This window comes from Ammospiza caudacuta, chromosome 2, assembly GCF_027887145.1.
Source record: "Ammospiza caudacuta isolate bAmmCau1 chromosome 2, bAmmCau1.pri, whole genome shotgun sequence".
Classification (NCBI taxonomy): domain Eukaryota; kingdom Metazoa; phylum Chordata; class Aves; order Passeriformes; family Passerellidae; genus Ammospiza; species Ammospiza caudacuta.
The window spans coordinates 64,491,802-64,780,159 of NC_080594.1; the positions used below are offsets into that span (position 1 = coordinate 64,491,802).

At 36.8% G+C, this 288,358-nt stretch overlaps 1 protein-coding gene and 1 long non-coding RNA gene across 2 annotated transcripts; one reads left to right on the top strand and one right to left on the bottom strand.

Moving 5' to 3' along the window:
- Positions 1-26,718: 26,718 nt before the first annotated feature.
- On the bottom strand, positions 26,719-228,482 carry DIAPH3 (diaphanous related formin 3). Its single transcript, XM_058822083.1, has 27 exons — positions 228,330-228,482; positions 206,755-206,928; positions 203,166-203,270; positions 197,812-197,942; positions 195,690-195,764; positions 195,457-195,526; positions 194,927-195,063; positions 194,376-194,481; positions 184,554-184,664; positions 183,999-184,117; positions 183,160-183,276; positions 181,853-181,971; positions 181,673-181,737; positions 180,911-181,015; positions 178,333-178,671; positions 177,232-177,346; positions 143,325-143,420; positions 142,292-142,386; positions 135,905-136,006; positions 124,675-124,914; positions 121,999-122,128; positions 112,507-112,632; positions 102,597-102,760; positions 98,502-98,637; positions 82,701-82,796; positions 82,214-82,273; positions 26,719-28,447 (listed from the first exon to the last, which is right to left on the bottom strand). Exons 1-27 carry the CDS (start codon positions 228,480-228,482, stop codon positions 28,191-28,193), a joined length of 3,543 nt encoding a protein of 1,180 aa, XP_058678066.1. The 3' UTR covers positions 26,719-28,190.
- Positions 228,483-238,046: 9,564 nt separating this feature from the next.
- Positions 238,047-241,597, top strand: LOC131554700 (uncharacterized). Its single transcript, XR_009274407.1, has 3 exons — positions 238,047-238,101; positions 238,334-238,441; positions 238,541-241,597. It is a non-coding gene; the product is annotated as an uncharacterized LOC131554700 (long non-coding RNA).
- Positions 241,598-288,358: the final 46,761 nt, after the last annotated feature.

Below are 288,358 nucleotides of genomic sequence, written 5' to 3' on the forward strand. Positions count from 1 at the left end.
GGATTAATCTGGACATACTAATTAAAGGAAGATGCTTTTTTTATTTGCTGTCAGTTCTGGCAAAGCTGGCTGCATTCCAGCACACAAGTAGATATCAATGTGCATTATCAAACACGGATGTTTAGATATTTTTCAGGTAACAATAGTTCATTTTCTGCTTGGGGACTGAGCTTCTGTTTTTCAAGCACTGTCCACCAGTTTAGCGTGACAGGTAGAGTGCTCGGGCTCCACCCAAATTTGTGAGCTCTACTTGATGAGTAATTAGAGTTATTAGGGCAGGTATTTTGGCTTAACTGGTGGTTCTCCAGGGATTGCATGGACCCAGTGTTGGCTCTGAGGTTAATTGTACTTGTGGGGTCCCTGGTCCTTTCCATCACAGGGCTGCCTTGGGGAGACCCAGATGAAGAAGCGCAAGGTTGGACCAAGAGTGGAATGATGAGGAGCCCACTGATGTGCCTTGCTCCTTGGACCTTTTTTATTCCTCTATTTTTATTTCACTCCATTAGCTGGAACTTTTGTGTGTGCTCCTGAGAAGAAGAAAAGAAAGGTACAGACCATAGCATCTTAGTGACCTTTCCATGAAATACTTTTTAAAGTATTTTTTTGAGAACACAAAGATGGCAAAATGCAGCCTTGCCTATAGAGGTGAGAAGTCTTGAACCAAGCATGTTGACTGAAAAAACCATCAATTCTTGCAAGCAACCAGAACAGGTTATTTACTATTTATATTTCTTTTCAAGATTTTCAGATTCCTCCAGCAGGCCACAGGAAAAAAATCCTTACAAAATCTCATTGATTTGCATTTCCAAATCCTGTTCCCAGAAATAATTTAGGAGTAAAATGACATCAACTGCCAAGGAGATTTATGATTCAAAATGTCTCCCCCCCTTCTGAAAATGAGGTTTAGATTCAAAATCTGCTAATTTTGGGAAATCTAGACTGGGCAAAATACAAGACATTTCTTTGAGAAAGAACAGATTATAAAGACTACAATATGAATGTTTTGATAAATATGGATGGTAAATATCAGAAGGTGTTTTAGTTTTTCTCACAGCTGTCTGTAGAAATGCTTTCATTTCTTGAAAAAGAACATAAACTAAGTAAGTGTTCATCAGTTAAGTAATAACCCATGCTTAGGACCCTTAAATGCTGTAAGGGAAAGTTATCTGATACTGAAAATATTTATCAGCAATTAGTTTGGCCATTTTCCTGTGTATGTATGTTTTTATTATGGCTTTCAAAATCATACACACCCAGGGCCTATGGAAATAACAATTATTCACATATTACAAAGAAGATTTTTTTTAAGGGAGGCAAAAAAGGATTATTTTGATTAATTTCTCTTAACTCAAAGGCTTTGTATAAATACAGGGGAGAGATATGTCTCTTCATCTTCTCTGTATGCTTGACAACAGTTTCCAAAATTTTTTCAGACTTTTTACTAAAAAATGGCATTAGCAACCACAATCTCTGTTCTCCATAACATATTCAGCAACAAAGACTCACAGAGCAAAATCCTTCTTTGTCCTGCATAACCTGTAGTGCGTGCACGGGCACGTCTGTTATCAGTGCAGTGCACTGTGCAACTGCAAACAGTAATACAATCAGGTTTTCATTTATATTAATGTGGCTAAGCTCTGTGTTTGATCATGTTAAAAGATATGCACTTGCTAAACGTAATTCCCATATATTAATATATTACCTACAAAATGCCATTGTTTACATAATGTGATTCACATGAAGATTCTGAATGAAAATTTATCAGTGAGATTGGGAAATATTCTCATTTAGTTTTAGGTTCGAAGAATTAAAGAAAAAAAGGATTCACATGAAATTGGTAAATGTCCATCAACAGCAGATTTACTATCAGCATATCAAGACAAAACTCATCACCAAATCCCACAGTTCCTGTTCAGGAATATATCTATTATTATCAAGTGAAATCTGAACTTTGTATTTTTCTTATGGAGAAATTACCTCCTTCATGCATGAGGAACTTTGGCAAAATAAAATCCAGATTTCAGCACTGTGGCCCAACATGATCCCTATATTGCAATTAGAATTGTACTGGAAATGGATTTTCCAGCAACTGATGTTCATAAGGTTGAAAGTAACAAGCAGGCTTTTCTACCGTAGAACAGGAGTTAAAGAGACATCCTCAAAAGGCAGAAAACCTGGCTCAGTGTCTTCCTTGGCTTGGGTGGACTCAAAATCCCATTTCCCAACAGGTCCATCTTGCACTTTTTTTAATTGAGCATGAGCAAGAAAAAAGACTTAGATGTAAGGATTCACATGCTGAGATGTCCTACTCTCTCATGTCATAATCTTGTGCTTTTCCTCACTGGAAAATTTTTTGTTTAGGTACCAGCACTGTCTTCAAACCCTTTCAAGAAATAGTAGGAATTTAACCAGACGCTAACCATGACCTCAGTAAGTGCACTCCCCACTGAGGTATGAGCAGAAAGGAATATATGCACATACTGTAATGCAGCTGTCCTGAGGACACAGGAAATTGCATTCTTCTGGATACCTCCTTATTACTGCTTCCCACATATAACAGGTGCTTAATTTGTAACAACTGGGGTCCTGTTAGTAAATTGGAGCTCAGTTCCCAATTACTTCAAAAATATATCTGAAAAGCATTTATATCCATGTTACTTGGCAGAGGATGAAACCATACTGATGTGATTGGTACTCAGCTCTCTGTGTACCTCCATTTACAGGTAGATATCATCCTGTCTGCCCAGACAGAGTTAAAGATTTTAAGAGGTAGAACCAGGAGAGCAGGCAAAGCTATGGGAGATGGAAAAAATAATCAGTATTATACCATAAGGGTGTTTTTCTGGACAAGTTAGTTTTTGAGAGTAATTTAACTAGACTGAGAAATTTTCATCTGTCTTACTAGACCTAAATTTCGAGCAGATAATGAAGCCCTAATGATGACAGGTTTTAATGGAAATGAAGATGAATGAAGTAGTTACCAACAGGTGGGTAAGAGTCTCTGACAAAGAAAGGAGTGCATAAACTGAAGGAAGTGTATTGAGTTGACTGGAATGTATCAAAGCTTCAGGAAAAATTTTCTTTGAGAGAGGAAGGAAATATCCAGAAAAGGTTATTTTATTTTTAGCTCTCTTCCCTGCATGTGTGTAACTTTGAAAAAGAGAGTGCTTTGTTCTGAAAAAAAAAAATTCTGAAAAAAACTGCAGTTGGCTCAGCAGTCACAAATCCCTGAAGGAAGAAGGGCTCACAGATGCCAGATGCACTTGTCATGCTACCAGAGCTGGAGAAATGGGAATGTCTGGCCAGTGATCCATTTCAGATTTCATCTTTTGAGAGAGTGGCCTGGTCACTGAGTACATGGAAGAAAGATGGAAACAGTCCAAAGGGAAAAATCTCCCAGAGACAATAATGCTCAGTGTTGTCCATGACAATTTTTAGCTGGTAACAAAGACAGCTGAAGGAACCTCTGTCCCCAGGCACTTGTTCTGCATCTCACCAGCCCATCAGTTTTACAAACATTGCTTTTACTGGGGCTGCTCTGTAACCTAAAGCATCAAAACCATCAGGCTAAAAAGAAACCAGCCAGTATGGACTGGGAACTTCTCTAAATCTCAGCTGGTCTTTCTCCTGGCCACTCGGGCACACTCAACATTGCAAAGAGGGAAAGAGGCAGCAGTGTTAAGGTCTGAGGGAGCAGCTACAGGTGGCAGAGGGCGTTGGCACCCTGTCAGCCCACCCAGACAGTGTGATTACACCCTGTGGTGCCCACATTGCCCACGGTGTGCACCAGGTGTGGCCATGCATTGCAAACTGCTGCATGTGTTTAACTTTCAGCACATATTGGTAGATGGTTTGCCATAGATTTGGGAAAGCTATGGCCAAATGACCTTAGGATTAATGGAGACACAGTTTAGCTTTGTCGAGAATGTGAAGAAATTTCTTTTTCTGAAAGCATATAATACTCCTGATTTTTTGCTTACATTCCATAAATCACCATTCATTTACAGAAAAGCTCAAAGTAAGAGATCCAATTATCTTGGAGGTAATTAAAATCTTATTCTTATCCATGAGCAGGGCAATAACCTGGGAGGTCCCCTTTTATATTTTATGGAGTACAGCATAAAACCACTGAAGCAATATCAGATGACTCTTTGACAACATATTATGTGGCGCCGCCACATTACTGGAAAACTACTGACATTTTTTAAAGGGAAAGTTGTGGTGCACTTTTCCATGAGATACTGATTAATATGCTATTGAGTCTATAAATAAGGTGCCAACGAGCAGCAGTTGTGACAGCATTTCTGCACCTTGCTAGGCTGGGGCTGAGATCAGTAAGTCAGTTCACATGGGCCAGTTATCTACGATGTAACAGTAATGAATGGTGAAGGGCAGGATATGAGTTGCTATTCAGAGGGAAGGTGTTCAGAAAAATAAGGACAAAATGAGAATTTCTTCATACAACTTTAGCCATGTTACAAACATACTCAGACAGAAAAATGAGAGAAGTGTCTAAGTGCAAAACAAGCAATAAATCTGAAGATAATAAAAAGCAGTGAGTGGCAGTCCAAGGCCACACACTGCATTTTATCACATGTGCCAAAAAAAAAAACCAAAACCACAGAGAAATAAGACCCTAAACAACCCTCTGTTCTTCTTTTTAGGCTTGAGATAGTTAGTCCTGTGGGTCTGTGTTTTTTTTTTTTTATTCAGCCCAGCTTTGCTACAGATTCAATGAATTTTGAGTACATAAATAATAATACATAAACAATTTTAAAAAACCCTTTTTTTTTCTCTGTGTTCTGGACAAGATTCTAATTCTGAAATATCTTCAAGTTCCTCTCAGAGGTTTATACTGTGGAAATAGTGAGGCTGCAGTAGAAACATTGGTGGAATGAGAGAAAAAAATTAATGAATGAGGTCCCTGGGATGCTTTGATTTGGGAATAACTCAAACACATGGTTTGATCAGGCAGCTGTCTGTGTGCAGTTTGTCATTTCTAAACTCTGTTTTTCCAGGAGATTAATTAAAGTCCATGCAGTGTTTTTGTCTCAGTTAGAAGTAATGAAATGGGGGAGATTCCTTAAAATTACAACATATAGTGGAAAGTCTAAAATGAATGGACACTATAAGAAAAACTAACCTCTCACAAATTATTCATATAGACTATTGAAATAATAATATTTTCAGTATCCCAGACAGAAGTTTGTTAATAGTGGTATGTGTTAAGTTTTCTTATGGCAGTTGTGTATCCTAACCAACTCTAGTTTATAGAAAGCCTTATTCACATTTCAACATTCTATATCAACAATTTTTGTGGCATTTCTTTTGCTAAAGTTTTGCCATTGGTCTTCTCCAAGGAAACCATCCTCAGGTTGGTCTGGTGCATTACCACATCCATGGCACTTCACTGGACTCATTCCAGCACATCTGTGTCAGTATTGCACTGGGGAGCCCAGAACTGGACCCAGCATTCCAGAGATGTCCCACTGGGACTGGACAGGCAGGAAGGATCACCTCCCTCTGTCTCCTGCCAGTGCCCTTCTTGCCACAAGGGCCCTCCTTGATTTCTTTCTAACTAAAAGAACAAAATCAAAAACAACCAAAACACACACACACCAAACAAACAAACAAACAAACAAGCCTTCCCTTTTTTTTTTTACAGGTCTTTAAGAAACATTACATTGTATGCAACTATCAGGAACAATATCTTGTAAACAGCAATGGAATGTAGACACTGCATACAAATTTAGGAGTCATCATACTTGAGGGTATTGACACTTGACACTCATTGATTTTGGGCTGTGTGTATATTTAAAGAATAGTCTGCACCACATAGCAGCTACTACCAAATGATGGTAGGATACCAAATGATGGTAGGATATAATCATAGGATATCATATGGTTCCTAATATGTTTTCTCCTTACAGATGAGCCCTGAAACTCTAAATTCCTCCTCTTTATTTTTGTTTGGCATTGCTGCTTGATGTTATAGCTGGACAATTTTATTAATAGGATTATGTGTAGACTTCCTTTAATTTTGCTGGTTTATTAATCTCAAGAGTGCCCTGTGACAGTCCGTTTAACAGGATGGTCACACTTTTCTGATTTCCCTACTCAATCAAACTGTTCTTTATTCAAATTTGGAGTTGTTGTCTTTCAGTGTGCCTGGATGTCCTTTCAGTCTTATAGGGAAAAGAATGAAGAAGATAGCAATTATTTTCCTCTCCACTATTCATTACTTACATTCCTTATTTCTTGCTTCCCTTGTGATTTAAATGCTTTTGCATTAAAATGACTATTTTCTTTTTGAGATTTTCTTTATGAGATTTTTTTTCCTGCATTAAGCATTCTTGTTGTCATAAGGGCTTTGTTTTTGCAAAGGATGTCAGCAGAGTAATTTTATGGCATTTTAGATTTATGCTTCATGCTTGTATATCAAAGTATATAATCAGTTGTGTTGATGATTGACTGATTACTGTTTTCTGTGTAAACATGCACAGAGGTATTCTTTGCATTTCACCCTGACCGTGAAATTGTAGGCTATTTTCCTTTGTTAAAGCATTACAAAATCTGTTTGCCTGCTTTTTGGTATTTCTTACCTTTCCTAAACAAAAATTCCATTCTGTTCTTCGTTATTTCCTTGTTGTTTACCAGAGGGATATCAATTAAAAAGATCAGGCATTATGAAAAGTCATTATTGCTTAAAGACTTTTAAATCCATGCTTTTGTGACTCCCTTGTTACCTCTTTTCATATAAACTCTTCCAAATTTGCTAAGCTGATATGAATTGAGATAAATTAGATCATTTGTAGCCTAGCCTTTCTGCCAAATTTGGATCTGCAGTCTGTGTGCTTCCCTGTACAGAACATGGTACTGTGTGCTGGTCCTCTTGGAGGATGAAATCTCAGATTTGCCGTCAGTCCAGACAGCTATTTGGCTTCCCCAGCACAGCTAGCAGTCATTGCTTCCCTCATTTTCTTTCCACAATTGTCAGCAATTACCTCCCATGTGCTTGTTCTCTCCAGTGCTCTCTGTGCCAGCAGTTTGATCAGAGCATCCCACACTCTTGGAGAAATTTTAAGAATACATACTTGAACACACCACCGCAGATGATGGTAGCAAGAATCCTCTGCTGCGTAGTGGTAGCCAGGTACTTCATTAAGCTCACATTTCCTGTTTACAAGGAAGGTGGGGGTTGATTCATCTTAAGTGACAAACTTGTTGAAACCTTGTTGAAATATTACCTTGACTCATTTTAAGTCAAATAGTAATTCTCAATTTGAAGATCTAATGAGACTCAAACAGGGGAAAATGTTTGTACTTGTGTGAACTGTGGTTGATGCAGTATTGAAATAAATGGTTGATTCTGCAGTATTTAGACCTTCTTTTGCACTTGATCCACATTTTCTTTTAAGAAATAGTTATATTATAGAGTTCAGTTCTGTCTGTGGGACTCTTTGAAAGATTGGCATTTCTGTAATATAAAGTGGAACTTTGCCAATTCTTATCTGAACTTTCCAAACTGCAATGGGTTTGAACAGAGTCTGCTTTCAAAAAAGCTCCCAAGTTTGGCTTTGTAACAGCAGACAAGAGCTTAAACAGGAGAAAAAAAACCTGTTGTACATCAAACTGTACCTGTGAAAACCACCAAATGGAGATTTTTGGAAAGCAAGGCTGGAGTTACACTAGGAGTGCTGCAAGCTGCTGGGCATTTTTTACTATGGAAAATCAGGTATCTTACTTCTAATTTAAGAATTCATGATAATGAAAACACTGCAGTTGTTTACAGAGACCCGGTCCCAGGCTGTGTTTGCCCAAGGCTTTACTGGCCTGCTTAAATTGGTAGGTTTGGTTTTACTTGCAAGACTCCTGCCTGCTTCCAAACGCCACAGGTGCTCCAGGGAATAGATATTAATGGATCTTGTGTGGTTTGAAATGTTGTTAAATGTAGATTGATGGAAAATCTTTCATGAGATGCCTTGCAGCATGCGAGTAGCTGTTTTAAGGTGGGTGGAACATGGCTGAGCCACAACTTGGAGGTGGGCAACACTTGAAGGAGTAAAGTGCTGCTGCATTAAGGATCGTCCAGCACACACACACAAATGAAAAATAAGTATTTAAGCTCAGGATTAGGAATCATGAAAGAACCAGCAAAGGTCATGGAGGGCAGATGTTCCACCACAAGCCAGCTGTAGTTCACCAGCCAGATAAGCAGGGTGAGGGAAGAAGGTGAAGGAGGGATTCCCATTGCATTGGAGCTAAACTGACTTACAAAAGTGTTAGCATGGCTGCAGTACTATGTGGCTGTATTCATAGAAATAATACACAAAATAAAACTTTATTTTAAAACATCTTTGCAAATAAAATTGTGGTTTTGTGTACTTATATATTTTTAAAGCTTTTGGATTGCTTAGGACATGACTCAAACTTGCCTTCATACACAGCAACTGTGAACTTAATCTCTACCCAAGTTAGGGCTCAAGCAATGAAAAATTACCATAAGTGTTTCAGGACTGTATAGCCCTGTACAGAACAGAGTAATAAAATATCGCCCTATGTGATGTAAATTCTCAGCATTAACTTTTCTGGGAATATAAGTATACAGTTGTCATTTATCATCCTGAGTTCAGGGGAAAGTGGATAAACACCTCAATCAAGCCACCTGAAAAACAAAAACATCTCTAAAATCTAGGCAGGGCTGATATTATGGCTAACTTCATCTGAGGAGCTGGTGCACAATTTATGCTTTTGGAAATAAATGAACATACACAATAAATAGCTAAACCTCATTCTAACCTTTATTCAGCCTAAAATTGGTTGAACACCAGTCTGTGATAAACTATGAGAATGATCTTAGTCCATTGGAGTATTTGGTGTGCAAAGACTTAAAAGCTCTCTTGTTTAATGTATGGCCAGGCATGCAAGAGAGCTCTCTGCATAGCTGGCAAAAAACCCACCACCCAACAGAAGCAACAGAATCCAAAAACAACAGCAACAACAACACAAAAACAAAACAAACAAATAAATAAAACCCCCAAACCCTAACAAAAAAAAAAAAAAAAAAAAAAAGGGCAAGAAAAAAAAATAGGAATAAAAGAAATAGGAAAGAAAAAATAATAGGAAGAAAAGAAAAAAATAATAGGAAGGCATTCTTTAGTCTTGTGCCCAGGACACCTAGCCAAAGTGACAAAAATCAGGTCAGGTGTTTACATATTACACTTATGTCATACCCTGAAATGAGGAGCAGACCCCAAAATCTCTCTTTCTGTGTAGTGCCCTGAGTTAACTCTGGACTGCCTCTTTATGCCCATGAGCAGATCTGGTGCCTTTTGCTACCCTGGCTGCACATAATGCCAGCTATGAGACATGCTGAGAACACCCCTCTAGTGACTAAAGCTCTGTGGGATGTTACATTTCCTTCTGTTGAGTCTGAGAACCTCCCCATCCTCTTGAAGTGAGACCTTTGTGCAGAACCTTTGTACTCCTGCCACAGTGCTCTCCTCCCTTTCCTGCAGATAAAGCTCCTGACCCTGAATCCTGGCTGAAGGAGGGAGGAGCGCTCAGTATGCACTGGACTGACAGCCAGTTTCTCACCAACATCTCCTCTTCCCTCTCCCATCCTGCTGTCTTTTCCTGTATTTGCTGTGGGCTGAGCAGTGGGTGGCCGGACTCTGTCTCTCTCTATTTGTGTCCCTGTCCCTGTCCCTTACTTTCTGTGTCTGACACACCACAGCAGCCAGCAGAGCTGCTGGGCCGGAGGGTGCTGTGAGGACTTCAGAGGTGGAAGGGTAACAATTGGACTCAAGGACCTTAGAGGCCCTTTCCAACCTGAATTATCCTATGATTCTATGACTAAGGAGAAGGAGAGATGTGTCTCAACTACCACTGGCAGCAGGGAAACCTCCAGCAAGACTTGGATAATACAGAAATGGCAACAGCCTAGATTGTGATAGTTTCTATATAATGCTGGCTGCAGCGTTCAGAGAGTTTCAGTGAGATCTTTTCTTCTGTAAAATGATATGCAGGATCAGCATGTAAGTTCTTGCTGCAAGCACACCAGCTTCACTTGGAGGTACATTGTGCTGTGCTGAGCAGCCCTCACCAGTGACATGGTGGTCGACGGGGAAAAGCTGTATGAAAATTGCTGGCATAAAGGAAATAGTGTAAAATAGACTCATCTAGGTTATCCAGAAATAAGAGCTTTCTTGCACAGTAGCTGCTGGAAGGGAATGTGATCTGAGCAGTTCTGCTTTGGTAGCAGCACTAGAATGAAGACAGGACTGGAAGACTTAGTGTCTGTTCACAGCATGTCAAACTGATGCAAACAGACAAAATGGGAAGACTGTCTGGCAAGAATTCATGCCTCTGAGGAGATCATCAACAGGAGATTTTGAAAATAAAATTAATGGTAAAAAAGACTAAAAATTGGACACTTTGGGGGCAGGGGAGGGGTAAAAAAGGGAAAAAAGAGGCAAAAATCCCCTGTCAAACACTTTTTGGAGTGAGGTTGGAAGAAGGATAAATCAGATGGCTCTAAGGAAAATGAAGTGCACATGTTGCATTGCTCAGAAAGGATGGAAGTGAGGCATTACCATGAGCCAGTGGAGTGAATGACCTCCACAGCAGATGTGAACTGATACGATCTGTGAAGATGCACTGTCACAGTGCAGAGCTGGACTGAAAACTCCACTCTTCGCATATATGTTAGAAAACCTGGTGGTGCATTCTTTCCTCTGTGTAACAAAAAGGGCAAAATAAAAGCATATTACAAGGCAGAGATTGGTTGCCAGAATGAGAATTGAACTGGCATCCTGTTTGCACTCACAGTGTGAGGACGGTCAGTGCCAGATCAATCACTTGTTCAAGCAGAGTTATGGATCTCACTGGGTGTAAAATGTAGAGTGCACATCCAGGAGGAGATCTAACCACAAGGCCAATTATTTTTGCCCTCAGAGTAAAAATGACCTAAAGACCAATTTAGACTCGTTGGGAAACAGGATATCACTTCCCCAGTGTTGAGTGGATGGCACTAGGAATAAAAACACATTACTGTTAATTGACTGTGAGTTCCTTCATTTAACAAGGACCCTCTCAGGCTACAAAATGTAATAAATTGGCCAGGCCAGACCGCAGAGGAAGCTGGGGGACTGTTGGAAGGATTGGGCTGGTACAAACACCCTGGAGGTGTTTTTGTCTGTCCTGTGCACTGTAACATGGTAAATTAGTGAGATAAATTTAAGTTAGGAAGTGTGTTCATCCTCCTGCTTTGAGGAAGAGCCTGCCCTCCCTCGAGTACCTTGCACTGGTGTTTGTCTAACCTTTTCCTTGAAAATCATTGATGATGGGTGTCATGCCTGGGGGAGAAGGGGGAGCAGTTAATTATACATTTCCTGATACTTTTCATCTCCAAGAATGACAACTTGCAGCACAATCATCTGTGCTGGCTCCCTGTAAAGTGTATTCACCAGCCACTGAACCTCTCGCGGGCTCAGATCTCTACACTTTGCCTTAGGATGATCATTTCCACAGAGGCAATGTTTCCCAGTTTATCATCTCCACCCTGGTTCATCCCATGACATTTGGCTCATCCTGTGAAACTAGGCTGTCTTTGTAATGAAACAAATTACAAGTGTAATTATCCAGTTGTCATATATCAAAGGGATAGATACACAGGCTGAAAGAAACAAGATTATAAGTGAAGTAAAATTCATCTTAACAATGGAATACATCCCTTGTTTCACTGCTGGCCTGAGATGAGACTGCCTGCTGTTTCTCCTCTTTTTAGCAGAAGACCTCTAGGCTTCAGGATTTGCAGCTTATCTCCACAGAAAAGACATTAAAAATCTCCTGGATTTACAGCACTCCATGCACAGTGTATTGCAAAAGTGTTGGTTGTACATTTGTCCAATTGTGTCAGTGCCCTGCAGCATACTCTCATTTTATTGTTATTTAAAAGGTGTACCACAGAACAGATGATCTCTCATGGATTGTTTCTAAGGTCAGGCTGCTCCTCAGCTACTCTGGTGTGGGGGCACAGTGAGACCACAGCATTTCTGTCATTCCTACTAATTTATTGATATTCAAATCCACTTTTGCAGAGTTGTGACCTGAGTGAATCTGACCCTGTCTTTTCTCTCAGTGAGTTTGGACAATGACTGGCCTTAGTCCCTTCATGTGTGTGCATAAGTGTAGGCATAAGAAAATCATAAAGTATATACATACACAATAAGTAGGTATCTGAGTGAATATATCAATAAATACATCCCAAAATGCAAAAGAAGGGCAAATTACAATGGTAATTTGTTGTCTCAAAATAGGATTTCTTAACAGTACACTACTGTATTAATCAAGCTTTCCACATTTTTATTGTTCTATTAAGTATTACTCTTTGTTTTTTACTGAATAGCATCATGCTTATTTCATACTATGTCCCCAATTTACAGAACAATTTAAGACTTTAATCCTATTATTCCAAATGCTTGCAAGGCCTCCTGGTCATGTACCATCTGTACATTTTCCAAATGTAACCACTCCTGCAACGCAACCAATTCAAAGTAAACTTGGCATAGAAGTGGACCCATGGTCAATCTCTCAGGATCTGGTTCTCCTGAAAAATGTTCTTCTCATTTTATCAGTGTATTACTTAGAGCAGCTCACCTGTGAGGCCTTTTTTGAGCAGATGTGAAGGCACCACATGGCAATTTCACTTAGATAAAATTACATGGGTTTTGGTTATTAAAAAGTAACATAGATTAACATTAGGAACTCTAGTAAAGTCAGACTATCTCAAAAGACATATACCTTCTGATCCATCACATCCTGTCAGAGAATGACATAAGTCTATCACATCCTGTCACATCCTGAAGTTTACCCTTCACAGATCTCTGCTGTTGGCTGTCCACCCCAGCCTTAACCTTTAGGCCAGTGTCTGTCAAACTGCTCATGGTCCAGGACACCTCTTTAAGTGGGATGGAGTTGGTCCATGATTGGCATCTGGTCCTTAAGGAGCCACACTTTTTGTTGTCCTCTTCCCAGCATCCAGCCCGCCAGGTCTCACCTCAGACCTACCTGCTCTGCTGTGTGAACAAGTCTAAGGAGATCATAAGGGTCAGGAATGCTATTCCAGAGCTTGCCAGTTGCTGTGGAGTCATTTGTTCCTGTGTGTCATCATGGATGAAACTTTAACTAATTATTCTTGGTTGCCCAGGCTCTTTTTGGTTAATCAGACAGGGGATATATTTACCTTCTTCTTGATCACTTCAACCTGCCTTGAATCCACAAGTTCTTGAAGACCACAAGGATTACAGAGTCTGTTTTTTCTCAATTCTTGCATACCTTAGCAGGCATTTCTTTGAGGAATACTGACAAGAATTCATCCAGACTATTTAAGTGTTATTTCTTTATTCTGTTCTTCTCCTAGCTTATGTTTCTGTCTCCTTCTAAAACCATTGTTCTAGGCAGTTGATCACACACAACAGTTTTTATGAAGACTGATGCAAGAGATTTTTGGACATGAAACTTTTTCTAGTTTCCTTTCATGTCCTTTGTTCCTTGTAAAATGGCTTTTCCTGATTTTATCCCTTTCTTCTTCCTTAATAGTGGTATAATCAAATAAAGTAGATCTAGAACTAGAGTTTTACTTATTTCTGTAGGCAAACATGGAAGTCCAGATCTAAAATCCCATGTCTGTGAGATGTTGAAATGGAATCTTCAGCACTGACATTTTCTCTGAACATCACAATAAGTGCGGTCTTTAATGCTTAAAGAAAATTGGTTCGGGTCACCTAGATTTTTTTTTATTTCCTACTAGTGAAATGTGAACTTACCATATTGTAGTAGAGAGGGGGAAAAAAACCTTTCATGAATAATCTTGAAAAGTTGCCTATTTAAATAGCGACTGAAATATTCTTTACATTATAATTGTCTTAGAGCTGCTGTGAGTTTATTACCTTTCCAAAACACACAGCTATAGCACAGCTGAGATGTAGCCAACCTGCAGGGAAGGGCAATAGCCAGGTAGGCTGTTGACAAGAGAGAGAAAATGTTGGCGAAGGACAATGGGGCAATCCTTCTTTTCATGAGAGAAGTGTCACTCATTCTTTAATGTCCTTGCAGAGCAGACAAGGCCTCATTTTTTACAGTCTCATATTACCATAATGGCTCTCTGTTACACACTGAGGAGTCACTAACAAGGCTACCCCCTGCCCTTTCCTTATAATTACTTCCAGGTTAATGCATCACGTCTCATTCAGGTTCATTTGCCCGGCCCATGTTTTTCCCCTTCTGGATTCCCATTCTGGCCTCTTTGTGCCTCAGACCTGGACAATGTGAATATCAGTCTCAAAGCAGATTTTTCTGCCTCAGACAACTCTGTAATTTACATTTAGATTTATTTAATTTCCCAGACTCTGCAAGTTACAGAGCTGGGAACATTTTGGCCTGCAAAACCTTTTTCAAATAGCTGAAGCTGCATTCTTATCCTCCTTTCAAACCATCAGACACCAGGTGCTGACCCAGTCCCATTAACCAATTATATACACGTCACACAATTAATCTTTCATTGCGATTCGATCAAGTTCATTCCCATCTCCATATTATTCTTTACAATCCCACTGTGTAAAACCTGCAAAATTTTGTCACTGTTCATTTTGCCCTGCTCTGTGCTGCTTCAGGCTGGAAAGTGAAGTGACTGTAAATGTAATTTACAGAACCATGGGCTGTATAGAAACTCTTTTCAGCGTGACCTGATGCGACAGGTTGTAATCGTTTCTTTGGAACCACTCTGGTTTGTCAAGTAGACAGGCTTCTTTCTTTAAATATCCAAAATAACAGATTTGTTTGAGCAGGATTAGGTGGTGTTCAGAGCTCTATTGCTGTCTTGTCCTTTGTCTCTTTTGTTTCACACAAACCCTTTTTCTTGCAGCCTTCTGCTCGTACTGAGCTTTGGAAAGAAAAGGAAAGGAATCCTAGCAGGCAAAACTAGGACTGGAAATTGAAATCTCCACCCTCACCTTCACCCATTTGAACTGAATTCAGTGAAAGCCTTTGCCATATTTGGGGTGCAGCACCACATGCTGCCTCTTGTGACTGAAACAGACCTCTCTTCCCATTTCCCTCCCACATGCCAGGGACAGGGCTCTGCATCAGCATCTCATCTGCTGAGAACAGGGCAGTCAAATATTCTGGTTTGGCTCCAGAGAAAGAATAGCAATGTGGGACACCCATCTGGGGGTGATTTACACCAGCAGATCAGGTCAGGTGTCAGACAATTATTCTGACTACCGTATCATGAGGGAGGAGGAGGATGAAAGCCCTGTTTTCTTAGATGGACAAAAAACATAAGGGGGAAAGAGAGATTGTTTACTTAATCCATCATCCTGCCATATGTCAAGTTCAACTCTAATTATGGAAATCCTGATAGATGATTGACTAAGCAATTAAAAGACATACAATGTGAGGACTGTGCATCCTCTGCAGTGAGGGGTGGGTGTGATGGTAGCAGGATGTATGGTGGAATCACTGCCCTTCTCCATATGGCTAGGAATTCTCTTTTATTGTCTGTCTGAAGTCCTGTCACTTCAGTTTGTCTGTGACTTTTGTCCTAACCATTAAAGGTTTGAAGAACAGAATAGTCCTCTTTGTGGACTATCATTTTTCCTGCATTATTTTGTCCTTACTCACACCTATGAAATGGCAGCCATGTGATTGGTTTTCCTTTTCAGCAAAGGCATGCAAAAGAGTTAAAGAGCTTTCAAGCTTTCCTGAAGCTGTCTCTTGATTATTTTCCTTCTCCATTGAGTATCAGACCAACAACTTTTCTCAGTCTTGGTGGATATGTAGTATTCTTACAAACCAATTTCTTGCTATCTTCTATGCTCTCTATTAATTATATAGAGTTATAGATATAGAATATCATGTTACATTGCTGCTTTTCTTTTTTTTTCCTTCTGTGTCTTTGAAATTATTTTTGTTTTTGTCGTTTGAAACCTGAGTTATGTTTGTCCCATTGTGCAACCTCTATGACTCTCAAATCCAACTTACTCATATTTGTATCTGCTAACATTTTTCTCTACAGATAGCTACCTCTTCCCATCTTTTATGTGTTTCATTTTGGAGGGATATTTTCTTAGGAAATGCAATCTTTAACACTTATTTCTTTTGGATGAGAATCACAAGTGATTTTACCATGCAAACCTCTGAATTCATTAAAGTCTCCCACTGGAAACCCTAAAGGTTGGTTTGGTATTCTCCTTCTTCTCATAAGCATTATCCATCTGAATGTGTTACACTGATTCAGTTACAGATTTGATCATGTATCTCTACCTTTCCATAATCTCCTGTTCAGGTACTTGCAGTAGAATACAGCAACTGAACTGCTCTGGCTAGTTTAGCATCCTCCTCTATGAACCCTATGGCATATCCTGATTTCCTCCCATTTTTAGGGCAGTCTGTTTATAGAATCATAGAATAGTTTGGGTTGGAAGAGACCTTAAAGTTCATCCAATTCCAACTCTCCTGCAATGAGCAGGGACACCTTTCACTACATCAGGTTATTCAGAGCCCCGATCCATCTCACCTTGAATGTTTCCTGAGATGGGTTGTCTACCACATCTCTGGGAAATAACTTTCAGTGTTCCACCACCCTTTTCATAAAAAATTCTTCCTTGTATCTAGTCTGAATCTACCCTCTTTCAGTTTAAAATGATTACCCTGTGTCTGGGTGCAACAGGCCCTGCTAATAGTTTCTCTCCATTTTAGAAGCTGCCCTTAAGTGCTGAAAGGCTCAATAAGGCCTCCCCACAGCCTCTGTTCTCCAGGCTGAACTGACCCAGCTCTCAGCCTGTCCTCTCAGGGAGGTGTTCCTGCCCTGTGCTTGCCTCCATGGCCTTCCTCTGGGCCCACTCCAACAGGTCACTGTACTGAGGACCCCAGGGTTGGAGGCCATCCTCCAGGATGGGTTTCCATCTTTTCACTATCCTCTATTAAATATAAACACACTCACTAAGTTACCTTAATCCTTACCCAGCTGCTCATTAAGCAACAGCCCATACATGAGAAACCAGCATTCCAGTGCCACCCTAGAAGTCCATTTCTGCTGTTACCCAAAACATGATTCTTGTTAGGAACAATTGGCACATTTTCCACCCATGCTCCAACTCCTTGTAGTCACTTTTGTTCAGCCATGGTCATTCCTGTCAGCACTATTAATACCATAGGGATGAGCAGCGCAGGAGCACTTGGTGTTAGCTTTCCCTGGATGCCATGCCTGGCTGACAGATACATTCCTCTGTTGCCCTCAGGAAAGAGGCAGCAGTCACCACCACTGCTCTTTTGCTTCTTGTGGAAATTATGATGAATTGCTGAGCCTTTCGAGTGTGTGGCTTTTCCTGAAGTGCCAGTGAGACTGGTGCTGTACCTGCAACGTCAGGATTGGTGCCAGCACACGGTGTCAGTAGGAGTCAGGCTCAAAATAAACAAAGGGAGGTGCCGAGGGGGCAGTAAGGGAGTTGAGTTCCTTGCCAAAGGATGCTGTACACAAGAGATGTTTACATGACTGGAAAAGCAGCAGAAAGAGAGATCAGATGAGTACTAGACATGTTTACAGAACTGAATCGTTTCCATAGCACATAGCTTCCAACTGCTAGACACAGGTAAGTCCCTGCATTCCCCTTCAGGGAGCAGAGATAGTTTGTTTTTGTTGCTATGTTCCTTTACCAGTATTCAATTACCCTTAGAAAATCTCATGGTTTCTTTTGTGAGCTGCTGGCATAAAGATTTCTTTGCCTTCAGTAACACAGCAATCTTTGCTTAGGAATAAAATCTCATTGCTTTTTGTCTTGACACCATATCTGCCGCAGTCTTGGAGGATTGTGCATTTTGCTTTTCCCATTACTTAAAAAAAAGAAAAAGTAAATATATCAACACTAGGTATTTTGCCATCTGATAGCAGCTGTGCCTTTCAGAAGCCCTCTGTGCAAAAGTAGCACTCTTCACCCTTTTGGAACATGACACAATCCCCCCTCTGCCTTCCCTGAAACAGTGCAAATCTGCTCTAAAGCCCGAGGCTTTCAGTGTGCTGCTGCACCTATGGTCTACAAAGCATGTTAGAGAGCTGTAGCAGGGCATTATCCAGTTCTGCATGTCGAAATAATTAGGTGAGATAAAGGTGAAACTGGGAGGTCAGCATTCTGAGATGTCCTTGTTTTTGCAAGCTTAATTTATTCTATTTCGTTCACAGGGCTCTCTGAGGTAGTCTCTAAAAACACAGATAGCAAGTCCTTTGCTACGTTAACACTAAAGATGTACCTTCTTTTTGCTTTTATTAAAAACCCTAGAGTCATATTATAAACCTGCAAGATGAAGTTCAAGGAGTTATTCCTGTCATCAAGAGCGTGAGGTGTACATTTTATAATAATATAACAATAATAGCCTATTGTACATTTTATAGATAATATTTTTAAGAGAGAATTTTCACAGCTGCAGGATATGAGATGGAAAACAGGTGACTGCATGCAAGTGCAATGCCAGGACATTTGTGGAAGTTGATTATTCCAAATATACATAGGCTATGACTAGCGGTTGTACCAGCCAAAGTCTGATGCAAAGCACAAAAACACACAGGAGGAAGAACAGAACAAGATACCTTCCTGTCAGGTGATTGCTACAAATTTATGCTGCTGGGAACTTTTGACCTGCAGTGCCTGCTGCTTTGATGGTGGGTTGGTTTTAAGTGGATAGTTGTTTTGCCATAGGCTTAGTGAGTGACTGTTGGTGGATGGGTCAAAAGTGGGAATTTAATTTCAAGGTCCAAACTGAGCAGAAAATCCATGGAACAACAGGCAACACCACCACAGGGTCCAAAACATGCCGTCTGTGGGATCATGTTGTATGTGTGGTAGCCTCCAGCGCATCATCAACTGAAAGGCAGACAGAAGGGCCCCTGGGGAAAAGAATTGTCCAGGTACTTGTGTTAGGTTCTGAAGGAAAAAAGTTGTGCTAATACCATTCAATGAGAGAATTTTCCACCAAGAGGACTCAATTCACCTCCTTCTTTTGTGAACATGAGAGACATCTGGTGTCTCAAGCCTGGCAAGAAAGAATAAAGCACATGGAGTTCATGACATGATGCTGAGCAGGAGCTTCATCTTCCCTTTTTTCTAGACTTAGGTGGCACACTGGTTTCTCTAATCATTTGCAAATGTTCAGTTACATCTGCCCACACCTGAGCTCGTCCCCTCAGGCTCTCTTTCTAGTTGAAGGAGGCAATAGGCATGGCTGCAGACTGCCTTCTCTCTTCCCAACATGTGCAGTTGAAAGAGTTCAAACTGGCCTGTCCTGTGTAGGAGGAAAGCTGTGATGAGTGATAAAGAAAAGCTGAGATGAATGATGATCTCTGTTGGGGATTTTAACATCAGCAACATCTAAAGTGAGATGATATGAAGCCTGCACAAGAGATTGCGTATTGTTCCAGGCAAAAAAGAGTTTTCCTTTCACTCTTACTATTAGCAAGAGCAATTTGTATAAAACGCATTTTGCTCTCCATTATCGCCGGACTGTGCACAGGGAGCTCAGGCTTCAGCGGCAATGCTCCCCTGCAGCCCTCAGCCTGATGCTGCTAACAATAAACATCTTCTTTTGTTCATTGGATCTCCCAGGGAAACATGGAAAGGTGTCATATCACAGACTTCTGGGCCCCATTTTTATATAATTAACTGGTTTGCTACCTAAAATGCTGTAATTAAGCTTTCATGTGTAAAGCAGGAACATATGCTACTGTCAAAGGAATGTGAATGAGACAAGTCAGGCATTTCACGTTAATTTAACTATACCACTATTAACTCTCTTCCACTTGTTAGTGGTGACCAAAGGCAGGGGCTACTGGTGGTGGCTGTTGCTTGCACACACACCCCGCAGGGCTCTCAGGGTGATGCACTGTGCTGAGCACTAACAACATGACCTACCTTAAAGGTAGGAGTTGTTTCTGTCCAGTGTGACTGTCTCAGTCATGCAGGGAAATTTTCTGTTACGGGCCAATACTGCATGCCTGAGTTAGTTGTGGACGGACAGGACAAGCGTGGTAACAGACTTTGTTTTTATAAGAATACTAGGTTGTGGATTTCAAGTTCACCAAGTCTCTGAGTGTAACAGTACTCTTCAAGGAGTCATAGCATGGGCTGAGGCATTGGCCCACTGTCCACCACGTTATATAATTGTAAATCTGTCCCTGAAATAAGTGTGACCTATACCAATATGCCCATGCAGTTTGTGGGGTGACAAAACAGACAACACAGAGGCTGTGTGTCCTGGGACATGGCCTTCAAAATTGCTTGCCCTTTGCTTTGCTCCCAGTTGGCTCAGCCATTGACTGGAATGCTGCCTTGTAGACCATGTGTTTTCTGCTGTGGGGTCTTTATGATTGTGGCCCATTTAAGGAAAATTAGAATTGTACACAATCCTGATTCCTGCATGACATAAGAAATCTGATTATAGGATCATTTTCGCTGGTTAAAATTTCAGGCAGTAATTCAACTCTCCTATCCAGCACGATATTTATTGGACTGGCAACAAGAAAATTATAATTATACTAAAAAACTGCACAGATTGGAGCTGGAAGCAATGAGACAATAAAGCCCCACAGTATCAGCTGTATAGCTGCCTCCAGGCTAGAACTGCACTTTGAGTCATCCTATTTAGGAGCTGTCTCCAGCACTCACTGAAGTCAACAGGAGCCTTTGATTTCTTCTCAGTAGGTGCTGGATCAGACTGTTACAGTCTCCTTTTAAAGCCTAAGAACAAGGGGGCAAAAGGCAAGCTTCGTGAGCCACATTGTACCAATGAAATAATATCACTTTAAGAAGAAACATGCTCCTTGGAGGAACATAAAATTTGCAGGAGGATGAGAGTTCAGGGCACTGCAATTACTACATAATAGTAAAATTTCATCAGTTAGCAAGGACAAAGCTGAATTTCTGGGGTAATTCTTGATGTGCAGCATGGGAGAGGTTTGTCAAAAACAAAATCCATGGTTGGAAAATAGGCAGCATTTAGAAATAAAAACCACAGCAATTAGCAGTGCAGTTTGCATGCAAGGGGCTTGAAGTTAAAAATGTATTATATACTCATCTAAAACTTTATGGTGCTTTGAGATGTATCTGCTGTATATATGGTGGAACACGCCAATCATTTGGCAAAAAATTGCCCAAAAGTTCAGTGAATGAATTAGTTAGTTGGAGCATTATCCATTTCTTTCTGAAGGCCAATCACAAAGGGGTCAAGTTGTTCTGCCAGGAAAATGTCCTAAGAGGAATATTTTATTTTACCTTTGTCAGCACATTGGAGAGGATTTTGCTCAAGTCACCTTTGTATATTTTATTCATTAGGGCGTGATCCTGAAAGGCTGCACTCACCCTTTGATCAGAGCAATTCCATGCAGCCTGAGGATGACGCGTACTTGCGAGGACATGCTGGGGACTTCACAGGATTAGGTTTTGGGCACCTGTGTTCATATACTGGACTTCTGAGCTGAAAATGGGGCAGGTTAATAATTTCAGACAAGGTGCTGAAACTGCTAATCAAAGCACCAGTGCAAAAGGTATAAGATGAACATTGAGTCTTCTTGGTTTTATCTAATTAAAAGCAATTTTAACTTTAATGTAGGTTTGTGTATTTAGTATTAAAGATATTGGAGATGGAAATTGAAGAAAAGATCCTGCACAGCCTCTTTCATGAAAGACTTAATTTGTTCTTGCCTGCTGATTTTGATGCTCTACCTAGGTGCCATTCAATTTTAACTGTTTATTAGGTAATTGAAAGATTTACTGTATCACAGCCCTTCTGCAAAAAATAAAAACATCTAATGTCTCCTTGGGGATTTGGCAATCAAAGAATAGCAAACTGTATTCTGGAGCCAAAGTTAATGAGAGCTCATTCTGTTCCTTCTGGACAAGAGTGCCCCATGTCCCCTACTGAGGGGACAGTGAGAAAGCTGGCTCTTCCAGCCATTGTCCAGAGGCTTGAGCAATTAATCTGTGGTGTGGTGTTGCAGGCTGGAATCCATTACATCCCAAGTGAAAAAATTCTCATACTGCCACGGTTACTGTTCCTTCTGATTCTCCACAAGGTCAGTGGATTCCAGGACGGAGATGAAGACAGGGGTCTGGTTATGTTGTCATGATGCTGCAGCACAAAAAGGCAAGGTGCCACCTTGCAGGAAAGGTGCCACCTTCCACATGGCAGGAAAGTTTTCCCGTCCGAGTGTTTTTAATGCAGTTCCCAGGCACCTTGGAGATAAATTTGTCCATAACCAACTCCCTCCCCTTCTAAAGGGGTGGAAATCGCTCACCCCATTTTTTATTTCAAACCACTTTTTGTGGCTCCTCTGCCTCAGTGGTTGTCTTTCAGGAGCAGTGCTCATGGGCTGTGCTCTGAGATTCATTACTGAAGAAGTCGTGAGTAAAATTGATGGGTCTTACATTCCACTATCAAGGTGACTTGTTTGACTGGACTGCTCTGCTTTTCTATCCATTAGCACAAAGTACCCTTCGTTAGGAAGGAATTCGATCAACAGACTGCATAATTGCCATTTCTGTCTTAGTTAATGGAAAGAGTCGTGTTGCACTCCATGTTTTCAACTATGTGCAACAACCCTCACATTAAAATGATACAAATTAAACAGAGCTTTTACAAAACCCTCTTTTTTAACTAACAGTTATAGACTGCAAAGTTTAAAATAGCTTGCTTTGGACAAAAAATTTCAATTAAGGGCTAAACTATATATAAGAAGGCAAAATAATTGATAATTTAAGCTCCTTCTGTGCAGCTTGCATGGAGTCATTAGACTTGGAGAGTGGGTGTAATAGCTATCTTTAGGAGGCATAAGGAATATGTGCACATTCTGGTGCTGTTTTGACACCTGAATAATTTAGAAGACTGTCTTTTTTAATTGTACTTAATGTGTGGCTCTAGAACCATGGGGTCTCTTTATGGTGATCCCATGATTTGAGGCCACATTTGCTGGCCATGGTTCCTGTGCCTTTCCACAGTCTGAAACACTGGGAGGGCAGAGTGGCATCTGCGCTGCCTTCACTGTGCCAGCCAGGGCAGCTGCCAAGAGCAGCAATGTCTGGCACAGCCATAGGGAAGGTATGGCCACCATGTGGAATCCTCTCTCCTCATGCTCTTCTTTTTGCTAGAGGAACAGGGCTGGTGCTTGGATTTAAGATGAAAATATTCTCAGGTTTCATGGTAGCTCGTATTTATCTCTGTCAGACTTTTCCTTCCTTTGATTCATTTGAGGGCTTCAAGAACTAACAGCCCAATAGCATTGCTTACTCTGAGGATATTCTGATATATGTCTTTGAAAAGACAAGACACCTGTGGCCATACAAACTCTGGATCACCCACCATCATTTCCTTCATGACCTTTATAGATGTCAAATGAGACTGGGTTTTTCCCCCCCTAGTTCTTTCATTCTGCACTGAATGCAATTTCAGGTCCCAGAAGTGAAATCAGGCAGCACATTAATCAAGTCTGCTCCCCAGTCTCTGCACTTCTGTCTTTCCATAGTTTATTTTTTCTGGCTAATGTAATACAGATTTAAAAATAGGGGTACATTATCCTCCCAAAATACATACAATTCTGGTATCAGCGGTGGAATAAGCTCATTTAGATTAAAGGAACCATTTTCTTTCTGTGGAATGAAATAAATGAAATACCTTATCTGCCTGTTTGGGTTACATTTCAAGTGTTATGCCTCCTACAGCATATAGGGCTGATGTTGTATGCAAGTCATCTGCTTAGTGTCCTTCTGGTATGCTGCTAGAAAATATTTCCCTTAACAATTCTTCAGTGTATGCCTTTGCATGGATCACAAAAAAGGAAAAGCTGCATTATGGAAGAAGAAGCACAAAGGAGTTTAAATGTACCCAGCTAACATATGAAACTTAATGGCTACCTCTGCAGCTGGGAGGGAGAGAAAAATTGTGCCTGAACACCTCTTGTTTATTTTGTACTGCTGTCAGAGTGACCAGAATGCTTTATCAAACATGTTTTTACAGTGAGGGGTAGAGCCCTGTTCTAAATACTATACTTCACCTAAAACACACAAGAGTGCAATAGAGAAAATGCGTTTGGAAAATAAGAAAATGTGCTTGCTTCTTGTGTTAAAAAAACGCAAACCAAGTTCATTAGTTGGTGCTGTAGTTAATTTAATAGCAGATAGTAATTTTAGAATTTCTTAGATATAGGAAACTTGGCATAAAATTAGATTGAAAAATTGATAAAGTGCAATTTGTCTAATTCCTTTTATTTAATAAACTAGACAAACAGTTCCTCAAACTTTCAAGAGAAGTTATTTTTCTGCTGCAGTTCAGTTGTGTAGAACCCATACATCACATTAAAAAAAAATTTAGAAAATGGTATAGTAATGCTTTATTTCATTCTGGAGAAAGCAATGTTGTCATGTAATTGCTTTTTTGCTGAGCTCTTTCACTTGACCCTGCTTGCTTATTATAATGTTTTAGGTGCCATAGCTTGGGGTTTATTGACCCCTGTTTGTTGCCCATTTGTTTTATAGTTACTGAGTATTGTAAGTCTTGGAAAGATTAGTGTAAAAATTATAATTTGGTCCTAGTCATTAGAAATGGTTGTGGAAAAAGTGTTAGCAGTAAATGTTGTCCTTCTCAGCTTTTATTATAAAAGCCTGAAGGGCTGCAACACCTCCAGCTGGTCAGCATTAACTCGTGCAGTTCTGGAGAATTGACTTTGGAAGGGTCAGGCTGAGGAATGGTTGTATGACGGAAAACAAAGAAAACTTTGTGCTGGAGAAAAAATATTTGTAGCAACTGCATCTGAGACTTTTTTTTCCTACATGTGGTCCTTTCAGTCTCCTAAGCAGTAGTGTTGACATAATAATTGGGAGCTAAAAATAAGTATTTTCAGGTTGCTGGTCGATGCCTCTTCAACGAAGCGCCCGATCCAGAGCACTATCACATCTCATGGCAGCCACCAGGTGCTGGCACTGTTGGACTTGTTTGCCATGAAAGCACTTCCTCCACTTTTGCTTCTGGGCTTACAGACACTGGGGTATTAGCCACAACCTGCGAGTCAGGTGTCAAGCTTGGCTGTGTGCAGCTTGAAGAGGCTGCTGCAAACACTCCTGCCTTGCTAAGGTCAAAACATTAGAATATTTCATACAAATTTAGACTACCACCACAAACAATAGAGTGTCTACAGGAAGTAAAAATTAATGTAGTAATCAAAATTTGTTTACTGAGTGAAATGAAAAGTCATCCAAAATGCATATGAAGTATCAAAAAGATGTGTTAGACCTTTACAGTTGTACTGGCAAGAAAAGTCATGGATTTTTGTGCCTTCTGTCTGCTGCTCAGGTAGGGAAGAAGCCCTGCAAGATAACTTCAAATGCTTTTTCCTGAGCAGTCGTGTTTGACTAAATCAGGAAGCTCTTTTTAGAAGGATTAAATTTTCAGGTGTGAATTATAGAGAGGGTGTGGCACAGTATGTGAAATCTTTGTCCATTTCTAACAGAAGTGGTTCACGGCTCAATCCTTCAGCTGTAGGAGTAGGCTCGATACCTGCTAAAAATGACTAGCACATACCAAGTATTCTGAGATTGAATTAACTTTAAATTTTAAACTGAATAAATGAATCAATTTTTAAATTTAATTAAAGCAATTTACTCTATATAATTTACAAGCCAAGTTTTGTACTTTAATAAAAACATAAAATTATAGAAATCAATGCAGCTATAATACTTTCAAAGTTTTTTTTTCTCTGAACTCATTAGGCAATACTAGCATTTTTCATATCAAAAACATCCTGTGTATGAGTTTGTGTCTAATGGAAATTAAAGAAAGATAAAACGTAGAAAGAAAGCCTACTGTGTACTTCAACTGGACAATGTACTTTAACTCTGAATAGATTAAGTTATGATGGTACAAAGAAGCACAAAAGGAGAAAAAAAATGGGATACTGTATTTACATGTATTCTAAGAAGTTGCACAGCTTTTTATTTGCCTTGTTACAGAAATAAAACCTCTGCAAATTAACTTAATGGCTGCTTGAAAGGATTAATTCAGAAACACAATACCTTAGAAGGACTAAAAGCCCTGAAATACCTTTCTAAAAGCTTCCCAAACTGTAAAAAAATGTAGCTTAAATTCTGTAATTTAAAGGTAAAGATTTATTTTAAAGGCTTCTAGCAGCATTTTGTTCATTGCAAAATTCAGTAGATACTTTTGTAACTTTTCTTTGCTTGATCAGCTATGCAGTAGCATCCTGAACTGTCAGTTTTCTGAGGTGGAGTTTCATCCATTAATTCAAATGAACAAGTTTACAGAGTTCATGAAAATAATTTTTACTTCCACCTACACTACCATCCTCCAAATGTAGGAGGAACATCCTAATATTTTAGGTATGGCCTCTACTTTTAGCCCTTTTATTTTAGCACATCCCCAGCAACTGAAGAGATCCAGTGTACTGCTAACTTTTATTCCCCTTGAACAGGCATTTTCTTTGTGTTTGAAATGACATTTTATGTAGTCAATCATATTGGATTTTTAGATAGCAATTTTTACTGCACCCTGTAAATAGGGGTAGTAAGTGTTAATACTGGAGGTGCAGAAGACCATAGTAGAACAACTATCAGTCGCTGTAGTTTGAGTTATATATTCAAGATATATTTCAAGTTACCAAAGGTGTCTTTTGTATGACAGCTGTGCCCATTGTTTGCAAGGGGAGCTGAAGAAATGTCTGTCTTACAGGCCTGCTCTGAATCCTTCCCTGATTTGTGTTTATACCTCTCTTTTTTCAGCAAAGGCGGGAAATGTAATTAGTGTATAATGACAGCTACAACAGTCCCAGAAAGAGGAGATTGATTCCTACCATGGCTGAAAACCCCCCTATGCCATGTGTGTAATCAGGCCCACTTTTTGAGTTCTAATTAACTTTATTAATGTTTAGTGCTGGAAGTACAAAGGCAACTTAAACAAGGATATAAAAAGCACTGGAGCATTGAAACACGGGTTTCATGTAACTGACTCTTATTGAAAGACATATTTTTCAGCATTTTGTAAAGAAAAATAAAGTAATTTAGGAGAAAGATATTAGATTCTTAATACACTCTTATATTAAGGAAGCTTTAAATAACAGAGCAAAGAGACTAACAATAGCTCCCTACTTGGTAACACTGGTAGCAGCTCTTTCTGATGTGCAATTAATAAATACGATAGCGAACACGCAACCCTGTACAGTGACAGTGGGATAAAAGAGATGCAATCACTTGCAAGACTCCTGTTATGCCAGCAGTAAGACTTTATGGGCTACTGGAAAATGAGTTTGTGAAAAACCAATTGAAAAAATCTTCCCCATTACATGTTCCTTTTATAGAAACATATTAATTTTGCATGTGAAAAGATAAAATATTACACTGGTAAATAACTGTGAAGACATTTTCCCCCACTAAGGACACAATTGCAAAATCTTGCAATCAAAGCAATTGTATATATTATTTTGATATAATAATCATAATAACCTTTAAAGCAGCGATATATTAATTACACATAAAGTATATTATTTGCATAGATTTTTTGTTTACTGCCCATGGATTACCATTTGGTAAATACATCTATAATTCATCAAGCTTTGGTGCTCTTTGATGAGCTCAAACTGGAATATAGCTGATACTGTATATTACTGTATTTGAAAAGGACACTATAATGATACATTTTTGGTGCTTTAGCCTCCTAAATATAAAAATTACAGTAGAAAATATAAGAATACCTTTTTTGTTATTTATTGACCCTATTGCCAGGCATGATGATTTAACAATACTTAAAAGATATTCCTGTTTTCAGAAGCACTCAAAACAGATGGTTAGCAGCCTGTCCACTAGAAAGATTGTGCTTTGGAACAATTTAGTATTTATCTTCTTCTGATACTTTTCATATGATTATTAAGTAAAAAACATATAATAAAAAACAGTCTTGCAGTTATACAAAACTATAGTATTGTTTCCTATAGTCTTGCTAACAAAGTTTAGAAGCAAATCCTTCATCCACAGAGAAGTCAGGAAGTCAGAAATATGTAACGTCAAAAATAGAAAATTATTATTTCTTTAAAGATGTAGTGTAGGCTATTGTTTTTAACTTTAATCTGCTATATGATTAGTCTATAGTGCTCGCAGTCTTGCCAAGAGAGCTTCTACTTCTGGAATGGCTTCTCCCCTAGGAGGGGACCCGATACGATCCATTTTCTTTTCTTTGCCACCTTCTCCATGACAGGATTCCTTTCTCCCAACAGCCCTGTTCAACACCTTAGAGCTTGTTTCCACATCATATGTAACTTCTTTGGTGACTGGGCTTCTTGTCGAGTTTAAAGTGATACTGTGGTGTGAACACGGCTTCTCTGGCTGTCCTTTCTGGTTCTCTGCAGAGACAAATCAAACAAACCTTGTTTCATATTAAAACACTCAGTTTCAATATTCTGTAATATAAAAAGACCTCTTGATCAGAAAAATTTTACATGCAGATGATGTACTACAAGAAGTAATGAATGCCAAGGAGGTAAGACAAAATATATTATCCAACTTCAAAAGCAGTGGACTGGGTCCCTTGGAAGTGATACAGACTTTACATGTCTTCATTAAATTAACATCCATATTTCTTACAAAATCACGAATATAGCATGACAGGATCCTCCTTTCTTACTGGAGTCAAAGAGATACCTAGCACCTCTTCCAAGGTTTTACCTCATTAATTACATTTCCTACATACTTTTTAATTGTTCAAATTTTAAAATGTATTTTAAAATCTATTTTAATTTAATTATCCATTGTTATAGCTTTTCTTTCCTTAGGGAACTTTTAGGCAGCTAAATAATTTCAAGAAATTGCATAATTCACTCTTTTTTGCTAAACATCCACTAGCATTGCCTGTCACACAAAGTTGCACTCAGTTAATATCCAGGCAGGAGTTTTGCAGGTTTGGCATGTATTAATAGACAGATTTCTTTTTCTGTCACTTCCCATCCCCCTTCCAGATCAAGTGACTGTTTTCCAAACCAGCATATGAGTGGCTTCTCTCATAGATCTCAAACTTTTTAAAAACAGACCTACTCAATATTCATGTAACCTTGAGCAAGGCTTGAAAATGCCTTCAACACACTTGACATGACATTTAAAGTTTTTTGGTTATTCGCTGAAAGATGTTCCATCATCCCAATAGTAATGACTTTGGAGCACAGGCAGTCACTCATGACAGTGTGTTTTATGTGAGTGCTGAAAATTCCTACCGAAAACAGCTTGTACATTAAAAGGCAGCTGCTGAAGATATTTACTGCACTGTCATTCCCTGACCAGGGGCTCTTGGTGATGGATGAGGATTTTACACACTTTCTTGGACAATCTCAGCGAATTTTGTAAGTACGATCACCTTTTGGGAGGTGGGAAGAAAATAAATTCCTCCTTTTCATCATCTTCTAAATCAGATAAGCAATTCTTAATTAAAATTTCTTAAGACAAATTTGACACTTAGCTGAAAAACGTAATTTTTTTTTCACTATGGAAAATAATTTGACCTTGAATATGCAGCAGCACAGTGTTCCTGAATCACAGGAGGCCAATGACTGGTTATGAACATAGCTTTATAATTACATGTAATAAACCTGTCATATATAATTAAAATATCCCCTGTATGTGCACTCTTAAATGTCCCATTCTACTTAAATGTTTATGCTTATTGATTCTGAACACATATTTGCAAGCAGATAAAAGCGTGCTACCGGTGTCAATATACAAACTACCAGCTGCATCACAGATCTTCCTGTTTACAGGGCAGCAGGAAAAATAGTTGGTGTTTAAAAATCAACACTTTGAAGTATAAGAAAGCGCGCTGTCGTATCATCATCAGAGGTGAAACATAATTGTTGGATGTTAAAAAAGTATAAAAGAAATTAAGCACTGAAAGTAAGCTTCTCAAATGCACCATCAACGAAATTTTAACTATTTTGCATTTCAGCAGTCTTCACCCAAAAATGTGAGGATGAATTAGGGGTGGTGAATTAGACTGTATAACAGACATGGGGAACTCTTATTAACTGAGGCCTCAATCCAGCAGTAAAATCCCCCAGTTTCTCATAGTGTACATAGGGCAGAGCAGAGGTGCCTTAGAGTGAGACTCACAACTGCAGCCTAAGCAGGGAACTGCTACAAGCTAGCTATTAATAGGTAGTAGCTCATGGGATCTGTCCATACCCCTTCACCACTTTGAAAATCAGTAAGTAATTGAGGCTTTCACTTCAGTGTGTCCCACAAATTGCTGCCTGCAATCTGGAATTGTTGTGTAGGGATAGGACAGAGTAAAGCTGAAGACAGATGTGCCTTTTTTTCCCCTTAATACAACAGCAGTTGTGAATTTCTAGGCACCGACTAATAAGTGCAACACTTAACTCGAATGACCAGCCTTTCCCTTCACTCTGAAGGGTCCTGAAAAAATGAAAAATGGCATTAGGAAAGTGCCTTAAACAGTATTTCGTTTATGTGAGTAGTTTTTGTTTTATCTCCTTGATGATGTCAGGATTCACCAGAAAAATCACAAAGTCACAGTAGTGATTAGCAGCACTCCATAATAATGAGAACACTTTGGTCTCAGACATGTTACAAATAATATTGAGCAGCTAGAGTAAATGAAAAAAAATAGTGCTTGGACACATATTTTATCTAAATCCACTATCATCATCTCAAAGTTGTTATTTAGCTGCTTTCTAAATCAGGTGCTATCTTTACAGCTTATGTTCTTCAGTCAAGGAGGAACTTCAGAGAGCATTGCTATGCCTAAGTGCAAGTCCAGTATTAGCAGATGTGGAGGTAGATAGTGCCCTGCTTAGCAAATTGGCTGTTGTGAATTTCATTCAGAAACACTGAACTTTGCTAGGCTTGGCTCAGAAAGCATACACATTTACTTACAGCCCTAGATTTCATTTCAGTAAGCATGCATGCAAAGAATTAATCGCTGTATTACTTGAGGTATATGTGCTGCTCGTGGCATTCTTATCAGAGCAAAAGATAGCTTCTCTTTAAATCAAAGTGTAAAATTAGTAAAATTACAACTATCAAGGTAAAAAGTCTCACTAATTCCTCAGTTTTTTATTTTAGGACAACAGAAATTAATTTGTGTTAAATTCAAACTCTTAAGCACTCTAGACTGCTTCACACACTGATTCAAAACTCGCATGCATTTGGTACCACATCCATCCCACTGCCTTGACTTGGGATTGTAACCTCACCTTCCTAAAATCCTGTGCTATAGTGGTGAAACCAAAGAAGTTAATTTTCAACCTATCAGTGTTGAGGTCAGTGGTTTAAAAAAACCAGTGCATCTTGCATGTGAATTCAGAACTACATGGCCGCAAACTGCTGCAGGTTAGCACACAGCTTTGACCACAACTGGAAAAACCAGACTTCCTTAGTCCTGTACAATAAAAACTATAAAGCATATAGTTATTTACTTGCAAAAAAAGCCAGAAGTCGAGACTACCTGACAAAGTAAGTACAAGAATAAACAGCCATTAATTTACTGCTATTAGACATTAAAACCTTGAACTACCAGAATAATGAAGTTCTGGAATTCACATATATACATGTGAAAGCAGGAAACCATAACCAGTCATAAGCATGAATTTGACCTGTTTCTGAAAACAGTATTTGATATGGCTGCCCAAACAGCCAGGACATGGCTTAGTCACATTGGCCACCTATGCTTCCAGAAAAAGGGAACACACAGAAGATCCACAAACCATACTGGTCTTAACAGACTTTCCTAAAATGTTTTGAACCATTACATCATAGACATACATAAACTTGTTTTCTGCTTTTGACAATAAACTATATTTGAAACAAATTATGTATTTACTCACATGTATTGGTTCAAATACACTTCTAAAGAACTGAATATAATTAAACACACAGAAGGTTAAACAAAAGCTACTCATGAAAAGGCACTTCTGCATGAATTCCTGTTAAGAAGAAAGCTTACATTTCTGGAGATGCACTATTTGTCCACCTACTGTAACAAGGCGCACCTTCCGGCAGTAGCAAGACAAAAAGAAATCAGACATTAAAAATCACTGGATAAAGACAGAACTTATTAATTTCCTGTATATACTGGAAGTAGTTGAGACAAGTTTCTACTGTTTGGTCACTTTGAACAATCAAAATTTGTCATTCAGCCATATCATAACAATCACTATGCAGATTTTTTAAAAAAAATCAATAATTTTAAATTAATTATTAAGTTTTCTAAATGCTCAGGTGATAACCTATAATAGTTTTGACTTTACTGCTAGTGAATGCTCCCAGGCACGGGTTAGGCAGAGATTATATTGCCTACTACAAAAGTCTCAGTGTCCAGATTCCATGATATTTAAATCTTTTCTTTCCCTTGTTCAATATTGAACTTTTGTGGGTCCTCCAGACCTATTCAAATGCAGTTTTTGCAGATATTAATTGTTCAAACATTGTTGTTAATCAAAACCATTCCCAAGCCATATTCACAAAACCTAGAGCCAAATAGTTACTATCATATAGATACAAGACTTATAACAGCAATGCTCAGGAAATTCAGATGACAGAGAATTGTGCTTAAAATAGCTGTCCACAGTTGAAATGATGTCCAAACACAGCACAACTTATACAGCTTATAACCGTATGCTTATAGCCTATTAAAGGATACATCATATTCACAAAAAGGAAATTGTGCCCTAGTATCTGAACAACAAAAAAAATCAGTAGTATGAGACTTGCCTGCTGTGAACTTAGGGAAAAAAATACGATCAGTTGGAGATTTTAAAATCCTACACAATAGTGTTATATATTACCTTTAACAGAGAACAAAAATGATTGCAAGAGACTCACTAAAGTTGAGATAGATTTTTTTAAAACAACGAATAAATATTTAACATTAAAAAGGATGCCGAAAAGCTTTATTTCATCACAGCATCTCAGTAAATGTCTTGATACTAAGGACATATTTTGGTTTTATGTAAATACTAGTAGACTGATTGAAAAATAAAGTTGCAAATACAATAAAGAGAACAGCACTGCGTGGCATTATATGCTCGTATTACAGTCATACATCTAAATGTAGGGCATGACAAAACTGTAACATAAAAAGAACAATTGCAGTTACAACCTCATTACATCTCTTACCAAGTTAACAGGAAAAAATGCTCAAAAACCCAGTGGAATATTTCTGATCTCGCTGACTTGTGCCTCGCATGCTACTTCATATTCCTGAAGCTATGTCTATGCCAACATTTTCCAAAGCCCATCCATACTGACATTACTGGAAATGCAAATTATTTTTACATTTTAAGTCATGACTTGTCTTTTAAGTCATGTCCTAGACAATACTCTGAAGGACTGTCCCCATACCAAAGGGCTTGATCTTGGAAAAGGTAACAGCCTGAGCCATAACTCTTACCACTGGCTCCCCAGTTCGGTGCCATAGTTTGTCTCTCATTCCTCATTCCTGATGCATGGAACTGAAATTCTCAAAGACCAACACCATGTTGATGCTGTACTCATGTATTTTCCCAGCAAAACATCAGGGGAAAAGATCCTTCTCAAAGCTTGCCTTTTCCCTCAGAACCAGAATTTAGACATAACATGAAAGACTGCTATTAGCTAGAAGGTCCATCTGTATTACACAAGATCATTCATGAAAAAATAGGATAGCTTCTTTCTGGATGGTTTAATGAAAAATATTTTAAGTACTTTTCATTGATTTTATGTTTTTGCAACAATATCTCTGACCGACAAGGGTAGGCTTGAAGAATGTCCCTGGTAAAAGGAGCACTGTGTGTTGCTATGACTTATTCGAATTTGAACCTGCAGCTTCAACCCTAATCCATAAAGGAGTGTGAACTGTACTCAAAAGAACTTTGCTTGATGAGCAATTTCTTACACCTCTGTATTTCATACCTAATGCTCACAACTCTACTGATCTTAAGCAGGCAATAACTCATGAGACATGAAAAAGTGTTACTGATATTTGGAACATTTCTTTTTTAAACTATGCACATATCATTTAATATTTGCTGCTGTTCTTGAGTGTTGCATTAAAAAAGGTGTGAAACACAAGGAATAAACACTATCAGTAAGCTCAATTTAGATGAGACGGTTTTCAGAAATGGTGGATACAGGGGGTTTATGTGCATTTCAAAGGCAAGAAATGAGTACATCAACACACAGTGTGACTAATACAGAGAATTTACGGAAACTAAATTTCAAAGACAGTCAATTACAAACTATGAGCAAAGACATTTTTGACAAGAGGAACTATGCTGGACCAGCTCCCTTTTACTTGGCCCCAAAGTAAAGCCTTTAAAAATTATTTTAATCCCTTTCCTCCTTCTATTTTCTCAAAGACAACTTTAAGTTCCTGCTGATCACTCCATTCAAAGTTTTAACTGTCTTTTCTGAAGACTCATTGCAATTGCAATGAGTTTGAACCAATTTCTCTGTTTAAACTAATATATTCTCGCCTGTGATAAGACAATGACTTTTTTTTACAAGAAATGCAACTTTCATTTACTAGGATTTTAACAAAAGTCTTGAGCACCTGTCAAGATGATAAGAGAACAAGAATGTGGATCAAGCTGCTGACAGAAATCGCCCAAGGTCAGTGACAGAAGAGTCCTCTGCAGGTGTCTTCTAAGACAACTGTTTCAGACTTAGGATTTTGGCATCCTTCCTATTTCACCCTGAATTACAGTTGATTTTCAGTGTCTTTTAATGCATTTTTCCCCAAAAGAAGGCACATTTGGCAGTTTCTAGGAAAACTGCAAAATGGAAATTTCCAAAACAGAAATCTGCATTGTGGTCATTAATGATTTTAGAGCACAAGCTTTGAAATATTATTGAAAAACTAAATTCTAAGTATCTTAATTCCAAAATGAATAAATCATAAGCCATAACTTTAGTGTTAATAACTAATAAATTCATCTTCTTATTTATGTCAGACAAAGGTGGTTAAAAGGTAAATATTGATCTACATGAATACCAAAGGCATGGGGTCTTCAGGCCCCAGAAGGCAGAAACAATCCGCAGCCTAGGTGTTTATAGGATTTATCTCAAGGTACAAATAGGACAAACATCAACTTTTTCTCTTAAGTCAAAAAGTAGCAGGGAAATGACAATAAAACTGGAAATTAACGTATTTTACTGTATTTTAAAGTCATTAAATGTGGTCTATTACTTGTTTTATTTTCTTCACAGGTATATTGCAGCTTCCATTCCAAACTGTCTTTAGAGTTAACAGTCAAAAATGATGAATGTATAAGTTAGTGACCTGTGACAAGATACACAGAGGTCCATAGTCTAAAGCTACTCTCTTCAGCTGATGATAATTAATGTAGATCACACATACTAAAATGCCTTTGAGCAGCAGACACATTTAGTCTCCAGACCTGTCTGCAAACCAGCTCCCTATAGATGAATACTGCTTTCAAGGTGCTCTTTGATAAAAAAAACTTCAGGAATATGCATAAAGACTACTGTCATCAAAGGAAAGCCACTAGCAGATGCAATAGGGAATGATAAGCAACATGCTGATGAAAATAACTGAAATGGAAAAGAAACACAATTTTGTCTTCTTTTACCAACCGTTGAGGAAAAACACAGTAGGAAGCCTCCTTCCTCTGGAAAATAAAACCCACAACAAATCCAAACAACAAAGCAAATCTTAAAGACTGACCTTATATTTATAAGATTCTACTCACTACAGTTCTAAATGTTGTTATTTCTTGTGTTGAGTATATACTATTTAGCATACACATGGAAAAAAACCCCAGACAAACAAGCAAAACCCACAAAACTCCACAAAAAACATGCCCCATTCCTGGAGAGGTTCAAGGCCAGGCTGTACTGGGTTCTGAGCAACCTGATCTAGTGGGTGGTCTCTGTCCCCATGGTGTGGGTGTTGGAATTAGATGACCTTTAAGGCCAATTCTGACCCAAACCACTCTATGATTTTATGTCTCGTCTTGGGATGCCTATATGACGCTTGTGTCCCCAGTGGTCTGTTCTGTTTATGCTGGATATTAAGTTTTGCACCTTTAAGTTTGGTTTGAAAGTGAAGGGGCAGAGAAGAAGCAGCAGTTTGTTTTCAGACACTGCACTCACTCCTCCACATTCCTGCTCCTGGACTGTGCTGTCTGCAGATGGACAGAGCTCTCCTTTGCTCCTAGTTAGGTTTTAGCTAGCTGAGGCAGAGAAGTTCCCCAGACCGTGGCCTTTTTCTTTTTCTTGGAACTGTTCAAGCCTGCTCTGGACTGAAAACCCAGAAAAACACTGGGAGCTCACACCTGTGTCCCACCGGGGCCCAGGACGCGGCATTTTCCAGCACAGGAGGGACTGATAAGAGACTGAGTGAGCCAAGCTACAGCCCATGACAAGGACTCTCTGAATTTGCCATCTCTTCACAACAGCAAGATGTTTCATTGTTTAATATTATTCATTTTTCCACATTTGTGAGTACTTTGTTAAATAAACAATTTTTCCCGCTTTTCTCGAAGGAGATTTATGTCTCCAAAACTGGGGAGGGGCGCGCTTGAATTTGCTTTCTAGAGGGACCCCTTTGGAAGTTTCCTCCCAAATTTGCCTTAAACCAGGACATGTATCTATTTCTAGTAATTGCCTTCAAAGTTTGACACTATTAATATTTCTTATCCACTACTCTTGATATCAAATGATTACAGGATATTCCATAGCTATTCCAGTTGCTTCTACAAATCCATACAATTTTTATTTCTTATTTTTTATTCCAAACTTCCATTCCCAGGTTTATACCAGCAATGAGAGTACTGGTAGATTGAACTGATTTAAGTTTGAATACAAATACTTTGTAATATCAGATCAAACCAATGAGAAAAACCATCTTTCTCTCATCATCTGCTGCTCTTTTCTCCTAAGGAATCAAACTACTTCTGAGCTAAAGGGAGATAAATCCACAGAGTCCTGGAAATACTTTTGGGAACGGCATAAAGAGGAGAGGCTAGAGCTGAAAGTAAATTAGGTGGGTATTAGTTTTAACAGTTGAATAGAAACACAGACTCCTCACATTGCTGTAAGAGGCACAGGACCAACGTCCTGGGGTAGCTCTTGCCCACACAGGTCACAGTCACAGTGGGCTGTCATTCACTATTATTCAAAAGATTGCAAGAATAGCATATGGCTCTCAGGCTGCTCTACCTTTAAACGTTTTTAAAAGAGGTCTCTGGAAGAAGAGCAACAGAGAGCACTACATGCTGTTAATGCTATGACAGGGAAGAGTGTAGTGATTTACTAACCCGGACAAGTATTTATGAGAACTCTGAATTCTAATCTGTGCTTCTTTATAGCATGGGTGCTTTTTAAGAGAACAGAAGCAGACCTGACTGTGAAGTTTAACTTGTGTAAACTAACATCCAAGATTGCCTTCATAAATACACTGGATGGAAATGGAATGAAGCCAAATCATCCTAGTTCATGTAACTTTCATATTATTATTATTATTATGGTCGTTACTTTCCTCTGACAAAGATCTGCAGAAAATAATTGACAGCATGCTAATGAGCAGACTGTAATCATGGAGCAGGAAATAGTACATATTCAAGAAGATTTCTGTGCAAAAGTAAATATTGGGAAATAAAGGCAGAGGAAAAGTTATTCATCTCTCCCTCACTCTACTAGATTGCATGAATATAGTCCTTTGATAATTCTCTCTTTCTTTAGATGATGCTCTAATTAATGCTATGTGCTTTCACCTAATTATTCCCTCTCTTTGGGATGGACTAATTTGGCCTTGTTCATGTGTGGCGAGAGATGGAACATAAAAAAATGTTTCTACTCTGCACATGATCCAGCCATATGTGTATTTGACACTAACAACTGTACTCTGCAAGTGTGACAAACTGCTCTGAAAAGGGACACTGATTTCAACAGTCTCTGAAAGAGGAATTATTATTTTAAAATGGCTTTTACTGACTCCTCCAAATACCACTGAATTATCACAAGACAAATTCAAGCTACATTATCATGGGTAATTAATCCAGTCAATGTGAATTCAACATGCTGTGTTTAATATCACTAATGGTATGCACTTTTTATGCAATGAACATATTTACTGCCCTATATTTGACCAATTAAACTCTTAGCAGCCACTTTGGTATGTTAAAAACAACAGAAGTTAACTGTAGTACTTCCTCCTTCTATTCCTAATCAATTGCACTCAAATACTATTTAGTAATCACCAGCTAACAAAGGTTAATCTTACCATGTAGGAGGGGTTTTTTTAAAATTTTCAAAAATCTAAAATGCAACACACCTTTGCACACACACACAAAAAAACTCTTTCTCATGGAAGGACTTAAAATATTACATAGAATATGAAAAACAACTACTGCAACCCTGAAGCCTTTATATTCACTGAGAAAACAAGGCAGAAGGCAATAAGACCTCCCAGGCCAAGGAAAGAGAGTTTTAACATAGACTTAAACACAGACTTGTTTTTCTTTTGTCTGTTTTGACTTATGATGCAGTCTTGCAAATGAGTTTAGCCCAAAAGGTGATATTAAAAACAAATGGTTAGAGATCATCATGGTATATTAATTATGCAAAAGAACCCAAACCGAATTTAATCAGGAGATTCCAAACAGGAAAAATTGTCTCTCTTTTTTTATTTTTTTTTTGACAGAGACGGTTAAGAAAACATTTATGGTAATGCCAGAGCATCTGCTGATTAAAGTCAAAGCTGCAGGACGCCAACATTAAATCACTGAACCATCTTGACAGCTTCTGGGTACTTGAATTTCATTCTAATAATAAATTGCTGTGAAATTTACACAAATCGGAAAATTAGCCAGAAAATGTTTACAAAGACCATAGGTAAGAACATATAAAGCAGATATCAAATTGATTTGCATCTGAAAAAAACAGAGCTAAAAAAAAAGTTTGGCACTCAGACATTTCAGAGCTGAATTTAATTGGGAAATCTCTAAAAGACTAAGTGCTTTAAGAACAGAATATAATTTTATCATTAATTTCCTAATGATTTTGACCCATCTCTTTTGTTCAGAATTGTTAGCATGCTTGTTTGTTTAACATAAACACAGATGAGCCATTTGAACGCAGCCTGCAACATTTAAAATAAATTTTTAATTCCTGACACCTGAGGATTCCACACAGAACAATATACCTCATTGTAAAGCTTTAATTGATGCATCTATGTGCTGCAGAGGGTGATTACTTGAATAATAAGTATGAGACTTGTGATCTGGTTGCTAAGCAAATGTGAGAAAGAGGAAAAAGTCCAAGAAACTATGTAACAATGAATCAAGGTGCGATGACAGGATAATTATTCTGTGAACTGTCATGTTGAAGGACTCTCAGAACATTGACCTGCACTTGATCACATATCAGAAGATTGCCTGAGGGGTAATTAAAATAATAATACACAAGCTCAGACGCTCACAAAGAAAAAACCATATGTTTAACTTATTTCTCTATAGTATGCATGGTCAAATACATTCTCATGTTAAATGTAAATGCTTGAACAGAGCAAGAATTCAGAGAACAACATATTACAGCAAGGACCACTGAAGTTTACCTGAATTAGCATGAATGCTTTTCTTTCTTCAATTACTCTGGGCATTCAACTAAATATTATTCATACTATGACACATAAAAGCATAAAATCTATGAAGGGGTTTTCTGAATGAAGTTGGGAAAAATGTAGTCATTTTAAGATATGCTTAAAGTTAGCCCCTTTAAGATATGCAAGGGAACGTGTTCAAAAAGAACTTTTCCTCTTTTCCCTGAGATTTTATTGCTGAGCATGACATCATATGGTAGAGCATCAGTCACCTGTGTCAGTTATCCCCTTCCAACCTCTTTCCCACCCTGAGCCTCCTGGCTCTGTGTTTTTGTGTGTGGACAGACAGAAAGTCACGATACCATGCAAGCACAGCTCAGCAACAGCTGAAACACTGGTCTGGTGGCATCACCAGTCACTAAAATAAAGCACAGCAGCTTATGGGCTGCCATGGAGAACATAAAGGCCAACCCTGGCACCCCCAATAAAACCAGAGATGGTGTAACAACTCTATGCCATTGCATATATGAATTTGATGGAAGCTGTTCACATGGCAGATTTCAGACTTTAAAGGCAAACTTTTACACAATTCCATTTTTTCTTGTTTAGGCTTTTGTTTAGTTGTTTACTGTATCAGTTTATATTGCCATGCACCCCACTGCAAGCCTAGACTTTAGTTTCAAGCCCATACATGATCATATCTAAGCAATGACAATTTCTTCTTAAATAGTGATGTGGAGAATCTTCACTGCCTTTAAACCAGCCATTGCCAGTCTTGTTTAGGAGTGAGCTTTGCCAATTGTGTGAAATCATTAGTGTTTACTACTTTGCAGCTGTACTGACTATAGATGCCAACTTGGTGTAGACAAAAAACCCTCAACCCATTAAACAACTTATTTCCAGAACCAAATTAGTCTGTGATGGAAATCACTTGACTGCTCAGAAATCTCCTCAATTTTCCTCCCCATTATTCCATTCATTGCTGAAGAAACTAGAAGACAGCCATGGGAAGTTCTCTGGATACTCTTCAAAAATTTAAGACCACTCAAAAAACTTGAAAACATTTTTTTAGGACACAAGATGCACACACAGATTCACGTGTGTATAAATTCATTCAGGCTAGAATGTCTATAGGTTATTCCTAGTTATACACAAGCACAATCACCACGCAGTTCTCATGAAGATAATTCTTTTTCTCCCACCGTGTTCTAAAGAGATGATAAAAACACCTTTTAGGAAACACAATATACCTAATAATTATTAAAATGACACTTTTTTCTAGAACAACTATATTGTGTAAACTCATTGCTAGCTCATCAGTTAAATTAGTCACTCATACCAAACACATTAGAGATATATTCTCAAGTCTTTTCTAGCACCTTCATTAGTGATCATTTCCAGAGAAAAGCTACACCTGAGTAGCTTTAAATGCTAAGGAAAAAAACAAATGCAATTGAAAAATCTCAAAATGTTCAGCCGTTCACTTGTCTAAGGAAAATTTATTAAAATGCAAATTTCATGCATGTTACTATTAATTTTAAAGCAACATCCTATAGAAGAAATATAATTTTCAGTTTTGTGTAATAAAATAATACCATATACAATTGGTATTATTATCTAGATTCTCATTGTTAGTCAGCAGTGTTAAGAACAACAATTCAGCTGACTCCAAGGAGATTTGTAACAATTTTGCAGCAAAAATAGTAGGCTAGATATTTATGTGTTTTTATTTCAGAAGCATAACTGAGGAAAACTTTGTGGAAGGGAGTGTGAAGGAAGTCTTAGTCCTCTATGTCTAAGAATTCAGTTATGGCACTCTGTAATTTATCTTATGTCTCTTAAAAACCTTTGCTTCTTCTGAGCTTAGTAGCAAAAGAGATTTCTTCCAGAAATTAAGCTTAAAATCAGGACAGTTTCAATAAGCTGAAGCAGATGTATAAATTTAAAACTCTTTGCTTATGTAACAGAATACAGCTTAAAGCAAAACGTTCAATTACATTTGTGTAGATGCATTTCCTTTTTGTGTGGTAATGAATGCTTTGAAACATCCTCAGTTAAATTTAAAAAGTTAAAACAATAAACTGCAAATTTAACTGGCCTTATTATAACTACAACTATGAAATAGATATAACTCATTGACTATGGATACATTTGTTTTGCAGGTACAGAAGCAAACCTGACGCTTCAGTGTTATATAAAATTGTTTGTAACGAGAGCATGCAAAGTCCTGTGCGTCCTTGTGCCTGACCAAAGGCCCTTGATCCAGTGTGAGATTAAGTGGACTGAAAGAATTTGTGCTGGTTGCCTCAGGCTCCCTTCACATTCAGCGAGGAGAAACAAGCACTTTCAGACTGTGCTTCATTTCACCCTAATGTAGACATTTTAAACAGGTAAAGAGAGCCCGCACTTCAGATATCTAAAAGTAACTTCTGTATCTGGAAGATTTAGACTTTTGACCACAGCAAAATCTGCATAAAAGGTGCATTTTCTAGTCTGGACCAGGACAAGGGATTGTTGAGATGACACCTCCCCTATGGGGGAGGACAGGGTGCAGATTTGGGGATTTTAAGGACTGATAGATTATTAAGTATACATCTCACCACTTATTTAACAGAAGCTGTAAAATTTCACAAAGTTTTTCTGGCTACATGAAGAATATAATTTAAAAAGTTACAGTTGCTACAGTGAACACTTTGGATATAAGCAGGAGAACGCTCTTTACTATGCAATATGCTGACAAGAACTGTAGATGTGAGGCACCATTACTGAGCACACTGCTCAGCCATTACCTATCACCATTTTTTCCTTTTTAAATATCCTTTAAATAACCTACACCTTCAGTAGATGTAGCTCTTATGGTTGTTTAGGTTCTTCTCTCTGACAGATTTGGTATACCCAAACTTGTGTATAGCTTGGCAAGTTTCTGACAAGCTTGAAACATGTTCTGGATTTTAAAATCAGCCTATGCAATAAATTATTTCTACTTCTGCATTGGTACATGGAATCCTACCCTTGAGGTGAAAATCATCACTTCTTTAAACTGAAATTGGCTTAGATTTAGTCCTGGTCATGCAAACTTACAAAACTCTAGTTATACAACTAGAGTTGCATGCATCAAAACATAAGAATTTCACATCTACAGAGGGCTAAGTGTTTAAGCTTAGTCTTTAGAGATGATACTTCAAAAAGGAAAGCAACTCTGTGATTATTAGATATTACTTCTGAAGTATACGCATTTTTGTTAAGTAAAATAGATTAGTAGGTGAAAGAATTAAAGTAACAGAGATTTGAGTTCCATGAAAATATTTTATGAAGTCTCTCTCTAAAAAAACAAGATAACTCAAAAAGCCAAAACACCCATAGCACTGCTTTTGCAGAGTATTCTCCAAGTTAAAGACAAAGAGATAAAAACTGGACCTTATCATATAATTTTATGCATATATTACAGAATATTTTTCTCTTACTTGTACAACATACTAAATATTATGCTAAATTTGAATTATTCCATAAAGAATAAAGCTAAAGAACTAGCAAAGAAAAGCATTAAGAGTTCAACATGGTAAAAAATATTAAATGTCAACACACAAAGCTATTTTTGGTATGAAACAAAAACATGCCGTTATTTGAGACTCAATCATTTGAAAAGACTTTTCAACAATCTTTTCACTGTTTAACATACTTTGGTATATATTCCATCATTCATTCAGAAAATAATCCAAATGACCTAAGCCCATCAGAATTACAATACAAATACTATTTTCCTCATCAGATTATGCACAGCTCCATAGTCACTGGTGCATATAGGAAAGACTGTGATACACAAAGATTCAGCTGAAAGGTATTTCAAATTTAGGAGACAACTCATTTATAGGAAAAATCTATTTGTGGGTGGCTGAGGTTGTTTTGTACCGTACTAATTACACAAAATACAGAATTTCTGAGAGCGATACAAAGTGTGGAATGTTATCTATGGATCCTATGTACCCACTACTGCTGTATTTCACTATAATGAAATCATTGTAGAGCATGGTAGTCCTGGTGCAGAATCATTATGCCTGACTCTGCAGAACAATAATGGCAAAGAGATTGCACTGTCAAGGGACTAGTCAAGGGAAAAAGGCAATCTTCAGAGCACAATTAAAAGCACATACTTTAGGTATCTATTGGCTTCTTTCGATTAGAGACAGAGCCTAGCTTAGATTAGTTTTAAATAGATAGTGAAGGCAAGCAAAACAGATCCCATGTAATTAAGTGGAATATATCTACACCTGAACATAAAGTTTATTTACCTGCTTTACATGTGTCTATACCTGTCTGAGAACTGCCAGCTTTGAACAGTAATTTCTCACCAATAGTATTCAAAGGATGTTTTTTTTTCAAACAGAAGTGTGCAACTTGGAAAGAGAAGTGGGCTGAAGTAGTTAAATAGAGCATATGAGAGACAGACACCTGTAAGAGCAGCACTGTGGGCAGCTGGATGGCTGCAGAGCATGCACTGATGTGACTTCCTGGCCAGAAAGACTGGTAAATCTTGGACTGGGAGTCCTCACCTGCCATGGGAAGACAATTCTGCTGTTCAGAGAAAAGAGACTCTTGACTGCTTTAGGGGTGACATGACGTCATTCTTGTCTGAGTTCAGTTGCAACTGCAATTCCTTCTTGGGGATTTCATTCTAAAGAGGTCTTAATGAGATGACAGCTTGCTCTCTAGCCCTGGGACCTTCACTGGTTTAGCTTCTATCAGCTTATTTCCTTTGCAGTTTCACTTGCTTTTAAGTGACATTTAAGTCTTCTTTAAGAAGAGAGATAAGTAAGCTAATGGTAATAAAATTACTGCAAGATACTGTTAATTTTATTGATTTATATAAAACATTGGCTACATGTGAAACTGAATTAGATGAGAAAGCATCTTAGAAAGAACTGAGCACTTAGGATGGATGAGAGAGTTTTGGAAAAACATTTTCAGCTGCACCCAAGAGCGTGTAGGTAAATGAAGGATAGGGAAAGGCAAGATAATCAAATTTCTGATTGTGTAAGTCTAGGACACAGAACAGCACTTGAATTCTGTGCACTTATTCGACTTGGAATATTGAAATCCACTAAATAGGAAACTTAACAACAGGAAGTTACATTAGAATGCTGGGTCCAATTTAAGAAATCAATCATTCACCTGCACTTTCTGAAAAAAAAAGAGAAAAAAATGTTTGAATTTTTTTTTTGAAAAATATAAATCAAGAAATCAGATAACTATAAAATTAGCTCTTAGATGTTTTGTATTTTTTTAGTGATGATTATTTTTCTTTAAGTTTCATTAAACATCCTTTATTATTACCAAAGAATGATATTTTTTTATTGGATGAAATAATATAAATCCAAATATAGCACTGGTTACGCATTTCATTCTCAAAAAGATCAATTATATTTTCTTGTATATTGACAAAAATATCAAAAATATCAAAAATAGCTATAACCCAGTAAAGCAGAAAATTCACTAATGTGAAATCACCCTTCCTGAAACTGTTTTTGCTTAAATGTACAAAGTTGAAGGTTAAAAACTACAATTACACATGGGTTATCAAAAAAATATACAGTCTCTATGGAGAAAACCATTCACTTTCTCAGCCAAAATTTAAAGACTTTTTAAATGAACTCGTTGTGCAAAATGTTTCATTGAGTAATTGCCACAGTATTTCACAAAATAACAATGAAATGCAACAGCTGAGAGAAGATAAATATTGTCACATTTCTTTCTTACATTTCGGAGAAAATTTTATTTTTATCTTTGTAGTTACTTTACTAACAGATTTTACTTCCATAAATCTGAAAAATTGCATTTGTCCTCATTTGCAAATTTGGTCCTCAACATTTAATATCCTGTGTGTGATAAACTGGAACTCAAATATACAGTATTGTCCCTTTTACTTCAAAGAAGCACTATTTTACAGCACCCTAGCATAATGATTGTGGGACATTTATCACAGTGCACTGGGAGCCAGAGTTTTCTAACAAAAGCAATTGAATAGCAAAATAGTGGAATAGTCGACTTATTGAAGTCTGTAAGGAATAGCTAAATGGACAGCAGCAATTAACAAGATATGCAGTAGAATACCTTTTAGAAACCTTTTAGGTGTTAGGAAATATCAATGACCAGTGTTTGTTAGAGACATAAGACATCTTCTGGAGAAATGAAAAAAACCCCACTCTGCCTGATGTTGTGTATGAAGAATCTTCAAGTCTTTCAAGATCAGCTTTCACCACGCTGGCCATGAATCAGTTTATTTTAACTACCTCTGTGCTACCTGATGATGAGGGAAAAATAGTATTCTTCTCATTTTCACTGCATTTATTGTTTTGAAGCAGTTAAAAGAAAGGCAATTTTCCAAAATAAACAAACCCATGCATGGCTACTTTCTTTCTCTGAACCTCAAAAAACACCATCAGTACTGTTGTTTAAATAACTGGTCATTTAAAAATGGTTGATTTAGGATTTTTTAATATATATAACTTTCAGTTTATTTCAGTTAAAAGAAATACCAGACACTTATTAATGGTGCATTGCTAAAATATTAAAATTGGGTTGAAAAATCCGTCACTTGGTGCAGTTACTGTTTCACAACAGGAGCAGTAATTTCTTGAAGAGTGACATGTTTCCTTATGCCACAGTCATTCTTCACTTACAAAAGCTGTTACTTTGAGGGGAGGGGACAAATTCTTGCCATCTATTACTATGCAGTCCATTACAATGGGTTCATTCATATTTATAATACAATCTGTGATGTTGATGCAATCACTTTAGACTTCACTGTTATTTCAAACAAATCCATAACTGAGAAAAAGGCAGGCTGCTGACAGGAGTTAATGTGGGTTTTACTCTGTTTACAATTGCTTTCTAATCTACTAAATGGCTGTGAAAATTGATGCACTGTTAGAAGTGCTTTTATACACCACTACAGATAAAGGGCTGTTATACTGCAGTAATCTCTGTAATGCTAAATTGAATTTTTGACAGTGTTTTTTTTCGTTTTTCCAATTTGAATGTGACAAGGTTGGCTACTGCATTTACAGTAAGCTTAATGCAAAAAAAATGCAAAGCATTTTCCCATTTTTATTGAGACGCCTATTATTGCTATGAATAAAAGAAGTTATAGATAAAAACTTGTAACTCTTGCAATATGTACTTTAGGGAAAATCTCTTAGTGGCCAAAGTATGAGACAGACTCACTAAGTTTTGCCATCACATTTGTGACCTGTTGAAGCTGTGCAAGTGAATCCTTAGGAGGTAAAACACAGTAGTACTGCTTTCAGAACTGCTCAGCTTGCCATTGAGGTAAACAGATTCTCCTTAAATATCACAAAATAAAATTTAGGATTAGGTCATTTCCTAATAAGTAACTTTCCAGAGGGATTTTGGGGAGACATGCAAAGATAAGTTGCTTAGTCACATGACCAATGGAAACACAGTTATAAAGAAGTCCAAAGAATGTATACTTCAGTTTATCAGCCTAAATGCAAAACCACCAATAAAATAATACAGCCTTTTATCTCCCTGATAAAGAGAATGCAAAAATACCAAGGCTCTTGCTGACATGAAACACAAGTACAGAAGATTTAGGTACTGTAGAATAGGTGCCCTAAAATTCCTGACACTTATCTGAAACGTCTGGTGCCCCACTAAAACCTGAATATGACGAATGCAAGACAAATGCCTTTTTATGTTAATCAAGGAGCTTCTTATTTTTTATATGGATGTGAAAATATTACTAAAAATTAATGATCAGATCTTCTACATGGCACCTGATGGAAACAAGTCCTTTATGTTCAAGACATTTGCATATGTCGTAACTTCAAAATGTACTTATATGTTTTAATTCACAAAATTTAATAAAGAGATAGAGCTCTCTCAGATAATGAAAAAGCTTAGGTTCGTGAAGACCTCTATAGAGGTCATCTGGTTCAAACCCAGCTTCAAAGTGAGATACAGTTGTTAAGTCGGATCATAAAATTTTTCAAAGGCTAGACTGTTAAAGATTCAAACTTCATAATTTAACCTTGGTGACGTTTAATCACATCACCTGAATTAAGTAGTCAAAGATAACACCAAAAATGCTCATCCATTCCATGTAGGACAGCATGATTAGTCTATGCAGAGCAGTAAGTAAAGTTCACCTCAACAGCCTATCAACTAATGAACACAAATGTACATTAACCAAGCTTCATGAACAATACAGCTCACAGAGCAAAATCTTTTGGGGCTTTTTTCCCTATATGACTTATTTCTTTTTTTGAGTGTGCAGTTTTTCTATTGCCATTTTCAAATTTAAAAAAAAAAGGCTTAGGAATTAAATTCTAGAATTCTTACTGACTCAGTTGACGGAAACCTATTAAATTTAAGTGCTACTGAATATATTGAATAGATTCTGAAACATAAATGAAAGTTTGGATTGTAAAGATGATAATTTTAGAAGATTAGAGAGTCATAAGAAGTTACTTCTGGAGTTGCTTCAAAATGTGCTAGGTATGGTCATGTCTCATAAGCAATCTGTCACTGATTGTTCAGAAGAATCATGTTGATTACAGGTCCAAATGTTATTTACTCCCCTATCAAATTTAAGAAAATATTATACAAAGGATTTCTACAGCAAATGGATCATTTTGCTTGACTAGAGCTAAGAAAAAGGGAAATCTGCTGCATACCTGTCATTTTCTAAGATTATTTTCTCAATAGCTAATGCAATGCCTTAGAAACAAAAACATTTCTTCAGATAATTGGTGGACATCTTCTAAATGCTGCTAAGAAGCATTTCATCCCTACTTGCAGTTATTTCTGAAACATAACCAAAGAAGTAACCTAATTTAGCACTTCAGCTTACTCCAAATACTGTCACTCTCTGCAGAAGTTGCTCATGTTCAAGTCTACAATTGCAGTTCTGGTCAGCAACATGCTTTGGACAGTGTTGATTTCACATTTTCAAACTACTAAAACTTTCCTTTAAAACTATACTAGAACAAAAAGCCCACAACTTATTAAAAAAGGTAGATTTGTGTTTTGGAAAATTTACAGAAAATCAGTAAATGTATCAAACACAAAGGAAAAGCTGGAGTGTCTCTCCTACAAAGGCTGAGAGAGCTGGGGTTATTCAGTCTGGAGAGGAGAAAGCTTAAGGGAGACCTTAAAGAAGCATTCTACTACTTAAAGAGGGCTTATAAAAACAAGGAGAGGGACTTTTTATGCAAGCAGATATTGACATGGGGCAATGGCTTTAAACTGAAAGACAGCAGATTTAGATTAGATATTAGGAAGAAATTCTTTACTCAGAGAGTGGAGAAGAATGAACAGGTTGTGCAGGGAGACTGTGCATGTACATCCCTCAAATGTTGAAGACCAGGTTGGATGGGGCTCTGACCAACTTCATCCTAGTGAGTGGCATCTGTGCCCACGGCAGAGGCATTGGGACTTGATGATCTTGAAGGTTCCTTCAAACCCAAACCATTCCATGATTCTATGATTAGTTGTTCATTTAATACTTCAAAACTTTCAGCATGATTCTGGAAGTCTGGATTTCTTATTTAAGTAGAGATGTGAGAACAACTTAATAGAAAATATTGCTTCTGTGAAAGCATAAGCACCTCTGCTCTTAGCAGGCTGACATGCATGGGACAGACCACAAATCTGTTTACAGAAACTCTACCTTACCATATACATAGCAGGGAGCTTCTTACTGGTAAACTGTCTTATGTGTAACAAACCTGAGGTACTTGCAGGTTGTGGAAATGACTTTGAGCAACTTTATGTTATATACAAAGTTTGTATTCTTTGTGTTATACATAAAATTCAACTGGAGCAGAATTTAAGCATATTTCACAGAAACAACCTCAACAATTAGAGAGAGGTCTGACACATATTTCATAAATATAACTACTTTAGAAATAGAACACGATCATAAATAACTGTAGTTGCAAATAAGTTTTGAATTTTTAGCTAACCTGTCAATAGGAAATGGACCTTTTCTTGAACTACATCATATAAGTGCAAGATCCTGCTTTGTCTGGAGAAGAAGTGATGGGAATATGGCAGTCAGGTCATTTGACACCTCTAAAAAATTCCTTTTTCTGTCCTAGCAAACTACAATTTTACTGCCTGAATGTTTCATCTTTTAATAAATTAATTTCCTGAAATGCTGTTCAATGAAAATATACAGGAAATGGTGATTTATGGGCAAATACAATTAAAACCACAATAAGATTTCAGCATGTAATATTGCTAAAGTTTAAAGATACAGACACATACTTTTGTCAACAGCCTTTGGTAAAAACTACGAAGTTTATAATTTAGCACCTGTGACACTTGCTTTTTCCCTATATATATATATAGCTTATACAAAAGAGAAATTGAAATTAAATGCAGCTTTATAATTTCTATTTCTTGTAATAGTGTCTTAAAGACAGAAAATGGAACCAAAAATCAATCAAAAATGTCAGCAGTGTCTTTTGAGATACACATTGTTAGTATTACAGAAGCTGTAATTTAAAAGCATACAATTTAAGTCCAGATTGCCTGATTTACTTTACTGACTCCCTGATCTAGTTTAGTTGAACACTGAATTTAAATAGAGGAGCTTGAAGTCAGGAGGGACTTATGTATGTGCCTATATGCTGTGCTGAATCAACATCCCACTGCAACAAATCACAAGTACAGTATGTTTAACAAGCAGAACACAGCAAGCATATTTATCTGTTCATAACAAAGCCAGAAATGACACCTTCTCTTTGCATTTTTGTGAGTAAGCAAGCATCAGCAGGCAGGAATAACCTTACTTTTCCTTATCTACTTTACCTTAGAAATAATTATTTAGCATAACAAACCAAGAGCAGAGTGTATGTTTTGAAGTTGAAAGGAAAAGGTCCAAACTGGCATGCTTTAGCTGTTTATTAACAGCTGTTTATTAACTGCTTTTCTCCTAATGAATTGCCCTGTTGCTCTGCATCACTCTGACTGCAGTGTAACAGCTTTCATTAGTCATCATAAATATGGCTTTGTGCCACATTATTTACATTCTTGTAGTAAATAGCTAGAACTTCACACTGTAATAATTCAGACTGTTTCTGCACTGGCTAAAAAATAATCTGGCAATGCCTAATATACGATTTTACCTTAAAAAACCTGAAGCCCAAATATGAAAGTTTTTGCATTTGTAGGTTTTTTGGATACAATTTTACCACCAGTATAATTCCACTATGGCCAAAATTCTTGCCAATAACAAGGCTAAGGGAATCAGAATTTCATTGTAACTAGATTTGGCAAACTGGGCTTCTCTTCTGGTAGAACTGTCACAAGAAGAAACTGATATTCAAAGTTTAAAATGTGATTAATGCTTGAAAATTAACTAAGCACTGTAAATATGTTTAAAAATGAGCTTAAGAAAAATCTGAATTACAAATATGAACGATAGTAAATATTAATCAGTAATAGGATTGTTCTCATAATACAAAACTACTTTTTAGGTATTTTGGTAACATTTCATTAAAAAGTTTAATTTTCTTCTTTAACTTGTCAGCATATGAAAAAAAAAGAGGACAACAGTTATATGAAATATAACTGATTAATTGTAGAGATTCTTTGTAAAACAGCTTTCTATTCAACACATTATTTACCTAGGTCAATCTAAAGTCAATGAATTTCAGACATAACTGACCTATGAATTCTAGTGAGTGATTTAGGTAGACAAGTGAAAAATCTTACAATTTTTTAATGTACTTTTTTTGGAAACCAAACTGTTTCCCTTAAGCTGAAAAAATATAAGCAACTGAACTCGTATTTACATTGAACAACAACTATTACAGAGAATATTTTTCATTACTAACACTCTTGAAAACCCTAATTTTGATACTACTAAAAAATGAATGCCTGATTCTAACAAATATATAATTATTAAATACATATAAAAATGATGATGTCTATAGACATTTTACACATATGCAGATCTTATGCATGAATATATATTACATCCAGATTTCTTGACTCAACAGGCTTTCATAAAATTCTTAATGCCAAGAGAAGTTCTGTTAATAATCTACACCAATACTTTGATAGTGACTTTGCAAAATCCCAGCTGTCAGTCTAAACTCAGTTGCAAAAAGGCACTTCACCTTTAACTAATTTATTCTCAGAAAAAAAGATTTATCAAGTGCATTACAAGGATTCAAAAATAATATTTACATATTATAATGGGAAAAAGTACAAAGACATGAAAAAATGTCTAGAAATTATGTTGAGTCAACAAAAAGGAAAATAAAAGATAAGAGTTCTTTTGAAAATCCATTTTTAACCTTCCTACAATAAGAAAGCAAACTTCTTTTGTTAAAATATAAAAATCTTCTCAACAAACAAGTTTTATTGTATTTAAAATATTCCTCCCTGTCTAGTTAACTTTATATTAATCTTCTCAAATTCAGGTTGTATTCAATATCTCCCAACCCAGGCTGCTGCTTAAAAAAAACCTTGTTCAGGGTTTTCTCAGCTACTAGCTTTCAGCAAGTAGAAAGCAATTCTAATTTGATGGATGTGATATTAGGTCTATTTAGTTTGTCATCTGGCTGCTTTTCTTCCCAATTACATGTTGGCATCACAATCCTTGAAGGGGATTCTTTCGCCTCGTAACGGATTGCGAGCCATACATCACAACTGTGGCATCTACAATGCATCTATGTAATCTCTTTGGCAACACAGCCACTTAATTCCATGGCAGAAGTCATTCTCAGAACTGCTTTTATATTCTTTTAAATATCTGAAATATTTATCTGACAAACTCATAGATACAATCTACAGACTTTCTCCTGAATGCGTCCACCCAGTGAAGATGAAACGGTGTCAGTGCTGGTCAGCATTAGGGTTAGGATTAGGGTGAAAATGGCTAACTGCTCACTTATCAAACTCTCCTAAGGTAACTTCAATGAGGAATATTATATCTTCATCTCTAATGAAAATATTGCGTAATTATTGCATAGCAGCGCTTTGTACTAAGAGTGAGACCTATTTGACACCACAATGCTTACTCTCTAACATTAGAGGATTACACACAGCTCAGGAAACAAACACCCTGGCAAACAACTTCCTTCTGTCAATGTACTGCAATATGCTAGAATACCCAGGACAGTCAGCATAGAAAGGTAGAAAAAACATATGAATAGGGAAATTCTTCACTATATTCAAGAAATAAGTTTTATATGACAAAGAGAGCCTTGTAGTATGTCAAAATCAAGGAGAGCTTACCATTTTTGGTGTTCACATAAACCATTATCTAAAATGGCCTCAGACTCAAATCATCAGAAATGTTCTGCATTTCCCAAATGCCACCAAAAATGTAATTTTTGACACTTTTCCCATTTGATATATTAAAAAACAATTTTTAAGTGTACTATCTACCTTCAATTCTGGTCCAAACAGATTGGTATGAACAGCTACCTCAGCCATTTGACACGGGAAATGAGAAAATTTATCAAGCAGAAATCTTACCAGAAAATGGATTTTTAAATACTCCAAAAATCTGAACTGCTGTCAGACAACCTGTCTATTTTATCTTTTTGATTGCAACCAAGAAATTAAATAAAAAGCAGTTTTCTCTAGAAGAACATATATTTTTTCCGAAAAAAGAAATTTTCAAGTCACTAGATATAGCATTTTTCTCAGTCTTCAAGAAGGAAACTATTACTGCTGCTTATTAATATAAATAGGTTGGAACACCAACATTCCAATTTAGATTAATGCTAGAAATAGTTTATATCCTCAAAAGAAATACCTTGAAACTGGAGAAATAAATATGGGTTTTGTTAGCTTTATTGTAAACGCTGCCCACATTATTTTTTGCATAGAAGAAAGTTCCCTCACCAAGAAATACTAGGAATGAGTGGACTCAAAACATTGGCATATTTTAACAAATGCAATATAAAAATAATGAAATCCCATTATCTCAACACAGAGAAAGTACAGAAAAAGTAGTAAGAAATCAACTTGATCAATTCACAGAGACTTCGATGACTTGCAATTCAGAAAAGAAAAGCAGAAACCACAGTCTTTGGAGAGAATTAGTAAGAATGAATATATGCAATTGCGTAAAGACAAAATAATAGCATCACAAAAATTGGCAAAGAAAGGAAAAAAAAAATCACTCTTTAGGTATACTGATAAGGAGGAGACCAAATAAAGACTTGGTTCGTTCTCAAAAGGGAAGAAAATCTTTGAGTGGATGAGACCACCAAATTGCAGCTATACTTGATAAATTTTTTTAGAATAGATTTAAGAAAACTGAAATAATGCTAAAGTCATGATTCTAATAATAACAAAGGACAGAAGTGTCACAGAATTGCTCAACACAAGTCAAAATATCAGGCTGTTTCTAGGATGTATGAACAAGAACATCATCTTTCAAAAAACATGAACTATGTCTTAGCTCTCCTGTTCGTCAACTTCAGATTTTTGTCTAGTTTTAGACACTGAACTACAAGAAATAAGTTGACTTTTTTTCCTTTTAGATAGCTGAAAATCCTAATCTACAAGAGCAGACAGGAAAAAAGTATCATGTTGTTATGTCTAGAGACAGCAAAATACCAAGGAAAACATGGGATGATAAAGGTACTTCAGAAGTCCACATAAGCCTCTTATTGCCTTGATCAGTGCTAACTGTCATCCTCTGCAGTAAGACACTCAATTCAGTAATTCTTTTTTCTGAATATATATAAAGAGGCAAAAATGAAACAAATATGCAAAAAAAAGAAAAAAACATGCTGCTCATTTTGTCCAGTGTGGATGTGTTTGTCTAATTTTTTTGTAGAAAGCTTCATTGAGAATGGCATTTGTACCCTTGAGCTCACAATGTTAAAGGGAAATAGATTAAATAAACTCTTAACTATCCATTAAGTTTTATGATTCTTAAATGTAGTGAAAGGAAGGAGAGCTATCTGCCATGCAAAAAAGTGATTTTATTATTTCTCCAGAGTAATATAACTGTGTTATTTTACTCAGAATTAGAGTAACAAAAACAAGGAGTACAGCAAGAGCACTAATAAGGTATATATGGATTTGTTGAAAAATCCCCCTGCAGCTCATCTGTCACACTGAACATGAAACTTCATGTAATTCTTGTTGTAGTATCAATGAGAAGATGTGATAGACCATGTGCTAACAGTTAAATTACATCTGTGAACCAGCTTTATAAAATAAACATATTTCTGACATTTATTAACAGAAATTCCACAGTGGTAATAAATAGAGGCAAGAGATACAACTCTAAATTTACTTATATCTCTAAAATAATCACATAACTTTTAGTTAAAACTCATTTTTCTGGGAAGTTGAACATATATAAAACCGGGACATAAGAACAATCTTGGACTGCAGCATCACAGTGAAAGCCTTACAGTCAATGCAGCCTACATTTTCAATTGTAGAACAGACAGACAGTGATATTCTAAGTATTTATAAATACTACTTGCATTAAATCTACTTGAGTTACATTAAAAAAAAAACTAAACAACTGATTTCATTTGGAAATGGTTGCTATATTAACATTAGAAGTCTGAATTAATTTAAAAAAACAAGGAAACAAATTACAGTGATGAGAATTTCTACCACAACAAGTTTAAAATGTATTTATATGCAAAAAGACAGAAGTACAGGATGTACTACTGTGCCAGTCATGCCTATCAGAAGCGATAACACCTCTCCCTTTTATCCCTGCAGTTTTCTTCCTGGCTCCTGAATTTCCTTCTAAGTACTATACTTAACCACTTGTGTCATTAATTTAAGACCCAGGCATTTAAATCTACAGATCAGACCATGTATTCACTTCTGTTCCCAACTACAATATTTTAATGTATAGTTTCTTAAACAGTTGTTTTTTACATGTCTATGACTGATCCATAGCTTAGGATTAGCCATCCTAAATTAAAATCACCAGTCTCAATCAAAAATGACAGATTGTTTTCTTAACTACTCAGAATTTCCAACAGGATTATTAGGAATAATTATTATCCCTCTCTGGTAGGTTTTCCCTCAGCTTTTCCCCCTGAATTAAGACTCCTAACTGTAAAGTCTCCATAGATCAGGTGCCTGAGCACTAGATCACTAATAAACAGCCCTTCCCTCTTTTTTACTATCCATACAGTACATTCAGATCCTTTTCTAGCAACACACAAATACACAGTATATTATTTCATAGCAGTTTTGGCAGCACAACCCACAGTACTTTTCTATAGCTGTTTCATTTCATTTGGAATACACCTTCACACAGACATGCTTTATATTAACACACTGAAACTGATGTGGAAGAAGATAATGAATTGTAGTCAAATACTTGAAGCATTAACCCATAGGCATCTCAAATTAGAGACAATTTGGCACAGTAAGGGCAGATTTTAAGATATTAATATATTCATAATGCAAAACCATAATGTTTAAGTGTGTGCACCTACACACAGAGGCAGATGAGAAATGGTGAAATAAATGTCTTAGTGTAAAACTCCTGTGATAGGTGATCACCATGTTGGCCTTATTGGGCTTGCAAAGTTTCAGTACACAGACTCTTAAATAATAGTGTGAGAATGGAGAGTCATTGTTTATACTCTCCTGTTCTTTCAGGAAAACAGAAAAAAAGGTGAAAGGGAAAACTGGAAGATTTTAGGAAGATAAAGAATGAAGGAGATTGTTTCATATCTCAGGAAGATTTAGCTAGCCATCAGTACCTGATTAAATGTTTTAAAGTGCTTCAAAAAGGACACAGCCAACTTAAAAATCACATTTGACCAACTGCAATTCAAAGAAATAAGATAAAGGAATAATTCTTCCCTATAAGGGAACATTCTGCATTATTTACCTTGCTTAACTTACCCATTTCCTCTTTTCCATTGGACTTTTGCAAAGCAATAATGGACAGAAAAGCATGAAAAATATAATAATGAAACCACAAAAAGTAGAAATGGCATACATAATTACATACAAATGCATGCAATTAAAATTTCAAGCTAAAATATATCCCCAGAAAACTCCAAATACAAAGTATTAAGCTACAAATATATAATTTATTGCAGTATAATGCAGCCTTACCCTTCAAGTTAAGGAAAGGGGGAGTAAAATTAAGACAATAAAGAACCACTGACAAAAAAGATATTTTATAAGGAAGAAATGAAATTTAACCTACAGATTCCCAGACAATATTGCAGAGGCAAACACTGAAAGCTTTCTTTGCTCCCCTCCCCACCAAAGCACCAGTTAAGATGTGCACATCTTGAAGTGATTCTATTTATCTTTACTTATTTCTAGGTAACAGGATTATATAGAAAATAGCTGTAAAGCTTGTTTGTTCACTGCATAGGTGCAGTAACAGCCATTTTGTGAAAAGATCACAGTGGGGGAAAACTGGTTTACTATCACCTGACAAATGCAAGACAGCTGAATATGAAGTTTCTGGAGATGGGGCATTTTGCTTCTTGCTTGAGGAAGTAATCATGCTCAACTTCAGCCAAGTTTCTTAATGCAGAATAGAAGGGGATGAAGTAGATGAACTTTTTTTCAGAGGACACTGAGGGCAGGATACAAATGAGTTCTGAAGTTTTTCAGGTCATCCAGCTCACCCACCAGTTTTGATGTTTTGCTACATACATAATTATTTTATTCTTTTTATATTCTTCCACAATGGGAAGATAAATAGGGAGCCTTTTGTGTCTTTTGGTACACTTCCTTCAAAGCTCCCTCTGAATTGCAGTCCCATCATTATATTCTAGCTGAAAAATATGCAAGTTCCTAAGGGCTTTTGACGCACAAGCTTCAGAGGCAAGAAGCACCTTGGGAAATCTCAGAGGTGATTTGGTCTCATGCTATATCAAGTCAAAGAACAGTCTGATGAGATACTATGTAAATGTTAATGAAATGCTCTCTGAAATGTTAATGGTCTAATCCAGGTGACCAGAAGGAGAGTTTCTGAATTAGTACACTTATGAAAAAATAGTAGTCATATATTAGCTTCATAACAAGTTGCTCAAGTAGTGAAATTATGGAAACAAGCTACTCACTTTATCCATCTGTAACTAAGTTCAAATATAGTTTACAGGATATGTTATAGAAAATTTTACCTTTTAATGGTTTAATATCTATTTAATACAGATAATGGTTTCAGAAGAGAGTATTATTATGGCTTATGTCAAACGGTAGTACTTAAAAAAGAATGGGTTCACAGTACCTAATGAAAGATGAGAAATTTCCAGAATTTCTACCCTTAATGTTAGAGGCTACAGTATTGTTGTTACATTCTAGTGAATTGTTTCAAATTTTGTTAAGAGGACACAGGAGTCTAAAGCAGCACATATAAAATAAAAATTGCAGAGTACTGATGGAGAGAAATACAAGTTTAATAACTGAAATGATTTTTTCAGATACTTTTTTAGGGGATGGCAAGAGGTAAAGGTTAGAAACCAATAGTGTAATGAGCATAGCAAGAGTGCAGAGCAGCCACTTTTAACTCTGAGTCTCAGTTAGCCTCCTCAGTGCAGTGCCAGCTCCATAATGAGCGAGCAGTCCACTCAGCCAGGGAACTTAGTGTATGAAAGGAATCATGGCATACAGAAATGCACTGCTTGTGGAAACAAGCATAGAGATCAGCATTAATGATGAAGTGAGGCAGATAAATAGTGAGACAAGGATGCAGACACACACTAGTTGAGATACATCATTAAGCACAATCATCTTTGACAGAAGCAGTTTTGATATTTCAGTACTCCGGTTATGTCAAACCCATGAACTTCAGCATGTTAGAAATGTGTCTTAAAGGTTGCAGCTAATTAACCCAGATCATCATCTGCAAGTTTCAAACCTGTTGTGGTACAGATTTTCAGGGTATCTTACAGCTTAAATTGACTGCATTTACAGTATTAATCTTGAATATAAATATGGCATAAAAGTAGAGCAATCAAATGCATAATTTTTTATGTTATAGTTGTGTAGGGTTTTTACTCAGTATTTCTACATTTAATGCAGTTGCTCAGTAATCTGCAGGAGTGTATTACACCTTTGTTCTGATGCCTTGCACTAAATGTACCTAGGTAAAATTTAAGATTATAAACATACTGTATGAAGTGCAAATAATTTAGACTCAAGTTCTTCAGAAAATTTCTTCTCACAGAGATTTTGGGTAGCTCTTCCCAGAGTAACATTTAGGAGTTGGAACAGGGAACTCACTACAACTTTTTCCAGTTGTAGAAACTCAAGGACTTCAAGATTATTCCAATATTTCTGCCTCTAATCCTCGTTTCAATGTTTTTTGTCTCTTCAGGCTCGTTGCAGAATTCACTATTCCTTTTGTGTTGTCTTTAAATCTTACCTTTAAGTGTTTTATCAAAACACCCATGTAGCTGAAGTAGCTTTCCATGTCTTATCCACCTGATACTCTCTTTAAACTAGAATCTTTTCAGAAATAGTATGAAATGTGACCTCTCTTTACATCCATCAGTTGTCTTTGCTTTCTTCATCCTATCTATAATATTATTCTGCAACTAATATCCATCAGTGTATGAAATAAACATTTTTTGCTTTTCTTTGACTGTGGGGATGTTAACAAAACTGAAAAAAATTAGGAAAGCTATATATATTTAAAAGATCTAGCAATATTTGACATATGGAGTGTAAAGATCTTACAATTTTTTTCTGAAATACAAACACAACTGATGAACATCTCTTTTTGAGAGATCATTTCATCTTAAAAAGATAAGCCTTTTAAACAAACAGGAATTGACAGGGGAAAAAATGTGTGCGGAGAAAGTCACAGTTAAAAGATTTAAGAGATTCCAGTTCCTTCATTATTTTCAATGATTATGCTAAAATACTTTCACTTGCTGATTAATAGATGAAATTTTTAAATGTCCCCATGTAAATGGGACCAACTACCCAGCCTACTAGAATGCTATTTTCAGAACTGCACTAGTTACTAATCTCCACGTGCTCTTGCGTTTAAGCTGCTAACATTTTTTCTCCAATATTTACCCTCCCAAACATATACAACATATTGTATATATTATATTTGCATATATATTTACATTGCATGTAGTGCAGATCTGTGTGTATTTTACACACACACATATCTACATACACATACACTTTCTTCTTGTCTTCCTTTTGTTAGACTAAACAAGCCACACTGTTTCAATCACTTAATTTTAAACAGCCTATTCTTCTGTATTTACCTAGCAGTTATGCTCTACATTAACTCTAGCTGAATTAATTGTTTTTGAACACTATTGATATCTCACTTTTTATTTGCAAAAATACTTCTCTTGACCCAGACAGAGAATTACTGACTTTTTTGTACAGATGCACAGCAGTGGAATTAAAAATAAGTCTGATCTTTACACTTACTTAACTGTCCAAGTCCTTCCTAGCTCATGAATCCTTTATATAAAGTATATGATGCTTTCTTATCTCTCAAGTTCTCATATACATAAGTATCATTACAGAGATTTGTTTGGGAATCAAGTTTGTATCTAATTGTATCTAATTAATTTTTGAAATAAGGAAAAGGCAGAATGTATCCATAACTTCGTCTTTCTTAAGATAATTCTCTGCTGTGTGTTTTCCAATTCTATAATCCTTACCCTTTTAGGAAATAGAAAAGAAGACAATCTGTGTTTGTTAATTAACTCAGCTTGCACCACACTTGAAACTGTTCGGAAATTGAAAATTCACAGAGAAATGAGTAAGGTTTTCTGGACACTACATTACAGATTAATTTGGGGTTACCTCAGAATTAAGTCCCCAAAGCTTTATTCAATAGTCCTATTAGGTCTTCAGTAGCCATCATTATTTTATTTCTTTAAAACACAAAACCCAGTCTATTACAGAGGATCAAAGTGTCATAGTGATATTCTACAATCACACTAGGCATAACTGGGACAGATACTATATCAGGGGAAAAGTTTCATCAAAAGACCAAACTGAATGAAATCCTGTAAGCTGTTCTTCAAGGCAAAGAAAAGAGAAAAAGGAAGTCTCTTTACCCACGCAAATCCTTTTAGGTCATAAAACATCTATTAAATTAATACCACAATATAAAATAAGCCCATTTCCAGACTAACCTCAAAACTGCATGCTATCAATAAATTGCTTCCAAGACTGAAAATTCTGATTTATAAAATGCTTTGACAAACATGCACCTTTAAATCATGCAACTTGGCCTCTGAGGAGTCATGTCACTTCTTTTTCACGTCAATTCTCTGCACTGCTGCATTGCCATGATCTGTGGTGGTCACTGGAGCTCAAGTCAGACAGAGCTATCAAATCAATTATAGCAGCCTGCCACTGTCTTACACCGACAACAAATGATTGATAACAAAACCTGCCTACTTTCAGTTCTCATCTGACAGCAACAAAACAGTCCCTGCCTGCTTTTACTGGCATTTGTCATAAATCAATAGCAATTTCATCACTCAGAAAGGTGCTGTCAACTCTACTCAGTCCATCTGGTTTCACTTTACTGTTATAACTTTTAACGCATAAACTATTCAGGAAGGTTAATGTATAAAACTGGTTTTGTTTAGAATCTCCTATTTACTGACACCAGAGCAACACTTAGAAAAGATAAAGCATCAATTATTTTTAAAGATGGTAGGAGGAACCAAGAGAATCATGCTCTGTAATTTTAACAATTTATTGACACCTAGCTTTGCTGGGAATTTTCTCTTTATTAGGTAATACTATCATCTGATCCAAAAAGAAATTGCTCTTTTGACCTGTTATTATGGCCTTACAGTAATTATACCTGAAAATTGAACAGTGAATCATTTAAATGAAACTCAGACTTTCCAAGCATGAGATGATAGATAAATTCTGTATTCTTCCTACCATACTCAGCTAGGATGTTAAATACTAAAAGAGAAGATCTTTAATGTTCTACAAAGATGAAAAATAATAATTATAATATTTTTAAACTATTATACTATTTTAAAACACAAACAGTAGTTAAAAATATAAGTTTGTATTATATTACGGAATTCACTGGTATACTAAGTGGCACAATGAATTGTGTGGCAACAGCGATGCTACATATCTTAACATATGGATCTGCTTCACATCTAAGTTTCCAAGCTGATCTGGAAAGAACTGCATCACTAAATGAATTGCAATCTTCCTTTGCTAAAAGCAGTTGGTGAACGGTTCAGCTCTCTGGTTTGTGTGAAGCTCTAAACCATGGTATGTATCAGGTTACAGTGTATGCTTAAAAAATAAAACTCTGTCACGCTCAGTTTTCTAGTAAACCACTGTTCAGATGTTTCTGCAGGGGGATGCTGTTTTAATGTATCTGTGTTTTGAGATGGAAAACGTATTTCCACTGCAGATAACAATGATATTTCTATAGGGGAACTTAATAGCACTGTTATTATGTACATTGGTAATACTTGCATTGACTAAAATAAATCCTTTTTAAAATCACTTAGAAAATTTATTTCTGATCCATAGTATTAATATTATATAGTTAAATCAGAGAAAAGAGTTCCATTAGCACCTAAGTCTTACAGAACAGAGCACTAAAGTATACACTTGTCTTGGGGAGAATATTAATTGATCAATAGATAATTTCACTTTTCCTTCTGTAAAAAATCTCTCAAACTATCACAAGACATTCCCACTTCCCTAAGCTAAAGTGTAAAGGATTAATAAAAGAACAAGAAAATCCCCTCAGACTGATTCCTGGCAGTTTTTGGGACTTCCAGTTCTACTGAAAAAGCAAACCAACAACATCCACACCAACCAAAGCCACACAAATCAGCTAGTGGAAACTCCCTTTCTGATGTTCCTCTGAGTGCTCTGCCACTTATTTTTTTTTTTAAACAAGAGGCTCCTCTCTTACATTACAGAAAGTCAAAAATTTCACCTGCTATCCAATGAACACTTATGCCTACCACGTTATCTCATTGCCAACCAATTACTTCAGTCTTTAACATGCAGCAAGTCAAAAAGAGTAGGAGGTTTCGGGGTTTGTTGCTGTTTTTGTTTGTTTTAATGTATCGCTGTGTTAGATGTACCCAACTCTAGGAATGCATTTAGAGAAACGGGTGGGTTGTTGAGGTGATGGAAGATCCTAACATAGCAATGTAAAACCCAAGAAAGAATGAATTGAGGTTCTCATAAAATGTAAAGACCAGGAAGGACATGTTCATTTGGGATGAAACCCTAACCTAAATGCTGTCTTATATCCTTCTGTTAGTGTAGGAAAATATGGTAGGGACATGACAAACATACACTGTGCTCTTCAATGCTTATCTTAGCCATAACTAATGGGAAAAAAAAAAGGGAAGAAAAAAATAGAAATAGATAAAATATCCAGGAAATGACTGGTTAGTACTTGCACACCAGACCTTAATACATATTGATGATCATTTGACAGAAAAATACAAGAGACATTTCCCTGAAAGTGTAGGAGAATTTATCTTGCTTCTGCCTAAATTGATTCATCATCCTTTTAAAACAATTTCTCCTGTGAAGGCCTCCAGAAAAGGGCAGTGAGGGAGATGATCTGGAAAAATATGAAGCGAAATTAGAACAGCAACTTTTTTCAGAAGTCACTGTGGTAATTTTAATCCTGTTGCAAAAAGAGAAACTCCAAAAGAAAAGAAAGAAAAAGGAGGAAAAAACCATGAAGAAATAGTATTGGTCCTATGATCTTGAGAACTATGTCAAACACAGTAGCTTTTATTCCCAAGGTATTCAGGGAAGGCGCCTTGGGATTCGTTTTCTCCAAAGGCAGATAAAAAAAATTGCCACTTATTGTGGCATGTTTTCACAGGTTATTACAAAAAGAAGGGTTGTATAAAAGATGTGAAAAGCAAGGCTGCAGGCATGTTTTCTTTTGATTCTACTAGCACATCATCTACAGAGAAAATCCTGTACCTCACACAAAAGGCACATAGATCAATCTATATCTTCTTAGATTTTATACCCTGACCTAAGGGTTATCTAAACTGTAGTAACTGAGGCCATAAACCTTACAACTTCACCTAAAAAATAAGCTGATGATCCAATCCAGTGTTTGGATGTCTTGATTAACTCTGTCAAACCCATTTCTCACTGAGACCCAAGTTAGACTTAATCCATTGGGACTGTTCCACTACTCATAGATATTCATGCATGTGATTGGGAAAGAACAGCTAAGCTTTGTGGGTAGGTGACTTGTTTATTTCTAGAAAATTCACAAACATTCTCACACAAAGGAACAAAACTGAATCTGTGTTCTCATCTCCTGGCTAAATGATGAAGTAATCTGGGCGTTGAGCAACGGCAGTAACATCCATCTCCTTCTTTCTCAATTGCTTTTCTTTCTTTCTCTCAGAAAAGCAAATATTTCATGCCAAACGGAAAGAAATTTCAGTTTTCAATACAATGCAGAAAAATGCACATTTGGGGTAAAATTTATTTTTTCCCTTTGCCTTAGCAACAGAAAAAAAAAGGAAGAAAAAAAGAGTAGGTATCATAGCTCTACCCCAGACATTTCTCTCAGGCAATACGTTCTCAGACTCCCCATCAAATAACCCATTCCATTACTCCCCCCTTTCCCAAAATACATCTACTGTGTCAGAAGTGTTTCTTGATGGCAGTCAGCCTGCTGTTCAGTGACAGACTCACTTACAGAAGAGTTACCACATTTATTTTCAGCCTAGGATTTCTACTAAATCTTTCTGGGTATCACATTACAACTTTAACAACAATACTCCCCCTTCCTCCCCACCACACAAAAAGCCCTGAAAAATCTCAACCAAGCAAGCAAACATCTCCTGCTCCCAAATTCCCAAACCTAAGCCAAACAAAACCCTCATTTAACAGTCAGTTTCAAATGTTTTCCTGGAGTTCAAGGAAATAATCAAGTGATAGGATTGGATGTTACAAATAGGTATATATGTGCACAGACTGGAAAAAAAAAGCAGAAAAACAAACATTTTGCCTTTTAAGCTAGTTGATATGGTACAATGGTGATACAAATCTTGGTCATCTAAAAATACTGTAACCAGTTTTAACTGTGAGCAGTTTTAACCTTCCAGAAACAAACACACATGATGTCCTTCTTTGATGAAATTTTTAAGGTTGAATGTAATTTGGCTATTTAAAGGATTCTTTTCTGGTAAGCAAAGACAAGTGTCTTAAAATCTCCATTTAGAGTTAAGTACAACTCACATTTGAAACGACAGAGAATGCCTATTTGTGCAGGAAAAATGAAGTGTGCTACTACTATAGAAATGCATTGTTATGTAATGACCTCTTGATAACAAATAACAGGGACAATATCAGTTTTAAGTTGTTTTCCTGGGAGGCAATTAGAGTGCCTGTGCTATTACTAGTCACCTGTATTTCTAAATAAATAAATTTTAAAAAATCAACTGCATCATGGCAAGTTTCCCTGGAGCAGAACCACTGTTTGTTTTCTATATCTACCTTCTAAGCCCTACTGCTCTTCACCAACTGCCAGAAAGGAACACCCATGACTGTAAAGCTTTGCTGAATGTGCAACAGCTTTGTAAACCCAGGAGCAGCTTTGTTTCGCCCTCCCCTCGGGGAGCCACGGTGCTTTGGCAGAACAAGGTCTGGGGAGTCTCTAACACTCATCTGGCAGCTGCAGCCCGGGGAGGGCCGGGCAGTGGGAGCTGTGCTCATCCCTCGTCCTGCCGCCATCGCCATGGCAACCTGGCTTGCCCGGACCATGTGGCGGCTGATGCTCCCAACAGCAGCCTTGGGCTCGGGCACCCTTCACGTCCCTCCCCCTTCATTCCCCACTTTGATTCATAACAACCGGGTTCTCTTCATCCTCCCGTTCCCCTTCCTCCCAGTCCATGGCACATCCAGGTCAATTTTGATAAGTAGGAACAGCTGAAATACCTTTATTTGCTCCTTCCCTTACAGAGACATAAAAATACCTGGATTACAGCCAGACAAGCAAACCCAAGAAGTCACTCCAAATATGCTAATTTTTTTCACAGGTGGCTTACATTTCTTTCACAACAGCTGATGGGGAGAAGAAAAGATTTATCCCTAAATAACAGAGCTGCTATAGCAATGGAGTAAAAGCAGCTATAAGGGTGGGCAACAATCTGCATGGTGAGCCAAGATAAGAGGAAACATAATTTAATTATCCCAAAGCACACAGAGTTGTTAATTTGAGCTGAATCTGAATTAACTGAAAATACTGTACCAGAAAATAAAACACGTAAATAAAGTGTTTCAGAAGCACTCTTCAAAACTTTTATCCCAAACAAAACAGCGAACTTCAAGCTGCTTCTTCCTGTTGGGCCCTATCTTTAAGTCAGGAAGCTGCTGTGAGTTGTTAAACCTTTGAAAACACCATAGGCTTGCCACTTTTTTTTGGTAATGCTTTTGAGTTTAGCAAATGCAAACTCCATCCAGAATAATGGTTATAAGCAGTTCTTCAGGTGACTCATGCTAACACAGCTGGGCCACTGAACTGGCTAGTAAACAAAATACCCGTCCCAAGAAATTAGTATATTTCAAGACTTGAAGAATCAGTTTGACTATGATGTCACCCGCCACATTTTTGTACCATGTCTACTATATGTAGGGAAAAAGTAAGGAATGTAGATACTTCACTGATTTCTTTCTGCAAAGGAAGTGCTTTATTTTCTCTTTTTTTTAACATGGGGAGAATGATTATTATCAGAGTAGGTTTTAAAAAGTGACTCAGAAGTTAAAACTCATTCTACAAACTCATTTCTAGCACCACTGTTTGAGTGAAATAATTTATTTCCATACTTCTCTTCATATATCAAATTATTATGAGCACAAATGAAACAATTTCTAAAAATTAACAAGAAAAACCTATAAACTTTTCTTTTTCTTTAAACTAATAGACCTCTGCGCCAAGTTTTAGTTGCAATTATTTCTACTGTATTAGAAATGAAACTTTTAAGTAAACTCCAATTGTGATGAAGAAATATGAAAAATTTTATCAAATGTCTGTAGTGGAACTTGGGTAATTTTTATATTATCTTGTTGTGGCTCTGGATGATAGTCTTATTAACTTGCTTTAAGGATTAATCAGTTCAACAAATAGTGTTGGTTAGACTGCAGTATTTCTTGTTTCCTTTAACTGCTGAAAATGTAATTTGCCAGCAAGGAAGAAGTAAGTACTATTAATTGGAAACCTATTTTGAAAAAAAAAAAAAAATTCCCAGAAAAATCAAACTGCTTCTGTTTGATTGATGCACTGTGATCCAGAGAGTTTCAAGGTTGACTCAATTTTTTGTTAATAATTAATGGGATTTTATTTACAAAAATGTAAAATGGAAAACGAGTACAGATACTTCCCATGAATACATAATACAACAAAGCATCTCTGGTGCATTGATCAGTAATGAGTTATTATATGCACTCCAATCATAAATCCCAGTGGAAAGTTTAAATGATAGAAGTTCTATTCTTAGGCTGACTTAATAAGCCTGGACTGATTTACTGAGTAAATTGAAAGATATTTCAGCTTTCTTGGGTGAATTTGTTCACTCCCACATACCACTTCTATACAAGTTTAAGAACTAAACATCAAACCCAGTACTGCTCATATACCTCAAAGTTAAGTAACTCCTCAAAGACAACAGGTAAAACATCTGTTAAAGTATGTTACTTTCATCAAACAGGGGAAGGATTTCAATATGTACTGAAAATGGCATAATCTCAAAGCTCAAATTTAATGTCTGTGATGCACCAAATATGAACATGTTAAAAGACATTGAAATACCAATTATGATACTTTTAGTATTATGCAGTGTGAAAAATTACCAAACTCTTTTTGTCCAAAGATATGCAGCAGAACTTTATACTGCAGAGAAGCAGGTTCATCACAAGAAAACACTTCAAGAGCAATATTTTTTTCTCATCAGTATACCTCATGTAAGTGCAAACAGTATATCATTAGCTCCAAAATCTGAAAATCTTGTTTAGGACAGCAATGCTGCAGCACTGTTTTCCAAATACAAAGCACCATGAAGTAGACTTCTCCACTAGCTTGTTCACCATATTCCAAGAAAACTAACAGATTATAAAATTTTATTGCACTCAACTTAGTTTTTGAAGGTAGACAATTTGATGTAAAGAGAATTCTACATTAATAACTAAAAAAATTAAGGCTGAAATCTGCAATTGAAGCCAAGAACAAAAGGCAGTGCAGTGCACTCTTTACTAGCAAACACACTGGCAGCTTAAGAAAAGCTTTCCCATTTCTCATATTTTCCTATTGTTCTCCCTAACTTGTTTAGTTTAGCTTTGAAAAAGCCAGGTGCTGGTAGATTAATTTTAGTCAAACTTTATTTCCATATGAAATACAGCTAGTACTTTTGTTAAAAAGTGTTCTTGACCGACTAAGTTTTCTTATCACTTGCAGAAATGTATTACTCTAATGCAAACATTGAAATAACTTTCACTATGTCAGTGCAGGTTAAGGGCATAAAGATTTTTAAACTAAAAATAAGAAGCAACACCTCTTTGTTTGGTGACTTTTTTCAAATGGGCTAAATTAAAGCAAAGAGTTACTAAGTATAAGGAAAAAATACCCTGCAACTACTCAATGCACTGGCATTGTAGAAATACAGATGAAGAAAATCGTGTTTGACTGCATGGTGCAACCCCAGAGCTAGTAGATCTTAAAGAGCATCTTGCAGCAATATCTGAGCAAAACTGGATTCTGAGTGCCACCCAGTTTTGGAGGGGAGGTCTAAGTATACGATGTTTGAATCCCACCCCACCAGCTTTACCTCAGAACTTTAAAAGGATGTAAACTGTATGGCTATTTAATTTTAAAATATTTTATGACTTTTTGACAGCACATTATTATAAGTTATTGCTGACCTGTCTCTCATTTATCTTTAAGCAGTTAGGACATAATTTTTTTTAATGAATGGCTTTGGACTTTCAGTTACTAGAAAAATAATAAAAGTATATTTTGTTACTACTGCTTTCCCAGAAAACATCAACTGAAGGTATTTTGCAGCCTTTCCGGCTGCTTAGTTCCTGCAACATGCACAATTTCACCAAAGCTTTATTCTTAATGTGATTGCAAAAGACTTCTATAATAAGTAATATTCTCATTTTTAGACCACAGTACATTTTATAGTTTATTGGCACAGGTCAAAAATGCCCTTTTTATTAAGCTAAACCTGCAGTTACAGACAGAAATAGGAGTAAAATGTTTTAGAAACTAGAGTTAAGTGGTTCTGTTGAATGTGCTAATGTTCTATAGGACTGATAAATGAGTAATAAAGATGGGTTAGATAAAGGATGCTAGGAGATGTGGTTGGGGACAAGAAAATCTATCATTAGGCATCATTCGCACGGTTTCTGAAGTGAATAGAAAGGAAGAAAAAAGATCTGTAAAGGAAGATCATAACCTAAAGCAAGAAATTAGGATATAGCCAGTAGTATCTACAATTAAAAAGTCATTAACAGTTTATTTTTTAACTTCTAATATTAAAGATAACCCTTTTTCTATTTGATGGGCATTGGAATGTGGAAAAGGAAGAAATTAATTCCACTTCAGCGTGCTTTGTTTTCTGTCCCATAGGAAGCAACTATACCAAATAATATAATCCAATCTTAGACTGTAAGATTCCTGTATTTTTGACCCCAACCCCACTGAAACAAATACAAGATTTTATAATAGCAGATCTCACTACATAACAAATTTTCAATAAAATGATCTCAGAGCAACTGCTGTTAGGTGGATAAACAGAGACTGGGTAAGCTCAGCGGAGAGTAATTGGCTGTGTCCTGTTTTCAGTCAGCAGCTGGCAACAGAGAAAGAACAGACTTAAAGCACTGGGGTAAGCTCAGAGACTGATTAGTCAGGAAGCTATTGCTAAAGGCAGCAAGGGTAGGAGCTATCCCAGGAGCTCTCTCACAGCAGTTTTCTCTGCCCTGTGAGACACAACTGGAAATCCCTTAATGCACTCTGCCCTTCATTTATTTTTGCTACTGGACATTTGAGAGCATTTAAGAATGTTACTTTTTTGAGTAGTTGCCTGATGATGGATCACACAGAATTAAAATGATTTTATATTTCTTAGAGAAAGGGGAAGACTACCATCTACAGTACAATAATAAAACTAGGGATTACCTGATAGCAAAGTACTTTTTATTCTGTGCTGAATGGCCAAAACAGAGTTTGCAGCTACTCACACATCAATCCTGACTTACTCTTCATGCTGAAATTATGAACTCACCTCACATTCCAGGAAGGCTGCATAACTTAAAGCCACACTGCTGATCTATTTACTTTTAATTCAGTTAAATAAAGCATGAGTAGATAAAAAATATTATTATAGCAGCGTAACACAAATTACACAAGCATACTGTATAGTACAGGAAAAGAGACAAGTATCAAAATACTAGAATTTGGAAGCATAACAAAGTTAGCTATCCAAAGTTAATGTAAATTTTGTGTGCATGCATGTAAGAGAATTAAATTTTTTTTTGCCCCTCAGAAGCACTTGTATCATTCATTGCCTAGGACAGAATATGAACCTAAAGAGCAGCTATTCAGCTATTCAAGTTATTGTTTCATTTGCAATATTGAGTGTGCTGTATCCTGTTTTATTAACTTTATTAACAGAGACAGAGAACTAAAACATGAACAATCATTATCAGGTCTCTCAGCCTCAAGCACTTTAAATTGGAGGCATGAAGTCATCAATTATTAACAATTTATATAGCTAACTCCTGTATACGGTGGGTATATGCCTCTCTCTAGCCACTATGAGGAGCCTAAACACTCTAAGCTGTGCATCTATTTATGAGGTATTTCATCTCTTCAAGAGACTAAATACATAGATTAATTTTGGAGGTCAGCTAAAAACCCTGATTACTCTGATTTACCAGAGTAATTAACCTTATAAAGCACTTCATGTGTTTAGTGCTTTGATTCTACCTTTCAATGCAATTGTAGATGTCTGTAAAGAGAGCCTGGAGATCTTTTTAAGAACCAAAGTTTAAGTTTAAGAATCAAATAATGCAAATTATGACAAATTTCATCCATCTATCAAAAGGGTGGGAAGGAGGATCCTGTAAACTACAGGCCTGGCAGCCTGACTTCGGTGCTGGGGAAGGTTACAGAACAGATTATCTTGAGTGCCATCCCATGGCATGTGCAGGACAACCAGGGCATCAGGCCCAGCCAACACAGGTTTAGGAAAGGCAGGTCCTGCTTGACTAACCAGATCTCCTTTCATCACCCAGGTGACTGATGAAAGGCTGTAGATGTAGTCTACACAGACTTCAGTAAGACCTTCAACACTGTCTCCTACACCATCCTCCTGGAGAAGATGACAGACCATGGCTTAGAGAGGGTGCAGTCTTAGCTGCCTGGATGGTCAGGGCCAGACAGTGGTGGAGAAAGGAACTAAACCCAGTTGGCAGCCCGTTGCTAGCAGTGTTCCCCAGGGCTCAGCATGGGGACCAGTCCTGTTTAACATCCTTACTGATGATCTGGATGAGGGCGTCAAGTGCAGCCTCAGTCAGTTTGCAGATGACACTGAGCTGGGCAGGAGTGTTCATCTGCTGCAGGTCAGGAGGGCTCTGCAGAAGGATCTGAACAAGCTGGATCAATGGACTGAGGCCAAATGAATGAGGTTCAACCAGGCCAAATGGTGGGTCCTGCATGTGGATAACAACAACCCCTTGCAGCACTACAGCACAGGCTGGAGGCAATGTGGGTGGAAAGCTTCCCCATGGAAAAGTCCCTGGGGGTGATGGTTGACAGCAACTGAACACGATCCAATGTGTGCCCAGGTGGCCAAGAAGGCCAATGGTATCTTGGCCTGTGTCAACAATGCTGAGGCCAGCAGGACCAGGGCACTGATTGTCCCCCTGTACTCAGCACTGGTGAGGCACTCAAGACCTCTGTTTATGGGTCCCTCACTGGAAGAAAGACATTGAGGTGCTGCAGTGTGTGCAGAGAAGGGCAATGGAGCTGGGGTTGTTTATCCTGAGAAAAAGGAGGCTCACGGTAGACTTCATCTCTCTCTACAACTCTATCACCTTCAGCAAGGTGGAGGCTGGCCTCTTTTCCCAGGCAATCAGCAACATGACAAGAGGACACAGCCTCAAGTTGCACAAGGGTAGGTTTAGGATGGACACCAGGAAGAAAATCTTCACTGAATGGGTGGCAAGGCTTTGACATGGGCTACCCAGGGAGGTGGTAGGGCCACCATCTTTGGTAGTGTTCAACAGATTACTGGATGTGGCACTTCGTGCCATTCTTCAGTTGACATGGTGGTGTTCGATCAAAGGTTGAACTCAATGTTGTTGGAGGTCTTTTTCAACCTTAATGATTCTATAAAAACCCAAGCAACCCAAAACCAAAGCCACTTCCCACTCACCTCCACAAAGTTTAGGATCAGAGGAAAGGATGGGGCACTCTATTAGCCTCTAGCATTTATTTTGACATAGCTGTCATTTAATGTTATCTCACTTTATAAATACTGACCAAAACAATGTCCTCCACAAACTCCTCCCTCAGCCTAATTGCCTAATTTGGAATTGTGTTAGTATGAGTTAATCAGCAGATTTGGAAGCATTAGATTGACTCAGTTCTTGAGCTACTGATGGCAGAGTGAAAGATTAGATACCATAAAGTTCACTTTATCATGGAAAAGATGGATCAAAGGTGATATTTATATTTTAAAGCATAGGAAGAAAAAATATATATTCAGTCTCCCTTGTCTGGTAATGACAGCAATAAAACGCACCCACTGAAATAAGAATATGTCCCCAGATAAATGTTTTTGTGCTTATGCACCGAAAAGAAAGCAATTTCAGCAAGGAATTGAGAGTATTTGGGGATTAATCTCTGCTTTTAAAAATAAGGCAACATTAAAAAAAATCACCAAATGTAATTATGACTACAGTAAAAAAAAAAAAAACACAAAATCAGAAAATACCAACCTTATACAAAGCTATAAAAGTAGCAGAAGTTGTTATGAATTGATAGGTTTTATATTCTGATCCTTTCTCTAGAGCCTAGAGAAAACAATGAGAAGATCACCACCTTTAAAACTTATTTTTCTGGCTAATATGTAACTGTAGTAACTCAAACAGCTGCCTTTCAGCTAAGGTACACAACTCTGATATGAATTTCTTCTGTTGTAAATAAATTTAGTTACCAAGCTAAAAGACCAGTAAAACTTAGGTGCCAAAGTTAAACTGAGTAATGAAAGCTCTCACTCAGCTGTGTTTAACCCTGGTTCATCAAGATATATTGTTCCCTCAAGGAGAGGATTTAAACCATGTTTTCTATATCCCTGGAAAGTTCCCTTCTTTTCATTCGCCCCTCTGCTCACAGAGTGCCACTATAAATAACAAATGTTAGTGAGTCTACTGATTCAAATAATCATAATGGATGGGGATGGATGGTAATGATTCCTGCCACATTCTTGGACATGCTTCTGAAACTGCATAGCTCAATTAGGTGTAGTACACACATGTCCAAATATCTTCTGAACCCCCCAAACTGGGCTGTGATATCCAAATTTGTTCCTGACCTAAAAGCTATCCTGCCTCAAGTACACAAAGTAGACTGTCTACAGCCAATTCAAGTATTTTTATGTGCACTGTATTATAATGCACCATGTACACTCATCTCTTTTCAAATACAAGGAAACAGGCTTAAAGCCTAAGAAAACAGATAAAAAGAAATACCTCAGGAATAATTATTTGTCTGTGCTGAAAATCTGCTGAGATTTCATTCCATTTCCCTGTTTATGACACTAAATAGTCCCGATGTTATCTTTTCAATTTCTTATTTTATCATTTTGCTATGCTACAAGGAAGGAAAAAACTCAAGAACTGCAAGCTTGAATAGTGTAGAATAAATTCACTCTTAGTTTTCCAAATCCCAGTCTTTAGATTTTTTAATATCTATGGCAAATATGATCAAGCTTACAGGGTCAGGAAACAGCTTTTCTTTTAGTTCTCTGGTATATGGAGATAGATAATACCAGGAGACAGAAAAAGCATGATGAAAACTCTTTCTCTCATGGAAATAAAGACCATCACCATTACAACAAAGTCTTCTTTTGAAGACATCATGACAAACTATTGTAACAGAAAGACTATGCTACTAAGTAGACAGTTACAGTCTCTCACAGAAAGAAGCTACATATTAGTTATCCTCCAAGAAGTAAAATCATCTAGGAAATTGCATAGACTTCACATAGTTTTTCTGTTTGGTTAAAACAATTTTGCTTTAAAAAGTTGTTGGCTTTTTTTTTAAATCAAAAGATTACCATGCCAAGGATAAGAGCCAAACTACTTCACAGTGCATGCTGAAAGGGAGTAGATTGATTTGCCCAGTATCTTCCAAAATCCAAATGATCTTTCCCTAAATTACTTGAACTGCAGCTTCCCATCTAGGATTTGTAACTTGCTCACACTATCCAGATCATTCAGTGGAAGCCTGGCTACCATCTTTCCTCCAGCCATTCAAGCAAGAGCTGCATTTGACTCTTGCATTTCCTTCCTTTATCACTCATGATCTCCAGGTTTGAGCCACCAAAAGGCAATCTGAGGATTCAGATTATTTTGCTGGATGATTGATGCAGATATTGCCTTAGGTATGTGTGGTAGAAATGCACAAGATTAATCTATTTTTTGTTTGAAACAAGATACTGGATTTATCAAGCAACTTACAGGCACAAGCACTAATTCTGATACAACTGAACTGCCAATTTCCCTTTAGAGTATTCAAAAACTTAAAAGTAAATTTTCCAAGTGTTCCCACCCCAACAAAAGGGAGAAGTTAAAGATACCCTTGTTTTCTCTGTATGTTTGCACCTTTGCAGAGTAACTCCAGTAGTTCTACACAATATTTTGTTCTGTTACAGCAACCACATAGGAAAAAAAATGAACAAAATTCTTCCAAAGGAGGAAAAAATCCCAGAACATTAATAGAACACATTCACTTACATGGCAAAAATAGATGACTTAAGAAAAATGCTTGAAGAATTTAATGCAAAATATTTTGCGCTTTCTCTAAATCTTTTGAATCCTGATTGACTAAACAATGTTGCATTAATCAGACATCACTGGAGTCACAGAACAGACTCAGGTCAGGAATCATACTCTGTTAGGATCTCAGATTTTGTCTCCAGTGAAGTCTTTAACCAGAGAAAGCTCATTTTTAATGTCTAGCTGATGAAAATTTCCCACCAAATATTTCACTTGTGGTTTATTGGTGGTTTCTTTATGAAAGATAACCCCTTTAAGAAAAGATATATGTGTGTATATCTATCTAGTTATTTTTAAAAACCCACAATATAAAGAGCTTTATGGCTGTTGTTCAGCAAATCTGCTACTCAGATGAAATTTCTAAAAGCCTCTGAAGAATGAGGCAGAAGTTTAGATACTATTTGCTCTTAACATTCAGAAAACAGAAGTGAAACAGACTGGTAAATTTATACCTAAAATCTTGTTTAACAAATATGGAAGAGACTTGAAAAGTGCTCTGAGAAGTGACAGAATCTCTGCTATACCTATCAACTTGGTAATTGTTTTTGAATGGGAAGTTCTGTGTGACTAAAATATGAAAAGACAAATATGGGTAAATTGCTGGTAGTTTACAGCTCCCTTTGCAGATTTAAGATTTTTCACTGATAAATGTTCAGCTGACTGATTTGAATATATAACTTGCCTGCTGTAGCTTTTGGAAATCCGGTTACCTACCTAGGCAATTATGAAGCTGACATTTATGGTATGTGCAATTATGGAATATACAGTGTCACTGCTTTCAAATGTCACCTCTTTGCTACTGTTCTTATCTTGCAGAACGTGTCCTCGCCTCCCTTGAGAGCTGTGATCTTATTCAACTAATACCAATGAACACTGGCAAAATATTTACAGAAGCAATTAGCTCTTCTGAGTGTCTAATTTGGCATCTTCAAAGGGTCACATGATAAGGTCCACATTGTCTCAGGGTAGTACTTAAAATTTTTACTCTGAAAAAAGCTTGGGTTCTTCTTTTTGTCTACATTATGTTCAGATATAATGCTATATGATAAGACACAGGGTGAAGGATATGCATGCAACCTCACTCGTAAGAGTTGATAAGGGAAATCTCACAAGATTTTAATAAAATACAGACATTTTTTATAGGATTACAATTCCTCCTCATCTTTCTAAATACAGGTTGCCAGTGTGTGTTTAGCTTATACTAAGGGAAAGATAGCATTTTTTTCTGTCTAGATCAGTATTTTCACAGTAATAATATCCAATTACTACTAATTTGAAATATCCTTTCCCACTCTTGGCAGTCTCCAACCATTTTTCAGCATTTGGCACTTTAAAATAAAATGTTTAAATAAATGAGTGGTTTATACCTCTCCACATCACTCTTTATTTCAAAGAACCTTTTTTTAGAAAAGGTCCCCCCCCCAAAAATTCTCATTTTCCATTCTAAACTCTTCTTGCTGGCTGCCATCCTTTTTGAGTAGGAAATTTTCTTCATGCTAACATTAAATTATGAGTGTGAGAGACTGCTAAAAACTCTGCATCAAAATTAATCTTTTTCCTAGATATTTTGGAATGAAATTCTTCAGGGATATTTTTGTGATGATATGTGTTTTCAACTGCAGCAATGCAGAAATACTTCTAATGACAGAAATAAAAATGTGTAAATTCACTTTCCTTGTCTGGATATTATTTTTTCTTTCCACACATGCAAAATTGACTTTTATGGTCAGTTCCTTTGAACTCTGCAGTATGCTCTAGGAAAAAAAAAAACTATTATAAACAGTGTAGATGGTTCCAGGGGAATTATTTCTGTTAGAATAAGCAGCAATTTTACTTGACCTATGAAGGCAATATTGAAGTGAAGGTTTGGTCTTAAAATGGCAACATCTGAGAACCATTTTTTATAGAAATCCTATTAAATGTTTTCCTTTCATAACAGTGCCTACAGTTATTCCATGTCTTCTAGTGAGAAAACTTGTCTATTGAGTAAAAGTTCACAAAGCTTAACAAAAATTTTCTCCACCAGAGGTACTGATGTTTTGTGATCACATGGCTAAACATGCACAGTGCCTTGAAAGCAGTATCTACTGCGAAGGACTGATAATGCTCAAGAGGGTGCCTTTACTGCTAACATGCTCTGGGGAAAAAGTTATCTTCATGGGTAGCTTCTTCACTGTTAGGTACTTCCTAATGTTCACTACATACAGGTGAGGAAAAGTAAACCACATACACAGACTTAAGGAAAAATTAGGTTGAAATGCCAATCATAGCTTGCTGTCAAGTACAATGATGAAATAAAAATGACCTCTATGTGGTCACACAGTTTCAAGAACTAAGATGAGCTTGAGCTCACTGTCAGCTTTGCTTGTCAAAAATAAGGTAGCAGAGACATTAATATGACTATCAGATGACAGTTCTATTATAAATATGAGATGAAAAGAACCGAACACATGAAAAAAGGGTTTCCCTATGCTTAATTGGGAGAGAATGACTTTACTATATAAGGGTTTTATTTAACAGAAGTCTTTAAAATGCTTCAGACTAGATGTGACATGAAAATTATTCTATTGTGTATAGATTTACTGAACAAAAAGCTGTAATAATTACAATCTCTTACAATGGAAGTTTGATCTCAATATAGAAACAAGACCTTTTTGTCACCTTTAGAAATGTTGTCCACAATGCAATTACTGATTGTGACAGAAAGATTTCTTTCAAGCTCTGCAGTCTCAAAAAGCAATCTGTATTTTTTGCTTGCATTTTATTATAGCTTTTCTTTACTCACAACATTTTTAATATGATCAACTTGTAAAGATAAATTCTTTCTGCTGCATTTGAGGTATGTGTTTACATGCAATCAAAGCTGCATCTCAAATTTGTATTCATGCAATTCAGGTAGCATTAGCTTGGCTAATGCTACAGCAAATAAATGCGTAGCCATAGCAGCAGAGAACTTGATGCAGGCTGCAAAACCTGACCAAAAACTTAGTGAATAATGCAGCTTTCTGTGCTGCAGTGGGCTCTGCCCTGCCTTGGATATGCTGCTCCATGTATCTGGACTTTAGTAGTTTGAAGTAAACATACAAGCTGCAAATATGCCTTGACTCTTGTTGTAAACAACTGAAAGACTCAGATCAGCCACAGCTATTAGCTGCTTGAAATGATCTTCTAATGTGCAACATCCTGATTGCTGAAAATTACGTGCTTTCTTCTGCTTCCTAAATAAAATAAAAGAGCTCCTCTGTTGGATGCTATTGAATCCTAAGCACACCACTAAAACTATACCAATACTTTGCTTGTGTCAAACAGTGCTCTGAATTGGAATTACAGCAAAAGCATGTACCACAATACTTACTGCAGTCCGTGGTCCTTTGCAGTTAAAGCAAACTGTAACATTAACACATAGTTTTGCACATAGATGTAATTCAGTAGGTAATACAAAAATAAAAACCACTATGAATGGGAATGAAATATACCGATTGTATCTATATCCACTAAAATCTAGTGTATCATACTTGCATTCTTAAGGCATTAAACCACTTCCAAGACTTGGCAATTCTTAATGTATATTACTTCTGTTAGTTATGCAGCAGGAATTTTTCTCCACAAGAAATATTGTGACTTGATGGGCCTTGTCACAACCATTAAAAATACAACTGGTAATTCTGGTCACACAATTAGAGAAGATTTAAACTTGACAAAACCTACATATCACAGAAGCACAAAGTTGGAAGAGCCTTTCAAGATCATTGAGTCCAACCCATGCCCTAACACCTCAACTAAACCATAGCACCAAGTGTCACATCCAATCTTTTTTTAAACACATGTTTTTTTAAACACATATCAGGTTAGAAAGAGGCAATCTGTTCAAAAACAGAAGAAAGCAGTAGGATTGAAAATAAAATAACACACATTTGGCTACCATGGAATGAGAACAAGCAGTAGCATGAGAACAAGCAGTCTTTTTTAACTAGAAGTACAAGCTGAACACTACCAGAGGTTTCAGGGGAGCTCAACAGATCACAAAGAGATAAACAGCCCACACATTACCCAGCATTTCACTAAATTTATTATTGCTCTTTTTTTTTTCCTTAAGTAGTCTATTTAGTTAAAGGAAACAATTCCAGTTCCCAGTTCTAGACCTGAGCAGTGCTGGCTGGCTCCTCTGTATTATTTTGTTTCACAGGGTTTGGCTAAGCCTGAAAAGCAAATGCTAGTTTGATACCTTGTGTAGCATTGTACTGAGGGTGACACTGGCAATGGTTGGAAAAATTTCCTTCCTGCTTCCATTTATACGACAGCTATGGAAAAAAGTGTGCATTCAGGCTATATTTCTCCCCCTTGTCATGCCTCATGAGACATGGAACCAGTTCCCTGTCTTGTGTTTGTGTGGGACAGACTTAATTCCCTTCCTAGTAGCTGGTACAGTGCTCTGTTTTGAACTGAGTCCATGAAGAATGCTGGTAACACACCAATGTTTTAGTTGTTGCTCAGCAGTGCCTAAGTCAAGAATTTTCAGGATCCCATGCTCTGGGATGTTCACGTGCTCTGCACATGCCCTGCTCCGTGAGCAGAGGCACAATAAACTGGGGGGAGCACAGCTGGGTCAGCTGGCCTGAACTGGCCAAAGGGACTCTCCATTCCACGTGGCATCAGGCTCAGCATGCAAACTGAGGAAGTTGGTCAGGAGATGTTGATTGCTAGGAAGAGACTGGCTCAGCATTAGCCCACAGTGGTGAGCAATTGCACTGCGTATCACTTGTTTCTTTTGTGTTTCATTCCTCTCCCTCCCTCTACTTTTTACTCCTCCTCATTATTATTATTTTTAGTAGTAGTAGTATTTTTATCATTACCCTATTTCAATTATTACACTGTTCTTTTCTCAACCCATGAGCTTTACCTATTTCCATCCCACCAGGGAAGACAGAGTGTGTGGCTGTGAGGCACTTAATTACCAGCTTGGGGTTATAACGCCATTTATGCTTGGATCTGATTTGGTTTCCACTTTTTTAAGAGAAATATCTTTAATCAGAAAGGTGAAACTAGACTTTTTTTAATTTGGTTTGGTTGGTTGTGTTTTGAAACAGAAGAGACTAGTTAGAACTTGATGGCACCTGCCCAACAGAGATTACTCCACTCTAAAGGATTCAGGACAGCCATTTCAAGTCATGGCTAGTAATTCTTTTTGACTGTATGATGAATCCTAGGTATGAATCTGCAGTGTGCATTAATAGAATATATCTACTATAAATGAATCTGTCAGTCTCAGCAGAATAAACAGTAACCAGCCAACCCAAACAGCCAAAACCAGTACAGAAGCAAACATGGAAAGTGCTTGAATTGCTAGTTAAGGAATTTCAGCAATCTCCACATATTTTAGCTTTACAGTAAGACAGGGGGTTTTTTTCCTGTGATATAAAATTTGGCATCCATTTGAAGTTTTGGGCTGGGAAAAAAAATAGCAAATTAGGAACAACCAAGCCAATACTCCTGTCCAATAACATATCATGGACTTCTTGCTTGTATGGTATATACATAATAGACCATTGTATAGAGCATTTATCACTTACTAGACACATATAGATAGAAAGAACAAGCTATTGAGCATCAGATATAAAGTGCAAGAAAAAAATGATACAGAGAACAATACTGACATACATTGTTGAACTCAGAAAATTAAAGAAACTTTATCATTATAATTCCTATCTTGACTGACCACATTAACTTTTTTAATGTTATTAATACTGTTATTATCCAAAATTGACTTTGACATTCAGAGTCTAGCATTCATTCTAGACAGTAAGTAACTTAAATGACCATATACTTTTACTAAAAAGGAAAAAAAAGGCTCTGAACTCATCATAATCTACACCAGGTTTGGTACTCTATTTGGCTCAAGATAGTAAGATGTAACACATAGACATTGTGACAAGTGTCAACAAATCAAAAACATGCTCATTCCTTAAAATCAAGCTCGGATCTGTACTAGCCTGTTTCTCCACCAAAAAGACAAGTAAAAGAAACATTGAATTCCTTTTAAAATGTCTTAGAATGAGACTTTCTCAAAATGCTCCATGGAAAAACTGACTTTGGTAAAAACAACAAAAGATCCAAGAGTTTATTTTTATTCTTCTCTCCAAATTAGATATCTGAACTTCAGACTTTAGCACCAAATTATATCCATCTGATGTACAAATTCATCCATGGTTTAGACTAAGATTTTTCAGCATTAAAATTTTGGTGAGTGTGAGTGTTTTTTTTTGTTGTTTTGTTTTTTAATCTGAAATATGGCCATAGTGTTTGACCAAAGGCAGTTAAGTTTGAAAACTTGAAGTTACAAATCTGTCTACAGACAGCTACCTAGATGGAATGTGCTGATAAGAACAGTAAGAGCAATATCCAATATGAGCAGTACCCAATATGAATGCTCTTACAAGCAGAACCACTTACAGGGTAAATTCAGATGTGCTCTATAGTCATTACTTAAATATCAATATGTTATGTGCTAGACAAGAACCTGTCAAATATACTTGATTTCTCTTTGATCCAATTTCTGTAATTATCGACAAACTGTCCTTTCAGCTCTATTTTCTTCAATTTTGTTTTTATTTGCCAAATTGAACAGGTTTGGGATTTTTTTTTGCTACACTTACTTAGAGAAATAAACACTCACATATGAGGTAAAATTAATATAATCAATTTTATGACATCTGCTTCATAAAACCTGCAGTGCATATAAATATTAGAAGAATAGTGCAATCTGCTTTAAAAACTAAGAAAGAAGATGTTTTTCCTCCCATTATTCAACTTTCTCTTCAACAGAAGGACTACAGATATAAACTTTTTCCTGAGCACACTAGTCATGAGCAACTGAGTCACTCTGGACTCCTCAAGCTTAATTAAAACACAGCCAATATAGCAATGTTCTGTAGATTATCTAACAAAGCTAACAGGCACCCACACCTGCACTGAAACTTGCAAGAACAAGTCCTACTGATCACAGTGAGATAGTTAAGCAGTTTACAAATAAACATTTACTATATCCTCATTGAGTCAACACTCCTTTTGAATTAATACTGATAAACAATAGCTTAAACCATTCCAGCTATAGCACCAAGAAAACCAAGACAAAGAAACACAGAATGAATGCCAAAAGTTCTCAGATTCAGTATAATAGGCACTTAGTAACTAACACTTGAAACACTACACAATCTCTGCTTTCTATTACAATTCCATGAATCCTAAAAAACTTGCATAATGATTCTTAAGGATTTTAAGAGTACTACAATTTAAAAACATAATCAGAATTTAAATAAATAAAAATCCCACAAAAGATAGAAGAGCTTTGCAGAGGAATCAGTAAGTATAGTTTCAGGTTGTAATATTCAGATGATTCTTAAAAAGCAAATTCCAATATGGTTTAGTACTCCACTAAAGCACAAAACTGAAAAAAATAATCACAGCAGTCTTGAAAGCACAGATCAACTACATAAGCTAAGCTAAGAAGTGCATGCAATTCATGAATATGGTTCATTACCATGGTTACAAGCTTTCAGCACAGGCCGCTGTGTGGTTGGACTGAGATTTTGTGGTGTGTCTGCAAAAGCAAAGAAACAATGGAAATGAAACACCTGTTTGAAAGCTACCAGAGTATTACAACATGACAAAGCAGAAGTTTAGGAATTTAACAATTACGAGTTAGGTATTTCTTGGAATAAATGACAGTTATACACCAGACTCAGACTCACTTATGGAGCAAGATAACTGTCAATTCCCCCATACAACTATTAAACCTAAAAAGTTAAAGTACATTTGGCTGTATTGAAAAGTCTTGTCATAATGATCTGGCTATAATAAGTTCAGTATATTAATTCCCAGTCTTATTGACATAAGCAATAGTCTGAACATCCCTGAAAATTCATTGTACTAACGAACTAAATCTGACAGTATCTAAATTCTAGAGCACTGAAGCCATAATGCTTTTAACTTTCTCTGGAAAATAAAATCTAAAATAGAATATTCACCTCTGGACCTTGGTGTCCTTTTCCTTCGGTCTCGAAAAGCTGCACCTGACTGCAAGGCCTCCAACAGGCTATCCATCACTCCAGTCTCCTCACCTTCTGCAAAGGAAAAAGAAAGAACCCTCTTGGTTACCATAGCAATATCAAAGCATAAAGAATAACATCAACAAAAACCAATAATAATGGATACCAGTATTATTATTAAAATAAATAATTTCAAACTTCGACCAGTACTTTAATATTTACGAATTGCTCTCTTGCAATTAACTACAACAGATTTGGTTTTCTATGACCGAACTAGACCAAATTCTATTCCACTTATTTCACATTCCTCTTTCTCTATATGGAGAGTCAAGCATAGTTTTAAGCAAAATGTCATTTAACTCGTATTTTCATTTTAGTACCCTTCTACAACTGCAAATAATCAGTCTCATGTCAGCTTTCAAGAGCTGTCCTTTATATGATTTGTTACATTTGACAAAAGACCATTCAGTTATTGTGATAAAAAGTTAAAATTGTTTCTCAGCAGGGAGCAGAGTGAACAGTATTGGACTGGATAGGATATAGTGATATCCATAGACAGCTTTAATCAAAAGCCATTTTCCGTTCACATTTAATAACCTCTGGCCAATAATAAATAATTGATGTAGTTCAGGAAAATTCTACTCATCAAATTATATGCTTATAATCCCTAATAATACACACAGGTGCAGAGTTACCCCCAAAAGAATTATGAATGTTACTCTGAGATGGTAACCAAATGCAGGTATTAAACACTCTCCTTTTACTTCCGTTAATAAACACATCAGAAAGTGTTCTATTTTTTAACCTTGTTACCCCATTGTATGTATGCATGGGAGGACAAAGAACAGAGCCCAGGGATTAACTATACAACAAAAAAACCTCCCTGGAGGAATAAAGATTTCCATGATAGAAATCTCATTATACCCCACTGGGCAAAACTCCCTAGGTCAACACACCTCTTGGATAGAGTCAGCAGTTTTCGCTAACAGTGAATATGCAAATCAGGATCTAAACCACCTGCGGCATATAACAAGATGCTGAGTACAGGGGGACAATCACTGCCCTGGTCCGGCTGGCCACACTATTGCTGACACAAACCAGGGTGCCAGTGGCCTTATTGGCCACCTGAGCACATACTGGCTCACTTTCAGCTGCTGTCAATCAACACCCCCAGGGCCTTTTCCACAGGGCAGCTTTGCAGCCACTCTGCCACCAGCCTGCAGGGGATTGCTGTGACCCACATTCAGGACCCACCAGTTGGCTTTGTTGAACCTCATACAGCTGGCCTCAGTCCACTGATCCAGTTTGTTCAGATCCTCCTGCAGAGCCTTTCTGTCCTCCAGCAATTCAACAGTTGTCACCCAGCTTGGTGTCATCTGCAAACTGACTGAGGGGGCACTCAATTCCCTCATCCAGATTACTGAAAAATACTAAACAGGACAGGGCCTAACACTGAGCCCTGTGGAGGGCTACTCATGGCCAGCCATCAGCTGGATGTAACTCTACTCACCACCACTCTCTGGGCTCAGCCATCCAGCCAGCTTTCTATCCAGGAAACAGTAACCCTTAGTTCTTCTCCTTTCTCTATACTCTGCACTACCAGACTAGTTTTCAACCTTAGACAAAAGTGCTACATACAAAACCAAATAAGTGAAAATTAGCAAATAAATAATAATTTTGCCTAACATTTATATTTATGGCAGGTATAGAATAAACATGAAGACTGAAATATAGAATGTTTTCTATTTTTCTTTGTGTTTGCTATAACATGCTTTATTTATTACACTGGAGTTTGCTCTCTTATGACTAATGGACTATCACACATATTAGTAGGGCTTGGAATACACCTTATAAAAAATCACTCAGACTATGTCTTTGGCTTCCTATTTTTTTGTTCAAGTTTGGATTTTGTTTTGTTTTGGTTTTGTTTTTCATTTTTGTTTTGGTTTGGGGTTGGTTTTTTGTGGTGTCTTTTTTTCTTGTTGGTTTGGTAGGGGGTTTTTTGTTACTTGTTTAACTTTTTCCATCTGATGTCATGCAAGTCTATAAAATACTGATGTCTAGAATGAATATAGTCAGTGAATAGTTTCAAACCAACATGCCTGAAGAAATTTTGAGCCAAGACATTAGTTACATTAAGAAACGTGAAAAACATAAATGCTGGAGGAAAGCTTATAAGCATTTTAGGTAATGGCAATTCAAACAATACTGAATAGTATCACAGTCACCAAAATGATACCGTTCATGTCTATGGAAAAGAGTTAATAAGTTTTATTTTAGGAAATAGGAATAACAGAAGAAAAATTTCAATGATATTTCAGCATGTCATCTGTTTCCTCTTAAGTCTGTCCAAGACTACTACAGATTTCATAGTAATTTCAAAAACTTAACAAGTTTCAGTATAAAAACCCCTGATTACTATAAAAGGCTAATCAAATATTTTTTTAAAAAAGAAGATTTAAAATAATGCAACAGAAATATTGCAAACCCACAACTTCTTGGAGTAAATCTGTAACATTTACATGCACTATCTGTTTTTCACACTTATCTGAAATATTCTGGTAGTCACAAAGTGGATTATAGATTAGTGCTTCCATTGACATGCAAAACAGTATTAGAAGAATAAATTGTATAAGATTGAAACTTGAATAAAAAAACTCATTTAATACTTGCTCTGTATACATGGATGTATTGAAACAAGCTAACCACTGCAAATAAAAGCACATACTTTACAATCTCTGTACCCAAAACATGTAGAAAGCATGGTTTTCAAACTTGTGTAACTTCAGTAGGCTCCAAATTCTGGTTTCTGATACCTATATAAGCAGCTGACTGTGACAACTGCTGCTAAGCTATGCAGGTAACTATCAGTACCTACACTAATAATAATGTTGTCCAAGTGCCTATGATGGGAAGATTAAGAAATGAGAGTATACCATGCACTATGTGAGAAATCTTTTAAATTACCTTGGGAGAGCCGTATACAATGTTGCTACCATGCCAGTACAAGAGTCACAAATACTGTTCGATATTAACACTTCCTAAGGGGCCTTTAAATCGGCTTTCACAAGCTGCTGCAGATGACTGGCACCAGTCCCAACCAGCTTCCTAATTAGTCAAGTGTATCAATCTTTTGACACCACAGAACTAGGAATTCTGGTTGGCTTGCCGATAGTTACATAGTCCACAGTAATTCCTTTGAGAAAGATACCCTTTTATGATTTAACTGATCTCTTTTCCCTCAATTGCAGAATAGAAGATTTAAACACTTTTTAATATCATACCTAATTAAAACTCATACAACTGTCTTTTAAATACCATCTAAAGGAGAAGTAAACTTTCCAAAGTAGCCGGTGAGTCTTGCCCTTGACATTTCAGTGCCAAGTCAGATATAAACTACCTAATTTCATAATTACATCTTTAAAAATGTTAAGAATATTAAAGACCCTGCTCTTCTAGTGCAGTGAGTATCATTAGCTTTACATGTGCACCTATAATGTCTTATAATGATAGCAACAGATACTGCAGTTAGTAGTGACACCTGCATTTCATGTACTTATAAAGAACAAATTATATATACCATAATCCCAGAAGCAGTAGTCCACTGACATGATAGAATCACAAATACCATTAACAATGTGGTTTTAAAAAAAGAGTATTGTAACAATCTTATTTTGGATGAAAAATGCTTTATTTTTACAGTTCCCTGGACCTGTCCAATATAAAACAAACCACAGAACACCAGGACTCCAAAAGTTCATTTTACCAGGAGAAAACATAATAACATGCCTGTTTCCTTTTTCACAGAATCAAAGCTTTATTCAGCTACTCTTCTCACAGAGGAAAATACCAAGAAGTTTCAGAAAAGCAAACCATGGATTCTTTAGCATGGTTACTGTTGATGTTGCTTACTCAAGCTGTACACTTATGAGATTTAGCTACAGGAATCTTGACTATCATCTTCCACCTGTCTTTATTTATGGCATTGCAACTATGTGCAGCTTTTTGTTATACTGCAGGTAATGAAAAGGACCAGCTCCTTAAGCTAAACACTAAGTTTCGTGTGAAAGTAAAACCACACAACTTGGACAAATACTTACATTAAAAAGAAACCTTACAGATTCCATACCTGTTACAGAAGGAAAAGGATGCAAAACACCTCAAGGGCCACTCCTGAAGTCAGCTGGTTAGCTGAGTTTAATTATCTTCGTTTCATCTTTGACATAACTTCCTGGCAGCACTCAAACCTTCGTATATATCAACAACAAACTTGGAGCGCTGAGGGCATTGGATTTGTTTTCCTCATCTTAAGAATTAAATCCTCTCAATTCAGCAAATACCAGAATTGATGATTTTTTACTCTTGTTTGCTAGAATACACACTGGTTTCTTCCTTTCTCTTCAGCTCAGGACATAATTCAAGTTAGACATACTTCACCCAGTTTTTGACTGACTAAAATGCAAGCCCTTCACAGCCTACTTCAAGGTTTAGCTCCCTCCTGTCTTGTGGATTTACATACAAAAATTTCAGAGGCAAATGATTGCCAGGCTTGGGACAGTGACAGCTAAGATGTTTCCAGACTATTTGCACAAGGAAGGAAAAAAGAAAGTTATATCTCTTAATTTTATTATTGTTATATCTTTACTTTAAAGACATCATGAGAAGTCCTTTATATTTGCTTTTACAAGTTAAGGACTGATTTTGATTAATGCAGGCTACAAAGCATTGCTCAGCTGACTAAAGGCCTTATTCATAATTTGAAGTAACATTCTCTGAACAAAATCACAAGAGGAAAGCTTTAGGCATGCATTATTTTGAATGACTTAGGCTCCAGGAAGCAGAACAGCAGATCCCAGGGAGAAAAATAATTGAAGCCATCAGTGCAGCAGTGGGCTCTAATGTTTTGGATATGAGGTCCATCTTTTCATTCTCAGTGTGTAAGGCAGCCAGATTCTGTGCAGTATTCATAGTGCTGATGTGAACAATTTCTAGATTTTTCAGCCGTGTATATGATCAGGGTAGAAGACTTTTTGAAGGCTTTTACATTGTAAACATAAACATATAAAGCAAACTTAATGTTTCAATGTAAACATTGAAACATTTTGGTTGTCATTTAAAAATGACTACCTAAACTCTGAGCCTTCATTCCAATGAAATTCAGATACAATTTTATAAAGGATCTGTGGGTGGATGATAAGAACAACTTTGTCAAGAAAATGCATGGGATATGTAGACTTCAACTCGAACTTTTTATAAGGCTTTAAATTTTTTCTGGTAACTTTTTATAAGGCTTTAATTTTTTTCTGGTAAAGCCATAGCAGCAACCAGGTAATCTTCATTGACAGGTGACTTAAAGAATACATGGCTATCAGTCTGACTTTCAATAACAGTGCACAAACTACAGCCATGACCCAGAACACAGGGGTTCCTTTGACACTGATAAAATTTTGGAAGAACCTTGTTACAATACAGTAAGAAAAAGAAAATTTCCAGTGTACAGTTAAAAGCAGAAACAGGTGCCAAGTGTGCCTTGAATGGACTGGCTGAAAGGACAGCTCCTTTTACATTTAGAAGTATTAAATGAAACTTAAGAAAAGTATCATTATTTGCAGTGACTTCAGGCGAAGGACACATAACAGCCCTTCCAAAAGCAAAACACATGCACACACATACCTCACATTCCAAATCAACACTGCAGTACAGTATCAGAAGAGTTACATTTCTTACTTATGCCCAACACAAAGTAGAAAGCCTTTGATAGTGCTTCAGAGCCCTTGGCAAGTATAATCTAAAAAAGTATGATTTCTCCTAATGACTGATGCACCTATTCCATAAATTGAGCTGAGAAGAGTGGGTTTCCTGCCATCTTGTTTGCTCTTGATAAACTGGCCCATTGTTGAGCTGTCCTAGAGTGCTTTTATGATTTAGAAATAGATACATTTGACTCTAATCATAATAACAAACAGGGCTCCAAGCTCCAGAGAGCTTAAAACAAGTTAAATTCAAAATGAACTCCACTCTTCATGAAGTCTGAAAGACAGCTGTCCCTTTCAAATCAGCTGTTGTAATTAAAGTTGATACTTAACACAAATTTAATTTGAGATTGCTCATATGACAAACCAAAAGGTAAGCTGTGGTAAGAGGTGGCTCTTTATGACATACAAAAATAATTCAGTGGTGTAAGGTACCAATTCTTGCATCTCAGCTGGATTACAATTTCTCATTTAAATAATAGGACTGAGAGTGAAATCATCTTAATATTGAACATTTTAATAAAAATGTTAATAAAACATTTCTGATGTTCATTGTGAGTCTCTAAGTCCCTTCTTTCTATGACAACAGAAAAAAACCACTGTAAACTCACACTGAGTTTTCCACAGAGATTATCCAGTTTTATTTATATTGGTGCCAGATACAGTAGAATGACTCTCAAAGCAAGTGTTTCTGAAAGACATCTAGGTAAACTGGACTTATAAAAGAATTAACAGAAAGCTAAGCCTTTGAAATTGTGTACTCCAGGACTTGATACTGGGGATAATATTTATTATATCTTTGTTCATGACGTGAATGATGGAATAGAGTGCAGTCTGATCAAGTTTGCATATTGTGCAAAATTCAAAATAAGGGCTGACCCATTCAGAAGAACCTTGAACAGCTCGACACATAAGCATCCTAAGGAACTCCAACAAAAGACCTGCATGTGATGAGGTGAATCCTCATCCAGGAGCACTGATGAGGGGCTAACTAGCTGGAAAGCATCTTTAAAAAAAATAATTGGGGACTCTGGTGGACAACATACTGATCATAGGTATTGTGGCTCTGTGGCAAAGATGACCAAAGAAAAGCATTGCCAGCAGGTCACAAGAGGGCATCCTCCCCTCTTCTCAGCACTGGTGAGACACATCTGCAGTGCAGAGCCCAGCTCTGGCACCCCTGTACAAGGGAGACAGACATATCCAAGCAAAGTCAAGGGCCACAAATATGCTAAAGAGGTTAGAGCATCTCTCATATGAGAACACACTGAGAGAGCTAGGGCTGCTCAGCCTGAAAGGAGGGGGCTCAGAGGGATCTTAGTATATATAAACACCTGTGGGGAACAGTGTGGGGTGTAAAGGGGACTGCATCACTCGTCTTAGAGATGCCCAGAAAGGACAGTAGGCAATGAGCACAAACTGATTACAAAGAGGTTGCCTTTTCACTAAGTCCACTGAATTCTGCATACACACCTACTCTTTCACCAACTCAACAATACAGGATAGTCTAGAAATGCATTTTATATTGCATTACCTGCTAATGTTTTTAATAGCCATTTAAAAGTCTCAATCTTTTCATAGCCCTTTCCTATTTGCTATGGATGTTGTGCCTTTCAGTGGGGAAAAAAGCTGCTAAATTGAGAACAATGTTAAGTTTCTTTTAGTTTTATCTAACCACTTATAACCAAAACAGATCAGACTTAAGCACTCGTATTATCTACAGCTATGATTTGAAAGGACAGCTAATAGCAAGAACTGTTGATTCTATTGATTACAGATGAAGAAGTCAGTCAACATGTTTTACTATTAAGGAGTTTCCCATTTTCCTTACACATGACAACTCCAATGACACTGACAAGAATACAACCAATCTGCTTTCCAGATTAGCCAGAAACAGGTATTTTCACTAGTTTTGTTTCACAGGAGGAAAAAAATACAAACATCTATTATTAAGATGAATCTATTACAATTTCATTTAGAAAGCAGGAAGAACAACTATAGGAGCATTATTATTGAACACAGCTTCTTAAAAGAATATATGGAGCTGGACATAATACACCTGTGTAAGTATGTGTGAACATCTTATTTCTTGGTTACTGTGTGCCTCTGAAGAAGCTTATTGAGACCAGTACTGTTTCCATTTAAATTTATTAACAGGCAATCAATTCGAAAATATACACATTGATTGCTCATACTGAAAGTTGTGCTACAGAGATAAGGGGCTCAAGAAAAATTTCAGGTTAAATATTTTTTCATGGGTGTAGTGATAAAGTTCAGACTGGACTGAATGACTGAGCTTACTCTAAGGAAAATTTCTGAGCAGCTTTGGGTGGGAAAGACCCTTTGGTCTTGGGTTGGGTAGGTGTAAATGCCTAAGAATACCCAGAAAAATCAGATCAACAGCCCACCTACCCCTGCATCCTTTGTGCACTAGTAGCCAATAGCAAACATTTATACAAAGGACAGGAAAAATATATAATTACATTTATAGAATGGTCTCTTGGTCTCCAGCTGTTCATGATTCAAAGACTTTGTATTTGATTTTAGTAGTCTTCAAGAGGGAGAAGCTGCCAGAGAAATCAAGTCACTTTTGTCAGCAAGCTTCAGAGCAAGAATATTTTGGTATGCAGTAACAAGGCTGTACTTCTGTACAACCACTGAGGTATTGCTGAGTGAAGATAAGCGTCCTAGCAAACAACATAGTAATAGAAGCAGCAGCAGACTCAGTTTGAAGGAAGAGTCAGAGACATGACCTTCTCATCAGCTAACTTTCCAACAATTACAGAGCAGGTTCTTGGCTCTTTTACAACCTTGAACTGAGGAAAGTAAAAATAAAGCATATCCTCCAACGCTTTGGTAAGGATATTTATTCCTCCCTTCCTCTGCAACTTGAGAAAAGAAACTTTTTATGATACAGAAAAAAACCAGAAAGAATAAAAGCATCATATAGCAGGAGTGAGACTCCAGAGGACTCTGATGTCTACTTCCTTACAGAGGAGATGTGAGGCAGTATTTGGATTAGGAAATGCCTACTTAAATCAAAACCTACTATCTGTACAAACATTAGAGCTGTTAGAGCTCTTAATCTCAAAGATGTCTCCAGAGATTGTAATTGTTTTTCATGGTAATGCCATTTTAAGTTTGCAGCATTGTTTTCACATTTGTTGAGAAATTCTCCCGCTATAACATAAATGGCAAGCCTTATGAGAATATTCATCTACAGACATTTCTTTATTGACCCTTAATTTTTTTCAACAGTTCTGTTTGTTGTAATTATTTTTCTGTCTTCCAAATACAGCTGTTATTTATTTTCCCTTGGGCTTTGTGTAAACCTCAGTTTCACAAATGCTTTTCAGCTGCTATCTCCAAAGATTCCACATCTAAGTAAAATTTTCAGAAGGAAAATAATTGTTTCTTCTAAATAACTTGCTCTTTTAGAGCTTCTACATAGTACAAACTAACAGCAGTTGCTGCATTCTGAGCCCATGGGCTGCAAATAAGTGCATGAACCTCCATGTTCCAGAAGACTTAACACCTTTGACATCTTGTTAGAGCACAAGCTGTGACTATTTGTTGTTGATTAGATTAATATACATTCAGATCAGTTCACTTTTTTTGCACTAAAAACATCAAATTCTGTGAACAGATAAGGTTTTGCTGTATCTCATCTTTTGCTGTGGCTTCTGCAGATGTTTTACATCAGATGTATCACATTGAGTATCTTAGATTTTTTTTTTTTATTAAACATACTTGTATTTTATCATTCTCTGGAACCTTTTTCAAGCATGTATGTGCCAATTATTCTTGAGGGAACATCTGGATGTTCTTGCTAATTTACCTAGATTTATACTTTACTGTCAAAACAATGAAATTGTAGCTGAAAAATAACCTCCATACTTAGGGAAGTATCAAGTGATAACCCCTTTCTGGTGGATTTGTGGCCAACGTCTCACATCCCCTTCCTCATATGTATGAGTTTCTTTTTGTTCTTTTTTCTTTTTGTAAACAGACATTATGCAAAAATTAGATCTACTCTACCAACTGTCCAGTAAATATTAACATGAGTAAATACTGAGTAAGCAACTCTGAAAGGTCTCAGAGTTCTTTCTGCTTCTGCCACTGTAATTTAACATAAGAGGAAGAGCTTACACTCCTCACAGTTATGGAAAAGAGTTATTTCCCACTGGCTTCCTAATAAAAGTGATTCTTAAGAATGAATTCAAATAACAGAAAGTGACCTCAGGAATCCTCTTGGTGAAGAGGGCCCAATTTGAGGATAAGTGGAGGCAATCAGGGAACAAGAGGAAAAAGTTACCAGCACCAGGGAGGAACCAACTTGAGTGGAGCACTTGAAATTCCGAAAGGGGAAACTACCTGGAGAAAATAACTTACACCAAATGCTTGCAGGATATTAGGACTTCTTCTTATGTATCATTGTCAGATCTTATATCCCCTTTACAACTAAATTTACTAATTTAGTTGAATGAAACATACTCCTAAATTCCCAAAAGCTAGTAATATACATACTATTGTCCAAAAATCTGTATTTTTTCAGGATATTATCCCAGTAGAAATTTTGAAAAAACAAATTGCCAACATATGTTAGAAACTAATGATGTCATTTCAATGACTTTTGCAGTCCTTCACTCCCCTCAGAGGAAAGGAATACTCTTGAGGAGTATTGAATCTCTTACTCTAGTGAGAACAAATTAATAAAATGGAGGCCTTATGAACTTGAGCTAAGCAGGTAAAGTAGGGTCTTTGAGGGTACCTACTAATATAAATAGCTTTGGGGATTTTTAATTTATTTTAAAGGCAAGCATTTTATCTGTTGGAACCTGAACTTTAATTACCTAATTACATTGACTACTTTTATTTTTTAAACTATCAGTACTGGCATCCATGGTGTCCTTTTGTTTTGCAGAACACTACAGAACTAATGAAAATATTCATATTGCTCAACTTAGCAGACAATAATAAAGCAGTAAATATTTGAAGAACCAAAGCCTAAAATGCTCTTAGCAAGTTTGTGAGACAGGAATGTGTTTTGTTTTGTTTTTTTCCAAAACGAGATAAACAATATAAAACCTCTGCAAAAATAAATGCTGCAAAATTGACTGCAAATAAAGTCATAAGTGTTTAAATGAACTAAAACTTATTTAAAACTAGATCATGATTATAAATATGAAACTGAATGACACAACTGAGAACAAACTAATATGCTATATTGGAAATCAGATATTACATTTTGGCATTACTTCACTGCTTTTATGCAAGAAAAGGGCAATCTTTGTAAATAACCACTGATAATAGTGGCTTGTTACTTAAATAGCATTCAAAGTAAGACACAATGAAGATGCCACAATGATGGAGTTCTCAATTATATTGCAATAAATTTAGCTGCTACTATCTCAGCTATACAATTCTTTACATTCTGATAAGATCAAAATAATTGATTGGTGTGCTTCTACTAAGAATCTGAACAGCATGAGGAAGTATGTATCTGAATGTTAATAGTATGCAGACAAGTGGCATTTACATAAAGATCCCCTTTCACTGGATATTTACCTTTGGAAGAGTAGTGTATGATAGTTTGATTTGGCTTCACAAAAGCAAGTAAAGTATCTCACGATGAGTATAATTTTGTAGTCTAGAGAATATTCAGTGGACAGATTTTATTAACATAAATTTCAAAATGCTAAGTATCACTCACTACTTAGTCAAAATGTTTACTGAAGTCCACTGACTTTTCAAGTTAGGATGGAGCTGAAAGGAAAATATGAAGCTGGTACTTTTACTATGTAAACTGAAGACTCACAGCCCTCTTTATCAGTGAGCTATTTGAGCTGTGACCACTAGGACATGAAGGTGTTGCTAAGATGTAAAGTAGAGATAGAGACTTTTAGCAAACTACACTTTAGAGGTGTGTAAATCTGACACTTGTTGCAGGTCCAAATCTCAAAAACAATTTGCAAGAGGGCAAATGAAACTATTCCATATAATAACAGAAATCTGTGGTTTTATTAGCAGAAGTTAAAATATATATTGTAAAGACTACCTAAAATGTTTCAGGTTTTCCTAAAACATGCTGTAAAATGTTTTCAGGTTTTCCTAAAACATGCTGTACTGCATATTCATTAAATACTACACACTTCACAAACTATAAAATATTAATACATGTATATCTGAGATATATAAAAAAAATAAACTTCACGAAGACTTATCACAAAGTGCACGTGTTTATCTAATTTGAGAAAATGACCATATCAACACTGATACAGTGCAACAGTATGGCAAAAGAAGCCTGATATAGAAGCATGGATGACAGAGCATACCTGGGATCTAGATGGCTCAGTTGTCACCTGCATATCAAAGGCACAACACAGGCTAAGAAAGATTATTATAGTTTGTGAGAAGGCCAATATATTACAGGACTACCTTGGAACTCATATTTGTCACAAATGTCTATTACTACTAACAAAATTATTGTTTTCATCCTGGAGAAATTAGTTTAAACTAAAACTGAGGAGTTACCTTTAATCCAGATTGGGGGTTTTTTTGGATTAATATGACCTTTGTAGTCTTCATTTTTTTTGTTGTAGTTCATACAAAACTGGTATAAATACAGCCCTAACACACTGTATGCAAATTAATGACTCAAGTCACATACTGGGTATATTTTAATAAAATTTATATTTTGTTACATATTACTTTACAATGTAAGTGTCCCTGCACATGGCAGAGGGGTTGGGGGTTTATTTTCCATTCCAACCCCCTAGCATTCTATTATTCTATGACTCAATATTAAGTTTTTGTTAATGGAAAAAAGTCAGCAAATAACCCCAAATAACTAAAAACTTTTGCAGTATTATGTAGATTACTTTTATGCAAAATTAGTTTCCTCCACCTCATGCAGCCAAAGGTAGCAAGACAGGCAACAATCCTTCCTCTTCAAATAGCTTCCAAAAGCAGATGAAAGATGAAGAAACCCAAAGAAAAGGACTTCAAGAAAAAAGCAGAATCTGGGGAAGGTTAGATATCTGTGTAGTAAATGAGACCAATGGTTAACAATGCAAGCTTAAGATGATGATAAAAATCCTGTTTAAGCACTGGATGGCACCTCCGGTCTTGAAAGGCATGAAGTATAGGCTGAAGGAGAAGTTCTAGAATCATAAAGTAGTCACTAATGACTAATTAACAGTCACTGAATAAAAGCACAACCTCAAGCACTGAAAGATTGCTTTTACCTCAAGAAAAGGAGCAGCAGCTAAGCAAGAGAAAATCAAAGGCATTGCTGTGGCCTGGGGAGCTAATCAATAAGAGGATTTGAACTATCTAGGAATTAAACCATTTTATAAAAAATAAAGTCCAAAACTGTGCCTAGAGAAAGAAAGTGAGATGGTAGAGTAGGAAAAAAATCTATTTCAGTTCTAGCTTCCCTTGTAGAAAACCTCTGAAATTTCAGTATCTCATCTTGTCAACTAGAAACATCATTGGTAGGCATGATCACCAACACTACAGTATCAACTCCATGGGATTTTATCCTGACATTAAATTTTGGACACTATGAAGAGGTAGTGATTGATAGGTACTAAGAACACATTATAGTGACAAGGGTAAGATAATAGCACAACCAGGGCTGCTAATGACTGTCAGCCCAGTAAAATGGGATTGGATTATTTTTTTATTGTTTTTTGCTGACACTGCTTCTTAGAGTATTTAAAAGAAGTTTAAGAAAAACAATTAAGAAATCATGAAGTAGCACATAGTACAGGGATTCACAGCCATTCCTAATCATCAAATCATTTTCAGCTAAAATGCCATGTTACTCAAAAAAAAAACAAAAAAAGAGTTGAGGTGTAGAATACACTATGATCTATCCACTGAGAAAAAAAAACATTAAAAACATTGAAGAACTATTTAGTATATATGCTCCCATCTTTTCTCTTCTACCAAGTATACACCTCTTTGAAATCCCAAAAATAACTTCTGGTTTGGTTACATCAATGATTTTTACTCGAGCAATATTTGAAATAATGTTCCTACAAATCTAACATGTGATCTAGTCACCATATAAAGAAATAACAGGCAGCAAAAATCAGTTACTCCACAGTCACACTTCAGCTAAGAGTGTTTTGATATTTTGACAGACAGAGGACCTGGTTATGAAATTTTTAGAAGATCAGACATGACTGATTTACAGATTCTTAATGAGAAGACAGCCTTTAAATGAACAAATCATAGCTAGGAAAAAAAAGGGAAAAAGGAAAAAATAATGGTTTTTTTTTCATTGGCTATGTAACTCCAAAAAATCAGAGCTTCATTATGCCTCCAATTAAATACTGTAAGTATAATTTTGGTAAGACTGTCAAAATAATAATAATTATCATCATTAAAAACCAAAACAAACAACCCCATTTTTCACACATTTGTTGTGGTCCTCCTTGACAAACAAATCTACCACATGTCCTTTCCTTCCCACTCCCAAAATTCAAGTTTTCTAGTAGACCTGAAAATATGTTGCAAAAAGGCACAAGAAACCTTATAACTCATCAGTGGCCAATTTATTCAATATCAGGCTCAAGATATTTATAGCTTGAAGTGACCTTAACACCATCTTCTACTATCTGCTGTTTAGAGCAGCCATTTCAAACTGAACCTTCCATGACTCACAGGAGAAGAAACATCTTTCTGTACACTTGCATGATATCAAAACCCCAAGCTCCTTAAAGAGAAGTAGAGGACAAGTACTTAGTTCCCTGCCACATCAGCTGAAGTGGAAAGGTTCACAATCAGAGGCCTACATACACATATGTATATAACACATAAGTCTCCAATGCTGGCACCTGTATTCTGGGAAGATTGAACATGACATTGTGAAGAACAGGACTTGAGAGCAGCTTTAACTTGGACTAAAAGACTATCAATTTTTCATCCAAAATACTATCAGTCATACATACTGAGAGAAATCTGAGAGAAATGTCTGAGAGAAATGTTGTGTGAAACATTTCCAACCACACATAAATATAGACAGACACCACTTTTACCCCTTCCTAGTCTTCTGCAGCCTCCTCTATCTTCGGTGAACGTTGAAAAGATTGTCACTGGTGGTTTTCTGATTGGGTCTTGAATTGTACTTAGAATTACTGTGTCCAGAGAGCAGCTGCCTGATTTCCCACAAGAACTCACAACTCAAAACATGGACAGGCTTATAAAAATGAATCAAAGACTTTTGGTCTGAAACATCTCTGAAACTAAGCACACTTACTCTGGCTATTAGTGAAAACTGGAAGAGACAGATAATCATTTATGCCAAAGTGCCAACCAGGCTTTAGGTAGAGAACTGTTTAACAAGATCTGCTCAGGAAAAGAAAAAGAGAAGCTCATGGCAATTTACACAGTAAGTCATGTATCATTCTGAAGGACTACAGAAGCTCAGCCTAGGATAAAATACAGGCATATAGAGGATCATCAGACACCTCTTTTAGTAACAGAAAACCCACAGCATCTGCCATCTCTTTTGGTACAAAAGACAATATAGCACCAGTAACTTTTAAAATGCATGGCTGAAGGGGTTTTTGAGGTGTTTCAGTAGGGACCTGTTAAAATAACAATTGACATACTCAAAGAAAAATACCAAGTAATTCAGGAAGAGCTTAGTCTTATAAAAGAACAAAAATGAGTATGTAACCTTAGTTAAAGAAAATGGCTTTGTGATTTGGAAAATGTCTTTTCTCAAGTAACATAAAGGATTTTGAGCATAACTGAACTTACATGTGGTCACACAAGGTTCAATATATTCCAAGGGAAAAATAAAAAGCAGCAATTTGAGTTATTTTATAACTCCAGGCGATTAGGAAAGCTCATTAAAAAAACCCCAAATATAAACACCTCTTTGCTGAAAACTTTGATCAATGAAAAAGCATTCATCTTTTTTTTTTGTCTCATAGCACATTCAGATAATGAAAAAATAGAAGATTTATTTCCAGTAAAATGCTTGGTCAAATGTATTTTCTACATCACTTACCTGTTTTCATTTCTAACAAGCGTTTTTTCTTTTGTTGTCTCTCTAGTTTTTCTTTTTCTGCCTTCTCCTTAGCTATTTTAGCACGTCTCTGTTTTTCTTCTGCTTCCCTTCTCCTCATATTTTCTTTTACTGCTTGCTATGAAAAAAGTTAATAGAGTTCCATTAAAATGGAAGTCTTAGCAAAAACAAAGCTGAACCTTAAAAACAAAGAAAAAAGCTTTCAAACTGCAACCCCTAACTCACCTTAATTTATCAAATCAAGTAAGTATTTCACATTCCATATTTAGAACATTTCATTCAGAAGAGTAAGCAAATTCAGAATAAATACATTAAAAGCATACTAATTGCTCCCAAATGAGGATTATAAATTCAGCAAGAAATGCATCTTAAGAATACACATGTAGGAAGAATTCAAAATGTCTAAACCACCTTGTTCTACAAAAATGTATGTTATGATTTGTAGTTCTAAAACAATTTCAACATTTTCTTCTTTCTCATGCTGCCACTACACCAATCAAAATAAGGCTGCCTGTGTAACAGTGTTGCATTTTTCTTATTCTTATCAACATTTGCATTATATAGTTAGGTTTAAAAATTCTGGTTAATATCTGCACAATACTGTTTATTTAGAATTATAAACATGTACTCTAAAACTTCCAGTGAAGCTAAAACAGAACAATGAGTTTCAGAGTTTTGAAATAAAAACATTTTGCATATTCAGACACTAAGCAAAAGAACTCTGTTACATTCAATACATTTTTAACAAAAGTATTTTGGGATTACCTTTTCATTATTTTAACATCAGCTATGTTCACTGGTAATCTCTCAGTGCTCTAAGAATCTACATTTGCATAAGCGCACCTATTCTTCATTGCAGAAAGCTGTTTTCTTCATAACAGCTACATAGAACCCTGACTCTGATAATATATTAAAGTGTCCCCTCTTACAGACATCTTCACAAGGTCTGAGGCAAAAACTGCAATTTTGCAGCTCATTTGTTTTTAGTGGGAAAACATCCAGACTGCACTCAGGAAAGAAAAAAATGAGCTGCCAAGTATTACATAGTACAGACAAATGGGGATTACAGCAATTCTTGCACAGGCACACAGACACTGTTTGCAGCATCACTGCCACAGAGAGTGACCAAAAGAAGGGGGAAAAAACTATCACATAAAGCTTGTGAAGAAATACTTGTGTTGGATAACTGAAGAAGAATAAGCTTTCCATCACGAAAAACGACAATGGAACGGATTTTTTATACAAAGCAAAACTGTACTTTCACAGTGACTACTCCAAAGTCACCTCTGTCAAATTTCTTGATTCAGGGAGAAGAGGGTAGATGCTTCCTAAAAAATGCTAAAATTTTTGATTAAAATAATTTTGACAAATTATTTGCTGATTTTCAGACTGAGCATTCTATAGAATAAACTACTGGATAAACTACTGGATAAAATTCAAATGGAACCTGGTACTTGACAAGTACAATACTGGCAGAAATTACACACTTTCCTTATAGAGTGATGAAGGAAATTTCTACTTTGCACCTATTTTTTCCCAAGAAATAATATCAGCAGGACTCAGCCTCAGACTGCAGTCATTCAAATGCAGATTTGTATTCTTTTTAACCACACGGCACAAGTGGGCCTGACTTAATAGCTTATACCTTTATATACAGTGCGAATTGGATGCTTTGGAGCATCACACCTTGCCCTCAGCCCTTCTCTAACAAGAAACCAATTTCCCACAAATTCTATGTTAAAGCTTGAAATTTCAGGCTGATGATGTCTTGAGTACTATTTAGATGCTTCTCCAGGATACCAGGTACTTCTGTTGTTACATCTCTTTTGAGACATCAGGTAGACAGCTTTCCAAATTCCACTAAATTAATGAAGTATGCATCTCCTTTGACTAAAACACAAGATAAGACACTCAAACTCTCATACAAATATGCCCTAAGGCCAAATTCTATCCAACATGTGTTTTCAACATGAAATACAAGTGCAATGCCAAGACCTTGATTTTCCAAACTGGAGGCATTCTTGGGTTCTCTCTTGCAACTTCCAGGGTAATTTCTAATTTTTATTTAAGTATTTGCTTCATATAAAGGAAAAACAGAGTCTAGGGTACACTTGTACTGTACCCTAGACTTTGCTGCTCTTCTTCTGGTTCTTGAAGTTATGTCTCTGCTGAAGAGTAACCTAGTGCCAACAGGAGCAAGGGGTTTCTGTACCCTATGATTAGCCTGATGAGCCTAGTCTTGGACAGAAGAGCTGTTACCTCAAGGTGTGTTGGCTCCCTCTCCTACAACTGGAGGAAAATTCTAACCATTAGACAATTTCTTCATCATGAAAGCTATCTTTCCCAGGAAAGGAATGAGCTTGTTAGCAGCACCCATGATGCTGTGAAAGCACACAGAGAGGTTAACAGGGATATCTGATACCCAAGATGTTCCACTGAGTGTACCAGTAATTTAGCTGTGGAAGCTAAGGCTCTGAAGGCAAGATGCTTCACCCCTTTTTTTGGATCTGGCCAAGTAACTCTACTCTAGATTTGGTGCTCACAGAGTGCAAATAATAGTTGCCACAGCTACCAAATAACACTGAAATACAAAGTACAAATCAAAGTTAGCTATGAAACACAAGTCTAGGGCTCCAGATGTAAACACAGAGATTTTAAAATATTTTCAATAAATTAATTTTCATTAATTAATTTTCATTAATTAAGAATTAAAAAAAATATATCAGTAGGAAAATACTTCATGTAAATCATCAACTTTGCATGACAACAAGTTGACTGAACTGCACTCTCCCATACCTACTGGTGACGAGTCATCTTTTAGTTTGGGCCTCAAAATCACCCAATAATTTTTTAGCACCAAATTTACAAGTCTTCTGAACTAAATTTTCTAAGATAACCATCACCCAATACTAAACAATCGTGAAAATCAGCTCATTTGTCTCATGCTAGGCATCTCAAAAATCTTTTCTGAAAAGTCTCAAAACTGAGCAGCTACTCAAGATTTTGATTAGTGTCATTGAATGATAGGAGGTTTCATGCCTTATCTACACATCTTTTTCTTATAGCCTTCAAACTGCTCTGCAAGACAGAATTATTCATTTTCCTCAAGGTTTCTTCTATCATGCTCATCAATAATACCTAACTGTTTTGAAGCGTTAATTAATCTATCTTCATGAAACTGCTGTGAAGTAGAGGCTAGCATCAGTGCTAATTTTAAAGACACAAAGAAGAAATATGAGAAAATTAATGCAAAGCACAACCACTTTCTTAGAGCCTTCAACTCAACATGAACCTAAGCTTTTAAAATTCTACAACACTTGCATTGGAGGTACGGTTTAAACATCAGAAATTAAAGTAATATACCTGTTTTATAATATTTATTAATTCTGAAATCAGACTACTGAGCTTCATATTAGGCACTGATCAAGTTAGGAAAACACAATCAATGCCCCTGTTCCCAAAAATCTGACATATGTAACTTGTCAAGCACAATTATTGCAATTGAATAGTATCTTGGTTTTTAGTTGTGAAACTCTGAAGCAGCAAAGGCTTAGTAATCGTTACATGTTCCAAATGGTTGCTAAATACTGGTTCCAGTTTAAATGCTTTCCCCAAAACTGATGGATATGAATTATATGAATTTCAAACTGTTTCTCAATACCTGTGAAAGAAGTAATTTTTTCCACCTATATCTTCAGACTGTTTGAAATCATTAAAAAACCACACTGTCCAAGTAAAACCAAACAAGACTGGGAAACATGCAAGCAACCTAAATACATGTGTTGTAATGCTAAGTTGCAATGACTAGGCTGCAATGAGGAATAGGTGGCAGAATGACTAAGTGAATCTTGCAATCTTTCTTTTGATCTATAGGCATTAGCTGGATCATTCCTCCAGATTTTGTCACGAAACTCATGCTTGTACAATATTTCTGCAGGAGCGTAGTGAGTAAATTAAGCTATGTAATAAGAACCCAGATGTGACACAAATCAGCTTATTATCCAAATTCATACATATAGATAAGGCTACAAAATATAACTTCTAAGAAACATTAGATATAAAATAAACATATTGTACCATGAACATCATCCTGAAGTTGTTTAAGTCCGTTAAAAACTCCTCCACCGAAACTTTCTTCAGGTCAATGGCAAAATACCCCATCACATTCTGATAGAGTTTTTCCATGTTCTCGTGCATCCGTGAAAGTTTCTGAAAATCTTCTTTGGCATGAACTAGGAAGCTGTACACTGCTGTTAAGGCTTCAAGAATACTCAGTGAATCCAATCAAAAACACTGCTTTCATTTAACATTGATTTCTATGTCATACCAATTTCTTATTTCCTCAAATAAGGACCAAAAGAATTCCTTTCACGTTGTATGTGCTTCCTGGTATTTACTGTGTATACTAAGCCTATGAATAAATTCAGGGACTTTCATCAAAATACCTAATCACTTTAAATTTAAAGATTATTAAATTACTACATAATTTCTTATGAAATGAAATGTATTTCATGTAACTAATCTAACTTCAAGAACCCATGTAGTTTATTTAGTATCGTCTTCTTATTGAAGCTAAATGCTTAGGTATATAAATTACAATATCCTAGGAATTTAGGTACAGATACCAATAATTAACCTGAATACTTTATCAATAAATACTACAGTCCCTAATAAAATTAAGAGTAAAAACAGAACTATTGATAAACAGTATTAAAAGTAAAAATCATGAAAGATAAAAAACTTCATTGTAACAGCAATGCATTTATTTCTGTTCCTGAAGGCCGCATTAGGTATTTATGCTTTTTCTAAGGCTATTTGCAATGTCAACACAACTTAATTAAATTAGAGGTGAAAACAATAAAACTACTACAAAAGATAAGCAATTTATAAACAGCATCAAAATATTGCATATAAAATAAAAAACCCTATGTTCATTCAGGACTTCCTATAATGTAGCTTGCCAAAGAAGCTCAAAGACAAAATATTCTACATAGCCATTTCTCTACGTTGGGCAACTTCAGGAAGTGTGTACTTTAATGGAAGGGTAGATAAACAAATATTTATGCTCCATTATTTTTCTTCTGCAGTGAATGCTACAAAAGACAAGAAATAGCCATTTTATTTTTACTCTAAATTGCCCACCTTTACTGCAAAAGAGAATTTACTGTGTTTGCACACTTTCTACTACAGAATAAATACACTATGGTCACTTTATAAAGTGCAGAATTTTTATTCAAGTGCATGAAAATCTAGACCAACAGAATAGCACAGAAGCTGGCATTTTTTCTTAATGAATCTCATACCACTGGCCTCAGTCCATCATCCCAGGCTGCACAGATCCCTCTGCAGAGCCTTCCCACCTCCAGCAGATCAACAGTCCCACCCAATTTGGTGTTGTTAGTTAACTTGCTTGAGGGCGAGCTCAATCCTGTAGAGCAGATCATCAGTAAAGACGTTGAACAGGACTGGCCCCAATACCAAGTCCTGGGGAATTCCACTAGTGACCAGTACATATTAATGTTTTACAGCTGGATGACTGTTTTCATTCTTCAGGTTTTTTGCAATGCACTCCTTTTTTACTTTAGTTTTGTTTAGAAGCCGAATTCCATTTCAGTTGCACTATTAAGTGTCCTTCTGGTTTGTTAAGGTTGCTTTAAAAATAACAAGTACGAAGTTCCTGGGGTTTTTTTTGTGATTTAGAATCCAGGCCAGAAATTCACACAATAGTGATCTCAGATATGTGCAGGAAGGGAGAAATAATGCACTTTCACAATATTCTAATTAGTCACTAATGGCTACTAGCTGATTATGTAAGTGTAGAACAACCTCCCCTACGACGGTCTTGTGAAAAAGGACTAACTAAAGTCAAGATTCAAGAATTTTAAAAGATACATCTTCCATCACCCATCAACCACCTAATTTCAGTCTTTCTCAATGTGGCTCTTTTGCCAGTAGAAGCTTCTTTTCATGCTTTTAGTAACTTCACAAGATGCAGCTCGTAAGCAGCTCCAGACTGCCTGTGCTGACTGGCTGGCAACAGATCAAAGAGAACTGATGCTGCCAGCCCTCTTTTCTTCTACATCAATTTGAATCTCCTCTACTCAGCTCCCAAGATGAGCATAGCACACAGGAAACTGATCTTTACACTTGAGATTCTTAAAAAATTATTCAGACTCTTAAAAAGCTATTGGTAGGAAAGCAAAGAAAGTTGATGAGAGGTTTGTCTATAAAGGCTGCCCAAGGATGAAATAAAAAAGGATCATGTGAAACGAGACATGACAAAACAAGCTGTAACCATCAAAAGAAATGTCACCAGTTCACAAAAACACAAACAAACCAAAACAACAAAAAAGAGTGAAACTAGAAAAAATAATTCCTACATCTGGTTAAATTTTGATCCTAAAATTTAGGATACTTATTATTTGTGATTCTTTAACTATTAACGGTTCTTATGAAAACTTACAGTTTTTTGCAATTGTGAGGGTGTTTATTTCCACAGAGTGAAGGGTAAAGGAAAAATAAATAAATTAGTTTTGCTGCCTCTCTACATAAATGCCAGATATTAAACACTCCAGTATTTTTCATTTTGTAGGAAGCAAAACAAAAAAAGTGTTGAAATTATCAGTCAAATGTAGACTTCATCTTGTGAATTACAAAAAATATCATGAAAAGAAAATCTGGGGAGTGGAGGAAGTGAGATAAAATTTCTGTGATATTCTTCAAGACACAGCTAAAATTACAGCTATGTTAATAGAGTCCATACAAGATGGTTAATTTTTTACTGTTGAAAACTGACTCCCCTTGAATATCTGGTGCATAATTTTAAACACAAAATAACAGTATTCTGGCAGGATGTTTTGCTATCTAATATTTCAATGCTAGACATGATGAATCCTGAGATTTTTATTTTCCATCTGGTGCATTATGGGATACCTCTAAGCTCTTGGCATTCTACTGAGACTGTGCTTCAATTTAGGTACTTTTAATAACTCCTCTTCCTTTTCTCCTTAAATACGGCTTTTGTTAGCCAACTCTAGCTAAACTGGAAACAACAGGGAATACTACTGAATACAGCAATCCCAACTGTAATTATCATGAACAGGTTGATATATACACATTATCAACTACACAATTCATTGGTTTTGGATGAATGAAGATAGAAGTACAGCTGAGCTGCAACACAGGTAGGAAGAAAAAAAATATCAAATAGTTTGGTATTTGTTAACTTTTTCTGAAACAGCTTTACTTCATGGACTGCCTTTTTGGAATCACTGGACTACAGATCATTCTGCTAATTAATGTAACAGGACAGCATTGCATGGCTGAGACAAGATTTGTGGCAAAATTTCTAACTACTGTATGTTTGGTCTTGCATATTCTGGCAGGTCTTTTCACACTGAATTGCTTGTCTGAAATTTACATGTATTTTAATACATTGTGTATATAAGATACAACAGTGTAGCATATCAAGCTAAGTAAAAACAGCTGTTACCCTAGAAAAGATGATGAATAACTTTAATATCTACTAAACACTTTCTTAAAAGACGGCAGTATTCACCACTTGTATTTTAGAAGAATCTTCAAAAGGGAACTGAGACTGACACTATACTGGATGACAACAGCCTCCACAAAACATGGCAAACTTTTTGAAGACTGGCGCAAAATGCTTTGTGGTCACTTCAAACCATTTCAACAAATGATGTTCTACTAAGAGCAAACAGTGTGAATGCTGTAGGACTGTTAGGGATTTCTCACATTTTGGGAAAATAATTGCAATTGTCTGAAAAATACGTGTCAGAGAGAATTCCTTTTATATGCATATACCAAAGTTCAACAGAAAAATTCTGCATCTGAAAATAATAGTTCAAGAAACATAGAAATGTTTCGATTTTTAAATCAGTACCTTCTGAAGAGTACTTGTCAAATAATACCTTCCCTTTGATTCACTCCTACTTATCTCTAGGTTATAATACTAAAACAAATTGGCAGGTATTTGTATCAAACAAAGCTGCTGCATCCACTGTGTATGTATCACATATTACAAGTAAAACCATTGCTAGCTATAATATATGCCTTAAATCCAGACCAGATATTAAAAGAAGTATAGACTTAAATTAAGTTTACATTGGTTGCCAAAGCCCTATCTCATTACCTGTCCACACAGTTAACATCTTAACCTTCTACCAAAGAGCAACACACAACCTTTTTTTATCTAAAGAGTTTAGGTTCTGTAATCCACAAAGTCCTTAGGATGCAAGGACATCTTACAGATTCATTTATGTTGCACAGGGGAACTTCAAACTATGAGGTCAATTAAGTAACCAAGAGTTTGGAGGCAGCAAGTCCCTTCCCTGCAGCTGAAATGGGTTTCTTTTACCTCATTTGGTAGCGAAGGCTCTGACTCATTTAAGTACTGTTTCTTCCTCCCCTTTCTGCAATGTCAACAAATCAAATTAAATGGCAAAGGAACAGCTAATTGATCAAAATAAAGGATTCTTTTCCTAGCTGAAAAGCAGCAATCAGCTGATTGTCTCTCAAGTATTAGTTCCATAAGTTTCTGTAAAAGAACACCATCAACACCACTTTTATCAGTAAGCTCAAACTTTCTCAGCTGCTGCTTGGAAAATCAGAAGATGGAAGCTATTCTGATAAACAGCATGTTGACTAAATCACTTAATTAAACTTTTAATATGGAATTTAAATACTCTTCCTAAACCCACTAAATTTTTATTTTGAACGTACAAATGTATTTTGTTCACTGTGCTTTTTATGGAACATTTCACTTGATGGATTTAATACGTTAGATCGATATCAATTCAATATTCTTTGATTTTCCTAATTAAAGGCAACAGAAGAATTGAGATAATAACTATTTCTTTTCAGCTAGCATACACACGATGGCTCACAAATTAACGCAACCTAATATATAGGAGAAATATTCATAATTACAGACTTTGTCAATGAAAGAGTGAACCAACTGTGCATGTCTCTGACTTCCTAAAGAAACAAGAATGCTAATCAGTTCATTAGGGGGCTTTGGGTTGTGATATTTAGTGACAGGATGTAATGGCCTGCTTGTCCACGGAGCTTAATTGTACTCAGGATGAAAAATTCTTTTCTACAAAGCACTATCCTTCTTTTTTAAGACTTCCTGCTGGTTTCTTTTTATGAGTCGCATGCTTTTCAAGACATCATCACCATTCAGATTTCCTTGTCATAGGAATAAAAGTAAAAACAGGTCCAGGTTCCATCATGCTGTGCAGGATTATCTAACCTTTACATCAAACCTTTTCTGCTTCGTAATTTATTGAAGTTCCTGTTTTCCTAAAAGTGAGCTGGTTTAATTAGTGTGTTCACAGACATGACTAGAAACCATAGGCAATTATGCTGTTTAGAAATTGCTGTCTGTCTACCGGGTCAGGTAGCAGGTGAGGGTAAACTGGTTCTGTTTATAATATTTACTATTCAAAATATTGTATTTGAATAGTCTAACACAATGAAATATGTAGTAATATGGCTGGTGTAAGGACTTAAAGAGCACAGTTGCCTGTCTCAAGCACCCTTCAGGCCACAGAAGAACGTTACCATGAGATAAGCAGGGAAGGGAGCGACAGGATGTTTCTAACCTGGCAGAGGTGAGATCTGGGTAGCACATCCTGGTTAATGCATCCAGACAACAATTCCCTCTGGGAAATCTGTGTAAAGAAGCAACTGCAAACACAAATATCACTGGCCAAACAAAGATCACCCCAAGTTATGGGATAGACGGGCAACAGTGACTACTGAAGAATATGCCTCCAAATATGAGGGACTAGAAATTAAAACACTGTGACAGGAACTCAAGATAAGATAAAGGTGATACTGTTGTTGGGGCGCTATCTCAGACCTAGGGGAAGGTAACAAAGCTGGAGGTGAAGAACAGATCACTGACAATGGACACAAAGAATATAGAATTTCTAGTCCACAAGGAAAGTCAATTCAGTAACTGTGCTGAAATCAGCTCCAGCTGGGTAGAAGGTAATTCCGGCAGGGAAGATCACAACCCACTGAACAAAAATGAAGAGAAAGACTGAGCACAGGACTAACAGTAAGAGAGGTGTGTTGCCAGTGAGCATTAATTTATTTGTTTGCTAAACTATATAAATAGTGAAAAGCTTTGAACCACCTCAGGACATACCATCACCAAGAAGCCTAAGGTGAAGAAAGACTAACAGCACACCATTGGATCCACAAGTGGGGACTATCTCCTGCTTTACATCTCCCTTCCTTTCCCCCTACCCACCCCCATTTACAGTTAAATAAAATGTGTATTATTGACTTCAGCATATGGTCTCAGGACTAATTGGATCTTAAGAGTTGGTTTTACCTGTACTGATTTATTCTAAGACCAAATATTTATTTTGCCAGTTTCTGACAGCAGTCAATACCCAACAATTAGGGAAAACAAGGAGGAAACAAAACTTGGCAAATGTAGCATGATAATTCAAGTGATGTAGTATTCAGTTTCTAGAAATCTGTATGTTAGTCATTCTTCTGAGCTAAAGCTGCCTCTAGGCTACTGTTTAGCCACCTATCTAGGCCTTATATGAAATTCATTCACATTTTCAGTTTAATTGTCTGCTGTCCATGAAAACATTTCTGTTAGTGTGTTTTAACCTGCTGGACAGTATTTCACATGAGATGAACCCATGGTTATTTAAAGACACGAAGAATATATTCCTCTCTTTCCTTCTGCACGGGACACAAAATTACTAGTATTTTTACTGTATTTTCTTAACTTTTTGATTTTGATTTTTTGATTTTTGATTTTTTTGAAACTTGATTTTCCATCATCAGAGTATTACTCTATTAAAACATTCCTTCTTTATAACCTATTGGTAGTTGCTGCTCATTGCCACCATTCTCTGCCACATCAGTAGATACATACTACACTTTTTGAGATGAAGTAATGGAAGAAGTGATGATGTAAGAGTCTTGCTGGTTTTTACAGTATCTTGTTGTTTATGTTTTCTCCTTGTTCTCAACTGGATTTGTTCCCAATTGTTCTAACAGAGTGTTTCTCCCTCAGATCTATCAGTCTATAATCACTGAAGTTCACTTGTTGCTTTGTCAGCATCTATCAGCATCTCGCTTTGATGTAAGGAGTTTTTCTTCAAACATATTAATTTAAAAAAAAAGTAATGAAACCACTTTTTAACCTAAGAAAATTCTTACCTTATAAGTCTTTGTGAAAACACCTTGTTGAAACATGAATGGAAATTCAGTTACGTTCTATTGACTTCTTATCTTTATCTGCATGTTGCAACAGACCTGCAAAGGATGGTTTCTCCTTACAAAATACACAATGACTCTCTTCCATCACATTTTACCTCCAGTTAATACATGTCCATTTCATATTTAGTCTTCATCAGTTTTCTTGGTAGCAAAGCCTGACTTGAAGATCCTCCTCGTAGCCCTTCTAAAAAACTTGTGGGCTTCTTTTCAGCTTTGACCTGATCTAGTGAAAGGTGTTCTGCCCACAGCAGAGAGGTGTAAACCAGATGATCCTTGAGATTCCTTCCAACCCAAATTATTCTACAAATCCTCAGTTGCATGAGGAAGTTTCTGCCTCCAGCTAGCTAAGTTCATGTAAGAGTCTGTAGTCCATTAAGTTTGGACTTATTTATATAATTTATATAATAATAATAATATATAATATATAATTTATATAACAATATAACTATATAATATATAATTTATATATAAAAATATAAATATATAATATATAATTTATATAATAATAATATATAATTTATATTTGAGTTAATTTTGAATTTTGTTCAAGTGTTTTGTGACCACTGTTTACTCCTGGGGATTTATTGCTACTTATTTTATATTAAGAAAAAGAATTCTACTGATTCCTTTATTTAACATCATCCTTCCATCTAAAATATTACACAGTAGAGTGAACTGAAATTCTCCCTAGAGAAAACTGATGCAAAGAACAAATTTAACTTTATGGCTATGACTTATCTTCTTGACAGACATTGATAATCCTCATCTTCTCTAGCAGAATTAGAGATTTTGAGATGCCTGAAAAAGAGAATTGTAGATCCTCCTTTGCATTTCCTAAGATGATCACCATCCTTTTTAAGCAATCAGTAATCTGCTCCAATGGTGTTCATATATAGGGAGGGAATTTCAATCCTGGAAAAAGTTTATGCTTCTTATCAACAAGGTCTACCTGCTTACTCTGTCTTAAATACAACTGATAACTTTTTATCACAGTATTCCACTCACTTCTGCCAAGAAGTTTCATAAATGCCCAAAATGTTTGTAACACAAAGGGAAATGAGGCATCCTACATAATTATTTTTGGATATTAGATGTTTGGTATCAGCATATAATGTACATAAACTACATCTTTATTTATCCACTTTTCTTTTGCTCTCCTTAGATTTTTGGGAGGATTCACTCATTCTCAACTGAATTTTGCTAATTTAATTCTTATCTTTTTTTACAACTACATATCCAAGGAAAGCTGTATACTAACTATTCCTTCAAAATTTAGTCATTAGAAAAAAAATAAAAAAAGTTAGAAGATATTTGAAGAGCCTGCATCATGACTATTTCAGATTAGATGATTGTTGTAGGTCCTTTCCAACTGAAATAGTCTATTATATTTTAACAGATAAAGAAGGGCCTGTCTTTTTCATAGCTTAGATATTTTATCAAATGCTTCCCATTCCTAACTTGTTAGACTACATATAATTTTCCAAACAAAGTACAGACTTTTTAAGTCCTAGCAATATTCTCCAAAAGCTCTCATGGATATATTTTCCTCTAACTTCCTAGCAAAATTTTATCTCTTGCCTTCAGGACCCATCTCCTAGTTCTCCTATCATGCTGTCAGTTTCTTCAGGATCAAACCGATGTTTCATAGTGTAGAGACACCATGCTGGTGGGCTGCAACGTATCTCCCAAAACCACATTGAGCTGGGATGAAAAGGCATCACCACCGACATTAAACAGAACAAACTCAACAACAAAATATCCAACCTTACAAAATATTAGTAATGACACTGGAAGGTTAAGATAACCCACAGCAGCCACAGAAGGCCTGAAGATAAGTTGCAAACACTTGGGTTGCAGTGCACCTAACAAAGACAGAACTGGCCCTCACACAGGAAGAGCAAGTGCATCCACCTGGCCTCGGGGTCATTTGCCAAGGCTTGTGTGATAGGATGAGATGAATAAAGACGACTGTGCCCTGAGTCCTCCAGCCTTTGTACATAACAAAGCAGTCTTCCAGCTAGGCAACAACCTAACCATGCCTGCAGAGCAAATTTCAACCTGTCTGCTCGTATTTCTGCTTCCAGATTAGTCTTGGTGCCAAGCATATATGGCCAACATTTGCTAGAGAGGTTTAAGAAAAAGAATTGTTTTTTCCAAGTGTAATTAATTATCTTGATGTCACAAGGTATTCTTATGAAAGACAGGCAGTGAAGTTGGCTGCATGATTTGGATCAAATAGTGAGAAAAAATTTTGGCAAAAATAACACCAGAAAACGGTTTTCATGAGCTATGAATCTCATTTCTGAAATAACAGAAATTTTCTGGTTCTGTGGTTGCATGTACAAAAACATTCACAATGGTAATGCATACACTAGAAAACAAAGAGACACAGGGTGACAGACATATTTTTCTAAGAGACTGACATAAAAATACCATGTAACACTAGAGTGCTTAATATTCCTATCTTAACTTCTCTTTACTAAGTTAAGAAAGTCATACACTGACAGTAAGCATTTTCCCTCATTCATTCCACTTCAGGGGAATCCTTTAATTGGACTATTCATATATGTCATTTTTGAGAGGAAAAAAAAGTCATATTTTTCAAAAATACATGGTACAAACTAGACAGAAGTTATGCAAATAAATTTAAAATTTAAAGCAATGCAGTAAAATTACTTAGGGATTTTTGATTTGCAGAGTGCCTCAAAGGATATTGACATTTTTGCTACAAACTTATCGTGCTTATCTTCAGGAACTGGAAAAGTCTGCAAATCCTTCTCAAGCTGTTGAAGCTGCCTCTCCATATGCTTGAGGCTCTTCTCCAGGTTTTCTGCTGAGACTAAAATACAGAACATACATTCTGTTAACACACTAAATAAAAACCATTGTTTCCAAAATGTAAGAGTTAAAACCTTACCCAAGTCAGCTACATTGTTAATTCTGAAATAAAAGCATACTGAACAAATTACAAAGCAAGATGAGGAGGTCGCTCTACAGTGTTCAGCTCTCTCCTCTTACACAGACTCCTTATTCTCACTAGATGTATGCTGTTTGAATGCTGTATTTTCATCTGGTTTTATGCCCAAGGTTTTGCATTCCAATTAACACTCTGTTTAAGGGAACCTGAGATATACATATGCCAGTCTGTCTCCTCTGATTAACCAAATCAAGATATTCTAAGAAACCACAAAGCTTTTCTCCATCTCATTCTGTTAAAACAGAAAATACAAATATTTCTATGAACGACCATAAAGAAAATAAGATTCTCAAAAACAGAAAATTGGGCTATTAAACACCTATGCATAAAACCTAAACCTCAGTTCCCTAGTTTAAAAGCACTATGTATGGTAAAAAACACAACAGAATTTGTTGGAGCAAAAGTGCTGGCCAAGCATTTGAGATGGTACAACAGAGAAACACAGGGACTTAGGAAAAAGAAAGGAGTGGAGCTGAAACATCAGGGATTTATAGAAGGATGAAGAAAAAGTGTAAATGTTCTTTGCCAGGAAAAGAGAGATACAACTTTCAGCTATTTGAAGCAACGCATGTAAAGTTGAATGCTTTATCTGTAAATAGTTGATTGAAATATCAAGGTGACCACAGTAATCTTAGGATAATTAACGTGTTTTTTCTTAGATCTATATTATTGCCATCGGTTAAAACTTATTTTCAATTATTTATGAAGGCAACTTAGCATTTATTCAAGTTTCATAGGAGCAATATGTAAAGATGTAAGAACACACTGAATTCTAGTCCAAAGCCTTTTTTTTTTCTTTTTAATGCTTTATTTCATTCATAATATAGTGTAAATATCTGTAAAGGTATAGTTACCTTCATCTTCATCTTAAAAAAAAAAAAACTCCTTGGAGAACTTGGAGAAAGTCTGTATCCCTATGATGTTACTACACTGTGTAGTGGATACCTAATTTCATCCACCAAATAGTTATGTGAGAGAAAATATAAAATACATATGCACATTTTGACTCAGCAATTGGTAAGCCAAAATTACCATCAGTTAGGTCAGTTGGCTTCAGTAGTTAAAAAATTGTTTTGCTTGGGGAGCACAGCTAAAATTAGAAGCTGACAATGTTGACTAAGAGATGCTTCAGTCTTCACCAGCCCCAGAAACAAACCTGATTTTAATAGAAAGCCATACTTCCGCTGTCATGAGAAGCATCTGAGGGTTAGGCACACACCATTTTACATCATTGATGCCAAGAAACACAGAATACAACAACTTGTGCCTAATCTAACTATTGCTTGGACTCTTCACAAGACGTTTATCTTGCATAGAGAGTTCACAGTATAAATTAATGTGACATACACACATAGTACATATAATATATAATATCAAAATTATGAGTGCTGGCAAGGAACACCAATTTAAAAACCTTACAAAAGCCCAACACACCAAAAAAATCCTCTACACCAGTTGCAGGTAGCAGCTGAGTAACAGCTACACTCTTTTATCCAGATGAGAAACTCAGCAAAATAACTCAGTGCCTAGAGCTGATTAACACATTCTATACAAGAGATTTGCAAGCTCTTGCTTCCAGCAAAGCCAGTTTTTCACTCTAGTTCTTCAGGTTTTTTGACATTGAACATTTACATGTTTGATCAAGAATCTTTATATCTCTATTTTGTCCTGAAGATGTTTTTTGCCTCTGTCATGATCTTAGGTTGTTATTGAACTTAAGATTTCAGCATGCCTTTGATTTCAGCAGTGTATATTAGATATATTTTCCTTTAAGACTATATTTCTGATGATAGCCTCAAATAAAGATTAGTTCACAATATGCTGCTATTAAGTTTGGTACCATTGTCTTTGCAGCTTTCAAATTAGTGAAAACATTAAAAAAAAAACAAAAAACAAACCTGTAAATATAACCAGCTCTTCCAAAAAAGATCATATAAAATAATTGCTAATCTTTTCTTGTGTGACTCTGAAAGCCATGGTATAAAATCTAAAGGGACAGAGAAGAATGGCAGAAAATGAAAAAAAAAACCCTCCTTAACTTTAACCCCTAATCCTGGAAGGATTCAGAAATAAACCCAAACCAAACTGAAGTACACAACTCAAATGCTAGTTAAGAAACAAAGTCAAACCCTGGGGTTCTGAATGTCAGTGAGCCCACAAAGCAAAGTTGTTTGCTGAATACAATGCATGTGTGCCCAAACAATCTCCTACTTACACCTGCTCATACCCCCTAAGCTCTCACAGTCCTCTTCCAAATGGCTCCTGCTATTTTTGTAAGCAATAATTAGATTTCCCACCATCTGTTTTTCATGGTTAAAACAACTTCGTTCTTAGGGCTTCTGAATCTGGTTTTCTAATATCACAATTATACCAGAAGCCTCTTCACCTGCTTCTGTTTTCAAATATTTCTGCAGTGTTTCCAGGTGATGACTCACCAGCCCTTTAATTCTTGCATTACAATTTCTCCAGTTATTCTGGGAATACCTTATCTGATTAATTTACAATAAAATATTCTCTTTTTTTTTGACCAAAGCCCTTATTACAGTATCAAAATGCATGATCTTGTACTTCATGCTATTGATTTTCATTTCTTTTATTCTGCTTCCTCAGGATCACTCAGTGATGACAACCCGATTCTCCTCTCATCTGGCAAACTATCTAACCCTACGTTAGACATGCTCATTGGTGCAATATCACAATTTTTTTTTTTAACCATGTTCCTTTTAAGACAGTATTTTGTTTCTTGTCATTTTATTCTAATGAATATTCTCCCATTGTACATAATATCAAGTGCTTTACTAAAGTGAGCAGATATTTTATGGGATTGAAAAAAATAAATTAAAAGCTACCAATAAATTCATTTTTATTTCATGCTACTCTCATTAACCTCTCTCTGTGTTGGATTATTCTTTCCCTTATAAATCTTCATATCGATAAAGTCAGATAAAGAGACATGAAATTGCTCAAATCATTATTTTTTGGATTCTTAAATAATCTGTAGTAGCAAAAACATTACTATAGCCACAGCAAAACTTGATAAAAAAATGTACTTACTAAACTTCTAGTTTCATCTCAATTATCTCAGGATGCAGAATATGAAACTGGTATTTACAGTATGAAAATACAGTACTCTGAATTTTTTTCTTCCGAAAAATTTCTATGAAGAATTTTCACTCCCATCTCTCCCATCCCCAGATCATTATTCTTGCTTAAAAAGAAAACAATATTTAATCTAGCTTTGAAACCATATCTGTTTAATCTTAAATAGCAGAAATAATTCCCCAAAGTGAAGCAATACTTGCATGTTGTCTCATTTTTATTGCTGCAAACCTTTTGCTACTTTTTGCATCAGTCAGTATTTCAGACATCATGCCCACACTCTATGACAATTTGCTTGGACGTTGCCATCTCCTAATCATGATTTTCATCCTCTTGTCTACCAGTATTTTGCTTCCCTTGTGCTATTATGGCCCCCTTATTCCAAGAGAGTGACAGTGACAAACTGACCTCCAGCCTGATACAAAAAATTATACCATATTATTTAAAAATATTCTGGAAACGTACTATTAGTTTTGCCATGTGAAAATCACACTGGACTGACTGAGTTTACTGAATAATTCTCCAAAATTGTCATCATATTATAAATGCGGCATTGAAAAGAAAACTTAAATGACAAAACATAAAAAAAACCCTCACCCATATTTTCAGGTGGATTTAGAGCAACTAACAAAGAAATATTGCAGAGGAAAAGTATTGAGTGTTTCTGTAAACACCAGCAAAGGTCTGAAATATCCATTAAAAGTAGCAAAAGATCTACTTGGATATATTCACTGTCACATGGCACTGAAAATATAAAAATTATACTTTTTTTCTCCAAAAATAATGATTTCCCTTGTCTCTACAGCCACTTTCTGGCTTTCTTGCCTTTTCTCTCCCCTTTCTTTTTGTGTGTGTGTGCCTAAGGTGCATACAACACTCTTTTTGAGATCTTTTTTTTTCCCAAAGCTCTGACAATGCCACTGGCTCTTTAGCACTCAGACTTCCCCTTCTGTAGCCAGAGTAGATGTTAGTTTCACACATGAAAAAAACACCTAAGCAGGATTTTAGTCTCCTGTTTTTAATTCAAATACGAGCATGCCAGTGTAGTATAACTGGTAAACAATGTGGAAGCATTTGTGTACCCAGTTCACCAGTAGTATTAGGCTCAGATCTTACAGCAACTATGCCCTATACTACCTCCACAAGAACCCTGGCCTGCTGGACTTGTTACAAACTTCAAAAGCCTCCTGGGAGAAATCCACTCTGACACCACATCTTTTTTTTTAATGGTCAGTTTAAGCTCAACAAGTCTTAATATGGGAAACAGCTGAAAACAGAAACACCTGAATGACAATTCACTGATTGTCAGCTATTCATCCCTGAGCTGCTACTGAAAGAAAGAAGCAGCTGCTAAGGCAAGCAGGGAAAAATGGCCAAGCAACAGGATGTGGCACCAGCCCTCAGCACAGGGACCAAGGTCCCCCAGCGTTACACAGCACACAGTCATCTGGTACAGTGGTGGACCATGATCTGTCAAGAGACAAAACCATCTTATAACAGAAGAAATTAAATTCAGAGGAGGGAGCACAAAGAAGACCCTTGCATCAGTGGCAGCTTCCCTTGCTGAGGAATTTTTGAGCCTCACCACCTGCTTCCTCGGGGACCACAAAGTGCTCAGCTGACTGCAGTGTGTTGTATACTTGCAGATAATTTAGGGTAAGATTGTTAATAACTAACTGTTTTGAATATGCAGTGAGAGTGGTTAATAATGATTCCAAATGTACTATTAGCATGGAATGGCAATGAATATCAGTCCAGTAGAGTTAAAAATAAAAGTTTAAAAGTGGCCACATTTATCAATCTTCTATCCAATACTGTCACTCTAAAATCAAACTCCCTGAGGTATAGAGGTAGCAAGATACACAAGTCTACATGTACATCTAAATGCAACTTCAGCACCTTCCTACTCATTAAAATTAAGCTTTCTCACCTTTAAAGGTCCATACAACTGCACAATGCATTCAGCTTTTTTAATTGCCTTTTCCACCATTTTAAGGTACTTCTTGCAATCGATTTCTGCGTAACCCAGTCAATATTTTTGTATTTCAGCAGATATCCACATTTTTTCCCTACAGAGTATATAACCCCGATGGCCTGAAAACAAGAGCCTGTGAATTTGTGACCCAAATCAAAACCCAAGAAATGCATAGAATAAATATATTATTTAATAGTACTGAGAAACTTATCATCACCTTAGAAATTCTCTAATAAGAAAAACAACTTTTCCTTATGATGTATAGAATTCTTACGACATATATATTACTATTTTTCTCTCACGCTGCCCTAATGTCTTTAAGTTTTATAGGTGGAGGTGCCCTATTTTTCATTGATATAGTTTAAACTTCACATTTTCAATTTGGCTTCTAGCTTTTTTAATTGTGAAGTGAAATTAATTGTCTATTAAAAAAAAAAAGAAGTTTCAAAAAAGAGAAAATGGATATGTTACTTGTAAAGCTGTGACGAGTTAATGTCTTTTGGAGAAAGGAAAATCTGCAGCTTTACAGTGTTAGTACAATATGAAAGACTCAATACACTGTTACCTGTAAGGTCTGACTAAATTAGAGTCAATCAAGTAAAACTGCAGCCTGCATAAATGCAATATAAAACTTCATAATACCATAAAATAAGAATTAGTAAATTGTACTGAATTACCAAAATATTTCTTGTGTGAAATACTAACAGAAAAGCAGGGAAGTAATTATGTTTAAAAGAAAGGACAGCTTTAATTATAGAAATCTTCAGGAACTGTCATATCTGTAAGCTCATTAGCTGCAATGAAAGTTCCTCCTGCTGATCTAAGAGCACTTAAAAAACAGGATTTGTTACACTTCAAAGTAAAAAGGTATCTTTAATTCATGTACTGTAACAGTGAATTAAATCTACTTCTAGTATTACAGAAGTAAAAACTAAAACTTTAGCATACAATGGAAAGAAACCAAAACCACAAATTAAATACCTTAAATACCCTGAAGCAAACTTCAATTGCACAGGTCATATGTCCCTTACTGTTTGCCTCTCAAAATTAGATTTTAAAAAATATTTTTCCTGCAACAATTATTTACATACTGTAAATATTTACTAATTTATAAAATACATTAACTTGGTGCAGTCACTTGACACTGCCCTTGAAGTCTTACAAGCCATTTTAACACTGTATGATCACTGGACAATGTTTAATGAAATTAAAGAAGCATGAATGTTTCTTCTGGAAAGTATAAAAAGTAAACGAGTTGCTGAACATTGTAATGTTCTAATGTTCACCATTTTGAATAAGAAATAACTTGAAAGAGAAGTTTTAAGAATGAGCAAGCATAAGCCAAAAAAATCCAAGGCATGCTACAAATGGGCTGGCTGATACAATGACAGTCATGCCAAGGAAGAATTCTACAAAAAAGCATCCTTTAAGACACTTGTTTTGAGAAACCTGTGGAAGACTCAACAATTACTCGAAGATGATCAAGTCAAAACTAACAAGTGCACAGTATAGTTCCATTTTTATGTAAAAATATATGTGCAGCTTCAAGTTTTCTGTTAATATTGTTCAAATGGCATTTACACATCTTTCTACCACAATAATTTTGATTTATAATTTAAAGAACAGCTGCAAATAATTCTTTTATGCCAGATAAAAATGTGAAAATATTGTATCTGAAGACATGAATATGCAGACAGGTAATAAAACCAGCTCAATAAAAAACAGCTTGCAACAAAGGTATAGGAGAATAGAATATTCTTATCCAACTTCATTGATTTATTATTGGAAAATATTTTTTTTAAGAATTGCTTCAGAAAACAAAGTTCAGTAAAACCATGAAGGGAATTAAATTCTGCCACCTGTATAAGGCCCTAACCTTTGCAGAACAAAAGCTGCAGAAGAGGATTTAAAAACAATTACTGGAACAAAATGCTACCTCTATGGTTCAGGGGGAATTTGAACAATATATTAATATGACAGAAAAGCAGAAAAGAGCAATGTTGTCTCTTCACCCAACGACTTTGAGGAACAAAGCAGCATATGTGTGAATAGAACCTTTCTATTGGATGCCAGGAAAAACCAAGGCTGACTTCCTCCCTTCTGGGCCATCAGCAGCCTGTAACCCTTAGACATAACATTTGGATCCATTGGTTGTCCAAATTTACTGGAAGTGTAAATTGCCTCCCAGGAATGCAAATCAGGATGGATTATTTCTACTAAACCCTCAATTACAATATCTTAGAATGGAGGAAATTCTCTAAGCCCTCAGTACCAAAGCTCTGTTCTACCACAAATTGTTGGGGTTTTTTTTTCTGGAATACAGATATCTGACTATAGAAAAGATTTTTGATTACTTCCCCTCTATCACTGCTCCTAGCACCCATAATGATGGCTTGTAATATCTGCTATGATTTTCCAGCTCTCTTGGTCAACTTGTTAGACTTCATCAGCATATCAGTAATACATGAGACCATTACAGTGGATGTGACTGAACAGATTCACAGACTTTCTTTATAACTGACCTTCTGCTAAGCTCAAGCAAAAATAGCCATTTCATTAAAAATTTAATGTACAAAAGTTGGTGCATATTAAATCAACTTGCTTCATAAAAATGTACTTTTGCAAAAGTACTAAAAGGTTTATAAAAACTCCATGAGTTACAGTTTTTTGTGATCTGCTCAGTTTTCCAAAATTCCAGTGCAGCAGGAGTCTTTGAAAAACAGAATGGAGTTTTGCAGGGAGGGAAACTAATATAAACAAACACACTGATACCCTACTCTGTTAAAGATATCCTAAGCTTTTGTCTTCTTCACACAGGAAAAGTGAAATGCAAAATGCATCTCAGAATACGCTGTAGTAAATTCAATGTATGAACTTGAAAACATGATCATTGATTTCCATCCTACCTCATACTGAGTGAGATCAAAGACTGCTAGTTATTACCAGATGCCTAGAACAGAACAAAAAGCCTGGGCTAACTGATAATTTTACTGGCTACTCTTTGAATGGCCAGTGATCTAGATCTCAGAAATTTTCCAGAAAACAGTCAGCAGTGTCATATAAGACAACTGTCTACACTGAAAATACCACCTTCTATTAAGGATAAAAATAAACTCAACCACAATAACATATTAGTGATTTAAAAAAAAAATCAGTGAGCAGTTAACACTGAAAATAATGCCAAACACACCAAATTAATATACAGCAGAAAGTATTTCTATTACCAGTACAAACAGCTAGGTGAAGAGCTTGAAGCATTTGACAGTTATTTAAAAATAATTGAAATTTTTCAGGGTTATATTACACCAAGTAAAACTGGAAATTTTAAGAAGCAGAAAGTGAACTCTATGTAAGTGACCACTATCTCAAGTCCTCTATCAGAGGCAGCTTTTGCAAAATTGTAATTTGTGGCAGGGGGACTGACTGAGGTATGAGAGTGACACTCTACAAAACATTATAGATAAACTTTGATATTTTCCAAACTGACATAAACTATTTTTAACTGAGCCCATCCAATCACTTTTTCCTGCCAGAGAATGACAGTGTTAAGGTAACATCAATTTCTACCCATATGCTTTGACTGTTTAAATTACTTAAACTTATAAAACGTGGAAAAGGAACTTTTAATTAAGAAGTTAATTTCAAAAAACTCAGCTGGTGCTTATACAGATTCTATATTGCATGATGAAACTACACATTTTTACAGACTTCCAATGCTACTGTTGCATGAAAAAGATACATGTAGGGAAGATACAACTGTTCCATGTTTAGAAAAAAATAAAATAAAATAAAATAAAGCGACGCCAGGACAGCCTTTCTAAATGTCTGAATTAGAAGACGGTGAGTGATACTCTTACTGTATAAAAGATCAAAGATTGGAATTAAGATCTGGTAACAGAAAAGAACTTTTAAAAGAAATCCAGTATGGAAAATGGTTCTAGAAAATATGTTAGAGGAACTGTAATGAGAAGTCCTGTAGTAAGTGTTAGAGGACCAAACAATTCAAGACCATTCGCAGCAGCTTAAACTACTGATCTGAGATATTGATTATTAATATCTATTTTTTCAATATTGTTAGTAAAAAAAAAAGCATCATCTTATACACAAGACATTGAAATGTGTCAAAATCAAAACTTTTAGTTAGTTACACAAACCTTTACTAGCTTTATCCAAATGCTGAAAATCCTCAACAAAGTTCAGGACATCCTGATAGCTTTCTTCACACACTTCTGCAAGAAAATGAAGCAATGTTGTTTTCTGGTCTGCTGACTTTGTGTCCTTCAGCTGGGAAGGGGGAAAAAAAGAAATGGAAAAACACTGAGAAAAATTTTGTCTCTGGCATTTTAATAATTGATATATATTAGTAATTATTCATCTGAGAAAGGAAAGAGGAAACTATTAGAGTAGTAAATTTTTTTAAAGACAGTAATGGGCTGTTTAATTTCCCCCCTTGCTAAAAATCCCTAGAAAGATTGGACTAAGTATTTTTTCATTTCACGCAATTTTTGTGTTCATATTCAAAAACAATATACATATTTCTTTTTAAAATGTACTTAATTCAACAATACGGGGATATTTACAAAACTGTGAATAAGCACATGAAAGTACAAAAAAGAAAAATCAAAGTTAAATCAACAAAATCTAACTATACATAATGCATGTATCCACTGATGACATGATTTCCTTCTTTATGTATAAAATTAATTCTAACGTAAAAATATTTATGTAGTGGAAGCTACAGAAGCTCAACACACACAAGTTCCTGTTATCAATTCTCAATACAGTAAATAAGAGCTCATAAGGTGTTATTGTTTAAAAATTCTGACTTAAAGAATTCTTAAATGTAAAGCTTTCTTTCCAGACTCTTTATGCATATAAAATTATTTTCAAGCCTGGCCAATTTAAATCTTGCAGCTATTTGAGTAAAAACACTAACAATTGACAACTGACAAACTTCTGTTGCAGTCTTTCAAATGAGATGTTCTTTCAAATCAAAGACATTTTTATAAATAGAAAATGGCATCACATATGAAAGTGTTAATTCACTACTTAAGAACTATTTCTGCATAAAAAAAAATATTATGAAAAGTATAGAAGCATGTATGCACAAAGTAAACAGGAGTATAAAAAGGGCTGCCACAATTACACAAAGATTTGTCCATCTGAATATCATGGCACCAAGTCCTTAACACAGTATTGATTTTTCATAATTAACTATAATAAGTCTGTTTATTTCCAAAGATCAAAATGCTACTGTGCTGAGATATACTCTCCCAGAGCATGCATGTTTTCCTCCAGAAAAGTGGATTAGTAACACAGCTTTCCAAATAAACAGGAAATGGAACACATATATATCAAAACCCAAAAATATATTCTAGGAACCTTACTGTATGCAATGTTATAAAATATGTTACTTCTATTGTATTGGGAATCTCACTGAAAGATGTCTCAATAACACCACAAAAAACTTCTACAATGTGACACTGTGGTGCATGTGATACCTAACAATAGTTAGCTATAAATACAAACCTGTGTTATAAACATGCATATAATTTAATACATCATTAATTAATGAATGATTGAGTATTAGCATATCAATATTGTATCTCCTGAGACTACTCATGGCTGTTCTCTTTTGCAGAAGAATTAATACAGTCATTCATTCCATACTTTCATTATCTATACACATCAATTCCTTCTCCTATTTCTAGTACTCCATGGTTATCTTCAAAATCTTCATATTCTAGATCTTAATAAATTATTTCTCCAAGATAAATTCTGACTTTTGATCCTGCTCTTATTCTTTTCATAATATATTTTGTCTTGTGCATTAAAAATACAGAGAATATAACCAGACATAGGACAGATTCTTGTCAAATCATACTTAAGTAAATGCATCTAAAGAATAAAGAACCTTTAGTATCTTCCTTCTGAATATGTTCCTCAGCAAGTTGTCTTTTTAACTCAATCACTTCAACTAAAATGTATTAACTTCAGGTGGATGACTCATGCTTAATACTTACTTTAGACTAGGGAAAGAATATAGGTTATTCTTTATGAATATTTATGTCATAGGTATCACATTCAACACTCAGTGAAAGAATTCTTCTGAAATATGGCAGAATAAAGATGATCAGTTTCATGAATGTAAAAGTTAACAAATTGTGTTTTCTCTTGTGCAAAAAGATAAAGAAACAGAAAGACAAAGAGTACATACAAAGTTTCAAATAATTCCTTCCTTGTAAGAACTACATGTGCACTCTGAAGATTATTCAGCAATTTCCCAGGGAGCATAGGAAAAAAACAACAACACTAAATATGGGAAAGGTAACTAGCATTAGAATGGATTATAAATTAACACCAGAAAAGTATAGACATTTTCTTGTATATACCTTATACAAAAGTTGAAAGAGTGAAAATTTAAGAAAAAGCAGAAGAAGCAAGAAACTGATGAAACTGAGCAACATAAGCGAATCACATAAGGAGTAAATTCATGTCCAAAAGAAAACATAACTGTATTAAAACATACTAAAATGTAATAGATGCCTTAGAAGTGCTCAGACCTGTTAAAATTACAAAACTACTATGATCACAGTGATTGGATCCTTACACAACCTTATTTAGTTTGGGTTTTTTATTATTCCCTCAGAATAAAATCACTTAAAAGTGATTAAATGCAAGCCAGTTTTAAGATGACTGTTCATGGATCAACTGTACTTTTCAAACTATCAACTAATGCAAATAATAAGGAAAAAAATAGTAAGCAAATAATTAACTGCAGGAAAAGCATCAAAACTATTTATGCAGTATATGGACATTTCAAAACTCACTTTACATAGGGAGCTGAGATTATATCCAAAGGTCTGTGCATTCCGAGAACCTGCATTCATGTAGTTTCCCATTAACAATACTAGTTCCAGTAGCTTGCTAAAGCTTTTACTCTTTTTTATCTCTTCACAGGCAGCACTGACAGCCATGATGTCAGGTTTGATGTTGTTCACCTGCTCTTCAAACTGAAGCTTAAAAAGAATAGCACTGAGCCGTGGCCGTAGTCTCTTCACGTTGCTCATCTGATTGAAAAGAAAAATAGAAGATTTCCTTTAAAATTCATGGTACACTTTGGCACTGTACAAATGCATACGCTCTGAAATGATTTATTGGTGTGACAGGCTTGAAGAAGCAATATATCTGCTATAACTGATAGCAAATAAATGAATGAATGAGAGACACTTGGGTAAGCAACTGAAATCCCATCTTGTGGTTAATATGAACTGCCCCCATCCTTTCCAAATAACTAGTATGTGTAAGCAATAAAAGATAAAGTGTCATCATATATCACATCTGTCAACTCATATACCAAATCCCATAAAACTAATCCAAGTTTATGACCCAGTAGTTGCAAAGGAATGGAAGTAGTTCACAAATTTTGTATAACTCTGGATGTACCAAAACAAGACAAATCTCATTTTCTGGTGCGAATATTTGAAAGCTGACGTCAATAAGAGCCTATGATAAACTTGCAGGAAAATAACAGTTTTGAAAAAATCTTTGAAATACTCAATATAGTATACACTAATATATACCAATATTCATACCCCCTACACTCCTGTATACTAACCTAATACAGTTCATTAGCTGCAGCTGAATGCTTCCAGGAAAACAGCTTCTGTTGATCACATACAAAAGACTTGGCTTTTTCTATGGCTTACTGATTATGTATTTTCAACAGAAATTTTGACCTTCTTATATACTAGGTCACCGAATTCTCACTCCAAAAAGACTTTGCACATGTTTACTACATCCACACAAGGAACACTAAAACATTATTCAATTAGCTGCTTATCTTCTTTTTCCCTATCCCTGTTTTCTCATCAATTTAATGAATTCCGTAAGATCTCCTTCCTCGTGCTTGTCTTCTTTCTCAAGGCAAGGTTCAAGACAATAATTTCTTTACGATTCTCAAAATCCTAAACTAAGTTTTTGCTTTTTTTTTCTTAATAAAGAACACGTTGTTTCCAGCTATCAGTACTTCTCGATGCAAGAAAGAAGCAATAATATTGGCACTTCTCCTACAAAGCAGTAGGCTTCATACAATGGCCTTAAACTTTTGCCTCTAAATTGGACACATCCCCCTCCAAACCACAGTGATACCTAAGGGTTTTACAGACTATTTCTCAACACAGATCTAGCCTACCAATGTGAAAATTCCTCTGACAGTGCAGCATTCATAAGTCATATGGCACTGATTACCCCCAGAGACTCAGTGTAAAGGATAATGGTGACACTCCATCCATTTTCAGTGTAAAGTGAAACTGAAGGCTGTCTCGTCCAAAAGGTTTGATATAGAGGCAGAAGAGGATGGAATTTACAATCTATTTTATTGGTTTTACTGTGACAGTAGAAGAAAATAAAATCAGGTACATTTAACATTTTATGTCACTAGGCCATTTCAGAAATGCCTGCATAGCTATGCAGCCACATGATGATGTCTCATTGAAGTAAACACACCATTTGGATTTTAGTTCAGGTAAAAAATCATGATGTAATATAGGAAATAATTTCCACTAACCGTACTTTGGTTTTCACATAGAGCACATCACATAATCAGGATGTCTTTCAGATTAAACTAGGTTGAAAATCAACTGTTGTACTTTAGTCGACTGACTGCCTCCAGCCTGGTCATCAAGTAAAACACTTAAAATGTACACTTTGAACATTATTAGCTCAGTACCAACTGTAGGCAGATATTCTGTTCTTATACTACATGAAATAGCATCCACCAAGTGTGGTAAAATTCTTTCTTAAGAATGGATAAATAAGGATAATGGCACTTGAATTTGAACAGGGCATTTCACAGCAAAATAGAAACAGAAATACCTGAATTCCACATGAAATTAAGACAGTACTCTAACAACTTTATACCTAATTTAAGAATAACTACATAAAAGAACGTTAAGGTAGTAGACAGAAGCAAGTGTCATAAATTCATTCTACAAGTTCTGTCAGGAAGAATCATATTAACTCCTTTTCCTCAATTATCTTACTAAATTTGTATATGTACTACTACTACTCAGCATCTTGAGAACATGTTTTTAGTTATAAGTTTTGTCCTAAAGTTAGCCAGAAAAAAATTGGGACTAGACTAGGAAAAAAAAACCCACAACATTCCACTGAAATTATCCAGATTTTTAGTATTTAATACCATACTCAGGGTGCAATAGAGATGACCATTGATATTAAACCACAGAAACTACAAAAATTCACTGTAAGTTGCATTGATTTTAAATGATATTGAATTCAAGATACTACTGAATTACCAGAAGACCTATCATTTGTTGATGCTTGGCTTTTCAGACAGGCAGATCCTTGAAACTGAAATATTCACGTACTTTAGATCACAGAGATGCATGTTGTTGGTATTATTTCTTTACTTGTTTGCTAAGTCAAAAATTGAGAAGAGTTCCCTTAGTAACATATGGCTTTTTTTGTGACACGTAGTTCAGTTATATTTAAACTGTAAAATCCATACACCCTACTACAAGAGGTGCTAAGAATCTAAGTGTTGCAATGCTGACCATCTTATGTTAACATCCCTTATTTTTTTTAATCAGAGTATAAGGATATAAGTTTACGTCAGTTTTGATAGCGGAATTCTGAAAACAAACAATCCAAATAACTAAAACAGGAAGTTGAATTAGAAACCTATACATGTCAGAGAACTCAGTGCACAGGTAATGAATTGTACTACTTTTTAAGTAATAGTCCACAAAAAGAGTTTCACTACAAGCAAGTCCAAATGGGAACTGACTTATGAGTAGAGATACCTAGTAGCAGCTCTCACAGATCTCACATCCAACAGCAAAGACAGGTCCTCCTCTCAAATACAGCATAAATCACAAGGCAACTACAAGAATGTGCAATCTGATATATGTGTACTCTCACTACCTTTTTCTGATGATGTCAAGTAAAGGAAAGCATCTCAGAAGTTCCACTGACACTACATTTTGATCACTGAAGGGGTTTCATTCCTGTCACAAGCTCATAGAAAAAAACACTGCAAGCACTTCAGTTTCATGCATTCTTTAAAAGGAGTACCAGTGCTGAGGCTGTCAGACCACCTGAAAATGTTCTCATCCGAAAAGTAAAATAACAGTTACAGCCAAGCTGACTAAAGAGAGCAAACTGGAACACCATTCCCTGTGGATAATGTATGGCTTTCACCTCTGCAGCATCAGTGAACTCCTAAGAGTGCAGAGGTAAAAATGACACTTATCTTTAAACCCAGGCACTTGAAAAACAGGAAAAAAAATCAGACAGGGAAGGACTGATACCTTAACAGGTATTTTATCACGTTTAAAGAAGATAAAAGAACATCCTGCTCAGTTTGAAAAGGACAGCCAACATGCTTAAATCTTAGTGAAAACAAGCAGCATTCTGGAAAGATCAAACATTATTTCACACTATGGAAAGTCAATTCGCTATGAAAATCAGTATTTTTGTTGAAATGTTTTATGTATAGTGGAAATAGTACCTCTTTCTTCACCTTTGACATACTCTTTTCCCTCAAGGAATACTAATAAAGTCAAGAACTGCCAACGCAAAATTAAAATTACTTAAGAGAAATCGAGTACACATATAAACATTTATATATATATATATGTATACATATCCACATATTTATATGTATGTATACATGCAAACAATTGAACTAATGACTTTTCAGCCTTATTAGCAATGATGGAGAGCATGTCCTGTTATTCTGCTTCTCCAGCCTGAATTATAATCAGCGTGAACCACTAAGTAAGTTTCTTGCAAATCAAATATTTTCCTAAAGGACATTCAGAGCAGAATAGAAGGCAGTGTACTGTAAGTGACACAGGGACAACACCTATCAATTACCTCCTAGCTGCACACAGGCAGCCTTCTTTGTCTTGTGGATGACAGCGCACTGATTCACAGTGCAGAAAATCCCTGGTAATGTTTTGGATTGCATTATGTTCAACAAAGATGGCCCAGCAAGGTCAGTGAGCACATCTCAGAATTGCCAATGGGGGCTACAACACAGCTGTCAAAATAAGCTGAGCTTACCATCTTCAGGCTGAAATTCACAGGAAGGTAAGTTCTGTGAAAAGAAAGCAGCCCGTTTCTTTTGTCTTATCCAAAAATACAATTAGATGTACTGATCAGTACGAAATGCAGACCGCTTTTGTTTCTCCAAGTTGAAACCAGACAATATTTTCCTAAAAACTAAACTTCCAAGAAGGAGAGGGTCCAAATTTCCAAAATTCTTCTATTTTTAGCTGGCCTAACAGATGTCTGAAAGGCTATTTTCATTAAAAGACACATATGGAGCAGATGCTATCAGACTGAAAAGGTTGCCTCATGGGAAACCAAGTCAAGAGCTTAATATAGGTAAAAATCCTCTGTAAAACCTCTAATTCATACAGGTAGTAAGAATAAATAAAGTAACACCAGAAGTCAAGGGTAGATGTCATTGAGGAATTTAAAAGCAAATATTATAGCATCAAACCAAATGGAGAAAAGTTTCTGAAACTGTATTCCAGATCGAAAAATCTGGTAAGCCTGACTTTAAAATAAATGCCTCATTTTCTGTCTGGCTATTACTAGGAATCCACCTCCTAATGAAAAGTCTACTATAAGGAATATCCCAAAACAGAGGTCATGAAGACACATGATCAAGGTCTGGATGAGAATGTCTCAAAATCATGACAGCAAGTTTAGTACTTCCCATCAGGTTGAACCATCATAACAATTCCCACATAATAGTGGAATTTGATGTTACATAGCTTGCAGATGATTTTGATGTCTTTGATGTGACAGACAAGACCCACTTCAAAAAAAGGTCAGGCCTCCAACCATTTGCATCATCTTCTCTCCTGACCCAACAAGGTGTGTCCCAGTTAATTTTCTCAGAAGGAAGATATGTGTCTATGATCATGACAGTACTGCTAAGGAAAAAACACTCCACTGCAGAGCTTCTGTGGCCTGGTCAATAGTGAATTCAGTAATGACTGGGGAATTTTTATCCAATGGTTATTTGGTGTATTTGGAACCACAGTTAATCTGTGGCAAAAACAGTCTGACATGTCACATAAGTGAATGCTGCAGATGACAGTTTGCATGACTTGGAGAGTTTCTCAGTTCTACAAAATGATCACAGGGAAAGCAAATCCTACAGCACCTGGAGCTGCACTGGGCTCTAATGTCTAAAGCGGGAAAGGTGAAATAGCTGCATATTAATTTCAGGCTCTAGGGATTAAATAAGTACTGATCAGCCTCATGGTTCTTTCAGCACAGCTGCCCTACACTAGCCAGTCATTTGGATACCTAACTCAATTTAGGTGGCTAAATTCCAAGAAATCCTTGAATTTGATGAGTTAAAATGGCAGGACCATGGTCCCTACTACACACAGAAGTGTTTTCCTTATGATATGTAATGCATGACATGATCATTAGAGGGTTGCTTACATTACTAGTGAAGAAAAACATCAAATTGGATCCAGGACAGGCCCTTGATAGAATGTGCAAAGTGAATGGCTGGAAGCAAAAGATGAGGACCCTTCAGAGAAATAACATTCCTGCTCTGAAGCTGCAGCAATATCTGCCAAGAAGAGAACTGAGATAGCCTGTGTGTGGGCTAGAACAAATAACAAGCACCCACTTAGCCATCTGAATTAATATCAGGCAGTAAGACAATTTTTTTTAATTGTTCTTTAGATTAACTACACAAAATGGTTTTACCAGAACTAAACAAGAGATAAGAGTAAGGTCTGCTTCTACTGAAGCGTTTACAGGAGCACTCATCTGTAATATGGCATCACAAAGGAATTAATACAAGCCGATCCAATGGCAATTGCAAACAGTCAGATTATTGCAGATCATTCATGATGGCCATTTTCAGAAGGTATTCTGGAGCCTTGCTCTCTACCCTTACCTAGGTTCAAGGTTTGAAAAACATCAACATTACAGGAGTTAAGGTTGTTCTCCTTCGCAACAGCATAAGTAACTTGACTGCAATTTGTCATAAAGATTCTTTAACTCTCACAGATGGCATATAAGAGAAAGTTAATTTTTGGCAACACTCCTGGAAAGGCTGGAAATACTGATAAAGAACACTGACAAGGCAGAGCAGCAGATACACATGACATCTAGAAGACACAGAAGATAAGGTTTGCAGATAGAAATTAACACAATCAAAATATCTCACAGCCCAGACGCACGTCAGCACTTCAGAATTTTAAACAGACTGAAATGTCACTAGGTATGCCTCTGTCCAAGCATCAAGTCTTATGAAAGGCAGAGTACGCTTCTGCAGAAACAGTGATAGTATGATATTTTCCAGACAACAGTGAAAAAACATTATTACATTTTGAGTTATCCTCAACAAGAACATACAGGTGAAACTATCAGCTGAATATGGAATTGATCAATTTAAGTGTCTTCTGAATTATTTAAGACAAACTAGCCTTCATCAGGCCTCACTCTAATCTTCAATTTACTCTAGTGAAATCTTTTCCTTTGGTACGAACTCATTAAAAACACATCCATCAGTGAACAAGCTGTGAAGCCACATGAGGATTGCTTGCCAAATTCTATTTGGGTTAGCTGTCAGTGAATTTCACAAGATCTGAACATTAATTATTTCTGAAACAATATTTTGTAATTCCCTCAATTTTGTCTTTGAGCAAATATAAGTGATCAAGGAAAAATCTGTTTCCTTTTTTTTCACTACCAGACAATATGGGAACATCTTTCTGAATGTCTCAGATTACAAGAAAAGAAAGACAGCAGGAGCTATCACATGTGGCTCTTGAGACAGTATTCTCATATGTAAGAATGCTAGTACACTTGCATACACCTGAGGTCAAATGTCTACTAATAGCATCCTGTCAAGCATCAGAAACTTTTTACATTAGAAGTGTTTATAAACAACATCAAAACTTTTATTTCTTAAATGGAATTGCATTTATAGATTTCAAACCACATAATAAATTTAATATGGACCATGACCATTTTATACCACTAAGGATTACAGGCACTGATGAGGCTACATAAAATCCTAGAATATTTTTGTGTTGGAAGGAATCTTGAAAATCATCTAGCTCCAACTCCCCTGCCGTGGATAGGGACACCCTCCACCAGACCAGGTTGCTCTGAGCCTCATTCAACCTAGCTTTGAAAATTTCCAGGGATGGGACATCCACATTCCCTGGGCAACCTGTTCCAGTTGTCTCATGCTGGAATTTACTACTGGATTCAGCTATATGCATGGAGCATTATCAATTCAGAACTACTTTTTGGAATGGTTCCTAGGGCAACAAACAGCTAAAATATCTTGGCATGGGTAGGCCTGAAGCCTTAGCACTGCTGTGTGGACAAGAGAGGGAGGAGAGGCAGATGAGTCGTGCTGTAAAGTTGGGAACTGCAGTTACAGGACACTGAGGGGAGGGGAGGTGCAGCAAAGATCTGGAGCCATCTGATATGGGACTAAACATTGCCATGCACCTCTGTGCCTCGCTAAATGCCCTGAAATGTCAGACCTAGAGGCACAGGGATCCCTGATAAAGAGCATCAAACTGTGATTTCTTAAATGGAATTGCATTCATGGATATCAAACCATATAATAAATTTGAAATAGTCTAGGACTATTTTACAACACAAAGAATTACAGCCACAGTAAATAAACAAGTGTACCTCAAATCACAGAATGGAATTCTATGAGAATTCAGAATATTAAAGTTCTGAACAGCTAGAAGATGCTTGTGCCCAACTTCCTAATAAATAAGATATTAACCAGTGGTATGGTAATAGTTCAGTAAAAATCCATTAAACAGATTACTGCACTCAAAGTATCAGTCATGATCAATAAATCTAACTAGTAGTTATTACATCAACTTCACTGAAAATAAATTAGATTAATATTTACTAAATTATCTACTCCTTAAACATTTCTTTGATATGATGACAGACACTACACCAAAAATTAGGAAAAAATACTCTCTAAAACAATACCTTTTTCTTAGTAGGAAAGAACTACCTGCAAAACAAATCAACACTGCTAAAAATCCTAAAGCAACAAAATATTTATACTGTCCATTGAAGAAAGAACCAGGTACAAAAAGTAAAAACCTGCAAAATACAACCTCTCTCAACAGTTACCAAGATGAACATCTAGATGAAACCTCATTCATCTCCAAGGTAATCTTCACCATTATCAAGTTTTATTCAAGATTCAGCATGATTCAGCATGGTGCTAGTAAAGACAAGATTGTGAGTTTGATCCCTCTAAGGGCTATGCCCTTAAGAGCTGGACTCAATGATGCTTGTGGATCCCTTCCAACTGAGAATACTCTGTGATTCTGTGGTAATTAATGAAATTACCAAGAAAACAATATGAAGGTTAGGGAAGTTTTTAAGAAGTTTTGGAGAAGTTCATTGCAGTAAGTAAAGCCAAGTACAACACAAGAATCATGGTAAAACAAGATGCAATTGAGTATTTATGTTTCATCAAGCACAAGTTTGATGAAAACCTCATCATGAATTTGAAATACCCCATGAATTTGAGCAAGAAAATACAACATTCAATATAACATCAAGTTAAGGTAACAATAGCAAACTAAATTTTTAGTAAGATGAACAGAATTAATGTAATTGTCATGAAATAGTTAATGAATCTGTACAAGCCCCTCCCTGTCCCCCTCCCACCCCCAAAAAGACCCCACAACTCTAAACCAAAAACAAAGCTCCACAGTAATACATGATAATATCTGTGCTCTGAGACATTGGCCTGGAGTAAGTGAAAGAAAGAACCTAGTGGAAAATAGTTTATCTAAAGAAAACCCAAAGTCTGGAAGAGAAGATAAGGGCCATAAAGGATTTATTTTATACTTACAGCTGAATGAACAGAAAATATAAAAATTATAAATAACTAAAACAGAGAAGGCAGAAACCACAAAAGCAACTCATAGGGTCAATTCAAAGAAAACAAATCCTCACAACCATAAGACAAAACCCCAAACAAAAACCCAAAACCACAAGCAACACTCATGAAGGAAACCTGAACTGTTTAGAATCATGCTCTCAAGTTCTTTAAGCCAACAACAAAATTTAATTGACTTTTCTTGAATCATACAATACTGTAAAAGTCACTGCCAGCCAATATCTCAATAAGTGTCTCACTGTTGGTTTCAGAGTATCGAATCCTGACTTTCAATTCAAAGCCTGAAAGATAATGGGTTTCCATGATGAAAAAAAATTTATCGCACAAGTAGTAATTAGCCATTTATTCACTATTTAGATTCTTCCTTAGGAGTCAAATAGTTTAATTGTTCCTTTAATCACACCTTCAGAGAAAATTACCATGGAATCTCCTAATTCTCTAAAAAAACATAACTATAAAACACTACTCTCATCTAAAAGACTTCAAGCCTTGCATTGTGTATTCAAGTTTGATTCTTCCCATTTAAAACAGACAGCAAAAATTAAGGCATAAACCAATATTTTTAAGGAAAAATAAACAAAACCAACAAAACCAGCAATAATGTGAAGATTCACATTAGCATTATCAGTGGCTTCCTAAGAAATGGGAAGAATTTCTCAGCCCACTCCGTGGACAGCAATAACAGAAAACATCCAGGAGAGCCAGATGGAGCTTGAAGAACTTTGAGGAAAAGTAAATGGATAGGATTCCATATTCAGAGTAAAAGAAAGTGACTTATTCAAATTTTCTCCCATTGGAACAGAAATGAAAAATGTTTCATGTAATAAACATTGTTGTTTGTTCTCTCAAATCCCCTCTACTACATGCATAGATGCTGTGACATGACAGAAACTGTTCCTGATGATGGGGTTTGGTCTTGTTTGTGGACTTTGTTTTTTAATGTTTTGCATAGAAAACCAGGAAAAGCAAGAACTTGCACTTTTCAGTTAGTGGGAATCTGGCTGTTCCTTCAGAAAATAAGCTCCAGAAATTTTTGAGATATAAGAACTCTTATAATTTTGTCCATTTATTTTAGTTTTCTGAGTTATCACATTGTCTCAACTTTTAAACACAAATTTATCAGAAAAGTTGGGCCAGATGCAGCAAAACTCTACCTACACTGTTATTGGTCTAGCTCTTCTCATCAACTGACAGTTCCATCTAACTGAGTAAGTATTATTCCCTCATGGGAAATTCCCTCAGATAAGATAATCTTAGCAATAACCACCTTAGGTTTAACCTCCAGGAATGGACAAGAAAAATCAAAGCCTTGTACAGATTTATGCGCCAGGAAACTACATAGCATTACTCTGTGTTTGTCTGGATGAAGTAATTACCAACTATGAATTATGACCTATAGAGAAATTAGATGCAAACTGTATTTCCACAAAAAGCATAAACTGCCAGCTCTGAAGTAGCATTTTCTTTTTTTCACTTCCAGTCTTCCTTTGTGAATTCAACCTGGAAGATACTACAAACATATCTTTCCAGAGGGAAGGGAAAAAGTGATTAGGGATACTCTTTACAGGACATGGTATAAAACAGAGGCGGCAGGAGGCAGAATAGGTCAACGTGATCACTATGACATTATGTTCTTCTCATTTACATGGAGAATAAGAAGAAAAACATAAGTGTAGAAAACCTCAGTTAAAAAAGTTCAGATTTTTTAATGCAAACAAAAGTAAGGCCAAACTATTTTAGCTATGAAAATTCAAAAATAGCTCTGTATCTCCCAGTGAAACTTTGCCACAGAAAATAACTAAGTTTTTATCATTTTGGTTTGGTTTCTTTTGCAAATACAAATAACTTGTTTAAACAAAGAGAATCCAAAATCATTCCAGAAGCAATATTTCAATAATCAGGCCTTTCACCTCCATGGATATGTCCAACAAAAGTCCAGTTGAATGGCAGGACCTGTAATCTTCTCCCAGTCTGGAACCCCTTCACTTTTAGGAAGAAGCAACTGTTTTGGTTTTTTTCTATAATATTATATTAACACTGTATTTCCAGAAAGGACAAAAAAAAAAAAAAACAACCAGTGATATTAAAACGGAACTCACCACAACACCAAACTGCTCTGGCTCAGACAAATTGTTATACTCATTCTTGAACTTGGACAATGCATTCAATTGCTCTTGTTCAGGGAGGTGTTTTATTAAATTCTATAAAGAAAAATAAAATAGGCTTAAAAATCTCAGATTCAATGTTCCTTCTATTATTGTAAACAAACAGGTTTAGACATGCATTACTGCCATACACTCCAAAGACAACACTCTTTCCTGAAGACGGCAGAATGTACATAGCAACACACAAATTAAAGTAACTGAGAGTGTAAAAGATAAGTGATGTAATACTGCCAGCAATACTGTAATACTGACACTGATTCTACACACTTCTGTAGCATTTTTTTAAAACTGTTTTTAAAGAAGGAATGTGCTTGATAGGCATGATGGAAACAGAACACTTCAAAGCAAACAAAACAGGAACTTTAAGTATAACATAACCACCCAAAGTCTGGCAAGAATTACTAATGCTAGATAAAAAGTATTTTGGAAAAGAATAATTAATTTTCTAGCATTTCAAAACAAAAGTTTAAACCCATTACACTTACTTATTTACTTACTTACACTACTACTTAGCACGAAAACTTGCTTAAAGTAGTAAATCAGAGGTGAGATTCAGCTTCAGCTGAATTCTGAAGTAAATATGGGGAGGTTGGACACATAAAGTGAACATCTTACAGGTAAGGGAATCAAACATTTCATCTTCATCTGTTCCCCTGAAGAATCCTCTGACTCCCTGAAGCTTCCTCAACACTTAGACACATATTATCTACAAAAAGACACTCACATTTGGGCACCTGAACCCCACTCTAATTAGCTTCTGCTAGGCTGGCTAAAAATGGCTTTTTGGATATTCTGGAAATAGAAAGCTTCTCACACACTTAATTGTGGTATAAAATTTGAATCAGTAGCTCAATTCTGTCCCTTCCCAAGATGACTGCTGCAACTACCAGGCAATAGCCAGAGTCCCTACGGCCTGCTGTGTCTCTCAGATCATGACTCTTGTGTTTCTGGCTGCACATTGGTTAAGCTTCTGTCACAGTGAGAAAAACACAAGAGAGATTTTCCTTACTTAAAACACTCTTTGGTCTACTGGTAAGTTCACTCTCCTGAACTTAAGATTCAATCCTTTTAACACTGAAGCCAGTCTAGGACACACAGCCACCCCACTGCTATTATCATATTTCAAGAAAGAAACAAGACCAACTTCCCCATTACTTGATGGAAAAGGCAGACATTTTGGTTACCAACATTTGTTTTATTATCTCTCAAGTAAATAGCTTTATTGATATACAATGAGCAAAAAAGAATTTGTTTTAGTTATTGAGCTGAATCTCCATCTGAAAGTCTTAAAAAACCCTAATTTTACCCACTAAAGATTCTGATTCCTTCTTAAACAGGAAACTTAACCAGTTAAGATATAAAAATTGCCTCTCTGGGGCCAGGCAGATAAAAAGTCATATCTGTGCTTTGCTTAACACACTTCTTTAGTTTAAGAAGAACAAATTTTACTCTTTATAGTAGGAGCTGAAAAATATCCCTAAATCAGTAGACTGATTCAACAGAATGTCCATGCTCAAATAAGGATTTTGTAAGAAAAGACAAAAACTACTAAAAATGCAGGAACAAAGATGCTTAAAACAATAATGTAAACTTAAATTTTAGGAGCTTGATTTAGATATGATCAAACTGAATTTTAGTGGAACAGCAGTCATACATATCCTTACTACTCTCACATTTGGAAAATATTTTTGTAAAACAGACTACACTTATTAATTATGGATGAAGATGTCTGGCAATCAATCAGTAACACTGAGCAAAAATGAAAGGGTACAAAGTGTAAAAAGGTATATTTTAAATTAGAAATTCATAACACACCTATTTCTTTTTTTGATACCCAGCATTCCCAAACACAGCTCTAAATATAATACAATTCCTTAATATGTACTGAAACTAAAATGTTATTCTTTGATGCAGAAATAGTTTTCATATGAAGAAAAACTGTCCACAAAACTTTCAAAAACTAAAAACAGTCAAGTGTTAGATGAATATTTTCAACGTTGAGCATCAGAATATTAAAAAAAAAGCAACCAAAACAGAAGGAGCAGCTGATATCAAAGCAGCTTTTATGGTGCACAGATAAAGCTTTTGAGCAGCTACAGATGAAACACATTTTGAATATCAAACATGGAATAAGCAGGAGAAAGAATTTTGACTGTGTCACGGGAAATATTTCAATAATTAGTCAATGAGTCTTTGGATTACAACATGGCTTTTGGAGTTTTTTACATTTTGAAGTGCTAGATTTAATTTCTAACTGAAGTGGGGAATGGAGACAGATGGAGAGAAAATACATTTTATTTCTTAAGCATAACAAGAGCTGGATTAAGAACAAATTTCCAACTTCAGAAACAGTGATTATTAGGGCCCACTGAACAAAACAGTTACAACTAAACAAAAATATCTGCTGAAAGCAAGAAATTTCTGAAAAGGAGAAGAACCATACTCTCTAAGGTAACCTATATGAATGAAGAAAATTAGCCAGATATGGCTGTAAACCTATATACTATTTCCCTCTTCTCAGAATGATGAAATACATGGAACACATTTTCATAGCATGGTCATAATGCATACTTGAAAAGGATGTGGAAGGTAGAAATAGAGATATAGAGCTTGATACTTAAAGTTATTTAAAAGTATATATGAAGGTGCATACCAACTTTTTGAAGCAATGGGGCACACTGTTTTACCACTTTCAAAGAAAGATGGGTGTTTTAAGTCCTTTTTCAAGTTCAAACTTAGTCCCTTTTTCAAAGTTATTGTGAGGTTGTTTTCCTCGGAAACAAGCAATTTGGATGAACCCATTTGATAAATACTATTACATCTAAACTTGGAAACTAAATTTTAAGCCTAAGTTCTACTGAATTTTCCACCTGATTTAGGTCTTCAAGGGATTAATCACTTGGCAAAAAAATACAGTCTATATTCTTGAGTGATTTATATGATTGTGTTCATACAGGATATTGTGCACATGATCACTTGTATTCCATTCCACTGAATTTTACATAATCACAGCAGCTGATAATATCACTGTACTCTTGTAGGATATAATTTCTCACTTTTGGCTCTTCATCTTCTCTTACCCTTTTCTTAAATAAAATTGTTCACTCCCCTCCAAAAGCAAACATGAAAGGAAGGGCTCAATCACTGTTGAAACCACTTTGGACTCAATTTTGATTCCAACCACATAGAGAGGTTACTGTATACACTGAATTTCAACATAATTTACTGCCAATACCAATTAATAGAGCCACAACATTATCAGCATAGTGTCAAAGAGTTATATCCTATTATATTTTTAGCTATGCCTACTGCAAAGCTCCAGTGGGGATAGGGTGTGCTAGATGTTCTAAATATATTGAAAATTAGGCATTCTTTATCCCAAGGCATACACAATTATAATGAAAATAATAGTCCACAGAAGAAATTAAAAATAATGATACAAAAGCAAAAAAATTATCCATGAAAATAAATTTTCTCTTCTTAGATTACTGCATCTTCACATAGAAGTATGCCATTAATTAACTACCCGTTATTGGTTTGATGATTTTCTTTACCAGAGTCTAAATGCAAAAATAAATTTCACCTTCTTTAGATAACACACATAGAAATTATCAAAATAACAGTTTTTTATATTTTTGATATACAGTATTTATTTATACGGGTTGCTTCATTTAATTGCTGCGGACCTAATTTTTCTAACTAGCTAAATGTTAACTGTTGAAAAACAGTGCTAAGATCAAATAGCATGAGAGAGTCTCAGAGCAAGGATGGACTACCTGAGACAGAGTTTAAGCAGAGCATAACAAGAGCATATTCCATCTCTCAGTTTTTCATGCTACCATAGAGAATTTCCACTGTTATACCAAATAAAATAAGATAAAGATACACATCATGCTGCTGTTGAGCATGAAGAAAACCTTGAAAAAGTGATCTAAGTGCAAATTAGACTAAAAAAACATTTTAGAAGTGTAAACTATGTTCATCCTAATAACCTTAAAGTAATAGTTTTAGTGCCAATATTAACTGCATCATTGAAGAACAGAATGAGAATTATACAATTATTATATATACTGTCACTGGAGATCATGGTTCATGCTTGCTCCTTCAAATATTTAAGAGAAACATCTCATTCTACAATGAAGAAGGGAAAGTGAAGTCCAAATAGCTGAAGAGAAATTAAATATCTTTGAAATCCAAGTGACGGGAAGTGAGGGCAAAACCGCATGCAGGAAAAAATGCACGCTGAGCATTGCATAGCCTCCTGTGCAATAAGACAAGATGTTATTTTGATATCCTGATATGGTGGAAATTCATTTTGCAGGAAAACAACAGAAATACAGATTTGTCTTGTTTTGACATCTGAATACAAGTTCCTATGTGTTGCAGTAGAAGCCACACCTGAATTTCAGTGAGCCTTAATGTAACAACTAATTTTATGACCCTGATACCTGTACTTGTTTTAACTAATCAATATTCCTGCAAATAGATTATGTTTCTAAAAAACCAATCTACCTTCAGTTTTCTTTCACATTTCAGCAGGGACTGGTACCCACGTCTGCAACACACTTTGAAGCATGCTGAAGAAATTAGCTATCTAAAATCTACACCACATTACTAGTAGATAGACAGTAATTATCAATTATCGCTATATTATGTTTTGACATTTATGAGCCATAATAGAAATAATTTGAAGTTCATCACAGTATGCCAGAGTCCTGTCCAAAATACAGGTAATTTTTCTAAAGACTGATGTTTTCAAATTTACTAATGCCCATCAAGACGACTAAAGAATATGGCACATGACAGGCAGGACAGACTCACAGAAGTCACTCTGTTGAACTCTGGGAAAGCCTCATGGGCCCTTAATGTGTGCAGATACCCAACTAAGTGGTACAAAGAAGGTGTAACTAAGCTGTTCTTGGAGCTGTGCAATAGAAGAACAAAGATCACAAGTTATCACAATTAAGATTCCAGTTAGATAAACAAAGAAACATTTTCTACTACAAGTATTCAACACTGAAAAAGGTTTCCAGAAAAGCCAATGGGTCTCCAGACTCAGAGATACTAAAAATTTGATGGGAAAGGCCCTGATCAAAGTGCTCTAGTTGACCTGGCTTTGAGAGTCTTGGCTCAAATAAGTTCAAGACACCCCCTCCAAATTATTTTTCCCATATTTAAAATTATTCACTTGTGTTTATTTCATTAATTATTCAGCTTTTCAACCCTTAAATATCACTGTATATAGAAGAATTTCCAGTTTATTTTGGCTCCACATAGAGTCATACTGACTTTGTGTTTTAAAAAAGTAATATTGAAAGCGAAGACACTACCTAAATAAACTCCATGGAAGAGAAGTGGTGAATGCTGTAAATGCTCAGGGGCAAGACATTGGATTGTTACAGCTCTAACAAACAAAAAAACCACCCAAACTAAACAACAAAAATAGAGATTTGTGCAGATAAGACAGAGCTAAAACAAAGCAAAGAAAAATTTGGCAAGTAGGGAAGAAACAAAACATCATATGTACACAAGAAAAGGTCTCTATTTAGGTGTGGACAATATGGAACATTAAGAATATAAATTCAGCTGTGTCATACTTTAATCCTATCCAGCAAGCAAGCCCCAAGCAGCCCCTCACTCACTCCCCCCACAGTGGGATAAGGATGAGGTTGGAAGGGGTTAAAGTCAGAAAACTCACAGGATGAGATAAAACTGTGCACACAAGCAAAGCAAAGTAAGGAATTCATTCACTGGTTCCCATGGGCTGGGAGATGTTTACTGCCATCTTCAGGAGAGCAGGGCTCCATCAAATGTAATGCTGACTTGACCAACACCACCACTCCATCTCCCTCCCACTTTACATACTGAGCATCATGTCATACTCTCTGGAATGTCCCCTTGGTCATTTGGGGTCACCTGTCCTGGCTGTGTCCCCTCCCAACCTCCCACACACACCCAGCCCCCTTGCCAGCGTGGCAGTACCAACAAAAAAGGCCTTGGCTCTGTGCAAGCCCTGCTCAGGAGTACCAAAAACATCTCTGTATTATCAACCCTGTGTTCAGCACAAATGCAAACATAACCCCATATCAGCCACCATGAAGACAATTAACTTAGTCCCAGCCAAAAACAACACAAGCTGCTTTCATAAAAATATTAGCATTGCAAATTTAAAAAAAAAAATCTACTGTTCACAGGAAAAGAACATTCTTGCCTTTAATTATTAGCCAAAAGTTTACATTAAGGGGTGGTTTTAGCTATGCATTTCTATTTACTGAGAAGCTTCTCTTGAAATACTGGGATTTTAAGTGCTATTTTTGTTACCTGAATCATGGACTCTGAGAGCTGTGTTTCATCTACTTCCAATATCATCATTTTGATCTCTTCATAAGGCACTCGGAAAGATCCAAGGAAAATTGCTAAAACAGAGATTCCACAAATAATGAAGAAAGCAAGACAAGAACTATCTTGTTTATATTTAAAAAACAGCAGCAAAACAGGTCATAGCATCTCCAGATTAACAAATACTATGCCAAATAATATAGGTAAGATAACAATTTTTAATGTATTTTTAATTATTGTTTTCTTTCAATTCCAGCCTTCTCCATATCCATTTGTTATATACAACATCCAGCATCACAGAAGACTTCCATAAGCAGTCAGAGACAAGTCTACTCTTCAGAAGAATCACTGCTATTACAGTATTTTGTGCTAAGGTGACAACTGTAATTTTTTCAACAGTCTTGTCAGAGCCTTCTCTGAAAGAAGCACCATGACAAACCAAAACTAAGCCACAGAAACAGAACATTTTGTTAAATGTTCTTATAAGCACTCTTTGTTTAGTCACCATAATACAGTTATTTCTTATATAATCTGTGCTGGCATTTAGGAACCTATTCTTCCTAGAACTCCTCTCCATCAAAACTTTATTTTCTTTGTATATTATTCCATAATACTGAGTATCACCTAGTTTCTACAAAGTTCATGAGATGGGCAGACACGCTGCAGGCATTTTCATCCTTTTTTTTGACAAGGGGCGAGGACATGCAGGGGAAGGGGGTATCCAGTATTCCTTGATGGATATATTGAAAATACAGATGGATTAGAAACATAGCTGTGTGCTTGCACTTCAGTACATACAGTCTTGAACAAGGAATAATCTTTAACTACTTCTCGGGTCTTTTTAAGTGTTTCAGTTGTGTAAACTCATATTTGTGCTTAAAACAATATGCACATCTTTAAACACATTTTAAACAATAAGTGGTTACCAGGTAATCACAAAAGAGAGAAAGGCATTTTTATGGAAGATTTATACATTACTCTGAGGAAAAAAAAATAACCAACAGAATCTACTTACACAGATTCTGTGCAATCTTAGGATCCAAAACTTTTAATTCTTTGATGCGTTTCTTAATGGATTTCTTTTCTTCAAAATCCTCCTCCTCTCTTTTTACTGCCAGATTAATCACAAATACAATCATGGTTAATTCTTAATATTTAAAGGAAACATTCATGAATTCAGAAAGCATATTTGCTATCAAGCATAGTCAATTCACAGAGAAAAGATCATAAAACACACAGACAAAAAATTGAGAGGTTTTGCATGTTTTGTTATATTTCAATACTTTTGCTCTTCAGTCAAATTTGTCAGCTTGTTAGCCTTCTAGATTTATCTTTTTTTAAGATATAGGGCCTGAATAAACATGCTAATGTTAATTGTACAAATTGAATCATATTTAAAATATCATGCAACATGCTCCAGTACCCTGGCCAGGCTAGGATTATGAATTGGATTTTAACAATAACAGATCTTAAAAAACATGGCAATATGTCTCAACACTGAGACATCTATCTATTTATGTGATTGCTTTTGTCTAACTATATGCATCAAAATTATCAAAGATCACCAGCTTATTAAAAAAATAACATTAGCTTAGAATACTGCTGAGTTGTTATATACCTATATAACATGTAGGTATATATATGTATATCTCTATTTTCTTGCCCTCCTCAAAAAGATGTATTTTTAAATATATGATGTAATCACATTATTACAAAATACCACAAAGAAAAAGTGATTGTATAAACATATATTAACATTGCTGGAGATTTTGGCTTATTCTTTCTTTTAATAATTCATACAAATAGAAAATAATTAATACAAATAGGATCTCCCAAATACATTGTGTAAGCTGAATTTCTTCCTCATTATTCACACACTGTCATAAGAATTTCACTTAAAATAACAACATAGGCTTGATAAAGTATTAGTAGGAATTATTATGCAAACAAACTAAAAAGCTAAAACCACACAAATCTTTCCTTAAATATGATCTGTTATTGTATTATTTTACAATAACACATGGTACAAAATACTCTTTTTTTTAACTTTTCCTTCTTCCTTCCCGCAGCACAAATCTTCACTGTCAAATGCTATTTACCAAATACATTGCTACTGTTTAGCTAATTCTGTACATTATTTCACAAATGAGATTAATTTCATAGCTTTACAGTATGGTTGTTCCAAATTAAGTTATACATGCTTCAAATATTTGAGAGAAGAAAATATGCTACAATAGTATAATGTGCTACTGACTTCCAAAGGAGATAGGCATAGATGAGAAGTCCTGCCAAGGAGACATAGGATTAAAATTTCTAGCTCAGTGATGATCCTTGACAAAACTCGACATAAGCGTGAATTATCAAGAGGATTTTCCTAAGCTGAAATTAATTCCAAAAATGGTAAGAGAGCTATTTAAGAGCTACATAATTCTTAAAAAATGTTTTCAAAAGCATGATAAATTTTGCCAAGGATTGGGACACAGACTAAATCACCTGCTGAGGTCTTTGATCTTTGTTGTCTAGGATACAACCAAAGAGATAAGGAATTCAAGACCTCACACAGGGATTGAAGGAACCAGATTCAAGTCCCTTCCGAGTAGGTGGAGAGAGAAATTTGAATCATCTCCTAAATCACTTTTAATGCTCTACACCTGCTAGGCAGCACAATGTTCCTGAGAACATGCCACAGTGCAGAAAAGAACCTGTATTCTGCAAAAATGAAATCACTAAGCTAAGACATAAAGCAGTCCTTAGAAGAAGGACTGATAACCAGCATCCTGGAAAATGGGTTACAAAGACACAATCCTCCTCTTTTGTCTGTTCCCAGTCTACCCACAAAATTCACTTGGCCTTGAATTTCTTTTAGCACACTGAACAGAATGTTTAGCACTCTCCTGTACAGGAAAAGCAACACACCCTGCTTACTACACATGTGAAAGCAAAAGTAGGTTTTCACCAGCAATGTGAGAACTCTATAGCTCAGGCACCAAAGGAATAGAATGACATTAAAGCTACTGGATAAAAAAAAAGGTTACCACTAAAAGTTCACTTTTTCTGATTATGCTTGAAGAAGAGCCCTTACTGAACCCAGAAGGGTATGTCAAGGGGCTGCAGATCCCAGAATCACATGACTGTTTTCTCTCGCAGTTACACACTTTAACAGACCTCTCAAATTTCTTAAATTCTTCCACTACACACGGAAAACTGTGACTCTTAAAAACATGACTTTTGAGTTGCCTCAAAGTCTTATCAATGCCAGAATTGCAGATTCTCCTAGAAGACCTGTACATCCCTGCAGGACAGATTCCAAGCAATTTTCATGCCTTAATGAAAATACAGTAAAATTCTTCATGGCTACCTTGGAACTTTGCAAAGAAACATGGAACTTTACAAGAAACAAAATTATTTCCTTTGTAGTCAGAATAAAAAGTAGTTAAATTATCTAAATTTACTAATTTCCTTAAGTGTGCCCTGACCGCTCAAACTGGAAGCTAAAAGGGCAGAAATTAAAAAAGTATTAAAAAAAAAAAGTTTGCCTCTTTCAGCACTAGAAAGCAAACTTTATTCATTACGAGTCTTATAATACAGACACACAAACATGCAAAAAGAATTAACAGTTAAACATGCACTACTTAATTCCCTACTTCCAAATCAAGAAACAATGAACTGGCTAATAGCTTCAGGAATTTTCACCCAGGAGGGGGTTATACACAATGTTACAGCACTACTTAAGGCATCACAACACTAAGGAAAAACATTTAAGCATAGAGTGTGTCTACTCTAGGCAACTCATGCAGGAATTGTAGGCAGAGTTCTACAATTATGCAATAAACTAAATTACTGCAAACTTACATGATACTTCTTTAGTAGACTTCAGGTCACGTCCTTATGTAGTTGGCAGCAATAAGAAGCAGAGGACATGTATTACTTTGCTTGCTGGTTTGAAATGTTGCACTTCCCACTGAAAACTCTGATACCTCCTAATGCCTCTAGAAATTTTCACCTCCTTTATCAATGTCTTGGTTTTGGACAAGGACAAGGATTATGTGGAACCATGTGGGCATGGCCAAGACACACTGCAATTCAATCCCATGTCACCTCATGGCCAGGGAGGAGGGAAATGGTTCTCTCTCTTGCTTCCTGGAAAAGAAGGGGAAGGAGGAGGGATTCCTTTGCCAGGGAACCAAGAGACAAATGCAGTGGTGGGGTAACACTGGTCCCGACCAGATGATCTGTCTGCCATTTTTTTCATTGTGTTGGGCTTGGGGACAAAACATGAAGGCAGATGGTCTGTCCATCATTTTGTTCACTGACCCAGTCAGTGAGCAATTCCCTGAAAATCGCTCTCTTTTTGTAAACTTTTGTTATTAATATTGTTGCTGTTACTGTTCTTATCTCATTGCTGTTTCCAGTAAATTGCTTTTATCTCAACCCACGATCTCTGACTTTTTTATCTCCCATTGAAGGTTGTAAGGGGCATTGAACGAGGGAGAGCCAGTCCTAAACTATAACAAGTGGCAAAAAAAAAAAAAAGGCCCCCAAAATCCCAAGAAACATAACTATTCTCTATTTCCAACAAGTAAAAAGAGAAAGAAATCCCACAGCTGAAGGGAATCAATAGAAATATCTGAACAGGTTAAGTACGAATCTAGACTAAAAGGAAATAAAAGAAAATATACAGTTAAATTTTCATTTGTGGAGAGCACTGGAATAGAAGGGAAAGAATACACAAGAAAGAAAATGGGAACATCTGCTTACAGTGGAAAAAAAATAAAGCAGGCTAGTGGGAGTGGGCAGCTGCTGCAGAAAGGATGTGACCATTTGAAGGAAATAGATGTGAGATGTTACCATGCTAATGAGAGAAGAAACCAGGGGATCACAAAATACACAGACAGTTCTCACAGCTCCAGAAGTTTGATCTTACTAAGCATGAACTTTTTCAAAATGAAGTTCTTTTCAGCTATTATACAATAGAAAACTACACACCCTTTAAAGTTCTTTCTATACATCAAATCTATCCCACTGCAGGACATACACATGGCCCCCAGCATCTGAGCTATGTATTTTCAGTAGTACCTTATCTGATGCTCCTGCTCTGCCCTCTCAGGTTGAGAAACAAAGTGCTACAGCACTTTGAACCACACAAAAATGCACCTCCCACCCTTTGCAGTTCCTCTTATCTTCACACCCTACATCCTTATTAAAAAGACTCTAAAATTACCAGATGTGGTTGCCAACATACACACACACCAATACCTCAAAGGAGTTTTGGATACTAGACAGATTGCTTTTACTGTCTCCTTCATATTCAGATCCATATATACATTCAAATGTAGTCAACTACCTCCATCTGTGGGAATGACCTGACTGAAATTAGGGTCCTGAAAAGAGTGGTGACAGGACTGTGTCATAAATACTTGGAAGTATTGGAAGCCTGCAGAACAGCACTTCATAAAATTGTGGACTGGATCCTAGCGAGCTACTCTGTAAAACTCTGAAACAATTTCATTCTTGGTAGGTGCCACTGAAATAATCTACATTCATGAATTGCAATACACATTTCTATTTCTGCCACAGGTCTTGGTATAATTTGCCACCCACAATCTTTGTAAGAAAAATCATGTCTGTGCATCTGTATCCTGAAGAAAAAAAATCTTCTAAAACACATCATCCTAGTGGAAAAAACCAAAACAAAATACCTTTGAAATACAAGATTCAAAAGGAATCTATCTGAACATTTAGATATGAGCATTTATTTTTAAAAAGTCTGAATTCCTATTTCAGATGAAACTTGAAAACTACATTACACAGAACACTCACTGGAGTAATTTCGTCACTAAGAAGAGTTATTTTGTCACTAAATAAAAGAGCATACAGAAGATTACACGTGACCTTACACTTTTCCTGGCCTGTTAGCTAAGACTACAGTCATCTTGCATTCTCTCTTCATTGAAGAATGAAAGAACTTGCCTGGGGTCATGGATTCAAGGGATGTACCCATACAGGCGTCATTATGAAAGCAGATGCCTACTTCATCTGTATAGCAGCCTAATTCTTAAAAGTAAATGATATCTTGTGTCCCATATAGCAGGGTATGCAATGGGAAGACCTGCAGTTCATCTCCTAAATGTTATGTGGAATCAAAAGAACAGATCTTTAATAGAAAATTAGGTTCTAGGTAAATAACAAATCCTTCATAACCTTGGTATCAACCAATATTGAGGTTGGAAGTGACTTCTGGAGGTCATTTGGTCCAATCCCCTTACTCACACAAGGTGCCCACGACTGCATTCAGGTAGCTTTTGAATATCCCCAAGGCTGGAGGGAGAGTCCAAAACCTCCCTGGGCACTCTGTGCCAGTGCTCAGTCTCCCTCAAAGTAATAAAAAAGTGGCTTGTGATGTTCAGGAGGAACCTGTGTTTCAGTTTGTGCCTATTGCCTCTTGTCCTGTCACTGGGCACTACTGAGCAGTGTCTGGCTCAATCCTCCTTGCACTCTCCCTTCAGGTATTTATGCAAACTGGCAAGACCTTCCTGGAGTGTCCCCTTGCCCATGTTAAATATTCAAGGCTCTCTCAGCCTTTCCACACAGGAGGGCAGCTTCAGTCCCTTCACCATCTTCATGACCCTTAGTTGGCCCTCCCCCCTGCGTCCATGTCTCTCTTCCACTGGGGAGCCTCAAGCTGGACAGAGTATTCCAGTTGTGGCCCTGCCAGTGCTGAAATCAAAAGCCAGGCAGGGAATATGTGCCTTTAGACTGACAGGACAGAAACTTTTGAAGACTTGGATTGCTTTTACAGCTGCATGACTACTGTCCTATAACATGACATGCAACAAAACAAAACAAAGCTTTAGTCTCAAAAGAAAAAATAAAAAGGCACCACTGAGCCTATTACCTAGACCATGACACTACACAGGTGCCATCAGATCCACTTATTTCATATTGAGCTATTCACCAGCAGTTATTTGTGACAATTTACTTTAAAAAACAAAAGAAATTATGAACTAGATCTAAGTAGTTTTACAACAGCCTTGAAAATAGCTTTCTTTTTTTTTATGAAGACAAGGCTAAAATGAGGTTTTCTAGGCATAGCTCACAGAAGTAGGAAGAATGCCTGAACACTGAAATACCAGGAAGCTGATAAATATTCTGCTTTCCAAACTAAGCAACCTAAGGTTGCATCCACACAATTGTTAGCATCAGGGACTTCTCATCACTAAAAGATCTGTTTTAAATTATAGCTCATTCTAAACCGAGAACATTAAACTCTCACATTTTTTCAACAGTAGCTGACAAAATTCTGAAGGGAAAAAAAAAAAAAAAACAACCCTGAAGTCTTATTTGTTAGGAAGTAACTAAAATGCTCACAGAAATACAGCATGCAAAATCAGAACAATCATTCTCTTAGTTACAATCTGAACACTTGCTGGGCTCCCCACTAGAACTGAAAGTTTTAACCAAGAGTGATTCAACTCCTGGAAAGATCTGAAACTTCATTAATTCTTGTCTGAGGGGAAAGATAAAAGGGGAGGCTGAAATGAGCTTTCAGCTACAATGGAATTTGCTGGACAGGGAAAAACAAAGCATACTGCTGTTCCCAGCAGAACAGAGACTAGTGCCAGTAGACACATAATTCTATAGTTTCCAGATCTCCCCATTCTAAGATATATTCCTACCATCAAGATTTAGCTGTTTGGGCCTTACAAAGCTGATCCATCACTTGCCAAAGGCATCAAAAGCTGAATAACAGCTCTGAGTGCACTTGTATCCAAAGGGAGCGTAGTTGATTCAAGAAACACCATAACATTATTGATTGTAAATTGGAATGGCAACTGTTCCCCTCCACTGTTTGGTGTTCAACAGTTGCCTTTCAGACACTGTTGAATTCCAGAGCAAAATCTTTTCATTTAATAATCCCTGACACATTGTTCTCCCACACATTTGTGTAATTCCTCTTTAACCCTAATAAATTTTAAACTTTAAGTCCTTCAGCACAGAGTTCCAATTCTTAATTGGGCATTGTGCAAAGAAAGACATCATTTTTTACAATCTTGATCCATTTCGCTGTACCTCTACTATACTTTTTATTAGTAAGAAGAAAGGAAACCATAAAAAGTGTGCAGAATGTGGGCACAGTTTGAACTTTTATAATGAAACTTTAACTGATTACTGTGTTTTCCTTTATTAACAGTTCCCAAAATCCTATTTTGCCAGTATATCAGTAATTTATTAGATTGTATCAACTGATATCAACTTTGGCAATAGTAGATATTCAAGCCTTTTTGAAAACTGTCACCTTGCTTCCTTTCTTCTGATGTTGGCATAAATTCAAGCGATAGTTTACACGGCACAGTTCATAGCTCAGCTGTTTCATCCTTCAGTTTCCTTAGAAGTCCAGGGTGAATACCAGCTGGTCTTAGCAATCTGTTACTGTCCACTTTATTGATCTATTCTAAAACTCACTCTACTGACCGTGGGAGTTATGTTTCTTGTGCTAATGTGGTGTTCTCCCCAAGTCCAGCTTGGAGATAAGTTCATTATTATCAAACAGAAATAATTCAGAGCTTCAGCATTTGGAAGCAGGAAAGAAAGTGTGCTACTCTTTTTTTTTTCCTTTAGAAGGCAGATATGACACACTGAATCATACCTTTGTATAGCATTTTTATTAGATCTTTATCCATGCTTAAAATTCAATAGTATGAAAATTTTAAACCTTAGCTCTAAATCGCAAAGCAGTTACAACCAGAAACCTACTGAAGTCCTCACCATTAAAATACAAGCGCATACTCCTAAGCAAAATCTGCATGAAAAAGAGACACTCAAAGACGTGGCTTTTGCTGTTTACAGATTATATGTTCTGTTAAATATGCTTAATATGCTGCTGTCTCTGTATTTCCCTAACTATGCTCTGGGTTTTTTTTAGGTGAGTCTGTAAGTAAAATATTTTTTTTATCTTTTAATGAAGAATTCATTACTTTGTTTGATATCAAAACTCTTTAAACTTCACTAAATATCTTCTAGAAGCATGACTTGGCCTATTTCTAGACCAAAGTCCAACAAAAAAGCTAATTTCAGTTCTTCTTACTGTGCAAGTTTTGAAAATGTTGGTATTTATTATTTATTCACACAAAAAAGTAGAAGCATCTTTTTGCTTTTTATATCTTAATTTACTACGCAGGAAAAATTGCTTCATCATAATTTTAACTTTCAATTTAATACAGATGTTTCCAGCCTTGAGTTTTAAAGACTGCCAGTCTTTGAACATGTAGTAATTTAAGTTTTTTCATCTTTGCAGAAGGACGTGGGGGTGCTGGTGGATGAATGACTGGACATGACCTGACAATGTGCACTTGTGGCCCAGAAATCTATCCACATCCTGTACTGCATCAAAAGCAGCCTGGCCAAGAGATCAAAGGAGGTGATTCTACCCCTCTACTTCACTGGTGAAACCCCACCTGGAATGCTGCATCGAGCTCTGGGGTCCCCACCACAGGAAGGACATGAACCTCTTGGCTGAGATCCAGAGGAAGGCCACAAAAACAATCAGAGAGCTGCAGCACTTCTACCAAGACAGGCTGATAGAGCTGGGTTTGTTTATCTTGGAGAAGTCTCCAGGGAGACCTTGAAGCTCTTGAATATTTCAAGGGAGCTTATACAAATTAGTGTCTGTTGTGACAGGACAAGGGTTTTAGCCTAAAAACCGTTGATTTAGACTAGATATATAGGTAACATTTTTTACAGTGCAGGTGAGGAAACACTGGAACAGATTGCCTGGAGAAGCTGTGGATGCCTCACTCCTGGAAACATTCAAAGGCAGGCCAGATGTGGCTCTGAGCAATTTGATGTCATGGACAATGTCCCTGCCCACTGCAGATGAGTTTGACTAGACGGCCTTTAAATGTCCCTTCCAATCCCAACTATTCTACGATTCCAAAAGTCACAGTATGGAGACACAGCTGATCATTTCTGGAAATACATGGGAGTCCATTCCTTCCCCTACACACACACTCTGCTTTTGTCCTGCTTGCATAGTCCTAGAATTTATGAAAAGGGAAACATGATAATCAATGTACTTTAACAACTTCAACTCACAAAAGCGACCAAAAGATTAACAGGGACGGGAGGAAGTGTGACATTAAAGTAGCAAGTTTAATCAGCTTGTGGAGTAATCAAATGAGCACCGAAGAGAGGCAGACCATGTGACCAGAAGCAGGGCAGAAGACATCAGTCAGGCCTCTTCAACTGAGCATCAATGAACTGACATGCACTCTGTTGCTCAAAGAGCACCATCCTGTGATCCCAGCAGAGCAGAAGCTTGCAATGCATCTGAAGGAAGCTATTGACTATTTTCTTATTTTTATCTGTATAGTGAATTCCAGAACTTAGCTTTCAGTTGCGCCACTTCCCTGCACAGCCATATAAACACTATCAAACAAGAAAAAGAATTGGACTCCCCCCATCTAGCAGCACCAGATTTGCCTGCCACTGAAATGGCACAGAACAAATTCATGAAATTTGCTATAGTAAATTATAAACAAAAATTACACATTTTTAATTAACCATTTGTTTTTAAGGGTAATTGCTCTCAGAATAGTACACTGCAACTGATTGGAGAGACATTTTTCATAATTGATTTGATCTTTGTTATTGTAAGATTTAAAGTTAACAAGTACCATCTGAGTATACATATAGGTTGAAGACATTTTCTGACAGAAAAATTATTCCATCAAGACCTCTTCTCCTTCCTTTAAACTATGGGGTTCATTTCACTTGTGTAAAATATTGTTGTATAAACTTACCAGCATCCAGTCTCAAAATCAGGTTAACTAAATATCCTTATTGATGAACAATACCTCAATTCACAAGAAAGACAATTTTTATTAGTTATTATGTAGAAGTAATTTCATTGCAGAACACTGTAGTACAATATAGTGCATATTGCACTATATGTTATTCATCTGTAATTTTGCTGAACAATTTTGCTGAATACTTTCTAAAAAGTATTCTCTGTGTTCTGATGTTATTTTTAATTCTGTTATTAACATCTGATATTAACTTAAAACAATTCAAAATATTTCCAGGAGGAAAACACTGGATTAGGCTTTCAAGCTAATTGTTTGAGTGACTATACAAAAATACCCCAAGACATGGAACTAGAATAGATGAGGTAGTGCAAGGGCAGGAATGAATGATCTGACATAAGAGGGACAAAAAACTTACTAAGCTACCACTGTCACCTCATAGCACTGTCAGTGCCTCACAAACCACAAAGGCAGGGGCAGTACCAACCTGACAAAGGACTGATCATTAACTTGTGACAAGAAACAGCAGTACATGGGACTCCAAACTAAAAGGGCAAATGGACAAGAAGAATAGCAAACTGGAATTACTAGGGAGGAGCTGGTGTATTCTGACTGAAATGGAATGAAGAGCCATGGCCAGCAGTGAACTGCCAAATTACAAAGGCAGCAGGAAATCAAGGGTATCAGAGATAATAAAGAGCACTCCCACACTAGCACCTAAAGTACATCAAAGCACCTGAAGCATATCTGGACATCAGGATGGGACACTTCTATCAGCCTAAGTCATGAAATGCTGGTATATAGCCAGCCAGTGCGACTAGATCTCCAGGATGATGGCATTAGCTGAATAGCAGCCTGAAAGTAGTGGCCTTGCAGGTCAGATGCCTGGGTTTGAACCTTCAGAGTGAGACTGCTTACCCCTTGTTACAATCCCTGAGAGCTCGGAAATCTGGGAGGCAAGCCAAAAAAAAGACAAATCACCGTGGATCTCCCATCCTGCAACGTGCAACCCACCCTCTTCCTCACACACCGCTGATAAACCTGCTGCTTACAAACGTGTACCTTATGTGGTGTATGGGAGCAGGAGAGACAACATAAAGGAATGCAAATCTATCCCTTACTTGTAAAGTTTTGCAAAAATTAATAGTAACTACTGCATCATCTAATAAATGTAAAATAGGAACTCATAGTCCAAAGTTCAGGTCACTCCTAAAACAAAGCACAGCAGATACATCTTTCATAATTTTGTTAGGTCTATTTTCAAAATATTGAGGTCTTTTTCTTAAAGAGGCATTCCCAAGGCAAGTGTGCCTGAATCTCTCTGAACTACTTGTCTGGAACCAATCTGCAGTTCTATTTATTCATGACTAGTTTTTACTTATTTCTTGCGGTTTAAACAGTCCTTTTCCCTTTCTAATGCTCTTCTTAAAGAATGTCAAAATATCTTAGCACTACAACATGATCTTTGATTTTTTTTAATTAAATAGTTCAAATCCATTTAATCTCTTCACCTGATGATACCAGAAGCTTCTACGCATCTGTGATTTAATCTGCCTTGAGTCTGGGACAGTAGAACTGAAAGCCACATTACAAAGCGTGACTTGTAAACATATTAATGACAATGCTTCCCTACTGGAAACATTTCTGTGAAATCCAGGATTTGTTCTGCTCTCCTTCCCTTACCTTTATTTCCTTTTTTTTGTAAACAACCAATACATATATATATCTAAAAATACCCATATGTACATAAACTGAAGTAAAAAATCACAGATTCTAGTGCTTACCTAAAATTTGTGTTCAGAGTGTTAAATTTCAGGCATCATGCCTGAAATTTCCACTAAGTTCTGATTCCCTGACCACAAGGCAAGGGAACTGTGCCATGCTCTTAGACAATATCAAATTCATCCAAATGGACTGGAGAAGTGTGAGTTTGTTTCAGACCGATTCTTTCTCACGTGTTTGATTCCCAGGTTTCTTTGCTTTCTTGTGCAATACCTACACTCACACTCACACTCTCCATTCTCAAACACAATCAATACTCTGCCACCTTTAAGTAGTCACTCAGCTACCAGAGGTCTCCATAATCCATTATGAGCAAAGGAATGCCAGCTTTGCCACGCAAAGCCAGTAACAAACATTTTAGAGACTGCTACCTATCTTCCTGTCCTGCTCTCTGTACTGGCCCCCACAGCCATCAGGTACATGGCTGGGGTCTCAACAGCATACTGGTAAATATGAGGTAGGCAAACGCAGTAGCATTTAGCAATGTGAAAAAGGGATTAAACATGTTAAAATTTCTTTGCTATGTGAGAAAAGTTCTGTTTCAAATCAACAAGTGAAGTTAAAGGCTTTGTATAAAAGAAGTCCTGCAGTTTCGGTTTTGTAAATCCTACATGTAGCAAAAATACCATGAGATTACTTGAAATCCACTCGAACAGAGCAAACTCTTTCAGAACTAACAGGACTTAAAAGTAAATAAAATTTACCAATCATACTTAAGTAGTTGGCTTGGTTCTCAAATTTGTCTTTCTTCTACTCATCCAGCTTCTGTAACATTCTACCCTTCTTGAATCTGAAAATGCTTCCAAACTCTGCCATCACAAAGTTCAGCCTTTTCTTAACATATGCAACAGATCATTGAGAGTATTTAGTAAATAATTATTCCCAAAACTGATCCTTCAAAAACTCTACTAATAGCCTCATAGTCCAATGCAGCCTTTTTCAATATTCCCCACATCCTCTTAAACTTACCTGTTTTACAAGTCTGCAGCTAATCCCACTTTTCATTAATACTGGTACAATGGCAGTCCTACTGCAATCCAGAGTTTAAACAGATCATAATTGTTTTCCTTAGAAAAACTGTCATCATCTCAAAACACTAAAATGTTATCTACTGCCTAGCATAATTTACTTTTCATATGCTGAATCTGACACACACTTCACTCTCCTTTTTTTTACTCTACCATTGGCTTTGATTGTAATTTGTAGAAAAACTGTTCAGTGTTTCTGCATATCATTGATAATGAACTAATGAATCTATGAAATAAAGTCCTCAGACATTTTTGAATATAACTTCTAGAAAAGGTGCTGTCTTTTTTCCCCAGTAAAAATAAATAAAAACCCTCTCAGTATTCCCTTGCTATAACTACTAAATGATGCATGATTCCCTTGCAATCATCACTAAATATCATACACAGTTTCTAATAAAAGCAGTGAAATGGATTTACATAATTGAATAAAGAAAAAAACAATAATGGTCTACAGTGTAAGTTAAATTCAAGTGCACAAGCACTTCAATTTTATGTGCACAAGCACTTGAAGGATTATGCTGAAACAAAATATGAATTTAGCCAACATTTTTTATTGCTAAAGAAAGAGCTGTCAGTCAGCACATTTGTTTGCACAGTCTCATTAGAGTACATTGCCTCAATCTCAACAGTCATAGTGAAGAATGTTGAGAGCATAACTGAGCATAACTGTATCTACTTAACAAGCATTCATGCACCCTCATTAATTTTTTTCATCTCACTTTGAAGCATGACATGGCTCATACCAGAACAATAACTTGGTGATAATTGTTTGAGACAACAACTGGACAGGAACAGTGCAGAGGTGAACTTTCCTATAGATTATAGTGTGCCTCAGTGAATTACAATTAGCTTTAAAAGTCATCTGTCCTGTTCAGCAGCTTTCAAGATATTTCATTAGCAACTAAAGAAATCTTAACATATTTTAGGCTGTAATGACCCAGTTGCATTATATTTCTAAGATCGAAATTTCCAGAACACATGACAAATATCACAATATGTGAGCTCACAACTCTATAGCATTTATAAAATTGTCACACGATATAAACTGAAGCTTAGCTTGTCAGTTATCAATTTAAATGCTAATAAAATAACAAGAATAATTTATATAACTCCCAGATCACAAACCACCTTTACAAAACTATGGTTATAAGTTTCCTGTACTCCTCTGCAAGATAAGTGTCATATTTAGGAATATATCAAAACAATTCAGATCGAGTACAAATCACTAAGGAAAACAACTGTATATAGAGCTGTATAATTGTATTCCGCAACAAGCTAAAGGAAAATAGACTATATATCTACCTAATCTATGGTTATTATAAGGTAGTAATACAAAAATAAAAAATAAAAACCAAAAACCCACACCACAAAACCTAAGAAGATTACTTATAAATTATATTTAAACAATTTTTCAGATTTTTAACTCGTTTAATACACTCCTATGTGCTGATAGTGTTCCCTGTCTCTTCTAGAAGAATCACTTCAATGCTGCATTAATTGTAGCTTTTGCTGCCCCAAAACTCAGCCTTTTTTGAAGTCAGAGGATAACATCATCTACATTTATCTGTAGTTTCCCAGGAAATTGCCAAAATCAAAGTGTTCCATTTCAGCAACAGAAAAATCTCCATATCTAGAAAAACATTATTTCTTTAAAATTATTCATAGTAAGAAGCCTGACTTCATAATAAAAATGGGCTTTGTTTGTATTGTTATTATTAAGTGACAGATATCTGTAGAAATTATTCAGTCTTTTTACTAGGATAAAAAGAAAATCTTGGTGATGAAAGAAGAGCTATAAAAATGAAAGCAGATTTTCAACAGAAAGTCTGATTTTAGATGCAGAAAAAAAACTGCATTGAAGATCCATTAGAAACCTACATCCTGACCAAATTCTTCAATTTGAAACTAGTAAATGGGCCTCCAGCAACAGATAGTGATGTCAATTTACATAGAAGGCAATTGTGTAGCGAAAAAATAATTTCAACTAAAAAAAGAAACAGACTTAAATTAAAATTTTCCACTGCCTTAGGAAAAGACCACACAAAATGACAACATGGAGACAGACCACTGCATCTATTCATAACAGAAAGCTGGACAAGCATAGTTACAAATGAAAGAACGAAAGAAAGAAAGAACGAAAGAACGAAAGAAAGAAAGAAAGAAAGAAAGAAAGAAAGAAAGAAAGAAAGAAAGAAAGAAAGAAAGAAAGAAAGAAAGAAAGAAAGAAAGAAAGAAAGAAAGAAAGAAAGAAAGAAAGAAAGAGAAAGAAAGAAAGAAAGAAAGAAAGAGAAAAGTGCAAGACTTACTTTTCTGCAGCAAACAAGTCTCAGGAATCAGGAAAGATTTCAGGTACAGTTTAAAACCAGTTGTTAATCAATTAATTTTCTGTAGCACCTACCTCCCAAAGGCAGCACTGAGAACAAATGCACTTATAGTTTCCAGTGTAAGGACACAAGTCTTTGAGCCATTGCCATTTCTTACAGCATACTTTTTAGTCATCATGGTCTTCCCCAAAACTGGGAATGTTCCCATACAAACATGGTGCAGGAACTTTACTTTCAACCTCATATGTTCAAAATAGAAAAAGTTACATCTGTGCACATGGATAACATGTCTCAGTGAATTCCAATCACTGACAGTCAATCTCTCTCTCTCTCTAACAGTTGTGTAACTCTCTCCTGTGCGCTACTCACACACCATCCATTACCTGGAACAGCATCCTGGAGTTAACAGAATAAATATCACCCTTTTAAAAGCAATATGATGCTTAGAGATATCAGCAGGAGAACAGCTGGTAAAATCATAAATGCACTTGAAGCAACCAACAACCACATTATTATCATAAAGTTCTCTCCATACAGCAATCAATGCTTATTCATCCTAAATCCCACCCATTCATTCCCCTTATAACAATGTCTGGTGCATCTGCAAATGAAGTCTTTTGGAGCCTCTATACAATACAGATTTTGACACACTTACAACAGATGGGATGCAAACATGATGTTTTGTTTTGGTTTAACTATACCAGTGCAAGTCAAGAATGGAGAGAAAGCTGTTGGAACTATTGGTTGTGTTTCTCCTATGGCGCTTTTTTTTGGGGGGTGGGGGGGAGTGGGGAGGGGAGGGCTAGTGGACAGGTGCTGACAGGTTTGTTTTCCCAAATACTTAAGCATTGTTTGTCTATAGTTCTCACACTTCAAACACTTACTCTGGAAAGAGTAAGTTCAAAAAGCTCTTATACTTCCCACACTTACTCTGGAAAATGGGATTAAGAATACATCAAAGCTAACAGTGCTTTATGGAAGGACCTTATAGAAAAAGAGAAGATAGATGGAATTCTATCTACCCATTTGAGTTATTTTCTCTACCAAGGCTCCACTGGACCTCAAGTGCATCCAAAGACACATATCCACCAAAACTTCAGATGGATAAACTTTTGGAAGGAAAATTCATCCAAAAATCTACAGCAGAAAAAAAAACTCAGCTAAAAATAAATAAATATATATCCAGTATTTCTGCATTCTGGATGGATAAACCTTTCTGTAAAGAAAAAGACCAAAATTTCTTCACGTGTAAAAACAAAAACAAGTGTCATGGCAGCATTGATATAGCAGTTTAATTTTACCCAAAATGAAGTACAAGAATGGGAAAATGCCATATAGTCATAGGGAGCATTTTTTTGGTTTCTGCCTTCAGAAATCAAGACTTCTAAACATTATGCAGTCACCATTGAAGGTTCTTTGTCAGCTATGCTCCTGCCCTTCTCTCCTTCTTTTCCCCTACCAGTGGTACAAACACTGAACCCCTCCAGGATAGGAAGTGGTCTGAACTCTGTCCATAGCCAAATACAATGATCTGCCTTCATCATGCAGGATTTAGATGATCATAGTTCAATTCATGAACCTCTGAAGAAAATGTTGGGTTTTTTTTTTCATTTCCTTTTTTACCACACTTTACAAAATTTTGCTTAGTGATTTTAAATTTAGGATAAGAAAAGAAAGAGATACTGTGTCATAACATGTTCATAATGTCATGTTTTATAATTGAGGTGGTGGGTTTAAGAAGAACTGATCTGATCAATATTCAGAATCAGGACAGTAATTCCAACTTTTGTCTTTTTTATCCACTCTAAAAAATTAAGCCCTTGTTCCTCAGAAATCACTCAGCAGTTGAATCCAAAATGCCTTTTACCCAGTCAACCTGAAGGAAAATGTGGCTGTATTTACATTGCTCTATAAGAGGAAGGAGGGAGGTTATACAGCCGTTTCCCACTTCCAAGTAGAGCCTTCAATTTTTCATGACTACTTTAAAACCGTCCATACTAACACCATAGATAACCAGGACTGTATTAGACAATGGAAAAATGCAAAATTCTTATTCCAAAGCTTTCCAGTCCCTTTTAACTGTATTTCTTTCCATGCTGCTTCAAATATTTCAAATAGTAAACCAAATAAATCAAAAAGATTCCATAATGTTTCAAAAGTTAGGTCCCCAAATACTGAGTCTGTACTGTTCCAATGTTCCAAATAACTATTCAGTACCATCTAAAACCAAACAGCAATGTTTCTCTACGCTATCCTCTTGCAAAAATATGACACTGAGATTAGAAATACACAAGCTTACACTAGCTCTGTAATGTTGATATTTTTATTGTTGTTGATCAAAAGTACCAACATAATTGATTCATTATTCAGTGATTGGAACATGCACTTGACAGCTACAATTTCCCTTACTATCATCCAGGTTTTCAGCAGCAGACACTGAGACTCTGCACAGTAATTCTACTTCTAAAGCTATCTCACCACAAAAATGATCCAGAGTTGCCTTCTTGCATTTATTTTGTAAGAAAAATGCAACCACATAAGCTACAAATCAAAAAACAATAACAGACCTGTTCAACTTTTAAAATACTCTTTTCTCTGTCCACTTAACTTCAACACATAGATCTAAACTTGACTATACATGGCACTCAGAGACATCATTTTAATTCTGTCAATAAATATGCAAAGCTATTGTTGTTTACATTTACATTTAAATACTGTACATATCTAGAAGCATAATTATTTCTAAGCTATGATCTGCATTTTCCCTGAAATTTGGTAGAAAAAAATTCCTTTGATGTATATTAGAGAAATTTACAAAATATCACTTTATGATTTTATCTTGAAACATATCATGATAAAAGCCTTCTTCAAGAAAAACTGAAACTTTGGTATAAGATGACATTTCTTCATTAGAAACTATAAAGGTAGCATTGTTTTAAATCTCTATGGGTATATTTAAAACCCCAAGTTAACTATAATAGAAAACACATTTTAAAAAACTGCTATTGTTTCAGACTGGGGAAAAAAGATCTGTACTTAAAGCTGCATAGCCATTATTTTAGTAAAGACTAAGGTTTAAAATTACCCAGAATTAAGGAAATGAAGATGACCAATAGAAGTTACAGTTATAAGAATGTTTGGTTTGCTCTAGTAAGGGAATGTCCATATCTCACACATCTGTCTCCCCACAAGAATGTCACATTCCACCTCAACTAAACTACAGTCCTTAGCACTGCAGAAACAGATAGTGTATGAACAGGAGTGAGCAGACAACCTGCAGTGTAGATGCACAAAGTGCATTGCTATTGTGCTATGTGCATCTTAGAGATTTACTCTTGAATGTCCAAGAAATAGGAGAAGATATTTTCTCTCTGAAACACAGAGAAAATCGTTGCATGCATGTACAGTTTTCTGAGAAAAGTCTCTGTGAAGGAACTCAACCTGACATTTGAAGCTTAATATTTATGTAGCAATCATGTTACAGGTGAACAAGCTCTCAGTTGCACATGGGAACATTCCACTTGATTAAAATATGTCAGAATAGTTTCTGAGAAAAATCCGAATGAACCAGATTATTTACTTATTGAAAGTAGCATAAATGTATCTTTCAAACTTAAAGCAGCAAGTAACAAAGTAATCCACTTTTAAGTGTAATAAACAAATTGTACTGAACAGCAAATCTCCAGATACAAGGGAGTATTTGCATGATAAACAAGTTACAGAGGTCTATAACTAAAGCCAACGTCAATCAAGGTCACACAAAATCTCCATGTGGGTCAACTTGCCATATTTAATAAATAAATCCAGGCATTATCAACAGCATTAACTTGTTAATAGATGAATACTAACAACACAGTCCACATTCTGCAGAAAATGTTAAAGAATAAAGAACTACTGTGTATAATAAGTCTGTACTGCACCTCCTCAATAAGATAGATAATTAATAGCCTTACATATTCTGCAGTAGGAGTTCATGAACTATCACAAATACTACGCTTTCAGTCATACAATGCACACCAAAAATAGCTTTCTGAGAACAGTCTGAGGACTTCAGACCAAACACTAACAATTAGTTTATGAGATGTTCTTTAAATTCAAGGGGTCACTCATACTTAAAAGTATGCTGAACATTATCAGAAAAAGATAAGGGAATGCAGACACCTAAACCTTATTTCCCACCTTGACCTCCACACTCATTCCAGTGTGTTAACATTGCTAACAGTAATTTTTTTAAATGTTTTTAAAATTAAATACCAGCTCATACAATTAATGCTGGCTTCAGCTTATAAACCACAGAAATTACTCTTACGTATTTCTATAATAATTTTTGCTAAAACGTCTGATAAACAATTTCAACTTACTTCCTAAATACACCTTTAAAAATGTTAGAAAATTATAGAAAATTAACTAGTGAAAAGAAATTAAGTGTTCCAGAGCACAAGCAAAGGGAGGCCATTTTGGGGGGAGGGGGGGTATTATTTTCTTTTTCTTGGAGGGGGATGTTTAACAGCCAAGAAACCATAGCCATTTCTGAGTCCTCTATAGGCCAAGGGATCTGACTGACCTCATATATTCAAGCTGGATACAACTGGACTCTATCAAGATATTCTAGAGTAAAAGTTTCTACCTAACACTGTACAGTTTACATCAAACTGTAAGACTACTTTAAGGGTTGCCCAGTATATTAGGAGCAGCTAAAGTAAATGAGGTTTTGGAAGCTTCAATGCACTGTGTGTCAAGCAAAAGATTACACTGTTACAGGGTATTCCCTCTAAGCTCGTGAGTTACACTGCTAAGAATCTGTGCTCATCATACTGAACTCTCATAGTCTCACGCCATAATGAGACTGCAAATAAAGGTAAATGGAGCATACCTTTATTTAGATTATATGCTTTAATATACCCTGTAATAGGCAAATTATTCAAGTCTGTTCAGAAGAGTGCCCATTTAAGCTATTGATTTTGGACAGATCTGACACAGGAAAAATCTAACAAAAAGTACTAAGAAAAACATATAAAATGAGGCAATGATAATTTAGCCAATTTTATGACTTTATACACTGTTGATTAAAGTTTTGATTCTGTTGATATAAGCCTTGAAAGACAAGAACACTAACAAGGCTAAACAAGAGGGAACGGATCATATAGGAACTCTATCCACAAGTCATTTTATCAGAAACAAATAAAATTGCTCTATTCATAACATACTCATGGAGGTATCTATGGCACAAGAGAATTGCATCACATACCTATAGACACCAGATTATTCAGCTACCAGAGTATTTTCTTTCCTTAGGGATACAAGGGATACAAGGACTCTCACATAAAATACTCAGTAAATAAGACATAACTTTGTACTGCAAAAGATTTATTTAATACCATTAACCAATATTTTTCAATAGCAATCTATAAGAAAAGCAAGCCATTAGAACTACCATGATTGACTCCTATCAATACACTTATCAATGTATATCCAAACATATAATAGAGAGGGGGTTTTAGGTTTATCTGGTTAATTACTGTAAATAACAACATCCATTCTTTCCAGATTATAAAAATAATAAAATGAAACTGGGGAAAGTAATATAGTTTTCTCAGTGCTGCTTCTGATAGTGATGGACCTATCCAACTTTTTGAAAGATACAAGCAGTTTACATCTTTTTTTTTCCAAATAAATCAGTTTGAGATATTGTGATATACTAAAACCAATAAAACTTCCTTGATTATTTTAAGTCTGCTATACGGCAGTGCCAGAACTAAGATACTGAAACAAAAGCATGTATTTCATTCCCAAAAGAAGTTTAACCTAGCAGTGCCGTCATACATCCACAGGCTGATTTTGTGCATATAGTCCTTACTTCCTACTGTCACTTTCCACAAAGTTACACTAAAAAACTTTATAATCTATACCACTTAACATGATTTTCTCAGCTACCGCTTATCTTCACTTGCATTCAACAATACAAAGTTACCTGGTAAAAATACTTCCAATAAACTTCATTGTTTTTCACATTTGCATTTATACAGCACTTGCTCCTTGCATAAATTTCCTCATATTTTAAAGTGTATTTTTTGTGATTGCACTTAACAGTTAGAGCCACACAAACTCTGCAAAAAGATACATGTTATTTATTTGTAGTCAGTGGCATGAGATGTGCAGCAAAATACAATGTAAAGAGTTACATAGTTCTCAACTCTGAAACAGGATATGAGGATTTCTTTTAAATCATAAACATAATCTATGTTAATGCTCAGTTAAGACATATACAATATTTAGAAAGCAACAAAAAAAGTTCCAGTTTCTGTAGGAAAGTAAACAGGATGCATATCAAATGTGTAAATCACCTTAACCTTTTCCTCAGAAGTGGAGAGTATGACTGAAGACTATATAATAATCTGCAGCACCATTTTCCAACAACACGTAAGTGTTCTAATCTTAGAACAGTTTTTCACAATTTGCACATTAAAAGCTTTTAATCGTTACTATAAAAATACAAAGAGTGAAGTAAATTTTGTAATTTAGGTGAATCCACATGATTTAGAATCCACAAAAGAACCTTTTCCATTAATTCACAAGCTAAGTGCTTAGCAATATTTAAATAGACTCAAAGATTTAACATTCAGTGTACTAGTCCATATAAATAGCAAAGAAAATGCTACAATTTTCTTCAAATTAAAATATTCTGTTAAAATCTCTCTTTAATATGACAGAGAAATATGAAAAATATGACAGAAACAGGAGTCAATGAAGCATTTGGATTCTGGGTTACAAGACAACAAGTATCTATTTCCCTGAAAATAAATCTTGCAGAAAATAACACTGACTTCACTTTTCCAAAAAGTGCAAAAAAGTTTTCTAGTTAAAACCATTGCTGTGCATCTTCCAATTACAGAATCACATTTCTATGCAGTATTACAGATGTACAACTGACATTACTTCTAACATCTGTATTAGGGTTTTCTCTCCTCTTTCACCAAACCTGTAATAACTATTCAGTAATACAGATCATTTACTGTACTATGAGACACTCTTGTGGTACATTAAGGAATGAAGTGATGAGCCAATCATAAACACAAAGATTCAAACTCAGAAAGCATCCATTACAAGCAAGCTTTAAGAATATTCACCATTTTAGAATATTTTTTTAAAAAGCAAGTTGGAGAGATCTGCAGCATTCATTCTCACTGAAATGCTGTTCTATCTGACACACTATTTGACAGAAGCCAAACAACAGAAATGCTGGAATTGCAAGTGAATTCTTGTCTTTGTTGGCTGGAGAATGCATTAACACTACATCACACTCTAAAAGTGAATGTAACTTCATATGTTACATATGTTACATATGTTACATATCTTTACCTTTATGTTAAAGAGGGTATGTATTTCTGCAACAAAAATAGATATTTGATAATCTAATGTATCTACCTAAGTAGGAATATCAGACAAATATACTGTAAATATAGTTTTAGGCTAATTCTAATTTGCAAGTTTTTAAGCCTCTGTCCAGAAAGCTTCTTATTCCTCTAGCAATTCTGGCAAACAATATTTGTATAATGACAGCTACTTGAAGTCCTGCTCCTCAAAGTCTGTGCAAGAGGTCTATGAAACTGAAGATGATGTAGTCTCTATTACAGAGATTCTGCATAATTAGTCTAGTATGCAGATTTGGTTATTGCACACATCTTTTGTGAAAAAAAATATAGTTTATCATATGAGAACAATAGTAGTATTTCTATATTATCTCTTCACACATCTTTGCACTAGCCACAATTTTTTAAATGATGGAAAAAGACAAAAAGGGAAAAATGAATCTATTTTGCACCAGCTGGAGTCCTTTTCGTATTGTTTAGTTAGCATCTCTAAACGCTGTGCAATAGGATTTTATCCCTCTCTTCCTGTTACATTCATGTATGCATAACAGTTGACTACCTAGTCACTAGACCTTACAGATATTGAGGAATTAGTCTAATTTTAGATGCATAAAAATTAGTTAATAGTTCTACTAGTAACAACATACTCATTTTATTTGACCTAAATAACATTATATATAAATGTAGTTCCTGCAGCAGAATTATAATTTGATTAAATCTGTATGACTTCCCTCCCCCTCAAAAGGTGGAATACAAACATTACCCTGAGTAAACAGAAAACTTCAGCTGGTGATCAAAGAATAAGCCTTAGCTTCAGAGCCTGGAATGGCTTAAGTACCAAGAGCTGTACTGACAATTCAAAACAAACAAGACTCCTACAAATTAACAATCTGTGTTATTATTTTTAAAAAAGTTAAGCATAATGCAATTTACATTTCATCCTAAAGGCAAGCATGAGTTCTAACAAAATGAATTTTCTTGACAAGTCAGAAGCACATTAGCTCCTTCACACAAGGAATGCTTTGTCCTTAATTTCTCCTATTCTTTTCATACTGACTTATTTTTGCCACTGTAGTTTCAGGAGGGCTTTAATATAGTTCCAAATATGCTTCCTACTTTGAGTTTCAGTCTATACTCCCAGGTTCTCAGCAACAGAAACCTGGAGATCAGAACTGTCTATTTCTAGTGCATATGAGCATCCTGTTCTCAAAAACCCTATTTTTGTTGAAGTGGTTGAGATTCTTTTTGTTTATTATAAAGCATGCATCTGCACAGCTCAGCTTATGTCACCATTTGTTCCCACTTCATCACTACCTCTTCCTTATTCTGCTGAATAAGGAACAATCCCAGGTACATTCTGAGAGTCAACTGCTAGCAGCAAATGGATTTTATCTTCCCCTTTTTAAAGTTTGAACAAGTCCATTTATCACTACTGCTTCTCTTCTATAGAGCATTAAAAGAGCAGTTCACAGAACAGTAGTTCACACTGCTAGATTAGTACTGAAAATAAACTTTCTCTTTTGGCTTTTTGAAGTTAAGGCGATCTAACCTGCTTTGGTTTTAGCTACATCTATCCATGTTTGTTTCTTTTCACAGCAACATTACAGATGCCAAGATTTTTGCTGTAATGTGCAACCATTCCTTGAATCCAAGTTTCTCTTCCAGCATTCCAGCCACAGCCACCTTTCATGCTGTCAGCTTTGGTAGCAGCTGTTATTCAAACAATCTTGCTGAACACCGATTTGATTCTTTCATCCTCCCACTGTTTCCAACAGATGACCCAGTATCTCTCAAGACCTTACACTGATACGCCAGCAACGAAAACCATAATTCTGTTTCATATATATCAAGTCCATTGCAGCCAAATTTTAAGTGCCCCAAGACACTACACCACGCAGTCTAGGAACGGCAAAGATAAGCAGTCACCCTAAAGCAAGCTCCTCCTAGCTTCTTATCCTTGCCAGCAATCCATATGCATTTACAATTTTAGAAAAAGCCGTTTCTATATCAAAGGACAAGTCAGATTGCACAGCAGGAAACATTTAGTCTTTACAACTGTTAAGCTGAGTAATGCAGCAGATGAAATTTCTAAGTTTCATTACTCGGTAACTGATGTTAGAGGTGAGTAAGGTTGAAGAACTATATCGTGAATTAAAAAAGTAGAGTTCCACTAACTTGTAAGAATAGGAAGAGTGGAGCAGCAAAGCCATAAAACAGAAATATGAAGATCTTAAAATCGACAGGATATGTCGTCCATGCCCTCATTCTCTTAAATTTAAATGACACTGAATGCAACAAACTCATCCAGAAGAAGAATGTATCTGAAAACACAACTATTTCACTGTAAATATTCAACTATTGTGCCAGCCAACAACTACAACAGTGCAAACACATCCTGCCCTATTACAAAAGTTTTCAGAATGTGGAACTAGACTATATCCTATGTAAAAGAATGTTTTGTTAAAGCTCTGATTTAACCCCAAAAAAATCCAATTATTTCAGATCAAATAAATTCTCTCAATTCTTACATAACCTTCAGAACCTGATTGCTTTTAATGGGGGGGGGGGGTACATCATGTACAGAACATTTACAAAAGTGCTTCATGGTGATGTTTATTTCATAAAAAATATTGAAAGAGCCCTGTTAAAATATCTGTCAGCAAACTATCAGGGCAAGATAGAGACTAGAAAAATCTATTTAGAATGAGAAAATTGTATGAGAAATTTATGATGTTGAGATCATGCAGAGAACAGCAGCCCACAATGGAAGCCTCTTTCGCAAAAATTCATATGAAGTACTCAACTTACTGGTTTTTTAATTAAGAAAATAAATTATGCATTCGATAGGGCCAGGCCATATTTATACAAAGTTAGTAGATAATGAAGAGTATGTAATCCTAGTGGGTAAGAAAAGAAAATGTCTATAGCCATACATATGAATAGCTTAAAATATTGTTCCAGCTGAACCTGATCAAATGCAAACAGAACCAAAGACTGCCAAATACAATACTGCTCAAGTCTGCACGGCATGCCGGTACCCAAGTACTGTCTAACAGCTGCCTAATTGGACATCACTGCTCCATTAATGCATAATCTCCTTGATTTTTTGTTTTTCAAAATGAATTGTCCTTGAAATGAATTTCTTCTGAAACAAGGCATTCACTGAAAAACTAAATGATAGATTTTCTAAAGGACAAAAAACTAGTGCTCATGGAAATTTAAATGCTAATAATTTTCATCAACAGTGACTTTGAAGGTTTGCCAAATAAGGTTTGTTAAACTTTTCCTGCATGTAAATTATTTTTCTCAGTTCACAATGAAAAAAGGCTGCAATAAAAGCAGCAGTGTAATGAAGATTTTATTACAGGCAAATACAGTGTTACCTTTAGTCAGACGTAAATGCTTGCAACATTAGATTGGAAATTCATCAAAAGCATTTAGTGCATAAACATGTGGCAAAGCCAAATAGGAGGTAAAAACCCATGAAAATAGGTTTGTAGCAGGCATAGAGTTTTATACCTCCTGTGTGATACAAATATTAGCAAATTAATTCATGCAGAATCCTCGCCAGTATAGTGACAATTATATTGAACTTCTTCAAGTGAGTATTTTCTATTAAATAAACAAAATTATTAGACTGAGCAGGGCACTGGGATGACTTTCCATAAATTCCATTTTAGGATCCAAATTCATTTCTCTATTCTGTTGGTATTTATAGTTTTAGCTTTATGAAATTGAGTAGACCTTTTTTGATTTCTGGATACATGAAAATAATATCTACCTCCTCTAAAATCTTACTTGTTCACACTATGGAAACATTTTCTAGTAGAAGTCAATAAAGGAATGCTTTTATTGCTTCTAAAACATGAAGACTTCAAAGGCTTTTCCTACCACAGTGTTGGGAAAGGGGAGTGTAGTGCTTTTGTTACCCTGAATATACTGTCATATTTTCATCAAACATAAAGTGACTGCAGAATCATATCGTATTTTGTGTGGAAATCAACTATTAAAAAAAAAGAATAAATTGTTTGAAAGCAAAAGCTAAAGGTGAACTAAAGGAACTACTCTGTCCAGGCACTTCACTGAGCAGAAAAGGCTAGCACTCAATTCAATCTGGTTTGAAGCTGACAGCAAATAATAGTCTGTGGGTAGAAGGTAAGAAACACTCATTTAATAACAGCACTTACTACTACTCTGTCAAAAAGAAAAAGAAAAAGGTAAAATAAATTAAAATTAAGGTATGGTTAATACTGTGCTTAGGTAGATGCTTACAAATCTGTAACAAGCTTTTCAATAATATATTTTCACTATCTGACAAAGTAGTTCCTAACTGCAAATACAAATCAAAGTACCTTATCTAATAAAAGGTTGTTCTAATCCTATTTACAATATATGCAGACACACCCTTTCCTACAGTCCTAGTAGAAGAATGATCTGATGTTACTCATGATTCTGACATAGATTAGAACACTGATGACACAGTCATTCAAAAATTCATTAATTCAAGGGAGAATTCATCCTAAGAAATTGTCAAAGAAGGAGAATAAATTGGAAAACATGTCACAATTTTAGCTTCAAAAAAATCAATCTACAAAAAAAAAAGTTATTGTTAAGCTATTTAACCGCTGCTATGCTAAAGGTTTTTTTCAGGTTTTCTATTTTCTGTTTGCCACACATTCACAGAATTATCTGGATATCAAAGTCAGGTTTTAAGAGTTATTCATATTCCACTTCTTTAAATGCATTTAATAGTCTGAACAACTGAATGTTTCTCCTATCCATGACAAGACAACAGAAAAAATAAATTAAGTTGGATTACTTTTCCCTCCATTGGCTCTGTTTCACCATGACAGTAATCAGTAACAAGCTTTTGTATTTTATCAGAGAGCAGGTGGGTGGGTATCTGCCAGCCAGCCAAGCTCAGTGCACCACAGAAGTACATTTACTCACTGATTCTTATGCATCAGTCTCCACATAACAAATACAATTTGCTACAAATATTTTAAAAGGACAAGAGCAGATATCTCTATTTGCTAAGAATATAAACAACTAATATAGTTTATTTATATTATATTACTAATTTATAACCAAGCAACACTAAATATACCATTCAGTGTCTCCATGTGAAGATGACACACTTGAGTTGCAAGATACTACTGACATTTCAATGCGTTAGTTGCTGTTCCTTGCAAATGCTTGTAACTTACTCCTGCCTTCTTCAGAAATAACCTGGTTTTCCTTATTTCATTTTATATGCACAAATCTTTTTGAATAATTGTGCTTTCAGGATAGTTAGTATAATACTGAAAGGCAGCCAAACAAATGCACAGCAGGCTTTAATTACTTCTACTTGTACAGTTACATTAAAAGGCAACTCAGGTTACTCAGTGCTGTATTATAGCAGAAGTTGCTAAACTATATTGTTGGCAGTCTTACAGGTTTGTAATAATAAGATTCTACAAGAAGTACAGTTTGGAACTATCTCTGATAAATCCTCTGGAAGAGGAGGAAAATACAAGGTTATTGGGCTCCACCTAATCTTTCAGATGGATGAGAGCATGTTCTCTTGCTTATGCAAGGTAGGCTGTGGTGTGTTAAACATGGCACTAAACTGATTTATATTGCTAAATTGATCTTCTTGGTAGCATTTACTCTCTTTTCTGATTTAAAAAAATTGAGACTTAATTGGCACTATAGCACCTTAGGTCTTGATTTTTCTTACAGAGTATACGGGGAAAAAAATTATAACTATATTGACCTTTTCAAGTCAAGTGCCAACAGAGATAGTACTCCCACAGAAGTGCTTTACTTCTGAATAATCAAACCTGGCAGGAGCTCTGGTGTGATGGGATCAGACACTGCCATTTCCAATAAGATTAGGATGAAAATCTGTCCCAGTTGATAAAAAAAAAATAAGAGAGATCATGCAATCTTTCTCTCTCGAGTTTCCAAGATTAATTCCCTTTGATATCCACAAAAGAAAGAAGAGAACATTTCTAATTTTTTCATGCCATCTCCCATTAGCTGCAGTTATCTGCATATTGCTAAAAATAATGAAGAATTTACAAGTGATTTCTTGTATGTTTGATGTGCAATTTCTAATCTTCATTTGGACTTTACCACTTTAAACATAAGAGTCTTTGGATCAAGCCAAATCAACATATTGGTAGGATATTTATAAATACAATCCATTAATTATAAAGCCCATATTTCATGAAACTACTAGCTTTCTTATATTTTGCATACATGAGGTTTCCAGCTTGTCATTTTGGACTGAAATGCTTCAAGATTTCTTTTTTGGTTAGAGGTCGCCTTCTTGTGTACTCTACACAACCTCCTATGTCTTGGAACCACCCTGGCAAACCACTTCAACGGCCCAAAGGATTCCTGTAAGGAATTTGTAGCTGGTTCTCTCGTTATCCTGAACACATATCTCACATTATGCCTAACTACTACAGTCTCACTACCTTAATTACACTTACTCACTGACTCCAGCAACTTACTGCTATAATCTTCTCCACACCAGAACTCTTCAAAGTAAATACATAGTGTTTGCATATTAAAATTTATCTTATTGTAAAGGTAAGTATTCTAAGTCTTAAACATAGCAGTTTGAAGCCACTCCAAGCAACATGGCAGTCCTGTCAATGATTTAAAACAAGAACTGCAATAAGACAGCTTCATAGAAAAGACATTATGCCAGCCTTACCACTTCTTATAATCCATTCTCCTCACTCAGCAAAAGAAAGTTCCCTCTTACAAATGTAACCCTTCCTATTTCTTTTGGACCATTTTCCCCTGAATTTTTCTAATTTTCTTTGAACCTACTGAACTTTTGAAGTTGTCTCCAAGTGGTACCACCAATTCCTTAGCTAGCTTAATCTACAAAAAATTAAATACACATTTCAAAATTAGCTGAAGGCTAATTAGGCTAATTAGCAAAGGCTTCCTTTGCAAGAAATTCAAGATTCATAATGAATATATGAAAAACATCCTATTTATATTTATCTAGATACATTTAATGAGTTTTCCCATTATCTTCATACTTTTACATTTTTAATGCTAACTTTTTTCTTGCAATACTATCTTGAATTTCCCTATCAAGACACATGCAGTTTTTTACCACACAACTTTAGCTGCTGGAAATTCTTCTGTATTACAACACAAAGTTTAGTCAAATCCTGTATATAGTTAAATCTCCCACTTTATTATCACAAAATATTCATCTTCTCTAATCTTAACATTTTCTCATCATATACATGATGTGATCCAAGAGCTAATATTACAATAAATTATTATAGAAGGAATTTCCATTCCCAAGGCTTTGCACAGGAGATTTCTTTTACCCCACAAGATTTCCATGATTCTAGAGCACATGCTATCTTTTATGCAAAATGTCACTCCCCTGCCTGTATATCTAGTAATTCCAGCAAAGTTAGTAGCATGTTAGCTTTACAGACCAGTGATTATTCTTCCATCAGGCTTCCAGTGTATTACAAAGCAGCTGACATTCAATAATGAGCATTTGTGTTTGTTCATCTTATCTCTTAGGATTAAATAACATAAAAGCACATATAAGCTCCAGCTCTGCTATTCAATATTTCACATATCAATTGACTTTAAGTCACACATTTAATTAAACGTCCAAAAATCATAGTAAGAGATTCCTTTAAAATCATTGTTGCCAGAAAGGGTTTACACAGAATTTCTTCATTGGTCTGAGATCATGAGGATAACCCTGGCGGCTAATTCTTAGTCTCTTGATTTTTCATTTCTTTCTCTTTCATGTCTCTTCCAACCACTCTTCATACTAATCCTTCTTTTTCCCATTAAAATGTATCACATAACCAAAGACCACCCATGCAAACCATTTTCATTCATCACCTTATTTTCAGAACTTGTCAATTATTTTTCTTTCCTCCCACCCAGAGAACAGTCATGGAACTGTCAGAGGTACACAAAACCAACTCTACTCAGGTAACCGACTCACAACCAAAACCAATGACCAAAACAAACCCACAACAAGGGTAACCACAATGATAATCCAGTGACATTTCACAGGTGACAGATTCAGGGATATCAGTCAGGGATATCACCACAACAAGCACAGGAACAATGACCTCAAGTACACACTCAAGCACAGACACACATGGAGCCCTCTCACTCAGGCTTTTATGACAAAGGAGTTGGTTTGCCATTATGCCCTTGACTAAATTCTAAATCAATGAAAAAAAAAATTGCATTTCACCTTCAGTAAGTTGCTACGAGAATACCATCAACAACTGGTGCTTTGATACTTCTCAGTGTATCAAACAACATAACAATATTCCTTCAATAACAATAAAACCTTCTCAAGGTTTTATTGTTATAAAACATGTTGCTTTCACAGAATTATTTAACTTTTGAAAAGTGACAAAACCAGCTTTATAAAGCAGAAAGAAAATACCCTATATCATCCATAGTCTGTATGGACTTTCCACAACCACCATCAGCAAGCAGCACAGTGAAAACTTTTCCTCCAGTAAAGTACCAAGACTGCTGCCAGCAACAAGTCAAAGAAGTGGTTATTTCCCTCTACTCCCCTTCTCAGGGAGACACTTCCCCAATCTCAGAGAGAAGTACCTAGAGTAATTTGTATGGGTTTCTCCACTTGAAAAAAAGTATAGGAAAGTATATATACTTTGGAATATATATAAAGTATATATACTTTGGAATGAGTAGAGCAGAAAATCATCAATATGAGTTGAGGGCTGGAGCATAAAGATGCAGACAGAAAAGTTGAAAAAGTCATCAGTCTTGAGAAGGATACTAAAGAACAAGGGAAAACTTACTGATGACAAAAAAAAAATAACCTGACAGAAGGCTGGAAATAAGAGGGAACCAGAATTCTTGGAGGTGCACAACAGCAAGAGGAAATAGGCACAAGTTTCAACAAAAGATATCCCAAAAGAGAGTATGAAAAAAAATTCACCACAATGACAAACAAGGGAACAGGCTATCCATCCCTACATCTCCATCTTGAGAAATACCTCAAACTCAGTTGGAGAAAGTCCTGAACAAGATAAACTAGACTGGTCCCTTTACAAAAAGTCGTTAGACTTTCAGATGACCTTCAGGGGTTTCTTCTGTGGTTCATGTCTCCAAAATATCCCTGGATATACTCAACAGAGATTCCCTACAGTCTGAAGCTAGGCCCTCTTTTACTTTATTCTTGCAACAGTATTTCTTTCATAGCTCCATAATATCTTCAGTTTTTCAATTACTTCAATGTCCCTTCAGAATCAACATATTTTATAACTCCTGTACAAACATCTGCTGAATCTTCATATCTATTCTATACTGTTCTGTATTCTTTTTTCTAGTGAAAATTCTTCAGTGGATTATTTACATAGACATAAGACTTCCTTTTCTAGCTGACATACTTTTGGCATATTAGCTGGCAAAATGCACCAACTGAATATTTGAGTACCTCAATTTGATTTTACTTAATGATAATAAAGTCCACTTGAAGCATCATTGAACATTCTGATCCCCACTTCCTCTACCAGATACCTCTTCTTATGCAAAGATTTTAATGAAAAGAGTGCATAAGCAGACCCTTCAGCAGAGTGGAAACTAGCTCATTCTTTGCATGCCATCATTTGGCTACAGAATCGTTTTCAATTTCTCTTTTTTCTGGTTTTAGACACAAAGCTTTAGAAATAGTTAAGGACTGTTTCCAATTTGAGAGTAGTGAATAGCTTGCTGATTCTACTTTAAAGACCCTGTTGTTAAATCTCCTCAAGATTGTGAAAAAAACTGTATGTCTCTAATTTCTTTGGTAAATTTTGTTATAATCAGTAAATTAAGTATAAGTTGCAAAGAAGTATGCCCTCTCTCCGTGGTCACGAGAACAAAAGCAGTTGCTTTTCTGTCCTCTGTCCTGGAATTCATGCTGTCAACAAGGGACCTTGAGATCTGGTCCTGCCTACTAACACACTTAAGCTTTCACTTAAAGTGCTGTAAACCACTCACTTGAACAAAGATTTAGTTCCATGTTGCCCTTTAAACACCTACTTGCTCTTCTAAATAAAACCTTTAGTGTCTTCACTTCCTTTGAAAAATTAAGACGATGGCACACTTATATCACCCATGTGGGATGAGAGAGATTTCAAAACTTAAAATTATTAAGCAGTAAGCCTCACTTGTAAAAAAGAAGTAAATTTGTCACTGGGGACTACAGCCTTTAAATTACTGCACACACACGTTTGATATAAAAGTGTACTTCACTGACTTTCCAACTGCAGATCCAGTAACTCTCTTCTATTGGGTTTTGTCAAAACAATGTATTCAGTCCATTCTGTTAAATATTGAGGGATGTTAATCTTGTTAACTCTAATGTTCTTGCTGTCTGTGGAGACTCACAATCCTCTTCTGAGGCATTAAAATGTTTGGCCTGAACATCATCTTGTCTCCCAAATTTTACTGTTTAATTACACATAGGAAATTATTTCCTCCAGTGGCTTTTAAAACTTCCAACCTATTAATTCAGGGAATATTCTTGGGAATTCTTCTAACATTCTAAAGGCACCATAATTACCTTCTAGGCTTATTTTAATAGATTCAAGCAAATATGTCTATGGTGAGGTTTTCTTGCCTTTTTATCTTTGTGCAACATTCTTAATATTATTAGGTATCCGCAGCAACAAGCTATAATACTTAAATCAGAAACACTGCTAAGGCATAAAAATCATGCTTTCACAAGAGTGGAATAAAGTTCTTGGTTATGGTAAAAAAAATATTGGATTATACACACTAAAGCATACCCCTAAAAAAGGAAAAATTTGAGACCACCATGTCATTTAATTAATAAAAATATCAAAACAGAATTTTTAAAACAAAGTAAAAATACAATAGTCCCTGTTTAATTTGCAAAGAAATCACAAGCCTTCGACTGCTCTAAAATACGACATCTCTGATACCAAAGAAAGAGGTAGAAAAAAATGTGTCAGGAAGTAACAGGCATTTTATATATGAGACAGAATAACCTAAACTACTACTAAAACAACTTACTGCCACAGAAAGGAGAAAAGTTTTAAAGTCAGGAATACTTTCAAATATTCTGTTACTTTACAATGCCTTAAAAGCTAAAGAAGGTAGGCAAATATCAAAGGAGATCTATGCTCCAACAGGTTTATCAGGAAGTAAAAAATAATCACTGAAAGACTATCATCCATCACGGATCCAACACACATCAATTATCATATCCATTCTGAGGATAAACACATCACTTTCTGGGCTCCAGATTAGATTTCAGTAATTGATGAAGGTATTCTGATAAGATATTATAGGTTTTTTTAATGTGATAAATAAAATCTGTATTACCCAGAAGAACTTCTTGGTTTTTTTTTCTGTAAGTTTCCTACAGGTCACACAATTATTGTCATGCTTACATAAAACAGTTCAATATTACTGCTTTAAGCAGTCTAGGATTTTCAGACATTTTTCTTCATACATCCCACTTAGAAATAAGAACATTAATATTATACTCCGAAGGTTTTTTCATATATTTATTTAAGTCCTAAGAATGTTAAAGGTATCTCCAAAAGCTGAAAATTAAATCCATCAGCTACTTACCCCTTTTTTGACAACAAAATGTAAGTTCCAATTTGCAAAGCATGTCAGCATTCTCATACTTGTCTTCTTCTGCCTTAACCCAAAAACAGGATTCTGTCATCTCCTGAGGTCTGATCTACAAGCCAGAGACAAAATAAAATTTTATTCATTATTTTGATAATATGCAGAAACTGTGCTCTGTAAAGTCTAAAGCACGTTGAACATTTAAGAGCTCTGTAAAACATGTTAATTTTTAGTACACAATTCATCTTCAGAGCTGTTAATATATTTCTAATTAAAAATAATAATATTTAAAATAAGTGAGTTTGGAAAAAAAACTATTCCAACATGCAGACAACACACCCTGTTATCCAAGATCTACAAGGAGCAAATTAGCTTTGGTCTAGAGTTAAAACTTGGGCAAACTTCAAATAATCTCTGAAGACAATTGGTTTAGCCAGATACAAAGTACCTTACTTTTCAGAATTTAGCTTTGATTACTTCATTAATTGTGAAAATCTCTTTACTGACTTATTTTTGGTCTAAATAATTATAGTTTCCAAACTCAGTAGCAGACTGGTATACTTAATCTTGTCACAATGGAGGAGGAGAAAAAAACAAAACCAAAACCAACCAAACTCCAAATTCAGTCTGTATTTTGTCAGTCATTAAATTTATGGAAGTACATTGAAGTACTACAGACAAATGGAGAGACCTGCACTCCCTGTTTCCAGCCCAGGCTAGATAGATTCAAGACACTTGTTTGGAAACTGTATAGCTATCAGTATAGTTCAGTGACTGATCCAACATAAGGAGTCTGCTGAAAAACAAGGCGTAATAGGAAGCATAAGAAGCATCCTGCTATCAAGGTTGTTTTATTTTAGACCAGAACTGACTTTTCCAGACATCTCATAAAGTCAACAGATACTTGCCCAGATGATTCATGGGTTAATGAAACACAGTTTTCAAAAAACAATGAAAAGCCAAAGACAGAAACTATTCATATCTTACATAATTTTAACTAATGTATAAATTGCTTGCCTAGTCTTACTTCTGACAATCTATTTTCCCAAAGTTCAATGTCAGATTTTATATCAAGTATTTGTCATTAATCAACACTACCTTAGACCAGTTGAGTCTTTTCATGGTAACCTCAGGTTTGAATTCTTTTTTAGGCTTCATTCCAAATGGCAAAGCACATGAAGGCGGGGACCACTGTATTCCAGGCAGGCCTGGCAGAGGTGGTGGTGGAGGAGCACCAGCAAAACCCAGAGGAGCTCCCAAGCTATTCAGAAGTGGTGGAGGAGGCGGGGGAGGCGGTGGTGGTGGAATTGCTCCATTAGAAGGCAGCGGTGGTGGAGGAGGAGGGGGTGGAAATTGATGTGGTCCTGCACCTTTCCGTGGAACAACAGATGCATCTCCATGAGTTGATGGCAGAAAACCAGGTGGCAGAGCGCCATACTGATAAGGAAAATAGTCTTATTCAGTTTCACTGTTTTGTCAACAAAATGCTCCAACAATCATAGTTTATAGATTAAATACAGAAAGCCAGTTGAAAGTCAAGGCCATTTGTCTTGTATAGAACAGTCAAACAGGAATGATAACATTCTTAATCAAAATCATGAAATCAAAAGCCCAATGTGCTTTTGATTTCATGATTGGATGTGTCAATATTTTGAAGCGGACATTCAGACCTGGGGGGTGCACACCAAAAATAACAAACTGAAATGGTGTTTCCCACTTTTTACATTTCACTGACCATGAGCTAAAAAGGCTATGATAGATATCCTGAGACCTTACCTAGATTACCATGGTTTAGCTCAAATTTAAAAAAAAGTAACATCCTAGTGTTTGTTGTTTTCATCCTACAGATGACAGAGAAACATTCCAAGTACATAACAGTAAAATCTGAAGAGATAAATAATTCTATTGAAAAACAGGTATCTTCCAATTTAGGAGCATTCTAATTCTACAGAACTGAAAACATGAAGCAATAATGAAAAAATATCCATCCAAAAATTGGTGTTCCTTACACACTAGCTTCTTATTCCATATAGAAATGACATCTATAATGTATCAAAATAGGATTAGAACTTCAGCAAGTCTAATAAAATTACTACTACTATTTGAAAAACTCTATCATAGGCCTGTAAACATAAATGAGAAAGTATCTGACAAAATAACAAAAGAATAAATAAGAAATATTTATCTATTGGTGATAGCACTAATTACCTCCTCAACTAACTATGAGCTGAAAATTATTATTTTAGAAAATTAAAGGAAATACAATATGCAAAAGATTTTAAATTTCTAAAAGGAAATAGCTGAATATCAATGAATACAAATAAATGCTAGCACAACAGCATGATAATGTTTTGAATTTCTGAGCATAAGCATTGTTTACACTGACAAATAGACACTGAACAGTTGGGCTCCAGAAATGAAAGAAATACATCAACATATACCAGTTGCAAGAGAGTAAAGGAATGAGACCAGAGAAAAAAATCGTATTAGAGGTAGAAATCAACATGCTAAGTAGCAATTGATGTCATACAGAAGCCAAAGATTAAAAGTACTAAGTTGCAGTAATCAATTACCTGACATTTACAAAACTTTTCATGTATCCCATTAACAGCAGTGGGATAATTCATGGTATGATAATTAGTGAGCAGAATCATATGTTATGCTCTGTCTGCATATAAAAATATTTATATTTCATGCAGTGAATAACAGAAAAAGTAAAAAAGGGAGGAAACCAATTTCACTTATAAAAAGTATTTAAGTATGACTTCAAGATGAACACAGAAAAGTACTTTCTTAATGAATGATGTGCCACTCTTACTATATTTGGTTTTCTAGACTGCAGCAATTTCTTGCTTTTGTTAAATGTTTGACTTTGACATTAACAATTAATTTTGACCAGAAACATGAATGAGAATGACATTTTTAAACAGACCAAAGGAGAGCTAAATTAATTTTCCTCACTAAGAAAATAAATATTTTTTAAAAATCCTCAGAAGTATTAAAATAAACCCCTAGAAAGCATGTTTTTCTGATGTTTTCTTCTTCAGGCACTTTTAGACTGTTCTTGCTATTCCCAGACACAGGAAATATCATTTGTTCACACAGTCTTCTTACATAGATTTAAGAGTTGAAGCACTTACAAGTAACTCAAGTATTACTCTCAAAAAATCTGCACTATTCCTCTCCATCACATATTTATGCTTGAAAATTGAAAAATTATCAGGAAATGTTCTTATCCAGCCACAGGTTATTTCTTTCACTGCTGGATATCCATGGTAAGGCCTCAGTATAGCAAACTGCATAATAAGCAATTTTCTGTGCAGGGATAAAGATCACAATGATGAATGCTAATCTAAAAGCATAAGACTTATTACCCTATGTGCTTAATTACTTTGGAAATGTATGACTCTGAAAGCAAAACCCAAATGAAACCTAAGAAACTAGTTTAATTAACTGAGCTCAGGCATAAAAAGGATCATCTGGGAACTCACAGTTAATTATTGACACATTACAATTATTTATATAAAACAGAAATAAAGGAAACTAACATTCAATAATAATCGATAACAAAGATTCTTGAAAAACCTCTCAACCATACTATCAAAATCTGAAGAAGATGCAAAAGGAGCCCCTTTCAAAAACAGTATTTCATACATTCACTTATACTGTCTTTTACCTGTGATTTAAAAGCTTGTAATTCTTTTTCAAGTTCATTGATTCTTTCCTCTTTTTTTTGAAGCAGAGCCTGGGTCTCCTGATGAACTACAAAATCTTTTTCAAACTAAGAAAAGAGAAGTAAAAAGAAAATTGTTGGTACCAGTCAGTTCTGCATAGTTTCTTTAAATTCCACCTTTTCCTTTTAAAACATACATGATAACAATACCAAGGACACATGTCTGCTATTCCAACTTCCATGTGTCTGCTGAGTGGAAGAATCATCTGAATCGCCACAACAGGTCTTCACTATACAAAATGGCATAACGTATACTTAACGTATATTAAGTATATAACGTATATACTCAACGTATGTTAACGTATATTAATGTAATATACTTAACGTATATTAAGTCAGTATTACACAGAGGAGCTTAAAAGCCATGGATGTACATTAATACAGTCTGTAGATATGAAGGAGTCTCTTTTTATTCTCCCACTGTTTATTTTGTTAGGGAAACTGATAACTGCTGAAATAAAGTTGCTTTTTGGAAGAGTTGTACATGAAAACTTACATAGCAGAAAGATTCTCAGTTAAGGTTCACTACTTCATACCTCTCTGCTTCCCAATCTACAAGAACACCCAAATTCCCACTTTAACACAGAACTAATAGTAAGTAAAAGTTAAGACTATTCCATGGTTCAGTTATGCCATTCATTATTCTATTAAGTAATTCCATGTCCATCCTTTGATCACATGATGATGTGATGAAGAATGACTTACTTTTCTGGAAAGTTCAGAAGCCCTCTCTTCACATTCTTCTAATCTTGCTCTATCTACACAAACATCTGGAAAAAAACCAACAAGCACACACATATGTAGGGAACACAAGATTCTTAGTCAGCTATTCAGTTTCATATAAGGAAGTATGATGCTGTAATAATTTCCAAACATGGTACTTACCTAGTAAGTGGCTGAAATTTATATCTAATCTCTTACGATACGTGAAATCTGGGTCTGTTCCACTTCGATGTAACACTATCTGTGATACACACTCTTCAATTAGTTTAAAATACTGTGGACTAAAGAAAGAAATTAGCTATTTTACAGATATTTAGTAATCAATCTATATTTAAAATCTTGTCTGTGAACAAAGTCAAAAGCTTCGGGCTGACTTTTTTTCCACAGAAAGGTAAAAGTTTCAAAGGAAAGTTACATATGGCAGTTTATTACACAAAAGGAGTTTACAAAAAGCCTGAAAAACCAGTGGTCCTAAAGATAAATAATTCTTGTATTATAAAATCTACATCTCCCTCCCTGCAGAAATATAGGAAGGAAAGATCTCCTGCTTCCTCTCAGTAAAAAAAACGCTCTTCCTTCAGCTTGATTCCACTAGTTTTGTGACTTTTCTAAGTAGAAGTGCATTGCAGCCCTGCTTCAGTACAAGGAATGAAAAACACCTTGTTCTAAAATGCCAGGGGGTATGACAGCTGGGTCACTTGCCCAGAACATGCAAGCTGTGAATTTAAACCTTTTCAGGTGGAAGAAGTCTAGCACAGATGTACCATAGCAGGCAAGCACCCTTAACCTTTAAACATACATCTGTGCTAGACCTTGCCTGAAATGCAAGGTTATGCAGAATGTTGTGCAGAAAACAGATGGCTCTTGCTCAGTTCACACCTCATTCCTCCAGTGTTTCGTCAAAGACAACACAAGAGTTTTGGAAGGAAAGTATTTGTCAGCTTGAAACACTAGAGTTTTATAAACTGTTTCCCCTTAATTTACCTGATGAATTTTCCAGGAGACACAAACATGTCTACACTGATCTATAATATATACTGAAAATACTCAATTCCAACCCAAAAGTTAATCTTAATTAGGCATATATTCAGATTTCTGTACATAGTGCATTTCTTTGCATACTCAGTTTTGTCCTTTGACTCAAATACACCACAAAATTATAATGCCATGATTTATGACTGATTAAGACATCTCCCCTGATCACTTATACTTGCAATCAAAAAGGCCCAGCTCTTAACAAAAATAGTTTTCTATGTTCATAAAATAAAATTATATACAAAGCAGAAGAGATAAAAACATATAGATGGCATTATTGATTCCAAGTGGATTCTTTTGAACACGAGCTCACAAATTAAAATTCGCACAGAAAGACTAAAACCTATCATTGGATTTATGGAAGAAATATTCTATTAATGACTGCATAATAAAAAAAATTCCATAATTAACATTTAAAACAGCATTAAACATACCGGATAAAATAATCATTTCTTATCAGCAAAAGATGTTGGAGAATAGAAAGAAAATATCCTTCAGCACTAGTGTCCTTAACTGTATTCCACACCATGTTGTAAACATCATTTACTTCAGTGAAAGTGTTAAGGAGAATAATAACAAAGAATCAAAAAATTTCAGTCAAATGTTTACTGATAACTTCTTTAAACAGAAATTATAACAAAAAATATCCATTAAATGCTTTATTTTGTTCATGTTTGTCCTGCTGATACAATTAAATCATTTATGTTGGAATAGACCTCTTAGAAGATGATAAAGTCCAACTATTAGCCAAGCACTGCCAAGTCCATCATTCAGCCATGCCACTACATGTCTCATCTGGAAATCTTTTTAAGTATCTTCAGGGATGGGGACTCCATCATTTCCCTGAGCAGCCTATTCCAGTGCTTGACAACCCTTTCTCTGAGAAATTTCTCCTATTATCCAATCTAAACCTCATACAGCACACCTTGAGGCCCTTTCCTCCCATTCAGTCACTTGTTAATAGGGAGAAATAGCTGACCCCACCTCACTATAACCTCCTTTCATTGAGAGCTACAAGGCCCCCCTGAGCATCCTTCTCCACAATAACCCCAGCTCTCTCAGCTGCTCCTCACAGGACTTGTGCTCCAGAGCCCTCTCTGGACACGCTCCAGCCCTTCCATGTCCTTCTTGTGGGTGAGGGGCCCAAAACTGAGCATCAAATTCAAGGCGCAGCCTCACCAGTGCCTAATACAGGGCAATGATCAGTGCCCGGCTCCTGCTGGCCACACTGTTTCTGACACAAGCAAAGATCATATCACCATCAAAAGGATATTCTAGTTCAGATCTAATATCTTCTAAACGATGAGAGAATTCAATCATGTCTTCTTCTTTATGCTCATTGAACACTTTCAGCTGAATATCTAGTGCTTCATTCTTTATATATCGTAGTTGCTGCAATGAGAAACAGCAAAAGACTTGCAAAATTAGTATTTTCATATGTAAATAAATATATCTTTTTAATAAATTCCATATGTTTATATTAGTTAAAAGCTTAAAATTACAACAATACGAGTTAAGTTAAATATTCAAAAGGTAAATGTAACTTCAGGCTGGCTTAAAATTTCTGAAAAACAGAGTATCACATGTTCTTAAGCAAAGTCATAAAATGCTGAGGAATCAGAATAAAATCAGAATAAAACTCAGAAAGCACATTTCACCTTTTAATTTTTATTTTAAGGCTGATTCTCGTCCCTTACTGCTCTTTCCCAAACTTAATAAAATGCCTTTGAAGATAATTTATTAGAACTTGTTCTCCCATTCCCGCTCTCAGTCTCAAATAATTAAAAAATTTAAACAGTAATGCAAAGAGAGAAGACAAGACGCTTACTGGCAATAACTCTTTCAATCCACTGCGCATAAATTCATTTCTGATGTGAAGCCTAAAATCCAAGTCATCAGGAGATGTAACAAGAGCATTGATGAGCTGCATGCAAGCTACCTGCAAGAGAGTAAATAATAATCTTATTTCTAAGATTTCAATATGCATCACAATCAAGAAGATACAACAAACTAATAATTAGACATTACATAATTTCTAATTATGAAACTACTGTAATATTATAAATAAGCTACTTAAATTCCTCATCAGCCACATGAGCTATAAATATCAAATTCTAGTTCACAAATTTCCATTACAATTAAATATTTTTCCACTCCATTGAATTTTGTCATTTTATACAAATATCAAGTTCCTTTAGCCAATGAACTTTAGCAGATAAAGCATAATAATGGACATATAAAAATCATTGCAAATGTACATTTATCTATACATATATATAAGAAGTTAGTAACAGAATGCTGTCTGTGTACAGTAAAACATATCTTTTCTTTAAAATGCTGAGTAAATTAAACTGAGCCTGAAAAACAGAATGGAGTTTTTTCCTGCTTGTTTTTTGAAACAGTCATTCTTTAAACATACTGAGTATTATAGAATACTTCATGGGAATCACTCCTTCAGCTCAAAAGAAAGAATCAGGCCAACTACTGAGCAGACCCTCTTCTGAAAAATTAAGAGACCCATCTTGAAAACCCACAGCCAGGAGCAGCAGGAATTCACTGTCTGGATTCACAAGCCTTTATAACGATGGCAACTTACTGTTTATCTCTAATACAGATTAAAAGAGACATTATCTCCCTTTTTTACCCTCTTTATTGTTTGCACATTTTGCTTCAATTTACAAAAAATATGTTATTCAAGTACTTCCAGCATTTTAAGGGCTTTTTAAAAACACCAGACCATTAGAATTCTATTTGGACCTTACATACTATGTCAACAATTAAAGCAATCTGGTTCAAATACTTTGCTGTAAAGCCTTTTATAGTTTAAAATATGATGATGCATTATGCCATAGGCAAAAGGTGATACCAGAAAGATGCTATCCCAGTCATCTCCAAAGTATGATAATTCCAAGTACTGAATTTACTTACATATGGCCACAAGAACAACTATGTACAAAGATGTACAAGCTACTTTGAAACAGACTGTGAGAAACAATAAGATCCATTAGGTTTCCAAAAGGAACATGCTAGGATTACATAATAGCACAGACCACTACCATTATCTCACCTTTACCCTACTGCAAAGTATGTAAGCATGAGAGTAGCTTTATTTATAATTTCAGCTGAACTGTTATGGAGGTGAATGGCAATTAGCATAATTTAGGCCTGTTTGACTGCAGTGTTAGTCTATGTAGATGAACTTACTGGCTAACACTCTAGAAGAGAACAGCTTAGTTATGAGAACAGAGATGTAACAAATGTAAACAACCTGTTAATGTGAGAGCAATGAACCTGCTGATAAAATCAAGCAGACTGTAAGCTACAACAGGTTTTTAGGGACCAAGGGTTAGAATGACCCAATTAAGCATGAGGTATTCTTCACCCAAACCCATAAATGACGGTATTTGGAGTCACATGAAAAGAGAATCTCGAGGGCCCCACAACTCTGCATTAGGAGTTGGGACCATCTTTTCAACTTCTGGAGATGTCTGAAAGGACAAGAATGCTCAAGGGAGGATGCCATGGTTGGAACCACTGTACTAACCCATCCAATACCTCTCCTGGATAAAAGCTGCCACAACAGCATTTATTCTTAGATTACCCTGTCATACTACATACCTTGCCTCAACAATAATTTCAAAATAGTTATAGATGAAACAAGCTTTGCTCCTTCTTCTTACTTGAAGAAAGAGCTGAAATTAATTTCTGTTCCCTCAGAACTTTTATGGAATTCAGTATATGCAAATATCTATATTTGCATAATAATAGAAAATTATTGTTTTTATTTTATTGACATAAATAAGGAAAATCACACTAAATTAAAGATATAAAATCATAAAATGCCCTGAGTGGGAAGGGATTCAAAAGGATCATCAAGTCCAACTCCCAGTCCTGCACAGGGAAGTCCTGAGAACCACACCTTGTGCCTCACAGCATTGTCCAAATCCTTCTTGAACTCCGACAGGCTTAGTCCTGTGACGACTGCCATGGGGAGCTGCTCCAGTGCCCAATCACCCTCTGGGTGAAAAACTGGTACCCAATCCTAACATCTAACTTAAATATCCCCTGACACAGCTTCAGGCTGAAAGGACCCTTGGGTCCTGTCACAGGTCACCACAGAGAAGAGATCAGTGTCTGCCCCTCCTCTTCCCCTCGCGAGGAAGTTGCAGATTGCAATGAGGTCTCCCCTCAGTTTCCTCTTCTCCAGGCTGAACAGACCAAGTGACCTCAATTGCTCCTCATACAGCTTCCCCTCAAGGACCTTCACCATCTTCATTGCCCTCCTTTGGACACATTCTAACAGTCTTATGTCCTTCTTATATTGTGGGACCCAAAACTGCATACAGGACTCAAAAGGATTATTTAAATCAACTGCATAAGTGTTAAGACAGACTTCTGTAACTTACCCCAGTGATAAAAAATAATCAAGTTACAACATCTAAACAAAATAATTCAACAGCAGTGGAGGGGAGGAGGAATCAAAACTAACCAATCAAATTTGAAAATGTAATAAAAGAGAGAGAGAACTTTGAAGGACAATTTGCAAAAAGCATCTATCACTAACACATCTAATTCCTCAAAGATAGCAAAAGAAGGAAGACAACAGAATCTGTAGAGTCAGTAAAAGACCATGGTGTAAAGAAGCGGCCAAAGAAAACAAAGCAACACAAATAGCAACATTTTGTCATGTGAGAGGAGATCACAAAATAGAACAGAGACAAAACAGTTCCAAAGTGGCAGAAGAACTCAGAGAAGCCAACATGAGAAGTAACAAAAGAGCATTCACTCTTCAAACATTCAAAGCTTTAAAAAAAATTGAGGACAAAATAATCCAAGTTTATACTGAAATGTATCTTTACACTGAAGAAAATAAAGATGGCAAAATTGTATTGACATTTGAAAAAGCCACTTTCAGGAAGATCTGGACAACTACAGATTGGCAAGTTTGACTTCTTCTACAGTAGAAATATATTTTTTATAGTTGAGAATAAAATTAATGACTAATACAAAAAATGTAATATCAATAAAGAGACAGTATAAATAAATGACTTTGCAAAGCAAAGTCCTATTTCATGAATCAATGAGAGCTGTTTGAAAGGCCCAAGGAACAGGCAAAAATGTTCCAATCTAAGTCTGGACTTTAAAAATTTAAACAAGTTTGACAAATACCAAAATAATTCAGAAAAATGTAGAAAACAGCATGCTAAGTAGACAAAATCAAAAATTCTACTAGCAATAAGTAATATTGAATTTGATGTTTAAAAGTCTCTTTTTAAAAAAGTTTCTATGGCTCAAAAATTATGGCATATTAAATTCTGCTCAAGAAATGTTTTCTGATGTTTTTTCCCCTGCCTCACTGTAAGTCTGCCTTTGTATGTTTTTGTTAGCAAAGTGTTTAACAGACTTGGCAAGGCAATGAAAGCCTGTTCCTGTCCCTTCTCCATATTCTTTACAGTGAGGGCAATTAGATCATCACCTGATGAGGAAAACTAAATAACCTTACGTATCAAAGAGGAATATACTTACAGTGTGTTTTCTTTCAAAAAGGTACTGGCATCCCATTAGTAGCACTCAGCTTTAAAAGAGCTCAGGTAAATAGGAATATAGCTAACAATACCACAACACAGACTGTTTTGCCTTAGAGAAAGTATGTTTCCTGGAGAAAGATCCTCCTGATTTGGGGTTTCTTTGAAGTTATAAATAAGAAACAACCCTTGGTTATTCTTCTCTTCTTACAAAGCTGCTAAATAGATAAGAATTTGAGCCTTTAACTCTCACAGTGGATTTTTCATCTTTGTAGTGCCTGTCAGAACAATTCTTATGATACTTCTCCTCCCTGAAATGTGTTATTGCCCTCATTTTATACAATTTGCTTCTGTATCTTTGTCTACAGTATTTTAGAAACTTAGGGGAAAATATGAGTTTATTAACTTATCAATTATTTTCTTCAAATTCAAACAAAACCTCTGTATTACTCTTCATATTACTCTTCAAGCCTGTTGCCTGTTTCTGCACAAGTACTTTTTCCTGAGAGTTACTCTAATGTTTGTTACTGCCAAAGCATCACACTACACAAGGTGAGAAAGAAGGGTGCTAACCCCAGCAAAGGAAACTACAAAAACCAAAAGATAAATACAAATAATATAATTCTCTTACATCCAGACGCTGACACTACAATACCCAAAATTTTGAAACCAGCTAAGGTGCCCAGTCTACTTTCCAAAAGTAGACTGAAAAAAATCTTCCAGGAATTGTCTCGATAGCAACCAACAGAGATTGCACAACTTGCTGCACAACCAACAACTTTGAACAAAGAAAAAGCTCCTCATATTGAATATTTGTCTGTACTTCTCTACAGTCTTGTTCAGGACACATGGCCTTGTAGCCCACTTATTTTTGCTAATAATAGGCTATAGGTTTTGTATTAAGCTAACACTACATGCTTCCAGACCTCTCAGGCTTCACCGAGACCTGGCTTGCCTGTCTGGAGCTCAATTTTGGCTTATTTAGTTGCAACAGGATTTGTTGAGTAACAGAATCACTATCACCCCACTAGGTGTACATTTTTCTCAGCCTTGGACAAGTCTCTGGAATACAGTTTACTGTTACATACATTTCTGTAATTAGTGGATAGAATATGACGACCACAAATGAAATGCAGCATAGAAATGTATAGGCATGGGATGGGGTGGAGAATTGTTAGCACTACTGAGAGCAATTTTATTAGATCACTAAGACATCACTTAGACTAAAAATTAAGTCCTTGGCTTTGAATACCAGGTGTATTTTTTAGGCCCACAAACTGCACAAGTTACAATGTCACAACAGAAGAATTTGGACATCACAAGTGGTTTAAAATGCAAGCAATCAAACCAGTTAAATTTACTGCAATAAACCCTTAAAGAATATATTGTCTTATTATCTGAGTAGGGGCTTTATTTTTAAAGCTTTTTGTATTTGTTTTGGTATGGGTCCACTTTATGAGTATTAGTCCTCCCCTTCAACAGCCAAGATGAAAATTTTTACTTCCTCTAATTTTGATCTTATTTAGTTGAAACAAGTTATATCATCTCCAATTCATCTCTCTGGAGTACAAAATCTTTCATTCAATTGCATTTTCTGGATTCAATTAGTTGTGCCATTCAAAACCAGTAATTCAGTGCACTGACAGCTGCCACCAACACCTGCTCTCCTGTTAACATCAGGGAGGCATTTCAATGATTGTAGACTTCACTACCACAGAGTCAGTACCGAAGTACAGTTACTACAAGGTTACATTTACATTTCAACTCCATGTTGTTTGATTATATACAATTTGGAATCTTTGTCATTGTTATGACAGCAGTTTAAAACACAGTATGTTTCCCTGCAAAACACTATGTGAATGGACTGTTAAGCAAGGAAACAGCATTTATCACAGATGATTTAAACTATGAGTGATGAGTCAATCAGAGACTGAAAAAGTACTACTATGAAAATCCTGATCAAGAGCAAACTATACCTTTATCTTTGAGATAGTAGGGCAATTTCAGTGAAAGGGTATCTACAGATGTAATTGTACCAAAAAAATATTATTTTGTTTAAATTTGCCAAATCAACACAATACATGTGCACATGTGTTACTCAAACAGAGCCATGATACAAAGATGAAAAGCAATAAATTAATCAGTAAGATGTACTGCTATTCTAGTATTTCTAGTCAAATTCAATCAAGTGGGAATTAATTTGCAGCTCAGAACAAGAATATACTTTAGCCTTCCTGGAACAAACAAGATAAAGATCCATTGGATAATATTAGCTAACTATTTATTTGTGTAGGAATACAAAGTAATAGTGAAAGTCCCAAACATACGCCTACAAAAAGCAGAATGAGAAAAAGTTACACAAGAGGAAAGAAAAACAAGTCTAAGCAAGACACAATGCTTACACATCTAGATTTGAGTAAATTAGATCACAAATTCTTGTTTCTAAGTTTAAAAACTTTTTAAAGGACTAATGATAAAGGCAATAGCAGGAACCTGATGGTAGCTCACAAACATTTAAATCATATTCCAAGTGAAAATAATTCAATACCTATGGGTTAGCATAAACTACTTAAGTCACACAAGACCACAATAATTTGAAATTAGTTTCTGCAGTCTTGACATTTAGGCAAGGTAAGCTTTGTTCTGATTGACCCTGTTACAGAAGCAGTTATGGGAAGTACCTCATTAGCACAGAGCAACCAAGAATCATCAAGTTATTCAGCAAACCAAAATGTCACAGCCATCTTACATTGTTATAGTATTAAATGATAAAGATAAAATGGTATTCCCTGACAACTGAAAACACTGGGAGGATAAGGCTATTGATGAATACCTAGGATCTTTTACTTTCTTACAAAAAGGCTTCTCCTAGGATATGCATGAACCTGCACGTTTCCACAGGGATGAGGAGTATTCATTTTTCAGGAACTTATCCAGGAAAGGAAAAACTGCACCTTTGCTTCACCACTGTTCCTCTTCTCAGTCCTAACTGGAAAATTAGAAGGAGCTGGCATCTGCAACTAGATCTGCATGGAGGAATAGCACTCTCCTGTTAGTTAAACCACCTGCTTGAGAAGCAGTGGTGAAAGTTGATGATTATAGAGTATAAGCACTCATTTGATTCTCCTAGAAGAATGAGAAGTAGGCAACAAACAAGTTGTTGTTTTTATTTTCTTAACTTTCTTACATATCAAAATGGGTTGTGTCAGAAGAGCTGTATTTCCTGCCTCCATGACTTGAACAAGTGAAATATTAGACTTTTCAGTCATCATCATAAATACACAAGGTACAAGATTGCCCTATTCGCGTTTTAGGCTTAAGATGTTAAACTACATTTACTTTAACAAAACCAGAAACTTGATATTACTCCTGGCTGTAGTTATATTTTCAGAATAAGACTACTAATATTGTCTTGAACCAAAATCAACTAAGTATGCCTTCCATAATTTTGGATTTTATGAAAGATAGAACATCTTTTGAATTCAACAAATGCAAAAAATAGATAGACAGAGCTTCCACGAAAAATACAAAAATCACCCTACTGAGGCCTTTTATGTGTTCAGTCTTCTAGTAACAGAAATGTTAAGTCAATTCAAAATTGAAAAGGTCAGTTGTTAGTGTCAAATTGAACTGCCACAAAGCAAGCATACATACATCAAGCAGACAATCCAGGCAAGTATGCCAAGTAACTGACAACTGTAAACTTCTGTCTCATTAAAACCCTGTCAAATTAACCACCAGGTCAATGTCATTGTTAGAAAAGTTTACAGCTGATTCACATGAGAAGGCTTGATTTTTCTGGTCTTAAAAAATAGAAATCTAGCAACCATTTATGAAGTCTGAAAAAGTAAATATCAAAAAGCCTTTTAGCAGAAGGACATACTTTAATGAAAGTTTAACTAAAAAAAATAAACAGAAAAGAACTTTTAATGAGTTTCCATGTCTACACAAGATATAGCAAACTAAATGGCAAAGCATTACCTATTTGCAGGAACTTGAGGCTAACACTCTCAGCAAAACCAAATTAATATATTTAGCATAAGTATTTTAGCAGAAGTATTGCAACAGTAACATTTAGAGTAAATTCTCATTTTTAACAATGCTTCTATCTTCTATATTAGAGGATAACAAAATACCAGATGGAGGTACAGCTCAACTGAGATAGAAGGCAGAACTAGTAGAAAGAAACTTTTTAATATCTGAATAGTAGTCCTAGAAAAATTAAAATTGCTGCTGCATAGGTAATTCAGCTGAAGTTTTCTGCACTGAATTGGTTATCTCACAAGTGGTATCTTGCTCATGGAGCTGAGCACCCCTGCAAACAGTGGATGCCCATCATGGGTAAAATGAGAGATACTAAGGATTAACTTAACTTGCCTGGTGGCTCAAATAGAGTAACAGCCTGCTTTAAGGGGAGTTTCACATGCATTTTCAACTATAAAGAAAAGGAAGTTACAGATGCTAACTTTTTTCTCTATTAAATCTACAGTAGTTTTTTTTTTTCTTCATCAAATCTACACAGATGCAAATATACACAAGCCGTGAAAATTCAGCACTACACTCAAAACAACATCCTCCTAATTTCAACTTGGTAGTCCTCAAATCCTTATATGCTCTAAAGACTCTTGAATTCTCTTAACTTACATACATCATCCTGGAATTGAAAAAAGAATTTTTGTGATCTAAAGTATTGAATCAATGAATCAAATAATGATGAATGAATCATTAATATTTACATTTAATACTTTTTAAAATCGAAATAGTTTAATTTTTTTTTTATATCCCAGAGAAAATTAGATATCTCAGAATTTTTTTGAAAGTCCATAAAATTCATGGATAGCCCAGGGAAACTGTGGATGTCCCATCCCTAGAAGTGTTCAAGATGAAACTGAACTAGGCCTTGAGCAACCTGGTCTGGTGAAAAGATTCCCCTTCAAGGTAGCTGGGTTGGAAGCACATGGCCTTTAAAGGGCCTTCCAACCCAAAACAGTCCATGATTAGAAGAAAGAAGTAGTAAGAAAGAAGGGACAATTTTTCAAAAGAGAATTCCATTGGTACTGGAAAACTGAACTACAGTCAATTCTCCACCTGCAAATATTCCTTTATGGTTAGCTTTTCTGCGAGACAAATGAAACAAACAGCAACTCTTATTGTCAGACATGAACTATTTAATATAAAAGCTGAGTAATGCAAGCATTTCTTTCAAACTTTAATCTTTTACTATTTTTGTAATAGTAACAAAGAATTAATGTGAGAAATGCAAACACAGAGAGCTACCAAGGCCTCAAACACACAAGCTCAGAGATAGAGATGGATACAGTGTTTGACCCAAGACCTTGGAGAAGGCTTGAAGCTTTAGTGAATAGTGAAATAGACATGAAATAAAAATCAAGATTTGTAGTTTAAGCTGAAATATGCTTTAAGCAAGTAAAAATATGTCTCATGTAAGCAAATAAATATGTTAAGCAAGATAGTAGAATATTTTAAAGATTTAAATTTTGAACAGCTCTCAGTTCAACCTGATTACATGAATATCAATGAGTTCATATCTACACTCACAGACCAATGATTCATAATGATCATTCAAACAAAGTTAATACTTTGTGCCTTTTTGCAGTAAACTCTACATCCAACTGAGGCAAATTGAAAATAAGGTGCAAGTTTTCTTTCCTCAGACCTTCTGAGTGCAATTTTATGATATCATAAAGTGACCATGAGAGACAGACCTCCCAGTAATTTAAAACATTAATTATAAAAAGCAGTTGCCTAATAACTTGTTTTTTTACTATAATCAATATTCAATTTCAACAAATATTTCCAGAAGTGATATGATCTTTTTGCATCCAAACATATGACTTATCCTTTATTCTAAATATATAGTCTTTTGGCTCACAAAGCTAAGATCTCAGTGGAAAATCAACAAATTGACTTGCAACATCCCCATGTTTCCAGGCCAAATCTTCCCATACCACACCTTAAAAGACAAAATTATAAACAATATTCCAAAATTTGACCCCAACTTGAAACAGTATTCCTACTCCCTTTTATTGCAATGACTGGTTCAGTCCAGAAAACCATGTATTTTTATTTTCACTTGTTAGAGTGATTAAAAAAAAATTACTTACTTGCAGCTGAACTGAGTTATCCTGAAGACCTTCTACAATAGGAGAGAATCTATCAACATTCCTCTCCTCTGCTGCTGCTGTTACAGCTTCCAATATTTTTTCAAGGCTGTGAGAAAAGAGAATAATTTCACTCAGGAGAGATATTTAAACTTGTTTATTTGCTATCTTAAAAGCCATGTTGCCAAATTATTCACCTGCCTCAATTTCTTGTAAACAAATTTAGGAGGTTTAAGCAATACTTGCTGCCTTTAGAGATTTTTGTAACTGAAGAATTACTTACTGGATTACAAGGGTTTAAAAAAGTGTGGTAAGAAATAGTAAGCAAAACAATTTCAGCATAACTATTTCCATCTTACCAGTACATCCAGATGCGAAAAAGAAAACTCACTGATATGGCCATGATAAAAAAACACACAAAGGTATGCTGAAAACTGACAATATAATACAGATACTACTTTCAAAACTAAATTGAAGATTCTATAATTTCATTCAGATATAATTTGAGATATTGTAAAATTACCTTATATTTCTTGCTTAAATACAGTACTTACATGTTTTCCTCCCCAACAATGCACATTGCAGATAAGAGTTTAACTATATCCGTCATCATGTTAGTTTGCTTGGGATCAATTGCTTTGGCCAGCAACAAAAGGCTCCTTTCTTCTCCCAAAATTCGTTCCAACCCATACTAAACAACAGAAGAACATTTGTAAGGGAGGGAATCCAAATGACCATCAAGTATCTAATTAATGACATCAATAGTTCCCCTCAAATAAATATTTCAAATGACATTTCAGTCTGTGAACTAATCAAAACAAAACCAAAAAAAAAAGAGAGAAAAAGTCCCAAATAGGTCCCTTATTCTGTAAGAAGGGCATATAACAGCACCAAAAGTTTGCATTAGTTTCTTGCAATATTTCTGCAGAGAGAAAGTGGCAGACTTCTGGCAGACAGAAAGAACTTCAAACCACAACTGACCAACCCACCACTTCACCAAACTGCATATGGACTTATACTCAACAGGTACTTTATCTAATTGAACTGTAGTAATTTTGTTTCTAGAATAAATAAAATCCCATACCTTATTATTCATGAAGGCTTTCAAACACTGTATAACTTTATGCTGACTCCTTTTCACAAGTCTGTCCTGACTGAAAAAATCAAAATTTTAGTGTAAATAAATGCTCTTTAAATATTAAGAAAAGCTAACTTACATTAATATAATTCTATATATAATTAGATATTATATATAATTTATATTATGTTTATATTCTATTTATATTTAGAAAAGCTAATTTTATACTAAATACTTACTTTTTTGTCTCAACCAATCGTTCCAAAATATCCAGCAGCAGTCCCAGACCTTCTTGGCCAAAGTTTACAACCCAGCTAGGAGGGAGAAAAAAGACATTTTAAAAAATTGACATTTTGAAGACTAATCAGAGTGAAAGAAAATTGTCACCATAAATAAAAGCACGCATAACTGGGTGGTGTTAAACACAAAATATCTCCAAGAGATAAATATCTCCAACACAATAAAAAATTAAAATTTCAGCTACTACCAAAGGCATCATTTAATGAGGTTAAACCCTTGGCCAGTTGTTTCTTCATATGACAGATGCCTCATGGTCCTGTTTACTATTGCTCAAAACCCCTTGATATCAAATATAAGTAATGCCACACTGACAGCAGCACTAACAATTACAGGAAGAGAAAATCAGATATTTCTATATTTTTTCTTCTAAAAGTAAATACATTATGAAAATAGATTCTGTCTTTCTTGGATGGGTGTTTTATTCTGAAACAGATTAGGCAAATAACTGGAAACTATTTTTGTCAGATCTGGCCCATATCTGTCCTAAAGAGAATCCGACAAGATTCACTTATTGGAACATTTTGTATTAGCAGAATTATGAGCAGCCACTTTGCTGCACATCCAACAGCTGGAGATGACAGACTAATGTACTGATGCATTCTTACTGCCTTTACCTCTGCTTCCACAAGAGAACAAAAACTACTCACACTACCCAAAGAAAACACTCAGCCTTTTGTCATTCTGACAAAACACTAAGTTATCAGTGCCTCTATTTTCAATGTATTTATCAAAAAGGTCCTCCTAATGAAATTCAACCTGTTGTAACTATTACACAAAAGGGGAAGAAATAGTTGCAGATAACTAGCTATCTGTACTAATATGTACAGCTAGATCACTTGAACCACTTTTAATGAACTGTGATAGCAGCTATGAGGTCAAAACACCTAAATTATTTACCTGAATATTACTGACCAAGATTATCCTTTTAGAAGCTTACTTTTTATAGTGATGGGAAAAAAATACAGCTTTTTGCAGTAAAACATGGATTTCAATATTTGTTTCTAAGTACCAGAGATCAAACAAATCACTAACACTTGATTTAGATTTTCTCTGTGAACTAAAAATACGATTTACAAAAAAGACTAATTGAAAACCCTTTGTCAGAATAACTCAGGCTACTGTAAAGCAAGTTTCCTTCCTCATAAACCATTATATATTGTAAATAAGACAACTCAATTCAGAAACAAAATAATAGAAAGAAAGCAGCAAATACCCATAGAGAAGACCCATCTCAGCAACTCTGCCAAGTCAGACACAGAGAAAAGAAAGTTGTGCAATCCTTTTCTAATCATGTCCCAACATTTCATTTGCATTATTTTAAACTACAACCTAAATAGTTTCCCCCAAATCATGTGTACAACCACATGATTAAAAGGTCTTAAAAGGTAACCCTAAACAAAAGGATTTAAATAGAATAGAATAGGAAAAAATATAATTTAATGAAATAAAATCAGCATTCAGAAATCAAGCTGCATGAAACAAATCAAAATTAACTCTTATCAATGGTTACTGAAGAGTTAAACCTTCCTTCAATAAAGCAGGTAAACAAAGGTTGTGCTTTCTTCTGAATAGATAAACCCTACAGGTACAGAAAAAAATACCAGAAGGAAGGAAGGATGAAAGCCTAAAGTACACTGGACAGAAGCAGCAGGACACATTTAGAAATATATATGTTTTCTGGTGAACAAACTTACACCAAGGTGCCTAACTCCCATTATTGATTACCCTGACAAAAATAAGTTACAAGATCAAAGACTTAGAAAATATTTCAAAAATTAAAATGAAAAACAACTGACTACTTAGCACTAGAAAACAAAGGGAATTGCTTCTGCACCACATTTAATTTACCTTCTCTTATTATTACCTTGTACAGATCAGCCAACTCTATTAAAAATAACAGACCTACAGAGGATACATAATCAACGAAACAGAAAGAAGTTAAAATCACTCACTAACGCACACATACTCATTAACCAGAAAACCTTCTACATATCCATTAATTTTAATCCATTAAGAAATTAGAATATGATTAATCTCTTCAACATGTGCTAATGATGTTACCTGACAGGATTACTGGTCAAGGACACACGGAGAGATTCTAAGCAAGTGACTAGTCTTTCATCCGTTGACCCAGATTTTAAATCCTGAATAAATTCTTGGGGAGAAATCTTCCTACTGTTCTTGAGACTTCCCTGAAACACAGAAAATACACTTTATTTGATGCATATAGAACTTAAACAGATTATTAATGGCTAAGTTTCAGTTCAGTTCTTTGAATAATATATAATGTAGACCTGCAAACCTGTAACTGATGCCTATCTACTATATGACAAATGCTGACTAAATTTGGTCATTTTATGAATAAATTTATTACCAGCAGACAAAAACAACAGGCATGAAATGTGCAAATTTATCACACATGCTCAGTGAAATAAAGTTTTTGTATTGAATGGATTCTGTTTATGCATTGCAAAGATCTTAATAAGTCAATAGTCAACAGAAGAAAAGACTAATTATGAGGTCCTCTGAAGAGATCACAGGGCACATGTCCAGAAGGGTAACTGCACTCACATAAGCATACAGAGCAAAAAAGCAGCATACCATATATTTTCTACAGAACATATCTAAATACAAAAAAGCAGGCATACAATGGTGCATAAAACTTAGATTTGATTTAATTCATTGCAAGACTCCTTTTTTTGAAAATAGAAGTACAACTGTCATGTTGCACAAAGAGTCTTACTAAATACCTCTTGATTAACTAGTGGCTTAGGTCAGTAATTGAAGAGAATTAGACTTGCAGTGCAATAATAACTTGAAATTATTCAATGTAAATGGTAAGGTAGTCTCATTATATTATTATAGCTAGTTTCATACAGGTGGTGTTTTCTCCCTTTGTTAGATCCTCAGGAAATACTGAGAAGTAATCTTTTTTTATATGAAGTAGATGATCAAATAGTTTCTAGCAAAGAAATGAAGTTAAAATCTGGGAAGTGTATACAGACAGACCAGGCTGCTGAGCTGCCATCAAGAGGAACATCAACAGACAGGTAAAATGGGAAGAGGAATTTCAGGAAGTTCCACAACAGAAAACTGTAAATCTTGAACCTGAGGAGGAATAAACCCATGCACCAACATGTGCTGAAGCTACCAGCTGGAATGTAGGCTTGTAGGAAAATAGGGGCTGTGATGAATGACAAGCTGAGCACAGGTGAGTGCATCACCAGCTGGTTGAGGGAGACGATCCTTCCCCTCAGCTCAGCAGTGGTGAGACATCTGGAGAATTCTGTCCAGTTGCTGACTCCCCAGCATGACAGACATGGACACATTGGAATGAATCCAGAAAGGGCTGTGGGCACAATTACAAGACAATCTGTAGTACATGGAGAGGCTGGTAGAACTGAGATTGTTTAGTCCCAAGAAGAGAAGGCTCAGAAGGACCCTATTAGGGAAAGGACAAGAAGAACAAATTGAAATACAGGAAATTGGTTAAACATAGGACAACCATAAACTTTCCCCCTCCTCCCTCTGTTTTCTTAAGCACGAGGCTGGTGAAGCACTGGAACAGGCTGCTCAGGCACACTGTGTAGTCAGTCTCCCCTATCAAAGATATTAAAATTGGAATAGATAAGAAGTTGGATGCAACTGTCTCCAGGGTCTCTTCCAGTCTAATTCTAAACACCTGCTGCCAGCAATCCTCCCAAAAATATAGCATCTCATGTTATATTTTGAAACACCATGTGTAATACATGGAATGTCATTTCAAACATGCTTCTGAATTGATAGATATCCCTACTTGCTTAAGTATGAGGGTAACTTCCAATAACTATGCTCCACAAAAAAAAGTCGATGAGATGTACAGCAAAGGTTGAGGTGAGAATCTGGATGACAGATCTAGGAAACCCAGAGAAAATTTTTAAAAATCAGGAACAAAAATGTTCCCGCAAACAAAATGAAACTCAGTAGTTTCACTGACTTCAGTTTTCTTTCATGGCTCTTTCCAGCTGGACTCTGCATAGATAAGATAACAGACTGACTAGAGACAAAATGACCAAACTCCCAGCAGACAAAGTATTTAACTAAATGTTACAAGAGAGTTGGAAATTTCAAGATGTCTCAGAAATTCTGCTGGCAGCTCCTGATGTGCATACACTACTTGTATGCCTAAGCATAAGGATTAATATCCTGTGTGGAGAATCTGTCATTTCCAGTGACTTCTCCCAGCAGTTCCTGCTGTAAAATTGACAAAACTGATGTAACCAAAATACTTGTAAGTTGTCAGTAAAATTTCTTTCTTTTGATGCACAGTCATATAGGACAGTCATATGGGTAGGACATACAGTTAAGATGGTTAGAAGATATTTTGGAAGGAATTTAATATAATCAATAGCAAATGTGTGCAGTACAAAGGTCACATGGGACAGGAGCCCAGTCAGACTAGAAGAAAGCACTAGAATGACATTTCAGAAAGCCTCATGTGACCCATCTGAAAACAGCGCCACACGCAGTGGAGACTCACATCAACATCCAGAGAGTAACCAGTCATCCCATTTCAGACTCAGTTCCCCACTGGAACATCACCCTATGCAAAAGAACCAGTAAACATGTCTGTACAACAAACTACCACAGTGCTAAGTACCACTTATTCATATTATGCCAAAGTTCTGCAACATAATAAGAATACGATACATCTGCAGTGCTTAAATAAAATGAGAGCTGCATTTGGTGTCAATTGTGAAACAGATTATATTAGCTGTATTTCAGCATGAGAAAAGCTGCTTAAGTTCAAAATGTTCAAGTTTACTGAGAAACAGGAAATATCTTGAGGCATCAGTGCCTCTAGAAACTTAATTGCTCAACTGAACAACTGGTCTGTGAGCAGATGCAGCATGAAGTCAGCATTAATTAATCTAGTTAAAACATCACAAGGGCACAATGCGAACAACAAAAACAAAATACTAAGAAGAAAATTCACTTTAAAAACCCAGTTTGTATGTTTTGAACATATAAAACAGCAAAAACGATGGCTGAGTAACATGAGAGCAATGCATTTTATTTCCCCTTGAGTATCAACTCCATAACATGAAATTTTATTTTCAAAACTTTTCTTTTCTGCAGGTATTACTATGCAAAGAGGTGTGCTTTGTGATTATTGGAAAGGAGCTGTGCACTTCTGAGAAACCCTGACACTGAAGTCAATAATAAAGCTTTGATTACAGTAGAGCCCACTTTGATCACCAGAGGCTGTTTCATTTTCATTGATTCATTAGAGGTGCTGTCTCTGTTCTTCATTTTAATAGTTCTTCAAATGATAATTGCTTTAAATGAAACATGATCAGTACTCTCCATAATATTTGTGAAAGAGGATATCTTTCCCAAGACGAAACATCTTAGTACCCATCTCCTTAAAGTTCAAGAAGTATGAAAAGAAGTACGAACTACCAAAAGAAGTTACTGCATTATCACTCATAGAAGGAGAGGCCCAAGGTGGGATTAGTTGCACACAACAGTCAGGAGCTACGTGGCATTTCACCTGTTCCAAAAAAGTATGACACTTCCACAAAGTCAAGGTACACCAAAAGTTAACCAAGTGCTCTTGGGGTGCAGTGCACTATTCTCTCTAGACTCAGAAGGCACTCAGTCCAACTAACTCAAGGAAAGAAAGAGCATGCTTAGAACAAAGAGTTTCCAATTGCATGGGAAAGAAATTTCCCATCCCAATAGCTCCAGCACTAATCTGAAATCATCTGCAGCACAACTGGATTGAAGTACTGAATCTGTACCTCACTGAAACAGCTTCTTCCAGTACACAACAGGTGAATGTCACTTCCAGTAAAGACACAACAGCAGAAAGAGAGTTCAGGAAAGACAAGTTTGCCTGCACAGATTGCTCTTTAGTCATCTCCCACCACAGAGAGAGGAATACATGGTCTAGCAGCAGAGGAAGAAAAGAGAAGGGAATAGAAAAAAGAAAATGCTGTTGTGAGCCTTAGGAAAACACACAAGACAACAGTGTGTGATAACAAATCATTGTCCTGGGGGAGGAAACAGACCTGTCCTCTTCCAGAAAGCACCTTATACAGCTCCTCTGGGCATAGTGCAAGAAGCTCCATTGCCAAAACACAAGTGTGACAACATCCAAAGAAAAAAGGAAAATTGTGAATGGCACTCAGAAAGAAGGACCAATGAGACATACTCTGTGGCCAGGAAGCAAAGACCTGAAAATCTTTCTCTTGACAAGAGATTCTTAACATCACCACCATCAGCATGCTATGATTTAAGCAACAGATGTGAATGCAGCAACTCTGCACAGCCAGTCATGTTCTATTACAACATTACTTTTTAGATCAAAAAACTGAGGTCTTAAAATACATACAGAGGCCAGGGGTGCCCATAATATATAAACCCTTACATACTATTTTGGGTAGATAAATTTCAAGAATGTTGTAAGATCTACTAGTCTGAAGTTTCTTGATTTCCCATGCAATATCTCTAAAAAAAGAAAAACAAGCTAGACCTAATCTTCTGGTATTAAGGACCTGTTAAGCTATAGACAAGACCAGTAGCTTTGATAAACTCATCTTAAAAAATGTAATCTCCAGGCAGTTAGGTCCTGCACTCGGCATACCTACCTTACTAAAAGTGCTAAAGCATAACACCAATAATATACATCATGTGAAGTAGACAGTAAGATACATATCTGACTTAAATGACTATATTTAATGTTTTAGTTTCTCAGTACTTAGTTATAATTACATCCAGATTATTTTTACTGATATCTCTAGTTACATACAGCAGTGAGAGCTGAAGATTCAAACACATGAATTCTAAAACAATCAGAATATCTGAGGACAGGATTAGCTATGCAGCATTTAGCACAGGAGTCAGTTCTCACTCTGCAGAAACTAAGCCGCCTTCTTATGCCAAGTGAATCCTTAATTTGGCCTTTATATACAACTCCTTGCACTACTTCAGAGCAACCAATCATTATAGGTAAAAAATGGACAATAATTGATTTTGTGCACAACACTTTCATTATCAGCTATTACATAACATCAAACATGAACTCTGTTTTAAGTCAGGCATGAAAAAGGCTCATCAGCTGAGGAATTATTTTTAAACAATGCTAGAAAAGAAAAAGGTTCACACCAAACTTTTGCAAGAAGCTTTTGTAGAATTTTTCCATCTCTACTCTTAGCCATATCTTTACCAAAAAGAAATGCTGGTTTCTGTATAGAAGACACATTCTAAGTACAAGTGACTATCTGCCACTGTAACTTGTAAAACAGCAAGACAGACACAAACATTTTCAAAGAGCACTATGAGAAAAAGAAGTTAGTCAAAGGAATGTAACATGCATGCATCTCTTTTTCTGACCAACAGGAAATAATGTAAGCACTTAGTCATTTACTTACAGACTTGGAAGCACTGCTAATATATTGCATCACCATTTCTTTTTTGGTATGAAAATCTTTTTCTCTCAATGGCATCTTCTTGTCTTCATTTAAATTCATATCCTCCTAGAATGGGATAGGAAAAAAAAGAAAAAACAGTCTTAAATACCATACATCAACAGAATTACTTTAAGGTAAGAGACTGACTTAAATAAATAAAGACACAAAAATACAAACTCATACAAGTGAAAGCTGTTATACAAACAACTTTTCATAAGATGTTAATCAAAACCGTAAAAATCCTTATCCATATCCCTCTGAACTCAGGCTGAAAAAAACAAAACCAGTCAACTATACTAGGATTAACAAGTGCATCACAACCATTTTTAGTACACTCTTTTCTTAGGAAAGACCCACAGTTTCACACATGTATGCACCAAACTACAGAAGAGCATTATTTAATACTTCCCAAAACATTTATAAATGGACTCAAACCAGTACTTTACATATTTTTAATTTTTAATTTATTCCGTAATTCTCTTCCTCTGTTTCCAAATGGTTCATCTTGGCAGCAGAATGTGGTTTGCACTGAAACAAGTTCACAAATAAATAAACACCTTTGCAATAAGCAAGGCCAAATTCTTAAGGATTAAATCAAAACATTCAACCAGTATCAAACCCCCATCATAATTCATTCAGCCCAATATAAATCCAGAGGTCAAAAAGAGCAGAGTGGCCTACACTGAAAACCACACAAATGACACTGAATGTCACTAGCATCTATGACACAGGGAGTTCTACTGCTCCAGCCTACACATGCTCTGATCACTGCAATCTCTTGCACATCTGTGAGAAATGGCATTTCTCATCATGGTATAAGTTAATAAATAAAAGGGAAAAGAGAAAAAAATTAAAATAAAAGTTAGCAGGAACAATTATCAATTTTGGCATACACATATAAAGCACACATAGCATGTGATTTACTATGTGCATTGCTCAAGCTCAGCAAGAATTACTGCAGTTATTTTCAGCTGAGACTCATGAGGTGAATCCTCATCAGCTTTGGCAGGAGCAATGCTACAAAATCAGTGAGTAACCATCTTGATATCAAAGTTATTTCACCTAGTCAGAAATCAAAGATAAACAGTACAGACAATCCTTAGAATTTGTACTACACCAAAACTCAAGTTTCTTTGTCCTTCAATAGCTTTCACACTGAGTAGAAGAGAATGAAGCACAGTTCCTAGAAACATTTACATTTTTGCATAAATCCAAGCTTTGAGAAGATATTGCAGAAAATGCTTGACCCCTATCCTGGTTTCAGCTGGGACAGGATTAATTTTGAACTTAACTTAAACTAAAAAAAAAAAACCCTTTTCACGTTATCATGTAGCTATTGCAAAGTTCATTCTTCTATTTAAAATAGTTTCTTTCAGACTTGCTCTTTCATGTTTTCTGAAAAGTAGTTTCTAAACTTAAATAAAAGTATCTAACTTCTAAACACAAAAAGAAGCCCCAAGAATTAAGAAAACTGTCAACATAAACTGTATTCCATAAGCCTAGGTATAACAGCAGGTTAATTTATGGGAAATATTCTGTCTGTGTGTGCAGTAAAAAGTAATTTCTTTGTTCTTGTTTTTAACAAACGAAACATCATTGAGACAATTAATTTATACAGACTAGAGTGATACAAGGGGCACAACAGATATTGCTTAGTTAATAAAATACCTCATCTCCATCCTTTATCTCTTAAATAACTGAAGTATATTCTACAGGTAAGCAGTACCTCTTTGGAAAAGAAGAATATATCATTTCACATGGATATTTTCCTAATAGCACTAACAGAAACTAAAGGAGGTAAATGACAATTATTATCTTTATTATCTGGTTTTATGAGCTCTTTCATAATTTTTGCCATGAAAACCACACAAGATGCCACTGGATAAAATAAAGGGAGAAGGAAGCCATATGCATCCAGGAAAACCCCAAGGTAAGACATTCAGTAAACCCTAAGAATTGAAAGACTTCTCCCTTCAGTACTAACACATTGACTATTTTTTCCATGCAAAATTATTTCTAAAAGCCTGGCTACAACAAACTGTTCAAATTGTTCACCAATCCACCCCTCCAAATCACTTAATTTGATCAGAACAGCAAACTAGAGGCTACAATATATAATTAGCTATGTAATCTACTGTGACTAAACTAGCTTTATTCCAGCCCATTCAAATGTGGATAATCTGAAAAATCCTTTCTGTAGTGCATGTTATAGATAAAACAACACTGATAAAGTAGCTTAATACAAGTTTAAGTGCTTTGTTATTCAATGAAACTAGGAAAGCATTCAAATTATCCAGATGTCATCACTACTTTAACATATTTTGCAAAGTAGTTTTAAAAATGGAATTAATTATTTCAGGATCCATGGATATAAGCATCTATATTTATCTAGACATGCAGTAGTAGGTTTCTGAGGATTTATTGAAAGTTTCTATTTATTTATGGCACAGTACAACATCACAGTCTACTCTATACCAGAATGTCTGTAGGATGGTAGAGAAATACAATCTAAATGCAAGGGGTGTTTTTGAAGGCACACCTTCAATTTTATTAAAAAGAACTATCCCATTTTCTGAGCAATTATCTGTTACAGCGAAATTTTTAAGAGAAGCAAGACATCAAAGAAAAATGAACCATTTGGCAATAAGTACAAATAGAGAAGTTGGTAACAGTTAATTATTCCTTTCCCTCACCAGTTTAACTGTGAAAAACCTGCATGTTATCCTTCAGTTACAGTTCTCAAGAGTTCTACAAAAGCTTCTTCAAAACTAAATTATTATCACTGAGTACTAGGAAGTACAAATTCCACAAAGGTACTTCTCTCATTGCACATGGCATTTTCTCCACATGCCAGTCCCTGGCAGTCCCTTTGTATTTCAAGAGTTACTTGTTACTTGCTGTGAGGCAGAGGAAGAAATAATAATCTGGGCATCATTCTCCTTGTTAGTGTTCTCTTGTGCTCTTCAGATTTCAGTCACTCTTTTCTCATGGCCATTCGTGTTTAGTTTTCAATTGCCCAAAATGTCATCATCACGACAAAAAGCTCAACCTACTGAGGTGCTACCAATGCCACATGGTCTTGGTGACTGCTCTTTTGTAGTGCACTAACAATGACAACTAAGGAAAGAAGCAAATTTGCAGACAAATGTTGCTTTGGAGGCAATTCTTTCTTTTTGTGCAAGAGTGACATGGCATATAAATTGAGAACTAAATGTGACCGTGACATTTGAAGGCATAAAATCTCTTTGTAAAAGTTTCAGATCATCTTAAAAGGAAGAAAGATCCCCCATTTCTTGTTCCTCCTCAAAACATGTTGCATAATCTCATTTCTAATTTCTTTTTAAATATACTTGGACCAAAATTTTGCAAAAATAATCCAATACTTTATTTCCTGAGAAACATCCTAATAAATACACAATTACAACTCACAACAACAATTATATTAATAATTCAGGTAAAGATTAGAACACATGCACAGAAGAATACCTGTTCCACCTATCACTTAGCCATGTTGTCATTCTTTAAGTAAAAGAAACGGTAAGACTCTTACCATCATTTTTTCAAACAGTGCTATGATTTCCCTTTCCGACAGTGGTTTTGTAGCAAAACCCTCCAGGTCCATGGGTGTGGATGACCAATCTGTAGAGTGTGACTGCTTCATATGTGGCAGAGGAGGTCTTTCTTTTTTACTTCTTGGAATTCTTATACTGGCAAATCTATCCAACTGAAAATATAAAAGGTGTAATATATCACATACTGCTTCCATTCTGGGTAACTCTAATTAACATGGGTGTTCTTGGAAGTTGAAAATCCTTATTTTTCTGTGGTAGCTTACCTGTTTTTTAACTTCCTTATTCTAAAGGCTTTTCCTAAAGATACATATGATGGTCAGTTGCCTAGCACTGGAGTTAACCGACCAGAATCCCATTACATTAGAAAGAAATCATGCAGAACATCAGAATTTTACAGAAAGTTTGGAGAAATAGATATCTACAAAACCAATTTATGAAGAATTCTTCCCAAGCGTTACATGTAGAATATGAGAAAGCAGACTGATTTACCAAAAGCATAGTTTTAAAGTGGTTTTAGTTACCCAGAAACAGCTGTACTCCTAACATGGCTACAGAATATATAGACATGCAAAGAAACTACTTTTTATTAAAAGACAAGTTAGCATAACTAAGACACGGTTCTATTTATTTTCTTTATATTTCTATTTCTTTTTGCATCATGTAATACAAAATTTAGTGCCTTTGTTCCAATTATTTAAAAACTAATTTTGGAGAAACCATTGACTCACCTATTAAAGCTACATAGAGTATGTTTATGATTCCATGAATGATCCTTATGACTAATACCCAGCACACATCAATCACTCTGGCTTTATTAACCCTTCCAAGAGCCAAAAACCTTCTTTAGAAAAGTGGTTTGGTTTGTGGGATTTTAAACTGGTTAAATATTTACCAATTTTTTGATCAAGAGTTACTAAATGAAGCTTTACACATTTTCCATGCTAGAGCCTGTGTTTTAAGGCACATGGGGGCAGAAGGCAAAAGCAGAGGACACCTAATGAGATGTGCTACATCATCATCTTTGTAACACCCTTTTGAACAGATACGAACAGCAACATCACACTCCTCAACACAAAAGAAAGTTACGGAAACTTTTGATGCATAAGAGATTTTGGACAAGATTTCAACCGTATCAACTGACTTCTGTCTTGGAATGCTATGCAAAAATATTCTGAGGCTTCAATATATCTTTAAGATAAGTATCTTGAGACAAGTACATCAGTTACCAAACTAAATGACAAGTAAAATTATTATAGCATCTGTGGAATTAAGATCAGAGAGAGCAAATAAATCAGTAGCAAAAATTGGGTACAAGTGTTCCACTCTAGTCAAAGCAAGAATTGACTATCAGACATCCATGAAGAGAGGTTTAGAGGAAAAATATAAAGACTTTAATTCTTCCAGTTCAAAATTGAAAAGAAACAGTTTTTGGAACAAAGAAATAGATCGTAAGCTACTCACAGATGGTTGTAGAACATGCAAAAGCAGAAAATTAATATAGCATAAACATAAAAGAGCTCAGCATGGATGATGGGGCCCTTCAGTGTCACATCAAACCAGCAGGCAATGAGGAAGAGCATACTCTAAAGGAATAATTACATAGGCAAAACCCAGGAAGACAAAGAATGCAACAAAAGCAAAAGGGAGGCTAACATCACTGGCAGTGAAGTGGTAGTCATCAGTAACAAAAACCATCTTACATCTTGACTGGGAAGCAATTTCCCTTCCTGCTTTTAAAATCAGAAGTCTATGGTAAGCATGGGGAGATGAAGCCAGACTTCAAACTGAAGTGACTAGACAGGAATTGTAAAAAAATCCTATTATATGATACTTTTCTTTTCAAGCAATGTCTTTCATAAGTACTGATGAAAGGCAGCGTGCCTGCTCCAAAAAATGAGTTAGCCAGTAGCTTCTCCATGCCCCCATATCTTCACTATAAAGTGCATAACCTAAGATAAAAGCCATTGTATTTGTAGATGGTTCATGTACAGACTTGAAACAGGTGTAAAGGGAAGACACTTTGGCTAAATAAAGGATTTCAGCCCATGAATCAGTGAACAGAGAACAAATTATGTTTAAGACAGCTGAGCCCTAAATTTCTTTTCCAGTATCTCCTGAAAAATCTCAGTCCCTTCTTTACTCTTTGTGCTCCCCAAGTGTCTCCTCTTCCTTCTCCTGCTCCACACAGCAGCAGCAACAGAAGTTCTGGCCAGGCAGAACTGCATGCAGTGCCAGAGGTCTCTAGAAACAGACAGCCCTTATTCAGGGAGAAGGGCCTATTCCTCCTTGAAAAGAGATATTTCACTGGTTCCCAGTTTTAGTTTATGTTTTGGTTTTAATCTTCCCTTGAATATCTAGTAGATGTTTTGCATCATTATACATTATGCCGTAACCTTTACATTCCCCATATTCACCAAATCCTATACCACTCATCCTAGAGGAGTAAAGCACATCTTGGAATATATTTGATCAGACAGAACATTTAAGATAAATTGAGATAATAGGATTATAAATACATTTAAAAATGTGTCAAACTAATTATTTTAAATAATTTAAAACAATGCAACCTAAAAAGAAGATTCCCATACATTAATAAAAGGTAATTCATAACAAGATTTGCACAGTAGAGTGTAGATATTCTACATACTTCCCTTTTGAATTATACATTGATAGTGCTTCAGAAAAGTTAATACTTCTCAGTATTCCACACAGGCAAATAATTTCATGGTCCACAGAAAGCACTATACAGAAAGAATAGAAATTTCATTGCTTGGGTGTAATGAAATCTACCACTGATGCTGCTGGCGATCCAAGTGCATAGAGGAGGAAACGACAAAAAAAAAAAGTTCAATAATCTTCCATGTTACACCAAAACATTTTAAATCAGGCTAACCAACAGGCTACAGCTAAGCTTAGCTTTGATACAGTGTCACTAGAGTTTAAAGCAGGTTTGACCTTGCATCTTTTCTATTTTTTGGTATTTATTTTATCAATGGATACATATAGATGCATACAGCAACAGTGCTCTAGAAAAGTCAGAAAAATATCTGTATGAGCCAAAATCAAGCAACCATCAAGAATGAACGGCAAGGTTTTACTGGCTTATTTCATAGGCTGACTATTATTCCACTGAAAGCCCATGAAATAAGAAAGTGATTTTATGCCCACACCATGGCCCTGAAAAGTCAAAGTTACACAGAGATCCACAATACAAACTTTCTGACTCATCACACTTTCTAATTAGGTCCCTAGAAAGTAAATTTTTTTGTGCTCTGATTTTGATCTTAGTGATGACTTCTTATACCTTTTTCCATAAGAAAATAGCATATATTGAACTTACACATTTGATAACGCAGGAATCAATGGATCAGTTACTGCTAGAATAATTTTTGGCACTACAGCTTATCAAGACATCACCTATTAATAAAGCTGCTATGCATGCAGGAATGAAAGGTGTTAATTCAGTGCCACCCTGCCTCCCTCATCTCTCCCTTAATTAACACATCAAAACACCTATTCCTATATTAAGAAATTCCTCAAAAATGAAATCCAGCACACGCATGTAAAAAAAACACATTATCACTGTAAGTGATGGCCTTAGCAACAGCACTGAAAATGGCCCTTGTGATAGCCCTGCTTCTTCCTCCTCTCCACCCTCTCCAACCTCCTTGTTCTCCTTGACTGCTTTTGCTAAATCTTTTTTGAAAGGTTACCTTCATATACATTTCTTCTGCTTGTGTACAGGGGCAAGTGACACCAGCACATGTTGTTTCTCTGCTTCAATGGCACTGTTTGTCATCAGGCGTGAACTAACCACAGTGTCTGTCACGGTGACTAGAACAGCTGCAAGCTTGGTGTCTCACTGTCAGATTCAGAGACCTTCTCTCTCACCCGAGGGCACTGGGCAGTGCTGGGCACGGCTCAGTAGGCCTGGGCCAGGCCCCAACACATTGCAGGGGTTTGGATCCTCCTGCATTGCCAGGGTGGCAGAATACCTTTTCCAAGGCCAAAACTTTTACTGGTTTTTCTGGATTATCCACTCGCTAGGGGTAAAGTCTAAACGCAGGCCACTGCCCTAGACACTGGCCCATACAGTGCCACACACTCCACCACTCCAAATTACCCAGCTTTTGGGCAAATGTCTGGGTGATGTTCTTAATTAAAAGTCTGATCTTAAACAAGACCTGAACCATATGTAATAATATACTGGCTCCAAGAGAAAGATCAGGTTTGTTTCAAGGATACTCAAAATCTTTAAAATTCTCAAAGGCTACTGTAATCAGTCTGGAGGAGAAGGGATGAAAGGGGGAGGGAAGAAAGATGTACGAAGGTATTGTTACAGGTTCAGGAGAATGCCTGTGCAAAAAACTCAAGACGCACTCAGAACAGCAAAGCAAGTCAATTTTATTAGTTGTGTTTGCAATAAATACATACTGACCCCTGGATGCTGGAGAAGCTGCCGAGCAGAAGGAGATAAGAGCATGGCCCCTGAGTGGGAGGGGCAGGAGGGCGACACACCTTCAGCGTGTGCATCATGTCATCCTCTCTCCTCCACCCTTACATCTCCCCCTCAGGAGTGGCCAGTTTCAACATCGTCACACATGGGGCCCAGTGCATGAGATGAGGTCACAAGGGCCCATGATCACATCTCCATGCCAACAACAGCTTTATCATTCCCCTTTCACAGGATGAATTCCACCTGATACATAGTTTCATTTCTGAAGGTTAGTCCTGCCAACTAACAATAAGTTGTTCTTCTACATTATCTTGTTGATGTGCACAGACCAAATACATTAGGCCTTAGACTCGTCTTTGGTCCCTGACACAGGTATCTTCCCCATAGGTTGTCTTTCTGAGGACGCAACTTCTGATACCTAATTATGAAGACAGAGCATTACAGAATTATTATGGTTTAACCTAAAATACCTTACTAGAAGCATTGAAGAACCTTCTTTCTTTCACTCGCATTCTCATGAAGAGACACACACATTCACATATATATAAAAAATATATTCATATATACATGGACCATTAAAACACTGATGGCGATCACTAAGTTCAGTCTTTTAGAAGAGTTCTGATATAAAATATCTACAGGTACAAAATATCCCTTTCCTGAGTGAAAGCATAAAGCCAGGAGTGTTGCTTATAGCTTTTGCTCTTTTACCGGGTGTTCCTCTCACTCTGCCTTACAGATATGTAGGACAAAACATACTGCCACCCTTTATTTTCAAGTTCACATTTTTGACTGCTTGCTATTTATATACTCAGTAAACACATTTTCACATCTGAAAAATTTGCTCAAGCACTACAGAATAACTCAGTCTCGCAGACATTTTGCCAGTCATTTTAGTCACAGAAGCCAACAGCTCAGTCATGAAAGTCCGCTGTAAAACCCTGATGCTGACAGATAACAAAAGCTTAGGGGAACATTAACAACATAGGAAGGAACAAAAGGAGAATACAAAGTGGAACAAATCCTGTGTCTTGACTTGAAATAATTATTATTCCTACTGGATAGGCAACCAACAGGATGAACTGGGTTGCAACAATTTATTTCAGTATCTTTGGAACTTAAAGTAACCCACTTACCAGCAGAAATACTTCTCAAAAGATCAAAGAAGTTACTTCCAATGACTCTAAGTCAAAGACCTCTTAACATATTTTTCCTCCTTGAAGCTCCAGAAGATTAAAAAAGTATATTGTTTCTTTGACAGCCAAATTGCTCTACAAGATTAACTTCTTAGTATGTGAGAAATTCCACAGCCAGCAGTAGAGATTTTAGGAAGAGCAAGACTTGCATAAACCAAGATACACAGAAGAATCCCTTTGATAAAATGACTTCTTATTCCTAATAAACTCAATATCAGAGATTATTTTACCAATCTTAAATTTATAGAATTTAGACTTGTGCACAATCACATCCTAAATGCGTAGACAATATTTCACTCTGAATCTTATTTCTCTATATACTGAAAATTATACAGCCTTTCTAATATTTAAAGCAGTTGCTATGAAAACAGTATAATTTGATGCTCTAAGGAATTTCAGTATGTTTTTCTTTTTTGTCTACATAAGATACCTTTTAATAAAATTCTGTTAATATGGAGGTTTTTTAACCTTTCTGACTCTTACTGTCTCTCTCTCTCTCTGCCAACACTGAGACAGGCATGCCAGCAAACTGCATCTCAGGAAGTGGAAGATCCTCACCCCCAATAGGCAGGAGGGGACCTAAGAGACAGGGAGAATGGATGTAGGTCCCTGCTTGGGGTGCCAGGTGAATCCCCTCCCAACCTACCGAGGGAGCTGTCCCAATACATCTTTGTGAGCAGAGAAGGACTAGTGGGTGATATGGGGTGCAAGGTGGCCATTTTTGGCACAGTGAGTACAACATTGATAAAGTTCTTAATTCTGAATAAAGTAAGGATGGGCACCAGAAGAATTGCTACTTGGGTTTCAGGCAGGCAGATTTGGGCCTTTTTAGGACATGGACTGACAAAGCCCCTTGGAATCGATGCTGAAGAGTAAAGTAGTCCAGGAAGGCTGAAGATACTTTAATAAGGAAAATTTTAAAGATACAGAAGCAGGCAGTCCCCATATGCCATAAGAAAATCCAGTGGAGAAAAAGACAAGCCTAACTAAACAGAGAACTTCAGGCTGAAAGGCTCAGGGGAAGAAAAAGGAAAAACAAGTGTATCACTTCTGGAAGGAAGGTCAGATAACTTGGGGGGACTACAAGGATGTTTTAAGGTTATGTTAGGTGAAAAAGTAGAAGAATCAAAGCCAAACTGGAACCTGGTCACCGTTGTTACAGACAACAAAAGTTTCAATGAATACATTAACAGCAAATACAGCTATGGAGAGTCTCCATTCTTTGCTGCTTGCATATGGTAGTGTAGTGTCCAAGGATGACAAAAAGGCTGAGGTATTTAATGCCTTCTTCACCTCAGTCTTTAATACCAAAACCAGTTGTGCTCAGCAAACCCAACTCCCAGAGATGAAAGTTAGGGATAGGAAGCCAAGTGAAGCCCCCATAATCCAGGAGGAAATGGATAGTGATCTGCTATGCAAGTTAAACACCCACAAGTCTATGAGCCTGGATAGGATGTACCAGGGAATAATGAGGGAGCTGGTAAAAGAGCTCACCAATCTACTTTCAAACATTTACCAGCAGTCCTGATTATCTGGAGAACTTCCAGTTGACTGTAAATTAGCAAACATAAAGGCCACCTAAAAGAAGCGTTGGAAAGATGATCCAAGGAACCACAGGCCTGTCAAACTAACCTAAGTACCAGGGGAAGTCTTGAAACAGATCATCCTGAGTGTCAGTATACAGAATGTACAGGACAATTAGGACATCAGGCCCAGCCAGCATGGGTTTGGGAAAGGCAGGTCCTGCTTGACCAACCTGATCTCCTTCTATAATCATTTGACCTAGTCAGTGGATAAGGAAAAGGCTGTGGATGGTGCTTCCCTAGACTTCACTGAGGCATTTCACACCATTTCCCACAGCACTCTCATGGAGAAACTGGCTGCTCGTGGCTTGGACAGGTACGTTCTTTGCTGGGTGAAAAACTGTTTGGATGGCTGAATCCAGGGAGTGGTAGTGAATGATGCCACACCAAGCTGGTATCTGGTCACAAGTGAGGTTCCCCAAGGCTCAGTATTGGGGCCAGTCCTGTTAAATATCTTCATCGGTGATCTGGACTAAGGGGTTAAGTGCTCTCTCAGTTAGTGTGCAGATGACACCACATCTCTTGGTGGCAGGAAGGCTCTGAAGAGGAATCTGGACAGGTTGGATCAATGGACTGCGGACAGCAGCCTGATGTTCAAATAAATCCAAGTGACAGATCCTGAATCTGTGTCACACAAAGCCCCTTGCAGAGCTACAGGTTGAGGTCAGAGTGGCTGGAACATGGCTGAGCAGAAAAGGACCTGGAGGTGCTGGTTGACAGTGGCTGAACATGAGCCAGCATGTGCCTAGGTAGCCAAGAAGGCAAATGGCATCCTGGCCTGTATCAGAAATAGTGTGGCCAGCAGGACCAGGGCAGTGACCATCTCACCGGTGATGCTCTGGTGAGGCTTCCTTCAAATCCTGTGTTCAGCTTTGGGCCCCTCACTACAAAAAACGCATTGAGGTGCTGGAGTGTGTCCAGAAAAGGGCAATGCAGCTGGTGAAAGAAGGGTCTAGAAAGTAAGTCCTATGAGGAGCAGCTGAGGGAGCTGGGGATGTTTATGTTGGAGTAGAAGTTCAAGGGGGATCCCACTGCTCTGTACAAATACCTGAAAGAAGGTCTTAGCAAGGTGGGACGTGGCCTCTTCCACCATCTCAAGTGAAAGGATGGGAGGAAATGGCTTTGAGTTGCATCCAGGGAGGTTCAGATTGGGCATTAGGGAAAAAAAATTACTGGTAGAGTGGTTAGGCATTGGAATGAGTTGCCCAGGAGCATGATGGAATAACCATCTCTGGAACTGCTCACAAGACATCTGGAGGTGGCACTTGATATAGTTTAGGGGTGATTATGGTGGTGCTATGTTGACAGTAGAACTACATGATCTTGAAGGTATCTTCAAACATTGATGATTCTGTGATTGTTGGAATATGGAGCACTTGAGAGAGATAATTTGATATCTCAGCTACCTGCTTTCCATTCCTCTGTGGAGCAAGAATGCAATTGCCATCTTTTCAGATAGCAAACAATCAAGCTAAAAGAAGCACATGTGTAAAAACCAAGGTTTTTGAACTTAATGAGGATTTATCACTAAAAGTAGACAATTCATCAGCATCTCACAAATAATCCAATTTAGATATTGAAAAACAGCCTGCATTTTTAGATTCTCAACATGCTGCTAACACACGTCAATTTAAAAACAAAAGAAGTTCCTGGTCACTAACCGACTTACAAATACGACTGTATTTGTAAGAAATGGGTTCAGAAATATAAATATTTCATAAAGCATAATGAAGCAGTAAGTTAACATGCAAGTTAACTTACTTGCCCATGAGATGAAAGGAAATCTATTATTTCATTGAAAGCTACAAAATCAAGTTATCTTAAACCTTCAATTTCTTTACCTTCTCTTACTACTAATTTTGTTCTTGTCCCAGAATCACACACAGAAAGATTAAACCAACAGAAAAGTGAAATAGAGGAATAAAAAGTGTCCATTTGAAAGCGTACCCTCATTCCAGGATGATGCTGCAAGTAAACAGAATATCCCCCCTTACGTGTATTTAAAAGTTCTCAAATGTTGTGGCGCTGTAATTTATTTCACTGTTAGCCTTTTACTAAATAGCTGTCATTCCCCTTTTCAAAAATATATATTCATATGAACAATTTGGTACTACCCTGCAAATGAGATTTCATTACTCTGTGAAGGGGCCTTTTTCATGCTCTGAGAAATTTATGGAGTTGGGGAAAAGTTTGGTTACTACAGGAATGGCAGACTTTTTGTTCTTATTCCCAAAATGAACAATAAACCTGCCAATTTTTTGAGGCTACGATTACAAGCTGGACGAGTCCAATAAGCTGTGTAAAATGCAAAAAATGCAGCAGTCTAGCCTCTTTAAAAGGAAGAAAATGCACCTCACAAAAACAAACAGTAAGATCTCATGTATCCCGACTACAACACTTACATTACACTATTCAAAACTTGTTTTCTAGTTACCAAAAAATACTTTTACTTTCAGAAAGCTGATAGTATTTTCTTAGCCTTCCAAGATAAACACAAGTTTATACAATCAAACTTGTATTATCAGCCAGTCAAACTCAAATTTTCTTAATCATGATTTCCATCCAATGAAATTCTGCTAAAGAAATAGAAACAGATGATTTAAGTAAAACTAAGACTGACAGACATAAATCCCTCTGCACTTCAGCTCCTAGCTACACACAGAAGTACTTTAGCAAGAACTCTGTATAGCACTGAAGTCATAACAGCTGATCTTCAGGTGATGACAAAACATTACTTCCTAGGCAAATTCAAAGGCTCTGTAAAATTATGTATTTTAAGAAAAAAATATTATGCACAAAAGAATAGTACAGGAAGTGAAATAGGTAACTTCAAGAGCAAGAAAAAAATCTGGTTTGTGGTTAGATACAGAACTCATCTCTGATCAAATTTGAGAAACAGCATTAAACATGACACTGAATATACTTAAAGTGGTTTGAGCAAGCAATAATGAGTTTCACAAGCAAATGTTACTTTGTTAAACATGTTATTTTAAGCTAGCCATGCAGCCTAAGTAACTTTGATATTACACATGCAATCACAGATATCTTAACTATACTGCATGTAGATTGGCACAATTACCTGTGTCAGGCTCATTTAGCTGTGATTAGAGCATACTTCAAAGCCATCCATACATTTTTGCTACTCATACTGATTATGTTACAGCTAATTACCAGTGCAGTGAGACTTTGCCAATTAACTAAATTATCCTCAAAGTTAAGATAGTTTCCTGTATTAGTAAGGTTATTTTTATTGCATTAGCAGTAAGGTTATTTGCTTAGCCCAGCCAAAGCAAAACTGAAGTTGTCTTACCACATCATCTGTCAGTGTCTTGATATTTAAGTGCTGTAAATCAAACAGGAAAGCAGTCATGTCAAAATTGTTCAGTAAAAAAAAAAATAAGCTTATAGTTACTTTAATTCAAAATCACATGCAAGTTAAATAGTGTTGAATCCTGACGCCTGAAATTAACCAAGTTTCTTGGCAAGTTGTACCTTGCTGGTTTACAATGCACAGCAAGTTATACAGATTTTAAAAATCTTCCATTTGATCCTCCAACAGAATATCAAAAGACTGTGAACCAAACACAGCTTGAAAGAAGTTATGTTTGATGATATTTCATAACTAAATTATGCTTTATAGCTAAATATACAGACGACCTGCACATTCAAAATTCAGATACAAGACATGCATCTTCTCAAGATGGCTGACAACAAATCATCCAGAGATTTCAAACTCAATAGAAGAACACAGAGCTCCTCAAGAGTTCAAAACTATCCATCAAGCTGCAACACTCAAACTACTCACATTGTTGAAAAGTCTCAAGTAAAGCCTCTGTGTAATGTGAGCAATGCGAGCAGAACACGAACTTGTGAGCAGAAACTGAACTAAGCATTTAATAATAGCAGCATCCAAAAAAATCTATAGATCACTTAAAACAGTAGTTTCTGAACCAATTTTTGCTCTCCACTGCATATTTACAAACACAGCAAGTGTCAGGATGTACAGCTCTTGCACAAAACCAAAGAGCAGAACATTGGCAACGGATGAGTCAGTATTGCAGGGATCCCATGTATCACTTTTATGAGGAGGCTGAGAACAGACTAAGCAGGAAAATGTCAAGAATGTGAAGTCAGAGACTTACTGAGGTAGACTCTTACCCTTCTCTTAGATTCCCCTCTCTGCCTAGTGTACACAGCTTGGCCACAGCTACAGCAACTGTCAACAACTATATCCTAATTAACAGATTTGGAAACTCTTCACCAAGACAACAACAATTGACTACAACCTGAAAGGAGGTTTTAGCAAGGTAAGGGTCAGTCTCTTCCCTCAGTTAACATGCAATAGAACAAGAGAAAATGGCGTCAAGTTAAACCACTGGAGGTTAGCTTAGATATTAGGAAAAAATTATTCACTGAAAAGGTAGTCAGGCATTGGAGCAGGCTGCCCAGGGAAATGTGGAATTAACATCCCTGGAAGTGGTCAAAAGGCAGACAGAGACGTAACACTTGAGTTTGGCAGCAAAAGTAGTGGTGCTAGGTTAATGATGATGATCTCAGAGGCTTTCAACTTTAACGGTTCTATGATTGTGACCATTACTTCTGATATCTTCTCTGGCTCATCCCTCAGAATTAAAGAACAATATGTGTTAAGTCAAATATTATCACACAATAGGTCTAGTCTGAAAAGTGTCAAGAAACTGAGGAAGAAGTGTCTGATAAATGGTTATGGAGTTAAAAATAAAAGACAAGGTGCAAAGAAACACAACATTCAGTGACACACTATGTTCTACAAACAAAATAATTGCTTAAAAAGGTGCTAGGTCACTACTGGACCTTTATGATAATTCCATTCCATGTTCTAATAAGTGAGGATTTGAAATAAATGAAATAAACTATTCCAATCCAACCAGGAGACTGAAGATCTGTATCTCAGTCTTCTCCCTGGTGCTCTCCTGCCACAGGGGTAGATCAGACTTTTGCATCACACACTGCTATAGAACTGGGGTTTAATCACTTGTTTTTCCCATTCTGCTAATTATCTGCAAAGACAGTAAAAGTGTTAACTGGTGTCATTTGCAAAAGCTCATGACTCTTCATTTACCAAGGTTTGGTATAATACTTCTATCCTTAAGTGAGCAAAACTGCAAGAGAAAACACTAACATATGGTCTGACAGTGCAACTAGGTAGACAAGAACATGAAAATTTATTCCTTTTTCATACAGATGACTTAAATCACTAAGCCTTAAGCAATGCACAAATACCATCGTGGAGCTCCTCTAGCATGGCAGGAGATTACATAATCTGCTTAGAATGAAAACCACCTGCATTCTATGCTTTGAGTGGAAATTCAAGATTCACGTCAAACCCATGTACACAGGAAAGCAACAACATCAGGTTCATTTCCACTTAAGAACAGATGTTAGATGTTTTGAAATTGCTCCATACAAGACACCATCATCTTGCAGGTAACCAGGCAATTTCAGATTCAGGTTTTGTTCTTTGAAAAAGACAGAAGTTAGTGGGATAGTTCAAGCCAGTATTTTATTTTTCATTTAAGTAATGAAATTCAGCAGTGTAATTTAATATGGTAACGAGTGAAAATCTTCCCATTTTGTATATCAGAACACCTCACTGACCCAAATCATCTGAGTAATTAGTGAAAAAAGACTACCACACAAACAAGTAAGGGCACCAAAACAGTATAACAAATTCAACATACAGATATGAGCCTCCTCTCAAAGTCTTCATCTTACTGAATACCTAGAGTACAGAAGTCTGAAAATATTAGCATTTCTTTCATAAAAAGTTGTGGAGCCTAGTTTGAAGGCAAGTGCAAAAAGTAGGTCCTTAAGTAAGAATCTACTTAACCAGCATCAAATATCAACACTGGTGATGTATTTAGAGACTTTATAGAGGAGAAGAAATGCCATGCAAACTACACCCTAATGTTCAGCTCTTGCAGAATTCAAAAGGCTGAATGACTTGCTGTAAGACATCTCTAAATACTCATTTAGTAAGCTTTATGTTATAATGCTTCTCAGTCAGAGGGGCTGGTTAAAACAGAACTGGGGATCTCTTTTTCCCCACTCCCTCACCAAGTCCTTCTCTACTGAGAAGGCTGTGAAAGGTAAAATCAATTGACAGCTTCACTGGTCTCCTACAGCATTCAAGGATACAGATACGTGGAACATTGCATGTGGTCTTAACAACAAAAACCACAACAAAGAAACACACCACACTGGATCTTTTAATGGCATTGCATATAGAGGAGTGCTGTGGCTCAAGAACAAGAGCATATTTTTACTCTTGACAGCCAAAGCAAACATATTTCTAGTAAGGGTACAAATAACTAGACTAGGAGTCAGGTAAATACCAGGTAGAGGCTGGAGTGCTTTATTACCACAGGGACATATTTCTATTTTCAGGCTCAGATATATCAGCTCACAAAAGACATTCTGCTCAAGTGAACAGGTTGCCTTAAACACAGGCCTGCAAGTAAATAAATATGACTTAAGTAATATTCCTATAATATTCAGTCACTGCTAAAAACATTAAGTAATTTTACAGAATACTGCTTCGATGCTACAATGGATGAAAATATTTCTATGCTATTCTGAGCCTTCCATGAACTACTCCACAATAACAAAATTATTGATTTGAAGGCATAGAAGCTATGTACAAGTGCTCCTCCAGACTGTTTATCATGTAGAAAGTAGATATATAAAACAGAAACACAAATTATCAATATTTTAAATATGCTGACATTGTGTTTTCTAGTCAGAGATATACAAAAGCACTAAGAGATTAAAGAGTTACATAGGACAGTTCAGAAGGAGAGATTTGTCAGCTGCACCTACAGTTAGAAAAGCATAAGTAACACCATTCCTTAGTCTTCAGATATACAAACACTTTTATAAACTAAATTTTAAAATTGCACTCCTCAGTGTACCTTAGTTTTTAGTCTAGAACATAGAGGAAGAGGTCATTTTGTTTTGCAATTGAGTAGAAGCAGTTCTCTTGAAGCTAAGTCCAATGAGAAAGAAATGCACCGGTATATCATTTTTGAAGAAAGCAAGCAATCTGACAGAATTAGCCCTTATGGGAGTATGCCTTATGAGTAGCCCTCAGGCATACTGTTAAATAACCACTGTCATAAAACAGAGGATATACACACACATGCAGCACGTGATACCGTGTTCTTGATGAGCTGGCAAAACTCCAAAGATAGTGAGAGTCTTAAACAGAAGCTGAAAGGTACAGCAGGATACAAGGGCTGAGTTTCACAACACAAGCCCAGCAACAAGATGACTGCTCCGGAGACAGAAAGAGTACTGTGCCTCTTGAAAAAGTCACACATGATGAAGACAGGTGTGAGGCAACCTTCACACCACCCAGCCAAAGGAAGCCAAACACTATTAAGCTTCATATACATCCACAGTAAAGAATCTTATTGTCATACTTATGCCTGAAAACTGGGCAAGAAAACTGTACTCCACAGAATAAGGCCTATGGAGCAGGTATTTTTTTATTCAGCGCCAGGAGTGAGTGGTGAGGGATAGCTCCACCACAAACTCACTCTTCCATTCTTCGCACAGTATAAGCTTTTATACTTTTTCTACTTAATGCGCATATTATACTTTCCTAACCTCCACATTGTAACATATTTTCTAATTACATATATTCTAATTATCATATTCTAATTTCTAATTCCATATTTTCTAATGATTACATAAGCTCTTGTAGCACATACGTGGTTTCTGAACAAGGTGGTCATCAGCCTCCTGGTGGTCGTTTTGGACGAAGGCTCAGAAGTCTTCCTCGGGTGTGAACTTTTCACCTCTGTCTCTGCACATGCTCTATAAGCTTGTCTGCTCAAACAGACAGTGGTTAGCTTTTTGCAGTTAGCTTGTTCTGCTAAATCTGCTGATTCCTAAAAAATGCTTCGTTCACACACCCTGTTACAAAGTAACTACTACTTTCCGCATAGCTACAGCTTTTTGCACAGCTCCAGCATTATCTCCTTGCCTCGGCATCAAAAGCAAGGAAGGGAGGAGGGGCGAACCAGGGAGGGTGATTGAGTAACATTACCTTGTTGCCCAGGTATCAATACACAAAATGATTATGATCTTATATTGCACATCCAAACAGCAGTACACACTTGAAGTTCATAGTATATATATATATAGATAGAATGTAATACATAGATAGATAATTTATAGATAGAATGTAATAACTTGAGGGATTGCCTATATAATTACCCCAGTCAAATCCAGGTAGAGACAGTGAAGCAAAGCAATGACAAATCCTACTTAATTGGATCAACAGTACTAGTCCGATCTTTTGTGTCATTACATCTATTTCCCTGCCTTTACATATGCATATTTATGGACAAAATTCTCTCTAGGTGTGGTACAAGCAGTTCAAGCAAACAGGATCAGAATTCAGGATAATGACATCTCACATTGGACTCTGATCCCATGTCTTCAGCTTTTCCACCAGCACTACAGGGCAGTGTGGCCTGGAACCAGTGAAGACCCACCTAGTACAATACTGAGCATAGTCTGGTATCATCTAAGAGTTTTGGCACTCCACCAAAAGGAGCAGCATCTATATTCTCCACAAGTGGTCTTTTCACCGTGGCACAAGCACAAAGTCATGTTGCACATCTAACTTTCTGAATGAAAGCAGATAGTTTAAACACAGATTGTTTGGTACGTAAACTCAGATCATGCCTGGCAGGGATGGGCATTGCCAGTATAACAGAAAGACCAACAAAATATGCACACTGAAACATGACAAACGAAGACTAGGGATATTCATATAATCACAACCCTCTGCACCTCTGTAAATTCGAAAGTGAGCAAGAATGCGTTGCCATTAATATTATCACCAAAAAAAGATTCAACACTAGCTGTTTTTTTTCCCCCAAAGGATATTCTCCAGCAAAAACACAAGTAGAAGACCAAATCAAGGACTGAAGGAAACCTGTAGATTCAGAGAAAAGTTAATTGGATGATTACAGAAAATGCTATCATTTTAGGATCTCCTTTGTAACAATATTCCCTCAGTAATTTTGCTACCTCAGTCTGAAAATGCAATTTACAAACTGCACACCATTTCTTGCTTTTAATTTCCAATATACTACTTCAGCATTTAGATAATGGCTTTATCACACACTCTGTCTCTGCTGCTTGTAAAGCAGTCTGAAAAGCAATCAGGAGCAAAACTACCTTAACATGACAGGTTCTACACAGTGATATTCTTTAGGCATTGATGAGTTAAACTCAAAATTGGTGCTTACAGGTAAGATCACATAACAAAGTGCTAGAACACAGCACTAAAATTTAGTATCACAACCCACAGTGTTAATTCATGCCAACAGAAATAACAGCATGAAGAATTTACAATTTTACAAAGCTGCGATAAAGTGTTTTAGGTAACATCTGTTCAGCAATCATTTCTTTAAAAGACTAATTTAGATTCAAGGTCTTACACTGCAGCATAACTGCAGCAATAATTCAGTCACTTTGTAATTAAAGATATTGACACAGATTGGTCTTACCTTTCTACTCTATGCCAGAGAAATGGAAGTGCTTTTCCTCTTAACTACATCTTTCTTTGATTTATAGACACTGTTAAATGCAACTGTTAATTTGTCTATTTTTAACAGATTGGTGTAAACAAACCCTTCTCGACTCATAAATTTCATAAAGAACTTAATCAAAAACATAACCTGAAAGGCACTGAAGTCAGGTCAACACTAGACTGAAATTAAAAGAAACACCTCTAATTTGAGCTAGAAATTGAAGTTGATCTCTTGATGACCACTGTCTGCAATACGTAGTATTTGTAAAGTGCAGTTGGAAGTCACGTAATACAGCATGCACTGTAATGTTTTTCAAACATTACTAAGGTGGGGGAGCAGGGCGAAAATCAAGGAGAGCAAGTGGCAAACAATTGCTTTTTGCCCCACCTTGCCCTAGCAGATTTCAGAAGTTTCTTGCTCAATCAATGTATACATAGAGAACAGGTGAAATATCTGCCATCCTTCTGTAGATTTCCTCTTTTCACAAGATCCTAAACCACAAGGGGTTTAGGGATGAGCTTTCAATAAGCTGAAGTATACCACAGTACCACAGAAATTCTTTTACCCTTTTAGAAGTTCCACTCCTCTAAAAACTTGGACCCGTTGAACAAAGTCATGCTGGTATATGCCTCAAAATGAACCATCAGTCCTCCAAAAAAAAGTATCTAAAATTATTCTGCAAAAGAACCAAGACAACTGAGACTTGAAACTCATTCACTTCTTTTGAGAAGTTTATTCAAAAAGAGTCCATGAAGGCCTCATTTGACAGGGCTAAACAGTTAGAGTGGCTGATTCCAATGCCTCTTTCTCCCCCCTCCACCCCTCATGTGCAGTGGGTTTTTAAAAACTGTATTTTCCCCACTTTAAAAAAGAATTTTCTTTAGAAGGGAGAAAAAAGACGAGATGCATGTTAATGATGTCACCTTTGTCAATAAGCAATCCAATTTTACCTCAAGGTTTGTCAGGGAATCAAATTATTTTCCAGATTAGCATATCTGCTATGACAGATCAATATGTTGCATTGACTGGAAGGGTCCAACCTGGAACTTATTTTCAAGCCTTGAACACTGAGAAATATTACATTCACATAATCTGTATTACTTGAGATCAATAAATCTAACAGCTACTTTAATCTGACAAATGTACACAGATCAAAATAAAACTGAGGTAACATGAGGTATGGCACTCTAAATACCCCAGACAGAGAAAAGGGCATAAACTAAATCTAAGACTGGATTACAGACAGCCCAAAGGCATGAGAGCCAGGCTTTACACAATCGGACACAAAACTAATTTAACTATTAAAATTACATTGAAGATGTATTACAGAAAGAGTAAGATGCAAAGAAGTCAAGTTGGAAAATACCTCTAAGATCATCAAGTCCCAGCCATAAACCAAACACTGCCAAGTCCATCACTAAACCACATCCTAAAGTGCCACATCTATACATCTTTTCAACATCTTATGAGATGGTGACTCAATTGCCCCTCTGGGCAGCTTCTTCCAGTGCCTGACCACCCTTTCAGTGAAGAAAGTTTACTTAATACCCAATCTAAACCTACTCTGGTGCAACTTGAGGCCCTTTCCTCTTGTTCTGTCACTTGTTACTAAGGAGAGGACGCTGACCTCCACCTCACTACAGACTCCTTCCAGGCAGTTGTAGAGAGCAATAAGGTCAGCCAGTGAGTTTATGGCACACCTAGAATACAATCCATGTTCAATCCATACTTCTGCAGTCCCTATCAACATCCAAGGATAAAATCTTTGCTTTAAGACATTATTTAAAGATGAAAAATAGGACTATCATTAGAACTATGGCGCTTTTGAAAATTGCAGCTTGACAAAGCATTCCCATGAATTAAGGGCATTCTCACCTATTCCTGCTTAAAGAGAAACTGGGCAGGGGAACAGGAAGAGGCAAAAAAAAATTATCAAAATTCACACCTACCTACAAAATTATTATATACCCTATAAACCTGAGTCAGAACCCCAAATTCAGCCTCCTTTATTTTCTGTAGCTGTGACCTCAACACCACGACCTTAAAAAAACAGTCAGCTGATACCTATATTGAAACATTATCAAAATCACCCTTGCACAGCCTGGGAGTCCTAGACATATACCCAACAAACTCACCTGCACCAGAGAAAAGGCCTGCTTTCACTGAAAAGATGAGATTTCATCTAAGAGAAAAGTCTCAATGGCTTTTATCACATATCTATCCACGTTCTTCTCCCTATAAACTATTGTACTGCCATTTTAACACATGATTAGCAAAACTGAATGTGATGGCAACATGCTACTTCTGTTTTAGCACATAATTATAGGAAAAAATGAAAACCATTGTGATACCTGCATAAGAACTTGGCAGTTAAAGTACTAGTAGTACTTCAACTCTCTTGACCCAGAGCGCTTGTCAGTCACAAACACACAAAATCCATGACTCTCACAAAAGGAATAATCCAACTCTCAACTCATACAGCAACAACACCATCCAATCTTTTACAGTGGCCAGACCACACAGGTTTCTCCTCACAGATCATATACTAAAGCATATTTTGAGAGACTAGGGCGATCTGGTGTCACGAGACATTTTGGGGTACGTGTGTGTGGGGCAAGGGGCTGGTTGGGCCCTGCCTTGGTGAAGGGATGCCCTGCTCTGCACACACACCCCACTCCTGGAGTACCCCAGCCCCACAGTGGCTGCCAGTCCCTGGCACAGAGGAGGCAATGCTCCACACCTGGCCTCTGGAGCCCCTCACCCAGCTCCTGAGCAGCCAAACACACAGAAGTCCCACCTGGGGGAGGGGCCCCAGAAGGCCAAGGGGTATTTAAAGCTGAACACAAGGCAAGCACATGTCTTCACCCTACCTCCCCTTGGAATTTCTGTCAGCTGAGCACTGCTGGAACCCAGCAGCTGGTAGCTATACGTCCTTTTTTATATATTTTTGTCTTCCTCTCCCTTTTTCTTCTAATTCCCACTTCTTAGAATTTCTGAGTAACTTAAAAGGGCTTAAAGTCTGCAAAGTCGAATGGGCTAAGTTAATACTTAGAGATGAATTTTATGTTGATTGAATGTTGCACTAAACCTTTTGCCAAAGATCTTTGATTGTCTGAGGTTGCCAGTAAAGTCTTTTTTGATGTTTTGACCTGTTGAGAATATCTTGCTGCTATTTCTAACTCAGAATACAAGAACAATCATGAGCCCTTTTGAAAGCCTCATCAAGCGAGGGGCCATGTCACCTGCCTGACTAAAACACCCGTGTCCCCAGTGAATAGATACACAGCCACTTACAAAGCCAAGCAAATACCTCTTGGTCAGTTTCACTGATGCCCATTCTCACATACAGAAAAAGGCACAGGGACATGGTTCAAACAGCAGTCTCTGCAGCCACAGTACAAAAAGATTGCAGCAAACAGGAATATTCCAGGAGCATGCTGTGACCCTCCAGAACAGGTCTGGCCAGCTTGTTTGATACTGGTTATTGGCTAACTTTTTTGAACCTGTGCACAAGTGCCAGGCACTCAAGTACTGAACATTTCATAAATACACCTTAGAATCAAGAGTCTAATATAAACATTATGGTATCTCTTTTGTAATTATGTAACAAATACAGTTTAGAGCAGGTGGGATCAGGGACAGCTGAACAAAGATCAACATGCATCACCTAAATATGAGCACAGGGTGCATTTCCTCTGCATGCGGCAGATACTCCCTGAAAGGAGGTTGTATCCAGATGGGTTCAGCCCCTTCTCCCTGGCAACCAGCGACAGGATAACAGGACACAGTCTCAAACTACACCACAGGATGTTTAGGCTGGACATAATGAGGAATTTCTTCACAGAAAGGGTGATGAGACATTGGAATGGGCTGCCCTGGGAGGTGGTGGAGTCACCATCCCTGAAAGTGTTTAAGGAAAGACTCAACACAGCACTTGGTGCCACGGTCAAGTTGACATGGTGGTGGTCAGTCACAGATTAGATTTGATGATTTCAGAGGTGTTTTCCAACCCAATTGATTGCGTGGATACAAGGCCTGTAGAATATACGTTGGTCCCAACTCTAATGCTTGGAATTTTCATCATGTCCAAACAAAAACTGGTTATTTCTGGGTACGCTTTGGTTAGAGCACATCTTGCAGACACATTATCTCATGACAAGCCACCTTGAGTTTCCCAGTTTCTTGGTGTGCTAACAAAAAGCTTGTAAAAGTGGGCCTATGGAAGAGAACTTCACTAAGTCCTTTAAATTCAAAGACAGCTTTTACACTGCAGAGTTTATATCACTCAAGGTTAAGAAAAAAAAAAACACGCAAAAAACCCACCAAAGAACCACAACAAAAATCAAACTCCACAGTCCTATTAGAAGTAACACCGTTTAAGAGCTGGAAGTCTGTCCTATTCCCCTCGCAACCAGGGCTATCACGCAGCAAGCAAAGGCAATGAACCTTTGCGATGAGGTTCTCGGGAGAGAACTGAAAACTTCCTGCACCCTTTCACAGGGGCGAGCAAGAGGCGAGCTGGACGAGGCGGGATCAGCCTTGGAAGCCCAGCTGAACTTGACTGTGCCACGTACTCCCACTCAGGGCCCGGTGTCGGCCGGCCCCGGGCAGTGACTGGCCCCGGAGGGACGGACACGGGGGTGTCACCGCCCGGCCGGCCGGGCCCCTCGGCACAGGCCCGCCAGGCCCCACTCCCCGGGCACCCCCGCCGCGGCACCGGCTCGTACTTACGAATTTGGGCTTCCTGCTGTCCGCCGCCTCCTCGGGACCCCCGGCGCTCCCGGTGCCCGGCAGGCCCTTCCGGGGACGGAGCCCCTTGTTCTCCCGCCCGCCGCGACCCGGCGGCGGGGACGGGGCGCAGTAACGCGGCCGCGGCGGCTCCATGGCCGCGCACGAGCGAGGAAGGGACATGGGCAGGGGGGAGCGCCGCCCGCGATCGGGCCCAGGCACGGCGGCCCCGGCCGAGCTGGGCGCCCGCGATTAGCGCGGCTTAGCTGGGCTCGGCCAGCAGGGCGCCGCGGGGGGAGGAGCGGGGCTGAGCGCTAAAGCCGCGGCCTTAGCGCAGCGCAGGATTTAGCCGGGAGAAGCTCTAATCCCGCCACGCCCGCGCCGCGCGCTCCCAACGGCCGCGGCTGGCGGAGCGCGGCAACGTCCGCGCCGTCCGAACCGTCCCGCCACCGCCGGCCCCGCCCCCGCCCGCCCGCCCCGGCCAATCCGCACCCGCGCGGCCGCGGCGGCGCGTCCCGGTTGGCGGGAGCCGCGCCCGTGCGCGGTGAGTCAGTCGCTCGCGCCGGGCCCCGCCCCGCCGGGAACGGGAGCGGCCCGCGGGGGGCGGTAACGGCGCCTCCGGGGTGCGCGCACGGACACACGGAGGAGGGGAGAGTTTGTGTCCTCATCGTGCAAATCCTGTCTTCTCTGCAGCCTGGATGCTCGGGATCTGATCACTGGGCCGGTCCCTCACCTCTTTGGCCTAGGATGCTGATTGCCAACAAGTGGCTTTGTTAAAAACTCCGATTCCTTACCTCAAGCCGCTGTTTAACAGGTGAAAAGTGGTTCATCTATTTCTATATAACCTTTTTATATCATTAGAACACTGACTTTTATATGTAAATATACATTATTATACAAAATTTTAGACTCAGCTTTGGAAGAGACCTTTACAATCATCCAGTCCAAAAATCCAAACCACCTCTTAAAACACCCCCAGGGACAGGGACTCCATCACCTCCCCAAGCAACCTATTCCTACACTTGCCCATCTGAACAGTGAGAATAATTTTCTAATACCTGATCTGTGTTGTCATCATCTTGCAGAAGTCCCATACCTACTTGGCGGTTTCTCATGGACATCTCCTCGCAGCACTGACTCCTTCTTCTTGACAGTACAGCCAACGAACCCCCAGCTCCATTCACAGCACAGTCAACAAACTCCAACCACTCCTCACCCAGCTAACCCACTCTTTTGTAGCACTCATCTTCTTATTTGACACAGCTGTGGCCTATCAAGGGCAGGCCTGTTCCTAACCTTTGGTGATTAGTGCAGCTGCAACTCCTCAGGGGTGAGATTGCCTTCTGCACTATTCTCCTACATTCCATCCCTCCACAGATCTGAATCTCCCCCGTGTCAGTTTTAGGCCATTTCCTCTGGTCCTGGCCCTGCAGTCACAGTGGAGACTGGCCCCCACTTCCATTAGAACCTCTTCTCTGGTAGCTGTAGAGAGCAATAGATATACATACATACCTATATATATTATATATTATTAATGCTTCTCATTTTACTTTTATACCAGCCTGGAGGTATTGGGTTAAGGCAGAATGACACAGAAGAGACACAGTCCCTATCCAAAGCAGTGGCAGTGTTTCCATCATCCTCCTCCGGCTGAGTTTCTGTTTTGTGATGGACACAGTCTGTGTGGAGGAACTGCTAACTGTTCTGCCAAGGCCAAAAGAACAGGTGTACCTACAGTCTTCATTTGTTTAATGCAATCTGTTGTTTTCCATCACTGAAAGACCTGCAAGACACTGTGGTTTACGGGGAAATACATAAATAGAGATTTCATTATGCTGTAAACTAGCAAATTGCATATGGTTTACAAGGCAATTGAATTCTCATTACTACAATCAATACCTTGCATTTATCTTTATTTTAAATTAAGAGTAGTTAGAATAATGATGCAAACTGGAGACTTATGTATGAGAAAATCTATTTCCAAATCTCAGTGTTAGGGATCATTAAGAAAATGCTAATACTCAGCATTTGTACCGCTAGAGTATTTCCTAAACAGAACAATTTCTTTTCCGTCATTCAGTCCTTCACCATGACTTACACAGGCAGTGACCTACAAAATGAAACATCTGCCAGTACACAGAGTTCTGGTGAAACACAGCAGAATTCAGCCCCAGACTCTGCCTTTGCAGGGCGAGGAGCTGTGCGGCCACGCAGAGTAGATGCTGTAATTATTTGTATAAGTTAAACTGTTTCATTCTTTGGCACCTTTCTATAGATGTTTTGTAAATTTATATTGAAATTCTTTGTGGAGAGTATAATTAGCAGAACAGTGTTTAATGTCATGGTTAATGATTTCCTGGAACATTTGATTAGAAAATTAATCAAGCTATGTGTGCATATGATAAAGCTGTTTAAATGGACCTCCTAATTGCACTGTGGTAGAACACAATGGCTTGTGCCAATATATCACTTCCAAGGTACTGTGTTGCAATAACAGAGAAACACTGAAGGGAATAATTTATCAGACGGTTTTACTAAGCCAAAAGTAAATGTTAGTACTTTTGATCTATTATTATTATTTTATATTGCCCCTCTTGTGCTCATTAGGTGTTTCACAGAACAAATACACTGTTGCAACAGCTCAGTTTACTAAGATTAATCATGACTGCGGAAAAAATTCTGAGAAAGAAATGCATCACTAATACTAAAATTGTGCAGAGATTCTATGTAGTCATACCATGAAGATTGTCCAGGGCATGCAAATAGCTTGGCTATTTTGCATTATTTTTGTTCTGAATGAGAATTTTTCAAATATGAAAGTCCGAGACAAAGTAAGCGCATAAAGTTAACCATGCACATTTGCAGAAGTGGTCCTTTAGACTGATGGATTCATTTAGGCTTTTAGCATTCTGTTCCAGCTCTCTTTTATTTTTTTTTAATATACTGTGACTCATGACTTAAAAAAAAAAAAAAAAAAGAAAAGAATACTCTCCTAATATTCATTGTTCTGGAGAGGCAGTTTTCCAAATATATTCCTGTACAAAGTATTTCAAAGGCAGCCTTTCCTGTGTTTAGGCAGTTGTCCACATTTCATTTGGAGACACCTAGTTCTTTCCCATAAGAAGAAGATAAAACAGTCAATTAACTGTTCTTTTGTGAGATTCATCCTTTTGACCTGTCACATAAAAGTTATGAAGGATTTTTTCAGCAGTTTTATTCTTTTTACAAAGCAAGCAACAAGTTGTTTTTACAAGTTTATTACTGCTCTATTAAAGTATGCTAACAAGGAAAGCATTCCTAGCCACAGCTCCTGTGGCTTGGCAGAGACAAGCAAATGGCAAACGTGTTTTCAGGAAAATGTCTTCTTTCTCCCATGGAAAGCCCCCAAACAGGCAATTCTTGCCCAAATCTCTCAAACTTGCATAGCTATTTCTAAGTTGTACCAGTTGAATATGTATCTTATACCTTTCCAACCATCTTATTCAAAAAGTTAATACTGGACTTACAAAAACATATGTGATTGTTAACTCACAAGGCCAATAAAAATTACCTTAGAAAAACATGGCCTGTCCTCATGTCTTATAGAGGCAATTGATTCTTGTTTTATCTAAGAAAGTCTTTAACAGTTGTATTTTTATATTGAAACAACACTCATTAGTATTTTAAATTTATTGCAATGTAATATCCTTAAATGTAACCTGTGGATAAGATCTTACTTAATTTTCACAGCATGGGTGGCTCGCAAAACATATTATTTCATTATTAGGATAATGGGAAGATAAAATCTCAAATTGTTCATCTAGTCTAGCCTATTAAGTTTACTAAGGAACATGGCTGTAAGTTTATCATACTAATAAATTAACAAATTTATGGTACAGCTATGAGAAAATTCATACTCTGTTCAAATAATAAAGTTTTATTGACAAAAATTTGGTTTTAGTTTTATTTCCTGTAAAACAAACAATTATTTTGGCTTTTTTGCACATAATTTGATTCTTCTTTAGTCACTGTCACTGCCCCTTGTAGTAGTATGTGTCATCTCTACATTCTGTTTCTAGCATAGACTGGGAAAAATTAAAATCCATAGCTAAACCTATCCTTGAAGATCATGATAATCAGAAAAAGGAAAGAACTGGAATTTGCCAACTAATACGACACTGACCTTAAGTTCTTACAAGAGAAAAATGTATTAGGCATTTTCTGATATATGATTATGGTTATGATCTTAGTTGCAAAAGCTTACAGAATTGTAAGTCTACTAAAATGTGATAAAAAGGCGTTTTGGTTTTAATCGTTCTTCATAAAGGATTGAATTTTTCTTTTGCTTAAGCTCATGATCAGGATAACTTATGTTTGTTAATCTATTTGATTATCTGAATCTATTTGAAGAGATTCTGAGAACTGAGTTCAGGCTAAATGCTTGTGGTGGGTAACACAGAATGTTATTATATTCCATATCTGTCTCTGCCCCAAACTTGTTACTGTCTTTCTCAGACCCAGAAGATTCCAAGATCTGGCATTGCAGGGCAGCTGGGAGGTGCCGGTCCCCGAGTCCCTTTACAAGGCTGGGGCACCTGAGCCAGCCTGCGCTTGTGCCTGGCAGTGCTGCTGCAGGTGCGGGCTCTGCTTCAGAGGGCTTGTTTTGGGCAGTTGGCTTTTTGCCTGTTGGGCATTTTGTTTGTTTTTCTGGGCATGAAACAGTATCTACTCAAAAAAATTGCATTTCGCCACCATAAGCAGCTTCCGAGTGAATTTCGCCAAGCGAGCGGGTTCCTGGGCTGGGGCAGCCGGCGCCCGCAGAGCGCTGCGCTCCGCTCCGCCCCAGCCGACCCCTGGGCAGCAGGAGGAGCCGCCCGAGCTGACCCCAGCCCGCCAGCGCCTCTCACCGGCCACTAGAGCTCCTGCACCAGCTCCGACCTTACTGGGAGAGCTCTTCTGGCCACCCCCTTGTCCCTTTGTTTCCCAGACCACACCGTCACCCGTGGCCGCCTGCCAGAGACTGGAAAAGCAGTCTGTTTCAGGGCATCTCGGGAGGCTTGGAATGTGTGGTAGGGCGTGGGTCAGAGCTGGCTATGGTGAGGGGTGCTGTGCCCCCAATACCCCCCAGCCCCTCAGTGTGTGTCAGTCAGAGCACGGTGGAGCAGCCCCAGTGTTGCCTGACCCAGCCCCTGAGTGACCAAGACCCGCAGGTCCCATCTGGGTCCAGGATTTAAAAAGCCCAACCACAGGACGAGCCTGTTGTCTCTTAGCCCTTCTGTCATCTTGGGGTTTGACACCGCTGCTACCCATGAGTTGGGAGCTATGACTGTTTTTCTATACCTCTCCTGCCTTTCTGGTTTTCTCCCTTTCTTCTTCTAACTCTTTTCTCCCATAACCTTTAAACCCACTCAGTGTTATGTTTTCTCTGGGCTAAGTCTTTTCTGTGATAAGTAATGTTATGTTGCATTTACTCTTTTGCCAATATTACTTTATTTCATGAGGTTTGCCTGTCAACTTTTGTGGGTTTTTTGCCTTTTAAGAGTATCTGGTTGGGATTGTCTCCTTTGTATCTACCCAGAGCAAAAAAAAATCTTGGTTAAACCCTGGAATTAAGTAACTGGGGTGTCACATAGGCACCCTTGGAAAGGATCTGACACCATTCTCCCTTGGTCTCCCTACACATGGTCAGCAGATTTGGGAACATTTTGGGCATTTCTCTGTTCCTCTGGAGTTGGTGAGATTTAGCAATTTTCTATCTAGTGATTACTCACTGCTATATATTGCCTCTTGCTGCTTTGCTTGTTAGCAAATAGTTATTTTTTCACTTATATCTACTCATATTCATTCCTTATTGTGGAAAGGGATTGGTAGAAACTGAGGGGAGGTAACTCATTTTAGCAAATCCACTTGTTTAAATTGTCTTAAACCAAGACAGTGCTAAAAAAATAGTAATTCTCTTTGATATTCCCTGAGAAAAAATATCTTATTATTAAAGAAGAGCTCATGTGATGCTTTAAGTACGTATGATGGCACTTGTCTTATGATGCATCTCTTTTAAAGCCCTGCTCTTGCTCTCATCTGTCTTGACTGACCAGCATGCTATGTACAGTTAGAAGTACTCTAAACAATTGTTTGCCATAATTCAGTGGCACCCTGGAAGACAAGTAGTGTGTGCTAGTTAATATTTGTATAATAGTTTAGGCAGAAGTAGAGGGGGACTTGTGGAAGGACAGATAATTAAAGAAAATGCTGTCTTGCCTGGCAAATAGTCTGTAAAAACAAGCATCTTTGAGATAATTCAATCAGAGTGTTGGTAAAGCTGAACTCATCAGACATCTTGGCACATATATTTCTTATTTCTTAAAAACATCTGAACTAGAGTCTTCAGAAAACAGCCCTTTTCTTCCCTTCCTTATATAAAAAGTATTATGGTTGTATTTCAGGAAAGTCATATTATGGTCGTATTTCTTGCAATTTATTTCTGTTTCCAGAATAAATACTTTTGGAAACCAGAATATCCCTGATTGCCATCCTTATCACTAGGAGTCTTGGACTGCCACACTTGCAGGATGGTATCAGTACTAAGTGTCAATGGAATGTGTATCTTGCAACAGTTATAAAAATAGTTGGATTTTAAAGAAGCACAAAGGACTTCAGGTCTATTCCTGGTTTTTGCATGGCAGTATTTTCCACTAGGAAGATCTAATTAAATGACTCAAGCTTAAATAAAATTTCCACTGAGAGTTGTGCTGAAAATACTACAACATCTTTTTTTTATAAGATGAAAGTTTTTACTGAAGAAAACAACAAAGCAAGATCCTGCAGGTTTTAGTAGAGTCTGCAGGTATAGCCATCTTTACTCCAGAATGGACAAACAAGAAAGGCATTCCTGAGGACAGCATATGCCACAGTCCTGTTATTGATATATCAGTCATACTCTTTTGAAATTTCAAACAAAATTTAGGATGCAATGGATTCATTTTTTGTCTTTTCTAGTTAGAATTTAAGGACTTTCAGAAATAGTTGTAGTCTGAATAGCACCACTCTCCTTGAAGCTTTCAAAGTCACCCTGTAAAACATGAGGATATAAGAAGTAGGAAAGTAGTTTTCTTCATCAATTTATTGTGGATTACAAGTTGCTAATAATTTCTCACAAAATATTTTAGGCTAGCCTCTCATTCAGCTGAGGAAATCTAATATACCTCCTTCAAAATACTGCCTAGATGGGAAAGAAACAGTAAAGAAGTCTATTAAACAGTTCATCAAATGGATCTTTACGAGGATATTTGAGATGTGATTTGTGGCACTATTTAAGATACGTTGCATGCTACATTATTATAAAGTTCAGGTTTGTAATTTAATTATGGACCAAATTATCTTCAGTTCTAACTTTAGTTGAAGTGACTAGGCCAAGCCTGACAGGTGATATAAATTGTAAATGGTCTGAGTGTCATGGGCCACAATAAAGACTGTGTTACTTAATTTTATACTTCATGTGGGATTTTCAGAGCTGCCTAAAGAATTAAATGATCTGTTCAAACCTTGCCTATTCTATAGTTATACTCCTAGTAAAATTTTTGCAAACATTCCATTTTATTAAAAAAAAAAATCAGAGATAAAATCATGCTTGTTGTCATCTTATTGCAAAGCTCTCACACCTTCTTGGTGATTTCTCATGGTCTCATGGGCACCTCCTCACAGCAATAACTCCTTCTTCTTCAGAGCACAGGCAGAAAACAGCAGCTCCCTTCTCAACCAGCTTTCCCCCCTCTTTTATAGCACTCATCCTCATTGGACACAGCTGTGGCCTGTTAAGGGCAGGCCTGCTCCTAATCTTTGGTGATTAGTGCAGCTGCAACTCCTCAGGGGCCGGATTACCTTCTACACTATCTTTGTTTTTTTACATTCTATGCCCCCACACATGCTGAAGGGTTTTTTTTTTTGTGAATATAAGGGTCCATAGAAGTGTGATCAAGCTTAGTGATTTTTTCAGGGTGTTCACTGCAAAGATTTCAAGCCTTCTGTCAGACTTCTGAGATGTAATTATCTTCCATTACTTCCTGATAACTCTCCAAATTCCTCATAGCTTTCCTTTTTTAATATACTTCTGTATTTTTTTATTATTCACTTTCCAAATTTCCTTCTAAGATTCTTTCATTTTGCCTTGTGATAATTTATATTACTTTCTACTAGGGCATGATACAGTTTGCTTTCAGAAATCCCTTATTTTCTTTTGACAGATGTATCTTTTAAAGAGAGAGAGGGAGGGAGGGAAAGAGAGATAAACACATATATGTATGTGCATATATAATGCTTTTTATGTGTTAGTTATGTATTGCAGAAGTCTCAAAATTGACTATAATTTGTTTATATATAGCTTTTATTTCTCTCTGACTGATTTTCTTATTCTAATCCATCTTTAAGTTTCTCAGTCTACTTTTTCCTCTTGCCAGAGTAGTGGATATAATCATATTATGGTTACTGCAACTTAATATTCAGTTACAGTAAGTACTGTACATGTAGATTAAGAAAAAGGCATCTTCTTTTTTTTAAAAAAACCCAATATATATCATTTAGGGAAATTCCTGAAATACATCGTATATGAAACATAATCAGCAACTTTTTGGGTAATGCAAGTCACCTGTTGCTATCCAAACTGCATATTATTTTTCTGATGCTCTGTTCCTTGGTTTCAAGTTTCAATGGACAACCTGATTTTAATGGCTTTTTAACACACATAGTCATAAATTTCTACAGAGTGCAATGCACTGTCTTTCTTATGCTAAATAGTAGCTTCATCTCTTGTCATAGGATGATAAAGAGTGTAATTGGAGGGTGTACTTTGCATCACAAGTAGTCCTCCAGTGCAGCACAGCTAAGCTTAGGGTTTTTTCCTAGGAAGTTTCTTAAGTGGCAGTTTTATGACAGTGTGAATCAGACCAAACTTCATAAGTTTCCATCTTCCTTCACCTATGTTATAATAAATGAAAGCTCTTGGTTAAGAAAAATGAACACTTTAACTTATTTTCACAAAGTATTTCTGCAGAAATGGGGATATGATTATATTGGAGTGTGATATCCTGTAGGACCTAGAGATGCAATTAGCTGTCAGATATGTGTTTGAGGGGAGGGAGGCAAGTGAAAGAAATTTTATTGTAACAATTACAGGATTGCCCCTCAGCTGGCCATAGGCAATAGGGTCTCAAGATGCTTTTGGTTCATTGTATGACAGCCCAAACAGAATGGACACTTATGAAACCAAGGTGTATTTGCCAGAAAAGTAAAAGCCAGTTGACATTGTTTCCTTATAAATGGAAAATTTAGAGAGAGCAGAATCTCAGCCTCTGTTTAGGTGTCAGGGCATGGTGAACACCAGCTTTCCCTAAGGGAAGTGGTGCTGAGGGAGATACCATGGCCAGCAGGACAAGGGCCCTTGCTGGCCAGGACCCATCCCACTGATTCCAGCCAGAGGAAAGGAGGACGGTGATAGCCAGGTTTATCCAGTAGTCCAGACTGTCAGGCGACTTTGGAATGATGAAGCAAGTCTGAGGAAGGGGGATAGGATATAAGAAAATAAAGGTAGTGTAGAAAATAATCTTACCCCTAAGGAGTTGCAGCTGGGCCAATTATCAAAGACTAGGAGCAGGCCTGACTTTAACAGGCCACTGCTGTGACCAATGAGAAGAAGAGTGCTATAAAAGAGTGGGGTGGCTGGGGGAGAAGGAGTCAGTTGGCTGCTCTGTGAAGAAGAAGGAGTCAGTGTGCTGAGGAGATGCCCACAAGAAACACCAAGAAGGTATGAAATTTTTGCAATAGGAGACACCGGTATGGAACCCCTGCAATGGGATGGCAACAAGACCAGGGTCAGGAGCAGTTCCAGTGACTGTAACAAGGGGCTGGAGATGATTGTGTGTATCCACAGTGATGAAACACAAGAAGCTTGGGAGTCCCACACTATGTGGGATCAACAGGGTTCTTACCTGGCAGAGTGAAAGTCTGTCTTCTTTTCTGTAATGTGACATGCACAGGAATCCATCACGTATGGATGATGAGTAACTCATGAGGCTCAAGAGCTTTGTCTGTTACTTCTACAGCCACCCTTAATATGAGAGGAAAAAAAATCCAGTATTGTAAATGTGCGTATTGGTCTCTGAAAAGGTAATGTAATTCTTTATTCACATCTGTCTACAAAACTCTATTTGTTTTCATTGATGAGTTCATTTCCCCTTGTATAGAACATTGGTCCTGGTTCCAATGAAGAGAAAGTCTCCTTGAAGGAATAAGGAAGGTCTTTGACAAGATTTTAAATCAAGCAGGAGGTCATCAAGAAGTCAATCGCTATACCCCACTAAGTGCTCGTAAAATTGTTATTTACTGTATGTTTTGTGAGCTTCAAATCTGGACATTAAATAGATGCAGGTTTTCTATTTACAAAGGCACCAACAAAGACCTCTTTTTGTCCCACTGAAAGAAAGGGAATATGAAGATCTGTCTGCACAGGCTTGCAGGGTGCTGGGAGATTAATAAGGCAGCCAAGATGTAATAATCCAGATACAGCATTGGGTGCATGACACATACTTTTAAGCAGCTTTCTTTATATGAACTACAACATGGAAAAAGGAAGAATGTTGCCCCAAAGATGGTTCAAAATACACATAATTAAAAGCAGTACAGTGGTCGACTCTTTTTCATTCTTTGCTGGAAATAGGATACCAAAAAAGAGTATTTTTGGAAGAACAGCATGCCCAGAAGCAAGAGCAGGGCAAAGAGCTCACAGCTCAAAGCAGCAGGCAGGCTTATGTATGGAATGTTGCTGAGAACAGAGTGCTGGAATGTACCGATCCCAAATAAACTGCATTGCTTCAGCAAATCATGAGCTTGACTCATCCACCCTCCACCCCCCCACAATGGTGTTACTCATTCTGAGACTCCTTGTCCCTGTAATGATCACTCCAAGTTCTGCTTAGGTGATGTGACTAAGTGACAATATAACTGAAATGAGAGTATTTCAAAGTAGTATGGTTCTGTAAAACAAAATATGTGGCAGTTTTGTAGCATTTATGTGTAGGAGAGGTCCATATTCTCTGGCTAAGGACAATAGAATCAGTAAAGAACTAAGCTAGACTCTTTCTATGATTAAGGAATCAACATTTAATTTGATTTAATTTAATTTAATTGAGGTTCTCATTTTTATGTAGGGAAGAAAAACTAACATCTACAAAAATCAGTTCATCCACTCTTAAAATGTGAATTTAGAACAAATGGAAAGAAGAACCTCTGGAGATCCTTCTATGTCTTCACTGACTATAGAAGATGCTTTGATACCTGGTTTAGACCAGAAATGTATATTTAAATGCTGAGAGCAGGTGAGGTAAAACTTATTCTCTCAATCTGTTCTGGGGATTTCAGTGATCTTCAGTCAATAAATTCACTCCCTTTCAATAGATTTTATTACACATATTCATATTAATTCAGAATCACAGATATAGTTAAATAGCAATGCTAATGACTCCTTGGAATTAACAATAAAATTCTTTTGTGATCCTCAGAGAATAAAATCTCAAATAATCACACTTCCAAGGTAATCTGCACGTCTTTGAAAATGGGGTTTGATAGTCTGAAAACTGAAGACAGATATTTTTTTCCCTGAAAGGTTTAATGACTAGTTCCCTTACTCCTTTTGCTGCAGGCTGTTATCATTATGGATATTAAACTACTTCAAAAACTGTGCAAAGTGTTAAGTTGCAAATGCACTCTCCTGTTGTACAGAATCACTTGGGTGGTGATTAAAAGAATTAATGCTGCTACTAACCTGAGTGTTCTAAAACATGTTCTTGGCAAAATCTATTCCATTTTTCTGTTTTGTCTTTTTTTTTCCTCTTTTCTGCTACAATATATTGGGGTTTTTTCTCACTTGCAGAGCTTCGCATTCAACTTTGTAAACTTTTGCAAGATTAAGAAATTAACTCCCTAATAGGTACATGACAGCAGTCCCATCATGAAGATGTTAGTTTTCTAAACAGGTACCTTTGTGCCTTCTCCCCACATGGTATTCAGTCTATGAAGAAGTTGTATGTAAGCATCTGCAAACAACTTAATTGTTTTAATCTTTCTTTAGAATTCTCCATTGCCAATCTGCCCACAGAAGTGAAGAATTAAATACAGCCTCTCTCATTGTTATGTATTGCTCCTGGTTTAGTCTTCATCTCCTTCCTGTCTGTCTTCCACAAAGAGACAGCAAGCTTCTGGGGCATTGCTTTTTTCCCCCCATTCTAAACAGCTCTGGCATTTTACAATAATAAATGTCTTGATTAATACACAGAGCTTGATACTTGTGTTACATGCGAAAACTACAACACCTGAACTCTGTTTGATTTCTAGACTTTCTCTGTTAGTTTCTGCTGGTGTTTACATGAGAAAATTCACCAGAACAGATATTTCAAAATAAACAATGCTTGCTTCTCATACTTAACTTTCCAGTCTTCGACTAGTATTACAAGTAACGAAGTACCCATTGTAATTTCTAAATGTTTGCCATATTTAGTAAATAATCCATACTTTATAATTGACATTGTTCAATACAGTTTTCAGACTTGTGGTATTTTCTAGCTTTGGACTATACATGTGCTCAATCTCATAATTGAATGTTTTATGCCCAGGTCTATTAGCATGGCTTCTGAGAGGGAGGTGGGAATGGATATAATTATTCATTTATGTTTTAGGTGGAAATAGAGGAAAATGATCTGTGTATCTAGAATCAAAGTTGTTGTTGTATAACCATTTATTTTAAACTGGGAGATTATACAAGCTATATTCATTCAGATTCAGTCTTATGTAAATCATGGCTTTGCAATCATTTAGTTGTATCACATTAATCTACAGTGACAGTGTTCAACAGAGTCTAGAAAGTCGTTTGATTTCACACTCTGTAAATGACAGTTCCTGATTTTCTGTAATATTTTGGATCAAAACCTTGTTTCAGTAACTTCATATTAGCTGGACGGTTACAGCTGAAATGCAGAACTGTTGTGGTTGGGTGATATGATCAACATTCATCACAAGCTAATAATGGTGATTCTGAACATCTTAATTGGAGATCACACAACTCTGTGTAGTGTGAAATAAGATGTCTGGGCGATTGCAAAGATTTTGACTGGTCCTTGTGCTGATAGCCTGCAGAATATTTTAATACTCTGCAGTCACACCAGATGGGCAATCTGCTGCAGTATATATCTTGGTTCAGTTTTAAGCTGCAAGGGTTTTGTATCTGATGTCACCTCAAGGAAAAAATAATAAACAGCTGAACTAATGACATTTTTTATTCTCTCTACTCTTGATTTACCTAGGCCTTGACTGATGAGATACTCAGTTTAGGGAAACTGTACAAAGACCTTCTACAATACCAAGAAAATGGGCCAGAAATGGAACTGGAAAAAAAGGAGTACCCATTATTAACTGCTCAATGCATGCCTTCTAATCCTATGTGCAAAATTTAACATGTTGTTGCAAAATAGGTTTGGGAAAGTATACAGATATGAGGAAAAATGGCAGAAAAAAGTGTATACAGGAGAACTGATAATATTTTGATTAATTTTTATAGCTCAGTTTTCTGGATCAGTGGAGTTATTTATTTGGGTAGTGAGTAGATAGAATACCAGCTCTCCCCTACTCCAAGGTTTTGCTTGATACATTTTTTCATAGAATATTCCATGGAAACAACTTGAGTTCTGCAGCCTGTCACTGCAGCTCCCACAACTGGACTTTTGTCTACTTTGGTACAGGACAACTCAAAGCTTTGGGTACTTTGGCTTGTGCATCTCTTTCAGTGTGGAATTTTAGCACAGCTCATCATCTGGGTAACCTGATCAGTAGTTTATGCAATTAATATGAAATGGGGAACAGTCAACTTTTTAAATATTTTAAATAAATTGTTTTGGACTATAGCAAATATGTTATGTTAAAAGAGAGAAAGAAATGTGAGGAATCTACTGTTATAATAACTGGGTTTGAATTAGAGAGCCAAAGAATGAACTACATATGTGTTCTATTATGCAGAAACATTTGGCACTTGTCACTGAATAAATAAGATATCATCCAAGTGCTTTGCCCTGATGTGGCTACTGAACAAAAGTATTGTGAGTAAATGGTAGCAGAAAAAATCTGAGCTGAAAAATAGGACATGTAAAAGACTACTAGAATTTTCACCTGGATTGTCAAAGTCAAACAAAAAAATTAAGTAACACTTACATTTGCCATCTAAGCAGTGAATTAGAAGGATGGCAATCATGATGTCCTTAACTTATATCTGGTTCTGTCACTTGTTATGCTTCATAGTTTTTAATTAACTTAAGCTACTTGTTAAGTAACTTCATCATGTCAATACACTATGAAGCTGGACAGAGGGTGGGGCCTCTCACACAAATGTGAAATGCATGAAGGATGAATGTAAAAAAAAGTCTGAAAATATGTAAGAATTTGTTAGTGATACAGAAGCCAAATATGTAATGCCAGGAAAAAGGAGACCTCTAATAAAAATCCTGATTGAAATTAGAAACTGAAATACACAGCTGAAGATTCAGAACTAATGTATAGAAGTGTGACATAGCTAGCATTTCCTGAGAACTGAATTCAGAAGAACCAATTTATGTTTAAGAAGCCTACAATGCTCTGAAACTTAAAGGACAAGAAAGAGGATAAGCATATGATATAGACATGCATGGGTTGAAATTTTGATACAGGCCTGGTCATACTATGGTAACCAATTACTTAGATGCTGAGTAAGAAGCAAAATAGACCCCACTGCTCTGCAGAAGTTACAAGTGATGACATAGAAAAAGATTGTGCCAGTCCCATCACTGGTTCTTGTTAGTCCATCAGTCCAGCAATATATAAAGTTCTCTAGAGCACTGGGACATTCAGTTTGTCTTTTTCACTTTTCTAGGGAGTTGTGCTATATCAAAACCTCACACTGGGAGAAGCTGAAAATTGCTGGAAGGCCACTTGGTAGTTCCAGGAAATTTAATATACACTGGGTCTAGGAGACTAAGCCCTTAACATTTTTCAAAGTCAGGACAATATGCTGAGAAAGCTTGATACCACTTGAAATTTTTAGGAAAAGTTTTCTCACCTTCCATCTCTGTCATTAAAAACCCTTTTGGCTTGACTTTCTTAGAGAATTGGAGAGGACAAGATAGAAGGAAATTTCACAAGACTCTACTCCAGCACTCCAGCACATTATAGGATAACTTATACTTGACTTGCCCTGAATGAGCTGAAAATCCAGATAGGTGGAGGGATTTGTTTCAAAAGTGTGATTTGCTGAAAAATGTCTTGCCTTTGTTTGAAAGAGAACAAATAAAACAATTATGCTAATTCTGAAGAAGATTGTGTCCTAATGTTGAACTTGAAGACAACATATCCAAAGTGGATTATGATAGGCGTAGCTGCTTTATGCCTGAGGCCTGCTCAAGAACAAGAATGTCCTGCACTGCTCACCTCTGAAGTACTGATTAGTGAACAAAACCCTTTCCAGAAGAAAGGGTCTAAATGTCTCCATTCTCAAGAGAGTTTGCATTTTTTTCATTGAGATGCACAGTACAATAGAGTGAATTAAAGTAATTTTCATTTCTGTAGCTGAATGTCATTGCCTTTAAATGAGATCCTAGCAGTTAGATGGCTCTGATTGCTGCCAGCTGTCAGTACCCCTAAGGAAAGCAGAGATACTTCTACAGCGGAAGATGAACAAGAAGCCTGCTGATCAGACACCTCACAAGTTGTGTCAGAGGATTAGCAAGTTAAATAAAATAGATGTGTGTTTACACTCTTCTTGTCATAAACAAGCTGTGTATGAGTTCTCTTTTTTCTTTTTTTTTCCTTGCAGAAAACACTTCAAACTCCAGTATGTGAACTGGTTTTTGTAGTTCCTGTTCTTGCTTTATGGAATACTTGTCTCTAGATAGAGAAGAAAGGAGATAAAACAGTCGTTGTCCTGTTGTCCAAATGTCTGTCTATTTTACTTGGATAAGTATCATTTAAATAGACAACAAGAGTAAAAGTGGTTTACTCATTACTGTTACTTGTAGTAAATGGATACATGGGCTAAATTTTCAAAACTAGACACTCAAACCTTGAAATATGCAGTTCATTAATCAAATGCCTGCTGTGCAGTACAAGCCAGGTATTAGTGTTGCACACAGTCTGTTACCTTGTATTAGTTTCTGCATGCATAATTTGGACATACACACCAGATTATGTCTAATTTTGTAAAATGTAGTCCATATGTTTTGTGAGTCCTCTTCTGTTTCTTATTACACCTGATTACTGTTAGTGTTCAGCAGAAAATTAGCTGAAAGCAGTAAAAGTGGAAATGAAGACTAGCAATGCAGTTTTAAAAAGTCTAAGAACAATTTCAACAAGTTTAAATCTATCTTTATATCTATTCACTGTCAAGTGGCTGAGAATATAAAGTGGTTTTTTGGATTGGTTTATTCTCCTTTACAGCCTTCAATGTTAGCCAAGTGACATGTTTTAAAAGTCTGTGGAGCTGATTAGTGTTGGGTGTAGATGTATAATCTCAGCAGAGACATCTCCTGGGAGGACATGTCCAACCTTAACAATCTTAATAAAGAAACAAATAGTATTCAATTATACTACATGGTAAGGGAATGTGAAGTTTTTGTATGTTTTTCTCCTTAAAGAAAAAAAAAAAACATTTTTTCTTTCTTGACAAAGAGCTACATTTAATGGAAATTAGCATAAATCAATATGGGAATTGCATGAACACCAAGGTGTCTAAAGTCTGCAGAAATTCTTAATAAATCTCATTGTGCCCTCTGGGACACCAACCACTGCAAAGATTTTTTTTTCCTGAGTTTATTAAAAGCTTCTGAGACACTTTTAATGACAGGTAGTCATTAGGTAGCAGCCACAGTAGGGAGTCCTGTAGTATTATACATCTTATTTGTCAGTTATCTTCCTACTTGGAGAGATGCACTGGCTAAGTAAGGAGGCTAATCACCAAGGCCCCCTGTCCTTTCATGAGGCAGTTCTTAAATCTCTTTCAAGAGGAAGATAAATCACAAACTGAAAAGCAGAGACCAGACTGAACAGTCAACCAGCAGCAGTCATGTAAGAAGGGATCTAGAGAGAGGTTGAGAGCCAGACCTATCAGGTGTGTATCTGAAGGGAAGGAGGGAGGGAGGGCATCAAGGGCTCTTCTCAGGGGTGCCAGGCAATAGGGGACAAGAGGCAATGAGCAGGAAGTTCCACCTGAATATGAGTTAAAACTTTTTTTACTGTGCAGGTGGCCAAGCACTGGAACAGATAGCCCATAGAGGCTGGGGACTCTCCCTCATGGGGATAGGCAAGAATCGTCTAGACACAGCCCTGAGTAACAAGCTCTGGGGGACCCTGCCTGAGCAGGAAGGTTGGACTAGATAACCTCCCATGGGCCCTTTCCAACACTAACCATTCTATGGTTCTTTGATTTTGTGTGATCTCATATTCTTCACAGGCAGGAGGTCTGTGTGCTTTGCTCAGTGATCCTAACTTAGGCTTTGCTATGTGCTAAGGCACAAGAAATCAAGGCAATATGGACTAAGAATAGAAGTTCTTGGAAGTATTTTGTTTTATTAGTTTTTCTAAACATGAAGGATATGAATACATTACTGGAACGGGATATAGGACCCAGTTCTGTTTTTGCTCAGCTACAGATCCATGGTGACTCTGAAAAAGCAAGCTGAGGCTGTAAAAGCCAGTCACAAAGGCTTTGCTTACATCTCTCTAGTGTGATTAATCTCAATATCATTCCTAGCTTTCTAAATAAGGGAACAACTGAAATGTTCTGTGTCTGTCTTCCCCAACTGCACATTCCTTTTCTGTGAGTACCCAGAGGTAGATGGAGGGTTGATCTGTGTGTGCAGTCCAGCCATGGTAGTCAGTGAATGCCTGGACCAGGAAACGCTTCTCACTATAGATGTAGTGGATGAAATTTCCCTAACAAGTAATGACACATTGCATAAATTGCCATCATGAAGGTTGATTCTCTTTTACCTCCATGATGTCCTGCTAATGTGGGCGCCTGACTGAGGCTGGGTGAAAGAAGTTCCCTCCTCCTCTTTTGTGCTTTGAACTCCTTCAGTGAGGGGCCCTTTTAAATCTTCCCTGTTCCTTTCTTTTGCTTTGAAGGGAGATTTTGTTCCGTATATTCATCAATGTATTCTCTTTTTTTTTTAGGCCTTATTATTTAAATGTCTGACAACCTCTAAACTTGAGTGCTCTGATCTTTAGAACAGCACAGCGAAGTAGGAGGGCTCACCACCGCCTTGGAGAAAAAGAACTGAGGACTAAAGTCGCTCAAATGACTTCTCAGAAGCCACACACTGAATCTGTGGATGAGTAAAGACTCCAGTTCTAAGTGCCATACCTGCCCCAAACCATGTGTATGTGCAGGGGGTGTGCACTCCCCAGCAAACTCCAAGCTGAACTGGCTGGGAAGTGGGAGGCCCGGGGTCCAGGCAGGGTTATCAGGTGGGCAGAAGGTCTGTGCTGGTACTTGGGGGAACCTCTGAGTGTGGGACACCTGTGGGACAAGTGTGTGAGTGCTGGATATGTGCAGTGAGCACACACGCAGCACTGGGACCAGCCAGCCAGTCAGGGGCCTGTGGGATGAGTAAGGGGAACAAGATGTGGGAAGGGTTCCAGGTGGGCAGAGGGGCCATGCAAGTGCTCAGGGGATCTGTAAATGTGTGTGTGCTTGTGCACAGCTCAGGAAGTGTGGATTGGCAAGGGGACAGTGAGAGGATTAGGAGGTGGCTGAATGGTAGGTCTCAGTGATCAGTGACACCAAGGCCTAGCAGCGAGCCTCAATGGTCAGCACTGGGCCCAGTCTTGTTCAACATATTCATCAAAGACTTGGATGAAGGGACAGAGCACATTGTCAGCAAGTCTGCAGATGATATAGACCTGGGGCGAGTGGCTGACACAGCAGAAAGCTGTTCTGCCATTCAGTGGGACCTGGACAGGCTGGAGAGTTGGGCAGAGAAGAAACCAATGGAGTCCAGCAGAGGCAAGTTCAGGGCCCTGCACATGGGGAGGAATTACCCCATGTCCCAGTGTGGGACTGGGCTGGGGGCTGACGTGCTGGAAGGCAGCTCTGTGGAGAAGGACCTGGGGGCCCAGGCAGACAATAATCTGTCCATGGGTCAGCAGTGTGTTCTTGTGGTCAAGATGGCAAATAGTATCCTAGACTGTATTAGGAACAGCTTTGCCAGCAGGTCAAGGGAGGTGATCCTGCCCCTCTACTCAGCCCTGGTGAGGCCACATCTGGAGTGCTGTGTCCAGTTCTGGGCTCCTCAGTACAAGAGAGACCGGAGAGGGTGCTGTGGTGGATGATTAATATGATTAAGGGACTGGAATATCTCTCTACTGAGGGAGCTGGCACTGTTTAGCCTGGAGAAAAGATGACTGGGGGCAGATCTTACCAATGTATATAAATATTTTAAGGAAAGGTGTAAGGAGGACAGAGCCAAGCTCTTTTGAGTGGTTGCCAGCAACAAAACAAGGAGCAACAGAAAGAAACTGAAACACAGAAAGTTCTGCATATGAGGTAAAACTTCTTTACTGTGAGGGTGGCAGAGCACTGGAACGTGGTGCCCAAAGAGGTTGTGGAGTTCTCCTTGCCCAGATATTCAAAACCTGCCTGGACATGATCCTGTGCCACCTGCTGTAAGGTGCCCCTGCTTTAGCAGATCTCCAGATGTCCCTTCCAACCCTAACCATTCTGTGATTCCAAGAACCTGGGCAGTGTGATGTGTGTCCTGTACCAGTGACCTTCTGCCTCTGCAGTCCAAGAGGAGGAGGAGGTGTGTCCCTGTGTCCCTGTGCCTGCTGTGAGTCCTGAATGTGGGACTGCTGGGGCAGCACCTTGTCTGTCTGCAGCTCTCTGTGTGACCAGCTCTGTGTCCTCTGTGAATGTGTGCATCCACGTGTGTCTGTGTGCCTCTGGGGTATGTAGTTAGCTTTGCTGCTGGTTGAACTTGTAAAGAAGAAAGTGTCAGCCATGTCCCTCAGGCTGGACAGAGACCCTGGGTTCCCTGGGCTGTGCTCCAGTGGCCAGGCAGGAGGAATCCCCAGGCCTGGAGCTGCTGGAGCTGGTAACAGTTTAAGATTATGCCTAACACTGCTTTAGCTGGGTACTCCCCAGATCTAACTTTTTTTTCCCCCCTGACATTTTCCTTAAAGTCACAAAGGTATTATAATTATGGAGACACTGACCACCAAGATAAAGAGGAATATTTTCAGTGACTAGTTTTTTGGGTTCCTCCACTTAAAGGAAGAAAAAGTTTGTCATAAATTACTTTGATTTGGTTTGAATCTTGTCATAATGTTGTAGTTAATAAAGCTGGAGACCCCCGAGGGCACATGAGGGCCTTAGTGCCCTGTAAATAGGGAATTTTAAAAACGAGGGATGAAAAATTATTTGACATTTTTTAAAACTTGGCTTCTGATGTGGTTAATATTACACAGCAGATGTAACATGCCACAGAGGTCACAACTTACTGCCTGAGGTGAGCTAACTGAGCAGAAATCACAAAGAGAGATTATACCCACAGAAACAGTTTATTACAGAGAGCTGAAGATCATTGGCTGTGAATAAGCTAGAGAAATTTATGCTGTGGTTTGGCCATCACTTTAAACTCCTGGAGCTGACAAAAGAGACATTCACCCTTTCCTGGATTACTTTTCTTGCTGCTGTGCCCACACAAACAGCTGTGTTGGACAAAGACAGCTGATGGTAGAGGAGCAAGCAAAATAAATGTTCAATTTTTAACTTGGACAAGTTTTTCTGCCTAGTTGACTGCCTGCAAAACACAAACTTTTATGTTGGCACAAGTGAGCAGTTAATAAAAGGATGGGAATGAAAGGCTGAACAAGGGAATCGTAATGGATCTCTTTATTTAGCTGGCCTATGCTACATGAAAATTTCTGCAGAATTATGACATTGTAATTGCTTTGTGGATAAATAAGAAACTGGGTTTCCTAATAGTTCATAGCATAATTCAGGAAAAACTTCTGAAGGTTAGCTAGCCCCAGCTCCTGATAATAGCAGAGCACTTCCATGGTCAGTGAAGTGACTCACAGCCTTCCCCAGTTGGGTTTTGAATGTTTCCATGGTGGAAATGGTACAACCCCTTTGGACAGGCTGTTTCCAACTCTTAAGCAACCTTCGGAAATAATTTTTTCCTTACGTCCTGTTGGAGTTTATTTTGACAACATATCTCATCTGGGGGAGCCCTGACCTGATCACTGCATTTCAAATGCAGCCTCCATAGTGCTGACTAAAAGAGGAATAATCAGCTTTTTTGACCTGCTGGCTAAGCTTTTGCTGGTGCAGCCCAGTATGTGGTTAACCTTTGTCACAACAGGGTACATGGCTGTCTCACATTGAACTTACAGGCCACCAAGATAGCTTTCCTGCTGGTCCTTCTCTGCAGAGCTGTTTTCCAGCCCTGTCTGTCCTGTTGCATGGAGTTTTTTCTCTTACTTTGCAGATTACTAGCATGTGATTATGTTGGATTAAAATAGCAAAGTGATTCAGAAAACTTTGCAACAAGCCCACAGTGAATTTCCTGTTTTCTAGAGTGGTGTCCTAGTCTTTTGAGGTCCTCAAAAATCTGCAGTTTGTTGTCTTTCCATACCTTGCTCTCAGTCTACTGAGGTTAACCTTGCCACATTTGCTTTCTACACGTCCTCCCTTTGGAAGTTAAGAGTAAACATAGTAACGATAGTAACAGCAAAACTTCTAAAAGTTGAGAATGAAGATGAGAAAGGAAAAGGACAAAGCAGGAACATGGGATGCTTGGCTTTGCAATTATTAGGACCCTGGCACACATAATAGGTTGCATAAACAATCAAAACAGAGACTATGAAACTAGCATATGTTACTAACATTAGAATAGTGCCGCCATGTCAGATAAAGCTCTTTTAAAAGTATATTTTCTTCCCTTTGTAATGATTTTGCTTTTGAAATTACTTTGTATGAAACTGTGTTTAATCATTACAAGTGTGACTATCCCTGCACTGTTCAAATGCCTTCTCCTACTTCATTTTATTTCTTATCAGGAACAGCACTCCAAACACTTGTCTCAGTGTTCATATCAAAGAAGACAAAATCCAGATCTCTGAAGGACTGAATTGCTTTATGCATTTTTGTTCATCACAGAGAACAATCCCAATACTTTCAAGTGCCCTAGGTGTACTTGTAGTGCCTTGCCAATTGCAAGGAAATTTTTTCTACTTTTAACATTCTGCTTTGCTCATTCTTTCCTCCATTGTTGTAACTGAATTCATAAAACACTCCTTTTTTTGTTTTATAAATGGAATATTCTTCAGGAAGAGAACAAGAATGTGTGCACAGAAATCATTGAAGACTCACCTGTATTTTAAAAAAACCCTTTTTTTCAATAATGAAAAATAATAAATTGTGAAATTACATGAAAAGGTAAATTTATTGTTTACTCACCTCAAAAATACCATTTCACCAAGCAAAGGAATTTAGGAGTAATTTATGTCATATTCTTTTACTTTTATAATAATTTAGAGACAAACCTAATTAATATATCATTTTAAGGGCGAAGAAAATGTGATGATAAGGTTCAAGAGTGTAGGTTAGATTCAGTAGGTGCTCTTTATCCTACAATTCAGTAGCTCTGAGAAAAAATGTATTGTGTTCCTTTCTTCAAGTTCTTGCAGAAGGTTCTGAGGGTATTTTGCTATTATTTCCATCTCAAACACGCCTAGAGACTGCTTTGTCATTATAACCACCCCAAATAGCAGCGGATTATTAGACCTGGGTTTAACAGGGTGAGACTGAGCTGCAGCAGTTTGAGAAATGGTAACAGTTAGAAAAGTTTCTGTGTCTGGGGTTCTTTGGCTGTGAAGACCTCCTACCCATTTTGTTCCCAGGTTTTCTTTCCAGCTATATAGAGTAAAATGTGAAAAATAATAAATGCAAAAATTTTCAGAATAAGTATAACCTGTTTCGTGAATAATTCATTTCTGTCTTGTATGACTTCATTATGTCATGTATAACTAGCACTTTGTACTGTCAGGCTGAAAAGCTACAAAAAGTGTTTAACAATGCAGCATAAATTCATAACTTGTAATTTGAAAAGTGACATGATATTGCACGAGTCCCTGCATTCTCAAACATGCTTTCCCACATAGCTTATTTAAGATTTTAGAAATACAAGACTTAGAGGTTGGTTTTGGGTTTTTTTTTAGTCATAGAGGTCTGCTTTTATAAAAAAAATTCATATATTTAATAATATTCATTGGCCTAACAGCTCTCATAAAGGAAGGACTTTCAGGTATTGATCTTAATTCTGCAAGATAGCTAAAGCCATAGCTAAATATTTCATCAATTATGTCAGATACCTGATACATCATAGTGTACCCATCTTCTATGAAACTCTGGCACTACTCACAAAAATATTGCTCCCTATTTGCCTAAAGGAGTCAGTAGCACAGCTGTGCATTTGCTGTTTGGTTTGAAACCCAAAGAGTGACATGGTCTATCTGGTACCTGCGCATTTGGTTAGTTGGCTGGTTGTTCCAGTGCAAAGAAGATAAAAGTTTTGTTCAAGAGCACAAAGGTTTTGTATTTACAGCTGCAACTGTTTGTCTGTGTTCATATTAATATTCTCTCATGCAGTTTCATAGGTGCTCACCAGAAAGTGTGTTTCTGGAGAAAATGTTCCTAGGTGGATGGTAAATAAGCATATGGGTCAATTTGTCTTAGGATGTCCTCCTACTGAAAAATCTTAATCTCTCAAACTATGCAAATGAGTCACAAGCCCTTGCCATCAATACAGTTGTAATCATAAAATTGTTTATACTGGAAAAGATCCTAAAGATCGAGTCCCATCAAGCACTGCCAAGTCCACTGCTAAATCATGGCCCTTAGCAGCTACACGCCTTTTAAAGACCTCCAGGGATGGGAACTAAACCCCTTCCTTGGCCTTTATACTCCCAGTAGAGTCCCCAGGGCTGTAATGACAAAGGGCTTTCTTTCTCACCCAAACAGTAGGGGGAAAAAAAAAGCCAAGATAAAGAAGGATAAGGGTGTCTGCACTTAGACACCAGAATTAGGTGCCTGAAATTTCCCTGTTGAAGTTTTTTGAAGGCCACACTTCTCTCCATTGAATAGAGAGAGAACCTGAGGATTTACTTTAATATTTCTTCATTCTAATTTTTGCATTTGTGGCAGGTACAGAGTAAATCTCATACTTTGTTTTTATTTTTAACAGTGTGAAATATGTTTTTCTAAGATTGCTATTCATCGTTACTAACAGTTGCTCCTCTGCACTGTTTAGAAATACCTGCATTCAGGGTCAACAATTTCCTTACCTAGTCATAAATTCAGCTAAGAGCTGCATATACAGATCCTCACTGACTTTACAGTGTGTCCAATAAGGAACAGAATCAGGATCAATTGTCTTACCACTCTAGTGTCCTTCAATCTCAGTGCTCCAAATAAACTTAAAATAAACTTTCTAGTTTTGTTTTAATTGCCTCATTTTTTCCATTACAATCTGGAGGCGAGGAGAATCATAGGCATTGATATGAATTTCTTTTTCTGGTAAATAGGATTTGTTTTGCATTTTAAACTGTTGAACAGGGTCATTTTCTTTCAAGCACATGTTTTTCCCTTTAAGCATACCATTATGTATATATCTCACGAATGCAGAGAAAAGATCACTATGCAGAAATGGGACATGAATGACATTTTGCTATCCTATATCATCGTGGTTTTAAAAATAATATGTTTGTTCAGATTTTTCTCTTCACAAACTGTGATCCAAGAGCAAGGCGACCTCATGACAACCAACAATTACAGGCAGAACATCTCAGAAACAGTCTTTAAAGGATGAAGCCTCAGGCAAGTTCTGTTTCCTATAATGTCAGAAGAAAAGTTAATACAAAGTGAGTCTTCAAATGAAAAGAAACTAATTTGATACTTGGCAGTAGCTAAGGAAGAGCTTATTTCTTCTTTAACTTTTTGTTTTGCTTTTCCTCTTCCCACAGAGAGATTTTGTAGTTTTCCATACTCCTTTATCAAACCTTTAAGGCAGAAGAGTCTAGATAAGACAAGTGATTCATTGAGTCAGACTTCCCAGGTGAAAAGAGTACGTTAAAACTACATATGAAGAATGCAGATAGGAATTTTATATTCACCTATTCCCTACAACAGCCTGGTGTGTGAGATTATGCAGGGATGCAAATTTGCTCTCTAAATTCCATTTTCACAGTCTTTGAACCAGCAGTAATACTGGGAATGCAACTACTGCTCTTCTCCGTTCAGTATGCAGGTCACTATAAAATTGCTGGTTCAGAACCTCGTCATCTGACCTGCCATCACCTCTTCATGTCAAAAAAAGTTGCTAAAGACATCAGTTCTAAACCCAAAGAGGACAAATAGATGACTGCCATCATCCCTTTGTGTAGGGGTTAGCACAATGCTTCCTTAGAACACCTGACCTTGCAATGTCATTGCAACAAATTAATTCTGGCCTATAGGTAACTTATTTGTGTAGAAGTTGGCAGAAATTGGATGATTTATCAATCTCATCCTTCATTTGCAATTGTAAATAGAGTATTGAGTAGGCAAGTTCTATTTTCATCATACAAATTGACTGTCTGGTACAGAATTATTCAAATACTAATCCTAATTTGCACCCAGTGCAATACTATTCAAGTCAAAGGGTAAAGCTGATTTTTTGACCTCACACAGCAATTGACCCATTTATTTTTCATTGTGTTCTCTTTGAAGCTTTATTTATTAGAAAGTAAAGACTGCAGATAGCCTGCACTTGTAATCCCAAAGACAAAGAAGAAAATTTGAAGTCCTTTTCCGAGGTGGTGTTCTACAGTTGAGTTCTGTGATCTTCATTGCTGAGGTGTGGTTGTCACCCACTAATTGATCTTACTCCTAGTCCAAGTTTTAAAGCAATGTAAATTTCACATGGTCAACACGGATCTTGGAGCCTTCTTCATGCTTCTGTGTTGCTGGAAGGATCTCTGGCTTTAAAGATGTAGATGCATAAAAGAAAGAGTTTGGAATTGACTACCTTGGTTTTTTTAAGCAAATATATTTAATATTTTACTGCATCTTTTTTTTATCACCTTAGTTATTCTCCTTCAGAGATTTCTTCTAATCTGTAATGATGCATAGATTCATTATTTACTTGAAAAGTTTTCAAAAAAACACCTTATGTTTTCTCTACTTAATCCCTCTAGAAAGGATTTTTCTAGGTAACACTTGCAAATTCAGATCACTAACATTCCTTAATTCCTACAGAGACTTATTTCTTTTACTGTGAAGTTTACAATTTTGTGAAAACTGTTTGACAGTTTGTATTTGAGAACCTTGCTGGTTTGGTTGATGAAAATTGTTTCAATAGTTTCAAATTTTTCATGCAACAAACTGCCCATATCATAGTATAAAATGGTTTGGGTTGGAAGTTTACCTTAAACACCATTTAGTTCCAACCCCTCAGCCATAGGCAGGGATACCAACCACTAGACCAGGCTGTTCATAGTGCCATCAACCTAGGGCATCCACAGCTTCTCTGGGCAACCTGTTCCTGTGCCTCACCACCATCACAGTAAAGAATGCCCTCCTAACATTTAATCTAAATCTCTCCTCTTTTAGTTTAAAACATTTCCCCCTGTCCTATCACTGTCTGTGTGAAAAATTGCTCTCCACCTTTCTTATAAGCCCCTGTAAGTACTGAAAAGCTGCAGTGAGGTCTTTCCAGAGTCTTCTCCAGATTGAACAACCTCAACTGAACTCTCTCAGCCTGGCTTCATAGGAGAGGTTCTTCATGCCTCTCCTCTGGTTCTGCTTCAACAGGTCCTTGTCTTTCCTCTCCCCCAGTCTTCACCATGGTTCTCCAGGTGGGGCTCCATGAGGATGTAGCAGAGGGGCAGAATCACCTCCTTTGACCTGCTGGCCACGCTCCTTGAGGTGAGGCCCAGGGTGTGGTTGGCTTTCTGGGCTGCAAATGCACACTGCTGACTGCTGTCCAGCTTTTTTATCCACCAGCAGCCCATATCTCTTGAAGCTGTACATGACATTTTCCTCTGGATTTTTTGGTTTAGTAATTTTCAATACTGCCTTTCCCAGTGTGATAATCTGTGACTCTGTATAATAATGACTTAGGAAAACACAATGCCATGTGGCTGGGTTTTATTATGCAAGCAACACAGCTGGCTAATCTTGTTCTTTTTACATGATTTTCACATGCAATAGGTAAAGAAAAAAAAAAGAAAGTGGATTTTATGCATTCAAAATTCAAAGATTAATCCTTACCCCAGCAGTTAAATACAAGTCAATAAGATGAAGGAAGACAGAAGCAAAATGGCAAAGGTGAAGTCTGGCACCTGAGTTCCATTTTTTCTTCTTCCTCACTTTATCTGGTGCCTCTTCCAATATGTCCCCTAAAATTTGTCCCACTCCCCACTTTTTTCCCTCTGTCTCCATTATGGGTTTTGATTTGAACTGTAATATACATGGACTCACTGCCATAAAGCAAATAAATGGAATGTTATAGAGAACTTGCCTACCACTTCACAGCTTTTCTTGTTCGTGAATTTGTATCTTAAATTTATTGTTTTAATATCTCAAAGTCCAAAAGCTTATTAACTGCTCTGACACTCAGAATACACTTTTTTTGATCATGTGTCACTCATTCTAATGACTTTGTTTTTTGAAGGACCACTAAATCTTATAAGCAGAGGTTTAATTTCCTCCTTTGAAAGAAAAGGGAAAAAATGACTAAAGTACTTGATGTTGGCTCTATAGCAATGAGGTATTCATCTCTATTTCTGTCTGCTGAGATGCTTTTCAGGCTAATAATTGGGAATTGATCATTGTAAAAATCTATATTACAGCAACAAAAATGACATATGCATTGCACTGATAGGATTTTAATATTGAAATCAATTTTTCATAATAATATTGCATAGGGATGCATGAACTTTTCACACTAAAAATGTATTTTGAGAGTTTCAAGAATACTTAGTATTTCTAATTATTTCACGTAAATTTCAATTCCCCCACTTGAATTGTTTAGTTAATAAGTGCTGGAATTTTAAAATTACATTCTCTCACATTTTCTTCATTATTATGATGAGAATTTTATCTTCTTTGGGCATTTATATTTCTGTAGGTAATAAGCACAGTCAGTTGCTGCAAATCTCCTGATTCTGAGCTGGTTTCGGCAGTATCTCATAGTCTAAAATTAATTACAAAAGTTCAGTAGTAGAGCAGTTGGTAAGAATCAGGTGGGGGGAGGGGCAGAACTGAGAAATTCAAAATGTGGAGAATTAATTGAGGGAGAAAGAACTTGAAGGAGGACCAGAGCCACAGAGATTGGAAAGCTATTTCCTGTAGTCCCAGGTATAAAAGTGTCTCAGGTTCAGCAGGAGAACAGGGTAAGGTGGCCTTTGTGGTAGGCTGGTCTCCATCAGATGGGGCTCTTACCTCTGGTCTGCTAGGGTTCATTTCCACCAGAAGTTTGCAACAACTAGGAAAAAACTGTCTAAGTCTTGATTTTCTCCTGCAGCAAGTGTGGTGGCAAACAGGCTAGCAGCAGCCCTGGCAAAGCATGACAAGAGCAGAGAGCAGACACGTGCAGAGAAGTCTGGATCTGCACCATAGCTCTCTGTGGAGGCAGAGCCATCCTCACTGGTTGAAAAGCACTAGAGGGGGTGCTGCTCTCCATGGGATAGAACTCATCTGGTGTATATATCATTCCAAGTCGAATCTTGCTACATGTGGAGGAGAGAAAAACGAGGTGCCCCAGGGCAGGAACAGAGGTTCTCCTGAAACCCCTGGAGGAGACCAGGGTGGGGCATGGGAAAAGTGTGAGGGGGAAGGAGTAACTCAGTGGTGCTCTTATGGACTGACTCCAACTCCCCCACTCCCATCACTCTGCATCATTGAAGGAGGAGGAGGGAAAGGTGCTGGGAATAAAGGACTGATGTGGAACTTGAGAAAAAAGCATGTTTTGGGGGGGCAGGGGGGAAGCAGGGGATTTACTTTTTAAAAGTGTTTTTACTTTTGTGCTTGTTTCTTACCATTCTGTTCAATTGTTAAAACATTAAATTAATTTTCCACAAGTCAAATCCATTTTGCCTGTGACAGTAACTGGGGGACAATTTTCCTGTCCTCATCTCAACCCATGAGCCTTCTCATCATATTTTCTCCCCTGTCCAGCTGAGCAGGGGGCTGAGTAAGCAGTTGGGTGGGAGTTTGGATGTTAACCACTGCTGACCCACCTACAAGACAGAATTAGACGTGGTCTCTAGTTCTGTCACTGACTGACTATCCATAACTTTTTCCTCTGTCTAAAAGAGATGCAAAGATCCTTCCACTGCAGCTGCACTACAGGCATTAAGTATCCATAGCCTGCCAAGTGGCACCTCCTTGTTACTCTTCATTATTATGCAGTAAGTAGAATGTACTGAGTGTAATAGGTAGTGAGTTGAAGGTATTTCATTAAACAATCAACAATATCACAAGTACAGACTTCAGGAAGAAAATATTTCAAGTAAAAATGTGCCAGAATATGCCCCTTGGTTAATGTGTTTGACTATTGACAAAATGATTAGCCACTGAAGAGCAGTGCAGTCATTTTTTATTAATAAGAATTTATACAAGCTATTGATACTAATTAATGATGCCATTGCAATTCAGATGACCCCCTCTTTCTTTTTCGTGTTCAACTGAGCCATGATTCCCAAGGCATTTCAAGACACTCACAAGATTAATTGTTTATAAGTGCAATTGCTGTTTGTTCTGACTAGCAATGGCCTATTGACTTTCTGAGACAATGACATAAGATCAATGAGGATTTGGAGCAGATGAGTAAAATAAGCCCAGAAACACTGATGTCTTGAGTGACATAAATATTGCCACCTTTGCTACTTTGCTTTATGCAGCCAGAATGAGACAAAAGCTGTTACTGGTCAGTGTTGTCTTAAAAGCTTCTGTGAAACAAAACAGGCAGAGCTCAGCCTACTTCAAAGACACTGCTTGATTAGTATCAGGTCAACCTGTTCTACTGCCACTGAAAAGAGACTGAGGATAGATTTTTAGTGGAGGCAGAAGCTGCTCCAGTCCCTTCTATTCATGTGATTGGAAAAAGCATACACAGACAGCTGCAATGCCAGGGCAACATATTTTCTGTTCTAGTATGTATTTCTGCACCTAGTGTTTATGGCATATCCCATTCTGATGTGGGTCTTGGCACTGGCACTTGTGCTTAAGTTCTGTGACAAAGAATCTAGAAAATATTCCTTTATTTGGGATTCTTTTTCTTTCCACTATCTCTTGCTTTTAAGAAGCAGAATTGTGTACTCCTTCAGTGTGAAAAATAATGCCCATTTGCTGTGACTGCAATGAAGGTTTCTGACACAGACTACAGGAAAGTGATGTTGCTGACAGAATGTAGCCTCCAATATTGTGAGTCCTCACAGGAGGAAGCTTTCCAGTATTTCTATCACTACACAAGATCAGTTATATTTAAAAAGCTTCGAATCATGTTTCCTTATAGCAGTGCAAATTGGTCAGCTGCTTCAGTACATAGATGTGGTCTTGGGTATGTGAAATGGAGAGTTACTAAAGCCAAAGGAATTGTGGACATCAAATGTGGAACTTGATGTGAACTTACTGACATGGGGTTTTGGTAAATTTTAGGAGGTAGCAACATACGAACTGTGCTTCTCTTCATTTCTTTTTTCTTTTTGAAATAGTACATTCGAGGAGGACATGCTGTTGGAGAGCCTGTAAAAGAAGCACAGTGAAGGCACACAAAAGACAAATGACAAAGACAGGGAACAGGATGGTGCTTAGAAGGCAGTGGTTGAAGCTAGGGAAATAGTGCAAAAAGAAAATGCCAAAGCAGTCCAGGTTTCATTACAGTCACAATTTCACTCCTAAGTCTGAAAGGATTCCTAACACCCATGTGTTTCTTCTGTATCACCTGTTTGCACAGCTTGGGATACAGCTTATCCCTCCCCACTGCTGTTCAATTCCCTTGTCCACAGCCCTTCCTTGCTCTGCTGCCTGCAGGTCCCTGAGAAAATTCCTCTTTCCTGTCTCTTAACCTATGAATCCTTTTTCAGGATGTGCCTCTCAGCATCAGGAAGGTAGTCTGAGAACCCATTCTGAGTGAAAAAAACAGGGAAACAGGGAGCTTGTAGAGCTCCTGTGTCTACTACAGAGGAACTGCTTATTTAAAGCAGTGATGCTGTGCTAGCAAGTCACTTGCCTTAGCCTTGTTTTGAGCTACCTTAGGACTCTCTGTTGGCTGCTGCTCTGCGTAATCTGGGCATGCCCTGCTAATCCCTCAGCCGAGCACAGGCAGAGTCTCAGTGTGCCATACACACACTGTGCAATGTGTGCCATGATTGCACAGTTCTGCTGTCAGCAAGTGGTTCTTCTTCATCCTAGCTGAGTGAAGAGAGACAACAACAAGCTGTTTGAATTTGCACAATTCTCTCCTAGATGTAAAAATGTATTTGGTGTGTCTGTTAACTGCAGGGTTCAAATGTATTTGCTATTTGGCATGTGGACAAAAAAGTAGCAAAGCCAAAAAGGAAATATGAATTTTTTTCTGAAGCAAAGTTATCCTCTTAGCCACCTGTAATTATGTATCTAATTAATATTTAAAACAATAAATGGCTTAGTTTTCAGAATTCTATAAAGGTTATTTGTAAAGAAAAATATTTATAAACATTGTGGTTTTAGAAGTGTGAATGTATTTAAATGAAAGGTATGCACTTACAGTCTCAATACCATTAAAGTTTGTGTGTAGGAATAAATATCCAGTTGCAATGTGTCAAGCACATAAATGAGAAGGATTGTCATGCATGTGAAAAAACTGCATTGTTCTGCTGTTTCTGAAGTAAATGACAAAAATCACAGAGTAATTTGCATAACTTGGAGATTAGAAATGTATCTCTTTATTGTTATTAATATTTTTGCCCTTCTTAATTATAAAGATTTGAATCTTATTTTAAAATAATTTCCTACAAAATATTCTTGGGGATAGAACTGCATGTTAATTCTGAATAGATTATTTGCCTAACCTTACAAAAGAGATAAATTACTTCTGTTTGATAATAGCCAATTTAAAAAAAAAGGATTTAGGATATCTGTCAAAAATACTGATGCCTATATGAGAAAAGGGGACTCGTCTAATTTAACTGGTTTTATCTGTCATGCATATACTTTTACACACAAGATTTGCATTTCTGTTGGTGCCATTTACAATTTACTGTATTTTAAAAAAGATAGAAAACTTAGAATTTCAGATATTTTTCCCATAAATTTGTAAAACTCTTAATTTAGTTCGGCGTCAGTTCTCCTGTGAGTCTGTAACGCAGGGATCTTGACTGATTCACAGAGTCACAGAATAGTTTGGGTAGGAAGGGACATCTGGACATCACCCAGTTCAATCACCAGCTCAGGGTAGGGGCAGCTACAGAACGTTGCCCAGATCTGTGTCCAGGCACAGTGTAAAGATCTGCTCAGATGGAAACCTCATAACTTTTCTTGGCCACCTGTGCCAGTGTTTGATCACCCTTACAGTAAAAAATTGTCGTTTTGTGTTCCAATGTAATTTCACGTGTTTCATCTTGTGCCATTGCTTCTTCTTAGTCACTAATTAGTGACAGCCTCTCATCTTCATTCCTGTCCATCAGATATTTAAATACATTGGTCACACCCCTCTGATCCTTCTCTTCTCTGGGCTGAGCAGTCCTGTCTCTCCCAACATATCCTCATCTGAAAGATGCTCCAGTCCCTTAAAATTATTTGTTTTCTTTTACTGAACTCATTGCAGCAAATCCCTGTCTTGCACTGGGAATCTCAATGGTCCAGGTGTGGCCTCACCAGGGCTGAGTTGCAGGTACAATATATTCACTGGTAGATTTGTCTGATGAATTCCAACATGTTGCAGATAGCTGGGGACAGCATCTCTGATTTGGGAGGAAACTTTAATGCTGTTTTGAGAGAAGAAAGTTAATGCTTTGAATGGGTGGAAGCAGGACACATCCAGACATCAGTGCAACAAAATAGGATGAACATGCCCACACAATGAAGGAAATGAGTGGCAAGGCTTCTAGAGAGGCCTCCATGCTCCCAGGAAGGCCTGTCTTCCACACAAGGAAAGCCATTTTATGTGCCTAGAGGGCCTATAGAAACAAGACATGGGGTGTGTCACAGCAAGTATCAACAGGTAAATGTTGCCACGGTGTAGAAGACAGTCTGCCCTTTAAATATCACAATTTCTGCTTTGTTCCCAACACAGGGGTCTGTGAGCATTACAACTCAACTATTTTTTTTCTATGAACTATGATGACATTAAAATAAAACCAGACTTTCTTTACAGTCTTGAGCTCAATACTTCCCATCGGGGTAGTATGTTTATTCATGATAGTGTCTCTGAATCCCAGCAAAGCAGAAAACTGGGGCTGAAAAGCTTCATCCTTCTCCTGGCAAGGGACAATTGGTTGTACATGTAGACTGCTGTTATAGATGAAAAATAATTGTAAGAAACCTAATAAAATATGAAGTACAGGCTAGAAATAAAAATGAGTAACTACTAAATTTGTCATTCTTAGGGGAAAAAAATTCAAGTACACAACATTTGCAAGCAGCAGTTTTATTCAGAATCCCCAAGGTACAGTAGTACTATTGAAAATGTCTCACTTAGGCAAGCTTCACTGCTTTTAAAAGGCAGAAAAAGTCAGTGAACATCTGGCTGAGATCTATTATCAACATAATCCTTACACTGCTTTTGTCCCCTCATTCAGTTATCCGGAGGCTCCATCTTCTTAGCAGTATCTCTTTATCTTTGGTCTCCATAGGCTTTTCCATATTCTGGTGACAAGGAGGACCTGGCTTCAAATGCCAGTATTTAACAATAAAAACTAAGTGTGGGTATATGTCCTTGAATTTCAATGTGGCTGATGGTTAGAAATTGGAATATCAGAAATAACGATGGGAACTGGGATATTAGCCGTAACATAATTGAATTGATTTTATGATCTTAACTTACCCAGGATTTACAGAGCCAGCTATGTGCCAATGATTAAATAGATCTCTTTGCTGTTTTATGAAAGTATTTACTTTGTATTTACAGATAGTGTCTACTTAGGATGGGGTTTTGTATCTGATAAGTCTTCATATTTTTCTTTCAAACAATCCTTCCTTTACTAAAGAATGTAATCATGATCTAATGGTGTCTGCATGATCAAATTTTAATCTAGTTAGTTTTGTTTATTCAGCTATTATAGCCTATCGAAATGAGAACTGGAGTACAGCAATTATTCTGAAGGAAGAGTGTCTAGCTTTTAAAGGCTGATATTGCGTATATTCTACTTGTTATTTGGAATTTTTATTAGTTTGGGCATCTGCCTGGACTTGACAAGCACGATCATGAGTCAAATGACACAATAAATAATATTGCTATTTGATGGAGATGAGAAAAACAAAATAGCCATAATTAATTCCTAAAGAACAATAACAATTTGTAGTCTTTTTCCCTGTGGGGTGTGTGTATGTGTGTGTAAATAGCTCCTTCTTCTGCAGTCATTTGCACTCACAGTTTGAGATTATTTGGGATTACTGGGAAGCACTGATTCAGAATGAGCCAATATGGTGGTGATTGTATTAGCTGTGCCCCATGCTGCCAGTCCCTTGCTGGCCATGCTGGCCTGGTGCTCCCAAGGCTACCTGATAGCACCCTCTACTTGCTGCTCTTCCATGAGAAGAACCATGCAGATAATTGTGTTTAGAACAGAACATTTAAAAAGAAGCCCTTCACCTAATTGTTCTAATTTTTCTTATGTGTAGGAGCATAAAACAGTCAAACTATTTCTGCAAGTAGGGAAATTTTTAAAAAAGTATTTTAAGTGTTTAGGATGTTGGACACAGTGATGGCAGATGCCACAGAATTACACGGGTGCATAAGGTGAAATAAAATGCATGTAAAAATGAGCAATGGACAGCAGTATGGATTTTGGATCTTTCACTTCCAGACGTTGCCTTTCACAGTTTTTCTCCAGTAAAGTCATTGGATAAATTTACCCTGAATTTGCATTCCTAATGATGATGAAGTTTTTTGTTGACTGCTCATGCCTATCTGTGGTAAGTTGGTTTTTTTTCCTCTGCTTTAAAGAAAACAAATCCTGGTTAATAGCATCTGCCAAGTCTTAAGATTTTTTATGCTATTGGAAAAATCCTGTAGGGATTAAGATATGAAAACTTTTATTTGAACTCTTTTTCTCTGCTGGATTTTGTCACTCATCTCTCCCTACTGCATCACTATTTTGTGTGATGTATAACAGCATTGCTTTCCCTGACAAAGCAAAAGAAATCAAAACTGAGGAAAACAGCAAATATGTCACATCTTGAGGCAGAGCTGAAAGAAAACCTTTCAGAAACAAGTTGGCAGCATTTAATTATTCTAGGTCCTTCAAGATAAAATCCATCATATTTTTATGTTCTGAGGTTATGAATGTCTATTTGTTGAGTGCACATGAAAAGAAAGCTTTTGGATTTAGCATGAAAGGACAGAGATTTAAGAATGTCCTGATCAATGTGCTGAGATTGTTTGATGCAAGTCCAGAAAAAACATCAGCTGTACGATTGATGCAGCCTATACAGTGACTGGTGAGACAAATTGTTCTGCTGGCCAAAGAGAAGTTTGGGTCAGAAAGGTCTACCTCTGACATATTTTCTTATGATATTTCATTTTCAGCTTTGCCAACCACTTGACAAGTTAAACTCCCTTTGTACTGTTATAAAATAGTGAGTTCAAAATGAAGATCTGGAACCATAGGCAGATTTGGGCCATTATTTAAAGTATTACAAACTTGCAGTATTATGGACTATTGTAACATATTGAGGTCAAATAATTTTTGTGAGGACAAATGGTCATCCCTATTGCACATAGCTTGCACACTGGCCATGGGTAGGTGCCACAGTTTTCAATTCTAGATAACATCTGTAAAAATATTTTGTACTGTAATGTATTGTTTGGGTGAATTCCAGTTGGGGAAGATTGAAATCAGCTAAAAGCAGTTACAGTATAATTGTAAATAGAATTTGCACTTTGTGGTAAGTACTCTTAGTGTACTTCCTGGCGTCTTGTCTCCTGGTGTTGTTTATCAGATACAAATTTTGGGAGAACAGAGACCTCTTCTCCCACATCACAGGATGGCTAATGAGCCTTCCTGTCTCTTTGTATTTGTGGGTAAAAACTGTTTTACCTTCTGAGCTGTGTCTTGTTACCTTTTCTTTGCCACATGGAAAATGGTGAGTAAGCAGAGAAAAGGTTGCAACTGATTCAAAGCTCTCCTACACTGACTCTACTCAAAAAGGCAAGTTGGTTCCTGCAGACTTTCAGTCTCTTAGGGTTTGCTTAATTATTATGACATCTGACACTTTTGTCATCAAGTTTAGATTTCCTTTCTACACATTCAGAGACTTTCATACCCTCCTTTGCATATACTCATTGGCTTTTATGCTACTTTTTAAGCCTCTACCTTTGCCATAGTCATTTTTTTACTTTCCTCTCAGCCTAACTGCATGCCAAATCCCATGTCCTTCACAGTATACAGAATAACTCTTTTAAAACTGGGTCAGAAGGCTCTGATGACCTTCTCTTCCTACAGTTCAGTTCCTTCATGGGTCATACCAAAAATCAGTAGATATCTAATGACTAGACACAACAGCATTTAGAAGAATATCTAATTCATTAAGTTATGTTAAGAAAAGCAACAGAAAAATGTTTTTTCATAATTTACATTTGTCCACTAAGTTTTGGTTCTTGGTTGCTGCTGCAGAGATGTCCTGTCCTCTGTTTGGCACCTACTGCACATTAAAGTCTCTTGTGAGCCCCCAAATGGCAGAGCAGTCCAGTGCTTCCCTGTGTGCCTATCTCCATGCTGGCACAGCAGTGAGAGATGTGGCAGCTCATCTCTCAGAGAGAATGTCTCTGACTCTTAGCACCTTGCAATTTAAAACCATTTTAGAATTACCTTGCACTGAAAGGTGGAGCACCCTCCTCTGCCTATGAATCTCTGTGTGAAAATTGCCTTGTCAGAGAGTACACGTGTTGAACTCAGGTGCTTCCTGCTCTTTATGATGGGTTCGCCTGACAAGGTCCAGCAATGAGGAATTGTGGATGGAAGAGTGATTTTTTTTCTGCTTATGCTATTTCTGTAATAGAGCTTAGTTAATAGGTCTTGCAGTGACAAGGTTTATGAAGGTAAGGCAGGGAAGTGTGACATTGCTGTGGCTCTCCAGTGTCATTTGAGACCTGTAGGATGCTGCTCTAATGCCAGTGGTATTACAAATCCCAACTGCAATTGAGGATCTCCTGTGAGTTCTGTATCACATCTGCTAACCTTTGGCTGATGTCTTTGAGACCTTAGGGCATCCATCTGAAATGAAGCTTAGCAGCTTTCCATGGGTAACAAGTCAACCTTTGTTATCTGAAGTGAGACCTTGTGTGTCCTGTGCATAGATGGTCACCCCTATTTTGGTATCTATAGTCTGAACCTCAATCCTGCTCCATATGTCTTGTAGCTAATTTACATGTCAACTTAGTGGCTACTTGGAGAAATTATATACTGTCTGAATCTGTGTCCCACATCCAGAAGACTCAGTATAAGAGAGTGAAGCCAAGGGAGAGAGGCAGGAGCAAGAGCAGTTGAGAGATCTCACCACACGGACTGGCCCACTCCAGCTGGCTTCTCTCTGTGCGGCTGGGTGAAAGCTGAGCCCTAGGGCAATGCTGGTCCACATGAAGGTGGGCAGTGGGGTAAACAAGTGACAGTATGTATGTCTTGGAGCTACAAAACCCCTAAACCATTGGAAAGTGTGGGAATGGTTATGCCTTCTTGCAGTACAACTATCTTGGCTTCTTGATAGGACTTCAACAGGGTATTTGGCTAATTCTTCCCACTTTCCCGTGGGGCAAACAAATGTGACGTCACATCTGCTTAAATAAGCACACTTTCAGTAAGACAACCAAATAGTTAGAAATGGAGAGGTCATGTGGGTTATTTGGTTGATTTTTTTCTTGTTTAAGGACATAGAAAAAAATGCAAGCTCAAAAAGTATATTTAATTGTCAATTTGAACTGTACAACATAGTCCTAATCCATAGCTAGTCCTACCACGAGTTTCTTTAGGCTGACTTTTCCAGGTGATTGCTTGCTACCCACCCTTCTGCCACCAAACCATTGGCTGTATTTCAGTATTTAGTGTTTTCTTTATATATAACACTGTGACTTATTGACTGAAACACCAATGTTTTTTCCATGCTTATAGGCTGCTGAAAACACAGATTATTCTTCAGCATGAGCTCTGATCATTCTTCTAGACAGTACGTTTTCAGATGCCATCTTTAATTTGTGATATTAATACTGAACCTGATCACTGTTCAGTGGTTTTACTGAAGTATTTACATATAGATTGGTGAAGTATTTTCTTCTAGAGTATTGAAAGCTTTGCAGGCCAAATTGGAATCATAAACTTAACCACAGTATCTGTATGACATGCATATGATTTTTGCTTATGAAATTGTCTTGGAGGTTTACTTTCAAAGCAAATTGAGTGCATTTCCTCGGCTTCATACATTTAGCTCTGAACTACGTGGGGAATGACTCGGCAAGTGAGTGTTTTGAATGAGCAGCAGTGAGTGTATTCTGAGAATTGTTTTTTTCCACCTCAGCACCCTTTTAAGAAAGATGAACTATTTCAGTGAGTATTGCCAAAAAATTACATTTTAAAATGATGAAATAATTAGTTGAGACCTGCATGACTTTAATATGGAAAAAGAAACCTTTCCCAGAGTAATAGCTTAGTTACATAAGGTACCCTTTCATTTTATATTAAAGTTGAAAGATTCACCTGTTATACAAAACTTGGACCACTACTATTAATTATCTGATTTCAAGATCACCTCTGGCTGTTAAAAAGATTTATATTAATCTGTACTTGATAGATTCAGAAGGATTAAAGGAGTGAAGGAGAGTGAATAAAAAGAGAATGTCTTCCTGTCTTCATTGTTAGATGACCTTGTGCCACAGTACGTTTAAATTGCTTATTTCCTATAACTCTATAAAGTTCTGTGTTTTCATTTCTGGATTAGATTGAAGTGTCAACTGTTTTTGATGAATTACACTAGTAATATATGTTCATGTTCTTCTTTGCTCTTTTTTATTTATATATGTCCAGTATAATTTAGTTCACCTAAAAAAGCTTTTAGGAAAGATTTCTTTTAATTACAGTTTTAGGAAAGTTTTTTTTTTCAAATGCCTTTATTGTTTTTCTGATGAAATAAAGTGTATATTCAGCTGTTTAAAAAAACTCAAATGAAAAGTTTATGTCAAATGTCCCGGTTTTCCACGTTCTGAAATTCAGAATATTTTGTAGAAAAAAAGAAAAAAGAGAGTTGTGCAAAAAAAAGAAAAAAAAAAAAAAAAAAAAAAAAGGACAAGTCATTGCAGTTAGTAATTTAAACCTTTACCCTTTAACTTGATCTGTGTGAAACTACTGAAATAAGGTCTCCCTGCTAGAGCAAAGGGTTAGCCTTACCTTCAGTACTGGGATCTTATTTATTTATTGCTGAAAGGTGGAGAGGGGAGCAGAGAGCTTTAAGTGCTTTACTTTCATTATTGAAGATTCTCACTGATGCAGAACTTGAAAGCAAATAAAATCAAGACACATTTATATAGAGCATGTGTGCCACTGACTGGAATTATAAAGGGCAAGCCATACATACACTGGTTTATAGACTCACATCAGAAGGGACAGAGGTATCTCTAGTCAAGTGCATTTTGTGCTGATTAAGTGAGATTAATAGAGTTAAATCATACAATTAAATCTGTATATTTTTCATGCAAAAGTTGTGTAAAGAGCAACAGCTTCTCTATACATTAGATAGCCCTGATATCTTCAACTGCAATGAACATCTTATGTGTAACCAAAAGAACAAAGTAATTTAGTATAATCATCAATAAAGGACAAGTTTTTATTTCTTTTTAACTCTGGGATTTTTAAGGAAGATAGTTGTGTTGTTTTCAGGATTTGTTTTGTCTTAAAGAAAAATTATAATCTGAGATAAATGCTTATTTTTCTGAAAAAAACAGAGTGAACTCAGAGATGTCTGAGCACAGGAAATCTGTGTTTGCAACTTTGATATCATGAAAAACACTAAAAAATCTGATAAAAGCCTTCAAATATTTAATATATATTTTACAAATTTCCTCATTTTAGGAGCTGTCATGAGGGAATTAACTGTGCTACACCATTCAGGGGAAGTGGTGCCATATGATATCTGGTGTATATGGTCCTCAGCTTTTTCCCCAGTAGCTCACAGGAGAGTGAGCACATGCTACAGTGAGAATAAAAACAACCATAAGTTATAAAGCATTAAGTATCAGAAGAAGTTGTATATCAGTGCTTACTGAATCTCATGAATATCAAGAGCTTTTTGTATCTTTGTCAAACCAGTCCACGCTTTCTCTTGTGGCTTTAAGCAGCTTCTCTGACTATTGTATTTCTGTATCCCACTGTGCTGTGTGCACATCTCAAATAGAACTGGAGCTGCAGCTGTAGTTTCACTACAAATGTTGATAAGGAAGTACCTGCCCTCCTATCTGTTGTTTCCAAATACAGCATTTAATTGACTGGACCAGTTCCTAAAACTGTACAGCATTTCTCCAATGGCCAGCTGTCATTTAACATTGTTGTTACTGGCTTTGGCTGTGTTGTATTTTTCCTTCCAAAACAATAGAGAATCTTAAATGAAAAAAATGCAATAAAATTTTCTCACAAAATGAGACATCTACACAGAAGTAATTAAAGTAACAACACTGTCCTATGCAGTTTATTACTGTGGTTCAAATACAGGAGTAAATGAAGAGACACAGTGTTCTGCTTTTAGGAAAAGATTTTCTGGTGTGGACTTCACTAATTAATATTAGAGGTAGTGTGCTTTTACTGGCTATTTGTCTATAGTTTTGTTTCTTCCAATTGTTTTTAAATTACAACCCTATCTTTCTGACAGAAACATGTTGCCATGGAGAAAAAACATAGGAAGGGTAGGCTCTAAGAACACCACTTTAGGCAGCTCAAAAACCAATTGCTCCATTCCTAAGAAAGGATTTGATAAAGTCCTGTGAAACTCTACCAAGTAGATGTGAAAGATGGGAGTTGCTAATGCTGTAAGCTATAATGCTGCCAAGATGGTATGAGTCCTTTGACCTGAACCACCTTGTCTTATTCTGGTAATATGAGCTTAAATTGTTTTAGCTGGGGGATGGAGAAGGGAAGAGGCCAAGGACTGGCTTGGGAAGGAAGATCTGCAAAGATTTCTTCTGTTGTTAGTGAAAGGACAGAAAATGCGTCCTTAAAAGGATGCTCTTCACAAAGACCCATGTCAGCTGTCTGAAGAAATAGAGAGGAGCACTCTCTGGTGTGGTAGCTTATCTGTAGGTAGTTATCATTTTTCAGGATGCTTCTTGGGATGTTTTTGGCTCAGGCAAACTGTCTATCCAAAAATTACACCCCAAATTACACTCAAGCTATGTTTGCCATCTTACTGCTCAAACTGGCCTGAAGGTACAAATGAATCCTTCTAGAACTGTAAATATCATCTTCAAACCCACTGCCTCTTATAATTTCTAATTTCCAGCTAGTGAAAAAGGGAGGTGGAATGGCAGTGAAAGAAGCAACTGCCCAAGCATCTTGCAGTGTGTGCTAAGGATGATATGTGGTTACCTTTCACAATACCTGCAATGAACGGGGGAAGGTGGCTGTGAGATGGTGATAGAACGATTGCCCTTCTTCCAGAGTCTAGTAAATGGAGAAAACTTTGTCTAAAAACAAGTGTTTCCAATTGTTTTATTGTTTTCAACCTTTCAGGAATGGCAAATTCAGCCATGATGAATAGAGCTTGGACCAATGCATGCTATTATGCTGCTTTTATTTCACCCTGAAAACCTTCTGCTTTCTGTGCAGAGTTTATGTTACATATTCTGGGGATATACTCTGATATTAGTGTATTTCTAAATTAATGTAATTATCTGCTTGCACTTTTTGTATCCTTGTGTTCATTTATCTTAAATTAATTGTATCAATTTTCTGTTCTCCCTCTGCACCTGAAATTTTATGCTGCTTATGTATCCTTTTTATTTATCTCTCAATATCTTTTTCAATCCTGTTTTTATTTGCTATAGTGTTTTTCTCACTGTAGTGCACATATTGTTGGATAATACGAACCACCCTTGGATATGCTGTAATTGCTTTCTGAACAGTTTCCATTTCCTCTGTGTCCTTCCCTCCTCCCACACCTCCCATTAGGTGCTTAACCCACTGGATTGCCTCCAGCACTTCCCCATTCTTCTGTGTTCAAAGTCCTTTGGGGTTTTTTATTCCTCTTGCAGGTTCAGTCTGCAGTAATGAATCCAACTGGATTATGGTCATTAGTGAGTCCTCCACCTCTGTCTCCTAACAGCTGCACAGTTGAAAGTCAGAACTTTGGTCTTTTTTGCCACCTTTTAATACATTGAGGATATAGTACATGACTGTTGCTTGATTTATTTCTCTCATTGTGTCCCTGTTCCTGTGTGTCTGGGTAGCTGAAATCTCCTCTTATTAGTTGTGACATTTTTCTGTATCTCATATGCTTCTTGTTCTTTCTGATCCTATTTTTTTCTGGTTTATATCCAGTCTGTACTGCCACCCTATTGCCTCGAATTTTGAGCTATGATGATCCTTTCAAACAGCTGCAAAAACTTTTGGCTTCTTCAAAGTTTTTGCCTGTTGGAAAGAAAGAGTTTTGAACCAAGCCATTACTACCTGAGTGGTGCCTGCCTTAGCAGGGCACACTCCCCTGCCTGCAGCTCCCTCTCACGGTGTTCTCAGGGCTCTGGCCCCAAATCAGACAATTAAACACATGCTCAAGTTCAATCGTGTGAGGAGCAGCATTAACCCACCAGGACTGCTTACATGCTCAAGGCTGGCACAGGACTAAACTCTTTGCTAAATCAAAATGTTGGAGCTGTGATTTTCATGCAGCTTGTATAATGAAGGCTGTCCGTCCTGGCATGTGAAAGGTGCACAGTGACTCATTCTGGTAGACATCTGGGTGTGGAGGCAGACAATCCTGTCCCACATCTACATCTTAATAGCGAGCATGTTCGTGTGCATTTGTGCACACACACAACTGCAGGGAGCACAGCACTGTGTTTGAGAACATCAAGCACATTGTAAAAGCAAATGTAAAGAATCTAGGCCTTATTCATTGTCTGTAGATGCAGTAAAAAATTCCCATTGACTTTAGTAGGCACAGGTTAGGAACTAAGACCAACGCTGCAACAGCATTTATCAAACAGCTCCATACCATGGACATATCTCTTACTGCAGCCTGACTCTACTATGCCTCACACTCTATGGACAACCGTTACAGAGAGTGGTTAGGTTGACTTAGTTTCCTTCTTCTGGGTTATGTTAATGCCTGAAAAAATATTTAATTAAGCATTTATAAATCATCTATTTTTTCTAACCTTTATCCTATCTCCTGCTCAGAGTCTTTAAACATTACAGCAATAATCCTTCCGAGCATTTAGATAATTATGTACCAACGCTTTCTGACATAGATGACTTAGCAAATAGTGGGTTTTCCTATTGTATCTTAGTTGCAGGGTGAGCATTGTCAAAATTAATACCCATATGAGACAAGGATATTTATTCTAATCCATGTCTTGTAGTTTTCAATAATGCTTTAAAGAAAATTAAATCACCTCTGAAAACTGAATTCTCAGGGTGAAATTGCATATTGTCATAGCTATGATGTGTCACATTCATTTTGTTACAAATGAATATATCAGCTTAGATTTATTTTAGCATGGCTTATGCTTTCCAAATTCAAGTTTTAAAGGTTCACTCTGAATAGTCTTTCAGCAAAATGCATCTGGAGAGACAGTTGGATCTCATTTATAAGCCTCTCTCCCTTTCTGCCTTATGCCATAATAAACGTTCTCAACTATAGGATTTTAGATGAGATCAATTGTACTTCCTGCTTATCCCCTTTTCTACTGGCAATTAAAAAAAATATTTCTTTTTCACAGCTTTTAAAAAGGGAAGACTTACTTGATTCATTTTAAAAATATATAATTTAATAATCTTGAATTACTGCTTGAATTCCATCTATAGGGTGGCATTTCTTACAACAAGCAAAACTTAGAGGACTGCTCACATCACAGCTTCTTTCTTTCACTGCCAAGAACTATTTGCCAGATCAAACAAATTTACTTCCAAGCTTTTCTTTTTTAATATGTTGTAGTTTTTAATAGTTACCTTTGACAGGTGACTGCACAAATTGAAGTCCTAAAATGAGTGAAGAGCTCTAGATTCAAAGTATTCATTTTTTAATACTTCTGGATTGAGGAAAACTTTTAAATCTTTATCTTTGGATTAAATTTCTTAAAATATATACTATTCTTTTTAAAGTGAAGTAATTTACATCTCATGGCACAGTGAATAAGAAAATCCAGATGCTGACATTTAACGTTTGCCAGCCCTTGTAAGGTTGTAACAAAGAGGAGGAAACATGAGATTTTTGGGACACACCATAAGAGATTTCATGTCCAGAGAGGTCACTAAGAAGCTCCCTGCAGTGTGTGTGACTGGGATGGGGTTAATGTTCTTGCAGCAGCCTGTAGGGCCCTGTGCTCTGCAGCTGTGGCTAAAGCAGCACGGAGCACACACCAGTGTGCTGGCTATGACTGAGAAGTGCTCCTGCAGCAGCAAGGCCTTCTCTTGCTCCTTGTCTCTCAGCTCCTCCCCATTTCCCCAAACGTGAGGAGGCTGAGGCTGGGCAGGAGGTTGGGAAGGGACACGGATCAGGAACAGGCAGCCCCAACCGACCAAACTGACCAAACCAAAATGGAAAACAATGAAAGCCCACATTTTTCTGTGATTCCTGTGTAATCCCACAAAAACCTGAGGAAGTGTTGTAACAAAACCAAATAGCCTAGAATGGAAGGTGGCATAAAAAGCAGACAGATATCCACAAGATTTGCTTTGCTGTTCAAATGCCAATGCCCTGTATACATATTTCTCGACTTACAATATTGTCACTATGTGATAAGATGTATCAATAAAGTGTGAAATGCTAACAAAGTAATGAAAGATTTTATAAAGGAGATCCAAAAATATATCCACCAATGGCAACAATGTCTGTGCTTAGTATGTGATGCCATCACTGACTGATGATGCTTTTTAAATTAATAGTTAACCATGACTCAACAAATAACCACATAACTTATTCTCTACAAGAAAACTGGAGGGGGAAAATCTCTATTATATGACCTGAAGGTTCATTTTCTCAGGCCTTCAGCAGTCTGAATGCTCTTTAGCCCTTCTAGCAAATATCCACAATTCTGTTTCCACATTCGTTCCAGGAGGACTCTGCCCAAGCAAGTGAGGCTCCTGAAAGAAAGTGATTTTGTCAAGTTCTGACAAAATGTTAGCTAAGAGTTAGTGTGCAGTGCCACTTTATGATGAATTAGGAGGTGACAGCAGCTTTCTAAGGGAAAGTCTGAGGTTTAGCTACACAATGAGCTTTCTGAGATATACAGACATACAGCATAGCAATGGCAGGAGGGGACAATCAAATTCCTTCATTCCTAGGTCAAAGCACTTTCCCTCTGCTCGTATAAATAAAGAATCTCTCTCTTACAGTTGAATACCATAATGGAAAAACAGCTCAGTGTTTTCCCCTAATCCCATAAATCAATATAATATACATCCCCCTTGGCTGAAATGTCAACTCTCTGCAAAATCAAATCCATTTCATGTTTCTGATCATAATACAAAATTAATTGAATTTCATGTCAATGAGACTGCAGGTGTGGAATTACTCCCATCTAAATAGAACCACAGTCACAGTTTTGAGGCAGATTGATCAGAAATCAATGTCATAGAGGTAATGGTGATGTAATAACATCCAGCAGGTGGCCTAGAGAAGGAGCTGCAAGGCATGGGGGAAACTACTAAATTTCCATCCTCTTCAATAGGAAGAAAAGGTGAAGAGGAAATGGGGAAGAGGAATCTTGCAGCGTCTTTCTGTTGAAAAACTACTTCCAGCAGTTCTATTAAATTTGCTACCAGTACTTGCAGTAAATGCAAGTGCTAAAGAAACCATGAGGAGTGATGGGGGGGAGAAACTGTCTGTTAAAAAATACCTTACTTTTAAGTGATGCTAAATAGAATTTAGTGTAAGAAGGTGTAGAAGCAATTTCTCCTGAGCAGATCAGGAAAATACTCCTTGATAAAATCTTAGAACACATTTCCCTAATTTCCCTCCATGCAAGGAAGGAAATGACTTGGCATCTCTTGATAAAAAGATGAATGAATGTGAGCATTGAGTGTTCACAAGGTCATTAGTCATTTTTAAAGAAAGATTCAAATATGGTTTATTTGTTAAGAGAAGGTAGAAACACTTCTGCCACTTCTGCCTGGAGTTTGCATGCAACTGATGTGCTTAATGCTCAGGGGGTTAAATGGGTGAGTGTCCAGCTGGGGGGTTATTCCCACAGGGAGAGAGAGCAGGGCACAGGAGCTGGCTCTGTGCAGAGGCTCTCTTCAGACAGAGCATTGCATGATCACAACTGCACTGCTTCCAGGGTCAGCACTAGTAAGTCAAAAGCAGTTTTAGCTACTTCTCCATGGCTGATTGATCAATTCATGACTCCTACAAGCCCGAGCCTGCTCTTTAGAGTGAACCGAGAGTCCTGGGGTGCCTGTTTCAGAGGCAATTAACTGTCCCTCAGCAGAATCAGCCGGGCTCATTTGCTCTGGCTCAGTCCCAGCACCCTGCTGAGCACCACAGAGCCAACCTCACGGCTTTGCATCATTCCTCCCAGGGCACTGAATTCCAGGAGGCTTATTAACTCCCTCAGCAGCACTTTGGGAGCAGACAGAGCCAGCTCAGATCTGCGGCCGTGTGCCAGAAACCATTGATCAGAGGGTGCTACAGGGCACAGCAAGGTGTCTGAGTCTCTTCTGTTCTCAGCTCCATCTCATGCTGAATGCTGGCTGACTTCAGTGGTGCTTATTCAGTATCCCAGCACTGTATTTCCTACTAATCATATTTTGGGGGATCGGCATTAGTGTGTCTTGATTTACCGCAGATAAAAGAGAATTCAGCTGTAATATTTTCGGAGCTTACCTCATTGGCAGATGGAAGAGAGAATTTTTCCAAGGGTGGTTGTTGGGTGACTTTGTGACCCTATAGTGATCTCAGCCCTAAAGCCTATCAAGTGGGAAATATGACTGGGCTGTGTTACCTGTACATAGGCCATACAGCCCACTATTAAGGATGTGCTATTTAATCTGATATTTAAGAAGCCTGCTGCTATTATCAGAGACTGCATATGAGAATCACCTCCAGGAGAGATCAAAGGCACATGTGAGGTGGACACAGAGCAGATAAAAGGATTGTCCCATCTTCCTTTTAGATTCTGCACTGTCTGAGCTGGGTGTGACAGATGGCAATTCTGCTTTCCATTAGGTGGATGCAGGTGTTAAAAAAATTAAGCAAGGTACTGTATCAGCTATTCAATGCAGCCCCTGCATACATCAAAGATCTGTAGGCCAAGAAGTAAAAGTGTATCCTTCTATTGCTTTTTCTCCCTGCCTTGTGTTAAGGGAATAATCCTTTTGTGTCCTACCAGCTCATGAAATCACAAAGAATGAATTTATGTGCTTGTGAAAAAAAACCCTTCTGATAATACTTTCTGAAACCTTAAAATGAGCTCCCAAATTGGTCTTTTATGTGAGTAAGTGCTGTCAAAGTTACAGAAGTGCTTTCTGCAGCAACTGTTGTGTAGAAACCTGTCGTACTAAACATTCTCTTATTTCTGTTGCTTAGTTTTTATGTTGTTATGTGCAATGGAGAAGGTAATAAGAAAAGCAAAAGAATAGCTACTAGAACAATTATGACATTTAAGATAAAGGGAAAACAGCAGTGAAAATGTAGCCAAGGAAGCCTATTTGTTCACTGTACTTCGTAGAAAATATCCAGTCTATGCATTACTCTGTGAAAGCAGTCACGACAGTTGAATCATTGTCAGAAAATCCCTATTACTATGGAAAAAAATGGGAACAAAATAGTTGTATTAAATTGAGACACAAACCCAATTTCTTTCCCAATACAGGACTAGGAAAAAAAGATCCCTTTTTTTTTGTCTCAACCACACAGCAGGGTTTGACTCATAGTTGGAAATAATTTGATAATCTAAATCAAATAACCATCATCTTGCTGATTTATTTGCAACAGTATTTTTAATTTGTTTGTTGCATTATCTCAGTTTTAGTTTAATAAGTAATGGTCTTTACGTCTTAATGTGTTTATTAAATCTTTATATTGCAATCTAAATTTCTTCTAATTTACAATAAGGAAAACTGTAGAGAGTCATTTGTTCTTTCAAGCTGTATCTGTTTCAACATGTCAGGACTGAAATATATCAGCTATAGTATTTGTGTACCCATTATTTCTCATCCTTATAATGAAAATGTTCAAAAAGAAAGTAACTGAGAGAAAGGAATTCTCAGTCTGGGGAGAAGAGAAAAAGTTTTCAGTGAAAAATAAGATATCATCAGACAAAAGTTAACTCAGATGGCTTTGAGGAAAATCTCCTCTCACAGAAAATAGACAGTGTATTGGAGTTGTTGAGATGACAGTGTTTGATTTTATAGGGTACATAGAACCAGAATCACAGAATGATAGAACAGTTTGGGTTGAAAAGGGAACCTTAAGGATGCCATGGGCAGGAGCACCTTCCAACAAATCAGGTTTCTCAGGGATCAATCCAACCTGGCCTTGAACACTTCCAGGGATGGGGCATCCATAGCTTCCCTGGCCAACCTGTTCCACTGCCTCATCACCCTCACAGCAGAGAATTTATTCTTCACATCTAATCACAATCCCTCTTCTTTTAGTTTAAAACCACTAAAACCATTTCCCCTTGTCCCATCAATACCTGCCCACATCAAAACTCACTTTCCCTCTTTTTCAGAGCACCCTTCAGGTACTGGAAGGTGCTATAAGGTCTCCTCAGAGCATTCTCTTCTCCAGGCTGAACAGCCTCAGCTCTCTCAGCCTGTACTCATAGTAAAGATACTCCAGCCTTCTCACAACCTTTGTGGCCTTCCTGTGAGCCCTCTTTAACAGATCCATGTCTTTCTTGTACTGAGGAATCCAGATTTGGACATGGTATTCCAGGAGGGGTTCTTGCCAAGGGCAGAGCAGATATTTCAGCAAAGTTGCACAGGAAACATAGATGTAGAAATGGACTTTTCCCAACAGCTGGTAGGAGTTTGTTACCATTAACTTAAGTATTAATGAAAGCTAGGGTGCATGTTACTGACCAGCAGTGGAGATCTCTGAGAAATGTGCCTGCATGTACTGTGTGCAAGGTGTGGCACAGGTGTGTGTGATTCCTTGCAGTTAGTGCCAGCTGGCTGACGGCTCTTTGCTTGCTGGTGCCATCAGGAGTGACCTCTCATGATCTGGATAATGAACTGGCTTTTAGAGAATTGCCCCCAGGCTTCTCAGTGTCAGTCCTTATTACTGACAAGTGAATGTGCTACAAGTGAATAAGTGAATCAGCTGTTAGCCAGGCTTTTTTGTTTGGTTGGGGTTTTTTTGTTGTTGTTATTGTTGGTTTTGGTTTTGTTTTTTTTTTTGTTTGTGGAGGGGGTGGGGGGGGGGATGGGGGGGGGGGGATGGTTTTTGCACTTCAGGCATTGCTGGAGCTAAAAAAAAAATTAAAATCCACAGGTGTCCAATATTGGAGAGCATCAAACATATTTCAGCATTGGCTATTTCAGTAGGCTGAAGAATGATTTAAAGAGGGACATAACTAAGTGAAGAGAAAGTCAGGAGAAGGTCGTTCAAGGAATGACCACAAGGAAATCTCTTACCTTTTCCGAAGATGTGTTTCTAGAACTTGTTTCTCTGGTAGAGTGTTTTTGTTTGTTTTCTCTCAGCAGGGTTAAAGGTTGATCAGTTGATAATCTCTGCAGAAGCTTTACCTGTCTTCACCTTCCTCTAAACCAAGACTATTTTAATAATGTTTCTGATAGTAGTTTCTTAGTATACAGGAGTGGTTAGTCAGTTTTTATTACAGACCAAATAAATGTAATTAAAGTCAAACTAAAACAAAGGAAAAGCTGAAAGTTGAGTGCTGCATTAACCTGCCATGCTAGCCCAGATCCGGAATGCAATCTTAAAATAAAAAAGTATCATTTGTCTGGCTGCAATTATATTTGACTAATAGCAGAAAATTATTCTTGGTCTCATTCATTTTGGATTATCCCTATTTGTAAAATGAGAAATTGAAAGGACCTTGATCAAGGAGTATTTTTAAATTGTTTGCTTTTTAATGAGAGAAGAGAGATCAAACAGTAAGCTAGCTGTACCTCAGAGAAATGAATCTGTTAAGGGAGTGCAATTATTAGGGAAATTTTATCTGTGGAGAGAAGAGAAATTTGAAACTGCTCATTCAGATTCCAGTCTACTTCACTTTGCCACTTAGTGAGGAAAAGCTTGACTTCAAATTTGTACACAGTAGAAAATCTACATTAATATAAGCTGGCTTAAAGTGGGGGAATTTTCTGTTTTGTTTATTGTTTATTATAAATTTTGTTTGGGTTAGATTTAATGAATTGTTCCTGTGCAAACAGCTAAGACATATGTTCAGATAAAAAGAGCAGAATATTCTCAGTGTTTCACTGACAAGTGCAGTTAGGTGGCCCATTAGCACTTTTATCATGTGAGTGATAAAAGAGCTGTGTTAGGTCAAAATGCAGATTTCACCATTTGATGCTCCCATGGCAGAGCATCAAATGGTGAAATCTGCATTTTGACCTAACAGGGCTCTGAGTCACTCACCCCGAGAGAGAGCTCTGTATTCCCCTCAACCACTCTTGCACATGTCTTCAGTATCAGTCCTCTCCATAGCACACTGGTACTGTTTGTTATATTTTATGAGTAAATCTTCCAGCCATGGGAATTTACAATGAAAATAATCTTCACGTTGAGGACATTTCTGGTACTAGCTCTGTCCCTCATTATCCTACTTCTCTTTAAGCCTCTTAGATGTGAAACTGAAATGGTTAGTTATAGGTGGTAAAACAAGGAAAATCTATTTTTATTTTCAAATGATGAAACTTTCTGGTACATTGGCTGGGACTAAACTTGAGGGTGGTAAATTTTCAGCATGGTATGTAGGGAGTTAGCTACACGATTCATTAACATTAATTCCCATCTGTAAATAATTTTGAAATACTTTAACCAGCAGGGGAGCTATTTCATTTTTTATACTTAGCTGATTGTAAAAATGTATGCTGAAACCATCTGGCCTTAGTGCTTTGTTGGACTTCAAGCTTTTAATAGCCAGTCTGATTTCTTTCACTGAATTGGGGTTTTCTAATCCCTGGCTCAATTCTCCTTCCAAACTAGGCAATACTGTGTTGCTATTTGTTTGTCAATCAATCCCTATCTCACCAATTGAGATGAATAACAGAGTTGGTATAAAAACTTAGGAAGGCTTTGGGCCTAATTCTCATTCATGCTAAAGTTACTTTACACTACTCTGGTTGCTCATTTACTGGGTGTAAATGCAATTTACTGCCTGAGCAATATAAAGTGACTGTAACATAAATGAAAATCAGGTCCCCTATGTTCAGAGCAGCTAACAAATTCAAATTGCTGAGTACTATTTTCCCACAGGAGCCAGTGTACTAGAATTTCAATGCATATAAAGAATGCAACAAGCCAATTAAAACTGAAGATATCAAACGAGAAATTGAATGGTTATTTCTAAGGTCTGTTTAGAGACAGTTGATCCAAACAATGAGACTGACTTAGGCTGGCTGTTTCAAATATGTCAACTTCATCTAAAGTTCAGCCCTGCGTGGTGCTTGGAGATTTGCCACAGTACATGGAACAGACTATTTTTATTACTTAGAGAAGGAGGACTACATTTCAGAGGTGCATGCAGGGCTTCCTAAATTACCTGATAGCATTTCCCTCCCAGGGACTGTCACTGACATTCAACTGTTGTTAACTACTGATGCACAACAGTGTGTTTTGGTAATGGCTGAATGAGGGGATAGTGGCAGAAGTATCTTGAAACTGTATGTACAACAAATGCCAAAGCTGACACTGCTCCCTCACTGCTTTCCCCATTTCTGAAGTCATAGTTTTTATTGCCTAAAATCTGTCAAAAATGGGCTTCCTTGTAGTGCTCTGTAATGATGGTGATGATCTGAGCCGATGCTGGTGGTCCACAGGAAGGAAGATATCTGATGGCATGTAGACTGTGGAGTGTGCTACTCCAGTTTAGACAGAGGTCATCCCCGTGTTCTCCTTACACCTCTTACCCCTCTCTTACACCTGCGTATTCATATCAGCATGAACATCCACTTTGATGTGAAGCTCACATTCCTGTCCCTCTCCTCCTTTTCTTTTGGTCTGATGAAGACTCTTTAGTAACCCTATACTAGTAAGGAGTTGTTCTATTGAGAAAATCACAGGCACAAGAAGACTGATTTGTGATTTGCTAATACATGAATCCATATATGCCATAATTGCCCTCTGTTCTGTTCAGTACTTCAGACCTATAAATCTGTGCTTATTCTTCTGCCACCAGCTGCTAACCAGCTGATTTCAATCCTACCTTCACCTTGCTGAAGAGCACAGGGGATGTAGTGTATGTATCATCTTATACAAAGGTTAATAGCCTTCTGTGGTTGCTAATAACAGCCTGGTTGTCTAACCTGGGGCTGTGTTGAGGTGTGCACACCACAGTCCAGATCCTTCCTCTGCTTCAGCAGCATTCTCAGATACCACACTGTTTTTGCAGTACTCCTCATGATGAGCAGCTCCTGAGGCTGGATCCTGTGAAGGAAAACCCAGGTTGTTCCTGTCCTGAAGTAGCAGGTGTGTTCCTGTTGCACAAATAAATATTGACCAGCTTTGTCCATTGAAGAGTGACTTTTGTACTTTCCTAAGGACGACCTTAGAAAAGGTCTAAAATTGTGCCTAAAATTACTTCACTGATTTTTAAATGAAATGTAAAATTCAGCCTATTGCTCCCATAGTAGACAACAGGCTTTGTGTTTATGGCTGCTAATTAATAGAAACCTCTTAATCTTTGACACTGAGTGTTGTGATTTACACCATTGTAATTGATAGGGGAATACTTTCCTAGTTCTCAGTTCAGATAAATCTGTGTAAGAAGTAAAATATTTTTGAGATGTTGCTCCTTCTACCGTAACTTTCCATTTTACCGTGAGAAAAAAAAATCTATGTAAGTGTTTTAGAGCTAAGTTGATCATCATATATTACTTAGGCAGTCATGATTAGTTTTGCAAATGTTAAAATGCTATAACATTATTTAATGTTATCATGAATATAGGAATTTGTAGTGCCATCTATTGTTGGAAGATGTAGACTTGTAAAAGTTGATTTGCATATTCTATGGTAAAGAAGCATTAAAAATTTAATGTTTTACTGAGTTTTATTGCAAAATGAAATTGTTTATGTAATTGTGTATTTGGAATGTTTGTACTTTGCATTCTTTGAAATTTGTCAGTCTTCACAAAGAATATCTCTGAGTTTTATTTTCATTACTATCTTCCATTTGAAACCAGACTCTATTTCAGTTTAGACACTGAGTAAAAGCTTGTAGTGATTTACTGTGCAATAGGAAAGAAACCAAATTTTTGCTTGTTGAATACAGTTAAATTTGATTGGAAGATTCTTCAAAAGTGCACAGTAATTCAAGGCTGAGTGTTGTCATTCCTAAGCAGTGCTGGGATCTGTTTCACTGATTGAGAAACACAGGTCCACTCTCAGGCTCTTTCCTTCACATCTTTGTGGTGTTTGAAAGTAACCCTGGCCTTTACTTAGAGCAGAGCGATGTGAGGCGTGCAAGCTGTCTGTGCTGGAGGGGCTCAGGGGCTCCAAATACACCTCAGAACATCTGAATGCCATTGCTACCTTTCACCACTGATGCAAAAGGAAACCTCTGATGAGCAAAGCTGAAAGAGCAGATGTAGAGACAGGGATTTTCTCACTCTCAGCATGCTTGCGAGCTGCTGCCTTGGGAGTTGCAGCAGTGATTTTTTTCCTGAGGGAAAGGTGAGACCTGTTTTCTACCACTGTCAGAAGCCCTGAAGAATTGCCACAGCATATCTAGAGCTCTGTGGTCTCTGGCTGCCACAACAGGGGATATTTGTCTTGGTGACATTTGAATGATGATTTCTCAGTGTTATTTTCCTGTATTGCAACTGTTTGCTGCATCACCACACTCTATAGGAAAAATCTTTGTCAAAACAGGGCCAGTTTTACTCCAGAGTGTTAATCTGCCTTGGAAATGCCTCTAGGCCACACACTTCATCACCTGGCTTTTGGGGACACTCCTGCTTTTTGGCTGCTGTTACTGTACCACAAATACCAAAAAGATTTTATCTGTGGGAAGAAGGCAGTGACTATCTACATCAATAGGTACATTTGCAGGATGCTGACATGATCAGAAAGAATGCAGTCTAGCTAAACCCCTTTTTAAATGAGGCTAAAAGTCAGCTACATTGCCCATAGCCATCCATTCCAACTTGGTCTAATCCCTTACTGACTCTAATTTGGTGATGGTGTATTCCTGCCTGTCACTTCATCCTCCACTGCAATCCCCACATAGGCAGGCATTCTTTTGGCTCCACCCAAACCCCCTCAGTATATCCTGATTTTCAGACACGAGCACATCATCACCTATGCACCATTGTGCAGCTCAGCATACAAGGACCATGTGGAAAAGCAGAGAAGCAAAGCCTAAATACAGGTTTGTGGATAAAGGAATCACCCAAGAGGGAAGAGAGCACCAATTTCCAGACAAGGCTTCTTGAACATTAATGCTTACATTAAACTGTGTTTGTTTAAAAATACCAGCAACCTTCAGAGCAAGGACCAAAGCTTCCTCCCCCTGTTCCAGAATGCTCAGAACACTTCCTGTTTTAGCATAAGAAGATTGGGCAGTCTGTGTTTTTTCTTTTTGAATATGTTGTCTTCATAAGAACAGAAATGTAAACTTTGAAAAGCTGTTTCATTGCTTAACCACTGACAGGATTATTTTTACAAGTTAAAAATAATAATGCAAGAAGAAATAACTGTATCACAGAATGATCAAAATAACTCTAACTGAAAAATATTCTATTTCTGTGGCAAAATGGCTTTCTTATGACAAATCAGCATTGCTGTTTTGCTTGGGGAAGTCACTTCATAAGAAAAATATAACATTTAAATATAGAATGATTTACTTTTAAATTACAAACTGTATGTTTTAGCTTTAAATGAATGTGCAATAATCCTTCATCGCCTCACAAATATATTTTTGTTTTTCCTTCAGTTTGTAACTCACAAAATATAACATTTTGGAAATAATACCCTTCTTTTCTCTTACAGCTCTATAATAAGAAGAATAGCAAGACACAATTCCACAGAGATATAGCTTGAGAAGTTAAGCAGTTTGAGACCTTTCAGATTGTTTTATTTTCCCCTGAAATTGATTTTGCAATCAGAAATGTCTTTGTTGTAATCTTGTTTATTTTTGAAAAATGTACATGGAATCCTATTTTCCTGAATATGGTGGGAAATAAGAAACAGGAGACACATCTTTCATCTGATAACATTTTACTCTGAATTCTCTTGTTTGGATTGCTTTCTGACTTAATTCTCTTGCTGTTTCCTGTGTTTTCCTTCTGGTGCACACACATGTACACGTAGTAATTTCAACTCTGGTCATCCATTAACACTTAGTCTGAATTTAGAACACAAGTCTTATGGAGGAGCAGCTGAGGATTTTGGGTTTGTCTAGTTTGGAGCGAAGGAGGCTGAGGGGTGACCTCATTGCTCTCTGGAGCAGCTTCCTGCAGAGGGGAAGTGGAGAGGGATGCTCTGATCGCTTCTCCCTCCAACCCAGCGACAGGACAGAAAGGAATAGTTTCAACCTGCACCACAGGAGGTTCAGACTGGATTAGGAAGCATTTCTTCATGAGAGGGAGGTCAAACACTGGAACAGGCTTCCTAGAGAAGTGGTCCATGCCCCAAGCCTGTCAGTGTTTAAGAGGCATTTGGACAATGCCCTTAGTAGCATGCTTTAACTTTTGGTCAGTCCTGCACTGGTCAGTCAGCTGGACTGGATGGTTATCCTTTTCTAAGGTTCCACTGCTCTCTGCCATCAGTAAAACAGTCAGAAATTGTACTGCTTCCTTGTTTCCCTTAAATGAAATAGCTGGCCTTGCTAACCACATAAGCTTTCTAAAATCTCTGGTCCTGTATCAGCTCAAGACCTAAGAATTATAAGCCATTCAGCTTCCTGCATAACAGCTGAATTGTGACAAAACATTAAATTTAAGCTTTTTAGTTGAGATATTTGCCTTCCTAATGTTTTTGTGGCACTTGGGGCAACCAACAAGGTCTGGACTCGAGTGTGTACAATGGAGATTAATAACAAGTTATGTTGTGCCAAGTTTCAGAAAGAAAAGACTCACAGGCAAAAATGAGTTATTAAACATGAAATAAAAAGACATGATAGTACTCTAACTACAAATTCAGAACCTTTTTGAAGAAGCTTATCTACAAACTTTAACTTCATTTTTAGCAATATGTTGAAATTTTTTGCTTTGGTTTGTAGCAATAGATGAGCCACTGTCATAAACATAGAGGAACTGTTTAAAAAAAATCTTATAAATGGCCGCAAGCAATTTAAGAAGTATAATTCCCAACTGCTTTGATGAAAAACATCTTAGCAGATTTTCAGTTGCCAAGTATTTTTAACACCATTCTGAAATTGGATAGAAGTTAGATTGAGTTGATTCTTCACTCAGAATAAAATTACAAGTCTATAAGCACATTCTAGATCTGCTAGCTCAAATAATTAGGTGTCACAAGGCAAAACACAAGTCGGTGAGGAAGCTGAGTTTTATAGATCAGATGTGTTCATAACCTCTGTGGGGGCAATCCACTTGACTGAACACTGCATGTGCATAAGATCCATTAGAAACACTTCCAGATACCGTAAATATATTTTGGAATGTTTAAAGGTACTTAATATAGATATTGAAATGTCTAATACCATTTGCAGTATTCCTTGTATTATACAGATACAGCTTATATTGGTTCCAAAGTTCAACCATACCACCTCTTACATACTGATTTCCAAATTTCAGAGCCCTGTTTATATTTGTCAATATCTGACATCTTGAATTGTCAGAATGCCAGCTGAAGCCATGTATGTATTCATGCTTGATTGGAGGAGATAATGGTAGAGAGCCTGAGCTGTAGAAAGAAAGAGGAAGGTACAGAAGACTGCCTTGGCTCTGCTTGGCAAGTATGATGCCCCAGTAGGGAGTCCTGGATAAGACATTAATGTCATTATGGTTATGCATTCATATCTTGACAAATGCTACTTTGTGCATACATCTTACAGATAGAAAACATGTAGGAAGAAGTGGAATTAGTTTTCAAATGTTATTGGGGTAATTTGAATTAATTTCCAACCCTTCTCTGTAATTAAAAATGAGAAATGAGGAAAACTACTAAGAATAACTTTTGAGAAATTAAAAAATTATAAGGCGTATAAACATGTCCTTTGCTGGAATGTCCAGTTTTACCCACAAAGTGGCAGGCAAAGTCTTTCATGTGCTTAATTTAAGAATGTGAAGTTATATGCCCATATTTTTCTAGAATTGTGACTTTTTGAATACTCTCATTTGATACAGATCAAATTAGAGATGCTACAAAGATGATACACTAGTATGGTAGATTAGCCATGGCTAACAATCTCCTACCCTGCTGCTCTCTCCCTGCTCCTCCTCAGTGGGACAGGATTAAAAAATAACATGAAAACAACACATGGGTTAAGATGAGGGCAAGGAGATTGCTCACCAATGACTGTTGTGCGCAAAACAGGCTTGATTGAGAGAAAATGAGTTAAAATTAACAATTAAAATAGAGTAGAATGATAAGAAAAATAAACAAACACTAAAGCACTTTCCCATAATCTTCATCCACCCTCTTCTCAGGCTCCACATCATTCTTTCATTCCCAACTTGCTCCTGCCCCCAGCCTGGTGAAGAAAGAATGGGGATTGCGCTCAGGCCATAAGAGCTCCTCTTTCTCAGACCTTCCTCCACTTAGATTTCCTCTGCTCCAGCATCTGCCCTTCCATGGACTGCTGTCCTTCAGGGTAAACCTGCTTCTCCATGGACTCTTCAGGGGCTGCAGACTCTAAAGGGAACAGGATCTGAGGCTAATACTTTTGCAAGGGTTTAAAGATAAAAACTCTGATATAACTTTATATGTGAGCAAAGCTACAGATGGTGGTGCCATTTTGTGGCCATCTCTGTGGGTCTAGTTTTCAAGAGGGATATAAATTAATGGAGGTGGGAGAATTTTAACACATTGACTCAATGGTATAGCTGCCATTCCTTATGGTTTTATTTGCATGCATGAAGTTTGTTTGTTTGTTTTAAATAAATGAAGACAGAAATTATGGGCAATGAACAACTGTCTAACTCTAGTCTTGGGTAGACCCGTTACAAGGAAGGGTATTATGGAAACCCAGGAGGAAAGATACTTTGGCCTCTGAGAAAAGAAAATATGTTGAAAGCTGGAAAAGGGATGCTTACCAGCCAAAAGACCTACATAAATGCCCATGAGTAAACAATTATTCACAGTCTCTAAAGATGGCCAGTGTCAGAGCATACATTCTTTGGTGGAAGAGGACGTTTCTGCAAGATCAGCAATGGCCATTTGTTCAGTGTGGGATGGTTGTGATTATGCTGCTATTTTGTCTATTTACTCAGAAAAGGTTAGTTTGGAGAAGTATTTTAACCAGTAATATGGTGGGACCTAAGTGCCTAAGGATCAGAATCAGACTGAGATTTCTTTAGCTACAAGGAGAGATTGTCTTTGTTGCTAGTCCATTCATTTCTTTTAATACATGATAGTGCCTTGTGAAATCCATGCACTGGACCTTGTGGAATATCAGTGTTATCCTCCCTTTCCTCGCTCAGAGTATGCAGCCATAACGTGGCCCTCACTGATCTTGTGACAAGGGATATCTGCTGTAGTTATATTCTACAAAAGAGAGGATAAGATGATACTGTAAGCTATCTGCCAGGTTGTAGAATTTAATTTGCTACACCAAACTTCCACAATATTGTGTTTATGTTGCAGTGTCATTTTCTGTTTAATAGAAACATTCAGAATGCTCTGGTTCCATCTGTTATAAATAGTGAAAGCTGATAAACAGTCTGCAAACACAAGATGCAGCTTTGTGGCAAATTATGTTTAGTACAGCCCCCAAACATAAAGCAAGATTTATAATTTTTGCATCGCTCTTTTTTTTTTATTTTTTAATTTACTCCACAGTAATTACTCCAGAGCTTTAAGTAGAGGCATAAATAACACTCAAAGTTTTACATTAAGTTATGGTGTGAGAAGACAGGGACAAGTGTATGTACACACACATACACATTTCACACCGTCAGCTGTAATGCAGCTAAAAGTCTTGTTATGGCTGCAGAATCTTTGATAAAACTACTTGCAAATACATTTTTTATCATATCAATAGATTTGAAAGGCAAGTCCACACACCATTATGCATTGTATGGGAAAAAAAATCTCAGTTTTCAGTTAAGGAAATGGAGATGAACCAGATGAGTAGGAACAGAATTGCAAAGGGCTCTGAGAGAATAACCAAAGATAAAACTACTGCTGTTCTCTGCTCTCACAAGAAACTGTGTGGCAGCAGAGCGAGTGAGTCACTGAGCAACACTGTTAGAAGATGTGGGTGAGCTGTTGTAGCAAAAGAAGGATCCTGGTAATGCTA

What these genes read in the sequence shown, in the direction of transcription:
- DIAPH3 (XM_058822083.1), bottom strand. Translation starts at nt 228,482, where the DNA reads ATGGAGCCGCCGCGGCCGCGTTACTGCGCCCCGTCCCCGCCGCCGGGT. An exon ending in ATCTCAGCTCCCTATGTAAA is followed by an intron (nt 122,129 to 124,674) that starts GTGAGTTTTGAA and finishes CCCCCTTCCCAG; the next exon opens with CTGAAGGACACAAAGTCAGC. An exon ending in AAGGACACCAAGGTCCAGAG is followed by an intron (nt 82,274 to 82,700) that starts GTGAATATTCTA and finishes TTGCTTTTGCAG; the next exon opens with ACACACCACAAAATCTCAGT.